The sequence below is a fragment of the Colletes gigas genome, unplaced genomic scaffold, assembly GCF_013123115.1.
Source record: "Colletes gigas isolate AHSC1104 unplaced genomic scaffold, ASM1312311v1 Colletes_gigas_Sc00052, whole genome shotgun sequence".
Classification (NCBI taxonomy): domain Eukaryota; kingdom Metazoa; phylum Arthropoda; class Insecta; order Hymenoptera; family Colletidae; genus Colletes; species Colletes gigas.
Window position 1 is genome coordinate 571,037 of NW_025106681.1, and position 253,533 is coordinate 824,569.

At 38.7% G+C, this 253,533-nt stretch overlaps 9 protein-coding genes and 1 non-coding gene across 18 annotated transcripts; 8 read left to right on the forward strand and 2 right to left on the reverse strand.

The window, feature by feature from the left end:
- Positions 1-2,684: 2,684 nt before the first annotated feature.
- Positions 2,685-34,878, forward strand: LOC122403428. Of its 4 annotated transcripts, XR_006259618.1 has the most exons (8): positions 2,836-3,060; positions 19,461-19,541; positions 30,365-30,434; positions 30,891-31,601; positions 32,548-32,782; positions 32,862-32,952; positions 33,139-33,246; positions 33,337-33,433. XR_006259618.1 is itself a non-coding variant. In XM_043406948.1 (7 exons), exons 1-7 carry the CDS (start codon positions 3,010-3,012, stop codon positions 33,445-33,447), a joined length of 1,350 nt encoding a protein of 449 aa, XP_043262883.1. In that variant the 5' UTR covers positions 2,836-3,009; the 3' UTR covers positions 33,448-34,878. The 4 variants fall into 4 exon arrangements, 3 of the variants coding, with proteins under 3 accessions (XP_043262885.1, XP_043262883.1, XP_043262884.1); XM_043406948.1 differs by lacking the exon at positions 33,139-33,246 and having other exon boundaries at positions 33,337-34,878; XM_043406950.1 differs by lacking the exons at positions 2,836-3,060; positions 19,461-19,541; positions 33,139-33,246 and adding an exon at positions 2,685-2,824 and having other exon boundaries at positions 33,337-34,878.
- On the forward strand, positions 4,494-4,566 carry Trnar-acg. The gene has a single exon. It is a non-coding gene; the product is annotated as a tRNA-Arg (tRNA).
- Positions 34,879-38,062: 3,184 nt separating the features above from the next.
- LOC122403422 (cleft lip and palate transmembrane protein 1-like protein) lies at positions 38,063-40,907 on the forward strand. The gene is made up of 8 exons (XM_043406940.1): positions 38,063-38,556; positions 38,646-38,763; positions 38,932-39,161; positions 39,413-39,698; positions 39,892-40,080; positions 40,144-40,319; positions 40,393-40,644; positions 40,710-40,907. Exons 1-8 carry the CDS (start codon positions 38,303-38,305, stop codon positions 40,795-40,797), a joined length of 1,593 nt encoding a protein of 530 aa, XP_043262875.1. The 5' UTR covers positions 38,063-38,302; the 3' UTR covers positions 40,798-40,907.
- Positions 40,908-41,485: 578 nt separating this feature from the next.
- On the forward strand, positions 41,486-49,459 carry LOC122403425 (putative phosphoenolpyruvate synthase). 2 transcript variants are annotated; one of them, XM_043406943.1, is made up of 20 exons: positions 41,486-42,075; positions 42,161-42,285; positions 42,443-42,581; positions 42,669-42,849; positions 42,950-43,060; positions 43,282-43,506; positions 43,589-43,716; positions 43,788-43,910; positions 44,024-44,232; positions 44,305-44,450; positions 44,535-44,801; positions 44,866-45,016; positions 45,093-45,632; positions 45,713-46,015; positions 46,075-46,464; positions 47,926-48,251; positions 48,335-48,419; positions 48,639-48,939; positions 49,010-49,140; positions 49,428-49,459. In XM_043406943.1, the coding sequence occupies exons 1-19, from the start codon at positions 41,955-41,957 to the stop codon at positions 49,093-49,095; spliced, it is 3,957 nt and encodes a 1,318-aa protein (XP_043262878.1). In that variant the 5' UTR covers positions 41,486-41,954; the 3' UTR covers positions 49,096-49,140; positions 49,428-49,459. The 2 variants fall into 2 exon arrangements, with proteins under 2 accessions (XP_043262878.1, XP_043262879.1); XM_043406944.1 differs by lacking the exons at positions 41,486-42,075; positions 42,161-42,285; positions 42,443-42,581; positions 49,428-49,459 and having other exon boundaries at positions 42,694-42,776; positions 49,010-49,146.
- Positions 49,202-54,348, reverse strand: LOC122403426 (exocyst complex component 2). 3 transcript variants are annotated; one of them, XM_043406946.1, is made up of 12 exons: positions 53,990-54,348; positions 53,615-53,915; positions 53,362-53,557; positions 52,789-53,290; positions 52,036-52,325; positions 51,702-51,886; positions 51,516-51,630; positions 51,159-51,437; positions 50,691-51,017; positions 49,909-50,093; positions 49,613-49,824; positions 49,202-49,332 (listed from the first exon to the last, which is right to left on the reverse strand). In XM_043406946.1, exons 1-11 carry the CDS (start codon positions 54,096-54,098, stop codon positions 49,638-49,640), a joined length of 2,676 nt encoding a protein of 891 aa, XP_043262881.1. In that variant the 5' UTR covers positions 54,099-54,348; the 3' UTR covers positions 49,202-49,332; positions 49,613-49,637. The 3 variants fall into 3 exon arrangements, with proteins under 3 accessions (XP_043262881.1, XP_043262882.1, XP_043262880.1); XM_043406947.1 differs by lacking the exon at positions 49,202-49,332 and adding an exon at positions 49,458-49,546; XM_043406945.1 differs by lacking the exon at positions 49,202-49,332 and having other exon boundaries at positions 49,463-49,824.
- A 1,071-nt stretch (positions 54,349-55,419) lies between these two features.
- LOC122403423 (RAC-gamma serine/threonine-protein kinase) lies at positions 55,420-60,189 on the forward strand. Its single transcript, XM_043406941.1, has 7 exons — positions 55,420-55,677; positions 57,324-57,591; positions 57,665-57,899; positions 58,283-58,480; positions 58,973-59,243; positions 59,394-59,630; positions 59,846-60,189. Exons 1-7 carry the CDS (start codon positions 55,605-55,607, stop codon positions 60,184-60,186), a joined length of 1,623 nt encoding a protein of 540 aa, XP_043262876.1. The 5' UTR covers positions 55,420-55,604; the 3' UTR covers positions 60,187-60,189.
- Positions 60,190-61,376: 1,187 nt separating this feature from the next.
- On the reverse strand, positions 61,377-64,893 carry LOC122403424 (acid phosphatase type 7). The gene is made up of 7 exons (XM_043406942.1): positions 64,309-64,893; positions 63,982-64,176; positions 63,586-63,913; positions 63,160-63,342; positions 62,466-62,685; positions 61,698-61,892; positions 61,377-61,625 (listed from the first exon to the last, which is right to left on the reverse strand). The coding sequence occupies exons 1-7, from the start codon at positions 64,409-64,411 to the stop codon at positions 61,527-61,529; spliced, it is 1,323 nt and encodes a 440-aa protein (XP_043262877.1). The 5' UTR covers positions 64,412-64,893; the 3' UTR covers positions 61,377-61,526.
- A 3,437-nt stretch (positions 64,894-68,330) lies between these two features.
- LOC122403433 (protein PALS1) lies at positions 68,331-179,914 on the forward strand. 2 transcript variants are annotated; one of them, XM_043406955.1, is made up of 18 exons: positions 68,331-70,022; positions 72,091-72,203; positions 72,451-72,508; positions 99,564-99,624; positions 100,661-100,742; positions 103,740-103,825; positions 105,914-106,055; positions 107,233-107,423; positions 160,137-162,753; positions 163,978-164,151; positions 174,764-174,983; positions 175,673-175,908; positions 176,041-176,371; positions 176,512-176,726; positions 176,844-177,046; positions 177,141-177,313; positions 177,378-177,542; positions 177,760-179,914. In XM_043406955.1, exons 1-18 carry the CDS (start codon positions 69,959-69,961, stop codon positions 178,251-178,253), a joined length of 5,625 nt encoding a protein of 1,874 aa, XP_043262890.1. In that variant the 5' UTR covers positions 68,331-69,958; the 3' UTR covers positions 178,254-179,914. The 2 variants fall into 2 exon arrangements, with proteins under 2 accessions (XP_043262890.1, XP_043262891.1); XM_043406956.1 differs by having other exon boundaries at positions 160,137-160,374.
- Positions 179,915-191,132: 11,218 nt separating this feature from the next.
- LOC122403432 (protein stoned-B-like) lies at positions 191,133-214,108 on the forward strand. Its single transcript, XM_043406954.1, has 14 exons — positions 191,133-191,523; positions 200,886-203,042; positions 203,586-204,299; positions 204,371-204,937; positions 205,265-206,192; positions 206,469-206,637; positions 206,710-206,911; positions 207,333-207,827; positions 207,973-208,207; positions 208,284-208,452; positions 208,563-208,677; positions 209,161-209,479; positions 209,560-209,770; positions 209,859-214,108. The coding sequence occupies exons 2-14, from the start codon at positions 200,919-200,921 to the stop codon at positions 210,001-210,003; spliced, it is 6,393 nt and encodes a 2,130-aa protein (XP_043262889.1). The 5' UTR covers positions 191,133-191,523; positions 200,886-200,918; the 3' UTR covers positions 210,004-214,108.
- Positions 214,109-215,223: 1,115 nt separating this feature from the next.
- LOC122403437 (tubulin-specific chaperone cofactor E-like protein) lies at positions 215,224-239,298 on the forward strand. 2 transcript variants are annotated; one of them, XM_043406963.1, is made up of 7 exons: positions 215,224-215,856; positions 227,537-227,772; positions 230,780-231,790; positions 233,891-234,060; positions 234,361-234,469; positions 234,841-234,945; positions 237,900-239,298. In XM_043406963.1, exons 3-7 carry the CDS (start codon positions 230,792-230,794, stop codon positions 238,050-238,052), a joined length of 1,536 nt encoding a protein of 511 aa, XP_043262898.1. In that variant the 5' UTR covers positions 215,224-215,856; positions 227,537-227,772; positions 230,780-230,791; the 3' UTR covers positions 238,053-239,298. The 2 variants fall into 2 exon arrangements, with proteins under 2 accessions (XP_043262898.1, XP_043262897.1); XM_043406962.1 differs by lacking the exon at positions 227,537-227,772 and having other exon boundaries at positions 215,226-215,856.
- The last annotated feature ends 14,235 nt before the right edge of the window (positions 239,299-253,533 follow it).

Consider the following 253,533-nt stretch of genomic DNA (forward strand, 5'->3'; position numbering starts at 1 on the left):
AAACGCAAAATTGTAGAAATATGGAATAGTATTCCGTGTTCGACTACAGAAAAATTAGTCGAGTCTATGCCAAAACGTTTGAGAGCAGTTATAGATGCAAAAGGATTTGCAACAAAATATTAAAATAAAATCTGTTAGTTATTTTTGTTTAATTTGATCTGCTGTATGCTCAATTTTGTGACACTAAAACAAGAACAGTTTTGTTGCTTTTGCTAAATAGAAATGAATAATTAATTTTATTTAAGACTTTTTCCACTAATTGTCCGTCAAAATATATGAACAAAATAAATATTATATTTTTACTTTTAAATATGTCCGTTTATGTTCATTTTCCCACCAGTTTTTATTAACTACATAGGTGTACGCTCAATTTTGTGGGTAACTGTACATGTTATACATGCTAGGAACTATAAGTTGTATAACTTTCGTCGTATATCTACTTTCTAATAACATGGGAAATTTTTAAAATATAAAAAAATGTAAGAATACTGTAGAATTTTTGCAATGGAGAATTATTGAAGAAAAATGAATTGATTATATACATATGTATCTATCGGACACATCCCTCGCAAACACGCTGCAAACATTAATGAGAACAAAACTGCTAAATCTGTCCTTTTTTAAAACCCCGCAACTGATCTTTGACTCGCAACTCGTCCTCTTCATTTAGCAATTATAATAAACGTAGACTCATTAAAATTCGTAAAAATAACAAAGTTATAGCCATTTAGAGGGAAGAGTACCCAACAGTTAATAATCATACCAGAAATTTTAAATGAGTTTTTCTCGAAACCATACTTTCGAAATTGGCTGACATGATATCACAAATTCATATTGATTGATGGATTTGAAATTTATAGAGACATGCCTGTATGTTAGAAATTTTGCCTTTGACGGTTCTGGGGTAAGTCCGTTCCTCACAGTGCTCTTACCGGAAAGTCCCACGCCTTCCCCACTCCGTGGCCAGATCCTTCAGGACAAAGTCTTTATTTTTTCCAGCAGTTCGACGTCAGGTCGTCTGCCTCTTTTAACTACTCTCTCTCTCCATTCATAAACAATCAATGCCTCGACACGCGCTACCTGGAGACCCAACGCGGTCGTCCGCTATCGCGTCACCCGTTTCCAGGCCCGTTTAGTCTCATTCGCTCTTTAGGCCACATGCACCCCAAAACTCTGTCATAAATGTATCGTAGACTGAGCGTCCTTCAGTGGTCCTTACATTCGACTCTCTTGGAAAATACATTGTCGCTAGCGTTTCTGGAAAATAAAAGCCGATCCCCTATTTCGGGGGAATGTCCACCATTGTTGCCGTGGCGAAATCGACTTTTTTGCCTTCGAAAAAGATTAAGCAAAAAAGTTTTCTTCATTGAAAGAACAAAAATTTTCCAGTCCTTTATTTTCAGTAGGGGCGGTCTCAACTTCCATTCATTTTCATATGATTGATTTTAATGAGTCAGCGTTTTTTTAAATTGCTAAACAAAGAGGACAAATAGGACTCTCAAATATTTTCAGATTTAAAAATTTTAAATTACAGTGAAATTTATTCAGTTGTTTAGACCCAATAGTATTAATAGTATAAATATATGAACGCACGTCCATAAGCATAGTAAAAAAATGTCTTTTTTTTAATAGTTAAAATATGATCAGGGGGTCCTAAAACGTGTATTTCCGTAAAAAAAATTTTTGAAATTTTTATTTCATTATGGTATTTTGCTTATATGTACATTGTATACGCCTACATAGGTCGGTAAGTCAAAAATGCCTGGGCAGTCGAGAATCTCGGCTTCAGATTATGCGAGATCGAATTTCGGCTGTGTTAAGAGCAAGAAGGATAGACTGACATTCGCCGCCTTTCTCGAATCCTCGAAGAGATACGAAACGCCAGAACTCATATACAAGGAGGTTGGCATTAGTGTGTGTAAGTGGCGGGGCAGCTCCCTTTGGGCACGGGTCTGCCATCTGATAATACTGCACTGCTTTTTCAATCCCCCCCATAGTCAACTCACATGTATTTACGCACACACTACAGCTGGCTGCCCATCAATACTAATTCAGTGCCTAGTTTCTCAACTAACCGCCATCCATGAGAAGAGGCCGCTAAAATCACCTCCGAATTTTCAGGTCGGTATGGCAGTCAGATTCGGCCGCGAAAGTCCATAAGGTGAAAGGTCTATTCATATATCTCGTCTGTGATAGTACGCATCTCCAAATACGTATAACTTTTGATACTGTTATTTCCGATACTCAGAATTGATATTTCTGGAAAAATATCATAACTTTTTATCCTTCATAAACGAAGTACAGCCAAATTGGAAACTATCGGTACTCATGCTAGAGATATTGTTGTTAAGTGACGTAAACGTGTCGAATCTCCATTTTAGACAATAGCCAACTGTTGAACGATACTTCGTTGGTAATGTAGTTCACGACAGAGTCGAGTCAAATTTTAAATTGAACAAAACGATACCATTTGAGACACTGATTATATTATATGTAGACGAGAAATAGATCGTAAAAAGATTTTTAATAACATTACTGTTGCATAGCATAGGATCTAGTTTCACAAACGATTTAAGCAATTGAAACCTTCGGATATTAACGCGATGCATTGCAAACGATGTTTAACTCCCGGGCAGCCACCTGTCGCGCGCATGCGCCGTCGCGGTAAAACACCTCGCTGCTCGTTCCGAGTGCCAGTGTAAACCAAAATGGCGAGTGCGATGAAGGGTCGTGACAGTTCTCGGCGCGTTTCGCTCGTGTTCACGGATTTCTGAACGGGACGCGCGCGGCTATGTGACTCACGTGACTGATCCAACTACGAACGGTGAGTGGAGAACGATGATTTATTCGTGGCGGACAGCGGACACGCGATTATTCGGAATATCTTCGAACGGATTGGCACCCTTCTGTTCTCGATGGACAGTAACAGTGTGACATTGACGTTACTCGTCGAATTAAGGTGTTCCAGCGATTGGTTGTACACCTGACTCATTTTCACTCTCACGTCGAATGTCCACCACTCGTCTTAACGCTGACAACGGGGGAATATCTCTTTCTTGGGTGTGTATCGCTTGTATGTTAGAAAGAGGGATCGTTCGATGAGTGTCGATTAACCCTAAGATGATTTCTGTCAAGTTTTACTTCTAGAGTCATGCAAAACTCCTGTCGAAATTTAATTTCACCTGGTTCGAATTAGACGAATTTATAGAATTAATAGTAAAATAATAATGTCTTACGAAAAAAAATATTGGTACACGTTCATTTCTTGATAAGCATAAGTATCGAAAGAATAGAAAACGTACGAATTAACTACTTAATGCAACAAATCGATTGTTCTTCGAAAGTTTCTCCGAAAGCCCAACTTGAAAGTAACGAAACTGAAAATTTGTTTTTATGTCGCGGCAGTTTAAAGTAGTATTTACTGCAATAGATTATTTTCCTCATAATACCAATTCACTAGAGAATGCATTGTAATAATTACGTGTCTCGTGAAATTTTTGAAGGTAATGCTAGTTAAATGCTGGTTAGATACTTGAAATTGAATGAAGCAAAACTTTAACGATTAACACTATTTCTACTAAAGATGCCCCAAGACACCTCTTGGTCGAAATAAGTATGCATAAAACCGCGGTAGAAATGGCATTAAAGAGAGTAAAATAAACTGTAAATAATTTGAAAATGTGTGAGATCGGTTGTCCTAAGGTTATTATAATTTATTTCGCGGAAGTGTCACGATGTGCGTATTATTCTGAAAGTATCGGTTCTGTGTCGCGTACGTTCGAACGTGAACTGATTACGCTCGCAACCTTTTATCGTAGAAACTGTCGCGTGCGTGCAATAGTTTTTAATCCTAATTTACGGTTTAGTACGTTGCAAAGACGGTTACTATAGTGAAAAATAACTGTTACAAACTGTTGATCAAAAAGTAAGGTTTCCTCTTGTGTCGAATTCTGTGATTCCAATTTATACAACCATTAAGTATTTATACTCATATACGAAAGTGTTCGAACGTTTACACTGATACATTGGTGTCAATTGTGATTTAGAAGTAAAAGAATCTCCCTTGATTTTTCTTATAATTACCCTTTCTTCTCTTCGATTAGCTTTTTTCAACCCCTGGTCACGATGGCATTAAATGTCGTGTAGTATTTTCATCGTACGATTATGGTCATGCGTCTTCACCGACACTGGCGGATATTCCTGTATTCACTGGATTAGGATTAGGGTCGTTGATGCGTTAACGGCTTTACATGCGTTTATGAAAGTACTTTGTACGGTAAACGCAAAATGTCAAGCTACAAGTGACATTCGTTTTATTTGTTAATTTAGATATTTTTTAAAACTTATTTTTAATAAAAGTCACAATTATATTTAATCTTGCATCGAATGTACAAATTGTAGATACAACCGATACAATTGAAATCTGAATATTTTTAATAGGAAAATTAGTGTAGCATAAATATTATACGGAATTAAAATTTTCGTCACAGTACGGTCCTGTGGCGCAACGGATAACGCGTCTGACTACGGATCAGAAGATTCCAGGTTCGAATCCTGGCAGGATCGGAATTTTTTTTTCGTTTTTATCGTCTATTTCACATTGTATTTTTATCGTTGTTGTTATAGACTGGGGTAACTTTGAATTTTAGTGCATAAAAGAGTTCATATCAACTTCCTCCTGACACTTTAGTCACACTGAATATAATTACAAGTGATGTATCAACGTTAATAAATAATTCGTGTAAGAAATAATAGTTGTCCGAAACTGCTGTGCGTCGAAAATAATGCAGTGAACACGAAGAGTTAATGTGCATATAGTATTGAACGATATTTAGTCGCGAACGTTCAATTGGGTACATTTCGTGACCTAATGTATTCAGATGCACGTGGAAACAGAACGCAACCAGGAACAAGAAATTTTTAGCCAACACGAGCATCGTGTCCCTCAAGAATCTCCAGGAATAGTACGCATTCCGGACAGGCCAAGACGATGACCCGTGCACTTTGTTTCTCCTTTTGCGTTCCCTCTCTCGAAAGTTCACCCGGAAGATAAACAGACTAACCGATCTTGATCGTCTTCGAAATTCACTGTGTAACCGACCGTTACCATTCTACAGGGTGAACCACGCTAATGGGTTCAACGAAGCATTTTGGTTATTTATGGTCGAGTGAAAAAAATCTCAGGGCAAAGATATACTGTCCAAGTCTGTTCAACTTTGTTTCATTATCTTCAGAGAATGTACAAACAAATACATAGGGTGTTCGGCCGTCCTTGGGAAAAATTTTAATGGGAGATTCTAGAGGCCAAAATAAGACGGAAATCAAGAATATCAATTTGTTGATAGAGGCTTCGTTAAAAAGTTATTAATATTTAAAGTTCCGCCCGTACTGAATTTTTTCCCCGAAAATGCGCAAGATTTCAAGGGTATATCTATTCACCAAAAATGATTGTAATTGACCCCCACAGCAGAAAATAATGTTTCCAAAACGATTTGAAATTTTTTTTTTGTCGAAAAATTTAGGCACCTAATTAGATTTTCGGTAATGAATTTTTTTCTCGAAAGTACGTAGAATTTCGGGGGTATGTGTAATGACCAAAAATGATTGTAATTGACCCCCGCAACCGAAAATAATTTTTCCAGAACGATTAGATATTTTTGAATTTAATTGTTAATAACTTTTTAACGAAGTCAAATCAACAAATTGGAATTCTTGATTTTCGTTTTATTTTGGCCTTTAGAATCCCCCATTAAAATTTTTCCCAAGGGTGGCCGAACACCCTGTATACAGTTTATTTGTTGCACAAACGACGACTCTAGTAATACAAAAGTGTAAGTAAACAAGCAATGAATAAACGCCTGTAAATATCCTTAAAAATGAAAAGTGATTCTTGTATTCGCGAATGCTTCGCTCGCGTAACGCGTCAATCGATAACTAGTGAAAGCATTAAATTTTGTTCCACGATGCGGTAAACTTTCTCTTTTTTTTGAATGCGCGTTAGAACACTGCGGCAAAATATTCGAGTTGGAAATTTTCAATGGTTACCCGAATCCATGCGCACTCGACGTTTTCAGAGAAATTGTTCATGCCAGGCTGCCGGTACACTGCGTTCCAGTGACGCACTTACAAATTTCGCAATGGGGGCGCAACTAAAAATTTACAGACAAATTTATCCTAATACATTCCAAACACTTGGTAAAATTATATTCAAGAAGATACAGATAACATTTATTTAATATTAAATGGAGGTATTCTAATATAAACCTTTAAAAAAATCGGTTTCTTTTTTTTTTCTCTCAGTTTTCTCGAAGTTACACGTGCAATATCCTGCGTTTCTTGTTCCTTTGTGTACAATAAAATTGTAATGGCGAAGAAATGGATAGCAGTGCAATTACTCGTTGCGCCCTCTTGGGTGCGCCACTACCGCGGCCTATTTTCTAATGCTCGTTTCCTTCGATCTAGGCAACACTAATCGATACGACGCGTTAAAAGCACGGACGGTCAAGATAAATTTTCTACTTATCTCTTCCGGACGCTAATGCATCCTTTCCCACGAAATTATGGCGGACTAACAACTAATTGACACGGTTAATTGCCGTTCGATTCGATTAGACGAAAATTGGAACGACCGCAGTGTCGCCTAGCGGTCTGGCAATAGATTATTCGCGCGAGTTATGGGTTCGTAGCTGCGTAGCGTACAAATTGCGTCGATTTAATTGCTCTCTTTTCTCTTGTCTGAACACGCGATTCGACTTATCGTACGTGCGACAAATAATCTGCACAGCTGTCGGGGAACTCGGTATCTCGTTTGCGGTCACCCTCGAACTTCCGTCTGGGGATGTAAATTTCCATGACAGGATGTTCCTATTTTGTCTGCGCTCGTAGTTGTGGTTCAAACAAGCGGAACGGATCGTGAATTTTTCATCCTCTATCTCCCGCCTCTCTTTGTCCGAACGCAAGGAATAACACCGTTTCCTCGTGGCGTTCACTTTTCTCTGTGCCCGCAGTAAATCGACACTCGTGTATACATTACGGCGCCATAATTATCTTCTTACGATTTCGTTTTCGTAATCCGTTAGATTCGACGAGGAAAGTGGATGTCGGTCAGAACGAACGTTCGCGCGTGCTGTTCTCAACGCGAGTAAGGAACATAACCTAACCAATGTTGGGAATTCTTTAGTACGTCGCATTAAGAAATGTGTGAAGTAAAAACCTGTTGAGACTGAAAATATCTCGAGATAATTATTTACGACGATATAGCCGAGCTATGTAGAGCGAATTGAATATTTATAAAATGTTGTATTTAAAAATATGGTGTAAAACAGGGGAGCTTCCGTCAAATTGAGACGGTAACTAGAGTCGCCGGCGACAGGTGACAGTCTCCGCGCGGTCAATAAAATGTTAATCGGCTATATCCACTCTGTCAGAGTGTGTCATTGTTCGAAGATGTTTGTAAACATAGAAGCAAAGCGCAGCATGCAACTTCTCTGTGACTCGAGGCCATTGTTTTCTATCCTCGGAATCGGAATCCTTACTCAGGACGGGAGTGTAAGTGAAAGGAAACTTCTTTCAGTTATCTCGCCGCGCGGACAATAGACAATGGCCCGTGGCAAAATTACATCGTGAAATGGCGCGTCCTTTTTCCCCCATTGCGTCCCATTTTTTCACCGTTTCGAACTATCCGCTGGCCAAGAGGCGGCAATTTTAACCAGTTAGCTGTGATTAACAAGTATACTCGTCATGGAAACGTGGCAGGATTTTGTATCATGACGAGTATACTCGTCATGCGTAAAAAATAGTGACCATTGGCTATTTAAATTGTAATTTTTGTGAAAAATAAAACTTATTTTTCAATTCAAGATGTTTAGAATATTTTGAGGCCGGAATAAAACAAACTAATAAAAAATATGAATAATTTTTGATGAACTCATGCGTCCCCGTATGCACCGGCTGAAGCAGCTTATCAGTTCGCATAACGAATTTATTTATGTGCGATGATAACGTTTTTTAAATGTTAGCGTAAAAGCGGCAAAAGCAAAAGTCGGAAAACTGATTTATGATAGACCTGACCAGGCGCTGAGCCCATTGGTGGCCGATTAATTTTTCTTGTGTTTTTCGTTTAATATGTATGTAATATATGTTTATGTCAACCAAATAAGTAAATATTAATAATATAATTGTCAATTTTATAAAATAAACTCATCTTTTTGATCCAATATTTTAACAACGACACTTACTCTGTGATTGACGAGTACACTCGTCATCGCTCGATTTTCGCGACACATATACAGGGTGTTCGGTCACACTTGGGAAAAATTTTAATGGGAGATTCTAGAGGCCAAAATAAGACGAAAATCAAGAATATCAATTTCTTGACTGAGGCTTCGTTGAAAAGTCATTAAAAATTAAATTCAAAAATTTCAAATCGTTCTGGAAAAATTATTTTCGGTTGCGGGGGTCAATTACAATCATTTTTGGTGAATAGACATACCCCCGAAATCCTGCGCATTTTCGAGAAAAAAATTCAGTACTGGTGGAACTTTACACGTTGATAACTTTTTAACGAAGCCTCCATCAACAAATTGGTATTCTTGATTGCCGTCATATTTTGGTCTCTAGAATACCTCATTAAAATTTTTCCCAGGGGTGGCCGAACACCCTGCATGTAGGTGTGCTCTCTCAAAAGGGGGCGCCATAACTAACTGTTTAACTGATCAGAGTGACCTATACCTTGTATCGTTCATACCCCGCCGTGCCAGACGACCATACTGTTTGTTTTCATTCTCGTTTTTTCCTGCCTGGCTCGTTTCTTCTCTTTTTCTGTCGCTCGTAACTCTTTCCCCGTAGCTCAACGGGATTATCTCCAATACGAGGCTTTTTTCTCTCGGAATCGAGTTATTCTTTTCAATTTCCATTTTCAATTTAATCTCTTTCACGAATCCCGTTCTTCAACCCTGGGAGCTTTAATGAACTGCCATTTTCCTTCTTCCCCGTTTGTCGCATGGAAAAAATACACGATACGGAGTACATTGTATTCGAGTATTTATATATTTTGTGCTCTGATCAAGTACATATCTGGATTTGTGTAGCGTATAAAGTTCTTCGCTGAATTCATGAACGAAATGGGATACGTGAAGTTTAATAAAACATTGTTTAAAATGGCCAGGGAATTTCTAATATTAAACTTTCGTTGCGAAGCGATTCGTTCTTCGAAGAATATTAATCTAGTTTTCACTTTATGTATTAAAGTAATTTACGAAGGCAATTATTATTCTATACAGGGTGTCCCATGTAACATTTTTCACGATTTTTCAAGTACTTGCAATAATCTGACAAATAATATTTTAGACAAAAGCTGATCAGTTTTCGATTGGCAATAATATACAGTATTGTCTCTCTATAGCCGCGCGTTTTCGGATTCTCTATAGACGCGAAGCTATCCCCACTACTTCGTTTGTAATCACCGCGACGCGACATCGGGTATCGGATATCAAAGAGAAAGCCGAAGAAAAGTCGACGAGCCCCATCCCCCTTGAACGCTCGAGCGTGAAATCAAAGAAAGCCGAATAGACTACTCGTCTCTCAAGTTGCGTGCACCCGGTCCCGACACGCGCGGCTATAGAGAGACAATACTGTACATTGCAATAAAAAAAAGTTCGAAATTTTTTTCTATTACTGTCGGGGCCACCTTCATTTTTTTAAATGGCACTTTGTATTTTTGACTTAACAGTATTGTAGCCCGTATCAAGACGAATTCAACGACCTAGTATATCATGACCTTCGGATGATCTTGAAGGCAAAGAAATGAATCTGCTTGAAGGAGTGATAATAACTTGTGCTTATTATTAAGATTCGAAATTATATTCAATTCAAGAACCTTGACTAAATTAACACAAACGATTTCTTAAAAGGGTCACATCAAATGTTCGAATTGAAGTCCATGTTCTCGTAAGTACAATTCCGCTAAAAGTGTTACGTGGGACACCCTGTACATGTATTAGTATATTCCTTCATCAAGCATGACAGGTGGCTATGTTTTTAAACAACATTTTTATACTTCCGTTTGTAAACCTATATTGTGACAATTTTTAAGTCCTAGACCTGCCATTAATTTCCACCTTTTTTTATCAGGAAATGAAAAGATCTCACAGGTGCAAGATCTCGGTATCACTGAAATCGTTGGCTGTTTGTTTGCCGGTAACTTTTATCGTGCGCTAAAAATACATACCTCGGATGAATCTGTTCTGTTTCAGACGGGCAACGTCGCGTACGCGCGGTTGGTCGAATCGCGCTAATTGCTTCGAGAGAACTTGCAGGTGGCCTATGCGTGCAGCATTTCCGAGCAGAAGTCATTTGACCATCCACCAACAGTTTTTTGGCACGTATTCGATCGGTTTATAGGCGGTAACATGCAATCGTCCTTGCAAAAATAGATCGAAAACAGCAGACCCATGTTAACGGTTCTTGCTAACGGGGATGGGCACATTCGAATGATTTTGTAATTGCAATCTATCCAATACAGTAGTAATAAGTAGGGATAAAGAAATAGGGAACAAAACATGGTGTTACTAAAAATAACTAATTTCTTTGTGTGTACATATTGCTTTTATTTACGCAATATGTATCATTCTTTCTCAATTTATTTATTATTTTTAGTGTATATTACACATATTCTGTTTCACTGACGAAACAATAGTAATTTATAGATTAAAATAGTATAATTATTATTGAAATAAGAAAGCATTTATTCACTATTTAAATAATGAGGATACTGTTGACATTATATGTATGTATATTACCGATAGATGATTCGGGTCACGCATTCGGATAAACCAATCGGTGAGTGAAATCTGTATAGTTCTTAGAAGGCGAAATTATGTATGTATACAGGGTGTTCGGCCACACTTGGGAAAAATTTTAATGGGAGATTTTAGAGGCCAAAATAAGACGAAAATCAAGAATATCAATTCCTTGACTGAGGCTTCATTAAAAAGTTATTAAAAAATTAAATTAAAAAATGTCAAATCGTTCTAAAAAAAATTATTTTCGGTTGCGGGAGTCAATTACAATCATTTTTTATGAATAGACCTACCCTCGAAATCCTACCCACTTCCGAGAAAAAAATTCAGTACGGGTGGAACTTTAAACGATAATAACTTTTTAACGAAGTCTCCGTTAACAAATTAGTATTCTTGATTTTCGTCTTATTTTGACTTCTAGAATCTCTCATTAAAATTTTTCTCAGGGGTGGCCGAACCCCCTGTATGCAGAGTGGCCCAACTTTCATTACTTTAAATATGTCACTTGCTTTTGATAATTCAAAATGATTATTAACAGCTTTAATAAATTTTTGATATACGATAATTGAACGATTGTTTTACATTTTCGATTTTAAGCGATGACGCGGTATGTGCACGCCATATCTTTTCTCGCATGTCTTCTAATGTTGTAGAGATATCATGATAAATTTGATTTCTTAAATATTTCCACAGGAGAAAGTCAATTGGAAATTTACGTTAATCATTTTGAGCGTCTGAAGTAAAATAAGTACATATATTTCCATCGAAACATGTTACTTTTATGCAGTTTCTTTTCTTTCGTATAAACGTGAAGGTTTTGAAGGTTAAAAATTTAAAGATTAACATATCATACGTGATTGAATTCATTTTTTTTTTTTATATACACTCCAACTCCGCGTTAATAAAAAATTACAAACTGCAATTAATTCAATCTCAAGCGGATATAGAATGTTCATTCGTTATTCGGAAATAAAAGTTGTCCAGTTCGATTCTAACCTCTCGGGTGCATACTACGCATACGCGGTTGTACAGTTAATCGCGCGACTAAGTTGTAAAAATATCAGGGTTTATCGAGCATGGTGAGGCTTTAATAAATGCCGAGGAAAGCGAGGGCCTGGCTTTCTCGTCGGTTTTGCATGATCGCGAGCGTGACTACCAGTTGCATTAGAAGCTTTCGCTTTCAGAAACATATACATTACAACTTATTAGCTGGTCACGAGTCACGACTGGAATCGCCGCGTGTGTCGCGACGCAACAACTCACGGATGCGCCTTTACGTTTTCTCTCGCGGTGCACGGACATGAAACATTCCGCCATCTTCCTCGATATACATACTATGTACTCTATTATAAACTGGCATAGATCAAATTATTCTTATCGTTATGTATATTATTATTATTTTTGTTTTTTTAGTGGAACTACCGACTTTCAGAAATGTTTTTACCGTTAAACACGAACAATTTCATAATGATTTGATCACGTTTGATACGTTGACCGTTAGATGGCTTTTATCAGTATTATAATACAATGTAATATACACGTATTTCTGTTATTATTTTAGTTCGTAAAAGGTGCTAAAAATATTCACTCGTTTTATAACATTTGTCGAAGCGAGAATTTGCTCCTGTAACGAAATACTTGAAGTATAACATCAGAAGTACGTAAAGGAGGGTAATTTGTTCCGGGATGTGTATCTTCTTGCGTAGAATGTACTTGCTGTTCTTCGCCGTAGCATAGAATCATATTCCGGCTTTCTTCTACGGTAAAACATGTTCGAACGTAAAACTTGCAGACCAGAAACTTTGAACTAAATTTATACCATTTTATCGTTAAATGTTAATGTTAGTATTTTTTCTGTGAATTTTGGTTATTAACAGAAGACAGTTCTTAAAAGTGATAACGGTAATTATTTACCAAATTTATTTGTATTAACGACCTCATCGGTTCCGATTACCTCGAATGCAAAATATAATTATCGCTCGCATATAACTTGAAACAGAACATGAGAGAGCATTAGAATATTTTTCTTCAAAATAGTTACGAACATTTGACATACATTAAAGCAATCGTAATCGTTAGTGTTTCGTTACAAATAATTGAATTTTTAACTAAAAAGCTTCAGTTCACCGCTATAAATTATGTTACTAAAAGGTAATATAGGTTTATATTCCATTTATTGAACTCTGAGAATTTTTAATCTATCCGCGAAGACCTAATGACCACACGCGTGCTATCTTTTTATCCAGGAGCGTATATGTACATTGTAAAACGAATAAATATTAAGGAGACGCGGTCGGGATAATCCCGAGCGCAATTAAAAACAAATTTCAAAGTTTGTTCGTTTCGACTGGACGCGACGCGACGTCGAGGACGCGCTGGTGGTAATTGGTTGCCGCAATAACGAATCGTTTGGCCGTTACTAACGAGACACACCGTTGGCGTTAATTGTTTCCTCCGCGTGTACTGTTGTCCGTGCTTTAGCACGTTTTGTTTTCCATCCTACCTACAGTGGACTCGCAGTGAAAATCGTCCACCATGTCTGCCTTTCTAACGTTGCTCGTACAATCAAATATAGACGGCGTGTTGCTTTCGCAACCATTGTAAAAATGTTTCGTTAATTTCACCATTATCGAGATTTAAATTTAAAGATTATTAAGTTCGATACACTCATTCATTCGTTCCCTGAATCCTCTATAGTAATCTAGTGTTACAAGAGTGTTTGTAAACATCGGTATCGGTCGTTTATCTCGTGTTTACGACTTGGATCGTCGAATCGTCTAAGCGACGCGACACCGACACGAGTGGACAAAATTATCAGTTGACAGTCGTCTGTTTGTAAGTACATGGAAATTTGATATTGAATTTATACATTGTCTAGCGACTTTAGACTTGTATACAGGACCGAAAGGAACCACTCAAATACCAAGTTCTAATGTAATATGTCGAAAAGAATTATACAACGCATAAAATTTCAGGGTAACATTTCTAGCCACACAGTATATTTTCGATAATGAATTTTTCCCTCGAAAGTACATAGTATTTTGAGGGTATGTGTATTCACCAAACATGATTGTAATTGACCCCCATTATCAAAAATAATTTTTCTAAAATGATTTGAAATTTTTTAATTTTGTCGAAAAATTTGTCCGCCTACTCGAATTTTTTTCTTGAAAGTGCGTAGAATTTCGGGGGTATGTCTATTCACTAAAAATGATTGTAATTGATCCCCGCAACCGAAGATAAATTTTTCAGAATGATTGGACATTTTGTAATTTAATTTTTTAATAACTTTTTAACGAAGCATCAATCAAGACATTGATATTCTTGATTTTCGTCTTATTTTGGCCTCTAGAATCTCTCATTAAAATTTTTTCCTAGGTGTGGCCGAACACAACTACTGTATCTAGCAAACGTCGAAACTTGGAAAACTTGAAAAACATGTATAGGCTTTTATCCGGCCTTCGATCTCGAGCCGACTTTTAATGAGTTGTTGAGAATCAACGCTCTTCTGACTCTTAAGTACACGAATTAACGTTGCCGCGATAAACGGAGAAATTAAGTCTGAAATTCTTCTCACAGAATAAAGGCTCGGCTCGATGAAGGTCCCCGAGCGGAACAGTGTTTACAAACATTCACTCGATGGACCCGTGCTTCAGTAAATGCTAACGGGCACTGCAATTATCAGCATGAACGTTGTAATATTACGACGTTGCATATGAAGTTTTTCTTTTTATGCAGAGTGTTGCAGTTATTAACATGAAAAATATTTATTATATAAAACTAACTTTAGGAAGTTTTATCGTCTTATACGAGGAATCTCTGGCACAAAATCAGATTACGACACGATTACATATATGGATTACGTTACTCGTATTGTTCATCGAAGAAGAAAAGTATAATAATATTGTCCCTATTGTACTGAAATCGATCTGATTAGATAGAAGTCGTAGCGATAAATTTCGTTGGACAGTTGTTTCAGCTGCGACTGAAGTTTCCTCGAAAGAGTGACTCGACGCCGCAGAGCAGTGGTTCTCAAAATTCGTCCTTCTGCGAATCTCCTCGACAAAGAAAACTTTTTAGCAAACTTCGCTAGAATAGAACTGACTTATTATTTCATTCGGTACATTTTAAAACTGTCTTTTAAAGGCATCTGTCAATGTCTCGAAAATTTTTATTCGATTTACATGATTTCATATTTTTTAATTTGAACCTTCCAGCAACACAGTGTACAAAAGTGAATATGAAAAAAATTAACAAAATCTGTTTCGTTGCAAACGAAAAATCTAATAAATCTTGCTTTCCTTGAAATTGCTGGCGGAAACCAAATGAAAAATTTTTAATCTTTTATGATTATTTGTACTATTAATGTCGATAAACGTTTTGACGAATTTAAGATTTTAACGAAACGAAATTCTATGGAAAGCATTCTTTTTAATTTGATAATTTGAGAAGCACTGCTGCAAAGAGCGAAAAAAGGAGCTCGGCCGTCAACCGATAGTAATTTCCGAGTGGCAGTTTCGCGTTTTCGGCATTCCGATGTGAAACGCAATTATTCTACGTCGTCGACCATCGTCACCGTGAAACTTTTCACGCGCAATACGAGTTACGGTAATGTCAATCAGGCTGTCGCAGACGTAGAACGGAATAATGGCATCAGAGGCTCGTGGGTGATAGAGTATAGACGAACGATTACACGAAAAATTCTCTTAAACTGATTTGGACTTGATAATTAAAAATTATTCGAATATAATTATCCTCTTCACGGACGGTTTTTTTTTTTATCTATTTATTGTTGACAGTAACTATAATTATAAAAAAAAAAACTAAACGTCCACATATGTGGCCAAAGGCGTAAAGATGATAAGTTTGGTCATTTTCGTTGCGAGGACCTTGTTTATCAGATTAAAACAATCTGTTTGATATTGATAAAGCAAAAGCATAAAAAGTTTATTCTTCTGGTTTTGTTCATTAGATAGCGGATAACGCCGAGGCTTGTTCCGCGCGAGCAGCTTCCGGAAGTGGTGGGGGATAACTTTATGACAACTTGGTAGACACAAATCACGACAACCTATTTATTGTTCGTTCAACTTGAGGATGCGTACGGGTGAACAAAACTACGTATCTGTCACAGAACCGTATTGACAGGTGGCTGGTTCCCGAATGGATATAGATACAATAGTGTCTCGCAGGTTGTCACCGATATTTTCCCAACACCATTAATTGTATTGCACTTGCTCTTGTAAGGAGAATGTCAGACCTGAACCTCGTCGAATATTTTAATAATATTCTGCAGGCTTGTAGATTCGTATGTACAAAAACAATAACACGAGTTGTAGCCGTAGATGGTCAGTTAGTTATGAAAAAAATAAGTATGAAACTTGACAAGATCGGCCACTTGTGGAAAAAATTTTAATGGGAGATTTTAGAGGCCAAAATAAGACGAAAATCAAGAATACCAATTTATTGATCGAGGCTTTGTTTAAAAGTTAATAACGTTTAAAGTTCCGCCTGTAGAACGGTTATCTGCGAACAGCTGCTAGTGGTTCTCATGCTGAGTGAGAACTACTATCGCATGAACGCAGCCGTTCTACAGACGGAACTTTAAACGTTAATAACATTTTAACGAAGCCTCGATCAAAAAATTGGTATTCTTGATTTTCGTCTTATTTTGGTCTTTAGAATCTCCCATTAAAATTTTTCCCAGGGGTGGCCAAACACCCTGTATATTTTTATAGTAACATTTCGTTGTGGGTTGAACTTTTTTCATTGTTTCGTTTATTCTGTGATCTATCTCAAGTAACACATTGAATACTAAACAAAGAGTAGAAGATTTCTCGAGAGGATCTTTCGAAACTCCTTCCGCGGTATGTGTAACAGCGCCGGATCTCGCAGCGGGCCGAGATACTCGAGGCAAATCTTAATCTCTTTCGGACGATCGGGCTCGTATCGTCGTATCTACCGTAGGACGCAGAAATCTCGTTATAGACACCGGAGGGTGTGTAATTGGATTAATTTGGGAACGTTGCTCCAATTCGGAATCACGATTTATCGAGTTACGCGCATGCAAGAAGACTTTCAAACTAGCACGATCGATGTTCCAGTCGTTGGATTCCGAGGACGTCGAAACTCATTCACGGCTGAACATCGGTTCCCGGGTCTCGTTGCAATTTCTATTTCGACGCGGAGATCCGCGACGGTTCTGTAAAGTTTTGGGATGATAGAATTCCCTCGACACGCGATCGAGGACTCGTCTACTGTGCTGTGTAGGAATTCACGTTGAAGGCAGAGACGAGCAAAAAATTCTTCTATCGAGAAAATTTTTTAATAACACGTAAAAGATAATTAACTTATTCGTGACACGTTGAAGAAAGATTAAAATTCAAAATCTGTGTGTTTGCGATTTCCCTATAATTCTCGCTACTTTTGTTCAATCCATAATTTAATTCAAAATAAAAGTACGAAGACATGGTGTAACGCGTGTTTCAGCACTGGTAGATTGCACCAACCGGAAGTAGAAAGGTAGAGTGGGAAAACGTTAAATTGCATTTGGTTAAGATCTCTAATTCTCATGTACTAGGTGGTCTGTAAAATGAAGTGTTTTACATTGAATAGATAAAAATTTTAAATACTGAAAAGATTTAATAACAAATGATTCTTTGTCCTTGTTTCGTTGCAGAACTCACGAATACGTATGGATCAACGTACTATTGGGCTTATTTGAATAACGAACAACCAAAGAAACCAACGTATAACACTATAAATATTTAATTTTATGATTGAAATTTTCATTTTTATTAAACGAGTTACGGTTAACGCTTTGATTGTCACGTCACCCATATATGGATGACAAGATTTACATTAAAACGTTGAGGGAAATTGGATAGAATTTGTGAATTATCACAAAGTTACAAAAATAAGTACTGAAAAAAATTTTAGGTTATCCAGCTTACAATGATCTAAAATCAAAAGTTTACTTTCGCACAAATATTGTACGGTTTTGATCTAGCAGTGAACGTGTTAAACAGTTCATTCTTTTCCCGTCATTCGAAATGGTTATCTGGATATGAATTTTGCTTATTTTCGTTTCAACGTTCGAATTCGAAGGAAAAAGGAAGAAGTAAAAACGCAATCGTTTCCCAAGTGAAAGTATGAAGCATGAGTGAACACCGGTCGAATCCAGGAAAGAAAACGGCTGGTTAGTGAACCAAAACAATTTTTGTTAGCGATGGTAACTATAGAGACGAAAGAATCGGCGCGAAAGTGAGGAGAATTTTATGGGGGCAGCACGCTCGATCAACGCCGCGGCGTCGTCATCTTGGAGTTTGAGTGACAAATCCATTCATACGAAAAAGTATTGCGGTCTTTTGGAAAAACATTCTGAAAAAGGCTTAAAAGTTTCCACCCATGATTCGAATGGTATATCCTGTAGGGAGATTGCGCCAACGAACTGTTTTAAACACGGCGTTACGTACAATTAGCAGATTAGATATCGCGGAACTCTGTGCCAGTTTTCTCCCCTAATCGCCGCGGGACGATAAACATCGTTGCCTCGAAATTTCGTCTCCCAGCGTGAACACACACAGTTCACCCAGTTTTCTCGCTTCCGTGACCGACATTCTCACGATTCTCCTCCGGTTAGAACGAGATGCTTATCGTTCGTCGGTTGCTCGTCACGGGAGGATGTTCGCACTCAGGTTCGTTCCTCTATTGTTGGCCGTCCAGGTGCAAAAATAATATGGTTGCCCTTATTAATATATTTATTTAATTAAGAATTTCATTCGACATTGAAAAATCGATATAACGGGAGATTTTGTTAATCTCAAAAACCAGTGGTCCGATTTAAATGATTTTCATTGCCGGATTCCTTAGAATCTCTAGACTGTTATTTCGTCACGCTATCTTATCGGTGGGAAGGGGAGCTGAACAGTCAGGAAAAATGTTGGACAAATTGGAAAATGAACACGCCCTTTATGTCTGAACATACGTTAGTTGTTTAATTCATTAGAAGATAAATGACGAAGTAATCAATTTTAAACAGTCGATATGCTTATACTTCCCCACTACTTAAATTATGTAAAAAACAAACACAAAATGTACAGTCATTCGTTTCGTTCGTGTTACTTAAGGTTCATGTTATTCAACAGCTTCTTGCTCGGTGACCTTAGCTATTTAATTTCACATTAACCGACAAATGAACGTTGAACGTCCGAAACCCGTTCAGCATGCTCGACGAGGTAGCAGAGCAGCTTGTATAGCGACATTATGTAATCCGGTAATTCAAACAATCCACAGTTGTCGCTTTTCTCTAACATTCAGTTGCGCGTGAATACAGATTGCGTTCTTTCTATCGGCGCGATGACAGGAAAACGCAGCGTTGCCGAGCCTAAATACTGTACAGAAATTAGAATGGATCGTTTCATAGGGAATCGGACAGTTTTCTAACCCTTTACGGCCCGACAAAATTTAATACGTTGACTTCCATGCCAAATTTTCTAGAACATAAATAATGCTTGTAAGTTCAATAATGCACTTGATATTTTATGGCATTCTTAATGTTATTCAAAATCTTGCAAATATTAAGGTTCGTTTGTTGTGAGTAGTTTAAAAAAACATAACCATGCCAGCCACCGTTCGAATCTAATGACGTAAAATGGTCAGTAGGTGTCGTATCGGTTCCGTCACCGTAGCAGAATCCACCGAAGCAGTCGTGGACGAAGTCAAAATTCTGACGACCTAGATCAGGTTCATGGACTTCTTAACAAGAGCTCATCTCGACCCAGATGGCCGCGAATGCGTTAACGATCACTTGTTGCGAGCGGAACTCGTCTTTCTCCGGAAGCAGAAACGCGGAAGAGGCGATAAAACATCCGTGTAGCGATGTCGACGGAGAAACAGACGCAGCACAACAATGCTCGGTGACGCGATCGTTGGAAGGAATCGTGCGAATCGATCTCTCGAGAGCGAGCGAAACGTTTCGCTCGGCCGCTTCTCTTTTCTACTCTGTTTACCGTGTTTCTGGTTTCGGAACGGAACGTTTGAAATTTGAGACGGAACGGGTCGTGTCTTGTGCTTGGAACGCGAAGGTGAGACCCTAAATACTTGGAATTTGGGTCGATCGGTTCCAAGAACTCTGCTTCGGTACGCAGATGTTCAATTCTTGTCACGTTTTGCCCGATTCAACCCCATTGTACTATTTCCTGACGCAAGCAGTGATTTATTGACAACTAGACGGCCAATTGAACCAGCCGCGCTTAGGCGTTTATTCACCGTAATCAAGGTTAGGTATCGGAGTCGGTCTGTTATTATTTAAGATTCTACTTAAATCTCTAAGGCCGTTAGCTTGTTTGGCCCATACGAAAAGTTCCTCCTCGTCTCTCAACTATGCCAATACATAAAGTTTATTAGTTTACAAGAAATGTACAGGAATCTCTTAACACGTTTTCATTGCGATGCAAAGTGATATGAATGCTATGACATTCAAATTTATAAGCCACGTTATCGTGCATTCAATTCTATGCAGTTTTCATTTGTTTAAATCATCTGTTCATTTTTGTAGCTCATTAAAATTTGTACTGTCCGCGAACGTGTTAAGAATTGTAATAAATATTCTATTTTCAATCTCTGTTACGAATTCCTGAACATTAAATGATTATAAATGTGATTACAATTATATTTTGTAAGCGTAATCGTGCTCGGTGGCGATCAAGGATCACAGAAAGTAATCTGTAATTATAATTGGTAATAACATTTTGTAATTGTAAGCGTTAATCGTTGGTTAAATCACATTGTGTTTGACTTTCCGCTGCGTCAACCTGCGCTCCACGTACGCCTAGCCTTACGGTAGTCGAAGCAGGGTCGAGCGGAGGGTAACCCGTCGATTGGGAAACGTGATTAACGAGCAATTAGAGCCCGTAGTGTCAATCGCTAAAATTAACCTTTGCTCGGAGCAGACCGGATTGCCTATTAACAAACGGCAGAAAGAGAGAGAGAGACCCACTAATCAGTTCATGGCCATTAGTCTCGGAAACTGAAGCAATGCAAGCTGCCTGATAGTCAGAAACGGGCGACATTTTATTCGAATTATAAATTTATTAACTTAAAACTTTAAAATTCGGAATATTTATGAAATACACAATATTGCGCTATTTCTGTAATGGGGCTACTTTCACAATAACACCTATGACTATATGCACCCTAGATAAAACAGGTTATGCGAGTGCATTTAATGAAATATTAAGGATAGCACTTTATATTTCAATCGATATTTGGCAGCATAGGATAATGCATATAAAAATAAATGAGAGTCTGTTGTAAAGAAATTTGGCACCTTATACGGAGTGTTTGGCTACTGTCGTAAGAAACTTTTAAGGATCGATTCAATGCGCCGCAATAAGACAGAGATCAAGAACGACGAAATTGTATTTGAGGTTAGGTGTGGGTTATTAATTGCTGAAAATACGTAAAAAATACATTAAGATTTCTTTTAATTTTTATTTTATTAGATAAGATAGAGAAAAATTTTATTTTATTTGACAGTGACAGAGGTTGTGCAACGTTGGGATAGACAAAGCCTTATCGACAAGTTTGACTGACAGTCTGGAACGAAACGTGAAAGAGATTGGGAACCTTGCATCTGACTTTGCTACGGAGTCGCGGATAATATTGTGTTTGACTAATTCTCGTCAGAAACTGAGCTGGCGCAGTTAATTCCACTTACTGTTTACAATCAACTCTTTATATCTCGTGTATGACCATGCTCACTGTTTAGTGGTAGCACTAATGACTTTTATCATATACATCGACATCGTTGATATTACATTAAAAAAAAAATCAAATCAAATATATTCTTCGTTGGAAATGTAACTTGTCGCGCTTTCACAAGCGCTCGATCGACCTCTCGGTTGCTATACATACATGTATACAGGATGTTCGGCCACTCCTGGGAAAAATTTTAATGGGAGATTCTAGAGGCCAAAATAAGACGAAAATCAAGAATACCAATTTGTTGATGCTTTGTTAAAAAGTTATTAACGTTTAAAGTTCCGCCCGTACTGTCCTTTTTTTCTCGAAAATGCGCAAAACTTCGGGGATATGTCTATTCACCAAAAATGATTGTAATTGACCCCCGCAACCGAAAATAATTTTTTCAGAACGATTTGAAATTTTTTTTTTCCGTCGAAAAAGTTAGGCACCTAATTAGATTTTCGGTAAGGAATTTTTTTTTCGAAAGTAGATAGGATTTCGGAGGTATGTATTTCTTAGGCAGTCCACTAGCAGGCCCGGACGAAACGTGCCCCCTCCTTTCCTTTTCTGACCTCCTACGATTCTCACGAGTTCCTGCCCGCGGCAAAGCAGCGCCACAAGCTGTTGAAAGTGAAAAAATTTAAGGCGTTCCGGAACCGATACCAGGAAAGTTATGCATCAACATTATTATTTGGTTGGTTGTAAAAGAATGGTAAAAAAAAGAGGTAAATGGAATATTAACTTCCACCAGAATTTCATCCAAATCCTATAAAACGATGTTTCTCTGAAAACCACCGTCCGTCTGTGTATTTTGTCCCTGTACCCTCTCTCTGTTGTCTGTGCCAGGACAATGGTCCATTAGTCACGTGAACACGCGGGAATTATCGGCCGTCGACGTGGACCGAGTGCCGCTCGAAACGCAATGCTCGACGAGAGTACGTTGAGAAGATTGATTTAGAGCTCGGACTAACGCGTGCCAAGTACCACCAGCGGCTTTTCAAACGACAATAGAAAAACTGGCTTAACTCGGACCCAACTTCGATCCGTTGTGAAAAATATTGGCTCTCGAAAAACGACTGACCACCATGCCCCCCCCCCCCCTTCCACCATCGATCGCCATATTGTTCGTGAATCACGATCGGGAATGTGACGTTGGACAATCAGAATCTACTGCCTTGTCAATAGTGATTCTATCGTGTCAATTCGTGATAACGTTGAAACTTGATAATACGCGTAGTAAATAGCCAAGAAACAAAGCAAAGTTACTTGATAATTATTAACAGTATTATTTATCGGTATCGATCCTATCTCTACCTGTGCCTCCTGCTTTGAAAGACGCTACTTTAAATAGCAAACGCTTGTCCGGTACCTCGCTACCCGTGTCGTCATCTGCTCTTGAATGTACGGGTCGAGGTTATCTGGTCAGCCAGAAAATGGGATATTTAAGTGAGTAATCGATGGCCGGTTGCTCAATTACAGTCTCGGAGTGACTCACCACGAGAAACGTGGAGAACAGAATTTTTAGAACAACACGGGGGCCATACTGTGGGCGTTTCACAATCCGAGTTTCACATAAATACTTCGGTATCGACTTTATTATACTATCTGCAACGATGAACAGGCTCGATTCGACATTAATCTCCATTACGCAACATAACCTCGCCGATAGAACGCTCGAGTCCAAAGCCGCCAATTTTTTGCCAATTTTTTCGTTTACCATTTGTTGTCACATGATTACTAAGTAACTTTTATTGAAAAATTTTTTTGTCAGTTTATCGAGAATCCTTGACAAAATCTAATTAATCACTGGAGTACATAGAATATAGGGTTAAAGAATAAGAAATTAACGTTTATTTGAATTTTTTAAATCAATTATATATTATATTATGCCTACATCTCAGTTAGAGACAGTAATCGTATCTGATTGAAGACGCGATTCATCTATTGTTATACAGGGTGAAGGATATGAACTAGCCTCAACGATTTTCCAGCCCCTTTTCATGATCTGACAAAAAAATGTTTCCTATTGAAATTAATCAGCATCTAACTGACAAGAAATTGCACTTGCTTAAATTTAAAAACAAATTAATTTCTGACCTGACTCGAATATGTGCTGAAATTTTTCGGTGAAAAAAAATTTTTCAAATCGTTCTACAAAAATTATTTTCCGTTGCAGGAGTTGATTATAATCATTTTTGGTCATTACACATACCCCCGAAATCCTACGCATTTTCAAAAAAAAATTCAGTACGGGCGGAACTATAAACGTTAATAACTTTTTAACAAAGCCTCCATCAACAAATTGGTATTCTTGATTTTCGTCTTATTTTGACCTCTAAAATCTCCCATTAAAATTTTCCCCAGGGGTGGTCGAACACCCTGTATATGGGAGTTCGGAACAAAACTAATAATTCCTAAACTATTCAATTTTCGACTTAAGGCCTCTAATACTTTTGTTAAGAGGATACAAAGATACATCGATTTATGAAAAAAAAAAAAAAAAATACACTTTTACTAACAAAATTAAGGTGATCTTAATTTTTTATTGCATAAAAAGATTTTTATTATGAGAAAAATCAGCACCGTTTACAAAAGAGATTTTGCGTTTCACTATTGATGGAGTGAGAAAGGAATGGCTTTGCCACGTAGCTGTGCTGACACAGCTCAAGACCGTTTTTGAGTCGTTGATCGCTGGAGGTGTAAAAAGATAATATCGCCATATTAATTTATTTTTATAGGCGTTACACAAGGGAATATCAACAAAAAAAAATGAAAAATCTTTACGGATATCATAGTAGTAATAATTGTGCGCATCGAGAATCATCAACGTCGAAATCTGAGCACGTCACTGGAGGAAGAAAAGATTCGCCTTGGTCCCCTAACGAAGCAAGAAGAGTAGGGACGCACAAAAAAATCTGGTACAGTTACTCGCAGACCGGTCATGCTCTCTTGACTGTAACCAGTTGCACCTGGATGCGCCGCAACGTCAGGGTGCGCGAACGATGTCGCAATTTTCCCGCTTCTAGAGTCCAGCCTCTCAAGGTGCGTTTTCACGTGACATCAAAAGTCATGACATTCGTTGCCACAATTCTGCCTTGGACGTTCTCGCGCAATTTAATGTTGCGACAGTGTCGATTTTTAGTTTTCGCGTCGATCACAGTCTGGACACCACGTGTCGTAATAGTGAACAGTCATGACTTAATGCCATGTGAAAATGCATCTTTAACAAAGATGCCGGAACAAATACCGCCGCGTAGCCGCTCCCTTTCCGCTCGGTGAATGCTTCGACTGATTTGCATCGTTTTACTCGCCGATACGTCATAATACAGTAGTTCCTCGTTCATAGATAGAATTTTAGTACCGAATCGAGGGTTACATAACATTAACGGTGCGGGAGAATGGAAAATATATTTACGAATTTTTTCTAACGATGCTATCTGTAATTAGAATTCCTTATAGGCAGCAATGTAATTGTCAAATGTAGTTGTTAGTTAATTATAATTATAATCGTTATTGCGACTAAGCAATTGCAATTGCTTGTGCATAGATTCTTACAACTTTCTCGTCCATTCATTATATACTTATAATCACGAGTCGCGAATAGGCTAATCTGATCCTATTCATGAGAACGTGACGTCAATGTCGCGCGTAGACTAGGATTGTCCACTCAACGTTGCGCAAACCTCGCGAGGGAATGCCCGTTGGGAGAAGTCGTTTCACAAAAATTTTTCCCTGCTTAATTCCATTCTGGACGCAGGCCAAAAGTAACAGTTATGCCAAAAATGCGATAGGAAAATAAGCAACAAATATAATAGTTGTACAGTGAAAACTCGATAAATGTCGCTTCTCCGGGTCCGGTCAGCAACACTTACGGAATAGGAGAATCGTCTTTCGAATTTGATTGTAGTTTGCCGACGCTTCGAACGTAGAAAGAGTCAGTAGCTAAAGAAGAAAGATTGACTGAAACTCGGATTTATCGCCCCAGTTTAAATATCCGCGTCAGTGTGACCACACTACTGCACAAAAGAAAGTTTTTTATTTTTTACTTTTTGTTAATAAAAATTTCACTATCATGTTGGGGAGATTTCTCTGATTAAAATGAGGCTAAACACGATATAAATCGGTCAATATTTGGTAGCATAATATTGAATTAAATATTGTACTTGCGAGTCTTTCTCTCTTTATTTATCCTTCTTGTGCTGTCCTTTTCTATGTTCGGAAATATCAAAGAACGACGCATCGAGGTGCTGGCTACATTTATCGAACGGGAGGTAGCTATTTTCAAACGGAACGGTTCCACCGTTTCGTAAGTGATCAAAAACTGCAACACTTATGAAATAGGGGGTTTCGTTAGCTACCACTGTTCGATAAATGTACCTATCCACTGACCTTGCGAAGATACGAGTACACAATATTTAATTCAATATTATGGTAACAAATATTGGCCGATTTATATCGTGTTTAGTCTCATTTTAATTAGAAAAATCTTCCCCACATGATAGTAAAATTTTTATTAAAAAAAAGTAAAAAATAAAAAACATTCTTCTTGTACAGTAGTGTGGTCGCACTGACAGGGACATTTAAACTAAGATGACGAAGGCAATAAAGATTTTTAAAGAAAGCCGCTACGTCTCCGGTTACACTTCGCCTCACTGGTTCAAGGGGGATCCCCCTAGTGGTGGGGATAAAAATGTATCATTTATGGAACAGCTCTTGAGGACATTTATCGAGTTTTCACTGTACTTCAATTTTGTTTTATTTTTTTATCGTAACAGTTACAGTCCCTGATTCCGGAATTCCTTGTTTTGTGCTTGTCGGCTCGAAAGAATTTCGCTTATCGATCTCGAACAGCCACGAGTTACATAAAAAGTACACGTTATCTCGATAAATCATGCAGATAATGGAGTAAACATCGAACACGCAATGAGAATTACATTAGCGACGCTGACGACGAGAATCGCGAAATAACGTAACTCGCGAGTGTAACATCCTTCTCCACGAAGTGTCCGTCGAACTTCCTACCTTGCACATCGTGCCCAGGGCCGACTTACGAATGTTTGACGTCCCGGGGCAGCAACGTCGAATACCGTTCTCCAGTTTCACTGGTCTTCAATTTGTTGGAAAAATAAATCGTTTCCTTGCCTATTAACCGAAGCCATTCCTGCCTTGAAAGAAAATCGAATGCTGCGAATTTGAAAATCACGTCGTCGGCCGCTAAAAGTACATCCTTTCGTCTCAGATTTAATGAACAAAATTAAGAGATGATACAAATCATTACATAGTGCACAGGCTAGCCTTCTTTCCATACGAATTTTATACAAATTATCATCTGTTCTCAAAATTTGTCTGATCTTACGTCCCTTGTTTTTTTACTGGTTTACAATAAAATACCTCTTTAAGTAAGAAATTTTCATAACGTGACGCCCAGGGACAAGCGCCCCTTCTGCTCCTGCCTTGTCACGGCCCTGATCGTTCCACTTCGTTTTCAGACCAAAAACGCTCTTCTGCCATTGATCGCGTTCCACGTGCTTTATCTTTCACGGTACAGACGCGAAACAAACGTTCGAACGCTGGCGCGAATCAGATTTTGAGCATCACTCGTGGGAATAAACGCTTTAATCCACGACGAATCGTTCCACTTCGTTTCTAGAGTAAAAGAAAAATCGACTCGCGAGGAGGAGCATTTGCAACTTCTGATATTTCGCTTAGCGGCAGAACAGAGCAGGACACAATTGTATTCGGACGATAAACAACGAAAAAAAGCCATAGGGACGTATCTAGAATAAACGACATACGGAGTGTTCGGCCACCCATGGGAAAAATTTTAATGGGACATTCTAGAAGTCAAAATAAGACGAAAATCAAGAATACTAATTTGTTGATGGAGATTTCGTTAAAAAGTTATTAACGTTTGAAGTTTCGCCCGTACTGAATTTTTTTCTCGAAAGTGCGTAGGATTTCGAGGGTATGTCTAATGACCAAAAATGATTGTAATTGACCCCCGCAATCGAAAGTAATTTTTTCAGAATGATTTGAAATTTTTTAATTTAATTTTTTAATAACTTTTTAATGAAGCTTCAGTCAAGAAATTAATATTCTTAATTTTCGTCCTATTTTGGCTCTAGAATCTCTCATTAAAATTTTTCCCAGCGGTGGCCGAACACCTGTGTATCTTTTACGTACCGCCCATAAATAAAAGTCTAAAATTTTAAGCAAAAAATCATTCTGGGAATGCAACGTGTTAAAGCGCGCGAAGTGGTTAACGGTTTTCTTAATAAACCCGAGAGGAAGATGCAACAATCTGGTCGCGTTCCTGTCGAGCCTGAGAACCGACCTCAACAACGTAAACGTGTTTCTTGAACAACACACATGGTCTCAAAGTGGCTCATGACAAAAGGCGTCATTGCGTAAGCGCATCTCGGAAACTCGTTTCTTCCGTTCGTGCTTCATTCGCTTTCCATATTTCTTCGCCGGGAAGATTGACCTTCGCGATCGTAACTCACTTTGCCGCGAATAGCTGAAATTCAATCTAGTCGATAGTGTCGAAGGTTGTCGCGGTCACCGATACATTGCTCGAAATATCAGATGAACGCACGCGTCGAGAAGAAAAGAGATACCGGATATTTAATACCCTATAATTTTTTACCGAATTTTAAGGTATCGGTTAACGCGTTTACTTCAATTTTTCGCGTCTGAGAATACTCTCGATATTCGAAGACCATCGATTTACACCATTATCTTTGTACAGTACGAACTTAGATAAAATACCCATTTTTGAAGCACCCCGATTTTAAATTACTTGTTAAAACATCTCAATACAGCGTCTTTCGTTTAATGACATGGAGATTAGATTAATATTATGAGGAATAATTTGTTGTTAAAAGTATGGAGAAACGAAGTTTCATGGCCCAGAAACCAAAATGAATCTAACCTAAATCCAATAAGTACGGTTCTGTTTGCCAAGAGGCTATGTTTCAAGAGAAAAACACATTTGGCGACTTGTGCTTTACAAGGGTATCGCTCACCAATCAATCCTGCCTCAAGTAGATCCCTATAACAGGGTGCTCGGCCACCCTTGGGAAAAATTTTAATGGGGGATTCCAGAGGCCAAAATAAGACGAAAATGAAGAATATCAATTTGTTGATGGAGGCTTCGTTAAAAAGTTATTAACAATTAAATTCAAAAATTTCAAATCGTTCTAAAAAATATTATTTTCGGTTGTGGGGGTCAATTACAATCATTTTTGGTCATTACACATACCCCCGAAATCCTACGCACTTTCGAGAAAAAAATTCCTTACCGAAAATCTAATTAGGTGATTAAATTTTTCGACGAAGTAAAAAAATTCAAATCGTTCTGAAAAAATTATTTTCGGTTGCGGGGGACAATTATAATCATTTTTGGTGAATAGACATACCCTCGAAAGCCTACCCACATTCTAGAAAAAAATTCGAGAAGGTGTGGAATTTTTCGGCTGAAAAAAAGAATTTTAAATCGTTTTGAAAAAATTATTTTCGATTGCGGGGTTCAATTACAATCATTTTTGGTGAATAGACATAACCTCGAAGTTTTGCGCATTTTCGAGAAAAAAATTCAGTACGGGCGGAACTTTAAACGTTAATAACTTTTTAACGAAGCCTCCATCAACAAATTAGTATTCTTGATTTTCGTCTTATTTTGGCCTCTAGAATCTCCCATTAAAATTTTTCCCAGGGGTAGCCGAACACTGTGTATTTCTTTCGCTATATCTAGTTTGTTGCATTTCATTACTTGTAACACGATATTTATTTCTTAAACAACCTGTTGGTAAAGAAACCGTGTATTTCGGGCACGGGTATGATGTCATCGTAACGACGTTATATCTATACTAGGTAAAACGAGAACTGGCAGGATATACACAGCTGGGCCAGACCAGGGCCGAAACGTAATGTCCAGATCCGTACATTCTCAGTATTAATATATTATTAAGAATTTAACCTTTTCACGCCCTTGGCCACATATGTGGATGTTTAGTTTTTTTTTTATAATTATAGTTACTGTCAATAATAAATAGACAAAAAAAAATTGTCCCTGAAAAGGTTAAATTAACTATTGCGTAAATGATTCAGTTAATGTATCAACATTATGGTCCGATTGCCAAAATTTATGTTCAGTAACTTGAACAACATGTTCTAATGAATCGTGGAATAAATTTTTTACATCCGCAAATCTGAACGTTGTATTATTTGCTGCAATATAATTTTTAACTTGCGATCAAATCATCTCGATTGGATTTAATGTATCATTGCGAGGGCCCTTCCGAGGGGCCGCTACAAAGCGTCCCTGAGCAGCGACGTTCAGCAGCCACTCATCTGCGGCTGCAGCGTCGATCAAATAACTTCTCTGTTTATATTTCCTGCCAGTTCTCATTGAACTGGGTATAGAAATGATATTATATTATTTATACATTATATTTACACATGTAGAAGTAATATTGTTAATTTCTGAACTCCAGAGCTAAACTGTCTCGGGTTTAATCTGTTCGAGATACGTGTTATGTATACTGTGTGTACTTGATTTCGTAAGGGTAGTTAAAATTGAAATTTCTTCGAAATTTTCACTTGGCCCGCTGTCGTAACCACGGACACGCGTGAAACTCTGTTCAGGGAGACAAAACGTTGCCGTTGGTTCAGAGGAAGTATCGAGACAATATCTGCCCGGTGAATCATTCGTCGTTGGTTCGCGATCGTTTGAATCACGGCTCGATTCCGCGATAGTTGTATTGCGCAACCAAACCGATCGACAATTTTCGACGTGTGTATACGTGTCTGTTCTGTTGCAGGTATACGCAGATGACGCGATGACGCTGCATTGGTGGATGCACTGGTTCTGGGTTACCGCTCAATTTCTCGGTGCGTTCTAAATAGTCGCTAGAATCAAGGACATCTCGTGCGCTTTTTCACGCCTTTCACGCGTTCGTTCGGTCGTTCACGGTCCAGATAAAATTCACGCGAAACGTGGACGCGTGAAATCGTAAACGGGACATCTTCCTAAGATGAAAGACTGCGCGAAATCCATGATTCGTTGTACGGTTTCTTTTTTTTTTCTCCCCTCGTTCTCGGTTCCTTTTATCTTGAATTCTTGTCGCGCGTTTGCGGCCATTCGTTGAGTCATAGCGAACTCGTAAAGCACTCAAACTATTGTAACTTTGTTAACGATCGTTCCGTGCGTTCTATTCGACTGTACGAATATGGAATTTGTGTGTATGCGTGTGCGTGTGACAAGAAAAAAGCATACGGCTGAGTAAACGTATGAACTGTAACATCGACTTTGCTGGCAATTTAGCAAAAAATTTGTTCGATTTTCAGTGATCTTAGGGAACCCAGTGCCATCGAGCATGGCGGAGCCCCGTGTCCAGGTGCAAGATCACCTGAGCTCAGAATCGACGCCCGAACTCTCCTCCGTGGACACGGAGACCCCGGAACCTCGACAGAGCTTCCGCGTCGCCAAGGCGATCGGTCTTCATCCACCCACAAACGCGGCTTTGACCTTCGATAGACAGTTGACGACCACAGTCTCATCAGCGATGGAGATCCAAGGCAACGTCGTCGAGACGAACACCAGCCCCACTTTGGAAGAGTTCCGCAGGAACATCAGCAACACGATAAGCAGCGATCAGATTTTAAGAGCCCTGACTCCTCAACGGACGACAGACACCCTGGACAGGGTTCGAAACCCGCCGACGAAGAAGGACACAAAAATCACGTGGATCCTAACGAATAAAACGGGCAGATCGAAGTACGAACAAGAAACGAAGGTGGACGAAAACAGTTACAGAAACGGAAGCGCGGACCAAGTCGAGGATCTGACGGTGCTGCCCCTTCAGGAAGAGGTATCTAGAATCAGGCTGGTACTGAACAAAACGAAATCCTCTACGTTCTTGTCCGCGTCCTCGTCACTGGCTTCGTCCGCTGGCGGATCCGGCGTCAGAACATTCAATCGTTCCGACGACGACGTCGAGATCGACGAGGAATTCGTCGAGCCGCAAATGTTCGCCACTGCTGCCTCGATCCTCGAAGGTAAACGACATACGCAATTAACACTAGATTTACGTACCTATTTTTATCGAAGTCTGTCGTATTGTCAGTTGAATTAAAATACATTTATTTTTAACTAAAATACATATTCGTATTTGTAACGACGCTTCCCGTACTCGCCACCAGAGGGGCCGCTTTCTCGCAAGCGCTCGATTGATCTTCCGTTCCTACATACAGGATGTTCGGCCACCACTGGGAAAAATTTTAATAGGAGATTCTTGAGGCCAAAATAAGACGAAAATCAAGAATACTAATTTGTTAATGGAGGCTTCGTTAAAAAGTTATTAACGTTTGAAGTTTCGCCCGTACTGAATTTTTTTCTAGAAAGTGAGTAGGATTTCAGGGGTATGTGTATTCACCAAAAATGATTGTAATTGAGCCCCGCAACCAAAAATAATTTTTCCAGAACGATTTGAAATTTTTTAATTTAATTTTTTAATAACTTTTTAATGAAGCCTCAATCAAGAAATTGATATTCTTGATTTTCGTCTTATTTTGGCCTCAAGGATCTCCCATTAAAATTTTTCCTAGAGGTGGCCAAACACCCTGTATACATTCCTCGACCGACCATCCAATATTTCGGCTACTAGGATTGCCTTATTGATAAGTCTACTAGCAGACCCAGACTAAAATGCTCCCTTCTCCTTTCCTTTTCCTAACTTCTGCTATCTCGCTTACCATTCCTCCGTACAGAAAACCACCATATATCGTTACGTTAATCAAATTTAACATAAATTGCTAATGTATATGTATATGTATAATAGAATTATCTATAGATATTATTACTTCGAATATGTCGATTTCGTTCGAATCAATAGACAACTCAAACAGAGTAATCGAGACGAATAACAGCGAATGCCCTCGAGTAAAAGAATTTTCTCGATCAGTTTTTTGTCCGATTCAGTAACGTCAGTGTCTCATTTCGTAGTCGGTGTGAGCGAGTCCACCCGGTTGAGCCGAGCGAGGAGCGCGTTTCCCAAAGATTTCCAAAGGGATCAGGTCCAAGAGGATCATCTCTCAGATTACAACGACAGCAACAGCGAAAACTCGAAGCAGGAAGGCTCGTCGAGGTCCACGGTGGACATAGCCGCCATTACCGGAAGCAGTCTGCTGGCCGTGGTTTTGCTCAGCACAATGGGCAGCCTTGGGTTCATTATGTACAGGTAATTAGCTCGTTGTAAAACTGGCTGGCCTGGCTGCTTGTCATCCCATAATAGATCTAACGAGGAATTTGCGTTGCAGACGCAGATACCTGAATCCACCGCAGACGCTAAACAGCGATAAATGCAGTAATCCCGATAGTTCCGGTTATATCGACGATTCCACTATTCGAGTAAGTATCAGAAACTTGTTAACACGTTCGCTGCTGTCGGCGTGTGAATTAATCTATCAAAATTATGCATTTCGTTCAAAATATCTTGAAGAATTTTTTAAGTAAGTCGTCGACAGTGGACGTATTAAAAGTCAGACTCAAACTAAATAGAAAATACTTAAGAGAAAACGTTCTTGCATGCAATAGTACTCGGAGTCAAGAATAAGCCGTTCAAGTATTCGTTCTCGTTGATACGGAGAACGTTGAGAGGGCCAGAAAGTAAATTAAATGCTTGTGATCCTCCGGATCATGATGGTACATACATATAAGCACACTTATGTGCTTCGGTACACCAAACGCGTCGACGCCCGAAACAATGCTCACCTGTCGCGCTTGTTGTTTCAGGATAATTCCGAAGAAATGTACAGCCTGGATAACGACTCGTTCCTAAATTCGTTAGAGGCGATGACAATACAGAACTACTGGACAGACAGCGTCAAGCACACGAAGCTATGACAAAAGCAGATAATCCAGTCCGGAAAGAGAATCGAAACGTTCAGTATTTCCGACGGTGAAGCGCACGAACAAATTTCATTGTTGGAGCAGTAGTACTTACTCGTCGCGTGCTAAGCGTTTTTTTTTTGTTTGTTTTTAATTGGACAGAAGACCGTGGACCGTGCCGGTTTCCTCCTAATTTTGAAAACGATCCGCACGCGAAACAAGCGAACAAAGCGTTTTTATCCGTTCTCAGGGGTTTCTGAGCAAACTCTGTCGGTCGTGCAGTTTCGCGTAGAAAGCTGACGGTACATCGAAATTACAAGACGCGCACGCATTCCTAAATACGTGTCGGATATCTTACATCGCGCACGATGTGCGACTCGCAATACGTATATGCCTGAATTTTCGTTTCGTCACTAGCGCCGTTCCCTATATTTTTCTACCGTGAATGCGATTGGACAGAAGTGAACGTTTTAGAAGTGAAAGCGACGACGACGCCGTCTTCATTCGGACTGCAGTAATCGGTTGGTGCAATAACAGACATGTACTTTATCGATACGATTATTAACGATAAACTTTTAGAACAGTAAGTACAAATAAAACCATTAATTTTTAGTTAGGGATCATTAGGGAAGAGACGAGCGTTATTTAATAAGAACGAATTCCTACGAATCACCAGAGAAATACTTCCGAATACTATACATATATACATACATATAGATATAGTATATATATATATACATACATACATAATAGTATACATGTATAATATATATGTATATACATGTAAATGTATGTGTATGTATATATGTACGTACGTATGTATGTTGTATAGTATATATACTTGTATTATGAACTTCAATTTGTAAATCTGTACTTACGTATCTGTTTCTAATTTGAGATCAAGCTTGAACATTTTTCACAGTGTTCAAAGTTTAAAGAGTACACACGGTTCTAATAGGGTAATAGAAACCAAAACTAATCGCTTGCACATATACACGATCAGCTTGAAATATTTTCGAAACAGGATCGGACTAACAAAAGGATCGGACCAAATACAATACGTAGTTTCTAGCTTTACGCCTTTATAACATATCCAGCAGAATGATAAAAAAAAATAAATGAATAAATAAAATGGAGATTCGATTCAAGTTTTGCACTACAGTTCTAGCTTGTATATATGTACATGTACGTGCAGCGTACGATAATTACAGATGTATCTTATAAATGTGCAAAAAAATTTTGCGTCGTTTCCCTGACCCGTCACACCCACGGAATACGATTTACGTTTTAGTAGAAGTTAGTGCGTGTTTGTTCAAATATACATACATATTTCTATACGAGCCTCGCGCGAACGAGGAAGAGAATTTATTGTGATAGATCGTAGCGTTTAATAAATGTAAAAATTATCACCGATTCGTCTTATGGTAATGGTTGTGAATAAACCCACTCATATATTATTAATTATTATTAATACAGCTGTGTTTCCCCTTTTATTTTTCCCCGTCACAAACCGAACTTATTGCTGCAATCGACGCGTATGAATTAGAATCACAGAAGGCAGACACGAATTAACCCATCTAGGAATCATTATTAGTATGTGATTAATTGTATCACTCATAACTGTACAATATAATTATTAATTATTAATTAATTATTAACTACATAATAAATAGTATGAGTATGGCTGCGATCTTTCTCATATAGTTTAATATAAATATAGCTTCCTCGTTAGACCCAAAGCGATCAATAATTCGATTGTTTATCGAATCGTACCTCTCGCCACTTTTAGTTTTAATTCTTATAATTAACAGTGTTACAGTTTAATTTCATTCTGTAAATAGTAACGAGGGTTTAAGTAAAGTACTGTTTCTCAAATTTTGTGTGGGTTTTGATTTTCCGCAATGTAGTATTATTACAAAAACGATAGTTGACAGAAACTTTAATGGGATCTAAAAGCCATATTAGAACATTCCTAGCAAACAAACCGTTTACCGATCGGGGCGAGTTATAGTATATCACTCGACTCGTCTAATTCAGTATATTATTAATATGCATTCATTATTTGCGGAAATTCATTATCTTTGTTTAAACTTGTCGTAAAGTTGCAGTAAAAACGTAAGGTTAAGTATATTTTGACAGGTTGACAGGTAGAAACAAATGACTGTCGTTACTGTGTTCATGGTGTAAATTATAGATGCCAGGTAGACAGATGCTAATTTGTTAAACATATATGCATAAAAGTCATTTTTTTATGCACATACTATACAGGAGTAGGTTAAATAGACAATATGTGCAGCAAGAGTCCTAAATATTGCTGGCTCCTTACCGTTTTTTTTTTACATGGGGAAATTATTAATTATATAATTATTAATTATTAATTATTATTATAATTATAGAGTGGCCTCAGGGTAGTGCTGGACTCTTACCGGCTACAACCTCACGGCGACTCCACGACCACTGATGTGGTGGCTGGAGAAGAGCGCTGACGGGCCTCCCCATATCTTGGAGGTCCACCAAGAATAGTGAAGGGGAGAGGGGAAGAAATAAGGAAGGCGGAAGGTGGGGGGACATGGACCTCAAGGCTACAGGAGGGGGCCAGGAGGCAAAGGTCGCCTCGCCCTCCCTCTTCGAGCGGGATGCGCGGCCCACTCGCACCCCCGCTCGGCGGCCACCTCCTGCGACATGACTATCTCGCAGAAGGAGGCCACAACTTGCCATGCACTCTCGCTAACCACCATTTTACCCACTATGGTGGCCAGCGAGAGGTTCCGACCAACATCCTGCTGCAGGACACGGCGCTCATCTGCCCATGCTGGGCAGGCTTCCAGCGTGTGCTGCGCCGTGTCCAGGGCATCACCACAATGGTGGTACACCGTCGTCACCTCCTTCCCGATTTAACACAGGTACTCACCAAAGCAACCATGCCTGGTGAGTACCTGTGTCATCTTGTAGGACAGCCTGGTTTATCCTGCCACTTCTGCCAATGCGGCAGGACTGCACCAACCGTTGGTGACCAACGGACCGTTGTGCGGCTCCGTCAACTGATTGAAGTTGGCGGAACCACACGAACAAAACGGCCCGCTGGGCATGGCTCCTCGTCGCTTCGACCGCTTACCTCCTCACTTCTGGCGGTCTCCCAGCCTCCTGGAGCGCCAGAAAACCAGCTGATTTCTCTAAACTAGGAGCTCCAAGGGCGGGAGATACGCCAGAGTAGTCGCCGCCTCGTGGGAGATGGTTCGATACCCTCTAGTAACCCGAATGGCCAGCTGACGGTTGACGCGGCGCATCTCCGTGCTGCGCCGGCTGGCCACCAGGTCCGGGGCCCAAACCGGGGCCCCGTAAAGGGCAATTGAACGCACCACCTCCACGTAGAGACGGCGGAATCCAACATCGGGGCCCCCGATATTTGGGAGAAGGTGGCCTAGAGCGGCAGCTACCTTCTCCATCCGGGAGGCCAAGCCCTTGGCTCTTAACCTAATCCAGACCTAACTCAGCTACAGTTGTCCTAAAATTAACAAAATTATTAAAATTAACTTATTTTAGTGGACAAATAATGGTAGATTGGTTGTATAATTTCTGCACAGCAATTGGAAGGGTAGAGAAGATTGTTGAGATTGATGAATTAACATTTTGTCGAAGAAAATATCACAAAAGCCATTTGAAAATTAATCACAGCATCAATTTTGAAAATCCCATTACTGATGCTAACACAAATTAAATTGAGACCACTTGGAAGCATGCCACACATTCTTTAATCTGTTTTATAACATATAATATTTGTAATATTGTATGTAAATATTATATTTAAGAGCCCACAGTACAACTACTGAGTTTTAAAGAGTCAAATAAATGTACAATGTACAAGAGAGCTTCTTACACTCAAATATGTTCAAACGAGGTAGTCTAGAATAAGGCGCACTATTATTGACTTTCGATCCCCCGTATCTCGGAAACTGTTCAATTTACGAGCTTGGGCCCATTGGAACTTTTCATCAAGACATCATAAACTATATCTTATCAAAAGTTCAGTTAATTTAACCGGGGGCCAGTTTCCATAAGATCTGTGCGGGGTCCTTTCATTCGATACATGTTTAACAAATTAGCATTTGACTTCCTGGCATTTATAATTTACAACATGAACACAGTAACGACTGTCGCTTGTTTCTACCTGTGAACCTGTCAAAATATACCTAACCTTACTTTTTTATTACACCTTTTCGACATGTTTAAATAAAAATAACGAATTTCCGCAAATAATGAAATGCATATTAATAATGTACTGAATTAGGCGATTCGAATGACGTATAATTCACCCCGATCGGTGAACGGTCCGTTTTCTAGGAATATACCGCCATATTTAATGATTTTATATTCCACGATTTTGGCCAGGTTTTCCTAGTTTCGTTCCAGCATGTGAACCTCAAGTTATCCTCCTTGGAAGATTGTCATATTAATCTCGAAATTATATGCCGGTTAACGCAAATCGGATATCAGCTGTTTCGAAAACGAGAAGGAAAGGCTTACATTCGCCTTCTTTCTCGAATCCACGAAGCTGTTTGAAACGCCGGAACTCACATATGTATGTACAGTTCCTTCTGGGCATCGGTTTGCCGTCTGGTATTAATGGCAATGTCAACGACTAATGCCGGACAACCATAAACTGAATAATTTGAAGCATTGCGGATCATCTGTGACTCAACAATACCAATCGAGAATTTAAAATACGTGCATCACGAACGAAATTTCATGTAGCCAGTAGCAACCGCAATTTTGCCGCGACGCATCGTGAAACGACGGCACACCAAACTATACTTCTGAATAGTAAACACAGACCGTAATGTTAACAAAATTTTAACGAAGAGAAGAAAAGATGCAGTGTCCGTCGTTGATCTCGATATTGACAAAAATATATATAGCTCATATTGCCTATTGTATTTACGATATAACATTGTTGTTCGTAACACCGTCTTGCAAAGCGCACGAATTATGCTTGACATCCTATTTGAACGAAAAGCCACGTCTGCAATTGCGGATTTACAGTTCTGTCAACGAGCATCTCATCGATAGACAGCTTGATTTTGTTTATAAAACCGATGATTTTAATTATACGCACGCGAACAGCATGTGAGTACATATTTTATGTTACCAAATCTATAACGATTCTCAGTACGATTCAATTTTCTTACATTTTCAAATAATTAATTGTCTTTCAGTCCTGTAACATTAAACATTCCACGCAAAACTCGAAACAATGGAACATTGTTCCTTCATGTCATTGTTGTTCCTAACACTAAAAGAGAAGACAATAAGAGCATCGTCGACATACAAAAGGTATATACAACAAGCATGTACAAATTATGTTTGAAGTATCCAAAAAGTTGTATTTTACGATCTATTATAATGATGTATTTTATACTAAAATAATTAATAATTTTATACTAACTTGTTCAAACAAATTACATTTGAATGTCATTGCCGTTTGACACAACTGTATTTCAGGATCCGTATGCTTCTTATACTGCCATTAAACTGACAAGACATGTAATTCCTGAAGCAGAGGCCTTTAATTTATTGAGCGATAAAGATGAGGATACAAAGAAGAAGAAGAAGAAAGAAAATTTTGTGCATCCAGTAACTCATATTAGGCCACGTGTTACATTCACAATAATGACAGATGACGTGAAGCTTCCTGTGCATAATGTACCGATGGAGCTTGTTAATCATCTCAAGTATGCAATTACAGTTGGATAAAATGTAATCTGATGTAATTTAATTATGCATACACAGTAGTTGCATGGTAATTATATGGCAATTACATGGTATAATATTACTTAATGATTTACAATTATGATTATATAGTAATTACATGGTTTAATCAGATCACATTTTGCTCAATTCTGTATGTTATTAATCCTTCTATTGCTTCTGCAAATGATTCTTTCAAAATAAGAATATAACACCATTTAATCTTTTATAATAGAATAATGCATGGCAGGACGTTTTTACCCATCGTTAACGACGATTTCCTGCAAATTCGACATCATGATTTAGTGAAAGTCATGCCTCAGAATAATACGATTAATATTACATTACAATATTCTCCGATTTCGTATGGAAGATTAAGACTGATGCTGCACGTGGAAGCAACTATGCAAAGTTTGAAAAATCTTGGATTTTCCGATAAAGATACGGATGAAGTGAAAGGAATTTTTGTGGATACAAATATTTATATCTTAGCAGGAACATTCCTTATCTCGACTCTCCATGTATGTAAATTGAATAATAGTATATGTACACTACAGTTTCGAAGCAGTCGATTATATTCGTTTTTAATTTAATAAACATTTTGATCCGTAATTCGAGCTTATTGAACTAGGCTGCTATAGTATTTGAATCGAATAATAGTTAGAACAAAATTTATAATGCACTTTAACGTTATGGTGTTCGGTATTATCGTAGGTACTATTTGATTTACTCGCCTTTGAAAACGATATCAGTTATTGGAGGAAAAAAGATAATCTTGTTGGCCTTAGTAAATGGACAGTGATATGGCGGGGATTTAGTCAAACTATCATTTTCCTTGATTTGTTAAACGAAGGTTCCTCCTTGCTTCTTCTTATTCCGACTGGAATTGGATCTCTTATAGAGGTAAAAATTGTACATTTGTAATTGCATAATAATCTGCACTTATGTTCCTATTTTTCCTAACAGATATGGAAACTGACGAAGGTGTTGAAACTTAGATTTAATAAAAATCATAATGAAATTGCAGCTGAAACTAAGACAAGAGAATTCGATGCAGAGAGCATGTATTATTTAAGTTATTTGTTATATCCTCTTGTTATCGGAGGTGCAATTTATTCTTTGTTTTATCAATCTCACAAAAGGTACATGATTGTTTTATATTAGTTTAATTGGAATATACACAGACACTTATTCATGCAATATTTAAAATTCCAGCTGGTACTCGTGGAGCATAAATTCGTTAGTGAAAGGTGTTTACGCGTTCGGATTTCTGTTTATGCTGCCTCAACTATTTGTGAATTATAAGTTGAAGTCCGTGGCGCATTTACCATGGAGAACATTTATGTACAAAGCATTCAATACTTTCATCGATGATATATTTGCATTCATAATCACAGTACCGACCGCACATAGAATAGCATGCTTCCGAGACGACGCAGTTTTTCTTGTTTATTTATATCAGAGATGGTGAGTCATATTTCCGCTTGTATATCGCGCATGTTTACATCTTTTACGTACATCGTTGTTTGCAGGCTGTATCCAGTAGATAAATCTCGTCAAGACGTTGACTCTATCGATAAATCTACCGAGTCTAAAGACTTGAATAAAAAAGCTGACTGAAATAAATTCCTACAACTTTTTTTTAATTATTTTTACTTCAGTGTAAGATAAATTGATATTGCTGAAATTCGCTTAATAACTATCCAAAATAATGTACGATATTGTTAAGAACGCCTAAATGTTACGGTTTTTACACAGTTTTTAAATTAATCTTTTACTATTTAGTTATATTTTCGAGAAAGACTTGAGATAAAATTGTTTTTTTTTTTTTATACTAATTTTAATATTAGATAGAAAAGTATCGACTTGTTGGTACGCGAAATCACTGAAATCAAGAATATTTATTAAAACAGAGTGACTTGTATAACGTTGATTAAACGAGTTCTGACTGTCTTACATCTGTTTCTTTTTACAAACATTGCATTTGTGAGTAGTATTAAAATGATTTTCCAGTACCTTGATAATAATAATGTTTGTAATTCGTTGGAAGCATCAAGATATTTACAATAAAAAAACAGACAATTAATATAAATAGATAATTAATTATTTGTCGAGTAAATAAAACAGTAGTGTTTGATGCGTTAATTATAGATAATAACGATTACAATCAGTATCGAATGGAATTAGTTACTGTACGTAGTCTAGATAAGATAAGAACATTTTATGTCAGATGTTCAATTTACTTGTAGCCTAGATGATATTTACTAATCCACGAGTTGTAATATTTCAAAAGTTCAGATTTTTAAACGTACATTTATGATGCTAGGATGCCTGAGCGGTACAGATGGGAATTACCAAGACGAAGTTGTATGATTATATTACGTAAGCTTCGTCGAGGTCGTTTCCAGTAACTGCCCGTGTCGCTCATGTAATCAGTGCATTTAATTACTAGTATCACGTGCGATTAAATACTAGCATAACTAAATTTTGGTCCAGTCGTCAAAAGATACCATCAAGCATGCATTGGCCAATTATATAAACCGACGAGAACCACTTAAAAAATTTAAAAGCGTATCATTGACGGAACAATCGAATCGTATTGCTTTAAAGTTATTTAAGTATATTTCTTTGGTTTTATCTGCGGTATTAACTGATAAATAAATTCTTGATAATAAATATAACAAGTAACATCGTCCATAAAAATATTAATCGAACATTATGTTTTTGCGGAACTAAAAGTATCTGCGCGAGTACAAGTTTGAAACAATTACTTCAGAATGGATAATATTCTGCTTATCGTTCAAGTGGTATTTTCCATTCTTCTTTTATTATTGTACATTTGGTTCGCTAACGCAATTAAAAATCAATCATGCTTGGGTTTGAAACGCGAAATTTCAAGTAAGTATTTTTTCTTTTTTTTTTCAGTTATGAAAATGAGGTAAGTCCAGTTGCTTCATATTATAACAATAAAAATTATTTGCAGGCATTCGTTTCTTACTAAAATTTTGGTGGTCGGAGTATTACATCAATATGAAAAAGAAGAAACAAAAGAATTTGCATAATTGTAGAAAGAATCCTTTAGAAAATTTGGAAATCAAAGATGAAGATGTAAGTATCATTTGTTCAGTTAAATCGATAACTGTCTTTAATAAGAAAATAAATTGAAAATTTTTGACCCTAAGATCAATGAATTTTAATAAAGTTTTTACGAGTAAACGTAGTATGTATTCTTTAATGCATCATCGTGATTTTGATTTATATTCAGAGTAGTAACAGCATGCTCTTCTATGGCACTGATCAGAAAGGAAATTCTGTATTTATTAAATTCTCTTATAGAGGATTTAAAACAGTAGAATTGTCATTACATCTGGCTACATCTGACGGTCGATTATATGTCTTACCTGGTATTAAAATTTTTATTTATCAATCATTTTTACTAGCCTATTGTTAATATGATGTAAACAATAATTTAAAAAACTTTGTTTCAACAGTATATCCTGATACCACATTAATAAGTAATCACAATCAAGAATGGACTGCAGGTGGTCTTAAAATTGAATTATTAAAATCTCAGGAACGTTGGAGAATAGTCTATAATGGTATGCTTAAAAATTTGAATCAAGTTGATGAATGTAGCAATGAGAATATAGACCATATTCGCTTTAACTTCATGTAAGAAACATACTATTCGTAGTAATGTTTAGTCAATTTTGTTAAAAACTAATCAATGTTTTCGTTAGATGTTATACGGAATAATTAATATTTTATCTAGATTCATTGCAAATTTCGAACCATTAAAATGGCCAGATGATTGGAGTTCGAAATTGCATGCAGAAGCATTAGCTCTTGAACCATGGAAGAGCCTCAAATGGATGAACAAGATGTACTGTAGAAATATAAAACTACTTTTATAAATTAGTTTGTTATTTATGTACATTGTCACTCATAAGTATTCCAACATTCAGTTTAACGTTATTGGAAACATTATTGGGCGTCTTCTTTTCTTGGAGTTGTAATAATTTAAAGATTAATCAACGTTTTAGTTAAATGTCCCAATATTTATGAGTGGCAATGTAAACTGAAGAATGTTTTCAATCTTCGCAGAAAATTACTAGAGTACTCAGGTTTTGATCAGTTTGGGTCTATGTTGGGTCAAGTGATATATAGTAATGGAATTGTTTCTACTTTATATTTGCGTGGACTTCATCAACATCGCTGGGGAAAGCACGAGTCTCAAGAGTTTCACGAATCTGTTACTCTGTTTGGTGTAATGCCGCATGGAGCAATATATTATCTCAGTGCGGGCAGCACAAAACATAGTTTTCCACAGTAAATCGAAAAGTTTATCGTAATCGTAAAGTCACGACAACAATTGACGTTCCCTTACTCTATTAAACAATGTTCATTGCAGAATACAGTATGGTCAGTTAAATGATAATAACGAAGAAATTCGTGAGATAGATAATATAGAACTCGCGTTATCTGATTTTACACAAGAGAAATTTATGGAGAATTTGGAATACAAAGTGTGGTTCACAGGTTACTTACAGTTTATATGAAACTCCTAATTTAATAAGATCTGTACTTAATAGTAACATATTTAATTTCAGCCGAAGGTAAAGAGTATAATATTCTTGTAAAACGCGATGACCCGGTAACTTTATATTATGGTCAACCATGTAATTGGGCAAATAAAATTGTGACCGTAAAATTGACGTTAAACGGGAGATCAGGTATTGTGTCTACTACTAAACACAAAACTTTTTCAATTTCACGGAAGAAATACAAATGTGTAAAAATGAATTATTTCGCCTGTAAAGGGTTAACATGCCAAATGTTTTAATAGGTGTTGGATTGATGCAATTATGTTATCCTTACGATGGGCCATGTCAAGCAAAAACGCATACAATATTCCCATCTCTGAAACAACTTCGTACGTGCGTACAAACCAACGATTACGTAGTACATTTCAACGACGAAAATTGTCGAAACGAAAATACTGTTGGTGGGAAAGGATTTTCGCTTGCAACTTTAACTTCAATTAATGATGCAGATGTAAGTAGTGTCACGAACGTCACCCACGATATTGGTTTCTACAAGTATGTAAACGTATGATAATTGTTGTAGGTTATTGTACCAAAGGGATTTTGCGTAACAGTATTTGCCCTTAAAATGCAACTACACGAGCACAATGAATTACAGAAAGTAATTGACGATATTCAGAATGTTTGTGTAGGTAAAAAGGAAGGCGATCTGGAAAAATGCTGCGACGTGTAAATTATATTGATTCTCAATATTATAACTTGTTTATTACTTTATTACCAGGTAAATAATATTTATCATCCGTTTTGTTTCAGAGCCGTTCGTGCTATTCGATTGACTCCTATGATAGCGGAAGTGAAGGAAGCAATTTTGAAAGCATTGAAAGAATTAGAATCTGAAGACAATAATGATAAACTGTACAGATATGCTGTAAGATCTAGTGCTGTTGGCGAAGATAGCGAAGAAACCTCAGCAGCTGGTCAGAATTCAACGTATTTGGGTGTACAAGGCGCAGATAATATTATCAAGAATGTAGCCATGTGTTGGGCAAGTTTATTTTCATACCAAAGTGTCAAATACAGGTAACTCGATGTTTTTAACTAGACCATTGCCTATAAAATGACCATAAATATCTGTCGATGTTAGGAAACAACATGGTGCGTTTGTAAAAGCATCTATGGGAGTTTGCGTACAAAAAATGGTGAATGCTGATGCTGCTGGTGTTATGTTTACCAGACATCCAACCACCGGAGATCCCTCAAACATGGTTATCACGGCTAATTATGGTTTGGGAGAGGTATGATTATACTAGCATTCAATCGTTTAGTCGTGAAAGACAAACTGACCACATGTATCTTCTTTGATTCGCCTAGACTGTCGTGTCGGCAACGGTTGAACCGGACACGATAATCGTTCATAAAAGTTGGGACAACAAGTTCACTGTAAAAAGTTTAACAGTAGGAAATAAACAGCAAAAAATGTTAGCAAGCAGCGATGGAGTGGTGACGATCAATTTAGACGACAAAGAGAATAAAGCTGTTTGTGTTTCGGAGGAGACTGTTCTTCGATTAGCCGCCATAGGAGCAAAGTTGGAAACTCTGTTCGGCAGTGCACGAGACATAGAATGGGCAGTGATCGATGAAAAGATTTATTTACTCCAAGCACGACCTATCACCACATTGTACGCGTGGACGGAGTTTGAGTTGAAACACGAATTGGATATGGGTGTGCCCAGCGACATAGACATGCTTATCTTTTCCAACGTAGGCGAAGTGCTTCCATACCCGATATCACCTTTAACGCTTTCAGTTATTATATACGGATTAAATAAATCAGCGAAGGAAGTAAAAGCAACGTCCAGTCGTCGATGTATGAACGTAATAGCAATGAAATGCCTCATAAATTATTACAATGTAAGTTACTTCGTGAATTTCATATACAGTAGGTCGGGGTTCCGCATTTAAAATTAACAATTTATTCGTATCGATCGTAGACATTTTTAGAATATCCGACCAAAGAAATTTCAATTACGCACAAAATGGCCGATATAGCTGTTAGCGGAACCGTTATAATAACACCAGAGATTCATAGAATTGCTTGCGAAAGAAACAGCTTGGCTACTCCACGTCAACAATTTACATCACTTTGTAGAATGATAAAAGAAGCGATGAAGAATAGTGCAGTGGAGAAAGCTGCCAAAGAAATTGATCAAAATTTTGTTCTGAACACTGAACATTTTCATACTGCACATAGTTTATACAATGAGATCAATGATAATTTTCCTGTATATTTGGAGGTAAATCATCGAATATTGTAGAATTTTGTAACTGTTGAAATATACATTGATATTTTCAGGTATCGAAATATCATATGCATACATCAAGAGTCAGTATTTCTTATCAAATTTTTACATTGTCGCTATTGACAAGTGGTTATGAAGATATCGTACCAGATCATTTGTTAGACATTTCAGTATTGTTAAGCTCTTGTAGCGATATCATTAGCGGCGAAGTGCTAACGATGCTTAAGAAAATAGTGAATTACATCAGGACAGATAAAAAAGATGAGGAATTTCGAGAATTGGATCCTAAGGAGGCTATTAATTGGCTGGAAGTCAATTGTTTGCCAGCAGCAAGAGAATTTGAAAACCTTCTTAAAAAACATGGACATAGGTGTATCCAAGAAATGGATTTTATCTCCGAGCCCTGGGCCTTTAAGCCCGAGAATCTTATCATCACGCTTCAGGTAAATCAAATTGTATTACCCAATTTTTAATTTCTCAGTAGTGCATATACTGTTTTATGTTTGTAAAAATTATTAAGTGTACAAATGAATAATCCAAATTATCTTAAGCAGTTATAAAATCAAGTTTAAAGTCAATAGATTTTCCTGCTCTTTTGCGGTCATATAGCGTTGACATATAGTTAGTTAAAACAAAAGATAGTTTAACGAAAGGCCCAACATAACCTTCAAAAGTATTCGATTCAGTAGAGTCGAAAATGGCAACAGATAAGGTGCATATCCGACACTGCATTCTTTACGAATTTCAACAAGGGAAATTGGAACAAGTGGATTTGTTCCTTTCTCGGTGAAGGTGTTGTATCGTATGATGTGTGCGCATTTTGGTTTAGGCGGTTTAAAAACGGTGATTTGAGTCTAATCGACAAACAACGCCCTGGAGGCCCTTGGAAGTGCGACAATGATGATTCGGAACAACTGTTCACTGAGAATACGGCACAAACGCAAAAAGAACTTGCAGAGCAGTTAGGAGTAACCCAGCAAATGATTTCCAAACGCCTACGTGAGATGGGAAAGATCCAGAAAGAAGGAAAATGGGTTACGCATAAACTCACTGCAACCAACAAAAATCAACGAGTGGCAGCATGTCTTTTTCATCTCAATAAGAAGCGTCGAAAGTCTTTCTTGTGGAAAATCGTTATGGGCGATGAGAAGTGGATACCCTATGTCAATCCAAAACGCAGAAAGTCATGGGTAAATCCCGGCGAAGCATTAACATTGGTTGCAATACCCAATTGCTTCGGAAAGAAGGTTCTTCTCTGCATTTGGTGGGATACCAAGGGCGTGGTTTATTACGAGTTGTTGAAACCCGGGTGAAACAGTTACTGCGGACTGCTACCAATGACTATTAATTTGCTTGAGTCAAGCATTGGAACGAAAACGTCCGTATACTGGCAAAGAAGAACGTCCAGTGAAATTGTTGCATGACAACGCCAAGCCCACATATTGCTTCCCATACAAAAGACACCATAATGAGTCTTGGCTGGGACGTCTTGCAGCACCCGGCGTATTCACCAGACATTGCTCCATTCGATTATCACCTGTTCCGGTCGATGCAACACGCCTTATCCGATATGTACTTCCAATCAGTGGATGAGATCCGAAAATGACTTGACGACTTTATCGGGTCCAAAAATGTAAAATTTTTCCGAGATGGCATTCATCAGCTGCCTAAAATATAGCTTAAAGTTATAGAAAATAACGGCAAATACTTTGATTGAACAATTCAATTTACTTTTTTTTAAAATAAACATTAAATGTGGCTGAAAAAATTGGATTATTCATTTGTACATCTAATAATATACATAAATTACAGTCTCAGAATGTGTGACTCAATGAGTAAAATGCGATAGAAAAAAAATTTGACCATAAATGTAAATTTAACATTAATGATAATATGTTTATTAGACGATGATGACGTCGTCAGAAACGAGCAATTCCAAGAAAACACTTAATGCGGAAGAAACGGTAGCGTCTTTAAAGACGCCGAAATCATGGATTGTTAAGTTGCTTTTAAAGAAACTCGTACCACTTTTTAGAGATGCTGTTGTACGTAGAGAAATGACGAAAGCCATATTCGTAAATGTCATACACAAATTTAGGTTGGCATACATAAGACTGGGAAAGCTGATGGTTCTAGAGGAATATTTACCCAGTGCGGATCTTATATTCTTTTTAACAAACGACGAAATAGGACAACTGTTGAATCATCGTAACACAACGTTTGTTCAAAAGTAATTGACTATATCGGTATTTGGAGCTCTATTATTTCTTGATACGATCATAATCGGCGATGCGTTTTCACAAATTTTTATAGAGCATTCCATAGAAGAAGGATCTTCCCACGATTGAGAGAACTTCAGTATTCGGAATTCAATATTGGAATACCAATTCCAATAAAGGTACTGTATAGAGTTATAAGGATAAATCTATTTTTTTATGCACAACATATGTTTTTATAATAGTAATGCTATTATTGAGCCCTATTCAATGAAAGCCTTTCAAGGTTTTCTTTTACTAGGTGCATACTGCAATGTTTGCTCAATGACAATTCAAAATCAATTTCCACATTCGTAGTCTACCCTTGTTAGATACTAAAAGCCAGCGTTTCCACATTCTAGGATGATTTAGATATGATAATGTCTGACGAATCTGTGAAAGTTCAAGGAACACCGGTGTGCGGTGGTTCTGTACGCAACAGAGCGTGCGTGATAACAGACTTATCGGATGCACAAAAGATACAAAACGGCGATATTTTAATTACTTACGCCACCGATATAGCTTGGAGCCCGTATTTCGCGTTACTGAGTGGTATAGTCACGGAATTGGGTGGACTTATAAGCCATGGAGCTGTGGTAGCTAGAGAATATGGACTGCCTTGTATAATTAACGCCAAGAGAGCTACGCATATGTTTCAAACAGGTGATGCGTCATTGTATCATTTAAAAAAACCAAATCAATAGACTGCACTGTAATTTAAATCCGTTTTTAGGTGACACCGTGTTACTAACCGCAGATACTGGAATTTTGCAACTAGTGAAAAGGCGCGACCAAAAAGATGCAGAGTCATGCAAATGATATTCCCCAATGCAAATATAATATTTTTGTACAAATATTGCATTACATTTCTGTTGAGATATTACAATGTCTATCCTCGACCGTTATAGTTTTCTTATGTATGTGTGTGCTGGAACGTTCTCGTCGATATATCGATCGGGGAACCATGCAGACGGAAAGTCCCCGTTAGGTTTTTGTTTTCCAAATATGGTTACCGGGCGGCTGCAGCGTGGCACGCGCCGGCAGTCCTTCCAGAGCCTCGAATGTGAAATGATCACGGTCTTTATTTTCTTTATATAATTAAATCAAACCTTTTACCTTTCGGTTCATTTATTTAATATCCTAACCGCAACAATTTCAATAACAAGCAACACTTCTATTTCGCGCATGTCACGTGTGCTTTTATTTAAATTTACATTTCAGGACGATATTTGTTAAGTTTACCCAAGACAATAGCAATTGAATTTGGAGACTGGAATACAGAGAATGCTATTGTAACGGTATAAAAATACAACGGTCAACGTAATAAATTACTTACTTAGTTCTTTAAGTTACTACTACAGTTATACAGTGGTAACGCGATTAGGATCAGCCACCATTGTTGGAGTATTACTTGTTGTATCACTGGCAAGACACGATAATTGCAACTGCATGGACGTTGCCACTTTCGATAGCAGCATATCGATACGCATTCGATCTTCTTTGCTGACGGGTTGGGGTATCGCGTCCAAAGCTTCCTCGAAGAAATTTCTATCGATCAAAAGTTACGTTGAATATCTATACTGTAATTATAAGATTTGAAGTTTCAGGAATGACTAGAACGAGGATAATTACTTGGCTCTAGTTGTACTATAAGATTGCAAGGCATTTCGTAGAAGTATGATGTCAGTTCGTGCTTGTACAATCCCCGCAGGTCGAAATTGCGTGACACAGGACATAAGTCTGGCAAGCTCCTCTGCTACTGTTTCTACAATATGGGACAGTACCCGTTGCAACAGAGCTGGTGCAACGCGACGCACCTATGAAGAAATAAATCATGATAATGATCGCTTCGTTACAATTCGATACTAGCAAGGAGACATACCAAAGCGTGATCTCGCTTTTCTAATGAACTCGTAGTGCAGTAATAATACTTAAAATACCGAAACTGATGATATACGACTTTAGGCATAAATGGTTAATAGTTAATGGATATTTTAAAATTTTGAAGGATTAGGTCTGGGTTAGGTTAGGTTTATATCGACTTCGGTATTTCAAGCTCCATCACTGCGAAAAAGTCCATTAACCCCTTGCACTATTTTCACGAGTCTGACTCGTGATGACAATTTTAAGCCAAACTTGAATATCACGAGTCAGGCTCGTTGTTCAATTTCACGTCAAACGTGAATAACACGAGTCTGACTTGTAATCGACATTTTCTCAAAACATGAATATCACGAGTCGAACTCGTAAATATCGATATTCCGTCGATCGACATATCGTGTTTCAAGTTCCGATCATTCGAGCGTATGGGTTAGGCACGGCTTCTTCCGAATTTCAGAGTAGTGCAAGGGGTTAAAAAGCATCACGTTTGGACATGATTGCTTATAAAGATAAAATGATAAATGGTTAAATACTTCTGCATGAACTGCAATTAAATTCGCCAGTATTTCCTGTGCGTACGGTCTCACGTGAGTCGGTTCAGTTTCAAAATCCCATTCCAAACCACCGAGGTACATGCTTGGTTCAATCGTACCGACCAATGGGTCGCAACGACGTTCCAAGTACGCGTCCAACACGGCAGTGTCTAATGTTTCCAGTTGCGTCCAATCGGAATTCCATCCGACCGCATTCGATAAACTCGGGTAATCCAGGTCCTTTGCCGAGGCTCCGATTTTTGGTAGGATGGTGTTCAGTGTATAACGAATATTACTTAATGAAATCAAGAGGCATTGTTCCCATGTCTGATAACAAATTCAGAAGTAACGCTAAAATACAGCATCAACTTCAAAAGATGTTACAAATTGAATTTGTTTACTGTTCGCTGAAAAAGTCCACTATTCGTACTACTAATTTTCGATCACCCTGTGTGATGAAAGACTTACCGGGCCTTGATGTTTATTGCCCTTGTTCGTATAGCCTGAAGGGGAACCGACTAGTTGAGATACCGACTGTTCGTCATCCTCTAGAGCTTCCTCGCAACCACTAAATGCCAGTTGTTGTAAACATCGCGCGAACGACGTAAACAACGTTTTAATAGAGTTATAGTATAGCTGTTGATGGACAGGGTTAGCGAATAATGCTCCTTCTCGAGGACCGCAGGCAACTACCGTGTCTCGTGCTCGCGTTGAAACTTCCGTGGTCATTTCCTCGAACAGATATGGCTGTTTACAATTAGAAATTATATATTCGATCAACAAATGGCTGTGCAAAAATTCTGACATACGAAATTAAATACGTACCACTCTTGTAACACCACCGTCTTCGTTCAAGTACTCAATCTGCCAAGTTTCTTTCTTGTACAAAGCTGCTATGTTCTCCGCCGTTTGTTTAAATAGAGCAGCGAAGCACTGCAATCTATATAACAATTCTTCGTTTATTGTAGAACAAAGATGTATGATATTTATCACAAAAAAATAAAATCGTACCTCAGATCCAGTATAAGTTTTCCGAAAATGTCTAGTGCGTCGCTTGGCAAATCCAAATGGATCAATGAAGCATACATCTGTCTGATTCTACGCAAGATATGCAAAAGCCATACTGCGTCTAAATCATTGCTACACGTGTTCCTCATGGCTTCCATGGCATACTGCATGCTCGACAGCACTAAATTCTGCATTAAAATTATTAATTACGTAAACAAACGTTCCGTCTTTAAAGAATTTTAATCTTACAGGGGAAGACTATGGATGTGGAAATTTTTAACGATCGACTTCCACATTCTCCCCTTATTAGATAAATTTTTGATAAACGTTAAATTACTTTGAAGGGCGTTTGTTTCTCTGCGTCCACGGCAACGTGCAACTGTCCTGTGAAATAACTTTGACCTAATCTCCACAAATCTGGCAGCTGTTCGACGACAACGTCGCAAATTGCTTCGATACACGATATTTGCGGCGGAACAGCAGATCCATCGTTTTTGTTCGATTTCAATTGCTTATTGATCTGCATTAATTTTGCTTTGTTCAAATCATCACCACTCGAATAATCTATTTCCAAATGTTCTTGCGCGCAACCGGTGATACTTTTCTTCAAATAATTCGCGTGTGATACTGGAAAATGTAATTATCAGCATTTTACTGCGTACAATAATACTATTATGTGTAGCAATGGGAATTTTTTTAAACAATAAACGCAAGACACCATTCTAGCATTGGAGATTCCAATGCTGACGGCACGCTCCTCGTTCATAGTGATGTAAAATGGCAAAAAAAAATCCTACGCGTATTGTTTATATATAGAGATACACGAGTATGAAATACGCGGATATCAGTGTTGGACAAAAATTTATTTCGAATAACGTATAAAATCAATTTATTCCTTATTCTGTATTAGTTTCAAATGCAGAGCAATGAAGCGAATGAATAAAATTTCATCTGTTATTCCCTATTTAAATAGATTTATTCGAACACCCAACACTAACGAGTACACGTGCGTGCATTTCAATACACTTGTCTATCTATGTCTGAAATAGACGTCGTAAACCAAACCAAACCCATAATCTCTAATTAATACCTATTGCATCCCAAGCTGGATCTCCTTCAGCTTCTAAATTAACAAGATTTCTAATAATCTTTTTATGTTCCTCCAAACTGAATGGCATTTCTTCTAGCTTCTTTCTCAAAAATACTTTAAGCATTTCAACTCTATCGTCGATTTCTTGTAACAATTGTTTAAATACTTCGATCTCTGTGTTTTTGAATAAATTCTTTACTCTGGCGTAATCATTGATTACGAGATCGTAATTGCCTCGTTTTATGTTCTTTTCTATATTAATTGGCATACAAAAGAGGAACTTGTATCGCTGTGTTACGGCTAGAGCGTTTCTTGTCGCATCGGCTCTGTCTCTTCTTGCTAATACATCGTCAAATAATTTATTAGCCTCTGACATGGACTGCTGAATAGCTTTTTCTAATTTCACAGTAGGGTCTGTACCATAATTTTTAATATCAGTTTCAAATTGTTCTTTTAATAACATTATTGTATCTAGTTGCTCCATTACCGACCCTACATTGGCCTTGAAAAGTTACAGAAAGGAGTGAGTAACAGTGTATAAATGTATGTTATTCCTGTTATTAATTTAATTACCTTCAAAAATGATAACTGACCCTCCTTCTGAGAATTCACTTTTCTTTTAAGATATGCCAATCCAGCTTTTAAGTCCTCAAATGTGGTGGCATGATGATGCTGTAATAAAAACCAACCAGGATGAAACTTTTCACTGGTAAGATCTCCACTACCTTCTCCAAATAGTTCTATTAGCTCATCTTCAGGAAATTTTTTGCTGCAAAGAAACAGATAAAGTTGCCTGTGTCAACAAAAAAGTATAAAATAAACTCACTCATTGCCTTCTACGCTCAGACCGAGAGGATCTTCCTGTTGATAATTTGTTGGTGATAATGTTCTTCTTCCCCATACAAAACTTTGCATTGGAGCTTCTTCCACCCATACTGCTGACTCTTTCATGGGACCTATAGTTTCATGATAACCACGGAATTGTACAGTAGAAGTTCCTTGTCCTCCACTACGTGTGGTTACTATGATGTCACCACGACCTTTACAAGGTCCTGATCTGGCAATAATTTTATTATTCGATTTCCATTCCGCGGACAGGAGACAATCGCACCCGCATATTGTTAGACCTACAAAAATTAAACGTTACATTCGTTTTAGTGAAAATTTGGTTTTTTAAGTACTTTTTCTAAGCGAAACTAACCTACGAGATCCTGGACTTTGTTTCCCAGGAATTCTCCGCGAACAATTACGCGGGTTCCTGGTGGTCCTTCCTTAGGTGATATTCCCGTTACCACCGGCGGAGGACCCATCTTCCCGATTATAGTTTAATACAAAATTCCTTCTATCTTCGTACAAGTAAATATCGATCACGCATAGTTCTAACCTCGATCATTGATCCGTGATTCAAAGTTCTACTTTTGAAACATTTTGCAAATAGATACACTACTTCATGTTTGACTTTTTCAAATCTTTCCTAGAACCGAATTTGTCTGATGTTTATTACTAGGACAAGACATGGGTGTATAGGTTAGAGAGAAAAAAAAAATTGACGCCTGTCAAAATAAATGACGACTGATATAGATATCAATGACAGAGGCGGCCATTGAGGCAGGGATACATGAGGGGTAAATTTAGAAAAACTAGAACTTCTGGTTTTTCCATAATTTTTTCTATGAAACATAAATACGTTATTTATGCACCTGATCCTCTTTTTACACATTGAAAGTGTACTGTACAATTCAAAATCGCATAAAAAGAATTGTGCAAATGTTGATTAATAGGAATACAACTAGAACTTAATATTAAGATGATTTTTTCTTATACAATCATTTACCTAGGTAAAATATTTTTTCTAATTACGAATGAATTTAAAAAAATTATCAATATATGTATATACATATTTATAATGTTACATTATGAATGATACTCTTATTTTTACTATACAAAATGGAGCGTACAAGTAAGAAATTATATTTAAAGTAATATTTTTTATAAGTATGTTTTCGTTGTTGAAATTGAAATATTTTTCCACGCCACAATCACTTTCTTCTTCGCGTCTTTATTTCTTTTCCTAAATATACTGTCAGATTGAGATTCGATAATTGTGGCGGTGGTTTTAATAATTTGGGAACATTATAGAGCAACCATTCCCTAACAACACACGAGGTGTGTTTAGGGTCATTATCTTGCTGGAAGTGATATGGTGGCATTTGCAATTTTTCAGTCGAAGATTTAAAATTTTCTTTTAATTAACTTAAGTGCATGCTCAATTTTGCGAGTAACTGCATATTCGCTAAATATTTGATACAACGAAAGTATGCGAATAGAATATAATTCAATAAAAAATCCCAGCTCCTGGTTTTCGTGTCGTGTGTATGCATTGATCAGGTTCATGCTTTTACTGCAACATATATGTATATATAATAACAAACCGTAATAAACAAAAGGTTTTGCGCATGCTTGTCTTAAAATATAGAATATATAGAATGGTCGTGTTGATGATAATGTCGGTGACGCTTATTCGTGTTGAACGAGAGTAGATCGGCATTGTTTAATAAGAATTCGTCTTTAACCGCGATTGATCGACGCGCCATCTTCGGAATACAAGCAGGCAATGTTAGTTAGTGCGCATTAGTGCGTCCGTCGATCAGAGTATAGTCGAGTTTACCTGACAAACGTGTATCTATGATTGCTCAAGTTTGTATACTCGTGCCATTCTCGCTGTTGTGTTTCATTAATTTTCGTGAAATATTGTGCCTGAACGGGAACACCAAGCGTCTGGAGCGTGTATACGAGTACTCATCGAAGAAGGAGTTATGGGGGACGCAGCGATGAACGTCGCAGCGTCCGGTCAGCGTATTGTAAAAGAAGGCTGGCTTCAAAAACGCGGTACACCTCAGACCAATTTCATAATATTTATGTTTACTCTTTCGCTTCGCTTCAAGTGGATTGGCAATGTACACTCACGATCGACTTTTCCTCGTTTTCTTGCATTACCCTTCGTACCTCCGCTGGTTCACCATTCGGCAAAATGTCACAAATACATTGTTCAAAATGTCTTTTGCAAAAATTTTAGAAAGTATCGTAGTCGTTCCGCGATTAATGTCGCTTTTCATGACCGACCGTAATGCGTTAGAAAATTTAAAACACCGTGTTTACTAATTAATAACGCATCGATCGCTGGTTTCCACGATTATATTTCGTGTTTTCGGATAGTTTTTCGATTTCTTGTTTAACCCTTTGCGGTCCGAGGCATTTTTAATATTTTGTTCCAACAGGTCTGTGCATATTTCAGCTATTTCCATTTGTATTCTACAACTTATAACTGTACCTGTAGTTTCTTATAAGACATTTTTTATTGCTATTAGCATTAAAGTTTACAAAAAATAAACATAATAGGAATATTTCACAGAAATAAAGGTATCATAAGAAATTTTTTAAAGTTGTCAAGATGTCCTTTGCCTGTAATAAGAAATATTTATCGATAAGATTTTGACCCTTGTTTTAGCTTTTACATCTGTTGCAGTAAATTTATTCCTACTATCTACAATATTTTGATAATAATCCATTGTTCTTTAATCCTGTTTTGCAATTTAGGAATCATTGACCGTGTTCATTCATAAGAAAATTGTACTTTATGTTTTAAGAATGCCTATAAACTCTCAATTGGATTGAAATCAGGATACAGGCTGTTTCAGAACAAAACATTTTTGTGTTTTTATCCAATTTTGTATACTTTATGCAATACGTTTAAAGTTTTCATCCCATTGGAATGTAATCATGTCTTCAGGAAACAGCATATTTTCCACTGTATCTAGTAAATTTTTGTCCAAAATATCTGTATATATGTATTGGGTTATTATTTTGCTCATTCAATGCACTGGTCAAATGCCAAACGCAAACATATATCTACTATATAAAAGATCTAGTACTGTACTTGACCGTTTGTTTAACATGCCATGGTTGAAGTGTTTCTCCTTGAATCCGGCACCAGAATTGTTCAACAGAATTAATTCTGTTTATTTTAGTTTTATTAGACCATATAGCATATATAGCACTACTGAACTTATTCATTTGAAAATCAATGACAAACTGCATATTAAGTTGTGCACTTGTTTTGTGTAAACATTACTACAGACACGAGCCATTATATAAGTAAATATTTACATTTGAAACACTGAGTTTAACTTTGCTGCTACATGGTGCAAAACTCTATCAGTGAACATTTTTTGTTACAGGCAAAGAAAAGAACCTTTGGAACTTTAAAAAATTTTTTATGTTATCTTTATTCTTGCAAAATACTCCTATTAAGTTTATTTTTTGTGACTCTAAGTGCTAATAGCAATGAAATATGATTTATAAGAAATTCTTGGTTATTGACACAGTTATGCTCTATGTTGTATGTATCTTTCCTTTTTATAGTAACGAAAAGCTAATTCACTGTAACATATTTAATATAATGAAGTAATTACTCTATATGGTTTACCATTATTTACAATTTAATTTTATTCTTTTTCCTTGGATTGTATCAACAGGGGAACACATAAAAAATTGGAGGCCAAGGTATTTCGTTTTGCGGGACGATGGTACACTGGTCGGTTTCAAAGTGAAACCTGATCAACAAATGGCAGCAACCGCACAGCCTTTAAATAATTTCACGGTTCGAGGATGTCAGATTATGTCTGTAGATAGACCTAAGCCTTATACCTTCGTAATTAGGGGTTTACAGTGGGCTGGTGTAATTGAAAGGACATTTCACGTAGAAACGGAGCAAGAAAGGGAAGATTGGGTAGCAGCTATCAGGTTCGATTGCTGTTTGATTCTGTGCAAACCATGTGACAATTAAAGGTATGTTAAATATCATTTTCATTAATAGGTATGTAGCTGCTAGATTAGCGAGCGAAAAGCAGCAGCAGCAACAAACGCAAATGCAACATTCGTCTTCGTCGGAAGATGTTGAAATGGAATCTTCAGGTGGTGGTAGGTCGGATTCAAGTGGGTCTGTCGGAATAGTGTCTTCGGATGCAGATGGCGGCAGTATAGACGAACTGTCCGCAAAGTTTAGTGTTCAAGGAACTTCGAGTAGTAAAAGTACAGGGAAGAAGAAAGTAGTGAGTATATAACTGGAAGCATTGAACGAAAAAAGAGCATATACGATTTCGAAAAAATCAATTCCAAAGTTTTCAATCGAAGGACCACCGTGTTTAAACGTTCGTTTTAAACTAATGTCCGTAACAAATTAAAAGTTTCATTGTCATAATCTCAAGTACTGTTTATGCTTTGAAAGTAGTTAGGTCGATTATAAATAAAGTATAAGTCTATGCGTGATTGCAAGACCAATTACGAATTATTGGCTATTTAGTATCTATAATAGAGTCTGATAATCTATCAAGAATGTAGTTGTCTTAAACTTTTGTTCGCTACTGTAAGCGTGGATCTGAAGTGAGCCGGCTTCGCCGTCGCGAATTACGAAGAAAGATCATTTCTGTTTCAGACCCTTGAAAATTTTGAATTTTTAAAAGTTTTGGGTAAGGGGACATTTGGAAAGGTAATCCTTTGCAGAGAAAAGGCAACAGGGCACTTGTACGCTATAAAAATTTTACGAAAAGAAGTAATTATTCGTAAAGACGAAGTGGCGCACACACTTACCGAAAGTAGAGTATTGCGTACTACAAATCATCCGTTCCTAACTGTACGTATCCTACCTTCTAGCCAAAAAGGTAGCATGGGTACGCTATCATTAATTTCTCAATAGTGCATGTACGGTTTTATATTCGTGACAAATAATATAATGAAATTACGGTCGCAAAATATGCGGATCGATGGAAAAGAATTACAATTATATCACTCATCACTATTTTAGTTTGAATATATGAACTTCCTGCTTTGTACAATTTTCTTTCAAATAAAAACTTATTCTTCTCACTTGCTCCAAAATTAAACTGAATTACTCGCCAGAGATTCTATTCGGTACTAGAGAATATGAATTGTATCAAGGATAGTAGGCATTGCTTTTACACAGCTAATGCTTTGAAGAACTAATAACAATTCTCAATCCTTGTTTATTGCAAACATGAAACTGTATGTGCAGTATTGAGAAATTAAATAAAGATAGCACGCTTGCTCCATTATTTTCTCAAATATTTGCAGGCTCAATTAACATTTAATGTTTATTGATTTACAGTCTTTAAAGTATAGTTTTCAAACAGCGGATAGGCTGTGTTTTGTAATGGAATATGTGAATGGCGGCGAGTTATTTTTCCATTTGCGACGTTCTCGTGCGTTTGGCGAGGATCGTACTCGATTCTACGGGGCTGAAATCATTTCAGCGTTAGGTTACCTTCATTCACAGGGTATCATTTATCGTGATCTCAAATTAGAAAATCTTCTTTTAGACAAAGATGGACACATTAAAATTACTGACTTTGGATTATGTAAAGAAGACATAACGTATGGTAAGCGTAGGAGTGAATTTTTAAAACATTTTTGAAAATTTGTTTGCAAAAAACTCTCAAACATGCAAAGTTAATTCTTTATCGAGTTAAAGGCGCACATTATTCAGTGTGAAAATAATGGAAAATATCGGTAACATTTCCATTATACAGGAAGAACGACGAAAACATTTTGTGGGACTCCCGAATACCTGGCACCAGAAGTGCTCGAAGATAATGACTATGGACGAGCAGTAGATTGGTGGGGTGTGGGTGTTGTAATGTATGAGATGATTTGTGGCCGATTACCTTTTTATAACAAGGACCACGAGAAACTTTTCACGCTTATTGTAATGGAAGAAGTAAAGTTTCCTAGAACTCTCAGTAACGAGGCGAAGGACATGCTTGGCGGTGAGTAAGCGCTATTAAATATTGGGTTGGTCTGCTTTGTTCGATTACATTTTGCCACCTTTCAGTCAACTTCATGATTCCACGTTCAAAAAAGTTACATTTTTTTTTATATACATATAAAAAACAGTTCCACGAACAATTGCGTATCCCCTTCAGCAGCGAAGGTTCTACTGTGAACAGTGCATTTTACATTTCACGTCATTTTCTTTTTCCAGGATTACTTATAAAAGATCCGAGCAAAAGATTAGGAGGCGGACCGAACGATGCAAAAGAGATTATAGATCACGCGTTCTTTTCGTCGATCGATTGGTCGGATCTTGTACAGAAAAAGATTCCACCTCCGTTTAAACCTCGAGTATCTTCAGATACGGACACCCGATATTTTGAAAGCGAATTTACAGGTGAAAGTGTTGAACTTACGCCGCCCGATCAAGGTTTCTTGGGCAGCGGAGCTAGTCTGAATTCGATAGCCGAAGAGCAAGAACATTTTACTCACTTTTCGTATCAGGAAAGTCACTCAGCAGCAACCTCTTCCATCGTTTCCATTAATCACTGACAGTATCAAGGGTTTTCTTTGTTTATATATTGAGATGAGTGGTTAAATGCATGGAAAGGTCAAACAAAGACGTTCAATTGCGACGAGTATTCGTGGATTGTCTGCCGATTTGGAAGATTTTTTGTTTTTTTTTGTTTTTTTTTGCAGATCAATCGGAATATCACATTTTTTGCTAATTTACGATGCTTTTTTGTGCATCTTCGGAAGGTTTTAACGCATATCTCCAATGGCAGATCAGATTTGTGTGTGTGTATGTGGGTGTGTATGTGTGTGTGTGTATGTGTTTATGCGTGCTCGTGCGCGCGCATTTACACATACTCATTAAAATTGTACATGGAAAATTTGTGTACTATACGATCCAATTGAGCTAATACTATTTATACCTGCTGAGTAGGTTCGCGACGATATAACGGGGATAAATTTGAAAAGAGAAAGAAAGTGAGAGGAAAAAAAAGAAAAGTGGAAGTTAACTTAAGTTCAATCCCCTGCCTTGTGTTACATTGTAAAGAGTGGCATGTTTCTTCTGCGTCGAAGAATGATATTTGATAATCGTAGCTACCAGTCCTTTGTTCGATGAAAGTGACGTTCGACACTTTAGCTTCATTGTAAACTCGATTGTAATAATTTATGAAAGGACAGTTCCTGGATTCTTTTTCTGTTCTTTTAAATTCGTTAGTTAACTATTAGAGCAGAAGCCAAAATAGCAAATTACACTTGGCATGGAGCCAGCTAACGAGTTAAGTGGATTATCCATTTTAAACGTAGAAGCATAGAAACATTAACAAGCTTTAATTGCACTAACGTGTAAATCTGAGATCGAGAATTTTAGAATCGAGAGAAAGCGGTTTTTTTTTTTACATTTAATACCATCAAATTAGGAAATTTTTGTTTTCCTTAATACGGTTCGCGCTATTCAACTATGTGTATCATTGACAAATAATGATTTACTGTGAGAATCAGATGGAAATAATGAAATGCTACCCTAATATTATATTATTAATATTATATGCTACAATGATTATATATACATATATTTATATTTTAACAATTAAAGGATTATATTGTACGTACGCATTATTAATTTCCATCTCATTTGTAATTAGCAAATTTTTGTAGTTTATTTGTTTCTATGTGAGAGAGAGCGAGAGAGAAGGGGAATAGGAAGAATTAAAAAAACAAACAAACAAACAAATAGAATTAAACTCGATTGTTCGAAGTTTACAGACAGACAATTTTGCTATTTACAATAAAAGAGCATGGTACATTGTCATATGAGACAAAATGGTAACTAAAGTGATATGTCTATATATCGTTTCAATCGCTTTATCCTATATTGTGCTTTATATTTCATTTATAAGGTCTATATTGTACGCCGGGAAAAAGTCGTCCTTTATAAGCCAAACTTGATCCAAAATAGCACCTTCCTTGTCATCGGATACCTATTGTTAGAATATTGTAAATTGAATAATAACAAACATTCCTTGTGCCTATTTTTCCAAACTAACCAATACCTGTTCAAGATAAAGATGAGTCCTATTATACGCCTTCATCCTTGTATAACCATAATCTGAACTATGATACGCAGACCATTCTGGTTTATGTGGGACGAACTTTTCTCTACCCTCTACACATCCGGCCGATCCAGTTACTATGTGCACAGGTGCCTTGTAATTTTTATACGGTTCTTCGTAACTCCCATTTTGTACCTATAATTATTTACCACCTTTTCTTATTTATTTTCTTCGTATTAGGTCGTTCGATACATTCATGCTATGTCTGAAGGGGGTGTTCTGGTATAGAAATTCAATTTTTGAGGTTCTTTTTGTTAAGAATTGCAACAATCATATAACAATATGTAATCATGGCAGCAAAGCAGCAGTAAGTACATATATAAAATGTTCCCGCGCAAGTAAAAAAAAAAACTGTATCTTTAAAATGATGAAAGATTGATAAAAATGTCATAAGGTAAAGTAAATGGTATCAAATTCTGCATAATCTCAATATGCATTTTTATGTATCAGTGCATCTAAAAATCAATGAAGACTCCCATTGCTTTTAACCTATAAGAAATAGTAACACGTAACGAAAATATAAAGTACAATTTTGATGCAGAAAAGCTATCAAGTCGTATATGAGGCAGTATCGATGCAATTATTACTGGAAGAAAATTTACTATGAAATAAATAAATACACAAACTTATCGGACGACCTAACATTATTGGCTAAATCCATCAAAAATAAATATTCAAAACCTTGGGTTTGCAGAACGATAGAATTACCTTCAAATTGTACATGGGCCACATACGCTCATAACTGTGCTCGTGCGCCCATAATAATAAATCTACTTTTTGTTTAAAGAAGAGATCTTCCAATCCGAACCAATTGATAAATGGCAATCCAACTCTAACAAGACTTTGGTAATTGGTACAGTCATCTGCATTTGCATTACTGCAGTACATTGGTCTGTGACCGAATACCACTATCCATGGCCGCTGTTCTCTATATATTTTATTAGTTTTTAATTCACGAATCACGGGACAAAATTATTCGACTATAAAACATTATTCACGCACGAATATAAAACTTTATTCGAGCAATCTTAACTTCCGAATAACAAAGATGGGCGAATAAATATTTATTTGTTATGTATATTTAAGTTGACGTTTATATTTTTAGTAAGTTAATGAAATAAATTCATATTCAAGACAATTGTCATTTTTTGTCGATTAAATATTTATTCTTCCTACTTTGTTGTTTCAACAAAAGGTTGTTCGAATAACGAATAATGTTTTTATTCGAGTATCTTTTATTTAAATAGATTTGTACAGTAAATACTTTTTTTGTCCCAGATGAACACTGCAAATAACTAATAACTATCTAAATAAATTATGCGAATAAAAATGTTTTGTCTAGATAATGATTTATTGAAATTATGCTAAACTTTGGTCTTGACAAAAAACAATAGAAGCTTACCTATTCTTAGGATTGTTTGCTTTTTCTAAATCCCTTTCTAGCCAATCATATTGCTTAACCAGTTGTTTAATACCATAATTCATAAAGTAATAAGCTTCTGTTTCTATACCTATGAAGTGGACAGGTCCTACATTAAAACTATACCATAAACCTTCACTGTCGCCAGGCATTGTAAAACGAGATCTAAGAAATTTATATAAAAAATGATGGATTTATCAATTAAGTAATTGGATTATTGAAAAATCATTAGGTCAATTAATAAATAATGTCGAACTTTTAAAGTAGGCAATATTTTTTGTTGAGCCCTTCAATTACAAAATATATAAAATGCTTCACATGAACACAAATCTGATTGAGCAAATGTTGCTAGTAGACTAAATATAAATCAAGTTGTTAGTCAGGGTATGAATGTACTTCTATACTTACCTATAGTTACTAAAATTATAATGTTCTTCGTGATTACCAGGTACTGTCATATAAGGTAAATAAGCAGCAACACCTTCTATTTGCTTCATGAATTCATCACCAACGCGTGCATTATCAGTACTCATATCATATGCAAAATCTCCCACATGAATGGCTGCATCATATAGTCCATGTTGAGCCTCTTCCTGTAGTCTTGGTAAACTTTGAGCATTTTCATTACCCATATCACCAAATATAACAATTTGTGGTGACCAATTGGCCGATTCTTCGGGAGCAGTTTTCATGTAAAAGACATTCGACCATCCATATTTGCTACCACAATGGTAAACTGTTGAAAAAATTTGCTTGTATATAACTTTTATAAATTATATGAATGCAGACAATTATTCAACCTACTATATTTGCTATTGGGTGTTAAATTCTTTAGCCATACTCTATGAATATATTGTTTTTGTTTTTCATTTCCACCATCAACAAATATCGTGGAATATCCTGTGGCACTAAGAACAAGTCCTCCTATACCATATTCAACGATAGATTCCTCCGTATCATTCCTAGTGCTCCATGTCACAACAATATCATGAATGTTATCTGAACATAATGTTATCAATGAAATCAATTTTGGACAACATACTTTCATGAATGGATAGACAAGTAATGACAGGTAATTACGGTTTTCATAATAAACAATTTGTAACGAACGTTTGTAAAAATTATTCTTACCTCCATAAGCAATGTGTACAGCCTCTGGTTGATAATATAAAATATTGCACAAAGTGCCTGATACCAGAGAAAAAATTATAACTTTAACAATAAATGAATCCATTTTTTTTCTTTTTAGATATTTGTTAACTTAACTATGAACAGCAGTATCAACAAATGCTAGTCACTAAGATATTCGATAAATCTAATTAGTGGCCTCTTCAGACAGAAGAACTTTGAAAACTGTTAGAGTGTTAAATCTTGATGATCTTGACGATTCACAACACCACGCTACAAAGGATTTCGATAGATCGCTGCGCATGGTCAAAGAAACAAAAGCACTTTAGTAGCATTTAAACGCAATAGATACACATTAGTATTAGTTTGCATGTTGAATAATGAGTCAATCATTATCAAGGAAACTCCTATTTATCATTTATCAGGCTATTTACACATCCAAACAAATGATATTATCGATTGCGGAAGATGTTTTCGCTCACGATATTTCCACAGAGTTTAATGATTAAACTTCAACAGCATTTAAAACGAGAACAAAGCTTAAAACCATGGCTGAACAAAGTCTCACGGAACTGTTTTGTACTTTGCAATTCGTTGCAATGGCGTGTCAGCGCCATCTCAGGTATAACTATAACGATCGTAGTGTCTTGGACTATATTAATTTTTTAATTTAAGAAATAATGAAAATGAAAATACTTCTCGAGTTTCGTTATATTTATTTATAAAACATTTTCTACAATAGTGTCTGGATCTTTTTTGGTATAATTAATGGAAAATATCTTCCAAATTAATGATTTTTCGAAGGAACGACGAGTTGTACCAATTGATGCATCAGAAAATGTATAATTCTATTTAAGGAAACAAAGTTGAGTTTCATATGCCCTATACACGTCCATTTAGGAAAAGCTTACACACATCAAATTATGTAGCCCCCGAAATTATTCAACTTTTACCTGAAACGGATCAGTTGAAATACACATTGGGTTACTTAAAGGAAACCAACATATATCACAAAATCATAATGCAGTATTGTCGGTAATGACCAAGCAGTTGATGTGACATAACAAAAATAAATAAGGAAGAAGAAGAAGAAGAAAAAGAAAATCTAGATAGGAATTTAGTGTGCGGTCGTTCAATGTCAAAGGATTCCTCGTCGCTGAAATAGAACGAGCCTGGTGCAAGTTTACGATGATCGAAGAATCGTAGGGGCGATCGATTTTCGCTGTACCTTCCGGTGTATTGATCAAAGGCATTTCTAAGTTAAGCCCGCTGATATTAGTCGCGTAAGATGGAAGTTGAAAGGGAATAGCACGAGGAGAACTGAACGGGCAATTGCAGAGCTAGCATCCCCCATGCCCTATATTGATCACGCGCTCTGACAGTTCTTTCTCCCTCTTTCTCGGGGCGATTGCTCGCTCTGCTTTTCTGGTGCACGTGCGCTGACACGTATTTACACACGGAGTGCACCCGTAACGTGACACACGCGTTCACAGGACACCACCCCAATGCACTTTCATTCTTGTTCCGTCTCCTCCCATTTTAAGGTCGCGATGCTCTTTCTTCGCGTACTATTCAGAGTCACTTATTCGAATCTTCTTTGGCGGTCATTGAAACCGAAATAAGGTTATATTTCTTTATTATCTTTTTTTCTACGAAGTTTTATTAACCCAATTATGTCTAATGATGTCTAATCCAGAAGAATTTAGTAAATATCAGAAAAATTTAGTAGTACAAAGTTTAGAATAAGTACTAGCACGATACGAGAATAGCTAGCGAAATTTCCATATATCTGTCAAATCTTTTCTAGTACGAATAGAGGAGAAACTTTAAATGTACTTTGCTTTCGTTTAACAATGAGTAGTTTTTTTTTTCTATGAAGTTTATTGTTATTACTATTCGTACTTTTTACGAACTTGATACGCTAATAAATATTTAATAGCAATTAGATATAAGCTGATTAGATACCCAGGACATTTATAATTATGGATAATAACTTTAAACGACAATCGGTGTAAATATAAATTTTCTAGAGAATAATAACGGTGAAAAGAAGGTTTATAATAAGCTTTCTTCTTTTATTTATAATACGTTATTGTAAAGTTAGATCGATAAAACCGACCACCAATAAACTACACATGATTAGGGTCGTAGCTAGAGTTATCAGCTCCCCGATGCAACGTTACGATTCGTGTTACAAATTACAAATTAATGAAACTTGATATTTTAAGGTTAGAGTAAGGTTTTCATCGTTAAAAATTGAGTAATTGGTCAGAAAGCTAAGGTATACTCTATCTTGTAATCTACCTAATGTTAGGCACTGAAGGGCTGCTTCCACTTAGTTTTGGGTTTACAATGCCGGTTGGATGAATGACCTTTATCAACCCTGCACAGACAGGGTCTTCCAAGGCAGTGATTCTCAACCTGTTTTGGCTCACGGCTGAATTCTAAGTACAGGATTTTCCAATAAGAGCTGTAGACTTTTATCACGTGATTCAAACAAGTTTATAACAAATATGGTGGCTATGGTTCTATTGTTTTTATTGAAAAACCATAATTTTTTACATAAATGTTACATATGTTGTTTTTTTTTAATTATGAATAGATGCCATTGGTTTCAAATATTAATTTTAATATTTTTGAATCTAATTTAAAAATAATCGATTTATATCAGGCAACAGAACATAATGTAATCCTCCCAGATGTAACCTTCTAGATCAGTGTTTATTAAACTGTATGTAACACTTAGTGAAATGTACATTTTATATTTTGACTGAATACACACGCAAATAAAGTAAAAACAACAAAATAAGTATCAAATACTATTATATTACATATGTAGTAATACAACATTGACAAAAAATTCAGAATAGACGACACAACAAATGAAAATGTGGATTTTATTTAATGTAATGGATATGCTTGCTTGTTCATAAGTTGATTATACTGTGGAACTAATGAAGACAATACGACGCTCACATCTGGCGCACAGCCGAGCCCGTTTCTTTCCTTTGTTTTTAATCGAGCCAAGGTCGAAAATTCTAGTTTTTCGCTGTCTTGTTTTTTCATTGTGATATAAAGGTCAACTTGAGTTTTTTATGGAAATGGCACAGCGAAAGTTCGAAGTTAAAAAATTTCGATATTAACGGAGAAAAATTGAAAGTTATTCTTTTTATTTAATTTCATAGTTGACAATAATTTTAGAATAAATTTTATTCAATTGGAACAAGATTAATAGAAATTTCAGTTTCTTTATTCTATGAATCGATTACGAGAATGTATTGTTACAACACGAAGTACTCTATCACTTTAGAAACACATAAACGTGTGACATTCTCGTGCAATACATAATCGGTTGTGCAACATGTATTAAACGTAAAGAAAGCAACGTCAAATTTAATCTTAAGAAGTATTCATAAATACCATACAGTGCTGGACAAAAGTATTGCCACAGAATATGCTTACAACTACTAAATAAATTGACTTAAATAAATAACTTTTTTGCTATATATTTATTGTCTACTCTGTTTTACTACATAACAAAAGCAACGATAAAAGTAAAGTGATCGGAAAATACATAATAACGAAAAATGTATATGTTCTTAAAATATAATTTAGTCTGAATTTGGTTGCCGACTGTCACGCGAACGCACAAAAATGATGGTTCTGGATTAGGGTGCGCCGCAGTCAAAGGGTTAAAGACGGTTCTTCGTTAGGCAGTGATCAACCTGCTCCGATGCTAGAAGACCCTATTCCTAGTCATGGACAGTGCTGTTTAGTTTCGTTCGCGCGAAAGAAACCATTTTCGTCGTTTTAAGTGTGACTGGAACAGTTCCCCATTTTCGAATCGTACGAAAGATTCGCGTGGCGAACGTGGTGAAAAGTCGACGGTGGATTGAAAACGTAAAGATGGAGGGGCTGGTCGGCGCGAGAACGACGCGAGCGCCGCGTGACGGTCGCCGCTGTCGCCGCTTGGCGGCGAGGGCTGAAGATCAGCGTACGACGAGCGATGTCAGGGCTGCTGCCGCCGTCGGTTAACACGCACAGGTTCACACCCATCCTCGCCGATAATTCTCGCAGCCCGTCGACGTCGCGGGAAACAGAAAGGACGATCGTCGGGCTACACGGCGTCCAAGTGTCGGTGAATCGACGGTGGTCGGGCACGTCTAACCTCGTTTCCCCAGTGCGAGACGGAACGTTTAGTGAATTTCGAATCGTCAAAGATAAAAAGTGGTGCGTACTGGGGTGCATAGGCAGGGTGGCAATAATTCGTTGGTTGCTCTTTGCCGAGATCCTGCGACGATAATCGAATTGGGGAGAAGAAAAGTAGAGGAGATGAGATCGAAGGATCGAGGAAAGACGTTCGCGAACGATCGTCGAGGTTACGTGTACGCGTGAAATCGTTGGTGCGAGATTTCGTTTCCGATTCTGCGTGCAATCGGGACGGTCGCAAGTGTCCTTCGAGGAGGGAGGGAAAGAAGATAATCCGGACAGGAGTACGAGGACGAGGGGTAGAAATTGCATAAGAATCCTTGGACGCGGCGACGGAGGGTTCCTCATCGGCGGTGAAACAAGATAACCTCCGGAGGATGTGGTACGTTTAATCGGGAGCACTGGTCGAAGGAAACGAAGGGACTGTCACGAGGATGGTCGGGGCGTCCTCGATTCAGAGCATCCTCGAGGTTTCCGAATACCGTCAGCGACGAGCCGCCCGCCCGAGGATGCAACGGACCAGGATGATCGAAAGCGTGGAGCGGTGTTCGGCGAAAGCTCTGATCAATAAGCCGGGAGGACATCGGGAGTTCTGAACTCGGTGAATCGTTCGCGGCTGAGGACATCGTCACGAGGATGTAGGGGGGCCCATGCACACGGGGCCCCGTCGAGGGTTTCCTCCTGGACTCGTCACGCCAGGAATGGCAATTCGAAGGTCGTTAGATAATACGCGTTTAAGAAACGCTTCCACCCTCGTCGACGCGTGTAAAGGAAGAAACGATTTGATCGGAGGAGCAACGTTACGTGTTTAATAGCTGATCGTTTCGCGCCAGGACAGGCGTTTGAACCTCTTCGTATTTTCGGGTTCTGGCTGAAAACACGGAAAACGCAACTTTTGTTTCCCTAACGCGTCGTATCGTTCCGACGAAAAGAATGATCGGAACGGAGAAGCATCGTGTTCTGTAGCAAAACTCTCGTTAAAGGTGCATTACTCGTAGTTAGTTTCCGTAATTTTCGGTCGGTCTGTGTACGCAAGTGGCAGGACTGTCTCAATAGTCCGTTAGTGAAATTTGAAATTCCCGGGGCTATCGGTCGACAGTTGTGCCCACCAATTGGGATAAACCGAGCGGAAACTGTGCGTGATTCGAAATATACGAGCCGACGGGAACGCGAGCCTGAGCACGGAAAACAGTACAGGATGAAAGATGCGCGTTTACGTTTATAGGGAACGTAGGTATTGTCGGTGAAAAGTAGGTCGCGCGAGGTCGATAGTACCATCGAACGGGAAGATGCGAGAGGAAACGGAAGGAATGGCACGCGGTAACGACGTTAATATCGGCGAATCGTTTTTTCGGGCGATGATGGGGCTGTGATCGCCCGAGGCAACGTCGCATCTCCACTTCAGATCGGGTAGACCACCGTCTACACGTCGAGACCAGCGAAAATGGTCGATCTAGGGGGATACATTATCATACTGATCAACCACAATGACAAGATCAAACTATATGGTGAGCATCGATAATTTCGTCCACCGTCTGTCACTAATTCTTAACGCTAGACCTACCGAACGCGTCAGAATAACTTGCTTTGTTATTTCTTGTAATCGTTACTCATTTTCAGTAAAACTTATTTTTTAACATTTTCTGTAGCTTTTATTGAGATATTCAAATTATTAATTCTGTGGGTTTTTTTTTTATGTAAAATTGATACGTGGTATACCTATACATACCGGGATGAATCATTTTGACCGCACATGAAATGAAGGCATATTTTGTTTTGGTACATTGTTGTAGATCACAGAATGTAAACAAACGTTGCACATCCTATCCTTCCTACTCAGATCGTTGATAGGGATTGTTTGATCGAAGCCCTTAACTGCATTATAAACTTTCGTTCTGTTATATTTAAATCGATGAACTAACAATTGGTTTTGAAAATAATTGAAACAGCTTTGGTTTATACTGATTAACGTGTATCAAAGTGCAAGGTGTGTTGACTCGAATTATTTGCCACGCTTTTTATAAACAAGTTATATTAACTTGAAGTCGAAATTTGCTTTATGACAAGTAGCTACTTCTCAGTTTTATAATTGATAAGTTGATCCAGACGTCAGATATTTATTACAAACTTCATGTAACAAATTAAAAAGGAAGTGTTTAATTTTAACATATACAATATTATATATTGTATAATTTAATCTACCGCATTTGAATTAATTGAATTACATAAATCATACCTTATATTGTTCAAACCAGAGCCAAATAATTTTTTTCCCTATTATTTTCTATTTTAATATACATAAATAAATAGAAAGATAGCTTAATCGTAAAGAACACAAACTATTATTTACAATTTAATGACGTGTATTATTATTTCTTTCCATTACAACTTTAATACCAGTTATTAAAGGAAATATTGGTTAAGAGGCAATTCTATGTAAGTAGTAATAACGCAGATATCGCTGGCAGAGAGAACAGTCCCGAGTTAAGGGGAATGTGGTACAACGAGTAAGTAGAATGTGGACAATCTCGAGTAAGCCTTACGAAGGTTGACTATAACGTCTGACCTAATACGACTCGCACAGAAGGCTTTTCTTTTTCTCAGAATAGGATACAGTTTAAGAAAAGCGTAGAGTCACAATAGATTTACTATAAAAATACAATACGTGTCAAATATAGAACATCGACACAGTTAAACATATTTTAAGTCGGTCTGGATCAACCTGTCACTAAATTCTTATACTTTATTTTATGCTAATTGTAAGCTTTTGACCTCTTTCATCAAAATTGTGACACAAAAATAAGAAAATTAACTGGTTCAAATCAACGGCATCGATGGCGTCGCTAAAGAGACAACACGTAATTTCGTTTGTCATCGCGAAGCAAGAAATTGTTTTCATTTTAATTAGCAGCCTTTTCTGCTGCTTAATGAGTGTCTGCAAAGTCGGTTGTCAAGCACGTAGACGTTCAGCCACGTCTTCGTTCTAAAATTTCTTTGCCGTGTTTCATTTTTTAAAGCCCGGCATCGCTTGAAATTAGTGCTGTGATCATTTGTCGAATTTTTCTATTTTTTCAATGTTCGAACACTTTGCTGATTCAAATATTTAGCAAATAGAATTCGAATAACATTTAATAAAATTAATGAAAGTTGCAATTTCTTTTATCTTGTTTAGTATCATGATACACAATACCGAAGCTATATCGCATTGTTATAAAATAATTAAAGTTTGTTTGTAGGATTCGAATATCCGTAAAATATTAAATTATTCGTACCGGTCCTGTTTGAAATACATAATTGAATCGTACGTTCTATCGCGTGTCACTCGTATCTACTGTTTGATCTGGCGCGCTCGTATTCTACTGATTCTGGAATTGACAAGCTTCGTTTCCATCGAACGTTTCGTCTGTTGGAACGCTCAAGTTTTTTTCTTTTTTTTTTGTGGTTTACGTATGCATTGCGTTCCATAAATAATAAACTCTGCACGTCAGAGAACTTTTTTTTCCTTCAAAATATTGTTTTCAAATCGTTTCCGAAGTTTCGTCTCGTTAACCTTTGAATCTTCTTCAAATGACGCAGGTTCGCCGGCCGACAATGCGGACGCGTTGGAGGTGGCGGATGAAATTTTACAAGTCAATGGCAGTACGTTGGAAAACGCCAGCCAGTCCGAAGTCATTCAATATATGTACCAGGTAACTACTGTTTCCTTCTTCTTTTTAAGTTTCCAATCGCGTTTTAAACGTATAAAAGTAAAAGAGAAACTAATATTAAATAGAAGATCCGTAATCGTCGCATTTACTCTTTCGAACGGTACATTTTTCCTCAGACATTTTCTCTTCGAACCTACCAAAGATATTTAAGTGTCCCCTTCATATGTTTTATATCGAGAAATTAAACCGTCTACCTACCCATCGATTAATCGAATCGTTCTTTTCACAGTGCATCGAGTCACGAACGATATGCCTGCGAGTACGGAGGAGAAGCCGGAACAAGAAAGGTGAGTGTTTCAATCAAACGTTTAATTCCGTGCAGGTTTAAGAGCGTGAGTTAACATTTTCATAAAAAAACACGGTAAAAACATTTAAAAGGCAATAACTAATTTAACAAAACAAAAGGTCGTCAGTGAAATTAGTCATGCCAGGAAAATAAATTGGCAACTAGACCCGCTTGCAATTGATATTGGTGGTGTCACCTCCCACATTCGCCACCAGAGGGACCGCGCTCTCGCAAGCGGTCGACCTACCCCTCAGTTTCTATACAGGGTGTTCGGCCACCTCTGGGTAAAATTTACATGAGCGATTCTAGAGGCCAAAATAAGACGAAAATCAAGAATACCAATTAATTGATGGAGGCTTCGTTACAAAGTTATTAACAATTAAATTCAAACATTTCAAATCGTTCTATAAAAATTATTTTCGGTTGCAGGGGTCAAATAAAATTATTTTTGGTCATTACATATACTCCCGAAATCCTACGCACTTTCGAGAAAAAAATTCCTTACCGAAAATCTAATTAGGTGCCTAAATTTTTTAACGAAAAAAAAATTTCAAATCGCTCTGGAAAAATTATTTTCGGTTGCGGAGGTCAATTACAATCATTTTTTGCGAGTAGACATACACCCGAAATCCTGTGCATTTTCGAAAAAAAAAATCAGTACGGCCGGAACTTTAAACGTTAATAACTTTTTAACAAAGCCTCTATTTTGGCCTCTAGAATCCCCCATTAAAATTTTTCCTAGGGTTGGCCGAACACTCTGTATACACTCTTCGACCGACTATGCAACATCCCGTTGTCTAAGGCAGGACCTGCTAGAAAGCCTTACTGACATGAGTCCACTAGCAGGCCCGGGACGAAAGCTTCTCTGCTTTTCTTTTCTACCTTCCTACGATCTTTCTCACTTCCCCCACCATTAAGAAGCAGCAATATTATAAAATTGTATTGGTAGTATCAGAAGCATTTAATCTACCCCCTGGTCGTTTCATGCCAATGGGTAAAGAGCCAGAATTACACTAACCCCTCTCAACATTCTCCGTGTCGTTGAGAAACGGTATTTGAACGACCCAATCTTCACTCCAAGCACTATTGTATCTAAGGACGGTTTTCTCTCGGGTCTTTTCTTTCTAAACCGAGTCTATAGTATTCCAGCAATATTCTGCAGATCGTCAATCGATAGTTCCTTTCGGACGATATCTCGCGGTGTTTCGAGCGAAATTTCTCGAATTGTTTCTCGCGAGTAGCACCGCACATGGAAAAATCGACGAGCGAAATGGGCCGTTAAAGAGGATAAACGTGTTACATCGAAAGATTAGAAACATCGAGTGGCATCGATTTCCGATAGAATAGTCGATCTTTAGCTTCCTCGATAGTTCCGTTAATCTCTTCGGGCGACTGACGAAGTGAATTTGATCTGTGTCACAGTTGCGGGGATTTCCCTCGAAGCAAACGCGTCTTTGGCATATAGAGGATGTTTATCTACAGATGGGCAATCTTCCAAGGGTTGATTCTGTTGTACAGGGTGTCGTAATATTATATGTTCCGATCATCATAGTGTGATTTTATATCTCTGGATCGGTGGAAGTCTATGAAACTAACATTTTCAAGGTCATGTTTTGTACGATTGCATCATCGTATTCTGGTAACTGTAAGGAACCAAAATCTGAAATCTTTGAACCATTGCGTCACGTACGCATTTTATTGTTCCTTTGCTCTTTCTTTGTACACAATATCTTTTTATGCTTCCCAGAGGAAAAACCGAGCAACGTTAAGTCCGAAGCTGGCCACGAAATTTGCCCCGCGCGTCTCATCCACCGATTCAGGAAAATGTCATTGAGGACAGTTGTTACTGTATCACATTCTCTGACTAATGTTCGGCTGTATGCTTTTTGATCAAATTTTAGTTGTATTCTTTGTAAAGTTTTCGTATTCAGTGTCAGTTAATGGTATTACTTTTCTACGACGTACACGTGACACGCGATAATTGTTATTAGAAAAACGATTCTGATACAATATCGATTTCGGGTACGATTCTAGTACCGGTTCTGTTTCCGAAATGGAACCGATGCTACAACCGTTATTCCAATAATAGTTGCAACATTATTTCGATATTAATATTATAACAGTTTTGAATCTCTGCTTCGAACGATTGGTCCCATAAAACCGCGGGCTACGCGGCATTCAAAGATGCGGGCAAGTAAAATCTTCGGCCGATTTCGTGTTTACTCGTACGATTCCGGCATTCGCCAGGTAAATGTTCAGGTCGCCGCTCGTCTGTAATCGTGACGACGAATAGAAGGGGGCCCCCAGTGGATGGGCTCGAAGAGTGGGGCAGCAGGAGAGAGCGGGGGAGGGGGAGGGTCAACGTAGAGAACTCTGTGAGAGGCCTACAAGCACACACAGGAATCGAGCGAATCTAACCTTCGAATGTATCCGCTGTCACGCTCGGTCCTCGCTAGTACGGAACCGTCCATACACGCTAGCGGTTCCGCGGCATTCCGCGCGCTCTCTTACCTTCCACCTAACCTCTCGTGTGTGTGCGTTTGTTCCGCGACGGATAATAGCCAGTGCAGGATTCGCCGTGGTGGCAGCTTGATGCGTCGTGGTTCTGTTCGCGCGATCAGGAAGCAACGAGCATCGAGTTGGCGCGAGTGAGCCCAGTGTTGTGCGTCCGTTTGCTGCGAGTACGTGATTTTTGTGCCCACCGTGCGTGTTGCGTGTCTGTGTCCTTCTCGTTGCTCGCGTTACCGGTCGCGGGAAACGGGACGACGAGCCAGATGGCAGCTGGGTGCGCGAACGAGGCTGCCAGGATCCCGAGGATGCACGTTCACCGAGGTCCGGAATCGTTTCACGATTTCTGACCGTGTGTTACCGTTAATCGTCGATACCGCCTACCGAATTCTCGTCGATAACGGAAGGTGACTGATCCTCATTTTACTTTGGTTTCTGCACGAGGGCTATGTAGCGTTTTTAACCTCTTCACGGTCGGTTTTATTTTGATCGAATCGAACTGTCATCGAACCGAGAAGTTTAATCGAGAACATTTATTTAAAATTGTAACTCTAGCTTTCACGACACAACGCGTTAACCCCGTCCTGACCGTTTTATTATTATCAGTACGCACTTTCAGATAAATTTTATCATCGTTATAGCATCGCCAGTGCCTGTTTTCCTTTTATGGATCGTATTTTAAGGTTGGGATACTACTTCGATCGTATTCGATCTTTTATTACAAAGACCGAATAACCGCGAAACCAATTTACATTATTCATACTTCTTTTTTGCAATCTCATTATATTCTCAACGAACCAACTGACGTACATCGAAAAAAAGAAATAATATTCGCTGTGCGCAGCCGCTGGCACGAAGGGGTTAACGTAAATTGTAAACTTAACACATAGTTGTGCGTTAGTATCCTTGAAAAGGTTAAGGCAGTATTTTCCGAACTGTATTTCGCGGGATGCGAGTAGGTGTTCCGCAACGTGTCGTTGAATTTCGATTCCATAAAACGGTCCGTGACTTCGCCTTGATATTTCCGTGTTTTCGCGGGACTGTGTTCCGCGAAACGTGATGCACGAAGTGCTGTTTTTAAGGCCCCGTTTCGTTGCTCGTGCGCAATCGCGGCGTATACGGGCCCTATCTGGATGATCCACGATCTGTCACATATATGGCAATTTGAAACAAAAATTATAACTTCTGAACGAATTGATTTCAAAACGTTAGGATATAGTTACACAAAAAATTGATCGCATAGTAAGTAGTTTATCGCTTATTGGCCAAACAATGATGTATACTCCCGTCCATAAGTCACCGGACACTTACTCGTTTTCAGCAAAATAATTATTAACCCATGGATATAATTCTCTGGCTTGATTTTATTGTTGATTTTGTAATGTTAAGCTATTTTATGATAAAGAAGTAGTGGAGAAATGTCAAAAATCTTACCGAAATATCTTATATTTTCTTTTCGTCAATGTATCCGCCGCGTGCGGCTATCACTGCTTGGACTAGTCGCGGCATCCTGTCGAGTAATTTTTTTAATTTTTCTGAATTTATTGTTGTTCAACTTTTTTGTAATAGTTCCCACAAATGCTTTTTTGATTTTGAACACACTTTTCGTATGTTTCTGTCTATTTCTTCCCATAATTTCTCTATTGGATTAAGATCAGGCGATTGCGGAGGCCATACCATAATTTTCAATTCATGATTATTTTCTAGGTCTTTTAAATAATTTGTACAAATTTTTGCGGTGTGTTTGGGATCATTGTCCTGCATAAATACAATAAAGTTTCGTCCTATTAGGCGTCTACCAGACGGCACTGCATGGTCATGTAAAATTTGCAAATACTGTTCTTTTTTTAAAATTTCCTCCATTTGCACTAAATCACCAGTTTGATTTGTCCCAAAACAACCCCATACCATCACAGACTGACCCCCATGCTTAACGGTTGGTACAATACAATCGGGAATTAATTTTTCAGTTTGTTTCCTACGCACATGGATTTGTCGTTTTGTACCAAACACCTCAAATTTCGACTCATTGGTCCACAACACCTTTTCCCAATCTTCAGCAGTGTAATCTTTATATAATTTTGCCCACTGCAGTCTTTTTTTTCTTATTTTGAGTCCTTAATAACGGTTTTTTAATTGCAACACACCCGCGAAGCCCTGCTTGCAAAAGACGTCGCTTAACTGTTGTCGTACCAATTGAATCCTCTCGATCTTTGTTAACTTCTGCCGCAATTTCTATTGATGTCATCCTCCTGTTCCGTTTACTTAACGTTTGTATATTGCGGTCTTCATTTTTTGTTGTTTTTTTGGGCCGTCCAGTTCGTTTTTTATATTCAAAAATATTAGTATCTGTTAACTTTTTCACTGTATCATGCACTGTTGATTTCGGAATTTTAGTTTTTATCGCAATTTCCCGCACAGAATAACCTTCTTTAACAAGAGTAATAATACTCGAACGCTTTTGAACAGATAATTCTTTTCTAGAACTGCTCATACTGATCACACGCACTGTCAAACTTGAAATGAAGAAGAAACAGCGACTTCACTTTCGTAGCTCCATGCTTATCTCTGTTTAGTCTAGAACTCCTCTTACGATGTTTATAAACTCTTTATAATATTCCAAATATAGTCCTCTGATGGTTTTGAACGTCCAAAGCGACCAATATATCCCAACATGTACCGAACGGAAACCTAACGAAATAAGTGTTTACGCATACAGTTCCTTTTTTCAACGTTTATTTAAATAACTAATATTTATTTCTATTTTTATATACCGAAATTATCGTAAAATACCTAAATATTACAAGATTAACAATAAAAACAAGCAAGAGAGTTCTATCTGTGTTTTAATCATTCTTTTACTGAAAACGAGTAAGTGTCCGGTGACTTATGGACGGGAGTATACATCGTCAGTTGTCGCACTAGCAGGGTTGGTAGTTTATTCTCCCGTGTGTTAGCTTCTTAATTTACAAAATTCTTTTTTACCTTGTATTTCATGGTTCAGTTACAATTGTTTATAATTATTTGAGATCAAGTTCGCGTAAATATTAGCATCGATAGATCATTTGAATATTAATTTGTACAGCTTTTTGTGCAAATGAAACCAATTTCAGCAAAAACTATATAAATATACAATATTTGTTGTTTTGTAACATATAGAATTTAGCTTTTTTGTTAATTTTTCCGTTGCTGGTCATACTGTGTTACCGGGAGAAACGAGTTTTTTGTAGCCGTTCATTTGAAGGCTCCAGGCTAACTTGCACGACCGAGCAATGTGTCATCGTTTTACGCGACACGTTAATAGCACGCGAAAACAGAGGCAAGAAGGAATCCATCACGGTTGCAGTTTCTAGGTTAGAGAGACGATCGGTGTCGGATGCGACTATCGGATCGTTTCGCTGTTCTTTTCGCGAGTAACATTAAACGCGTTAACACTTCGATGGTCGCACGTTTCGCGCGATGACTATAGCCTGCTGCCAGCGAGTTTCGTAAAAGTTTCAACCCGATAAAAGCTTCGTAACTATTTTGCAATTGAAAAGTTTTAAATTCAACATAATTTTACCACTAAGAAAACATGCAAATATGAATTTCATTATCATTATTTCGCGGACTGGTTGGCCCCAGTTTACGCACCACTCCTACAAAATCGAGATTGCAACAATTTTTTGCGATGAAATGATCAAGAAGCTTATAAGAAGCTTGTCGGTAGAATTTGTATCGAACATTCTTGGCATACGTCCGTTCGTGAATCTCCAGCATCCACAACTTTCTTTTTCTGTTTACTTCTTCTCGTTCTATGCCATTACAGGTTAGATTTAATAGCGGCGCTGCTGTGCTCGACTATTACACCACTCAGTGACGTAATTAAGGGTGTACAGCACGTGTCAAACACGCAGGGCCCTCCATTGCAGAGGCCCCGATTACGTAACAAACGAAAAACAAACGTAATATTAATAATTTTTTCATTTGTCAACTATTTATATATTTTTTTAAAATTGAAAATATTACTTGAAGTTTTTCTTATACAGGGTGTTCGGCCACCTCTGGGAAAAATTGTAATGAGAGATTCTAGAGGCCAAAATAGGGCGAAAATCAAGAATACCAATTTGTTGATGGAGGCTTCGTTAAAAAGTTATTAACGTTTAAATTTCCGCCCGTACTGAATTTTTTTCTCAAAAATGCGTAGGATTTCAAAGGTATGTCTATTCACCAAAAATGATTGTAATTGACCCCTGCAACCGAAATTAAGTTTTTCAGAACGATTTGAAATTTCTTTTTTTCACCGAAACATTGACACACCCTGACGATTTTTCTTAAAATTTCGTTTTTTATTTTTAATAAATTTGTTTGACGTGCTACGGAGAAGTTGTTTCGTACTTTTTTGTAGATACCCATAAGCTCTACTTCCCCTCAAAATTTCATTGAAATATATTCACTATTGTAGGAGTAATGGCGGTTTGAAAATTTGACCATTTTTATGGGGTTTTGCTCATTTTGCGAAGTCAAGAAATAACTTTTCGAATATTTTTCGGATTTCCACATATTCTTCATCAAAATACGCGTTGTTTGCATTTTGAAATATTAAAATCATGCAATCCGTTCACAAGTTATGATGTTTCAAAGATTCACATGAAATTTTGAGGAACCATTTCAGACCTCACATTAGATTTTTGGTAAAGAATTTTTTTCTCGAAAATGCGTAGGATTTCGAGAGTATGTATAATGAATAAAAATGATTGTAATTGACCCCTGCAACCAAAAATAATTTTTTCAGAATGATATGAAATTTTTTAATTTAATTTTGTTCATAACATTTTAACGAAGCCCAATTAAGAAATTGATATTCTTGATTTTCGTCTTAGTTCGGCTTCTAGAATCTCCCATTAAAATTTTTCCTAGGGGTGGCCGAACACCCTATATTATACGAGATGAGGGAAGCATTAACTTTATTACTTCAATTTATTTGGCCCAGTAACGAAAACGGTTGTGCACCACTGATCCAAAGTAACGGATTGCTTTCGAGTCGTGCGTCACAATAAATGTTTTACGCGTGAAATGATTTCGCCGCGACTGGAATAAATGCAAATTCTTAGATACCGAAAGTTCGAAATCGGTCGAACGTTGTACAGCGACGGTTTCATCTTGTTGAAAATCCATGAGTTTTCTAAGATTCTTAGTGACCATACGACACATTGAAATTTTCGTTTTACGAAAAACTTACTAAAGCCGTTTTACTTGTAATGAACAACGTATAAATAATAATATTATTAATTTATTTTGCGTTTTTGTATGTCGCTAAACTGTTTAATTGCATTCAGTTCGTGTCACTGTAATAGAGAAGGCAAGGCTCGTTCCTTTTTTTCCCCCGTTTTTTTTTTCGTTTTTATCGAGAATAAATTTGTTGGAGGTATTGAAGTTACACGGAATCGAAGCTCGAACCTTTTTTTTTTAACGTCGATTCTCAACTACTGATCCAGCAGATCGCGCATCAGTATTTTGACACGGACGCCATTAAATTGTTGTTTACGATTGTTCGTTTCGCATTATTTGTTTACGAGATATATCGCGTGCTATGGTTCGATGCAGCGCATTTTTGCAATTTTAAATTGCAGGTTAGTACTCTGTCGTTATAACGTTTACGTATTCCATAATAAAATATCTAGTCAAAACCATTAGCCCTATATAATGATGATTCTTAACCCTTTCGCTGCTTAATAAAATTATTACCCTTTATGCGAATAAAAATAAAATTTTTATCGACGATTTTGTCCTAAAGAATTTGTTACATAACTACTGTTTTCCCGTATCGTGTAACGTTTGATTCGTCCATTTCGTATTTTGAACGCGATATACATATAAACTCAACTAAATTTCACCGATTCTTTCCGGTATTTTCATTGGCGTACGCGTAATGCGTATATAATTACCACCGACGGTAGACATTATCGAGCAATTAGGTTTACGACAGACGACTGCGTTTTCGATGGACTCAATAATTAACCGACTCTTTCCGAAGCGAATAACCTTTAATGGTCGAGTGACTTTGCAAAGGACGAAAAAATGTATCCATTAGCTGCAGCGGGGAGAGGCGGGGTTCGTAAAAGCGTGTCGAATTAAGGTTTAATCGCGAGTGGGGAATTTGGTGCACGCTTGGAACCGATAACGAAATCGCTGCGTCGATATGCAGCCCGTGACAGGATTAACGAGTGCGTTTCACGCTTAAAATTGTCCTCGATCGCCATAGTCGACAAAAGGACAAGTGATTTTGGATTTTCTAGTTTTGAGAATCCTCAAATTTAGTAATAAATCTTCTTTTTTAATAAAATTAAGAATTATATGTATAATTTTATTCATTTGACTCTGAACATTATACAGGGTGTACGGCCACCCCTGGGAAAAATTTTAATGAGGGGTTCTAGAGGCCAAAATAAGATAAAAATCAAGAATACCAATTTGTTGCTGGAGGCTTCGTTAAAAAGTTATTAACAATTAAATTCAACAATTTCAAATCGTTCTGGAAAAATTTTTTTCGGTTGCGTTGGTCAATTACAATCATTTTTAGTGAAGACATATACCTCCCAATTCCTATCCACTTTCGAGAAAAAAATCGGATAGTTGCTGAAATTTGTCGGCGAAAAAAAAATTTTTTAAATCGTTCTAAAAAAATTATTTTCTGTTGCGGGGGTCAATTATAACCATTTTTGGTAATTACATATACCCCCGAAATTCTACGTACTTTCGAGAAAAACATTCTTTACCCAAAATTGAATTAGGTGCCCAAATTTTTAAACGAAAAAAAAATTTCAAATCGTTCTGGAAAAATTATTTTCGGTTGCTGTGGTCAATTACAATCATTTTTTGGGAATAGACATACCCCCGAAATCCTACCCACTTTCTAGAAAAAAATTCAGTACGGGCGGAACTTTGAACGTTAATAACTTTTTAACGAAGCCTCCATCGACTAATTGGTAGTTTTGATTTTCGTCTCATTTTGGACTCTAGAATCTCCCATTAAAATTTTTCCCATAGGTGGCCGAATACCCTGTATAAATTAACTCATTCGCTGCCAAGGACGAGTATACTCGTCCTACTTTCAATATGTTATAACATACAGGCTTTTGAATAAGCAAATTTTTTGTGCCCACAAGCATAAATATACAAATGTAAAAAACTTAAAAAAAAATAGTACAAATAAAATTAAATACAAAAATTATACATCAATTATTATTTAAAGAGAATAATCTTTTACAGATTTAAATTAAGCAAAAATCAACTTCATCGTGTATTTATAACAAAATTTTATAGCAACATAATCACATATTATTAATTATCTTTATGATAGGATTTGCAATAAAGCCCAATACATAATGGAGGTTTATCAGGTCAAATCGGACAGTAATATCGGTTTCCCCTTGCGAATGTTTTTTGTTGCACAAACTCTACATTTGCGAATTGGGTGTTTCTTTTTTAGTGTAGGAGGAATAGCATCAAGATAATGAAGGGAATTTTGTTCCTGGGGTATGATTGACGTAGATAGCTGCGATTGAATGATTGTATCTTGGCTTTCGTTTAGCAAATATTGTATAACATCTTCTGTAAATTGAAAAGATGTTTTATTTTCTGCGTTCGGTTGCTGACAATAAAATTTGTATGCATTATGCACAGCCATTTCCATTATGTGTACGGCTATTTTTTTAAGAGTTTTTCTCGTAGCACTATAGTAGGACAGCATTAATATGTGCTTTTACCAAGAAATAACAGAACTTTGGTAAAAAATACCACTCAAAATATAAATAGCAATGGGAATAGCTTCATGTAATATAGGCTTGGCAGCAAATGTGTTAACAAAGTATTTGTTATTTGAATCCTTTCTGAAATGCATTTTCCCCCTAGGGTTATTTTAATGCGCACGGTAAACCATCTTGAATTATTTTCTAATATTAATTGCCTCTGTTGAATATACAGTCAGTTACGATTGTCTTCGTATACCCCCTAAAATAGTAATTTTAAAGAAAATAAGCAATAATTTCGTATAATTTTATATTCATTTATTATTATGTATAATATTTAATTAAACTACATAAAAATTTATTGTTTTTTTTTTTAAGAATATTTTATACAATGAGGAAAAAACGAAATATGTATGTCACAAAATTGTTCGTACTCTAAAATACGAAGGTAGTAAATCTAATAAATCTAGTAAATTTTACCTGGGTTTCCCCGATAATGTTTTGTTTACGTTGTCATGACGTTGTGATTCAGTTGAATGATGTCTAACAATCATTTAGCGACAATTACTGCTTCTAGGAGAGAAACAAGCGTTGAAATGCGGGAATTAATTGTTAAATTGTATAAGGAGAAAAAATCTCTACGTGAAATTGTTAACATTGTGGGTAAAAAACATTCTACTATTCAGTACATAATAAAAAAATTCAAAATAACTGGTAAATATGAAAATAAAACACGTAGTGGTCGCCCTAAAATCCTAAATAATAGAGATGTTCGATCTGTACTGTAAATTATTTGCCAAGATCCAAAAGTAAGTGCTCCAAAAATAGCCGCAGAAGTAGAAAATGATTTTGGAAAAACAGTACATCCTGAAAATATTCGAAGAATTTTAAGAAAATCTAGATATAATTGTCATGTGCTGCGAAGGAAACTCTTAGACAGTGACATCAACCGTTCTAAGAAAATTGAATTCGCAAAATAATATGAAAACGAGAATATACAATTTTGGGAACCAGTATTCATTGGCGAAAGTAAGTATAATATTTTTGAAGCGGATGGAAGAGGCAAAATATGGAGAAAAATCGGCACAGCATTTGATTTGAAAAACCCGGTACCAACTGTAAAGCATGATGGCGGATTCGTTATGGTTTAGGGCTCAATGGTAGCCTCGGGAGTTGGGAGATTAGTATTTATAGATTCTGCTATGGATCAATGGGTATATTTATATATACTTAAAAGCCACTTAATAAATGATACGGCAAAATTGGGACTGCAAGACAACTGGATTTTCCAACAAGACCAAGATCCTAAGCATACAGCTCATGTTATTCAGGAATGGATACTGTAGAATGTCCCAAAACAACTTTTTTCACCACCGCAATCACCAGATTTGAATGCTATAGAGTACGTATGGGATTATTTGGAACGCAAAATTAGGAAGCATAAGATAACAAATAAAGCCTTAAAACTGCATTGGAAGAGGAATGGAAAAAAATTCTGTTTGACTTTACAACTAAGTTAGTCCGTTCTATGCCGAGAAGATTAAAAATAGTTTTAGCGGCAAAAGGAGGACCGACAAAATATTAATGTAACAAAAATTTACTAACTTCATAATTTAGTGTACCAACACTTTTGTGACATACATATTTCGCTTTTTTCTTATTGCATAAAATATTCTTAAAAAATAATACATTTTTATAGAGGTTCATTAATGGTATTGTACATATCAATAAATAAATATAATATTATATGAAATTGTTGCTTATTTTCTTTAAAACGACCGTTTTAGGGGGTGTACGAAGACTTTCGTGACTGACTCTATATATTTGATAGTATTAGTTGAATGTTATAAATGTAGGCGTTCAAAAGTTTCGTGTGTCTCTGGAAGTCCAATGAACGCGGACGTGCACAAATGAATTTGCGTGTCGAGAACAACGCGAATGTTTTGCTGTCGGGGAGCAACAGTCGGTCGGGGCACGATGCGTATCGACGTGCGTGTGCGATGCGACTTTGTTTTGTAATCGTTGGCTCTCTGTCGTTTCCAGGAATTGCCTCTGTCTCCCCGGAGACACTTTCGCCCTGCCGTGATCGCGTCGCAACGGTTGAACGAGTGATTCGTTATGAAAAACAGTTCGACCAGATATGCCCAGTGTCCTGTAGTCTGTTTGTCTACATCAGTGGTTCTTAACCCGTTCAATCTTGAAGCACAGTTTCGATGAAAATTCGACTTCTTTGCTAGGTTATGACATACAGTCACTCATAGTGAAAACCGTAGTGTATCGTGAATTAGAGATTTCTTATACACTTCATAAGCAAAAGTAAATGTATATTTAAAATTTAAAGTATTGTCATTTTTTAAAATATAAAAATTGTTTGGGTAACAATATTACAAGCTATAAAAGATGAAAATACAACAGTTCATTGACGATGATTCAGAACGATGAAGTGTAACTTTACGGCACGGTGGTTAAGAATCAACGATATACATATAGGCAGGTACAATTTGACCTGAGCTCTATTCAAAAAGCAACGGTCCGGATCACGACCTCCTTTTGCAAGACCAGAAATCGATGTCCGTTACGAAGCCTATTTTAATCCGAAAGAAATTGCAAAAGGTCCATCGCAGAGAGAGAGGGAAGGGGATACACACAAGTACATGAACATCTTTGAAACTATGTCACCGCGCAACATTAATTCCGTAGTTCGAAACCAATTAAGGTATAACTGCCTCTGTATTGCTCATCTATGAATGCACTATAACAGTGTTTCTCAAACGTCAGCTTTCCTTGAATTTGTTCGATAAAGCAAAGGAAGGAAATCGCTCGAGAACGGTTAATCGAGTCGCGATAGGGAATTCGAAGGTATCATTTTCCGTGGTTCAGGCTCGAGCGAGTGTTCCGTGTGGAAAATAGGGAAGAGAGTTGCACGCACCGCGAGCACATGACAATTACTGAATGCCGTTGCGAACGGTCTGAAGAGGAGGAAGTAGGAAAAAAGAGCAAAGCTAGCACGTTCACTGCGGTACGGGACATACAGGGTGGGGCAGAAACACTGCCTACCTGAAGTATTTCCGTTACTTTTAGTTATACAATAGAAACAAATTTGGTGTACAAAAGTTTTTTTAGCGTAAAAAAGATTTCGAGGTTAACTGTACTTTTTTAAATAAAGCGCCACCATTTTAAATACGAAGTCATTGTAAATCAATCCCAAGTATAATAGTAATTGTTAAATTTTTATTCCCAAATTAAGTGCAGATTTTATACTCGCATTTAATAGCAAAATTACGTCAAGATTCCCGTTTGAGAAACGGTCTCTACGAATTGACTTGTCCAGTTCCATCGACGGGAAAAAACCTTCGCAGATACACTCGAATTTTTCGAATGCGTAACGAGACATAAAAATTAAAAAAATTGCCGCGGGTTATGCATCGCTGCCTCGGGGGCATTCTTTTCAGCAGCTAATGATAGTGGTGGTGAAACGTGTCGTACAATGAAAGAGTCACGTGCATGTGTAGGTGTTTCATACGAGGCGTAAAAACGAAGGGTGAAAGGAAGAAAAAAATAGATCGTTGGAGAATATTTATACTCTGCGCGCATCGACCACCGTTTGATTGTCGGATCACCCCGTAAGTGGATACGAATTTTTCTCTCCTATGTTTAGAGGTACAGACAATTTCTTCGAATTACGTCGAGCTTAACTAGTACAAATTACTACAAAGCGGGTACTAAATATTCCAATAATTCCGATTTGGTCTGACTAACTCAACAGAGGTCTTTCGGTCCCTAGTGTGTCTCGAAGATAATTCGATTAATCCAGTACGGTGATCCGTCGAGTGGCCTGTGAAGTTGAAATTTAGACGTACAAGCGTGTTCGACCTCGCTCGGCGTTGCTTACCAGGTCCTTTTTTTCGTGGAACGATCGAGAGGTCGCGGGTAGTTCGTAGATGGTTTCGACGTAGATTGGCTGTCGACGCTGGAATGGATGGGTGTCGAGTTTCGTCGAGCAGCAAACGTCCGCGATCCACTTTCGTCGCGAACGTCCATCCGAGTGCTTCGATTCACGCGCGCCAAGCAATTTAGACAACGCGTTTTTCGTTGCTAATTGCCGTTCGATCTTATCGCGGCGTCGATCGAATTTACCCCGTAGCGAGTGGAAAGTGGCCGACGCTAATCGAATTTACTTTCACGCCGCGCGTGAGGAAGAGCCAGTCGCGTTCCACTCTGTTGCAGGGGAAACGGAACGATTTCAGGAATTTCACCGGAATCGCTCGGGGGAAGCCTGACCCGGACGTTTGATCTAGAATGGTGTCTGGCCAATCTCGCGTTAAGTGCCAGACGTTTTCGACCACGATGTCTTTGATCGACCTGGTCCTAGAGTCTTCTGCCGTTCTGGTACTTGGGGACGGGACTGTTCGAGTAATTTATTAGATCGAGTAATGAGTTCGTTAACGTTTCTTCACAGGAGCGCGCGGCTGTTATTACTTTTATACGAAACGTATCGAATCAACGATGGCGTACAATGGTCTGAAAAAATTTTATGGAACACGTTACAATAAATAAATAATATTATAGTAAGGTGTCGGGAATGGATAATTAACGTGTAGTAGGATTGAAACTTTCAGACACTTTTACTTTACTATATTAACTGTGTTATTTAATATTACGGTAACTATTCGACAAAAAGTACATAAAGGAACATAAAGGTAAAATCATGAGACGACTCACTCTCGATTCACGTTCGACCTAATTCAGACTTTACATCCAATGTATTTTTTCGGCCCATTTTTCTGAGGCTCTAAAGCTCTATTAATACGCATTGTGTGAATATTGAATCTTAAAAATCCTTCAATCTGTCCAGAAGTTATGATTTTTTAAACATATGCATGAAGCATTTCTGACTACACAGTATATTTTCAATAAAGAATTTTTGTCTTGAAAATACGTAGGAATTCGAGGATATGTCTATTCACCAAAAATGATTATAATTGACATCCGCAACTGAAAATAATTTTTCCAGAATGATTTGAAATTTTTTAATTCTTTTCACCCATTCTCGAATTTTTTTCTAGAAAATGAGTAGGATTTCGGGGGTGTGTCTATTCACCAAAAATGATTGTAATTAACCACCGCTACCAAAAATAATTTTTTCAGAATGATTTGAAACTTTTTAATTTCGCCGAAAATTTTTGCACCTACTCAAATTTTTGTCTAAAAAATGCGTAGGATTTCGGGGGTATGTCTATACACCAAAAATGATTGCAATTGACTCACGCAACTGCGAATAATATTTTTTAAACTATTTGAAATTTTTTAATTTCGCTGAAAATTTTCGGCACCTACTCGATTATTTATTATTTATTTTTAGAATATGCAGATTATTTAATTGACAATGAAAATTAATATTTGCACTTCAGACTTACAAGGAACCATCGCGAACGGTCCGGCTTCGATTTTGATGAAACTTTGTACACTTATAAAGCAGCCAAAAATAATCGACACGTATTTTTTTTTAGCTGCGGTAACTCGAGTTTAAGGGGTGAAACCACCCCTTGAAGTTTTGGCTCGAAACGGCTATCTCGAAAACGAAAAGACATACAAAAAAATTGTTAATGGGCGAGGTTGATGGTTTCTTATGTACAATAACATGGTGTTAAAAAATTTAAAAAAATACAATTTGTTTATAACAAAAAAAATTGATTAACTTAATTTTTCATTTTATTGAAATTTTCATAATGACAAAAAATGACGAGCATTTTATTCCAAATCCATTGGTATGCGATTTTTTAAAATTGCCTCCTACAGTTTTGTAGATTTTGATGATTTACATCTTGCGCGCACATCCATTATGGTAGTAGCCGTTCTAACTTTGATTTTAATGAAGCATTGTAGGCTTGCACTAAATTATACAGTAACAAGTAACAAGTAACAATAACAGTAACAAGTTTCTTAACAGCAATGAAAAGATTTTTTTTTATTAGAGTTATAAATTATAAATACATACAGTGTGTATACCAGGAGATAAAGATACACTTATTATTCTCATGATGTACTTGCTTTAAAATACAAATTGAATAAATAAATATTGTCATTTCTGCGGCTCGCCTATCATGCAGTTTACGCACGTTATCTAAATCTTCACTGTTGTGAAAGCATTCTGTGTAATTTATATAATAAAAATACGTGTCAAATGAGATTAGTATGTGCATCTGTATCTCTGTTGTTATTAACATTCTTTAAAATCGAGACGGTTTTTGTAATAAACATGATAAAATGGGTATATTGAAATGGAGTTTGTATTATACCTTTTGATAACGTGACATATCGTAAAGTTAATTAAATTGATTGCCCTTGTCATGTGAAAATAATATTTGTTGGTAGATAAGTGGGAGAACTTGGATATATGTATATATATTGCAATTAGCTCTTTATAAGCGTGTAGAACATTGTTGGTTATCCATACAGCCGAGGTGCCGATTCTGGGCATTTAAACGTTGCACTTATCCAGCCAATCTTTTGTTGCATATATCCAACTTTTACTGTATTCGGAAAGATGGTAAATATTAATCCTATTAATGTCTGTAAATAAGTAAACTTTACTGTCTGCTGCGTTTGTTGAGTGGAACCAGGGACCCACGCCAATTAATAGCGCAGAAGAAAATTTAAGGGATGTATTATTCGATTTAATTGTAAGAAGTGTCGAAGAGACGGCATTCCTGGTTGAACATGAAACGTGTGTTGAAATGGACAGGACGCTTATCGACCAAGAAAATCAGGATGCTGATTTGAACTGGTTGTGGGTAGATGAAGAGGAGGAAAATAGGACACCGAATATTCCAAACATATACGAACAAGACGTTGTATGTCATTCGAATAAGGAATACATCCCATTCGAATATAAAAGGAAAGCTGTGGCGTACTGGAACAGCGGGAAGTCGAAGCGATTAAAATTAGACACCGTACGTTCCAAATTCCGTCACGTGAAATCCGAAAGAATGCTTCGTAAATGGGCTTTACAAGTTGAACAGGGTGGCACAAAAAAGGAAAAGATAAAACGTATTGCATTTAATAAATTTATGGAAGCTCGGCAGTTAAGAGTAATTGTGCATGAAGTAGATCTACGGCGATGGGCTTTACAAGCGAGGGACATAGAAAATTTACAAACATTTAAAGCCGGATATACTTGGATATATACTTTTAAAAAGATGTTTAGATTAGTGTCCAGAAAAATTACCAGATTTGTAACCACAAATATGGTAAATCGAGAAGACGATATTCATTTGCAATGCAGCGCATTCGTGAATGAAGTAAAATCATATATAGCCCGAAATGAACCACACAATGTTTACAATTCCGATCAAAGTGGTTTTAATTTGGAATTACATTCAGGGCGCACTTTGGCTGAAGAAGGTATAAAAATCGTAGAAGGAGGTGTTCAATCAGTGTCATCCACCACTCATAGTTACACCATCCAGCCAACCATTTCAGCTGATGGACAATTACTGTCACCATTATTTATTGTACTGAAAGAGAGTACAGGACATTTCGGGCCGATTGTGGAACAACATTTATTTCGCCCTGACAATGTATATCTTGTAGCTTCAAAGTCAGGCAAATTAACTACGGACCATTTCAAGACCTGGTTAAGAGAGATTTACTTCGCAAATACTGGGGCCGCAACAGTTCTAATTCTTGATTCCTGGAGTGGTCACTGTAAGAAGACGGTGAACGAAGTTACTCCCGAGGGTAAAAATGTAAAACTTTTTATAATACCAAAAGGTGGAACAAAGTATGTTCAACCACTGGATGTTTACGGTTTCCGCACTTGGAAAAATTTCGTTCGCCGATTTTCCGATATAGTTCTCGTTTTAAATCACGACATTAATCTCCACGCTAGGAATAATATAATTAAACTTCAATCTCTGGTCCACAATCAATTTTCATCGCCAAGGTTCCAAAATTGTATTAAATACTCCTGGTATAAATCCGGATATATAGATGAAAAGCCAAATGCATTCCTGAATCCTGTTGAGTATTGCTATTCTGTTGAAAATGAGCCAACATGTCATATTTGCGGTGACGTGGCAATAATTAAATGCGCATGGTATAAGAAATCTTTATGTTTCAAACATTTTTTCGACGAGTACCACTATTGTCGGAACTATATAGAATAATTGTTATACACGCTGCATATATTTATAATTTATAAATCGCTCCACCTTTGCCACGATGTCATAGGTGGGCAATAAAAATAATTAATCCTTTCGTTGCTGTTAAGAAACTTGTTACTGTTATTATTACTCGCTACTTATTACTGTATAATTTAGTGCAAGCCTACAGTGCTTCATTAAAATCAAAGTTAGAACGCCTACTACCATAATGAATGTGCGCGCAAGATGTAAATCATCAAAATCTGCAAAACTGTAAGAGGCAATTTTAAAAAATCGCATACCAATGGATTTGGAATAAAATGCTCGTCATTTTTTGTCATTATGAAAATTTCAATAAAATGAAAAATTAAGTTATTAAATTTTTTTTGTTATAAACAAATTGTATTTATTAAAATTTTTTAACACCACGTTATTGTACATAAGAAACCATTAACCTCGCCCATTAACAATTTTTTTGTATCTCTTTCCGTTTTCGAGATAGCCGTTTCGAGCCAAAACTTCAAGGGGTGGTTTCACCCCTTAAACTCGAGTTACCGCAGCTAAAAAAAAATACGTGTCGATTATTTTTGGCTGCTTTATAAGTGTACAAAGTTTCATCAAAATCGAAGCCGGACCGTTCGCGATGGTTCCTTGTTAGTCCCATATGGAAGAGTAAGGTTTTCACGTAAACCGTTTGTGTATGTACGGTAAAAGGTTCATTTATCGATGGTGCACCAAACTTTTGAACGACGGTATATGTTAATCGATGTTACACTTTGCTCCGTCAAGATACTGGATAACTCGTATACGCTTCTAAACTCCTCCGATCTCCTCCGCAGAACCACCCACAAATTTGCATATAACGAATCGGTGTTCCGAACGCCGAAGGGTTGTTTAAACGTCGAAGTTTAAGACGATGGATTCGAAATCCATCAGCGTCGCGAAGTGTTTTACCGAAGCGAACGATGTTAATTGAGAAATTCTCTTTCGGGACGCCATTTTTCGAACGGTTTGTAGCATAATCTTTGTTTCTCTCGTGAATATGGAATAATTGAATCTTTGTTGAAATAATCTTGCCTTAACTATATTATATTACAAAATACTGATGAAATGATTATGAGATCTTTGCATCATAATGTTACAAGAAAATAGATATAAGAGTCAGTAAATTTTATGTCGAGCTGGACTCGACGTAAGACTGGCTGGAACGAAATACGACGTCGAGTCCGGATCGACGTAGGGTCGCGAACGCTTAAGAGTCTGGTAAACAATGACTAACTTCTACGATCCGGTTGTAGAATGTGCATGTGCACGTGGCATCACTGGACGCATATACAGTTAGAAAACTGGTTGTCGTGGCGCATGAAGGTGTACAATATCCACTATGATCGAAACCTTCGGTTGTGTACTGTTGCCCGAGTACCAGCTCTCTGTAAAAACAAGCAAAATTTTATCCCAATTATAGAAAATTCTATTGAAACGTTTAACACTGTTTTCCAAGAAAACCATTGAGTCTAATCTTTTTTTTTCTCTCTAGACAGTACATTGTATTTATAAAATTCAATTTGTGGCGTCGCTTCCCGTGCTCGCCACCAGCTAGAAAGTCTTATTGATGAGTCCACTAGCAGGCTCGGACGAAACGCGCCCCCTCCTTTCCTTTTCTGTCCTCCTACGATTCTTACGAGTCCTACCCGCAGCAAAACAGCGCTACAAATTTATGCAGAAATCTCTGGAACGTCTTAACCGAGTAAATCGAAAACTTCCAATTTTCAAAGTTTATTCGCAGCATTAAAATACTTAAAAACCGTTCGAATACATATTCAATTATTCAAATAGTTCCATCCCTCGTTTAAAGTTCGCGTCTCACGGTGGCGTAATAGTGTCTCTGCGAGAAAAGAAGATTCCCTGAAACGCCGACCGTCACGGCACCGTTTCGCTCGACCCGAATTCGACGAATCACGAGTTCGACCGTGACTGGTTGCAATTTTACGCGAGATTTACTTTAGAGAGTCGATGGCGTGGGAAAGAATTGTTAATCGTTTCGTTCGTTAGATGGACATTTCCGTCGTATGCAGAGTTATCAACCGTACGCTTTCAAGAATATACACAGGGTGTTCCAATAATCATAATATGACCGAAATTCAAACGGTATTACATACTTTCATTTTTCCTGTTCCATATTTGTATAATGTAGATCGGTGTAACATTAAATTTTTCCAGATATTTTGCATTTATTTACTTTATTAATTAATAATTAATCATTACGTCATTAGACAATTGATGTACAACGTCAAAGGTCCACAAGCTGTTTATAACCTACAAATAAATATGTTACCTGGAGAGTAATTTGTACAACGGCCAAGTACAAGATAAAGGCTGCCTTTCAATCTAACCTGAAAATTATTCTGTGAACACTAATAGTTCAGATCAGGCAAGCAAAAGAACTTGAGGAAATGAATGAAATAAAATAGAAATCAAATATTCGTCGTTGTTAATAATTCATGCGATTTATATACGGTATTGGAAAAAATTTTATTTTAAATAAAAAAGAAAATTGTGTTTTAAATAAAAAAAAAAGAAAACTAAACAACATTAGTGTAAAATTTCCGTCATTAGTTTCGTCGCTTAATGACTGCTGGTTGCTAGATCGCTTAAATCTTAATTGTCAATCGTTACTTTGATTAAAATTTGTTCGTTTCGGCGGTCCCACTCGCCTCATGGAGCCACAGCTGCAGCTTTTCTCGCGCAATTTCATGCTCGTTTCATTTCCGCGGATGCATTTGCCACACCAAAACCCTTTGTCAAGCTGAAAAGCATGACACCGAAGGTTACGAGTTATTTGACCCAGATTTACGAAAATTTTGATCGCGCCACGCTTCTTTCGCTCATTCAGCCTCTAGATAGCGTATCAGAAACGCAGACTATCTATCAAATTGTACGTTCAGAAGTCGGTGTTTCCCAACAATTTTTTGGCTTTTGGGCCCATTGTAAATTTTATTTATCAATATAACTCCCGCGACTGATAATCACCGTCGATAAAAATAATAGGAAAAAGTTACTAGGTTTTCTAGGGAAAAGGTTTTCTAGAAAATCGTTTAGTACTATAGAGTAGATCTTGGCCAGTGCGTCTGACTATATTACTCACTAGTTCTACTTGTGTCGGTGCTAGTATAACATCAACGATGGTTTGGTATTATGGTCTTAACTAGTTGTAACTAGTTATAAAACAATGCGGTCAATGGAAAACAAGTAATACGATACCACTGTTAGTATTTATAAATATCAGCACAAATAGAAAGAATAAATAATGGAATGACTCGTCAGTCAAATTATGTATATTACAGTTTACACGATTAATCCAATAAACATTTCTTTGTGCATCATTAGACCGTGGAATCTAAGGGATTAATCTTCGTTTCGTGTACAAGAGTTTAGGGTTATCGGGTGAAACGACGTGGAGATGGAAACGGGAAAGAAAGAAAAAGCAAACGGTGGGGCTTTTGTTCGAAGCTGACATTAGCAGATCGCTGACAGCGTAAATGACGAGGATGGACTTGCCCTTGAGAAACTGTCTCTGCAAGTCTAGAGGGCAGATGCACTTTCTCCGAATCACCGAGCGATATTCGAACGCGTTCTGGCGCCGTGCCAAGTTCGTTTCAACGCAGAGAGCGGAGCAGCGTTGCATTGTTGCGAATTTTCTTCGCGAATGCATCGGCCTCGAGACGAGAGCTCGAGTGCAACGAGTAGGTAAATTTGCGCGTTAACAGGAATAGGAGAGGGGGTTGATCCAACCCCCATTTGCACGATGTTTGCGCGAATCGTGTTACGTGCTCGACTCGATTGCCCTACCCGCTGGAAATAATAGGTCGAGGAACCACGAGCATTTTGGTCGAAACTCTGTTGCAGACGATACCACTTCGTGCATTGAATTAGAATCGTGCTCTATTCGTCGAACTTTTCTCTAACCGAATAACCGAAAACATCACCGATGCAAATATTCACCGAATGTTATTCGAACGTGGAGCTCTGTCGTTTGTGGACATTCAAGTACATACTCAGACACCTTTTTTAATACTGTATTTCGTAGAACGGACGCGAAATTTGACACCAGCGACTATTTATACACAGCTGTATCGTTGAGCCTCCGAGTCGCCTTTATCTTTCGTAGCGGACCTTAGTCGACAATCGAAGAAAAGAACGGTGAGTGAGAGCGAAGAGAGTAAGCATCGTCGCTGACACCCCAGCTTGTATCATCTTTCGTGATTCAGTGGCTCCCAGTTGGGAGAAATAGAAACGTTCAACTTACCGACGTCTGAGGTTCATATTAAGAATCATTATTGTATACAGGGTATTCGACCACCCCTGGGAAAAATTTCAATGAGGGATTCTAGAGGCCAAAATAAGACGGAAATCAAGAATACCAATTTGTTGATGGAGGCTTTGTTAAAAAGTTATTAACAATTAAATTAAAAAATTTCAAATCACAGGAAAAATTATTTTCGGTTGCGGAGGTCAATTACAATCATTTTTGGTGAATAGACATACCCCCGAAATTCTGCGCATTTTCGAGAAAATATTCAGTACAGGCGGAACTTTAAACGTTAATAACTTTTTAACAAAGCCTCCATAAACAAATTGGTATTCTTGATTTTCGTCTCATTTTGGCCTCTAGAATCTCCCATTAAAATTTTTCCCAGGGATGGCCGAACACCCTGTATATACTTGACTGTTCGGATACTATTTAAAAATTTAAGTACTCAAATATGAATATTTGCAGTTACTTTTAATTAATGCTTAAGCCGTGTTTGATACTCGATGAAGTAACGAACTGCGGCTGGGAACGAATAGGATGCGAACGGAATTAAAAATCATGCAGAATGTCTCCACGAATCAGGACTAATTGGCAAGCGTAATTTCACCGAGTCTGGAAGCAGTTAACTTTCCAGTTGGTCGTGGCATCAATAAGCGTTTGGTAGTTGGTATCACGGTTGTTACGGTGATAAAATCGCGTGCAATTTACGGTCTATGCCGTGGAGCGCCGAATTTAATGCCTGGCCCCCATTATTCGACGATCGGTTCGTTGGCTCACGGAACCCTGCCGGCAGAAAAATAAATGAATAATTCTGCTGACTCCTTGTCGCTTCCGGGTCAGTGGCTGGTTTCCAGAAACTCGAAGTGTCTCCCACGCGATAAGATGATTGCCAGCGTGAAACTGTGACGCTCGAGCTCGACCAGAAGCCCTGGCTTTCGTCTCTGAACGGCCTTTCACATATTTTTAAAATTATGGTATACCACTATCGCATTTACGGTATTCACCCCCTGATAAACGTGAAACTGACATCCACGATAAATGTGAACATTTTATCGTCACTGCTAAAGGTATCTCTCTTGGAACTTACAAATTAGTTAAGCGACTAATGTGATCGATTAATTGGATTTTTATAAAGTTATTTAAAAAATACATTCTTTAATAATTCTTAATAATTTTCGTATAAACATCTTTTTTATAAATTCAATCCCGTACAACGTGTTATGCTGTTTCCAATTCAGAAAAAAACCCTGAACATTGCCACGACGACTCAGTGAAGTGGAGATTTTATTACTAAGCTTATCCACTCACTTCGAAGCAAGAAATCTTGCACAATATTTAAATAACTAGATGGCTATTGATTGCTATTATCAAAGTAAACATAGTACATGACAAAATGAAAAGTTTAAATATGCATACGTAACGACATTTAAAACTTTATCCTTTTCTTGAGCGGACCCATTAGCTAATTGGTTTTACTAATATAGCGTAAAACTGTAGCACGATTTCAATTCTTTTCCGAGAAGGTAAATGTGAGAATTTATTTGACCCCCTCGGTCTCGAATTTTTTTCTTCAGGTAGAACAAATATTCCTCCCACGTCCCAAATTATTCGATGCTCGATAAATGTAATTGGATTAAAAAATTATGATATGTACATGCATAAATTTCATTATAATATTATGTTATTATATTATTATTATTATTATAAAAAGACAAAACGGGAGTATACATGCATATATCATGTACATATACACATTATTTGTTCTATTCAAATACAGGGTGTTCGGCCACCCCTGGGAAAAATTTTAATGGGAGATTCTAGAGGCCAAAATAAGACGAAAATCAAGAATATTAATTTGTCGATTGAGGCTCCGTTAAAAAGTTATTAAAAAATTAAATTAAAAAATTTCAAATTATTCTGAAAAAATTATTTTCGGTTGCGGGGGTTAATTACAATCATTTTTGGTGAATAGACACAACCCCGAAATCCTACCCATTTTCTAGAAAAAAAGTTCGAGAATGGGTAAAATTTTATGACAGAATTAAAAAATTTCAAATCGTTCTGGAAAAATTATTTTTGGTTGCGAAGGTCAATTACAATCATTTTTTGCGAATAGACATACCCCCGAAATCCTACCCACTTTCAAGAAAAAAATTCGGTACGGGCGAAACTTTAAACGTTAATAATTTTTTAACGAAGCCTCCATCAACAAATTGGTATTCTTGATTTTCGTCTTATTTTGGCCTCTAGAATCTCCCATTAAAATTTTTCCCAGGGGCGACCGAACACCCTGTACATCAACAAACGCAAATAAATCAAAATTTTCTCTTCGAATTGGACGTTGAATGAATATTTTTTGCACCCATGTGAAAATAAAAATTTTTAATACTTTCTGTCGAAAATTTAATGATAGTTGATTTTTGCCTAATTGTCCTGGTATAACGTAGTCCACACGTACGAAACGTAGAAAGACGCAAAATAACGGAGAACATTGGTTTCCACTCTATTTCGGCACATATGAGATTCAGTGTGTTAAATTTAACGCGGCATGAGCGAAAGGGTTAAACCCATTACTGTATACGACGACCTGATAATGGAACACTGCGATAAAGTTTGCTCGATCTCTTCGCGAACACTTTACCCGACCGAACAAGCAAACGCAATCCGAGGACGATTGTTCTGCAATTACGCGAGTCTTCGAAATATTAGTTCATGTTAAACTCGTACGCGTTACTAACAACGTGGAAATGCTGAGTTTTAATAACCGATTTTGATAAAACTTTTGTAAACTGTTATGAGAATTGAATTGAAAATAGAAATTAAATAATTTCATTATCATCAAAAATTATTTATAGGTAAACTTACCATGTAAATGAATTTATTTCATTCTTTTTTAATCCGTTCGAAAGGTATATTTCTCGAATAAATAAATAAATTTAAAAAGTCCCAATTGCATCTTGACGTTAAGAAAGGAAACAAATAGAAATTCGCATAAATATTTTCGTGTTATTATCGAGTTACGTAAATAATTTTGTTCCGTGTTCGTGTACTATCGAAGTAAATAACCGAAAGAGAGAGAAAAAGGTTGTCTGTAAGAAGTCGAAAGAAGTCGTGGGTAACGGCAACGAAACAATACTCGATGCACAGTGGCGTAAAGCGCATCGAACCGTCTTCTCCGTCTTTAATTTTTCTCGTCGGTTGCCAGTGAGCAGTTCCAAATATAAATCCCTCGTTCGTTCGTACGTGCCATCCATTCTCGGCCCCGGTGGAGAGTTTATTTTCTATGGTCCCGGCGACACGTGCGCGCGAACGTCGTCGCGTCTCGTCTCGTCTCTCGAGAACTTCTCGTCAAAGATTTCGCGAGTTTCCCAGCCTTTTTTCCACACACGTACACACGCACACCTAACCTCACCCGCGTGGCAAGTGATTTCCTCGATCGTTCCGTCCGTTTCGTCGAAATCGTAGAACTCGTCGACTTTCAAAAATGTTTCGACGAAACACGGCGCTCGTCGATTGGACGTCACGAAAAAATAAATAAAGGATAATACTTTAATAAGCGAAGTTGTCCGCGTCGTTCTGGACATGAGAACAGGCCGTGGAAACAATCGTCACGGAACACGTTCCTGCAGTTGGTGCACTTGGGTGTAGCGTCTAGAGAAGCTATACGAGGATGTCGAGATTCTTTCGCAAGATCCTCTGCGGATGCTCGAGTTTGGGCCTCGACGGACAGACGTTCGTCGTCGATGAATCCGTGGTCGACGACGGGACGAAGTCGATCGAATTTCCGGCGAGAGATCAGGAGCCCGAGGACGTCGCGAACTATTTCGATTTGTCCGCCATTAAGTTTATAGACGACGAGGACGATGATGCCGATTGCGTCGAAAATGGTACGCGCTGTGAATGGAACGGAAACAAAGGTTGATCGTGTTTTATTCTCGTCGAAATGTGTCATAATATTATCGTATTATGCATATTACTTTTGCTAGGTTTGATTTTTGGTTCGGTGTGTTTCTATCGAGTTGTGTAGAAAAAATGAATTTTTAGTTGTTGATTATCGAAATAAATTAATAGTAAATACATCTGGGTCTATTTTTATACGATAGATGTGGTGATAAATGAAACAAATTTTTTAAAATCCAGATGTATTTCGACGACGCTGGAAAAAGTGAATAGGAATTCATATAAATTGCTTTCCATTTTGGATCTCGTCCTACTAGCTATCGAAATAAAAAAATAAGAACAATATTGTGATTTTTACTGAAATTTATAGAAAGTCACATAAGTTTTTATTTTATAATAACTACAATGAAAAAGGAATAAAATGACGAGGAATACGACTAATGTCTTGGAAATTGTTTGCAGCAGAGTTGGACGGGTTTAAGGCTGGTCGGGTGCGAGAAGCTTGGGTCATCGCTGTCGAAAGGTAATTGCTTCTATTTCTTTATTTAATCATCCTTCACTGATAAGAATTCTACGTTATTCAATAATTATCGAAATCCGAGCAGGAAAATGTAGCACCACGAAAATTTAAAAATTATATCTCGGTTCTGAACGAGTGATTCTTTTAGAACATTTTTTTTCTGTAGTATAAAATAATTTTTTATAAAACGTATAATGTCAAATTTTGGTTTTGCCTATGAACATGTTTTTGGTTCAGCTTCTTGAAACAGAATAAAAATTTTATAAATTATGTTTTCATGCATCGCTTATAATTATTTTACCTGCGTTTTTATTATTTTCTCAGTGTCTCGTTTATTATTGCTGGGGAAACTAAAGATTTTCAAACACAAGTTATTTTTCAGTTAATTAACCTTACTTAGCACAACTAAATCCTCCTGCTTAGTATGCGATAAAATGAGTTTGTTATTAACTATCCATTGTACGAAGTTTATTTTATCTCTCAAATATCGCGGGAAGAAATTATTTCATGGTACATTCAGGAATTAATTACTACTCAAATTAAAGAGTAAGTAGCCGAACCTACATTTTCTCGGCGAACTTTCTTAGTACCTTTTTTTTCCATTGGATTCCGGATCGATCGTGTTATGCAATAGAAGGTTAATTGTGGACATTTTGGCACGTTACACTTGCAGAAACTACTTATCGTCGTAATTCTTCAACATGACAAAATAGAAAAAAATATTTCGACCAATTTTTTTCTCGGTATTCCTTGAAACTATAAATAATTTAAGCAAATATTAGTTAAATTTAAGCATATTCGTAAACTTAGAAATGTTTAAAATCGTAGAATATAATTAGCTAATGCAAAGAATACAAAATTCAAAGTTTTCAATTTTTGTAACTTTGGGTGCATTTTACTAAAAAAGAAGAAAAAAATATATAAATTCAAGGACAGAGCCTACGATAATATGTAGTTGTAGTAATTTTTTTAAATCTTCGATAGTTTCGTCAATCTTTGGAAGTTTTAACTAACGATATGAATTATTTGTCGATTGCAGACAGGCAAAAGAAAGATTGCAGAGGCTGGCATTGCACTGGAGGATTCAGCCTCGCGATATCGAAGCGATTCTACACCAAGAGGTAAATGCCTTTAACGAGCAATATCACGGAAAGGTAGCCTTTCCAGTCCGATAGTCACTTGGATAGATTCGTGGAAAGAAGGTCCTTCTGGACTTTCGCCGCGTCGGATGAGAACGGGGATCCCTTGCGTAATACCACAGGAATACGAATGCTCTTCTCATTTTAATACAGGGTGATTCGTAAATAGTGTGATGTTCGACACCAGATCCTATTACACTACTCTGCGTCCGACATAATACCGCTTCATTAATTGCTTCGCTGATTCCAAGTTTGTTTTCATATTTAACACGATCCGCATATTTATAATGAGAATACTGTACAAATACGTATTTTATATTCTCTAGTTTTCGAATTAAACGTATACAATTTTCTAACCAATTCAATTTTGCATCACAATTACAATATTACAAGAAGATAAATTACTCTGGGAAAAATTTTAACGGGGGATTTTAGGGGCCAAAATAAAACGAAAATCAAGAATACCAATTTGTTGATCGAGGCTTCGTTAAAAAGTTATTAACGTTTAAAGTTCCGCCTGTAGAACGGCTGCGTGCATGCAATAGTGGTTCTCACTCAGCATGAGAAACTCTACTTACTGACGTATCGACAGCCTTACAGCTTTTTGAGTGAGAACCACTAGCAGCTGTTCGCAGATAGCCGTTCTACAGGTGGAATTTAAAACGTTAATAACTTTTTAACGAAGCCTCGATCAACAAATTGCTATTTTTGATTTTCGTCTTATTTTGGCCTCTAGAATCTCCCATTACAAGTTTTGTCCCAGAGATAGTCGAGCACTCTGTATAATTTAAGTCAAAGACAGGTTAAGTTATATTTATTCACTAAATAATAATCAACGGTTGATCAACATTCGTATTTCATTTTTAATAAATAGTAACTTTTTAAACGATAATGGACGACGGGGCTATAGCCTGTAAAAGGTTTCTCGGCAGAGTGTCCTTGGCAACGTTTGTTAAGGCCAAGGTCAAGGTCACCGAAGTTGCCACCCGGTAAAGCCATTATTTAATAAATTATTTTTTAACGCGGTCGAATGGTTCACTCTAGTCGTCAACGAGAGAACTACCCTTTCCAGTTTGGTAATTGAACTATAGGGAACACGACCGACTGGCAATGGGAATGAAATCAATGCAACCCTGAAGGTAAATCGAGCGTATCGTAGAACAACCGACCACGCTGTTAATTTCTGTTCCTTCGAGCGGCCCGTCAATTACGAATCGATCAACGCGAGCAATCGGAGCCGACTCGTCGTTCTCGGTAAACGACAACGACGACAAAGAGAGGGAGACAGATAACCAACGATCGAGCGTCTCCATTGTATTCGATGCAATTAGTTTCTATTCCATCGGCGTTCAGTCTGGGGGGGTCTATCGAACATTCTAATCGGTAAGCGTAACCACGAAATTCACGGCATTCCGGTACGGATTATAGGCCTGGGACTTTCTTTTACTTATTTATAAATTACGAGCAGGAGGTACGTACCGTCCATTGGTTTACAGTTTTTGCGTTTGCACATGTATAGCCAGACTGCGTTAATAATTATTAATGAAATACAGAAATATAGGTTAAAAAAATTGCGTGTTGAATAATAGATACTGTTTTTACGAACCTGTTTTGTAATATAGTCGTTTGGGATCGAAGCTTTGCAAAATATTATCTTAAATAGTAAATAGTTTTTTTTTTATTTTAGATCATACGATTTTTGAGTAATAACAATAAATTATTCGAACAGTCCCAGTCCTAGCGCAGAACCCCAACCGCGATCGTCCAGCGCAGTTGGTAGAGACAATCTTTCAGAGGCTGTTTATGGTTATTGGTGGACTCAAGACCGAATCGAATTGCTTCGAACATCATTCGAATCCAGATGGTCTTGAAAGTCTTGTCTGTTCTTACAAATTTTTTCCGGTCTTGAATTCTTCATGGATTTTAAACCTTTCAATGACGTTCGAACATTTTGTATGAATAGATAAATACATTTATTTATGCGAAATGTTCATGATTCACTGAAAGTTTAACCTAACCTAACTAAAGTTCCGGGCTAACCAAGCTTTCGAGACCGATAAAAATTTCGAGATCCACCGAGACTTTCGAGACCGTCTGTGTTCGAATAACGATTGAAATCTAAACAGTGTTGAAAGTTTCATATTTCTCGCAGGATCCCAGATTCGAACGCCCCATGGCTATTTATGATACGTGGAATGCAAAGTAAACTAGCGTCGAGTGAACGGCGATCGCACGTGGCCTTGAATAGAGTGCAGTTCCCTGTCGCGCAACACATACTGGTCGGAAATCCGATAAAAAAACAGATAAACATGTTGTTTTCTTGAACTTCGCGTTACGATGATGGAAACAGCTGTAAAGTGATCAGGCTCGTGATTATCCTGCAATCCCCGATTAACCCCAATTCATAGATATACGACTACTTATGTCTTTACCCACACTCAGTCATGCACGTATTGTATTTACATATTAAATAAAATTCTCTTCTCCGGTCCCATTCATGAACGAGTCGCGATATACAGGCTGTTCCGTGCAAGTGGGACCTAACCTAAACCTAACCTACGATTCTTTAAAATACTTGAACCGTACGAACCTCTATATTTTAAAATAATAGTGGCGTCGTTAAGAATGCTGTAAAATATGTAGCATATACATATACCGATTGTGTTGCTAAAAATAAAGTTCTTGGGGGAAAGGGTCTATCGTTATATGGTGTTCGACAGCTGTGCACGGTGTCCTATTCCACAGGTTGTGCCCCTCGAAACGTTTGCCCCACGGAACTCTCTCCATCTTTCTCTCCGTTATTTTTTCTCCGCTTCTTTCTCCATCTATTCCGTCGGTGTCGCGTGCCAAGGCAAAACAGACGAAAAAGAGCATCGATCGAGCTGCTTTCCCGTCGCGGAACCCTTTGTTCCCAGCTGCAAAGCGCGACCGTTTGCCAGGTAAACCCAACTGATCGTTTTGCTTCCTCGTTCTGTGCAGATCAACGAGTCAGTGGCATCCACCAGCGGGTACAGCGCGAACAAAAATGTGACTGGCAATCAAATTACCGTGACGCTTGCGGACAAGTAAGTAGACATATTATTTTTGACCGTTTCTTGATTTTACGTAGATATTAACATAGAGTAGAAAACAACTACCTCAAATAATTTTATATAACGTTTACGGTTCAAGTTTCAGTTGAAATTTATCGAATGTGATTAAAAAGTCTGCGGGCCTATTTGGCCTCCTACGCTAAGTATTATAATCTACGAGAAAAGCTACTGTAGCGAACGCGTTAACCCATTACGTACACAGTGTCCCATTTACTGGACGTTCAGAAAAAAATTATTTACTGATATTTAAATTTGTTTCGAATAGTACGCGGTTTCGATAAATATTAAACATCGGTATAAAAAGAAAGAATAATTTTGAATTATACATAATGAATTAATTGAATCTTAACTCAGCGAGATGATGCTTCAGTGTTCGGATAACGTTACTTATCAATAAGTTTCGTCGTGTATTGCAAAATATATATCATGAAGTACGGTGGCAGGTCGATTATTGGAAATAATAGGGGAACAAAACGTTTCCGATATATGAATTTTCGAGTAATTGATCGGTAGAGACAAAAATAAACGGATCGGACGTTTGAAGGTCAGATATAATTTGTGTTACCAAATGCAGTTACAATTTTTATAATAGTTTACTTATCTGTTTTTACTTGTTCGAATAACGTCCAAATAATTTAATAATAATCTAACATGTACTTTATGGACCTTGTTCTGTGTGTCATATTAAATATATTGAATGCCTCAATTTAACATTTTATTTCATTGATTAAATGTTATAAATGTTAAGCATTCGAATACTTTCGTCTGCGAGTGTAGCTTTGCAAACGCTTTGTTTCCGAGTTACAGGCTTTCACAATTTCGTAACAAGAGGTCATGTTTCGAACGGAATGTCGAGTATGTAAACATGACTCTATTCCGCAGGGACGCGACAGCTAATACGACCATATTTCTCCAGGATAAAAGCGAAACAATCTCGCGGAAATGTGCAATCGTTTTGCGTTTAATTAAACAGTACTGAATAATTAATTAATAAACATTCTTAGCTCGATGTAAATAGTTTTTATTCGATATAAGTGATTTACACGTTTGCAATGAAATTAAACAACGAAACTTATTTCTTATCACTATTCGCTCTAATAAACATCGTAAGTAAAATACTATATTTTTATCCCTTATTTATTATTTGAATAAAATTTCACCCATCTTCGATCACTAGCTGATACTGTAATTTCTATTGTCCTATCTAACAATAAGTATGATTGTTTACGTTATGCTGTCGTGCTTGCACGCAATTAGAGTCATGTTTACATACTTGACATTCCGTTCGAAACATAACCTCCGTTACGAAACTTTGAATGCCTGTAACTCGGAAACAAAGCATTCCCTGACCTACAGTGGCTCCCAATCAAACTCGTTCATCATAGTTGCTTTTCTATTGTTGTTCGTAAACTGTAATATATAAACAGTTAGTACAAATTACATAAAAGTGGAAACAAAAACTCAAGATACATTGTACGTTAATGTTATTTATTGAAAACAGTTATAATATTGGTTCTGATTATAAAAAGGTTATAAAAATCGTCATCCACTGGCTCATTTTAATTTATAATTACTAAATGTACAGAAGCTTATACAATATTGTTATCCTATCCTATTATAATATCTTAATACTAATTACTGGGTTTCTACGTTAGTTTTATTACAATTTAATTTCAGGGCTGAAAATTGGCGGTTAAAATATTGTTGAGCGTTGTAAAATATTTCTACATTTGCATAACACAAGCTAAAGAATGCAAATTTGATCGAAAGTTGAAATAAGTTTTGCACGGAGATGCATGCGTCGACGGTTTCTCGTTACCAGTGGAATCGACGACGATCACGCGCTCTGACGAGTAGCGAGCCAAGCACGAAACGTGAAAACTCGCGGCACACCGAATGGGAAGTACAATTACAGGCCGGATACGAGAAATTGCGATTGGCATGATTGATATCCCATTCCGATGCAACCGCGCATGGCGTCGTTTTTGTTTCCGGAGGCATCGCCGTGTCGGAAAACCGATTCTCGCGATACGTCTAAGATGTTCATTGATTCTGTCACAGGGAACCGAACTCGAATGCCTTTACCGCGAAACTCAGTAACGGTACGATACCGAAGGGCATAGGAAAGGACACCAAGGACACACGAGAAGGAAAGGACGCGTTGGACAAGCCCCAAACCTGTCCCGAGGAAACCAATCTTTTGGTTAGTCGATGAAATCTTTTATTCATTTATTTATCATAAATTGAAGTAATGCAATGCAATGGCTTTAGTTTAGCTTTTCTCAACGAGAAGGGGCTCTCGAAGATGGAAATTTATGTTTCTATCTAGAACCAGTAATAGTATTTTTCGTTACGTATAAAGTAATCGTTAATTTAGTTACGACAAAAAATGTATGACGTTCGTCCTAGATTGTTATAAGTAGACTCATCGATAAAAGTCGGCAACTGCAAAAATCAGCTTGAACGAGTCTCCATCTGGTGATTTTGATTATCACAGAATTGTTTTTCTGCGCTTTTGCGCCAAACGGAATTCATTTTTTGTAACTAAACGCGAAAGATAACGAGCAACGCCGAGCAAGTAGCTAACGCTAGTGTATCGGTGTTTTTAATATCCTTGAAAACGACTCGCGGTTCACTTCTATCTTTACACCAGACTGGGTAAAAAATGATTTCTCCTTCGCGTTGCTTATGTAAACGCGTTCGCGCGAGTCGGTTAGGTGTGAAGTAACCATTTCCCGGAATTGCAATTCGTTGTCTGTGCTTCATTCCTACATAATTAATCGCCGTGAACATTGCAAGGAATTCGAGAAAAAAATGCCTGGGGGAACAGGTCGTTACATACAAATAACTCTTTGGGCGCTGCAATCGTTTGTAAGCGATCGGTACACCGCTCAGCGGGCCACAATTGAATTTTAGCAGTTCGGGGTTTCATCTCAGCGGATTATTTAATCATTCTTTAACTAATCGATTCCATTATTTTGCGACTTTATTAAGAACGAAGATGTATAATTAGGATCATAAAAAATGGTAATAAAATAGAGTCAAAATTGATGGTCCCCAAAAACGAAGTTTAATCTAACTTCGTACTGGGTATCATTCGGAACACGCCACGTTCCGCTCGCACATTTCCGTCGCTTTGAATTGTAAGAGCTAATCGGTTTCGTGTCCTGGATGAGAATTTTTATCAATTTTAGATCGTTAATGATGCATGCGAGCGTTTCACGTTCGGTAACGCGCTCTTCAATCTCGCCGCCACTGTTGACAAAGTCTGTTCCACGACGCGCGAAAAAGTAGCCGCGACAGCTTGATTTCCCTGCGGGTGAGACATTTGTACGAACGGAGTTCGTTTCGTAATCGCGAAACCGTGATTCATCTTCCAGACGCCGGCGCAAGGCGGAAGAGTCGGGGAACGACGTGCCAGCAGTCCCTTCCAAAATGGTCAAACAGAAGTTCTGATCGGGGAGCCAGAGGGCGGGCCAAGGTCGCCGCGGAGCTCGACTTCTTCGGCGGTAAACGACGGCAATTTCGCGAACCAACCGGACGAACGCGACGATCAGCAGCCGATTTGCAGGCGAGTACCAAAATTAATCTTTTCCGGGCAAATAGGAAGGGTTGATCATAACCACTTTATTGAACGTTCGTCAACTAGCGTTACGTTTTCCATTTTACTCTGCTGTTTGCACAATGGGCCAAACCGTGAATTTTGTTGGAAAAACATCTCACTGGGCTGCATCTTTTTCTACTGCGTGTGTCTTGCTTTCTTTCGTTTTTTGCTGGGTCAGATTTCGTTGAGTTCGAGACGCTGAGTGGAAGTCTTGGGAAGGGGGAGGGGGAGAGGGGGGGGGGATGAATCGTAGAAAGCTAACCTGCATCGATAAATATGTCTGAAAAATTCCGGCTTAAAAAAGTTGTACAGTTCGTTGCCAAGAAAATTATGATTGGTTGAAATAAGGTTACTTTTTTAAAAGATCTGTAATAATAATTCATATGGTAACAAAGTATGTATCTCGACCAAAGACGAAACAAGCAAGAACTGTTTCGTCGTTCCATCGACCCGCGCGAGATATTCACCTCTTAATTGTGATTCGATCTATTCGTGTTCGACTGCTAAGATATTAAGGTTGTGTACTATCGTCCGTTCCGTGAGACGAAGCTGGACGTAAACAATGCCGTAACGTGATCCAAATATCATCGTGCACTGTGTCGACACAAGAGGACAGGCTCTGTGTCGTGGGTTCGACGCATAGTGGACGCTCGAAAAGAGACAACGAATTAAAACATTGAGTATGACTGGTCTAGACTAATAAGTTATACAAATCCAACGATAGCAATAATGTCGTTTTGTATGTAAAGATAGTATAAATATTCGTTGAAAAAAAATTGTTTAGAAGTTTTTAATATCCAATCGTTCTATAGTTAACTATGTTTTATTCAAATAATTTTTTTGTTAGATTAGCGAAAACGTCTGAAAAATGATGGTCAAACTTAAAGGATACATTCTGTATATTCGGTGAATTGGCTTCTGTTAATACGGTCTTGCCACGGTCATGTGGTTTTATTGAGATCCACTTATCGCCTCGTAAAACTGACTATACGTTCAACTCGCAGGCTTCGTGTAAACGAAACCACGTGACCGCAACGAGAATCGTCTTGGTAAATAAATCCGCGTTCAGAGTTTTGCCCTCACGTCATTAAAGAAATTTTATTATTCCTGAAGCCCACTTTTGTATTTTTATTTACAGGTTGATTTATTTGATATTACATATTCAACACAAAATAGTGTTCATGCAATCGTCTTAAACGTACATAAATGTCGTACGTTAAATTGCGTTTCCGTATTTTCGACTTCTGTGGCAGGGGCCTTTATATTCCTTGAATATGTACGTTTGCATAACTTCTGCAAATCGTTCCGTTAAAACGGTTTAAGATCGCAACGAACTTTAAGACAATCAAAATACTCGAGGCATTCAAGATATGCAAAACTTTCGAGGTTTCAATCTCAGAAGTCTTGCAAAACCTTTCTAGGTGCCTTGAGTTTCGCCGACTTGTTTCAAGAGTCTTGAAACGGCTTGAATCGCCCCGTTGTTGCGTGCAAGAATCGTGGGCGTTGGTCTCGTAGGTCCCTGCAACTCGCAAATGCAACCGCACCCACGCGGTTTCTTTGGATGGCTGCATACAGAACTCTGCAGGCGGCTGTCAGATGTCGCGGTTGTCGCGGTGCCAGAGACTCGAGCGCCAGAAATCTCCGTTATCGGGGGAAACCAGTCGGGAGTGTTTCGGAACGGATAAATCCATGAGTTTGTTCGTTCGTTCCGCCGACTCGACAGTTTTAAATGAAAACTTAAATGGAATCTCGGAGCCCCGTCGCGGCTAGGCGACGAATTGTTCTAGTCGTGGCACGGGAATTAATCTCCATGTCAGAGTCTGATGTCGTCGACTGGGAGCTCTGCAATTATAACGCAATAAGGATAATAACGCTAATGGAATACCGTAATGCAATATCGCCCTCCATTTCACCTGTCCGCAAAGTGCGCATTTACGAAGCTGCGAAAGATCCAAAGAGAAGTTCCGTACTCTGTCTAATGATAGACGCTTTCATCTGTGAATTTCATCGTGAACATTCAACGAAGTGCTTCTTACGACTTATTAGCTATAATTGCAGTTGTGCTCTTTGCGCTAGGAAATATTATTCCAATGGAAAAATTATACCAGCGATTCTCCAATTTTCTGAAACGCGAGCAAAGAGGGCTCTGGATGCTACGCAACGTCGCAGGGCAGTGTTTCTCAAATCGTATCACCCATTAGATTAGGAATAGCAATAAGTTAGGAACAGTAATACAGTTATCCTTACACGGCAGTACGTTTAGTTTAAATAATAGAAGACAGGTTGGCTATAAAAGAAACAGTTACGCGGGGTATCCTGTATTTAGAATATTATATTTTTTATATTTATAATTTAATATAGGAATCAGTTGTAGCAAATACAGTTTGTGTCTATATTATTTCCAATTTAATAGCCGATATTATTACTTTTCAATTACCAAGAGCTTATTATTTATCTAAATAAGATCGAATTTCCTCGGCGAGGTTATCGCTTAAGATCAAACGATTCTTCGAGATTGTTTCAGCGAAGTTTCCTACGGGCGTCTACGAGGCTACTCCGTCGTGGTTGTTTTATTTTGGAAAACGAGCTTCATGCTTTTAATTAAACGTGTATCGCTGGGAACCTGAACGGTTCCGAGGTTTGGTGATTAATTTTCCGAAAGAGTAGTCGATGGAACCGAACGGATCGTTCGGAGGATAAAATAAAGTCGTAATTCTAAACAGGGGCGGCTTAACTATGAAACTATCGATGCTTTAGTTTCGATCCCCGTATAGAAGGGGTGCCCAATTACTTTATATTTGTTCATTCTTCAATCTAACTATTCAAAAGCATAGAAAAAATTTTATTTCTTCAATCAGCCAAAAATGTTCTCTCCTTTCGTTCCTTGAAGACTGTATCTATGAATATCATATTTTTGAATACAAGCTAATATTATAAATTATTTAAATCTTCCATGCTCTCAATTTTTTCTAATTTCAATTAAAATTTAATATCTGCAAACTTATTGTTATAGGCGTTTTGGAAGATTGAATGAAAAAAAAAACAGAATTTTTGATAATTAACTTTCTTTTCTCTATAGACTTTTCTGTTGGAAATCTTTCATAAAGAAATCTTTATGAAAGTTAACCGTGCATTGTTGTAATTAACTTTTGGCCCTGATAAGTCTAGATCCAGCACTGGAACTTGGGTCCACTAGAATCTTTTACGTGGCTCGCGTATCGGTCATCGAGCTCACTCCTTCTCTCCAGTAGTCGCTTCGTCGGTATTTCACGCTCGCGACACACCCACCGTAGGTCGATGTAAGTGCAGCCTAAACAATACATTTTCCAGTCCTCGCGATGCTCCGCCTCGCTCTATCCCAGCGTTTCCCAACTTCAGAACACTTCAATGAATCAGTTTCTTTATGTTGTTATACGAGTCTTAATTTTATCGAAACGTTTTTAATTATGTGACGTCTATAATATCGATTGTTACCTTAGTTATTAAAGTTCCTTTTCAAAGTACTCGATAATGCACGCTAGTACGCTCAGTGGTACAAATAATGCAATAAAAATCGATAAAATAAAAATATTATACGGCGGGGATATTAGCCTTAATCATAAAAATATTCGCTTCTTTCAGATCGCGTACGACATTTAATATTTGTAAATTGTTGATGTATACGAAGATTGGGAAACGCTGTTGCGTTGGCTTCGAATTCCGTCTCCCTCTTCTTTTCCCTTCGGTTGTCTTCGCTCGAACGTACGACAGAGACGAATGATTCGTCTGTGACCATACGAAGGCGGTCGATGCCTCTTCGCGAGAAGTTAGGTCGTTTTCTCGCTCGAAGACTGTAGTAGCGACAATCTGAAAGACATAGGTAACGATAAAGTGTGACAAACTAAATCTACTTCTATTCTCCTTTTCTTCTGTCGCCCTTTGTGGTATCGTGATGAAACAACAATCTGGTCGGTAAAACAGATCCTGTAGCGTGACATTTTCAAAGGCAATCGTGGGCCTTTCAGTTTCGTTTTTTCGTTCGGTCCAGTTCAGGCGTGTTCGAACGTAGACACCAACAGCATCCTCGAACGGGAAGGAAATTACCTTCAAGTTATTCATAGACCGCGCAGGGGAAGCGTTCAGGTGCGAATGAATGCGCCCATTGACATCGGACCACTTTTGCACGGGGAGCACGCCGTGAATGGATTCGAAACGAGCGCTACTGGCTTTCCGTGCCAAAGCGTGCCGACGCGAGGCGTCGTCCTCTCGCGCTACTCGAAACTAGGCTGCCCTGGGTCGTCCGTTTCTTTTCTCTTACCAGTCAGTGTATGCTCGATTTTCGCTATGTATCGCGATCTCTGTCCCAATTCTCTTTCGCTTTCTCGGGTTGAAACCCTAAGAAATAATAATAATACATCTTTATTATGTAAAAAGATAAAATGAAAACGAATCTGATAAAAAAAAAAAGAATTATATTATATCTCTCTGTGATTGCTTGTAATGCACTATTAAATACAAATGTCACGTGACTCGAACAAGCAAATAACAAGTATGACGGCTATGACGATTGAAAGTTCTATCGCTTTTATCGGAAAACCCTACATTTAGTAACGTTCCGTTCCCAAACTGTTCACTGGTGTAGGCGTAAGGTCCACTACGGTCCGAAAGCTCTCCAGAATTGCGATCGTAACGTTTCCACGTAACGAATTTCCTGTGTCGACAGCTCTCGTTTATCCGCCGGACGGATGTTGACGCCTCGCCTGGCCCAATACCACCGCTCGCGCGGCTTTCCTTTTCCGCAGTCGTTGACAATAACGAGCACCGCGATTGCTCGATCGTTCCGAGATTCGATTTTGCACAGACAGGATTGTATTTGTTATAGGAAATTAAATGTAGCCGACCTAGGTAACCGATCTGAATTAATATTCGGAATAAAGTTGGCCTGTTTTCTAATAATATTAATAATAGTAATAATGAGAAAAATAAATACAGCCACACTTTCGAAATTGGTTGGTTGCTGTTCCCATCAATTCTTGGAATACGGTTCTCGCTTGTCTGGGCGCTGTGCGGCGGCGTGAAGGTCAAGTTTATTTACGTTTTCAAATCTACTGTGAGATATCGATGTGCCGAGCGACGCATTTCTGTCTTACTCGCACTCACTGGAAAAAAAGCGAGACGAGATTTCCTGGAAGATAAACCTCCCTTCAGCTTTGCCCAGTTTCGGTCTCGAACGTCGGCCAACACTTAAGGTGCTACTGCAAATGTGCTACTAGTCGGCCATTTAAGCCATAATGAAAATTCAACTTATGCGTGATAATTGTTAATAGATTATTTTCTAAACATTTTATACAGGCTGTTCGGCCACTTTTGGGAAAAATTTTAATGGGGAATTTTAGAGGTCAAAATAAGACGAAAATCAAGAATACCAATTTGTTGATGGAGACTTCGTTAAAAAGTTCCACCCGTACTGAATTTTTTTCTCGAAAATGCGCAGGATTGCGGGAATATACCTATTCACCAAAAATGATTGTAATTGAGCCCCGGAACCGAAAATAATTTTTTTAGAACGATTTGAAAAATTTTTTTACTGCCGAAAACTTTCAGCACTTACCCGATTTTTTTTCTCGAATGTGGATAGGATTTCCGAGATATGTGTATTTACCAAAAATGATTATAACTGACCCCCGTAACCGAAAATAATTTTTTCAGAACGATTTGAAATTTTTGAATTTAATGGTTAATAACTTTTTAACGAAGCCTCCATCAACAAATTGATATTCTTGATTTTCGTCTTATTTTGACCTCTAGAATCCCTGGTTAAAATTTTTCCCAGTGGTGGCCGAACACCCTGTATATCGCTGTACTCGTTGAAGTACGCACTTTAAAAATATCTGATAGTTCGTTTAATAATATAATTTTTAGTCGCAATGTACAAGAATATTTTCTATTGCTTCTTAATTATTAGACATTTATTTTAGAAGAGGCTGACTACTGGCCCATTTATCCCAAACGGTACCACAAACTTCGGGATTACTCGAGAAAGGTTACGACAACGTTGCTCCCCGTCGATTCTCTCGGCGAAAGAGAAAGACTTTCGCGATGATGATCGTTAACCGTGTCCGAGCCCGATGATTCGCGGTCTGGTGTCCGTTATCCGAGCCACGGATATCGATTTGCACTCGCGAAATCGATATCGAGCCGACGACGTTCACGCTGCTGCTAGCATACAGGCGTCCCGGACTCGTATAACATTTTTTCACGTCGCGCTGCTGACTGGATTTGCATTTGACGGCGCGGCCCGAGGACTTGACCGTGTCTCCTTTAAAAGAACTGCTGTTCTCCGTCGTCGTATTATCGGTATTTTTGTCATCGAGCATCTCTTCGAATAAATCGGTCATCTTCGTTGTTCGTTGCGTGTTTCACACCTTCGTTCGAAGCCCGACGATTAAAATATTTCGAACAATGGCAGTGAAGTGTTTTGTAAAATACATTAAACCTGTTGAAACATTTTTGGCCTACTGCATCACTTGCTAAATTTTTAATTAGGTCTGACGGAAAATTTCTAAAAAATTTCTGAAAAATCGGCGCGTATTGTGTAAATAACAAAAGGTTAATAGAACACACGATAGAACCTGGACAATCTAAACTTGCATCCAACTATCCGAGAGACTTCCAACAAACGTCAAGTGTCAATAGAGCTTGAAGGATATAGTGCAAAGCCATTATACATACCAACCGTATCATAGTATTTGTATACGAACGATTCGAAATCAGATTATAGTTCATTTATAGACGCCTCCCGCGTCTCCCGGCAGTTTAATTATTTGATGTCAGTCTCTATAACAAAGCTTGCTTCAATTTTCGCGGCAGAATCTAAAACAATGGAATTGACGGTGGTATTTGCTAATAGAGATCATACAAAGTCGCGTCTAATTTGCATGGACTCCCGTCTAATTCAGAGCATCGAAAACAATTTATTCGGTGGCTTTGACAATATTCGTGAAAGCTGGACTTCAAAAATTTAGTGAGGAAGTAATTATTGCTAATGATATTTGCATTCCTGACATAGGAGAATTAAGGGAAATGATCGATGATACAAATAGATCTCATTTAACCAACCGATGGATCTAAGAGAGCTTCAAATTAAAAACTGTTTATAAAAGTCAGCTTCCTGTTTCGTTGTTTGTCCTTTTCCAAAAAGTTCGATCGACGATGTGTATCGTTAGAACAGCCGATACAGAGCCTGAGTCTGGTTCTCGAGGCTGTATAACATTTCATGGTGGTTCTCCGTGACACGTCCATGGAATACCGATTGCTCGCTCTCCCATGGCGTTTCCTGTTCCGACCACGTATCCCGCTTTCGAAATAAATAAAGAAAAAAAGCTCGCTGAAGGAAATGGGAATGAAAGAGGAAAGTATAAATTTCATCAATAATAGATAACCGATAAAACCAATAATAGTTTATTTTTCGCGTTTAATCCCATACATTTGCATTTGTTATAATTTTTTAAAGAAATGTGTAAAATTTTGTAGTACACTAACAGTTACAGTGTTATTTTATAGACAAACTACCCAGTTAGAAATGTCCTTGTATAAGAAAAACCTTGCAGTCAAACTCTGCAGTGAGAAACATGTGCCATCTAGTGGCTGTATTTCAACTAGCCACTAGCGAATTGAAATCGAACAGCAGTAACCGCAATATAAGGGGAATTTTAGAGTAGATAATCCACGGAATAGGCAATAATTTGGGCCGAATAATGTAGTACTACAACTGCATCTGCATATGTTTATACGCGTGCAGATTACTGATCATGTTCTATGAATCATCGACTTCGCTCGCTCACCGCGTATTCGTGACTCGGTAATCGGCTGTCGACAAGATGTGATATTTACAGTTATATTCTTTTGATCTTTTAAACGATGTTTAATAAACAAGTCGTGGACATGGTTTAATTTATGCTTTAAAAATACAAGAAAACCAGAAATTAATTTGTGCGCTTTTTAAATTTTTTACGAGTAAATTCGAACTTGCTCGTAAGATGTTCGATCCCATTGCTAGTAACGAGGATGACGGCATTGCCATCGTCGAATCGACTTTGCACGGCCGTCTCTCCTATTGTTCCACGGGTCCTATTATGTGCATCATTCGACGCCTTTTATTCGCCAGCGTTCGTCGTCAAGCGAACATTCACGTTTAGTTGCAAAACCCACGATCGAAGATATTCGTTCCGCGATCGCTGTCGCCGTTCGTTGTGGGATTGTTCTCTTCGCGCTAGCCTCTGCAGTTCGAAGTTCGATTAATAACTCAATACGGTGACGCTGGAAGCTCTTAGAATGTTCGTCGATGCTATCTCCTTATTTAAAACTATCACATTCCCACGTCAAACTCAACGTACAGATAAGGTTTGTACTAAAGAAATTTTCTTTAGACAAATTAAGACTTCTTTACATGTTTACGTAGGCATTAGAAATTTAAATACCTTGTAGTTAATATTTCTGTGAATTAAGCAGCTTATAGGAAATAATAATAATAATAGTAACGATTGTTAGTTGCTTCCTTACGGTCGAAAATCTCGGTGACCTTGTTCGACATCAGGTTTGCTTTGCGACTGCTAAGTGCAATTGTAGTTCAGCGACCAGGGAAATCCCCTTAAAAGGGCGGAACGGCTTTCTTGTTCTCAAAGTAATCTTTTGTTTTTTCCTCGACGCAGAGCGTTCGCACCTTTGGTTCGGTCGAGACACGGTCTTGATATTGTGATTTAATTAACAACTAACGAGGCGAATAATATGTTTATATTACATTGAAATTGCATAGAATGTGAAGTAAAGGATTATTGACTCTTCGGTGGGGAATGGTCCTTATCTCACTTTTTCACGAACACCAAAACGGAACGGAACATTGTTACGTAGATGTCGCTTTTTTACTGGAAAATGTCAATGATGTCTGATATCGAATTTTCAACGTTATCAAATTGTCAGATTTATGCGCAAACAATGCTATTTTCAGCCCGGTAAATACGAGTATATAAATATTACTTACGCAATTTGAAGATAAGGTCTCTTATCTTTTTCGTTATAAAATTCCGATCGACTCTGGATCGTACATGCCCGTCGGCATTTAAAAGCGTCTTTGGCGGACCGATTTATTCTTCGCCATTGACACCATTATGGAGACACGCGACGAGAATATCATTAAAAAAAGATTAAGCTTATATTAAACGAGCTCGATATTTATTTCACTGGTCACGCACGTGTGATCTATCGATCCTAATTAGGGGTTTCTTCGTGCCTTGGATCTAAAGAATAAGCTATATCTAGGAATTTTGTTTGTATTTATATATTTATATTTTTTATTGCGTATTAATGGCAATATTGTCAATGAATTGGTGGTTTTCCCTTTGAAAATCACAGTTCAAACACAACCTCGTTCGAACTATTTTTAGTTGCACGTTGTTGAATATTTTTCATAAATTATTCGATCAACGTATAATTAAAAATAGTTCAAATATAGGCGTGTTTGGATTAATTTTCACTGGAAAAACCTCACCAATGCACTGATAATACTTTCATTTTGATATTTTCAGAATTGACCCTATCGCGTGAATGATTGTCACTTAAAAGCAAGAATTATCGTAACGCACGATATGCTCTCTAGCTTGCTTCATAAGTAGTGGTTCATAGGTTCAGAGTATTCGGAGCAAAACGATCGAGTTATTACTCTGTATATTTCGAGGCGCGCGCGAAGCTGTCTGCTTCGATACGCGCGCGAATACTCATGCTCGTCGAGAGTGCACGTCGAGTGCTCGTTCACCGAGCTCTCGCGGCATCTGTGAAAGTGGTTCGAACCGTTTAAGCGGCGCTTTCGTTTCACGCTCTCCAGTTGGCAATTTCCAAAGCTCGGAAATCGAGTGATTTTTTGCACTCGCGTGTTTCTTTCCTGAAAGTTAACACTAGAACAACCGATCCAGCCGGGCAGATTTCAGATTTTATGTTTAAGGTTAGAAAAATTATCAAGGGGCTTTAACCCATTTAGTGGCGAGCGAAAGACGGGTGGCTATGCGAAGGATACCGAGCCAATTTGACGAATTTGCTATAGTTAGAGAAGAAACTCATAAAAACCAAACTAAAAATGATATTTACAAAATTCAAAAAGCAGCATAAGGAGAGAATAAAGTAATGGCAATTGTATTTCAATATTTATTGCAAATCATATAAATAACATAATTATAAAATATGATAAAAAACATAGAAACAAGTTTCCCTTCTACAAACAACATTTACACATAAGAATAATCATTGTTTGATCACAGTTTTATGTAGGTCACGTAGTATAAAGTATAAGTATTTGATTTTCAATGATTTTTTAATAAATAATCAATTCAAAATATGATATAATTACAAAGATATATGAAAAAATAACAAGCAATGCATATTAGGGACTGTTTCAGAGTTTATTACTCTGTAAACAATTTTAAGATATAAATTTAGATTTTGTTTGCAAATATATGTTCCTCGATGACCACAAATTCAGATAAACTAAAAATCATTACAATACATTACTTAGTTCCAAAGTTATAGTATACAGCGTGTTAGGCCATCCCTGGGAAAAAATTTCAATGGACGATTCTAGAGGCCAAAATAAGACGAAAATCAAGAATACCAATTTGTTAATGGAGACTTCGTTAAAAAGTTATTAACGTTTAAAGTTCCGCCCGTACTGAAATTTCGGGGGTATGTCTATTCACCAAAAATGATTGTGATTGACCCCCGCAACCGAAAATAATTTTTCCAGAACGTTTTGAAATTTTTTAATTTAATTGTTAATAACTTTTTAACGAGGCCTCAGTCAAGAAACTGATATTCTTTATTTGCGTCTTATTTTGGTCTCTAGGAGTTTCTATTAAAATTTTTCCCAGGGTTGGCTGAACGCCCTGTATAATATGACGGCTCCAGAATATACGTTTTCGCGACAAAGTAGCGTTGAATTGCTGGTTCGCCCGAGCGAAAAAGGCCTCTGGTGCAAAGGGTTAAACCTAAAAATAATTTTTTAAACGCTTGTGCTATGAAATTAAATCCTTTATAATGTTTTATAAATTTTTTTTGAAACAGCTTTCTCCCAATGCGAAAAATAATGGACCATCGCATACGCAACTATACATCGCCTTTGGCCCTTTTCGCAAGTGTAGCGAACGACGGCATATCGTTGTTCGGCACTAAAAGTGTTAAATATTAAAAATCTTGAAAATTTCTAAAATTATTAAAAATTCGTAAATATTACGGATGATTAAGGTTTCAGAAGACATTTTTGTACTGTTGTTTATTTTTTTATTAGAGCCATATTAAGAACCCTTTTCTCGTATGAAGCCTTGTAGTCTGTTTTATAGTTGATGTTTCCGTAAAAAAAAATTCTGTAGCCTATACTTTTTATCGAAACATAAAGAGTAACTAAGCAAAATGTCATCTTGATCGAACAAAAGTGTTAGGAGATGTAAAGAGATCACAAACACAGATTTTTTCATTTAATATTCATAAAAAATGTGAAATCTTAAAAATCTCTAAAAATATGTCTGAAATGCGTTCGACCAAGGAGAAACTTGACAAATACATACATATGATTCGTATGGAACCAGAGTCAGGGTGATACGCGTCATCGTGTCCTCGATGCCATCAAACTCGATTGACAATTCCGTAAATAGATACACAATGATACTCGTGCTAATTGCGATTCTGTTTCGGTCTCTTAATGCGTATCGATCGATAAATGTAGCAACGTAAACGATCCAATGTCATATTCGTTAAAATGTAATGCTGATGAAACTTTAGAATTAATTTAAGGGCGTTGTCGCTTTTTCGGATTTTATGATTCAAAATATATATTTTTTATGTTGTCAAAATAAATAATTTACCATTTAATTTGTACTGATTTATCGATGAAAATGAGTCCAAACACGACTACATTCGGATTATTTCCAATTATACAATGATGAGTCATTAAATTAAAAATAATTAAAAATTGTCTGAATGGATTCGTGTTTGGATTCATTTTAATCGTGAAAACGTCACCGTTTCATTAATAACGTTTATGCAACGATACAATAAACAACATAAAAAATATAATTTCAATTAGACTGATCAATATTTCTCTACGTGAAATCCATCTGATTTAATTGTGAGAATAGAGGCAGTACTGTATAACAGTGTCAGTTTCAAAAGTAACTGTATCAAGAGTATTAGAATTTGTCTCAGAACCAACGTTAACTTATTGTTAGAAGGACCGAGGAACACTGCTGCCAGCAGCATTCGACCTACACGACCGAGACCATAATTTCCCAAGAACGCCCGAAACTTCGCGGTCTGCGTATCCCGTCGAACGTAGCTAGTTTCGATAATCGTATTGCAGCTAGTTCCCTGAAAGTTCACCGACTCCGACGCCTATGGCTATCCGTGTTTGTGTAGCTACGCTACTCGAGGGGGGAAATAAGTAATTGTTTCAAAATCGACAAATAATTCAATAATTAGAAAAATGGTAACGTATTCTTCGAGAAAATATAAGAAAATTTGTTTAATTCTTAAAATCAATTTTTTCCAAGGTTCACAGTAGAATAAATAATACGGTAGAATGCCCCCTTAAGTGGATCAACGGAAGAGTCGAAGGATCGTGAGACGGGATCGAATAATGGGGCGTGGGCATTGACAGAGCAATCGTTAATCAAACCGATTAATCGAATGTCGCGGAACGTCCTGGGTGGATTCCTTGGCGTGGAAAACTGTACTTAAACACTTTCCAATCTTCAGCCATAATGAGCCGTAACGACGCAGCCAGCTGGGAAGTGGGGCGTTTTTATCGGTATCTCCTCTTCTTTTCCCCGCACAGTTGCATCCCTAACCTCTCCGTTTCTCTCCTTGGTTCTCCGTTGTCGATCGTGATGCTCAAGGTTGTAGTTAGTATCGATTGAAACAAAACAAAATTTTAACAAAAAAATTTAAAAAAAATGAAAATAGAGTAATTAGATTTCCGTGAAAAGTCGATCGACGTTCTATTATCGACAGGCATCGGCGAATCGCGTCGCGTGTCGTTGATAATATAATACGAATAGAATATTTAACGAAGGCCATGATTAAGGAAGTTTCCCAATCTCTAAAGCTTTAAAAAACGTCGATACTTTTTGTTAACTTTTACGTATAGAGAAAATCCAAATTAATATAATTTTATTTGAAAAAATTGAAGCAAATTTAACGACAACAATATATTCTTGCTTCGTTGAAATATGATATAACAAAAGCTTGTGGTGTCCGTCATTTTGTGATGTTTGGATTCTGTTCGCACACTAAACTACTAACCCAGATCGAACCTAGACACAGTCCAGACGTAACAATTACTTTTCACTTTGAAACACTCGTGGACATTGTTTAACGTTAATATCGATCTCGCGCTTTCAACGGCTTTAAAGTATGCCAAAGGGGAGAGGTGAGCGTTCCCGAAAGAAAGTAATATTCCGAGTTCGATCTGGGCGTGGGATCAAGTTCAGTAACGGCGACTAAACAATTTTGTGACTTTAAAATAAATTGCAATTATATTCCAAGTATTTACCTTTTATCTTTGATTAGATTAGATTAGGCCATGAGTCTTGGATAAAAAGAGCAATGATAAATAAATAATTTTCTAACTTCTTTATTAATTGTACTTATCTATACAGGGTGTTCAGCCACTCTTGGGAAAAATTTTAATGGGAGATTCTAGGGGCCAAAATAAGACGAAAATCAAGAACACCAATTTGTTGATGGAGACTTCGTTAAAAAGTTATTAACAATTAAATTCAAAAATTTCAAATCGTTCTGGAAAAATTATTTTCGGTTGCGGGGTTAATTATAATCATTTTTTGTGAATAAGCATACCTCCGAATTCCTACGCACTTTCGAGAAAAAAATTTGAATACGTAAACAAATTTTTCGGCGAAAGAAAAAAATTTCAAATCGTTCTGGAAAAATAATTTGCGGTTGTAGGGTCCAATTATAATCATTTTTGGTCAATAGACATACCCCCGAATTTCTGCGCATTTTCGAGAAAAAAATTCAGTACGGGCGGAACTTTAAACGTTAATAACTTTTTAACGAAACTTCCATCAACAAATTGGTATTCTTGATTTTCGTCTTATTTTGGCCTCTAGAATCGCCCATTAAAATTTTTCCCAGAGGTGGCCGAACACCCTGTATAGTATGCTTTTAACAAATTGTTCCGAGGTTGGCCAGTGACGTTTATGTTTTAATGAGAGCCACTGTCTTATTGTCAAGGTTGAAACAACCATACTAATCGTAACTTCATTACGGCCAGTCTCGTGACCGTCGTCGTAAACTCGACAGGCCCATGAGCAATAAAAATCGGTAATATTGGACGATCGCCTTTCACTCAAGTAAAACAGAATCTATTGCGTGACCAAACGGATTTCTAACGATCTCGACTGTATCGAGAAAATGCATTAAATTATTATCGTTGGCGGTGAACGTTTGCTCGCACTACCTACAAAATTTTGATTTTCCGAAAAGAAAAGAAAGTTTTGTAGGTATTCGATGACTGAAAACCTCGATTCGTAGACTACGTCGCCGTAACCTAACCTAAACCGGACGACGAGAAATCACGAATTAGGATTTCCGTTGTTCCGAGATTTTTAAAGCACGTCGACTGTTGGAGAGGCGGAGCAGGCATGTGCACGGACGTGCAGGGACTGCATTCGTCGCGGCAGAAGATCGTAAAAGAATTCGGTAAATCCTGCGACGGACAGTTGGTTCTTTATAAGTTTCTAAGCATTTCGGTCACGCGACGGTTCGAATCGCTCGAAAACTTTTGAAAGATGGTCTAAAGAATCGTCGCGAACTTCGAGTATCTCTTGGAATATCTTGCGCCTCGAAAGCGATAGCAACGCCATCGTATACCACGGTGGAACGTCGACAATTCGAACTAATCGGAGAGTCATTCGTTCCGATAAACGGGTGTCCAAAAAATTGATTAAAGAGAACCAAAGTTGCAAACCCATATGAACAAAATCCTTATCTGGATATAAATTTTCAATAACGAATGAAAGACAAATAATTTTTTTATTCGTTACTTGCAAAATAAACATCAAAGTTTCATATAAATAATTTCAAATTGCAACTTCTCCACGACAAGTTTTGAGTGTTCTACGGCAAACTTTGAGCGATGATGAAACTAGTTTCGAGGGGATTCAAAACGTCCTGCGAGACCCTATTTGTATTTAGCGTGGCGTTTATGGTATACGCGGTCTTTTCAATGGAAATTTTACAGGAAAAGCCGACGGGCACCTTGCCTGCGTCTGTTTACTCGTACCTGCCGCCATTGTTGATGCGCTCCCCTGCGTCCGTGGCCCCCTCCTCCAAATTTCAGGCTGTCGTTCAACGACTCGGGGGCTGCGCTTAAGTCCTCTTCACACGTTCCAGTCGCGCGTTTTTGCTCGTTATCGTTATTTAACGTGAACTGCTTATATTTGTCTCGAGTATACACGCGCTGTTATCATTGGGCAATTAATCCCTCCGACCGAGAGTCGGTCGAGTTAATTTTAAAGGGGTCTTCTGATTTGATGCGCCGAAAAGAGCCGTTCTTTGATAAATTTTTTCCCTCAAACATTGCGTAGATAACGATACTGGAAAATTCATTGACATGGGCTTTGGGGAAAGACAAAAAACTATCTACTGAGAAAATTAGTTACTTAACATTTTTAGGTAGTATGCATTTTAATATTATGTATAGCTGAAGATAAGAAAAAAAAATTTGAGTGCATTGGATTAATAATATCTGGTAATAATATTATCATAATGTGTTAAAGTAGAAAAATTACTTATTTTTATACTAAATTGCTTATAACTAGACTGCGGATTTTTATGCAAATTCACATTTTTATTAATAGAATTAATGAAACGGAAGCTTCGCAGAGGGCTGTCTCAACCCCTAAATATAATAATTCGAATCTTACTTTAAGTATTTCTTATATTTTTGCATATTAAATGCATTCTGTAGTTTTTTGGGAATTAAAATTTCCCATAAATGCATAAATATCCGCAGTCTACTTATAACATATTCAAATGTAAATGAACGAATATTTTGAATGAGGTTGTGCGGGCATTGAAATCCACCAGGAACCAAGTGTGAAACATGCTTTACGAGTTGGTAGTCGATTAGGTTAGGTCGACCTTTACGTAGGGTGGATCCACCGACTGTGTACACCTGCGTTTCCTGTCGCTTGAATCGCAGGGGCGCGCACCTGACGACCGGAAGCCACTCGTTCCTAAACCACACCAGGAATTTACTCTCGTTTCCTCGACGAAAGTGAAATGGGACTTTAATCGAACCTGTCGAAATTATGACTTTTCCGTCATCGTTCTTCGAAATAGTTTATTAAACGTCTTAAGATCAAATTATTTCGTTAAAAATAAACAACCCGTTAAACTGATATTTTATATACAGGGTGTTCGACCACTACTGCGAAAAATTTTAATGGGAGATTCTAGAAGTCAAAATAAGACGAAAATCAACAATATCAATTTCTTGATTAAGGCTTCGTTAAAAAATTATTAAAAAATTAAATTACAAAATTTCAAATCGTTTTGGAAAAAATATTTTCAGTTGCAGGGGTCAATTACAAGCATATTTGGTCAAAAGACATCCCCGAAATCCTACGCAGTTTCGAGAAAAAAAATTCTTTTTTCCGAAAATATAATTTCTGGCCAGAAATGTCTGCCCGCATTTTCATGCGAATCTTTAAAATATCATAACTTCCGAACGGATTGGAGGATTTTAATGTTTTAACCGGCAAACGACGCGTATTTTGGTGAAGAATATGTAGAAATTCTAACAATATTGAAAAAGTTGCTCCTTGACCCCGTAAAATGAGAAAAACCCCATAAAAATCTTCCAATTTTCAAAAAGCCATAACTCTTACGATAGTAAATATATTTCAATGACATTTTTTTCTGAAGTAGACCTCATGGATACTTACAAATAAGTATTAGACAACTTTTCTATAGGGCGTCAAATGAAATTACTAAAACTGAAAAACGTATTTAAGAAAAATCGACAGGGTTATAGGTGCTTAAATTTTTCGGCGAAATTGCAAAGTTTCAAATCATTCGGGAAAATTTATTTTTGGTTGCGTGGGTCAATTGCAATTATTTTTGGTTAATAGACATATCCCCGAAATCCTACGCACTTTCGAGAAAAAAATTCGAAGAGGTAAACAAAGTTTTCGGCGAAATTAAAAAATTTCAAATCGTTCTAAAAAAATTATTTTCGATTGCGGGGGTCAGTTACAATCATTTTTGGTGAATAGACATACCCCTGAAATCCTGCGCATTTTCGAGAAAAAAATTCAGTACTGGTGGAACTTTAAACGTTAATAACTTTTTAACGAAGCCTCTATCAACAAATTGGTATTCTTGATTTTCGTCGTATTTTGGTCTCTAGAATACCCCATTAAAATTTTTCCCAGGGATGGCCGAACACCCTGTATACGAGAACATCTTCGAAAGTTCCACCCGAAGAACAAAATTGTCGCCATTTTTTGCGTTCGATGCTGTTTAATTTCGTCAGATGAGTACATACGATCAATGTACATACGTACGATACGTGTCCTGTTAGTCACGAAAGGGTTAAAGGAGTTGCACGGCGAAACGATTAACGCGCATGCGCGTGGGAAGATGACGTTACCGTAGAAGTCACGAACATCGAAAGAGTCGATGGGATTTCCGGAAACAAGGTGTAAGCAATCGTTGGGGCGACCGTTGCAGTTGGGCGATGCGACGGATGTTTAGGCGAGTTGGAACTATTACGCAGAGAGAGAGAGCTGTTACAACGGGAAATCCAGATTTTACAACGGGAGAGGGAGTTATCTGCTACGCCCCGATCTGACGTTAGTTCTAGCTCAACGATCAACGTTCGAACGATCGCAGATTTGCTTAATGAATTCTCGGGGGAAAATGATAATTTTCCAAATTGGAAGAGACAAGCTGAATTGCTGCAAAACACCTACCATCTGGACGAAAATTTAATGAGGATTTTGATTAGCCTCAGGTTGCGAGGCAAGGCTTTAAAGTGGTTTCATTCAACATCGGATCACTTAGAAATCCCAATAGCTACACTGTTTGAAAACATGCAGCGACTTTTTGGTTATAAATCTAATCGATTAGCGCTCAGAAGAGAATTTGAGAAACGTGTGTGGCAACGGTCCGAAAATTTTGCGGACTATTATCACGATAAAATTTCGTTATCTAACAGACTCACGTTAGACTCGAGAGAATTGGCGGATTTGATTATTGAGGGCATCCCCGATTACCGATTGCGAGACCAAGCTAAGATGAATCGGTTTCAAACGACAGACGACATTTTGGAGGCTTTCCAAAATATATCGCTGACAGTCGATGTGAGAGGTGATCGTCGTGATACAAACAAGGGACGAAGTTCAATTGCAAAAGAGGGCCCACCCATGGTGCGGAAGGACCTTCGTTGCTACAATTGTGGCGAGACAGGACACTTGAAGATGGATTGCAAGAAACCAATTCGTCAATGGGGTTCATGCTACACGTGTGGTGATACTACGCATCGAGCACGGAACTGTCCACAGAACGTTTTGATAAGGAAGCCTACACAGTCGTCTACTCATCTGCTGCAGCCCAGTTCTCCAGATAATCCATTCATGGTACCCATCGAATTTAGTACGACGGACATACACGGTAAACCTTTTTATTACTCACATGAGGCCATTCTTGATTCGGGATCACCTATAAGCCTAATTAAAACGAAGGCATTACCATTGCATACATACTTACCAATGATCGATAGCAACCGTAGTTATTATGGTGTAAACGAATCCCCATTAATTATTGACGGTATTTTTAGTAGCGAAGTTAAGATCAATGGTGTTGCTATATTTATGAAATTTTTCGTTGTTCCGGATCAGACCATGTCCTATAATGTTTTGTTAGGCAGAGATTATATAATGTCCCCTACCATAAAAATTTCACTAGGCAGCAAATTTGATATTGAAAATGTCGCTTCGAGCAATAAAATTGAGGATATTGATTGTTTCGAGTACCAAATTATGCAAATAGATTGTGTCGATGAAAACCAGAGTTTACGATTAAATATCGACCCCACCATTGATTTTAATATATCCGCCAGAGTACAACAACTCTATTATGAGGAATTAATTTCCTCTAGGAGTGAGGAAACAGCTTCAAACTGTATGGAAATGTTCATTTCTGTGAAAACGGAACAACCGATTAGTTTTCGACCTCGGCGATTATCTTATGCGGACAAAGAAAAGTTGCAAACTATTTTAGATGATTTGCTGGACCGAAAGATTATTAGACCTAGTAATTCACCTTATGCAAGTCCCATTGTTTTAGTTCGGAAAAAGACGGGGGACATACGGTTATGCATAGATTATAGAGAATTGAACAAGATAACTATTAAGGACAATTTTCCGACCCCATTGATTGATGATTGTTTGGATCGTTTACGTGATAAAAAATTTTTTACGAAACTAGATTTAAGAAATGGATTTCACCACGTAAGAGTAGCCGAATCGTCAATTAAATATACTTCGTTTGTTACACCCTTAGGTCAATTTGAATATTTAAGAATGCCTTTTGGTCTAACCAATGCACCACGAGTTTTTCAACGATACATTAATACCATCTTTTCTGACTTAATCCGGAAGGATCAAGTTTTAGTATATTTAGACGACATTTTAATTGCCACTGATACAGTAGAAGAACACCTCAATATTTAAAAAAATGTTTTTAGATTGGCCTGTCGTTATAATTTAGAGTTTCGGTTGGATAAATGTTCGTTTCTCTACCGACAAATAACATACTTAGGGTATTTGGTTGACGAATCGGGAGTCCGGCCAAGTATAGAAAACGTTGAATCCGTTTTAAATTATCCAATTCCACGAAATATTAAGGAGATACAACGATTTGTATTTTTAGCTAGTTACTTTCGGCGCTTTATTCCACAATTTTCTATAGCAGCAAAACCTTTATACGACATGTTAAAGAAGAATGTTAAATTCCGTTTTGGTCCTCAAGAAAACAATGCTTTTGAAACTTTGAAGAAATTACTGGCTAGTCAACCAGTACTTACCATATATTCACCACACTTACCGACAGAATTACATTGTGATGCCAGTACTACGGGTTTTGGTGCAGTTTTGATGCAGAAACAATCGGACGGAAAACTTAAACCGGTATTTTACTTTAGTAAGCGAACAACGTTAACAGAATCGAAATATCACAGTTTTGAGTTGGAGTGTTTAGCAGTGATTTATGCCATCAAGCGGTTTCATGTTTATTTATCGGGCATCCCTTTTAAGATTATCACCGACTGCGATAGCTTTAGATTAACGTTAGCCAAACAAAGCATCAATCCACGCATTTCTCGTTGGGCAATGTTTTTACAAGAATATGATTTCGAAATTGAACATCGATCCGGATCTAAGATGTCCCACGTAGATGCATTGAGTCGTTGCCACGCAATTTTAATATTAGAAACAAACACTTTCGAGCAAGTTCTTTCCTTCAAGCAGTCACAAGACCTGAAAATTCGAGAATTAAGACAAAAACTAGAATGTGTGGAGGACAAATATTATGAATTACGTGACGGTTTAGTGTATAAAAAACTAGGTAATAACAAATTGTTATTCTTGGTACCGGAAAGTATGGAAACTAACGTTATTCGAGCTTCCCATGACGATTTAGGTCATTTTGGTGTTGATAAGGTGGTAGAAAATATTTCTAGAATATATTGGTTCCCAGATATGAGAAAAAAGGTCAAAGATCATATAGGAAATTGTTTAAAATGCATTGAGTTTTCAAATCCTAGTGGAAAGTCTGAAGGATATTTACATAGTCTCGATAAAGATAATCTACCGTTCCAGACTATACATATCGATCATTATGGCCCTTTAGAACGTTGCGGTCGAGGATATAAACATATTTTATCTATAGTTGACGGTTTCACTAAATATATCAGGTTATATCCGTGTAAATCCACCAAATCGGAAGAGACCATTCGTCATTTAAGGGAATACTTCCGGTATTATAGTAAACCGAAACGTTTGGTAAGCGATCGAGGAACATGTTTCACTTCAGGATTATTCAGGGATTTTATGCAGGATGAAAGTATATGTAGAACATGTTCGGGTTGCTATTGGAACACCTCGGGCTAATGGTCAAGTGGAACAATATAATCGTATTATTAATCCTATGTTAGCAAAATTAAGTATAAGTCCGGGAAAATGGGATCGAGTACTAGAGCTCGTAGAATTTTCAATAAATAACACTGTTTGTCGTTCAACAAATGAAACTCCATGTAAACTGCTTTTTGGAAGGAACCAGTTCGGAATAATAAACGATAAGTTACGAGTAATTCTTGAAGCACAGAGTGAGGAGGAAAGAGACCTGGTGGCGATACGTAATGCAGCTACACAAGCTATTCAAAAAAATAAACGAATGAATGAGCAAAGGGTATAGCCGAATAAGGGGGTCAAATGTGCCCCCAAACCGAATGGAACGAGCCCGGGGTCATTCGATAGCAAAAAAAAAATAACCCATGTGTGCATATTTTTAACTTGAAATCTCGACCGTGGGGGTAGTAATGGGGTGAAAACGAAAATCATGTTTTTGAATTATTTCTCTTGACCTATTGAGTAAAAAAATGTAAAAAAATTCAGAGACATTTCGGGTACCGGGGCACATACTTTGGGAGATTTTCAGATTTTTTGATTGAAGAACCAGGTAGTGAAAAATAAAAAACAGCAAAAAATGCCGAAAAATGCCGATTACGTATTGAAGGAGGCCCGGAACTACTTTTATACTTTTACAGTAAACAGGTATTACTATTACTATTACTCTCAATTTTTTTCAGATTTTTCATTTTGGTGCGCCGCAGTGAAAAAAAATAAAAACCGAGTTTTTCCTCGTTTTCTGCGTATTAGAGTAACTTACACGTTGAATTTTTATGCATCCTTCAATATATAAGTGTTTTGTAGACTGTTTAATGTTTCTACACTAAGCAGAATTACATAACAATTGAAACAAATAAAATAAAGCCAACCGTTAAGCGCAATATATCCTAGAAAATCAACGATATTTTCAACGGCGTCGATGGGGCAGTTGGTAGAGTGTCCGACTGCTGAACCGCTGCAAGTTTTTTTACCATAGGTTCGAGTCTCTCTTCTGGACTTAGGATTTTTTTTCCTTCATTATTTTTTTTTTCAAATTCTAACTATATAACAATGCTTTATATTTATTTATAAATGTTCTGAAAGCATTTTACAAATATTTTAACCTGAAATATGTATAAATATAGTTTTGGAGTGTTTTTTTTCGTTTTTATTTTTTTTGTCAACCACGATTATTGTTTAACATCTCTTACACTGAAATTAATGTGAAATGTTAGTTTTCAAATCTCTTACCTTTGACTACTGTGAATGGATCGGTGCAGAAGATTGTATATTGGCTTACTATTACTTCTTCTCGCCCTTCGATCAAGCAGATCTTTCCTTCTTTTTCTCTTTCTTTGATAAATATGAATGTTTGCTACGGCTTCAGTATCTAACGTAGACATGTAAGGGCCATTCCACGCCAAATCTATTAACCCACTCTCTGCCAATGATACTTTTTTCTAATAAACCCATTTTTAAGTACCAGTTTGATCGTTTCATGCTTATTTTTGAATGAAGTATCATTGCTCGATGGAAACCACGGGAAGGTGGTGGGCTTCTTCCATCAGGAAAGGCGAAGGATGGGTTAGAAGTGATTACATGGATCGGATGAGAGTAAATGGCGGACATAAGTGTTGGAAATAAAAAAAAGCATGGCTCAATCTTGGTCGCTGTCGACGTTAATTACGGGATTTACTTGTTCGATATTAAATAATTTACTCAGAATTTCTGCAGGACGTACAATTCGTGAAAGGTACCGAGCATGCGATAAATAATAAATTATTGCTGCGACATGTGAACAGCAACCGACAGTACGGTTACCATTCGCACATTCGCAACAATAGCGTTTAATCCCGGAGTAACCAATTGAATTTGGTACGTAGTTAATGTAACATCTATATGTTTTACTATTGATGTGACGCGATCTCACTTCACATTTAATAATATTTTTTGTCTGCTTAAGGCAACGAACAATTATATTATTATCTTCATCCATAAATTCTGCTAAGTAAGATATGGCTTGTGATAATTGGTATGTTCCCGTAAATAGAATTTTTGCCCCGTGGTTTCCATCGAGCAATGATACTTCATTCAAAAATCAGCATGAAACGATCAAACTGGTACTTAAAAATGGGTTTATTAGAAAAAAGTATCATTGGCAGAGAGTGGGTTAATAGATTTGGCGTGGAATGGCCCTTACATGTCTACGTTAGATACTGAAGCCGTAGCAAACATTCATATTTATCAAAGAAAGAGAAAAAGAAGGAAAGATCTGCTTGATCGAAGGGCGAGAAGAAGTAATAGTAAGCCAATATACAATCTTCTGCACCGATCCATTCACAGTAGTCAAAGGTAAGAGATTTGAAAACTAACATTTCACATTAATTTCAGTGTAAGAGATGTTAAACAATAATCGTGGTTGACAAAAAAAATAAAAACGAAAAAAACACTCCAAAACTATATTTATACATATTTCAGGTTAAAATATTTGTAAAATGCTTTCAGAACATTTATAAATAAATATAAAGCATTGTTATATAGTTAGAATTTGAAAAAAAAAATAATGAAGGAAAAAAAATCCTAAGTCCAGAAGAGAGACTCGAACCTATGGTAAAAAAACTTGCAGCGGTTCAGCAGTCGGACACTCTACCAACTGCCCCATCGACGCCGTTGAAAATATCGTTGATTTTCTAGGATATATTGCGCTTAACGGTTGGCTTTATTTTATTTGTTTCAATTGTTATGTAATTCTGCTTAGTGTAGAAACATTAAACAGTCTACAAAACACTTATATATTGAAGGATGCATAAAAATTCAACGTGTAAGTTACTCTAATACGCAGAAAACGAGGAAAAACTCGGTTTTTATTTTTTTTCACTGCGGCGCACCAAAATGAAAAATCTGAAAAAAATTGAGAGTAATAGTAATAGTAATACCTGTTTACTGTAAAAGTATAAAAGTAGTTCCGGGCCTCCTTCAATACGTAATCGGCATTTTTCGGCATTTTTTGCTGTTTTTTATTTTTCACTACCTGGTTCTTCAATCAAAAAATCTGAAAATCTCCCAAAGTATGTGCCCCGGTACCCGAAATGTCTCTGAATTTTTTTACATTTTTTTACTCAATAGGTCAAGAGAAATAATTCAAAAACATGATTTTCGTTTTCACCCCATTACTACCCCCACGGTCGAGATTTCAAGTTAAAAATTTGCACACATGGGTTATTTTTTTTTTGCTATCGAATGACCCCGGGCTCGTTCCATTCGGTTTGGGGGCACATTTGACCCCCTTATTCGGCTATACCCTTTATAATCGTACACACAAAAAAGCAACTATATACAAAACTGGTGATTATGTTATGATAAGAAATCGTGATGTTACACCCGGTATCAATAAAAAGCTGATCCCGAAATTCCGAGGCCCATATGAAGTAAAAAAGGTTTTAGATAAAGATAGGTACGTTGTGGAAGACATTGATGGATTTCAACTGACAAGGGTTCCATTTTCAGGAATCGTTGGACCAGACCAGATGAAATCATGGATTCGTCTTTAGACTAAATAGTTAGAATCAGTTAGCTAGTTATATAAGTTTACATGTCATTAACTATATCTTATTAATTGTATAAGTTTATATTTTTATGTCAGCTTAAGCATTTTATGTTAATATTATAGATAGCACGATATAATTAATTCTAAGATAAAGGTAAAACTGTACGTATGCATACATGATTGAGGACAATCACAATTGTCAGGATTGGCCGAGTTGTAAGCAATCGTTGGGGCGACCGTCGCAGTTGGGCGACGCGACGGATGTTTAGGTTATAAGATAAGAGGTGTCGATTCCGAAAAGGGAGGAGAGCGGAACGATCCCGAGGAGAAACGAGCGTTCTGCAGGCAGTCAAATAAAACCTCTTACGAAAGAAGCATCTCACCGCCCTTTAGTTTTCTTCACCCTTTTGTCCGCTATAAAGGAAACTTCATTAGATTCTCGTGTCGAGAAATGAATTTCGCTTGCTCGGGTACGTGACGTCATCTTTGTTCGATATCAACGAGAATTGCGCGTCATCGCATGGTATCATTCCCGTTTTCAGATTTACCATTTCCAGTTAGAAACCTGCACATAGATAGTACCGAGTGTTACTATAATTGTGTTACAATTGAAAATGAGACGACCTTTATCAAGAAACTAAATAAAAAATGTTGAACGAAATTTTGTTCTTTTACCTTCTAAAATGGTGCCAAAGCGTGATCAAAATTGGTGCGCCGTTGCACTTATGGAAAAAGATCAAAATCATAGAAAAAAACATGACTATATCATTCAACTTTTTCCTTTACAGTTTATTTTTATCTGTTACTAAATTCGAGATATAACAGATTACGTGACGAACACTGTATATCTATGTATGTAGATCGAATCTAAGGAGGTCGATCGGTCTCCATGACTTTTTTGTGTTCGTCAGAATGATTCATCGAAGGGGTTGTGTCTATCACGCGTGGCTGTTTGTCCTGTCAGGTGTTCCCAGCAAACAGAATAACTCGATCGGCCACGTGCGTGCACAGAAGCTCACGCCAATCGACAAGACCAAAACGTCTCGTTCAAATGCATCGTTTCGATTTCCGTTCAAAATATTCGACGATTCCAAACAGAATTTTTCTACGTCTTGTGAACATTTCCAATGAGCAAATACCTTTTTCAATACATATTAAATAATAAATTATCCAGCTTTGCTCCAGTCTCGAGTGTGCTGGATACGTAATTGAAAACAGTTAGAAGTTGGATATATTCCCAAACTGACCTATAGCATAAATGTGTCTGGTATACGTTCTCAGCACCGAGGGGAGATTCCCCTCGACACACCGCAGAGCTCGCCAGCCGAGCAGTTGTCCTGTTGCCCTTTTTTATGTTGTTGTGACGGTTGACTCGGACTGTTTCTATAATTAGAATCCGTCCATCTATACTCGGGCCAGCGAGACCAGTCAGCAGATGTAAACAAATCGTCCCTGACTGTGGCTCGTAAGTGTCGTTAATATCGATCGAATTTTGCATTGATGCAGACAACGTCAGAAACAATGGACGTATAGAACAAGAAACGAATTTCTCTCGGTTCGTAAAAGTTCGTTTTACGAACGGTGTAAGCGTCCTGTTGCGCAATTACCAGAAGAAAATGAATTCCATTGGTTGAACGTAGACGACTCGGATAGTCTGTAACCGACATACGGTGATCGGGCGCGCAAACACGTACACACGTACACGCGACAGAAAGATAGGAAAGGTGGCCATATGCACACAGAAGAAGCGAGAGGAGAGAGATAAGCTTTCGATATCAGTTGGCGAGAACGATAAACGACATTCCAGGCCCCAGTTCTCATGGTGCACGGCCAACCTGTGCGTCGTGTCAACAATTTTCCGTCCCCCCGGTCTGTTCTGCGTTCGTGTTTTCCACTTGGTTCGTTCACCCGCGTTTGTCTCCCTTTTCTTATCACTTTTGTCGGTTATTCCCCACTTGGTTTCGTTCCACAAGCAATGGTGACACGCTGAGAATGATCGACCTGAATTGGCCACCTTGCAGCTCGTGCAGAGCTTGCTGGATACACGTACTGCACAGACTGGGAATTACGACTCTTTGTTGCAGGTAATAAAAGACGTTCTCGTTGTTGTAGCTTGTGCTAGGACTATTTGTCGATGCTTTTGCATTCGTTGTTGTTATTTCGACGCAGGAATATAAGAGGCATTAGGTAACAGTTGTTCTTTACGTTCCAGCGAAATTATAGGTTATTTATTTTGTAGAAATATTAACTATAATTAATAACATACTAATATTGTAACTAATGATTTTAATCCTATGATCAACACATTCAACGTCAAAATGCCCATGTTTGTAGCGAAGTAGTTTTCATTATTGACACTAGATAACGCCTTCAAATTCTGTGTACCGAGATTGCACATATCTGTACGCATTAAAAATCTGTGCGTTTGTGATTCCCCTTTATCCCTTACCATGTTTGTACAATTAAAGTGAAATTTTGTTTAGCTGCTGCTCCTATTCCGATGGGAAATATAACCTCTTTATTTTGTGACTTATATCGCTGTAACAAATATCGTCACATCATGAACGTTTAAACATTTCCCTACATTTTTCATTAGATTCTTAAAATGTCGTTGAAGCATCCTCGACCTAATTTCTGGTAAAACTGTCTCCGCAATGGGAGAGACAAAAACTGTCCCCTTTTGAAGACAATGGTCTTCTGTTCGAGGAAAAAGTCGACCAAAACACGTTGCACGTCAAAGAGAAACGATTTAATAATTCGGGACAAAGTCAGTTTATATTGTTTCCTTTCGGCGCGGGATTCGCTCAGAGGGCACCTTTTATTCCGGCCGAACTTGAGGCGGGCGAACGCCGGTAAACAGAAAGGCTGGCCGATCGAATTTCCGCGGTGGGAACATCCTGTTCCCTTACTGGAAATTTCGCTTCTTCGAGAAGAGCACAACGCAGAGAAGGAGGAAACCTTTGGGAGCAACAATTTCCTCGTCTTTTCCTCGTCGCGACCGACTTTTGCCCCAACGCAACGGTCAGACGTGAGATTCAGGACCGTGAGAAGGCGGGGGCAAAGGAGACACGTGCCCCTGGGCACCTTGTTACGAAGACGTCGAGAGGAACTCTTGGGAGGAAGGGGGGACGATACATACAAGTAAAATGACGTAATCTAGATGCAACTTTAAAGGTGAAAGGCTATCTATGAAACATCGCCGTTAACGCGTCTATCGTCACCGTTATTCATATTTTATATAAACATTCGAAATTGGAATTAAATTGATAGACGTTGCAGCATCTTTCTTTTCGTGTACGTAACATTAGGATGAATCTAATTGTATTAATTAGAATTCTTTTAGATTCGTAACTGAATAAAATTTCGGTCGTCTCTGCCTTAGTCTCTCGAACAATCAGAGCTGCTAAAAACGATTCCACGTTTTCCATTCGGTCGAGAGGTCATCGAATGGCGACAGACTGTCGCGCTGGGGTCTGGTCCGCAGCGCGGGGGGGTTCCCGGTACTCGAGGGCGAGAATAATGGAGGATTTCGTGGCCCACGGAGACGTTCGGTCGAGGGCAGCTTCCGCGACGTGAATCTGGTTTCTCTCAAAACTTACCCGCGGGACGAGGGAACGAGGGGGGAGGGACAGAGGCATTGTTCTGGCCGTTGCTTCTCCGTAAAATGGACGAATAGGTTGTAGCCAGGGTTGCCACCTTATCATAATATAGAGTCTTCCGATATCAGAGTCACGTGACATTTGTATTCAGTGATGCTTCACCAATCAACGCGTTGAAATTATTATAAATTATTATAAAAATTCATGATCGATTTGAATAATATGATCGACGGAAGTTTAGTGGAAAAATTTGAAGCGATTGGTTCGATCGCATTTGATTTGTCCGAAACACGGTTTCAACGAGATGGCGCCACGTGTCATATCTCTGCCGAAACTATCGCTTTATCGAGATCGTTTCAAGTTCAACGATAGATTTTTAATTATTTTTACCATCTTCGCTGTAAACTTAGCCTTTGAATAAAGTATATTGTTAAATGAAATCGTAAAAATAGTTTACTATGATAGATTTTCTATAAGTCCGAAAATATTTTTAGCAAGTGCCCGGAAATTCGTACTAAAACCAGGAGTACGCGGATTAAAATCGAAGAGGGGGCAACTCTGGTCGTTGCTCGGAGACACATGGCGATGCTTGCGCACACGTGCTGCTCGAAACTCGGGGCCAGTCTTTCTGTTGTGTACCTTGCTCCGTTGGAGGCCAGCAAACCTTGTATGCCGTTTCTATTAGCTCGATACGAGTGTAAAACGTCGCTTTTCACGGCGGAACTTCGAACACGCGCAATCGGTCTTCAAACTTCCTGCGTTTCCTCGGTACTTCCGTTCGCGTATACATAGATCGAACGAGAATTTAACCTCAAAAGAGTTCCAAACCGTATTTTCGTAAACTCTGCAGCTTCGTGATTTTTCTCTCAGAATAGTTGCGTCCAAGTCCAGAAAAATTAATAAATTAAAATACTTTTTGTCATTTTGTTAACGCTATTTTTTAATTTTTAATATATTTTATATGAATAATCCATTCTAATAAGTTTTCAATCTTTTTTAAACGTACGGTAATTAGTACAAGATCCTGTTTTCGTCACTTTCGATATGTAAATTACTTTCTGATTCTGAATCACTATTACTTTTATTTACAAATTGGCAAACTATTTTCCTTCGTAGGAGCTCTGTCACTGTTTGAATTTTCACTTAGAAAACTCCTAACGTGACCACATCTACGATCACGTAATGCTTAATTAATGATAACAATGTGTTTCCAAATGTTTTAAGGCAATTACAAAACTCGTGATCTGACTTTTATAAACAATGTCGTAAGAAGAACGATCGCACAACACGACGATACATCCTCGACGTTCGATCACGGATCCTCGAAACGAATCTTCTTGATGACTCCTTGAAACCGACCGTGGTTTCCTCGACTTGGTGATTTCACGCCCATCACGCTTTCAGACCGCGTCGGATGTGGCGAGCGCGCAGGAATTTCGCATTGATTCCGCGAAATAATTACGCCGGGGATGCACATTTCGTTCGTCCCAATTGTACCATGGAACTGCAATTTTATTTTTTTCTCTATCTCTTGCTTTCCAATTGTTGTTACGCAACAGATTTACGATAACGCGGAGAAATCGTTCGATCATGCTCGAAAGAAGGAAATTTATCGATCGGGGAAAATAGATAATCGATCCTTAAAACAATAATTTTTATTCATAAAAAACATACTTTGTCTGCATAATTACATACGTGGTTCCTTTCAAGGTCAGTCGATACTTACTCGTACCGTCGATAAAGTATACTGTTCGCAAAAATTAATTACGCGTTTCAAATTTAAGTAGAGATACCCATAAAATTCCCGTTTGTAGAGAGATCGTTTGAACGACACACGTCTTCGAGAGCTCTAATATTACGACCTACTGTCCTACTGGCGGATGAAAAAGAATCAGGTGCACCGGATCGACGTTTCTCTTCAGTCGGCGGCCGACGGTATATACGAACAGACCGCTCAGAACGGACCGTTTCTTTCTAATTTCGGTCCAATTATCCTGAAACCGAAGTCTCTGCGCTGGAAAATTAGAATTGATTTGGACATACGGGACAGTCCCAATCGCCTGATCACGCTAAATATACCTATACCCCTCACATTGTCCTCAGACCACCGGATTTAAATACGTATTATAATAATATTATACACAGTATGTCGGAAAAATAACGGAACTTTTTAAATTAAAAGAAGAAAATTAGTTATTTTGCCATAATTATTTTTTTTTATTCAAAATACATCTCTTCTGCATCAATACACCGCTGGGCACGTTCGACTAGTGCCAGCATAGATTTTTTTATATCATTTTGCGGAATCGCCTCAATGACTCTTGTCCCGCGCCTTGGACTTGTGTAACACTGTCATAAAACGTTCCTTTCATGGTCAGTTTGAGTTTTGGAAATAGGAAATAATCACATGGAGATAAGTCCAGCGAATACGGAGGATGTTGGAGCACACAGACCTGTTTTTTCACCAAAAATTCACGAACAGCGACAGTCCTGTGCGATGGTGCATTATCGTGCAACAAAAACCAACTTCCTGGCGCTCGATATTCGAGCCTCACTCGAACGATTTTTTTCCACAAACGCTCTATAACACCCAGATAATATTCACCATTGACATTTTCACCCTGTGGAACGAATTCCCCGACTATAATACCTTTAGAATCATAAAAACATTGTCTTCTCTCGTGACTTCTGGAATCGCAATTTTTTCGATTTCGGAGAGTCTGAGGACTTCCACGTTGCACATTGGCGCTATGTTTGTGGATCGTACTTGAAGCACCAAGTCTCGTCTCCAGTCACAATCAATTCCAGGAATGTGCAGCTCCGTCTGGCTGCTTTAATAAGATCCTTGCAATGTTCAACGCGAGCAATCTGTTGATCCTCATTTAATGCGTGAGGAACAAATCGAGCACAGACTTTCCGTTTGTTTTGAGGGGGAGTCTCATGTGAATGATAGAAAATTGAACCATTTTTCTTAATTTTTTTTTAAGGAAATGTTACATCTGACGTTATGAATCATTTTTGTAGTTTATTTAGCTACCCTTTGGGAATACAAGATAATTTTTTTTATTAATTTCTATTAACTTTTAATGTTGTTATCACGTCCGCAGTAAACATGTGTTTAAACACTGGCGTAGATGATTGCAGTTCTCAAGGTTGAGTAAATCAAAAAAATCAAAAAGATTTTTATTCGGTAGATTTACAGTTATCGCCCGTACCAAAATAATTAATTTATGTTGCAGATTGACAAAATCGTGAAAGCTTAAAGTAAAAATTGCAAAATTTCGTCGTTTCTTTTGCAACTTTTGAATAAAAAAGACATGATAAACTCATTATAACAATTTGATTTTGATACGGGCGAGAACTGTTAGTATGTGGAACAACGTGTAAAAATTTCGTAGCAATCGAACGTATAGTTTTTGAGATTTTATCTACGCCAGTTAAGAAAGTAATGTTTCGAGAGAAACGCATTTAAAGTCTGCAAGATCATACTCATAAATCCCAGGTCCATATAGAATTCCTTCCAGAATGTTGGCACCCAGACGACAAAAACGCTCAAATTTCGACTTTTAGTAACAGCAGATGTCTCTTGACCCTGTCGCAAATCTTTTGAAACAGTTATGTCGGAGCTGTACAAGGTTATCACCCGAAATAATGACTCCGGTAATTATTGCGAGGGCTATACAAAATATGTTCTACAATCCACAATACTTGACATTTATCTTTCAAAATTTCACAGTACATTCTTAAATATATATACTTTCAAAAAATGAAATAAAAAAAATTTGATTTTTTTGAGGTCTCACATGAGACTCCCCTCTTAAGTCCTTTGTCAAAATTTCGTGAATCATGTCTTTAGTCACATTTAATACCTCTACCATCCATCTCACACTTGAAGTCGCATCGTAGGTAATCATTTTACGCACTTTTTCCACCAACTCACCGAGATTTTTCTTTTTTGGCCGGCCTGGCTTTGGGTCATCTTCCAAAGCATCACGACCGTCCTGGAATCGTTTATACCATTCCAGCACACGCGTACGGGATAAACAATCATCACCATAAACATTTTTCATCAATTTAAATGTTTCATGAAAAGTTTTCCCGAGCTTGAAACAAAATTTAATATTTGCTCTTTGTAATGGCATTAGCAGTTTTCATTAAATGTAAAAAGTTCCGTTATTTTTCTGACATACTGTGTATTATAGGAAGCAAAATTTTGTTAGATTATAAAAAATTTGTTAAATTGTGAATATTTAAAAAATGTCTACAGTCGTAAGCTCTTAAATAGCATTGTAATGTTTAAAAAACAAATTAACGTACCCTCTGTACCTATTATATTTATATACAGGCTCGATTTCGTAGTATTGTTGGTATTTTGTAGCGCCATTGTCGCTTGGAACATTGACCAGTGAATGGTGGAACTGTTACCCGAGGCTGTTTAACCCTCAGGATGTTGTACTTTGGACAACAGAGTTCGTGCACGGTCCAGTTAAGCGGTTACTTTGACATTAGGCTCTTCCGGTTCGATCTACGCGCCTTTTTCATTATTTAGTTCGTTATCGCGAATCGATTAAGAAAAAAAACTATAGAGAGTGTTGGGTCCTAAGGCGAATCCAAAAGACTTATTTAGGACGAGGGTGGCGAAATAGAGTAGTACACACTTAAGTGTCCACGCTCGGAACTGGCCGCGGACGCTTAAGTGGGCATAGTTACTCATCATAATTTAACTGGGATAAGGAAAGAGGATAAGCGTGAGTGAGATACAATAGCTGGTACTTGAAACCATATACCTACACATACATATACAATATATCGATAACGACCGGCGTCAAGTTACGCTCGACACGCTTGATGTCGAAGCCGCTTGGTTTGGTATGTAGAAGTATTTTTAAATCTTCAGTATGCATACTCAAATAAGTTTAAAATCAAGGATTGCAACATATAATAACAAATAACGAAAAGAAAAAATGATTTGCAACAACAACTTCCTAGACTTTTTTTAAATATCGTGCATCAATGCGAACTGTTCGAAGAAAGCTCGTAACGATCCACGTAAGATATCGAGCGGTTAATAATTGTTTAAAACCTAACGATGCTTTCGAGGCTCGAAAACTTGGAAACCATCCATCGTTGCTAGTATAGTTGTCATGATGGGCGAGACGCGATTGCGCGGAGAGTATCAGTTCGCTGAGCGGGTTCCTGCGTGGCCGTAGAGACTTCGATGCTCAGGCAGCGCGATCTCCAGGAACGCAGGAGCGACGACACCGTGAGAAAGAGAGGGAGGGATGACGTGGAGCGCGCGAAACGAGAGAGAGCCTCGTTCGCTTCGCCGACCCGTGGAGAGAGACAGACGATCAGTGCCGCGTTTAGCACGAACGGAACAAGCAAGGGGGAGGGAGAAGTCACGGAGAACAGTGATAACGTGGAAAATGGAGAACGACAAGCGGGACGGGATAAAAGGAATCGAGGAAAGAAGCCTCGCCCAGTCGGAGATTGCGAAAAGTCGGTGAAAAGCAGACATTTACGAGGGGGAAAAATTTCCACGAAAGAAAAAGATTTTCCGACGCAGAGATGGCACGACATCTCCGAGAAGGCAGTGTGGGTGATAGTCAATTATCATCTAGCCAGCGTGGGCGTGCGTTCCTTATTTTTTCTCATCCAATGGAGCGAGAGTGGAGAACCTGGGAAACAAAAGCTTCGCGAACTTGCACCCTGGAATCTCGTCCGGCGAGCAAACGCCCTGAAAGTTCTGGAGTTACGAAATGAAAACCAGAACCGCCGGAGAAAATGGTGAAAAGGGACGTTGAAGAAAATAAAAGTTTGGAAGCAGGAAGTGTTGATAATACGAGGGTTGATTGAGAACCGACAACGCTAATTATGCGCGTAATGGGAATATAAACAAATCCTAAACCTGCATTTGATAACCTCGACTGTTTAGCCTGGCCGTGCAAATTGTTTCTTTTACGGCCTTGTTGCATAAAGCTGCGTCCCCACTGGGTTGGCACGGCTCGGCATTTGCCGATCGGCACAGCGTTCGGCAAAAGGCGGCAAAGGCGGCACAAGGCGGCACGGCCGTGCCACTGCTATGCACCGCGGCAAAGCCATTTCTTTGCCGACCCAGTGGGGACACGGCTTTGCAGTGCCTATCGAGCAACGTTTAGCGATAGTGACAAAAAAGTATTATATCATATCACCTAACAGTAAAATGTATCTATATGTACATCCATATAAAGAATATACCAAACGCTTAAGGTTAAGAGTCGCAAAATTTAAACACGAAATCGTCTATATATCACATTATTTGAGATTTGAAGTCGCGCTAGTCAGGGTGAGGGTTAAGACCGGTTGTGCTCGACCTAACCTAAACGTCGTGTCAGAAAAAGTCCGAGCAAATGGCAGCATCTACTCCAAGTTTCATCGACGATCCATCGATTCCGCCGTCGAAGTCTCCCCAACCGCGGGGTCCTTCTCCCGTCTTTTCTCTCCGCGAAAAGAAAGTCGTTGAAAAACAAAAGCACAGTCGGAATAATCTCGCGCGACGAACAAAGAGGCGAAGCATCTGGCGGAAAGGGACGGGAGAAGACGGAGCAGCGAAAGAAGCGGATGGAAAGAGGTGTAACGCCGCGAGGACCGACGAAAGAGGAAGCGAGCAGTACGTCGGGGCATCGTGCGTTAGAAAGTGACGGCGAAGCAGAGCCAGGACCGTTGGTGGGGCACGTAACCCGCGGAGTGGGGGGAGGTTAGGAACGCGCAGCTGATAGGTGGGGGGCCGCTTCACTGACACGATGAGGGAAGGGGTAGGTATGTCGAGGGAAAGGAAGAGAAGGGGACACCGGCTCGCCTCGGTCGGCGTAAAGCGAAGCCAACAAACTCACGTCAGTTCGAAGCTGGAGGGATGCCAGCGTTCCTCGTGGGTTTATTCGATCGTGTCGGGTCTGTGTCTCGTGCTTCGTCACCGAGTAATAAGAGAACCGAATACCCGTGGATAACCTTGAAAGTGAAACTGGACCCGATTCGGTGAACCGCGGAGGGATTACGAAATCGTCGAAAGAATCCGAATTATTCGTTAACGGAGAAAATTTATCGTACGGTTTCGAGGTCGCCGTGACCGTTGGACGCACGCTGGCTTTCGAGAGCTCTTCGGAAGCCCGAGTTAACGTGTCGCGTTCGAGGTTTCTTCGCGAAGAAAACGTACCGGAGGGAATTCGAAGCATTCTTGTCGGCGCATCGCGTAAACTCGCGGAAGGAGAAAGTCGCGCGCGACGATCGGTGAATTTCCCGTGAGCGTAGCCGCGAGAGTCGACTCGTTCCTTTGGTCGAGAAGGGTAGAGGATAGGAGAATCATAGAGGGGTGGCGAAAAGCATCGTTTTCCCGTCGGGTGCTATGAGCCGGGCGCAATTAAGGCGGTTAACGGAGTCGGGAATACCTGTCCGGCGGCGGGCCAAAACCGGTACGAACGTTCTCCACGCGATATAGCGCTCTCTGCCCGCCTCTTCCTCGCGGTCCTCCGTCGTTCCTCGTGGCGCATGCAGCCTTCAGAAGGTGCATACACCTTCGCCTGCGCTTCTTCGTGTCGCGCGCACGCGCGCGCTCTGCGTCTCTCTTTCTCGATCGTTTCGCCACCGACTCGTTGGACTCGCGCGTCCAACGGATACTCTTCTGCCTTGAAATCGTCGAGTACGCTGTCGGGGGTGCACGACGAGAGAGAAAGTTTATCACGATGCTCTGAGACGGAGTTCCCTGACAACGTATACGGCCAATATCAGTCAAGTCTACGAAGAAATTAACAAAAATACACGATTCAACTTCTAAATAATATAGAATACATGTATGAAGTATAAAAGTAAAAGTAAAATTGAAAGGGGTGTGCTACGAATTATATACGACATATTGTATAAAAATATAATCGAGAAAAGAGTGCTGCGTGGAAGTGATCCACGAATAATAATACATAATATATGTATAAAATATAAAATTGAGAGGTTATTGAGAAGGTGCAGAATCTGTGCGCGGTTGTGTTGTGGTGAATGGGTGGGCGAAATCGGCAAGGGGCAAAAGGACGCCGTGGAATCTGCGTGGAACGTCAACGAACAGGAGAGGGACCCGCGGGAAGCTACCTTTTTCAGAAGCGAGAAGAGGAACCGCGAACGTTTTCCAGGAGAGGACAAGAGTCAACGGTTGGAAAGGATAGTGGATGAGGAATCGAAGGGAAATAATGGAAGGTGTTCTCGAGACAGCGAGCCATTGATATTCTTTGGTCGTTCGTTACTCGGCCACGCTTCAAGCTGCGCGAGCGAGAGAGAGTCCGTCCATGAGGTTTGAACGTAGGACGAATTGTTGAGAAGCCACGCCATGAGAATCCTCAAAACGCTACACTGGTAGGTCCCAAACAACGTTGAAGTCTCCTTCGCGTGTCCTTCCTTCTCTATGGTTCACGAAAAAAGTATCCATATACCGCAATACGTTCAATTTAATCAATTTTAATATAAAGCTTAAGAAAGAATAATCGTTCAGGAAAACTTTATATGCAAAACGGCGAATAGTAACTTTTATCGAACAAACAACAGATCAGGTGTCGTTTAGTTTTTATTCGTTATTCGAATGTTTTTATTTAGATGAGAGTTTTGCCTGTTTCTGGTTCAGGGAATGTTATTGTTGACGAGTAAGCGAAAGAGCATTTTTTGAGGGTGAAGTGACCTTTTGCCTAAATAATATAAACAGGTTTAAGATGTTAATACGAGGTTACATACTACTGTATTTATTGGTGTGAACATTTTTGGCTCGTTTATGAAAACTATTGCGTGTTCCAAAATAATTTCAAAATAAAGTGATGCAACTCAAAAAATTGAAATTTTTAAATTAACACTATTAAAGTACATTTTTAAATTTAAACGATCGCTCGAACTGATCGTAGCATTCTGTGGAATAATTTTTTAAAAATATTTCTTAATTTAATTTAATTCCATGTTTCCTGTAATATTCTCCGGAAATTTTTCTTTGATTTTAGATACGGTTATCTTGCAAACGTACCTACGTGTATAATCTTACTCATTGTATATTTATTTACGTTATATTTACTGGATGAATCACTTAACATTAAAAGGAAAAATGCATCCGTGGTTTTTAATGATACAAAAACATACCTAAGGATAATGATATTGTAAGTTTTTTCTTCCGAATGACTACCTTCGTATGTTGAATGAATTATCATATCTAGTGCATTCGTCATACTAATCTCTTTCTTTCTATCATTATCATTATTTAAATAACGCAAAAGGATCAGCAATTTCATCTATTGTGAGATTTAGGAGCACGTCGGTTATTTCCAAGATTATGTCATTACTTCATTATTTCAAATGCAGAATCATTTTCGAAGTTATTTCGTGTAGTAAGATAGCGCAATTGCATTTTAAAAATGAAATAACCGTGAAATTAGATAACATGCTATAATAATTTATAATAACCGTACATTATAATTTAAAAGAAACGTTAAGGCTGACCCTGGAACGCGTCCGTAACGTACAGTGTAAACAGAAAGGCACGAAAAACTTGGCTGGGCACCGAGCGACGTTGTCGTTCGTCCTCTAATCCGCAGTCAGGGTTGTTCAGGTTGCTCTTTGTATGGAAATCGGTTCGCAGAAGCGTTTGTCTGGGAATCCGTGCCCCCTCTCTTTCGACCGTCGTTGAAAAGGTGTCAACGAGGCATCCTGTAATACAGAGCCGCGGTAGAAAGTCGAATTGCAGGAAATAAACGTAAGATCGCGAGAACGTGTAAACGGACGCGTTCCATCGGCGAGCGAGAAATTGTCGCGCCTGGTACTTACGTGTCCCGATCCACCCGCCGGAAGTGTCGTCGCGCAAAATACACATATTCGAACCTTGACGATTGCATAGGCAAAAAAGATGGCGCGACTGCAGCGGTCACGATCTCGGAAAAACATGTCTCCCCAGATGGAGCTGGAACTTGCATATTTCTCTATTCAATTTTTCGAACATTTTGACGATTCAAATATTACCATCGTTCACATATCGTTTATTTATTTATTTATTTATTTCATGAGATCATGGCCTGTTATTCTGGTCGAAACTGTTACAAAGAACAGGTTTCGGTTAAAATTCGTGCATCAGTTCTTTTGTAGGTTATCTTCATTATCATTTAAATAATTGTGCGCACCTTGTGGTATGTTTGACACGGTTGTCACTAATTGTGTTTAAAAATTTCAAAACTATTGTAATTTATAAATTATCGAATAATGGTAGTCGATTAGAAATTTTAGAATAATGATATTCGAATAGTACTTATTTGAATCCTCAAATATTTCAATAATGGTATTCGAATTTTGAAGCATTCGATGTCCAACAGAGTATTTGTATATTAAATTACTATAATAAGCAGACCTAACCCTACTCGTAGGTAAAACGTTCGCCGACTCGTTAACCGATCAAAGGCGCATTGTTTTGTACACGGGGCCCCGACGCTGTTAAAGCCATAGGTATTTAATGCTATGAGCGCTAAGTATCCTCTGAGCCCCCACGTTAACGAGCATGAATAGGCAGACGCAACGGTACTCGCTGGAGCCATCGTTAGACGTTTCAGGCGTTCGAAAGTGTTTCGAGTACTCCGTAGCTGTGGAATTGGAAAAATTTTCCAAGAACGTCCTCTTGAATTCCAAGAGAACCGTCGTAATTTCTGTTTTGCAACGTTCGTGCCTTTCATCGTGGGGAATTTGTTCGATTCGTCGGGAATCTGAATTTTTTTATTTTATTTTTTCCAAGACACACGAACTTACGTAATCGTAGTCGGCAAGGAAAGCCATTAGACACTTGTTCATTGTTTTCTCGGGACTTAAGGTGCATGACGTGTTTCCGTTTCTACAGCCCTGCTTACCTGGCTTCCTTCGCAGGTATAGTCAACCCAGGGCCACCGTTCAACATAAGTAAAAGATAACGTGAAAAACTAGGGAAAGTAAAATTTCGTGTAACGTATAATTATTTTCTTTTTTACCATGACGGCATCCTTTTGAATATTGATATTTCTTTTCTTAAATTACAAAATATCGAATAGCGAGAAACAAGAAGAGAAACCTATATTTTAGATAAACAAATGAAACAAATAACGAACTGTTTGCCAGAGTCGAGCGTTTACGTGACGGTAACTGGATTTTTTATCCTAGCCTGAGCTCTCACGCACGAAAAATAACGTTTCCAAGATCGATCGCACGACGTAGCGTTCATTCACTTTTTTGCGAGAGCGGATCTCAAGGTGCACGGTCACAGAGAAGACGGCATCGCGAAAATGATAGTGTATCGTGTTACGTAAACGACGGGAGATTTCACAGAAGATTGTCGTAGGAATTGTTCGAGCCTCAAATTCTCTTCGATCTACCATCGAGTATCGTTGCTGCGTTGATTTTCTTAAAAAGGTTAGGGAAGAATTAGCTTATTGAACAGGAAGAAAAATAGTTATTATTAACGATTAGCACGTTACATTTATAAGAACGAATAATTTATATATCTACAGCAGTATAACGAAAAATAAAACATTTCTTAATAATATGCGAGTGGGAACTGTACGATTTGTCGTAACAGCCTGTACAAGACAGTATTGGGGAATTTAATCTTTCTTAGATTGCATTACTTACCAGATTTAGCGCTACCAAAATCCGGGGATTGATATATTTGAACGATTGTGTAACCGAAATAGTGAATACATGTGTCGAATATTTAGAACAGTGTTTCTCAAACTGCACCTTCCTAATAGAAAGTCACTCCACGACAATGGAAAAGTTTTTCATACGTCAAGCATCTTATTTACTGCACCATCGCAGCTCTTGAAAATACCGTTGATACTTATCAATATATCGCGCATAGCAATTTCTATTTCGTGACTTATTTTTGCTTTTTTTCTTGTCTACACTGTTCTGCTCAACATAGAAATGTTTAAAACCATACGATATAGTTATCTATTAAAGAGAATACAAAAATTCAAAGTATAAGATGCTTTTTCACGCGAAAAACGTCGAAAAAATCGGTTTTTGATTTTTCCTACTACGGCGCACCCTACCAAAAAATCTGAAAAAATTCAGGGAGATAACCAATGACAATACGCATTCACAGTAATTATAGAAATCTAGTGTCTCGAAAGCTTCAATACGAAATCCGTATTTTTCTGTGTTTTTTTGCGTTTTCAATTTTTCACACCTAGGATTTGGAATCGAAAAATTGAAAAAAATTCTCAAACACGTATCTCAATAACCACAATGCACCAGATTTTTTTCATAATTTTTGTACTCGATAAAATATGGGAAATAGGCAGAAATTCGTTAATCCGAATTTTCTCAATAACTACCCTTCCAAACAAGATAGAGGGTTAAAATTTGGCACAGAACGTTTTTCTTGATGCTCTATCGATGGATCCATCGTATGTCACATTTCGTTCAAGGGCACATTTGATGACCCCCTTATTCGGCTATACCCTTTGTTGATTGAGGCTTCGTTAAAAAGTTATTAATGTTTAAAATTCCGCCTGTAGAACGGCAATCTGCGTGCAGCTGCATACGCGTGATAGTGGTTCTCACTCAGAAAACTGTAAAGCTGTCGATACATCAGTAAGTAGAATTTCTCATACTGAGTGAGAACCACTATCGTATGTACGCAGCTGTTTGCAGGTTGCCGTTCTACAGGCGGAACTTTAAACGTTAATAACTTTTTAACGAAGCCTCAATCAAGTAATTGATATTCTTGATTTTCGTCTTATTTTGGTCTCTAGAATCTCCTATTAAAATTTTTCCCAGGGGTGGCCGAACACCCTGTACTATAATATCTACAAAATCGATTCATCAGTTATATAACATGTAATTGATTGGTAATTTATATTTAACATTTAATTTTGCATTAGTAATTTATATTTAACAAACAATTTCAAGTACATTTCAACGCCCATTCCTGAACGAAACAACACCATAGATTAGTCTATGATAACATTCGCCAAAGACACTATCGAGCCCAAAATTTGTTCGAACTCTGATCGTTTATCAACGAAACTTTTCAAGCACTGTAAAGTCTTCTTTCGAGACTTCGAAACGTCCGTCGTTTTCTGCTCTTCGCGAATCGTTAGGCTTGTATAGAAATCCCCGAGCAAGTTTGTAAAGGAACATGGGATGGTTCTAGCGAATTCCTTGCAAGAAGAGGACCGCCGAAGAGAGTTCGGGTGCTGAAGAGGCGCAATGCTATTAGGTCTGTTCAGCTTTGAACCACTGACGACGACGACGGGGTACTTCCTGGAACGGTTCTAGACAAAAAACGGGGGAAAAACAGGTCCCTGTACCATAAAAGGACTCTGGCAGTTCTCGTGAAACATAAATAGCGCATTTGAGAATCGTCGGATAGAACGGCGCGAGAGACAATCGGACTTTCGGGCACAATACGAGGTGATTCTTTGTGCCGATGCTCTAAATTAAGGGTTCTCAACCTTTTTAACACGTTTCTTGTTCAGTTGGAATTTCTTTCTCTGGTTTTTAGAAATTTTATTTAACATGGCGTATGCTTTTAATGCTTTGCCATACAATACAATTACAAATAACTTCTCAAATCTATGCTTTTTAAATTTGTTTATTGATATAGATTTGTTTTAATTTGCGCTATTTGGCATTTCCTGCACGAAAGTGTTAAACCATTTGCGACGAAAGATACGTCCTAAATTAATGATTTTTTGTCATAACTAGCTTTGTACTTTCCCGTGGAGAACGACAGGTTCCGTCAATTAATATATTTGAAAGTATACGGTTCCATTTGAAAGAATGAGTTGACCTTTATATTTGCATCGAATTATATGTTCCTCGAAAGTATTCAACTTTTGTCTGAAAACAGTTTTGAAGATATTTCATCGGGTGAATTTGAATGGTCATCCTGTACAGGGTGTTCAGCCACCCCTGGGAAAAATTTTAATAGGTGATTCTAGAGGCTAAAATAAAACGAAAATCAAGAATACTAATTTGTTGATGGAGGCTTCGATAAAAAGTTATTATCGTTTAAAGTTCCGCCCGTACTGAATTTTTTTTCGAAAATGTGCATGATTTCGAGGGTATGTCTATTCACCAAAAATGATTGTAATTGACCCTCGCAATCGAAAATAATTTTTGCAGAACGATTTGAAATTTTTGAATTTGATTGTTAATAACTTTTTAACGAAGCCTCCATCAACAAATTGGTATTCTTGATTTTTGTCTTATTTTTGCCCCTAGAATTTCCCATTATAATTTTTCCCAGGGGTGGCTGAACACCCTGTATATATTAAAAACATGCGAATCACTTCGGTGTTCGAATATTGTAAAATTCAACAAGGAAATCTCAGCCTTAGTCACTAACAGGAAGTGATTCAAACGTTTAAAGTCGAAGAATGGAATCCAAGGTGTCCCAATACGTTTTGTAAAATTGATACGATGTAACTAGTGTAGTACGAACGTTGAAAACTTGATGCACACAAAAGATTTATAATTGTCAACTACTGTAATGTCGTTTGAAGCGTCAAGTACTGAAATAGTATTTTAATCGTCGCGTACACGAACAGCATTCGAAACGTTAAATACCGAAATAGTGTCGAAACAGTCAATTAATCGAATAATTGTCGAATTATCAAGTAATTCAATTCCAATGATACTGGAATTATCGAGTGTGTGTGTCACCCTGGATTACAGACGGTTAACCAAAAGTAACAATTGTCTCTCGTTGGATTATCCGTGTCGAATCTGTTGAATCGTGTAGAAGATAAATGAAAGACGGTTGGACGCAAGAAACGCCCATGACGGGACGAAGAAATCGTAGGAGAAGGAAAGAAACAAAAACAGAGAGCGCGTTGGAGGTCACTTTGCCATCTCGAGCGGTTTTCCTGGAAGTACCCCATCGGATCGACACGTGTGGCCGTTCCCTTTAAGAGTAATCCCTGTTAAAAGCCACCGACTAGCCTAGATATCGTTTTCCCGCTTTGGACAAACTTAGAGAGAGCAGGTCGAGTTTCCCTGTATCGCAGTAGCCACGTAGCTAGATATGCACTCGATGTGTCACCCCGACCATTTATCTGTTCGTCGTTCTGCACGCCAGAACACGTACCAACGCGTATAGCCTTCTGTCGACTATGGTTCGTTCGCTGTCTTCGATGTCCTTGATCGACCGTCCACAGTCAGCGCGATTAATCGTAATCTCGATGTAAAAATTATCGCTATTAACTAACTAATATCCAACTGTTATACAAATCTCCGTTAAAATTATTTTATTATTCGAACAGAATATGCGCTTGTAAAAATATTTGTGTTCTTATCGGAACGTTCTTCCATAATACTGAAAATTAATTATTTCACGAATAGGTTATTCTTCTTAGTCCCAATTGTATTAAGATTCTTTAAAGATCTGCAGTCGCATTCTTTTCGTTGATCTTAGGCATCGCGCGTATTGCACCTAACGGACACCATGAATGCGACCCAAGTTCGTCGATTCTCCAGCGATCTAATTATAATTCTCGCCGGCAATCGTTGTTCGGTTCGATTAGCTGCACGCACAAGGAAACGTTTTGAAAAACGAAGAAAACGAGAAGAGAGAAGGATCGTGCGGGCGTGTTCCATGGAACGACCCTCTGAAAAGACCACGTGAACCCATTTACGTTCAACCGCGAGCATGTGGTGAACGCGCTATTGCGTTCCGAGTTTTCTGTCGCTTTTGTCCGGCCAGCCAGTATTGTCTCTTTTTTTTTTTCCTCGACGAAGTCTCCGTGAATTCACGTGGGCCACTTATGTGCAACCGTAATGCCGTCGCGTCTCTTGTTCTCCGCCCCATTTCCGTTGCCCTTGTAACTGGATCCAAGGGAAAAATCGTGTTCAACCCCTTTTTACTCGCGATCTGGCGGGTTCCTCGAAATCGTCCCGATGCTTCTGAGATTGAACTACGATCCGTGGTTTTTCTCGAGCGCTAAAAATAGGACTGGCACTATACTAGAACTAATTTCGTATTTGAAAGCTATGAATATACACAGGGTGTTAGGCCACCTCTGGGAAAAATTTTAATGGGAAATTCTAGAGGTCAAAATAAGACGAAAATCAAGAAAATCAAGAAAATCAATTTGTTGATGGAGGTTTCGTTAAAAAGTTATTAACAATCAAATTCAAAAATTCAAAAAAAAGTTCCGCCCGTAGTGAATTTCTTCCTAGAAAGTGGGTAAGATTTCGGGGGTAGATCTATTCACCAAAAATGATTATAATTGACTCCTGCAACCAAAAATAATTTTTTCAGAATGATTTGAAATTTTTTAATTTAATTTTGTCAATAACTTTTTAACGAAGCCTCAGTCAAGAAATTGATGTTCTTGATTTTCATCTTATTTTGGCCTCTAGAATGTCCCATTAAAATTTTTCCCAGGGGTGGTCGAACACCCTGGATACAATGTTTTTTTTTTTTTTGAGAATAATCATTTAACTGAATGTATGCAATATAATGCTTTAAATAATTTGTTGAGAAGGCCGTGTGAATAAAAAGATATACATAATGAGGATGTATGAATAATATGTTGATTTAATAAGGAAAAGTAATTCGAATAGAGAACATGTGTGTGTTTTACAATATGTCGTAACAGAGTAAGTTCTTGAAAAGTTGAGACAGATCTGCAACCTATAAAGATAAATATCAAAACTGGAGTTGGTACCCCTTATGACCTAACTTCATATGTTAAGAAACCTATGAATACAACACTCCCACTGTTTATTAACATACGAAAAGTCATTCAAAAAACTAATTGTTTTTTAATTTGTCTTGATATCACATATGTTGCCACGATGTTGGTAAAATGCCGGACGTGCCAATGGTTTGGTCAGAATATCCGCAAGCTGCTCCTTAGTGTTTATGTATTCCAGTTTAAATATCCCTTCTTCATATTTCTCGTTCACATATTTATAGCTTGTGTCTATGTGTTCGTCTTCTTGTGAAAGACAGGATTTTTGATGAGCTGTATGGCACTTTGATTGTCAACATACATCCTTATTTCAATTTTATCCAAGTCGTACAATTCTGTTATGATTTTGCGTAACCACATTATTTCCTTAGATGTTAGACATGCTGCCATGTACTCGGCTTCGGTTGTTGACAGTGCTACAGAGTCTTGACGTTGAGAATTCCAGGATATCACGCTTGAACCCCATTTGACTAAATAGCCTGTTGTTGATCTTCTTGTTTCTATTTCTCCAGCAAAATCAGCATCGCTATATGCTGTTAAGCGATTGAGTTCGCTCCTTTTAAAAATTAATCCATGTTTTTGTGTGCCATTTAGATATTTTAAAATTCTTTTTACAGCATTCCATTGTATTTTCGTGGGTTCCTTTAAATATCTACTGGCTTTATTCACAGCATAACAGATATCTGGTCTTGTGCATGTAGACAAGTACATTAAGCTGCCTATCGCTTCTCTGTACGGTGCTTTGGTGATTTCTCTTTGGTCAACTGAATGCATTTCTGTGCACATTTCATGGTTTGGATCTGCTGGTATACATACTGCATTTGCATTTTCAATTCTAAATCTTTCAATAATCTTCCGAGTATAGGTTGCCTGACGAATGAAAATTGATCTATTCTGTTTCTGTTCGATTTGAATTCCCAAGAAGGTTCCAACCAGTGAATGTGTGACTTCAATTTCTTGTTGTAAATCCTTTAATAAATTTGTAATATCTTGTAAGTTCTTTGCTGCAATTAAACCATCATCAATGTGAATAGCTATGATTAGTCTTTTATCTTTATCTGTACTGTAAAATATGCAAGGATCTGCATTAGTAGCTTTTAATTTGTGTTTCTTTAGAAATTTTGTGAACTTTTTGTTCCAACATCTTGAGGCTTGTTTTAAACCATATAAACTTTTTGTTAGTTTACAGACTTTACCATTGTCATTTGAAAAACCTTCTGGCTGCTTCATATATATATCTTCTTCTAAATCACCATTTAGAAAAGCTGTCTTAACATCAAACTGTCTTAACAAAAGGTCTTCACTAGCTGCTATGGCTAGTACCAATCTAATGGAACTCATTCTCACCACTGGACTAAATGTTTCTTGATAATCAATTCCTTGTCTTTGCTTGAATCCTTTCGCAACTAATCTTGCTTTATATCTCAGTGTTTTTCCATTTGCATCTCTTTTTATTTTATAAACCCAACGGTTTTCAATCACGTTCTGTTTTTCTGGCTTATCTACTAATTTCCATACTTCATTTCTGTTTAAAGCTTCCATTTCTTCTTCCATGGCCTCCTTCCATTTGCTTGCATCATCACCTTGTACGGCTTCTGTGTAGTCTAGCGGTTCCCCGCTTTCAGCAATAAATACATTTTCTATATCTACATAGTCGTCGTACCTATTCGGCTTTCTCAAGGAACTTCTATCTCTTAGATTTCTTCTAGGTTGGTTATCATCTTCTTCTTGTACATTTCTTCCAGCTCCTCGTTGTCGCGGCGGCTTTTCAAGTATGTCTTCATCCATCATATCTGGAGGTGTGTCTGGCTCTTCTTCTTCAATTAAGTTTTCTTCAACTTCACTTGCATTATTTTCATCTGCTTCTTGTTCATGACCTTGAGACAGCTCCAGTAGAATAGAATCTCTAGGTTTCAATGTGTTTAAAGGTTCAATTTCTCCACTAAAAACTACATTTCGTACTATTTTGACAGTGTTTTCAGTTGGGAACCAAGCTCTGTAACCTTTGGCATTTTCATCATATCCTAGGAAAAATGCTTTATTAGATGTGTTGTCTAGTTTTTGCCTCATTGGTTTCTGAAGAAAATAAATTGTATTTGAGCTTAGGTACATACAAAACATTTGACAAATAGTTTTTCTTCCATTCTTTTCCATTATATGCGAGTACGTTGATGTCACCTCGACCATATGCTTTTAAGTACGTACCGTCTCCGATACGAACCCATACTACTTCTTTTAATGGTTGATAGGATACATACCAACACCTGTTATGCGTCATATGTTCTGTTGCACCCGAATCAAGGTACCATGCCTCTACAACGTTACCATTTTGTTGCATCGAAACTAAGGCTTCGCATATTAAACCACCACTTCGAGTATTTCCAGTTGCTTGGTTATTATTGTCATCTGTACTTCTACATTCTCTTGCCCAATGCCCAAGTTTGTTGCATTTATTACATCTACCAGGTTTCCACGAGTTTTGGTCACTGTCTTGATTCCTACCTCTGTAAGATCCTTTTCCTCTATAAGATCCTTTGCCTCGATGAAATCCTCTTGTGTTATTATTGCTGTTATAACTATTATTTTTGCTGTGTTGCGTTCTTGAGGTGAGAGCATTGCCATTTCCTCCTTCCGTCTGATTTATTCGAAATTCTTCTATGTTCAGCCTAGCAATGAGATTTATTTTTGAACGCTCTGTCTCGGGCGTCGATTCCCAAGCCGTTGCAAAATGTTTGAAGTTAGACGGAAGTGTTAAAATGATTTTGGTCATTATCATCTTGTCTGATATTGCCTCACCGGCAGTTTGTAATCTGTATGCTAAGTTTTCTACCTTAGCTATGTGGGTGGCCATATCGTCAGATGTGTCCTTGGTCATCGTGAACCATTTTTGTTGAAGGGCGTGAATTGAAACTTCTGATTTTTGCTCATAAATTCCTTGTAGTTTCGTCCACATTTCCATTGCACTATTGCAGGTTAATTATGTGCAACATGCACTGTTCTGATACGGTTGTAACCATTATCTTTTGGGCTACGGCATCCAACTTTTGCCACTCTGTCACTTCCTTTATATATTCTTTTCTAAGTGCATCTGATGCGTCTGCAACTAATGCTGCTGGTAGGGGTTTTTCTCCCGTCACAATTTCCCATGCTCTTTGAGCTTTTATCAAAACAGTTACCTGGAACTTCCATATATTCCAATTCTCCGCACTTTGGAGTTTCTTAACGGATAATAGTTCTCTATCTCCTGTTTCCATCGTAATAACGAGTGTGTTTCTGGCGGCGAAAATTTCCTTTTTTCATTTACTTTTGCACATAGGCGGAAGAAGAAATCTCTTTGCACTGTACATGCACGTGTTACTTTTAACCTTTTTTAAAGTGAAACAACTTTCACTCCTTAATACTTTCTTCAAAATATAATTCACACTACGCTCCTGGGCCCATAACCTGTTGAGAAGGCCGTGTGAATAAAAAGATATAATGAGGATGTATGAATAATATGTTGATTTAATAAGGAAAAGTAATTCGAATAGAGAACATGTGTGTGTTTTACAATATGTCGTAACAGAGTAAGTTCTTGAAAAGTTGAGACAGATCTGCAACCTATAAAGATAAATATCAAAACTGAAGTTGGTACCCCTTATGACCTAACTTCATATATTAAGAAACCTATGAATACAACATAATTTAAATGGAACTTTTTAGAAACAAACTTCTGTAAAAAGATATAAATAAATTTAGTAAGGATGTTGATAATGTTGATAATGGAATAAAAAATGGAATTGTGATACGATAGATTTAAAGAATTACGGAATTTACTTTCACCGGTTGCGAGATATTAATGTTGACAAATGTGATTTAATGGACGCACGTTGTCTGTAGAGAAATGTAAGCGATTGCAGTATTTTGGTTTGCAACGTTACATAACCTAGTGAGGGGATCAATACCTCCATATCACGAGATATGCACAGTTTCGGTTTGAAACGAAAGAATTTTCGTAACGTTCTCGAAGGTGCATTTCGCTATACTTAGCTCAGGGCAGGAGGACAAACAATCTGACAGTTGTAAATGTCGTATAAATATATAACGTTGGGAATAGTGCTTTCGATCGTTAAGACGTAGCCATCTTTAGAAACTTTAAGGTCGAATGCTAATTCCGGTGTTTGTCGTAGGACGCGTGGTATCTTTATTTGAATACGAGTATACGACGGTATATTTGTGGTTCGACAAATTTTTTTACATTATTAAATATGTTTATGACAGTATATTTGTATCGTTGACCGACATATTTTACAAATATTACAATATATGAGAAGTGCCTATACAGAGTGTTCGGCCACCACTGGGAAAAATTTTAATGGGAGATTCTAGAGGCCAAAATGAGACGAAAATCAAGAATATCAATCTCTTGATTGAGGCTTCGTTAAAAAGTTAATACAAAATTAAATTAAAAAATTTAAAATCATTCTAAAAAATTATTTTTGGTTGCGGGAATCAATTATAAGCATTTTTGGTGAATAGGCATACCCCCGAAATCCTGCGCATTTTCGAGAAAAAAATTCCTTACCGAAAATCTAATGCGAGTCCAGAAATGCTTCCCTGAGAATGTAAATCTTTAAAATGTCATAACTCCTGAACAGATTAGAGGATTTTAATATTTCAAATAGCAAACAACGCGTATTTTACTGTAAAATGTGTGGAAATTCTGAACAATTCGAAAAATTGTTCCTAAACCTTGTAAAGTGATAAAAACCTCATAAAAATGGTTCAATATTCAAACAGCCGTAACTCCCACATTAGTGAATATACTTCAATGAAATTTTTTTCTGAAGTAGTGCCCAAGATACCTACAAACAAGTATTAGACAACATTTCCGTAGAGCGTCAAACAAATTTATTAAAAATGAAAAACGAATTTTTAAGAAAAATCGGCACGGGGTAGATGCCTAAATTTTTCAGCGAAAAAAAATTTCAAATCATTCTAAAAAAATTATTTTCGGTTGCGGGGGTCAATCACAATCATTTTTGGTGAATAGACATACCCCCGAAATCCTACATACTTTCGAGAAAAAAATTCGTGTAGATGGACAAAATTTATTAATAATTTTTGATAGTAATTTTGTTAATAACTTTTTAACGAAGTCTCAATCAACAAATTCTTGATTGTCGTTTTATTTTGGCCTTCGGAGTCTCCCATTAAAATTTTTCCCAAGATTAGTCGAACACTGTATATCTCATATGTTCAGTTTTAAAAAGTTTTTTTATTGTAAATGACAAAACAAGTGATTTCGATTTCTTCGGTAGATTTAGTGTTAAAATCGTAAAGACCAGGAGCCGGAACAGTCGTTCAGTAGCCTTTGCAAATGCTCGGCAAGCTGGCTAATTGTCGATTCGATAAAATTCCTCGGGCACAATCGCAGTCGGACAATCGAGGCCCACGATCGAGAAGGGACCGGCGTGCCTGCGCGACTTTCGACTTGAAATTTCTAACGCGTTATTCACGCCGACTCTTTCGCGATGTTCGTTGAACTGGTAAGTTCCGCGAGCGAATTCCTTGGGGGTTAGAGCATTGGGAGGGGGGGCTGACCATTTTCATTAATTCTTTAACCCAGGTGTTCTCAGGCTAAACTTCGTTCCAACGACTGCCATTTTGTCGAATTTCTTTGTTTGCTTTTTTTTTGTTCGCGTCGTTTAACACTAAAACTACCGTCAATTATGGCGTATTTATTTATACCAAAGAAATTAAAATGATAAATACGTGAAGAAATGTGCAAATTAACTATTAAATAACAGTAAATTTTCAAAAATTCAGTCGAGTAAATTTTTTACAAGTTTCATTAGAAATCTTGGATGGGTCATTTTGACTGCTTTGGTAGTGACCGAGAAAAAGATCAATATTTATTAACAATTATTAATCGTTCGTTGCTAACAAACGTTTCTTCGAGCACGAGTTTAATCAGTGTGTTACGAGCAAAAATTAATCGCAAATATTATTTGCACTCGACAGCCCTGTACGTTAGGAAAACTTTTATTGTTTTCGGTAGATCGAACAAGGTGTAGAAATCTGATTTGGCGTCGGCTATTTCGCGTCGTTTCAGGAATTATATCTCGTTCGTTTCGCGCGTCTGAAGTTTCGTGCAAGTTTCTAGATCACGATAAGAGCCTCCAGCGAAGCCCGAGGAAACCTGGCAACCGAGAAACTCGGTCAGATTCGGAAAAACTATGACGGAACGCTGACGCACCTTCCATCTTGTTTCTCTCGTAGCGAGAAAGAAAGATAAGTCGTGGGTCAAGGGGAATGTCGTACCATGGTTATTCTATTTATATTCTCTTTGGAATCCAGCCAATGTCCAGTATTGTTTATCTCAGTCGGAGGAGTTACGAACGTTTAACTTCGTCCGATTCAAAATTCCTGTCGGGTCCAATTTTTCGTTATTCCGCCTATACCAACGGAAACGTAGACCTCAACTAGCAGATTCTTCCAATTCTCTTCCAGTTATCGCATCGTTTGGTCAGAATAACAAACGAAGCAAAAACAATTTCTAAAACCAATTATACGCACAAGTTTTTCCGCGTGAATTTTCAAACTTGTTTCGAAGTTCGGATTGGCCCAATGCACTTTGCGCGTCTTTGCTTTGAACTATAATTTCACGCCCGGTAAGTGGCTGTAACTTTAACCGAAGAAACGAGTTTAGAAAACTCGTTAACGTCCACACAGTAAATTCCGTTTTTCCGTAGTTAGCATATTCCCCCGAGCGCAGAACTTGGCGAAATTCTTACCTAGATACGAATTTTCGTAACGTCGACAAACAAATACTAGAATAATTGTAGAAAGTAGCTATGTGCCACGGATAAAATAATGAACATTTCGTAGAGTACTGTTGGATAGTCGTAATACAAATTATTCGTAGAAACGTTTGCCCATCTTTGTTCCCTTGTACACTATTACCTCGCTTCTTGCAATTGAATCGAGTCCGTCGAGACGCAAATCGATGCAAAAAACGAGGCAGTACTGCGTAATGTATAGCTAGTGTAATGTATTTAAATAATTCCTAAGTAAAACGTACGTTTTCTAGTGTATTTGTATTTACTTTGTCATTTTAGAAAACGTTTGAAATTCTGCCTCGAGTTCGCGTTATTATTATTGTATATTAAATTCAAACAATCGCCATAATTAAAGACGACAAATTAAAAAGTTGTCGAAGACATGTTCCAGTTTCGAGAAAAATAGAAAAGATACTTTTTGATAGTAACATGATCAGATTATGCAAAGAAGATCAATCTTTTGTTAGAAAAAAAAAATAAATACGTTTCGAATTATTTTATAATGTATCGTGATGTATCGAGTGAAAATTGTCTATTCTGGCATAAAATCTGAAAAAGATCCGTGTCATCGGCGTTCGAGGCGAATTTCCAAGTAGCAACCGGCACGCGCCGTGGCACTTTGTTCTCTAAATAGCGCGAGTGGAACGCTGATGAATAGGGAAACAACACAGCGTTTCCCGAACTCGGTTATACCGGGGATCCTCGAGAAAGAGACGTAGGGAGGGGGGCCACTCGTTGCATCGAAAATCGTTAAAAAAAGGTCACCGTCTGGTGTTTGTCCCGCAGGTCCCGAATTCGTAGCGCCAGTGGCGTGCCGGACATACACTCGCAACAGCAGCAGCACCAGCACCAGCAGCATCATCATCACCAGCAGCATCACCAGCTGCAGGAGAACAACAACGCTAAGAAGCCGCAGGAGGGACTGGGTCCCGATGAGATGTGGGCCCCTGGCGGCCTGGGGCCTCACCGGGAGCTACCAGTCGACGTGCCCGACACCCTCCTGCAGAAGGCCTATCCCAACAAGGTAAAGAACTGCTCTTCCGACTATAGGAACGAGCTTCGTGGCCCCTGTAGCGACCTAGCTAGCGACCTCGACCTCTCCCTAAACCTTAAAAACGAGACCCTTAAGTCACCGCAATCACCGCCACCGCCACCGCCACCGCCACGCATCACCAACGCCGACGATCGCGCTAGAACCGTCGAGAACACGGACGCGACCGACTCGACCGCTAGGCCACCTTGCGCCAGGAATGGGCACCATCGTCAGCCGCCCATGGTGAAGATCGAACTGAAGATCGAGCCGTCGGCGAATCTCGAGGACGAGGAGGAGCCGAACAAGTCGAAAAAGGACCCAGGCACAGACAACCACCGACGTAGCCCGTCCGTCTTGGGCTCCCCGGATCTAAAGAATCCTTTCAAGGGTTTCGAGGAGGAGGAGGACGAGGGAGTGAACGAGGACACGTCGGGTCAGAAGGAGTCCAGCGTGGACGTGGACGTCGAGGAGGATTATCCATTCGCAAAGGAGGACTATCCGACCATGCTTAAGACATGCAGCGACGATTCGGCCAGTCCCAGAAGCTCATCCGGTAGGTCGGACAGCACCGCGCCGCTGGACAGTAGTCTGGTGCTAAGGCACGCGAAGAACCGAGGCAAAGACTCGCCTACCTACGACGCTAGACGAATAGACTTGGGCTCACCGTGTCGACCGGTGATCCCCGAGATCAAGGTGGCCCCTCTGTTCGCCAGAACCAGGGACACCACGTCTTTTGACAATCCAGCGTACGGGCTGGCCGACCTGCAGGATCTACAGGGCCTGCTGATGCGATCGGACGAAGTTTCCGACCTGACCAGGTTGATCGACGAGCAATGCGCAATCCCTAGGCTACCGCGGGACCAAGTCTCCCCTGTTCGTGCCAAGGAGTCGCATCAGCGGGTCGAACTGCTGCCGTCCGAGTCGTTCACGCCGGTCGGTAAGTCGACCAAGAGCTCGAAGCCACGCCGCCCGACCGACGAACGTGCCAAACTGAAGGCTAAAACTAGAAGCTTGGACGTGGAGGAGCTGATACGAGCAGGCTCCAACGAAGATCTCGTGGGCATCGAGTCGGGGAGCAGTCTCTCCTCGTCCTCGAGACAGCGACCGAAGAAGAAACGACACCAGCAGATCTCCAGTGGCTACTCGACGCTGAGGAGCGACGCGTCCACCGAACACGAGCACGCGGAGTGTAGTTTTTTGGTGGTCGGCGGCAAAACCTATCGCGAGGTGGCCGTCGACTGCCCGCCCGATTTCGTCCCCGTGACCAAGTGCCATCCCGTCTATCCTCCGCCGAACAAGACCCCCGGCAACAGCAAGCACAACACCCTCGAACCGAAACGGGAACGTAACGGGACGGTAAACAGAGACTGGGGTCTGACGGCGGGGGGGCGCGGGGACGACGGGACGATCGCGATCGCGGCATCGTCGCCCTGTCTTCCCTCGAACGACCTTAGCCTCGCCATGCTGGCTAGCGGTAACGAACGCGCTACGGAGACCGTAGCCGCGCGCACGCTAGACAGAAAACACGACTCCTCGAAGAAGGTAAGGTCCAAAGTCAAGAGTTTGTTTCTCGACAGCTTCCTCTCTTTCGTGCATCACGAGCCAACGCCGCCACGCCATCGCAAATTGCTTCACGCTTACAGCACGCAGCATCTCACGCCTGCTAATCGCTCGTTGTTCTTGCTAAGCTCCAACTCCGCTCCAGTCCCAGCTCCACGCTCGTTAGTTCGCGAAATACACACTCGCGGCGCCTCGAACAACGATCTTGGCTCGACCCGCGCCTCCACCGGCGATCTTTGTCGCCCCGCGCACGCGCAAGTGCGTTTCTCGTGCCACGTGACCACAGATTTTGCTGCGACCGATACCAGCAGCCCCGTTCTCAAAGATCGTTCGCTCGACGAAAAGCCCCTCGCGTCGAGTAATTTATCGCAACGATTATCGTTCGTTCAGGAGACCAATCAGAACTCTCGCAATTCTCTACGCGAGACAAGCGCGAAAACACGGGGAAATCAGAGCGACGAAGGGTGGTCCGTTCTCTTGGACGAGTCCCCAAGCGCGCAAAATCAAAAAAATACACGACTCTCTCTCGAATACAAACGTTCCAAAGTTTTGGACGTTGCTAACGATCTGTCCAAGTGTCGCGACGTGTCGAAGAGCGACTCCGAGCTGTCCTCGTCTCGTTCAGGATTTCAGTCCTGGGTGTCGGCCTCGAATTTGACCACCTCTTCCCTGAATCCGTCGGGAACCCCCGATTTTTCTTTACACGACTTGAGCCGGGAAACACCAAGATCAACGAACCCGAGATCGGACGCTTTGAAGATAGGTGCGCCCTCTTTGTACCAGGGCCTCGACGAGCTTGTACAGCACCAGGTAAACTTTCCTTTGACCTTCCAGGATTATACAGTAATGCATGGTTAACTTTCCTGTGATTTAGAATCCAATGTGCAGAATTTAGTGAAAGTTCACGGTGCATTACTGTATTTTTCTGATCAGAGCTGCCAGCTATCCGGACAAAATAGCTGACAATAACAAAAGAGTAGGACCACGCGTAATTTTGTGACGCAAGTAACCACGTCAGACGATTTGACAAAAATATTTGAATGTCACTCTTTTTCAATGAAATTTATTCAAATATTTGTATTAAATCGAGTGACTCTACGTTACAGCCGGCTATTTTGTCACGGTTGCTGACACCTCAGCTTGTTTCGTTAAAACGGTTCGGTAAATGTTCTTTGGGTTTGTCGGCGACCGTGTGCAGAACCGTGAAAACGGCGGACGTTTTCTAACCCTTTGCGGTCCGAGACATTTTTAATATTTTGTTCCAGCAAGTTCATTTGCAATTCAGCCATTGTTACTTATATCCTACGGCTTACGTACTTGTACGAGCCGAATCTTTTAACGTCGTAACTTAAAATATTGTACAATCGATAGGAGGAATCGACTTTCCAATCAGTTTTCTTAAACGAATCCGTCGCGATCGAGAACAACGTTTCCAGGAACATATCGAGATCACGGTTTTCCGACTTTTCTCAATCGAACGATCGATAGGCGACTAAATAGACTCGTCGCGAATGTTTTGGAATTCTTCTGCGATCGTCGGTCGATAAAGCCGCAAGAACACGGACCGTTTTCGTTGGACACGAATCGATTGAGAACGCATGCGGAACGGACACACACATTTGGCCTTGACAAGCATGGTAAAGTAGACAAGAAACCCATTGTAAGCACCTTCCGTGATCGTAGGAACTGTATCTCTCGTAGTGCACGTGTCCCCGCATCTTTGGCTGCACGCTTTTTCTTCTCTTTTCTTGCATCTCCTGTTTTTTTTCTCTCTCTCTCCGATTCTCCAACCGTTCTTCGCTTTCGTGTAGTCGAGAACCGAAGACGCGCGCATGCGCGTTGGCGCGTCAGGAATTTCCTCGAATCGTCGTTACATCGTTGAAACGGTAGAGACGCGTCGAAGTAAAATATAGAAAGGACGATGGAGAAAAGCACGAGGAACAAAGGAAGGCGTCTTCCGGTAGTCGCGATCGCGACGATCAATGGCGAGGGAACGATTAATACGAAGTGTTTCTTTTCGGAACGGATTTTTAGGCCGGTCTGAACGGGGTGAAACCTGCCATCCCCCCCAGAGATCAAAAGAGGGCACCTGCCAGACCGCCGAAAGATAATCTACGTCTGTCCACGCAGAACAATAATGTGGAGACCACCGATAACGCCAACGCCGAGCCTACGCAGCAGCAACTGCATTCCATCAGGAAATACCAGGTACGCTTTTCTTTCGGGAACAAAGATCTCGCGATCGATTCCATCGACGACAAATGTCCAGATTTTCAGCATGGTACGTTGATGAAATATTACAGGATATTTTCGTTTGCGATTCGCAATTTTTATATGGTTTATTTGTTCATCTTTAACGTTAGACCAGTGTTTCTTAATCTTTTTCGGATCATGCCCCCCCTCTTCGACTCTTCAAAGATTTGGATGTCCCCTTGTATGTAAGTATGATAGGCAACCATATTCTAAAGAAGTACAGGTAACCCTTCTATGACACGGTAAATAGGTTCCTAGGAAATGCCGTGTTGTATGAAACCGTGTTATATGAGACCTAGAACCAGTATAAAAAGGGGAGTTACGTTCCGAAAACTTATTAAAAACAAATATGTTTTTTTAATTCTACATAAGTATATTATTTTAATTTCACGCAACCTTAATTTAATAAATTATAATTTGTTTATACAGGGTGTTCGACCACTCTTGGGAAAAATTTTAATGGGAGATTCTAGAGGCCAAAATAAAACGAAAATCAAGAATATCAATTTCTTGACTGAGGCTTCGTTAAAAAATTATTAAAAAATTTCAAATCATTATGAAACATTATTTTTGATTGCCGAGGTCAATTACAATCATTTTTGGTGAATACACATACCCCCGAAATGCTACCCACTTTCGAGAAAAAAATTGGGGTATGTGTTGAAATTTTTCGGTGAAAAAAAATTTTTCAAGTCGTTCTAAAAAAATTATTTTTGGTTGCAGAAGTCGATTACAATCATTTTTTGTTATTACACATACCCCCGAAATCCTTCGCACTCTCGAGAAAAAAATTCTTGACTGAAAATCTAATGGGAGGCCAGAAATTCACTCCCGAAATTTCATGCGAATATTTAAAATGTCATAACTTCTGAACGGATTGGGGGATTTTAATGTTTCAAAGGGCAAACAACGTGTATTTTGGTGAAGATTATGTAGAAATTCTAAAAATATCCGAAAAGTTGTTCCTTGACCTCACAAAATGAGAAAAACACCATAAAAATGATCCAATTTTCAAACGGCCATAACACCTACAATAGTAAACGTATATCACTGAAACTTTTTTCTAATGTAGAGCTCATGGGTATCTACAAAAAAGTATTAGACAACTTTTCTGTAGGGCATCAAATAAAATTACTAAAAATGAAAGACGAATTTTTAAGAAAAATCGACAGGAGGTAGATGCCTAAATTTTTCGGCGAAGTTGAAAAGATTGAAATCGTTCTGAAAAAATTATTGTTGGTTTTAGTGAATAGACATACCCCCGAAATCCTGCGCATTTTCGAGAAAAAAATTCAGTACAGGCGGAACTTTAAACGTTAATAACTATTTAACGAAGCCTCCATCAATAAATTGATATTCTAGACTTTCGTCCTATTTTAGCCTTTAGAATCGACCAATGCTGTAGAAGTATAGTGTTGTACAAAGGTTTTCGTAATTTTCTTATCGCGTTAAAGCGAAACCGTTAAAGATGCCGTGTTGTATGAGGGTTTTCGCAATTTATGAATCGTGTTATAGGATGCCGTGTTGTAGGAGGGCTACCTGTATAATATAAATGGAATGTTCTATTTACCTCCAAATAATACAAATTGCCCATGTTGAGAAACACTGCTTTAAACAATATTTTAAACATTTTTATCAGATTTCTATATTTTATAATGGTACTTGATAAGTTTGAAAGTTCCTGTTTTAAGGTTAAGAAACTACCGGTTGGGGAAATTATGTTCAGACGAAGAACGATACCCTAAATTCCCTGGAAAATTTTAGTGTTATGCACGTTTTCTTTCTAATAAGCGTACGACGATTTAATAAAAGAGTTTTGAAGCTTTGGAGGCTGAGCTTTTAAATGCTACGAAGTGATTTCTCCGGCGATGTTTTTCCAAGCAGTAGCACCATTTTCAAGCCAAGGCGCGTCAAATCGTTTCAAAGTCCTTAATTTTTAGGTCATACACGCGGTTGAACAAATTTTTTTCGTAACCTTTACCAACGTGACATTAAACTGTAGAGTCTCCATTGTAATAATGCCTTTTTTTTAATAGTACTGCGTTTTTCCTCGCAGAATTGCGACTGTTTAAAACGAACTCTGCATTTCTGCTGTTTGTTACGAAGTCGTGTCGCTGGTATTAGCGTTTCCCAAAATATACTACACGGTGTTTTACTCTCTAATTTAATAACCGTGGCAAGTCTGGTATAAGTGTATAGTGCATGGAGAAAGTATAGAATAAGTATAGAGTGTACGTGAAAAATTGTAGAATGCGTGTGAGGTATGTATTGTATGCGTGAAAAGATGTATAATATGTATAGGATGTGTGAGAAAAGTATGCAATTTGTGTAGAATATGTGAAAAATGTATGTAAGATATGTGAATCGCATGGAAAAAGTGTAGAATATATGTAGATTGTATGAAAAAAGTATAGAATATAATTGTAGAATTTGTGAAAAATGTATGGAATAAATGTGGTACGCGTGCAGAGAAGAGACAACGATTCATATTGAACTGTCGCCAAAAATGCACTGTACAGTTTTTAAAGTTCTACAATGAGATAGTCGAAGGTCATATTGTCACACATCATTGTATTTGTCTTGTCATCAATTACTACGCCACTGTGACAAAAGTATGTCATCTCATTATAACTAAAAAAATGACCATGGAATCTCGCAAAATGTAATTTAGAAAAAATATTTTACCAATCATCACATTTTCTCCCTCGAATCAAATATTTTTCTCCATTCTCATTTCTTCGTATTATGGAAAACAACGATCCGTTATCTTTATTATTATGTTAATCCAAGAATGAATGAAACGCGAACGAAAGTCAGTTTACGAATAATTCTAAAACTTTTATTCGTTGTTGGTTATGCGCCGCACTGTGGGTGGAAATTATAGAATTGAGATTGATATGAATATATTAATTTGAGTCGAACAACGTTGACCGGGAGTTCTGTATTATCGGGTGGAAGAGCGCGAAAAGTATTCGACGCGGAAAACGCGCGTGGAATTCCGCGCGAATGATTTAACGTTGCGTAACGACATAGTAAAGGCAGGCAAACGACGGATCTTTGTTCAAAAGGACGGGAAGGGGCCGCGGGGGGTTCTGTTCGCGTTCCAACAGGAAATTACGGATCCCAGGGCGTGCAATGATTACCATGGTACCGATTCGATGGCCTGGCCTCTCGGCTGTTTCTATAGTTTTCGAATTTCCTATTTCAACTGACGAACGACAATTGGGATGTTCTCTAGTCGCCTGGCGTCGGATGGAAATTAATTGTCGACGCCTGCAACAATTGCAGCAGCTGGGCTCGTTGTTGCATAAACTCGCTGAAAGTTTATGCAAATTGTCCGTATCGTTGAACAACCGTGGGACGAGGCTCGATAAGTATGCAAGCATTGAGAAATTTTCTTCCCTCGTGTCCCTGTGTTCTTAAACGCCCGACTCTTATACAAGACGTCTTGGTAGAAACAAATTATCTAATTGAATGGGACAATTATGTTGTTCGGGAACGTAACGTGACGGAAAAATCAATATTGTTAAAATGAAGCTTACGCGATTTCACTACGCGGTACGTTTGTTATTTTTTTGAGGTTATGTTTGAATAGTCGTACAAATATATTTGGAAATTTAAGAAAATATCTTTGAAAAAATTATTGTCTGCCTTATAGATGACCGCTAAAAACCTCGAAACCATGTGTGAATCCAAAAGTCAGGTCGGAAGATCTTAAAGTGAAATGCCAGTCAGCCTGATAAATACCAGAAACTCTTGGCGTCGCGTCTCAACGCCAGTGTGCGCACGTTCGCCTTATAAAACTCCTCGCGCCGGGGTCCGGGCACCTTAAGTCAAGTGTGGTCTGGAATGTAAAGAACCCCGGGCACAATAGTCTAAGATTACAAGCCTCGAGTGTAACGTTACGAAGTGTTTCGATAGGTGCAGACGTAGGCTGACTCAGGCCTGCTGCATTCGTATTTCTCTCTCTCTCTCTCTCCCCGCCTCTCTTTTTCTCTACCCCGACCTCGCTCTTTGTTTTTCTCTGCCCCATTACGGGGAGGCCGCATTTTTTTCTCGTATTCGTTCTAACCGTTAAAAACCAGACTCGATATGTCCCAACGCCAGGTTCTACGGAGAATCTACTCCTATGAACGATAACGAGCCATCATCCCGTCGTTTCGACGCTTTTCGAACGAACAACTTTAGATCTCGTTCGAACAGAACACTCCGATGTCTTGTGACTCTTCCTGTCGTTGCCAGCAGGCCATTATAAGGGTCATAGAACGAAGGATACATCATAAGATTAGTCGACGCGTTATGGGGTATAACTGATACTATCGATGTTTTTTATGGCTCAACAGGTTAAAGAGTGGTACAATTTTTTGAGATGAAAATATCAAGTTCTTTTTTCTTTTTTTACGTATTCTGAAAGTTTAAGAATTTAATATCTTAGTAATATATTGGGACAAAAGTCTCAAAATTGATTCAGTTGTACAGTGAAAACTCGATAAATGTCCTCAAGAGCTGTTCCCTAAATGATACATTTTTATCCCCACCACTAGGGGGATCCCCCTTGAGCCAGTGAGGCGAAGTGTAACCGGAGACGTAGCGGCTTTCTTTAAAAATCTTTATTGCCTTCGTCATCTTAGTTTAAATGTCCCTGTCAGTGTGACCACACTACTGTACAAGAAGAAAGTTTTTTATTTTTTACTTTTTTTTAATAAAAATTTTACTATCATGTGGGGAAGATTTTTCTAATTAAAATGAGACTAAACACGATATAAATCGGCCAATATTTGTTACCATAATATTGAATTAAATATTGTGTACTCGTATCTTCGCAAGGTCAGTGGATTGGTACATTTATCGAACAGTGGTAGCTAACGAAACCCCCTATTTCATAAGTGTTGCAGTTTTTGATCACTTACGAAACGGTGGAACTGTTCCGTTTGAAAATAGCTACCTCCCGTTCGATAAATGTAACCAGCACCTCGATGCGTCGTTCTTTGATATTTCCGAACATAGAAAAGGACAGCACAAGAAGGATAAATAAAGAGAGAAAGACTCGCAAGTACAATATTTAATTCAATATTATGCTACCAAATATTGACCGATTTATATCGTGTTTAGCCTCATTTTAATCACAGAAATCTCCCCAACATGATAGTGAAATTTTTATTAACAAAAAGTAAAAAATAAAAAACTTTCTTCTGTGCAGTAGTGTGGTCACACTGACGCGGATATTTAAACTGGGGCGATAAATCCGAGTTTCAGTCCCTCTTTCTTCTTTAGCTACTCACTCTTTCTACGTTCGAAGCGTCGGCAAACTACAATCAAATTCGAAAGACGATTCTCCTATTCCGTAAGTGTTGCTGACCGGACTCGGAGTAGCGACATTTATCGAGTTTTCACTGTACTTACAGGTTTCAAATAAATATTTGAACAACGATATTCCAATACAATGTAATATTCCAATTCGATGTAACGTTTATTGCGTTAATTAATATATTTGATATCCTGGTCAGCGGTTAAAAAGAATGTAAATGTTGAGAAAGACGCGATACTAAGTTACATGTATTTGGTACATGTCCTCGTCGATTCTTCAAATTTTTAATTATTTTTGTTTCTGAAACCTTGGGTCTAAGAATACACCATAAAAGGAACGATTTCGCTCGTGCCAGACATGGGGGTGACCCCCTTTAGGCGTGTTTACATATAACGCACGATCCAACGGATGGCTTTGTTCGAATCGTGTCGACGTTCGGTGAACAGTCAGTCTGTGTTTATCTAGACCAGTGGTCACCAACCTGTCGCGAGCGCTAATGAGTTTGGTCATTCGTTTCAATTTATATACCCAGTGTGCCTTGCACACTGTCAAATATAACCAAAAGCGTAGGATAATTCCTTCTCAAAAAATAGATCGAAACCTTAGACGACATTTTTTTGGTCGAATCTTGTACCTTTTTTTGACAAGTTTGACGCATGACATTCACTGTTCTGGGTTTCGGATGTTTGCTCGATTCTCTGAGACGTTTCTCCCAGATCAGAATCGCTGGAAATTCATCGAATCGGCAAGACCTGACGTTCGAGAAGCCTTACGCGTGTACCGCGAGAGTTAAACGGGGCTTCGTCCGAGTATTTCTGCTGTAGCAATAATACGCAAGACCCTGTGTCGTTTACATAAATCGGCTAATGCATTAACTTGGCCTGAGGCTGAAACTATTCGAATACTTCATAAATATTCGCATAACTATGAATTAACTTCGGATGTTTTAGTATTCGAGTACTACGAATAAATTTCGAATAATATTCCTATACAGGGTGTTTGGCCACCCCTAGAAAAAATTTTGATGGAACATTCTAGGGGCCAATATAAGACGAAAATCAAGAATACTAATTTGTTGATGGAGACGTCGTTAAAAAATTATTAACGTTTAAAGCTCCGCCCCTACTGAATTTTTTTTCTAGTAAGTGGGCAGGATTTCGGGGGCAGGTTTATTCACCAAAAATTATTGTAATTGAACCCTGCAACCGAAAATAATTTTTCCAGAACGATTTGAAATTTTTTTTCGCACTCTACAAAAAAGTTGTCTAGTACTGTTTTGTAGGTACTCATGGGCTATGCTTCAATAAAAAATTTCAATGAGATACCTTTACTATTGTGAGAGTAATGGCCGTTAGAAAATTGGACCAGTTTTAGGGGGGTTTTCTCACTTTACAGTGTCAAGGAACAACTTTTTCAATATTGTTAGAATTTCTACATATTCTCCAGTAAAATACGCGTTGTTTGCATTTTGAAAAATTAAAATCCTCCAATCCATTCAGGAGTTATGACATTTTAAAGATTTGCATGATATTTCAGGGGAGCATTTCTGGCCTCACATTAGACTCTCAGTAAAGAATTTTTTTCTCGAAAATGCACAGGTTTTCGGGAGTATGTCTATTCACCACAAATAATTGTAATTGACCTCTGTAACTGAATATAATTTTTTTAGAACGACTTGAAATTTTTTAATTTCGTCTAAACATTTCAGTACCTACTCGAATTTTTTTCTCGAAAATGCGTAGGATTTCAGGGGTATGTGTATTCATCAAAATTGATTGTAATTGAGCTCCGCAACCAAAGATAATTTTTTCAGAATGATTTGAAATTTTTTAATTTAATTTTTTAATAACTTTGTAATGACGCCTCAATCAACAAATTGGTATTCTTGATTTTTGTCTTATTTTTGCCTCTAGAATCTCCCATTAAAATTTTTCCCAGGGGTGGCCGAACATTCTGTATAGTCAAATATTCGTGTAGTATTCTACTAGTCACATGTTCGAATTCTGTTCTCTGAATATTACGAGGCATTGAAATATTCGAATATTCAAACGCAGAGAAATTGGATAAATAATCCCATCCCTAAATTCGGCGGTATTTTTTTCGTTGCCTGCAAGCCATATCAGTCGGTGGGCGTCCATTGCAACTCTACACTTTGGTCGCTGCTGCTTTCTGTCGCTGATAGCTGCGATTTAATTATCGTAAATTGTAACCTAATCGGATCGACCCACAACAGACGAGAATTCATTTTTATCGCTACAAAAATAATTGGCTAATCTCAGTGAGAACTACTCGCGGAAAAATACTGAATAGTCAAATTTCGTTAATATTTTCGTATCTCTACTAATTTTATTAATGTTCCTTTTGTTTAAATTATTACAACGTAAATTAACGAAAACTATTTCAGTTATGGCTATCGTATTATTTTTCACATATAGACATCGTTGCATCTATAAAGAAAAAAAATGGGGGTTGTCGTTCCTTTTTTATAATACATTTATTTTGTAATACAATCATAACCTTTACGTAAAAAAAATAGTACAAATGTTACAAAACAGGAAACAGTTTTCGAAGCTTCATTTGAAAAGTATTAGTATCGTAAATGTTTTGCAACGAGCTGCATTTCGCTGTGACTGATTCGTCGCATTCGACTCTGAAGACTAACGATTCACGTTGGTTCTCGATCGAATTCCTTGCAAATGCCTGCTTGATGTTAGATAGAACTTTTTTCACGTTTCATAATTCGATGTTCTATTTTCTGTTCGTTCCTTGAGATGTACGTTGTTGGTGTGCTACACATTTTGTTTGTTTGTTGTTGACCGTTTACTCGACGAGACGCGTGGGAAAACGTACTTGAGGTAGGTAACAGAAGGCCCAAGGTCGTATCGGTGTATCGTTTCTCATGGATCATGGCTTCTGAACGCTAAAAACGAACTCGTGGATGAGTATATACAAACAGGCCATGGAATAATTGATAAAGTTCCGTAAAGAAATCACGGAGCCACGATTCCAATAATGTCTCGAAAACCTGTCCAGAAATAGAATATGCTTTACACGAGTTTTCACGCGAATGTCTTCACTTTCATCGACGTACGCGACACCATCCATATTGAACTGGAATTCGTTCCTAGTACGACAAAAATAATCGACTAATTTCAGTGACAACTGGGCCTGAGAAAAGTTCTATTCCTTGTTCAAACTATCACGGTGATAAATTAATGAATTTAAATATTTTAATTATGTAGTGCGGTACAACTATGTGCTGATATTAACCTAACCTCGAAAATAATTGTAAAAAATGTAATAAAAGATATGTAATAGAAAATACTAAATAGTGAAATAAAATAAACTACATATCGATACTATTGGTTATATTCGAATAATATTTTGCCCAGTTCTGTCACCGAATTGAATATTTCTGTCGTGCTATGAGCGAACTGTATCCAACTATGGCAACGAGACTTCGAACGACGCGCACGTTCATTACTGTGTTTATCCGCCATGATTATCCCGTGAAATTACGTAAATCTGCACGATATAGCGAACAAGGTAAGACAATTAAATGTACCCTGGCTCGATTATAATCGAGCTAAACGCCGCGTCGCTACGAAGATGGCGTTAGGAACTGTTATATCACAGCAAGAGGGAGTCTGAATGACCAGACAATACCATTTGTAAAAATGCATACACTGTTCATCAAAACTTTGAGGCACCCTTCGGTTATCGATATTTAACCCTTTTGGTGTCGAGCGAAAAACGGGTGCCTATGCAAAGAATACCGAGCCAATTTGACGAGTTTGCTATGGTTAGAGAAAAAGCTCATAAAAACCAAACTAAAAATGATATTTACAAAATTCAAAAAGCAGCATAAGGAGAGAATAAAGTAATGGCAATTGCATTTCAATATTTATGGCAAATCGTATAAATAACATAATTATGAAATATGATAAAAAACATAGAAACAAGTTTCCCTTCTACAAACAACATTTACACATAACAATAATCATTGATTGATCACAGTTTTATGTAGGTCACGTAGTATAAAGTATAAGTATTTGATTTTCAATGATTTTTTAATAAATAATCAATTCAAAATATGATATAATTACAAAGATATATGAAAAAATAACAAGCAATGCATATTAGGGACTGTTTCAGAGTTTATTACTCTGTAAACAATTTTAAGATATAAATTTAGATTTTGTTTGCAAATATATGTTCCTCGATGTCCACAAATTCAGGTAAACCAAAAATCATTACAATACCTTACTTAGTTCCAAAGTTATACTATACAGGGTGTTCGGCTACCCCTGGGAAAAATTTTAATGGGGGATTCTAGAGGCCAAAATAAGACGAAAATCAAGAATACCAATTTGTTGATGGAGGCTTCGTTAAGAAGTTATTAACGTTTAAAGTTCCGCCCGTACTGAATTTTTTTCTCGAAACTGAACGGGATTTCGGGGGTATGTGTAATGACCAAAAATGATTGTAACTGACCCCTGTAACTAAATATAATGTTTTTAGTATGATTTTAAATATTTTAATTTCGTCTAAAAATTTCAGTACCTACTCGAATTTTTTGCTCGAAAGTGGGTAGGATTTCAGAGGTATGTGTATTCACTGAAAATGATTGTAATTGACCCCCGCAATCGAAAATAATTTTTCCAGAACGATTTGAAATTTTTTAATTTAATTGTTAATAACTTTTTAACGAGGCCTCAGTCAAAAAACTGATATTCTTTGTTTTCGTCTTATTTTGGCCTCTAGAAGTTCCTATTAAAATTTTTCCCAAAGTTGGCCGAACACCCTGTATAATATGAGAACTTCAGAATATACATTTTTGCGGCAAAATAGCGTTGAGTTGCTGGTTCGCCCGAGCGAAAAAGGCACTGGTGCAAAAGGTTAAACCTAAAAATAATTTTTTAAATGCTTTTGCTATGAAATTAAACCCTTTGTAATGTTTTATAAATTTTTTTTAAGACAGAGCTTTCTCCCAATGCGAAGAATAAGACACCATCGCATATGCAACGATATATCGTCGTTGACACTTTTCGCAAGTGTAGTGAACGACGATATATCGTACGGGAAAGGGTTAAAGATCGAAGGGTAAACGAATTTTTTGTACGGCAATGTTATAACGTAGTAATTTGTCCTTTCAGTGCAAGATCGGTAATCGAATTTCAAGAAGTTAGTCCGTTTCAGGAAATTGTTGGATCTAGGTCTAGGTCTCGACGGAAGAGTAAATCGATAATTTGATCGTAGGAGCAACTGCGGAAGCGGAAGGATGAAGAGGAGAGGCAAGAGATACTTAATCGATCGCTCCGCGGCTCCACGAAGCTCCAGGCGCTGGAAAGTCACGCGACGAGTCTCGCGGGCCAAGAAAATCCAGCTTACTCCCAAGACGAGGTGACCACCGTCGGTCGGTCGACTCATGTCGCCGTGAACGCGACGCAGGAAGTAGAGGAGCCTCCCAGGCCACTCAGTAAGTTCTCCTTGTCCTCCGCGATACGCTTATTAGAACCCCACTCGACTCCATGGCGCGACGACCGCACTCGAGACTCTGTTTATGTTTCGATAATTCGTTTGTCTGCCCCCTTTTTCGTCTCATATTCTCTCCTCAGCTGCATTTATACCGCTCAATCGCTATCACCGATCGAATCTCGGGATCCTCAAACTTTATTCCACCTAATTCCAACGCAAGAAGTTAATATGATCAAAGAAATGAAATCATGCATTGTTAAAAAATAACGACTATAGTAGAAACGAAAATCTTGGTGTTCAGTCACCTATTAATTTATTACACACTTATTAACGAACTCGTCTGCATCGTACAACAATCGTCGCCGAATAGTGTTCTGCGCATCTACTCTGCGCACCACGCGACACTTTGTTGGAGTGGGGAGAGGTCGCTGCTTCGTGCATTTACGATAATATGGATCATTTTATTGGCGTTTAGAATAAATAAGTAAAACCAGAGATGGAGGAAATTTTATTCGAATAATAAATAACAAATAAGACCAACGTACGACAATTTATTCGCGTTACATTTTTTTTTATTTCATTTATTATAGTTACGAGTTAAACTACCCCTCCTCCCACGAAAGGTCTATGTTGGCTTGTGGGTGAAATGTTTCAAGAATCTGCCTGATCTAGCCGTGTTGCATGTTTCAGCATACGGAGAGGTCGTTGCAACGTTGGAAAGGCTACAGCTTCAGCTACGCAATATTTCCGGTGCCCTGGGGATCTCTGGTCCTGGCGTGGAAGCGGAACTCGAGGCAGTGCGGACACTTTTGGTGCAAAGTAGATTTGCGTCAGCCCTGGCCACCCACCATGCATTAAAGAACAGGTTGAGATCCAGCAAGGTGCTAAAACACCACGCTGAAGATGCCTCTACTTTGGCCCGAGATGTACGTAACGAACGAAAGAGTATGTCTCTCAGGTTGTCACAGACACGGGCGTAAGATGCGAGAACTTGAGAAAGAATGCGGTGCGTCGAACAGAAGAACGTCTAAGTAAAGATTCAACGATCGATGTTTCAGTGCGTGGACATCTTGGAAAAATGGCAATCCTCGTCGACGGCAACAGGTGTCGGCGGAGCGGAAACTATGGCCGCTGTGGAGGAACTGACAAGGATTCTGACTGGCTACGACATGGAGGCTCTTCTTCTCTCTCACGACTCGATCGTTTCGTACGTCGAGGGACTCCAGAGGAAACAGAGCCCCTCGTCCTCGTCGCCGAGCGGACCTCCCAGCCCGACAGCCAGCTGGAGAGGCACTCGAGCCGTTGACAACATCAAAATCATCAGAATCGAGAAGACAAACGAACCTCTAGGTGCTACTGTTAGAAACGAGGGCGACGCCGTCATTATAGGTACACCTTCGACGAATAGAACGAACCCACTAAATCGTAATAATTATAAAGACCAGTTTTCTTTTGTCATTCCGCAACAAATACTTTACAACTTTATAAAGAAACAAGTCTGTTATATGTAAGTTCGGTTATTATCTCAGGTCGAGTCGTGCGCGGCGGCGCAGCGGATAAGTCTGGGCTTCTCCACGAAGGTGACGAAGTCCTCGAAGTGAACGGTGTGGAAATGCGCGGGAAAAGCGTAAACGAGGTCTGCGATATTCTGGCTGGCATGCAGGGTAGTCTAACCTTCCTCGTGCTTCCAGCTCCCACGAGTCACAGGAACAACTTGTCGAATAGAAGAGAAGATACTAATCAGGTACAGAAGTTAGATACAGAAGTGTTTTTGAAGAAGAATCATATTCACACGGTGTTGCTTTCGACATTTTTGTATTGCAAATAGAAAAATGGTTTTCAACAAAGTTATTTTCGGCAGATACAACACATACGAGCGCACTTCGACTATGATCCCGAGGAAGATCCATATATTCCTTGTCGGGAACTGGGAGTCGGGTTCCAGAAGGGCGACCTGTTGCATGTTATCTCTCAGGAGGACCCGAATTGGTGGCAGGCGTATCGGGAGGGCGAAGAGGATCAAACTCTGGCTGGCCTGATACCTAGCAAAGCCTTTCAGCATCAGTAAGTGTATAAATCATTGAACTGCACTTGAGCAGCTGTGATCTCTAATCGGCATTGGTCTCCGACATTGACCTTTCTACGACGCTTTGCTTAGACGGGAGTCGATGAAACAGACCATCGCCGGCGACAAGTCGACTGTACGCGGTTCAAAGAAGTCCAGCACGCTGTTGTGCGCTAGAAAGAATCCGAAAAAGAAGAAACGGAACAAGTTCGGGGCGAATTACAACGACGACGGCTATCCTCACTACGCGACAACTGCCATCGATGGTAGATATCATTCGGCTGAACGCAATAAACTGTCGTTTGCCAATCTAATATTTCTCTGTTATAGATTACGACAGTGAGGAGGTGCTGACGTACGAGGAAGTCGCTTTGTACTACCCGAGGGCGGATCACAAGAGACCGATCGTTCTGATCGGACCGCCAAATATTGGACGACACGAGCTGAGACAGAGACTAATGCAAGATAGCGAGCGTTTTGCGGCGGCCATTCCTCGTAAGCTGTGTTACTCTTTTGATCTTTAACACTAGATTTATGGAACATTGATTGCACATATTTTAAAATCCTAACGATCTTATTGGAAAATCCTCTATAGTATTGTTGGATTATCTATGAAAAAGGTAGTTAACCGTTTTAAACTTTTGTTCGCTGCTGTATGTAAACGAATTTGTGAGTCCGCGAGAAAGAAACTATAGAACGTGTTTGTTCGCAGACACGAGTCGTACCAGAAAAGACTCCGAAGTCGACGGGCAGGACTACCACTTCATCTCCCGTTCTCAGTTCGAGTCGGATATTCTCTGTAGAAAGTTCGTCGAGCACGGCGAGTACGAGAAGGCTTACTACGGAACGTCTGTAGAAGCCATACGGACCGTCGTGAACTCGGGGAAGATTTGTGTTCTGAACCTGCACCCGCAAAGCTTGAAGATCCTCCGAAACTCGGACTTGAAACCGTACGTGGTATTCGTCGCGCCGCCGAGCTTAGAGAAGTTGCGGCAAAAGAGGATCAAAAACAACGAGAGCTTCAAGGAGGAGGAGTTAAAGGACATAATAGAGAAGGCGAGAGAGATGGAGGACAAGTACGGGCACCTGTTCGACATGATTATCATAAACACCGATACGGATCGCGCGTATAATCAGCTGCTGACAGAAATCAACTCGCTCGAAAGGGAACCGCAATGGGTGCCAGCGTCCTGGCTAATACAGTAAATCGTAACGAGAAGCAGCCATAATAAGTCTGACCCGACGACTACAAGGATTGGTTCTATCTGTGGTGCCTGTTATTACGTTTCGTACACGCGCGCATCGAAACTCCTTGCCAGGCTGTCGTATTCCATGTGCCAGACTGGCTTGGTGTGCAGTCTTCCGTGTTGCAATCGTCGGTGCCATCGGAGGTCCTACGAGGATCGTCGGGACACGGCAACCGTTGAAGCGTTCGCGAAACTCACCCCGTACTCCTGTGTTCCTCGGGAAACCGACCAGGATCGTCGTCGACCAGCAAAAGGTCGAATCCTGAGTTCCTCGCGTCCTTTCCTGCTCAGGACTTAATATCCGCGTTCATTTGTACAACGAGCAAGCCGCGAGGAAAGGTCGGTACCATTTTCCGTCTAAGACGCTAAAGTTTACCCAAAGATGCGTGAACCTCGAAAAGGATTCTCGTCCGCCTTCTTTCAGAACTCACCAGGCCTTTCTCCAAGATCAAAGCGCGTGTTCGTGTGACGTTTTAGAGTCACGAATGTGGGACATTTTTTTTTTGTTTTTGCTGCTGTCTCTTACGCAGTTCTTTACACGAATTCGGGAATGCAAATGGCCGAACAAGATTCCTTAATCAATTTGAATTTTTTGCTCCAAGTCGCGACACTGATCGAAAAAATTCGGTCTAAAAATTTGATTTGTAATTCTCGTGTATTTGAGATACGAATCGGGGACCTCTATTTACTATCACGTGAACACGCAACTTTAAGCCGAGCCGCGAAAGATACTGCACCGCGGTAATCTCAGTCAGCAGGAGCATTTTCACACACACCCGCGCGCGTATACACTCACCGAACTTGCTGCTCTTGTATTTTAACCCTAGAAAGACCAACAGCGTGGAGGGGAGAGGGATTCGTTGATCCCACCAATCAGAATATCTTCAAACTATGCTATTCTCTCGTATAAATTTCACAATATTATTGTTGACACAAGTATTTAGTGATCGCTCGATAAGCAATGTTATTTAACGTTTCTAGCCAGCAATCTGGTCGATTTCAGAATAAAAAATACAATGTCTTTTTACAAAATATGTACATACATAACCTTTAAATATCTGAAACGCCTTCACAAAAACACATGCCACCTAATTACCACTTTAAAACCATACAACTTTTATACGTCACAACTTTTCATGCAACGCATAATTTACAAGCTCTTCAAGGGGGGCATGTCGAATGCCTCGCAAATTATTAACGAAACAAAATCTACACAAAAAAAATTAATATGTTCTTTTTTCTTCATATTAATTATATTATTTTTGGTCGGATTATCAGTAAAGAATAAAATTCCCCGTGCCGTTGGTGTTAACCCGTTGGTAATAAACCCACTATTGCTCGTAAAATATTTGTTGTCAATAAATAACGATGGATAATTCAGGTGGAATTGAGAAGTCCATCCCCTCTCCCCTCGCGACCTTGATCTTCTACGATCCAGTCTTTCTAGGGTTGATTCAGAACATTTCACCCGGACTTGGCTAAATTGTTAACGAGATTTTAACGTGATCGCGTTTCCCTCGTATTTACGTGATTCGTGCGAAAACGGAACACCATTAACCTTTCATCGTTCGCCGTAGGGACTCGTATTTGTTTAGTGAAGAGAATCCGTACCTTCAACTTCCCCGTAGACGTCCGTTAACGCGATAGACTTAGGCTCACGCGCGAATCAGCGCAAACGAACTTCTCGAAGAACTTAAACCTCCGCATTCTCAATCTCTTTCTGCCAACAAGACGATTTCCTTCTTGTCGTTGGGTTTCCGATTCTTTACTAGCAATAATCCCACAAGGGTGTTTCTCAAGGCAGACGGAAAACCAGTGTCGTATGGCCCTGTTTCCGTTTGTTTTACACTTATATTATTTTACAGCGTTCTCAATGACAGTATCGTTATCGGCAGTTTTACGAATATTAAGTGTCTTCCGTTAGTTTAAAGTTTAAAATATGAATCATTAGTGACCACCGTAGCAGCCAACAACGTGTTAGTTTCAATGTCTTTACTAGAATTTGTACGACGCTTGATTTTATTCGTCGTCAGTTATTCGAATAAACTTTTGCTCGGGACCCGCTAGATTTTTATACGCTAAATACGCACGAGCGACACGCCGCCATTGCGATCCTATGTTTTTCCTTGTTTTGCAACTAAAAACAACGAAGACGGACGAAACCGACGTTCTCGTGTCTTTTCTTCGTTGTTCTCGATTGCGAGACAAGGAAAAACAGAGTCGCAATGGCGACGCGCATTCGCGAAAGAAGCCGGTACGTCCGGCAGCACAGGTTAGGTTAGGTTCTTGGAGCAAGTAGTTTCCTGATCGCAGAAAATTGTAGAAACACGCGAAAATCGAGCGAGTGGAGAAGGTGGATCGAGTCGATACGGTTCGATGACGAAGCTCGCGTCGAGAAGTAGCTTAATTTCGGTGTCGTGAATTCAGCTAGAAGAACGAAACGCGAGAAAAAGATATTTTAGCCGAGCGTTTGAACGAGGTTTACTTACGCGTGACTGTTGTGCCAAGTATTGAGAAAGTGACACGGTGAAACTGAGATGTGCCAAATTAGCGTCTGGAAATTGTCTGTCCAGAGCGGAGTCGAATTCCTTTTCTTCATCGTGAGGGAAAGGCTCGCGAAACTATAGAGAACAATGTACGAGAAACACGCTCAACGGCACCTTCGCATCCGTCGTTATATTGATTCTGTAAATATTTGTGCACTTGTATAGAAAAAGAAAAAGAGAAAACGAATAAGATGTTTTATCGTTATTATTATTATTATTATTATTATTATTAATTATTAATTATTATTATTATCAGTAGTATTATTATTATAATTATTATTATTCTGATAATTCTCTTTGCTATTGTCATCGTATCACCAGTACTCTATTTCTCGAACGATTTGATGCGAAAGAAGGTCAGTATGATTGTATTTTTAAGCGGTCAATCAAAATGTTTCTCGACGACGGCGTTTAATCGTTTTTACGGGTGGATCCGCGTGTGAAGTGCTTGGTTGTGTATCGCATCGTTAAATGCGTTACGTACAGATCACGAATTTCTGTGTCTTTCGGATGTTGTTTATCGTGCTAACTTCTTTTTATCCCCGGACTGTGTATGTTGTATATTTTCGAGCTCGTGTTGTCGGCCACGCAACTCCCTTACATTTTGCCGTGAAGCGACAAGCGGTTTTACCTTTCGCGAAGTTTTCTCGACGATGAAAGTGCGTGGTGGTTGCTGTTTCTCTGGATGCCTGAGAGAGATATTTATACTTGCTGTTACTCCGCGACGACGAGAACCAATAAACTATTCCGTAGGTAAACTACCCTGGCGCAAATACTGTGCGTAGCGTGCGATCACGACCGATGCCTGTTCAAGCTGTGTGTACATTAACTACCGCTGTTAACGAATACGATTTCTTTTATTCGACGATCAAATCGATTTTATGTGTAAAATAAACGTACAACTTGAAAGAGGAAATATAATATGTATAGGGGTACGCATACGTTTTGTATATACGTACGGTATATACGCGAGCGCGTGTATTATTCGCGAGAGTCGAAAGAGACAAGCCCGGAATATCAAGATTCGATATGTATTTTGTTAAATTCTCTTGTTGTTGACGCCCTCGGGAAAATTGTACGATAATTTTTTGCGTCGTTCGTTTTTTCTTCCAGCTCTTCTTTTTCTCGCGTTCTTCCAACATTCCGCAATTCCTCTCTCGCGGAAAATAGAGATGGGACCCGACAGGGACGGATCCAAGGTAGGTTTTAAAATATACTTTTACATGTTTCGCCATCCTCCATTCCAACCAAGGTTTCTGGATCCGCCCCTGGGGACTGAGACGCACTTCAATATTATCGATAATCTTTCGTCTTTCGTTGTACCATTCAAAACAATGTCTTCGATTGATTTATCACGTATCGAGGCACGCGACTATCGTATCGATACTTATTCGTTGAATCAGGTATCATACGCTGCAATTAATCTGAACGTTAAACATGCGTAGTGAATTTTTTAGGTTAGTCCAGTCATCAAATCCAATCTGTTGACAAAAGACTCCGCACAGATATTATGGAAAATGACACCCGGTTAAATCAGCTGAACTTTTGATATAATGTAGTTCATGATGTCTTGATGAAAAGTTCCAATGGGCCCAAGATTGTAAATTGAACAGTTTCCGAGATACGGGGGATCAACAGTCAATAATAGTGCGCTTTATTCTAGACTACCACGTTTCAGCTTATTTGAGTGCAAGAAGCACTGTTGTGACCCTGTGAGCCCTTAAATATTACCTCTTGACTCCCTGACCCTCTGACTCCCTTTCAGGAGTCCAAATAAAAAAACGCCAAAAGGGTGAAAAATGATTCTTCTTTTCATTGTACAAACATGAAGCACCGTCGACATTAGCATTACCCAGTGTGCACCACGAAGAGGTTGCTTGATCGGATTTTCCACACCATGTGGCCCTGAAAAAGCCCGTTTTTATAGTTCTCTCTATTTGTCCAAAACAATCTCAACATTCATATTGTCTTGATTACCTCTATTAGCGCAGATTAATACTTCCTTGGTAGATAACAGCCTTAGAAGACTAAAAGTTTATTCACGATTTCGGAATCGTACCAAACATCAAGTTCTTATTTCTCACATTCCCGAAAATGAACTGGAACTAGACGAGGAAGTAATAAATGGTTACTATTGCATTTGTCAATCCGGTGCCAAAACATTGGGTACATGCGCACATATTGCAAGTGTTTTAAGGTTTTTAGGATTTGCTCGTCATCGAAGGCATGTCAAATATTCGGATGACAATCTTCTAAATGCGACCAGAGATGCCGCTAATAAAGACCATCAAGACAATATGAATGTTGAGATTCTTATGGTCGAATAGAGAGAACTATAAGAACGGCCCTTTTCAGGCTCACATAGGGTGCAAAATCCGATCGAGCATCCTCCTCGTGGTGCACACTGGGCAATGCTAATGTCGACGGTGCTTCATGTTTGTACAATGAAAAAGAGAACCAGTTTTACCGTTTTGGCGTTTTTTTATTTTGACTCCTGAATGAGAATCAAAGGGGCAGGGGGTTAAGGGGTAATATTTAAGGGCCAACAGTACAACTACTGAGTTTTAAGGGGTCAAATGAATGGACAGTGTACAACAGCGCTTGTTAGACTCGAATATGCTCAAACGTGGTAGTCTAGAATAAGGCGCACTATTATTGACTATTATTGACAAGCTTGGGCCCATTGGAACTTTGCATCAAGACATCATGAACTATATCATACAGGGTGTTTGGCAACCCCTGGGAAAAATTTTAATGGGGGATTCTAGAAACCAAAGTAAGATGAAAATCAAGAATACCAATTTGTTGATGGAGGTTTCGTTAAAAAGTTATTAACAATTAAATTAAAAAATTTCAAATCGTTCTGGAAAAATTATTTTCTGTTGCGGGGGTCAATTACAATCATTTTTGGTCATTACACATATCCCCGAAATCCTACGCACTTTCGAGAAAGAAATTCCTTACCGAAAATCTAATTAGGTGCCTTTTCGACGGAAAAAAAAAATTTTAAATTGTTCTGGAAAAATTATTTTCGGTTGCGGGGGTCAATTACAATCATTTTTGGTGAATAGACATACCATCGAAAACCTGCGCATTTTCGAGAAAAAAATTCAGTAGCGGCGGAAATTTAAACGTTAATAACTTTTTAACAAAGCCTCCGTCAACAAATTGGTATCCTTGATTTTCGTCCTATTTTGGCCTCTAGAATCTCCCATTAAAATTTTTCCCAAGGGTCGCCGAACACCCTGAATAAAACGTTCAGCTAATTTAACCGGGGGCCATTTTCGATAAGATCTGTGCTGGGTCCTTTGTCATTATCAATGGTTCTGAATCTTTCAAGGTAACAAACATACGGCATTAATAATTTGATATAGTGCAAAATGATTGAAAATATTAAAAAATTATTCGATTAATCTAGAAAAGAGTGGACTATCCATTTTATCATCCGGTTTAGGATTCAGTAATGTTATTGTAATAGTATCGATACGAAATATCACCATATAACTAATACCAATAACGACTTGTTTCGATACATGTTTGATATTTCAAAGCAATGCTCGGGGTTTTGATACGTATCGGTACTAACGAGTGTATTGTTGGTTTGGTCCCATCGCTATCGGAAAGCACAGATTTCCTCGTTCGACTGTTCGATTCTTACAAGCGTTCAATCGACCACTATACGGCGTACGGTGAACGCCCATATGCGTTCAGCGACTGATTTAACAAATACGACTACGGGATTTCCGCACACGGCGTACGCCGATCCTTCGAATCTCGAAACTACTACGGAAAAGGTTATTAAGAGCGATACCGTAGAGTCGTAAGGTCGTTTAAAAGTTGGTGGCGTGTTAGGTTAATTGAAACTCGCGTAAATCGTTTTCCTCGAAGCGTCGGGACCGTCAGCGACAGAACGCCCGGAAACTGTCGACGACGACCATTTTTTTCCACTTCCATTCGAGAATGAGACGACATTTTTTTATCGGTTTATTTTGTACAAGGTGGATCGCGTGAAGTGTTCGAAGCTGTTTTCTCGGGAACTATTAAAGAGACAACGATAAAATTGTTTGTCGATATACAGTGCTTTTTCCGGAGATGTCATAATTTCTGTCTCTTAGATTGTCGCAGAGTTACTCCTACGACAGTTAACTGTACCTAACTCTCATCCCCGACGTATACGTCGTAGTCGGGCGAGTCGGAAATAACGTCGAACACATTTCACTTAACTGCTCCTTAGGTTGTCGCAGCTTAGCCCTTAGCATGTGGCAATCCGAGAGGTATTACCATACATGAAGACGAGCGAACCAAAGATATAATAGCGATCAAATTTCATCAGCTGTTCAGGTTATCGCAAACCGACCTCGATATTGTGATAACCTGACAGGCATTAGTGTACAAAGAATTGGACGATCTGGAGGGATAACACCGATCGAACTTTACCTATTCGATTCTCAAGTTGTCGCAACTTTGTTCTAAAAGTGTTTGTTGTTACTGTATACAAAATTGAACCTAAATTTCACCTACTTGTCTCTTAGGTTATCGAAAGCCTAGAATCGAGCGGTGACAATCTGAGAGGCAACGTAGGGTACATTTTATGTGGTGTATGGGGTGCCAACCCACGAATCACGTGACATCCCATTTTTTAAATAGAGAAATTTGTCAAATTGTTTAATCGAGCGATACAATTTCATAATTGATTCAGTTAAATCAATCGATACGACACAATGAAAGATAATTAATTATATTTTATTGGTCGACTAAATGGGGACAGTTATACCATCAAGGAGTTTTCGTGCTCGATTAAATAGTTTGAAGCAATTACTATGCTACTCGGTTTACGATCAATTATTGATTAGCAATTTTTAACCTTAAAATGGATACAAATTTTTTTGCAGGTTTAGACGGTACTTCGCGAAAACAGATAATATTCATTCATAACGATCCTCCGTATTGTAAATACAGAATGAATTTTACGCTGTTTCTGATAGTTCCCGAGAAGATAACCCGTAACTATTTTCACTCGAATTACTCTGTACGAGAGTACGAAAATATGTGTTCGCGAACGAGAACAAAACGACGCGCGTTATAATTAGCAATAACGTAAAGGCAATGTATTGTACAGAGAAAGGAAGATCAGTCCTGGAAGGAGACGCGAGACGTTTTATTGTTAATCAACCTTCGAAAATTATTGAATAATATCCGCGTTAACCTTCCACGCGGTACCCACACTCGTCGTTGCCCACGACTGATCTTTCTTTCTAACCACAATACAGTGTACGACGACGCGAAGAAGCATTCTAAAAATAAAAAAAAAATCAAGTATTCTTCCGAGACACGTTAACTACTCATACAACGCATACATACGATTTACGCATTGTACCATTAAAATAGGTCGCAAGCGGAAGAAGTAGAACGGATGCTCGAAGAAAAAGATAGCTAACAACCTCGCGATAAAGATGTCACCTTGATCGCGCGAGGAAAACAACACGCGTCCTATGCGTAAAGGCGGGCGCGTGTTTCGCGAAGCAGCTATTCCGCGCGATACAAAGAAGGAAGATCCGGAAGATGCATTTCGTTTGGAGTGGAGGTCTTGGGATTGAATTCGATCGTTATTAGGTTGTTGTTTATCAAGCGGTGTTGTGTAAATAGAAGAAAAAAAAAACGAAGTTTAGGCGTCGTATAGATGAATATATATACAGGATCATGTATACATATGTATATGAACACGAAAATTCAATCCCATGACCGAGATATATCCCTAGCTCGCACGAGTGTCGCCGTTTCACTCCCTCCAGTTTCCTCCATATTCTGTTATATATATATATATACATATATATATATTACGTTAAATAAAAGTTACTGTAATATTTTTAAGGTCGCTTGTCAACTTCACACAGCCCGATCGATATTCGTCGACGATCCCGTCGATGTAGTCGGTCGCCTCTCCATGTTGCCTCTTGTCGACAATATACGAGAAGAATGATCGATGGTTTGAACTTGTTACGTGTTTTCTTTGATCAACCGCGAACTGTTCTTTTCATTTGATTATTTTTCAGGCGATTGAGGGACGTTCGAAACTCGATAGAAGTTCAACAGAACGAGGTAAGCGAGAAGAGGTTATGTCATTTCAGTTATCGATCTTTGATTCTGATTTAACGATTCGGAACAGACGCGAAGGGAATAAAGGTTAGGAAACCGAGTTGGGCATTGTTACAATAAACATTTGAGCAAAGACTTTTGCAAAGAAAGTGAACGGTAGTCGTCGATAGTGAATATTGTATTCAAGTGAAAACTTAATCCAGTGAATTTGATTTAAGATCGTGAATAAAGTGACGCAGAGCCGGGCGTTATTTGAATACATTTTTCTGACGTTTTCCAATAAACTAGATATTCATGAATAATGCATAATGTTTTATTTAAGTAAAACCTATGCGAATAAATTTCCTTTGAGGTTATGAAGAAAGTCAAACTTATTCATGGAGAAGAAGCAAGTTTTTGTTTGGTTAGAACAAGAAATATCGGTTCTTTGTTTCACAATTTTGTACAAATTCATTATTGTAGAAGGTGTTTTTGTAACCTTCGATTAAAATAAAAAAGGTTTAACATAAATATGACACATAAAGTTTGTGAAAAACATTAGATAAATTAATATTACATAGAACAGACTGCTCAAGTATCACATAACGGACATTACATAAATATACGTGACACAGTTACCATATACAAACACACAAGTCTAAAGCCGGATTAAGATTTTTAAACAAATTAATTCGCGGTAATTTATTACGAAAAACACTACTTTATTCGCAACATTGATGATATTTCTAGCTGTTCTTAGGAAATGATTCGTACGAGTATCATATTACCGAATTAACGTATTATTATCTTATGGAATAAGAGTCCATTGAGGTCACCTGTTGAGGATTAGCGTTCAGCAGAATTATGTTTAATTAAATTCACAGTGTTACAGTTTAACGTTCAAAGTCATCTTTCTCGGAAACTACGCCATCGGTTGTACAAATTCTACATTTTTCACAGTTTACAACATTAACAATCACTGCCTTGACTGCTGTATCATAACTTATTCGACACCATATATTGACAATGAACGTTGTAGTCCTATTTAAAAAAATCGTAGCTCTCTCTCTCTCTCTCCCTCTCTCTCTCTATTGCGATACAACATTTCTAAATTAAATTTCCTTGGAAGAGTCACGCTTCGCTGAAATTCCTAATTATGTATCCAATTTTGACACGCAGTTACGTCACTCTTTCTCTTGAACGCGAGAATCTAGAAACCAATTTGTTCAGGTCATCGTAGGTCGATCAAAAAATGCCGATATTTTCCTCCGTTTATTAGACAAAGGTATTCTTTTCTACCCGAAAAGATGGCCGCAGAAGAATCGCGTCGACATAGTCGTAGTGTCATCTGCGAAAGGGCAACGCGACGACGCGAAGAAGAAAAGGGTAGCTAGCGATGGGTTTGAAACGCTCCAAATCAGTTCAACCGTAATTCACAAAATATGTTATGATCTTTTCTTTTTATATTATTCACACTTTAGAACAATCTAAATATTGTTTCTAACTGTTTCAAAGTATCACTAGTGTTTACGGCTTTCTTGATACACTTTGAGAATTTTGAGAACTACAAAACCATCTCTGGGTTTACCAGTTAAACTTCCTTTTTTCTTTTTAAGAGAGGCATCTTTTAAAAAACTTAAAAACCGCCGATTTTATTAATTTCTTTTCGCAACGAATAAAATCTCAAGAGCTATACTTAAAACAAGCACGTTGCAACTGCAGTTATTATGTTGACGATATCCGCCTAAGGAATACGTACTTGAGAAGATACTTAAATATTCATGCACCGGATGAATAGCTTCTGGGATGCGAAGATCTAAAGCAGTGTTCCTCAACCAATGGATTATAAACTAAAAGTGGGTTGCATATTGAATTCGAGTTAAACTTTTTTAAAACAACTGTCATGAAAATTTTTTTAATTTTAAATTTTATATTAGATATTTTATATTAGAGGCTTCATTTAAAGCCTCGTGGCGTGCTTTATAATTAATATTCCTGCATAATTAAGTAGTTTATATTTTCAGTTGGAACATAGATATGCAAATAAAATTTTATCCGAATTGATTGGAACGAATATGTTCTGTGTCGATCGTTGAAAAGGTTGAGAAGCACTGATTTAAAGCTGGTTCATGCCAATACTTTGTTACTGTGCCATTTGCTTCAGCCTTTCTGGGCTACACATCAGCTAGATGCTGCTCCTGGAGGACAATTCTCATGTCGTGGCTGTTTATTGGACAACTATTTATGTAAATACATTGCCCATGTTGCTTCCTCCGTACCAGTCATGTATATACAATTATTCCTAAATGCTACTACATAGAAAGCACTAAACTCGATCAATTTGCATTTGTGCTTTCCTTTAGCACCCCTATTACCTTAATATTTATGCTATTTGCAATAAGACAATTTCACTTTCAGACTTATTATAATCTTCGTGTATCATATTAATTTAGAGAAACTAAATGATAAAAATCATTTTTCTGCCCAATAGTGTATACTTCAAAATTTAAAGTCCGTATGTTTGTGATTTCGCTATAAGACCTGCTACGATTATTCGATCGAGATGAAATTTTGTTTAATTGCTCTTTATGTTCGTACGGAAAGTATTGGCAACTTAATTTGCGTGTAAATATTAATTATAAAGCACGCCACTGGTTTTGTCCTCCGCACAAACAATACTTACTTGCTAGCGTCAATTCCTTTTTCAAGGGGTGATGCGTGTCAGGGTAAATAATGCATTTGGGGCTTTGACCTGATTCTCAAGAGTATCGTAGGTGTCGATATCGGAACCATAAGTCTGTCATCAGACTTGGGCTCGACGTAGGTGATACTCGAGGTGCGACGAATTCTAGAGTCGCGGATGTTTTGTTTATGGGTCGGCGATAGAGAGCCCGATCGCCGATCATCAAAGGTATAGTCCGGGTCACAATATAGCGAGGTCATAAACTAAACTCTTGAGGGTTGGTACATGACACCTTGCTTGAGGGTGTCTTTCTGAATGTCTTTCTGCGTCCGTAACTGCACTACCTTTTTTAATTTTCTACATGCATATATTATAAGCAGGTAAATTAAGATATCAAAGACTTGAGTAAGACCTTTACCTGTTACGATACCTCTAAAAATGGCGACACTAGATAGAACATTTCTTCGTACTACCCTGACTATGGTCGAAGGTCCTTAGCTGCTCGTATTTCTGTCAATTTACTTGTTTCGGGAGCTGAAACGTGTAAACTTTGACACCTACTCGAGTCTACGACCTCGCTATATTGTGGCCCGAACTATACCGTGTGCGTGGCCGATGGCCCAAAGTCATGGTGCTGCACGACACGTGGAAAACGATAAGGGTTTCTTAAAAGGATCTGGTCACGTAGTGGGGAAGGCTTTGCCTTTTGGTAAGAGAACTGTGATGAACCCCACTGCACTTACCCCAGAACTTTTGTGAAACGCGAATCGCTTAGAGATTTCTCTAACATACTATTTTGTGATGTACATACTCCTTTATGAAAAGAAAAATTTCAAAATTGTTTTCACGTCATATTTCTAGAAACGGTATCAACGCATTCTTCAGATTCTTCCGATGAAAGTGAGTCCAAACACGACATAAATCAGACTATTTTTAAGTAATCCACTCCTAAAAGGTACAATTTTAAAAAAGAACGCATTTAAAGTTTTCTAAAATACTCGTGATAAATAGAAAAACCAGAAAGAATGTTATTCGGAACTAGAATAATTGAAAAATATTTTAGAAAACATTAAAGCGTTCTTTTTGTAAATTACACCTTTTAGGGGTGAGTTACATAAAAATAGTCCGATTTATGTCGTGTATGGACTCGTTTTAACCGGAAGAATCTGAGGAATGCGTTGGTACCGTTTCTCCAATATTTGAAATAATGAACAAAAGTTCCAAAGAACCGTCAATATATGTATTGTGTTCTGGAGTAGAATGGTTCGTTTAGGGGAAGTTGGAAGAGTATCGAAATTGGAGAATCGACGAATTTCGGAGATCGATCGGTCGGTCCGTTCCATCTTTCGCGTTTTCAGGCCATCGCTAGCCAAAGGGTGACTCGGTTAGGCGAGGAGAGAGGGGTGGAGGGTGGGGATCGCGAGAACGCAGGGGCGTCGGGGACGTCGGTGGGCGTCCGCCCGTTGTATGCGCATGTTTCTTCTCCGGCGGAACCGACGGATCGATGCTGGAAATAGCTCGAGCCGCAGGAGAGAGTACGAGGTGAGTCGGCTTCGCTTTCGGCAGGGCCTTCGCGGCTCTCCACGCCCCGGTTTCTATCCGATTTTCCTTGAAACGAGAACACGAAAATACCTCTTACAACATTTCGGCCTCGATCCGTCCCGTTCCCGCGAGCTTTTCGACCCTCTGTTCGCCGTGTCCACCGTCCAACCATCGCTTCCTCTTCCACGGTACGATCGCCTCCCTCTCTCCCAGAAAGCCTCCCCCGTCTGCCCATTCTTCCGCTTGTTCTTCTCGGTTAGTGTGCTGGTTCGTTCGGGACGAAGTGCGCGAAACGTCCGCGGATGAAGAACGTGGGTCTCGAGCCACGGGGATGACTCGAAAAAAATGTGCGTCGAACCAATGTGGCTGACGAGGCTGGAATCGTAAGTACAGTAGGTCGCTGGAACGAGCGAACGAGGTTTCGTGGCACCGCTAGGAGAGATAGAGATCCGCTTTAAAGCGACACCCGACGCCCACGCTTACCGTCGTCGATTGATCCGCGGTACGCGGACGTCGCGACGATCGCCGTGCTACCCTGCTTTTCCATTACAAATGCCTGGTGATCAAAGTGTTTTTATCTCCTAAACAGTAGCTAAGAATTTGCACTGCTTGGTGCTCGAACGACAGTCACAGTCTTGGCAATCGGTACAGGGTGAAAGAGATCTTTAACATGGAGGTTGTCACTCGTAATGTCGGCCGCCTGGTCGCGCGAATCATCCCTTAATCTTGATTCTATGCCCGTTAGAAAGGTTTATGTTTAGCGTTCGCTTTAGATTTTTAGCTTTAAGAGATCCTTAACATGGAGCTTGCGGATGAATCTCCATGCTGTAAGTTGCTCCGTCACCCGTGACGTTGGTAGCTTAATCGTATAAGGGAATCTTTACCATAGTTGCTCTGTCGGAAACTCTTCTGTCCAACGTTCGCTTTAGAGTTTTACTGTTTAAAGTTACTAACTAAAATAGGAGACTTTGACACGTTTGAAAAATCACCGTGCTGGGTGTCGCTCGCAATGTCGGTTCAATGCCCCTGAGAAGGAACCTTAGTTCCAATACTGTGTCTACCAGAGCCTTATGCCCGATGTCCACTTGAGAATTTTTCGTTTGGAATGTGACGTCGAGAATAAAATTTCTTTCGCACCAGATTCGATATTGGAAGTTGCTTTGCCTCTCAACAGAACCTTAGTCTTAATTCGAGAATTTTCAACGTTAAATTTAAACGAAAGTGTGCCTTTATTTAAATCTGCTTAAAGATTTCGAACAATGAGTAAAAACAAACTGGCCGTACCAATTCTAGAGAGTGAAATTTTTAAGTGGACCTCGGGCATAAGATTGTATTTCGGAACCAAAACGATCTCGCTTAACCTTCTTTTTAGGGTTTCCCCGATCTGTGCTACGACGTTTCTAGAGTTTCCTCGTTGGAGGATAGTGGGCGGACCGTACACGCGGACACTGCTTTTCGCCTGTTTTCGAATCGATCGGATGAACGACGCGGTTAGACGAGTGTCGATATTTCTGGTAGAAAGCTACTCACGAAATTCGCGAACGAATTTTCGTACAGAGAGTAGTCTGACCCCTTCCCCGAACGATCGATTTTTCTTCATTCAGTTTCCTGTGGATTGTGACCCCAGGATTGCTTCTACAGTGTAGGGCAAAACGTACTTGCAATTGACGATTATCAATTTATAATTGATCATCAATTGATACTTTTTCTGTAATAGAAAACAATTGAAATATTTAAGATTAATTTATCTATGGAAACAACAATTGCTTAGCCTACTTCACGATTTCAGATTTCCGGTCCTATTGATCGTACAGACCTGCCCGTGGTCTCATTTTTCTTGTTATATAGTATAGTTTAAGGCATGTCGTATGCATGTTCCCGATCCGAGGCACGGGAAAAATTAAGTATTTTCATGTATTATAATTTTTCCAACGAAATATTATTTTGTTAATCAGTTATATTGCAGACTGAAAAAATTTTTTCAGGTTAGGTTTTGGAAACAATGCCGGTACTTATCAAATTACTGTCGATTCGAAAAAAAATCAAAAACTGTCATTTTGCAATCTGAGATGTTGCTTTCGAGACATAATTAAAAATTTTTATAAAAAAAGTAGGACGTATGACAGACACGTGTGATTTTAGGACTGTCCTAACGAAAATAGGGCACGTAGCAGCCCTGAGTTTGGGATAAATATAATTCTGTAGATAAGACGCGTGGAGGCTGTTCCGTAAGGCCGTTCCACGACCTAAACGACACGATCGAAAAAGCTATTATAAACGTTGTCGCAGAACTTTATCGGTGTTATTTTCGTACCACTCGAATCTCCCCACTGTTGATAAAAAAAAAAGGAAAAATTTAGACGAAAGTGTAAAGGTCGTACGAAAGTAAAGTTTGGTTTTTAAAATGGAAACATGCATTTTTTAATGCGCCGGTCGATGCAGCTCGTTATTTCCTACAAAAAAGTACTAAGCCACTTGTGTCGAAAAGTCACTAGTTTAGGAGATATTTTAATCTTATAGCGTGGCACACAATCCTAATATCGACCAAGCGAGTTTTCAACGAACAGCTTCATTATCGTCTTAGCAACGATCACTGCTACGTCAGCTACGTTCGCGAAGCCACGATCGGACTGGTTCGAATATCTATGCGTAACTTCAGACCGTGTCCCATCGATTCCGACCTCGGGAAACGAACTTTACGCAGAAAGAAACCGATTACTTCGAACGAAAAGTGTCTCAGCACGAGTTCGATCGTAAAAATGTCCGAATTCTAAAACAATTCAGGGTCTGTGTCAGTCGAATCAATAAACCCGAGGTTAGTCGAGTTCGTTTCGATGGCCGTGTTTTGTCTGATTCAATTGAAAATTACGCCATACTTGTCTTAATCATTTAAATATTTATTATAACATTTTTTACGATGATTCTTAAAATTCTTTGAGATTCTTAGAACGAATTCTAATATTTGTCGTTAATAACCAGTTTATTAACAAATAATATTATATTATGCACCCTGTTTCTTTATTATTATTACGAAAATTAATATTTTGTTAAAAAAAAAAGAAAGAATTTTACCTTCAGATGTCCTTTACACGTTCATTTAAACAGAAACTATTTATATTTAGTTACTTATCCCTTTGAAATATTGCACATTCCACTTTTTTCCGTATAACGGTTCGTGAAATAATTGCATTTATAAAATAAAATGGGTCACGGTGTATAGAAGTACTATTGCAGAGTTAAGGAAAACTATTGCCAAGTGTCTGATTACTGGGGCACATCCAATCACTCGAGCAGTTACCCTATATAGTCACAAAGAACTTGTAATATAATTGGTAACTCTGCAGTTTAGTGACTTTTCCCAATTTTAACTATTCAACACTAGTTTCTTTATAATACTTTTCAATATTTTCACTAAAACAAGAAATAAATCTGAAGAGCTTGAGAAATTAATTACTTTCTTTATGAAACAACAAGACTGGAGTCGAATAATCAACACTGAAAAAAATCACTAAACTACAGAACAACCTTATAATTAATTAAATTAAAAAATCTGTTCTCTAAAGCATAATATAGAATAGTTAACGGTTATTATTGATCCAACCCTTGTTCTATTGTTGGCGTCTGATCCTTTTTCTCGTTTGGTTAGTTGACAAAATACGGTAAAAAAATATAAACTAAGTGAAACGTTTGCTCGTTAAAAAATTCCTAAAGAGATATTAATTAATACGTAACAAAATATCTTATTATAATGATAACAAATATACATTTCTATAAGAAAATGCTAGAATCCCTTAAAGTAAGATATATTCTTATAAATAAATATTATATTAACGATAGGTTAGTGCATAATAAAATTTATTAGAGAATTAAATTTTGATATAAATCAGCAAGTGATTCTCAAGTTCTGATCGTTATTATGTCTAAAGAAAGTTAGGTTATGATAAAGGGAATAATTCAGAATGGAGGTTTAGCAGTAGTTCTTGACATCCGGTTGATTTTCAACAGAAGACGACCTGGGAATTCTTGTCGTAACGCAACTAGAACGGATTCCACTGAACGGTTTTCAATTGTGTTTGCTGTAAGATGTCCGGTGACAAGCTTTTCAAACCTCTTTACATGAAACCTGGCGGTCCTGATTAGATTGTAAAAAGAATTGAAAAAGTTTTGTATTTAATATTATTCTCAAAAAAATATTGTTTTCAAGGTACTTAACACGCTGTATAAGCATTTGTTTGACAGTGTAAATGTTAAACAAGCAACAAACAAATTGTTAGGCAATGCATTTACATATACATACAGATGGTTTCTTTGGCAATGACAAATTGGCTACACTTCGACACTTGTTACGAGTTAATTACCAGATCCTGACGGTCTCTATTTTACTTTCCGTGGGGGCACCAACCGAAGTGATCGATAATTTCTATTGAATCCAGTGACGCGACATGGGCCTTTAATTATCTGGATGCCAGATATAAGAATACGTTATCGTGCCTCGACGTCGATATCCCGACGAGTTATTCCGTCACCGATCGTTTCTACCGAACATAACCTCAAATATGTCTATTTGTATTTAATCAAACATGTTTCTTCCGTTAATAATAACTGATATATATTGTAACTAGTTTTTTACTGATGGAAGTCCAATAACGAATCTTTATTTCGCACCTAATCAGTTGATTTATACAGAACGATTAAAATCACTTCCAACATTATTATTTACCGTAATAAATCTTTGATTATGAGGTTTTCAATCGCCCGAAAATAAAATACTGGCCTCGCAAGAAGCTTCGTGTTGGTTGGTCTAACACTTCACGTATGAAAGCCTCATTTCAGTTCAAGGATAAAAGACTCAGGTCGTGTTTACAAGTATTTGCTTCGACCTGTAATCGTGACGTCTATACACTACATCCATCTATAACCTATTCTTTCATATACTTTATACCAGGGTTGTGCATTCAATCAATTACACTCAATTAATTACAAAAGCTATTATTTATAATTACAATTATAGATTACATTTTTTAAACGTTTATCCTACAACTACAACTGCTATTACAAAATTTGTGTGAAAAATGTATGAACAAATGATAAACTATCGGCGTACAATTACATTTTGTACTCGTAATTTGTTAATCGTTAATTGGATTACATTTCATTCGATTGAATAGATAAGCTAGCAATTTGCAATAAAATCTGTTGTGCATAGACTTAAAAAGAAATTGTCCGAGTCATTGCCAATTGGAAGTTCATTGATATCATAATAACACTGTATCTTTAACCCTCGGTTGTAGCTGTGAAGTCAATTTACCCCTACTCTGACTTTGAACCAATATTATTTGCTAAGTATTACGTGTAACGAGGCTCTAACCGCCCTCTGGTGAAAGTTGAAACTTCCATTTAGGTTCAGTTGGTCAGCGTACTCGAAAAAGCCGTATAGCAATAGTGTAGCAATAATAGCTGTTATATCCACGTCAGAGATAGGTTTCACGTTTCTATGTACATCATCTTGAAAATTAACACTTTTCAGATAACAGAAAAAAAGAATAAGATGATACAATAATAAAGGACAATGTTAAGTCATAGAGGGGTTTACTGACCCAAGAGCGTAGAGCCTATGCTATACACCGTTGGAAAGGTCTCGCCAAGGCGAATCGACTGATACCGTTTTTAACTTCGATATCAGATGGGATCATGTCGAAAAATGGCCTCAAAATTCGAGATTTTGCGGTTTTGAACAAAAGAATCCGGTCGTAAAAGCCCATCCGGCCCGAGGGACCTCGAGTAGGCACCTGAGGGAAAACCGAGCGGTGTAAGCGATACTCTAGCAGATTGGGACGGCAAATGTGCCCCACCACCTTCATTTCAGTGCCGTGTTAGTCCTGCGTTTGCCGCATGGGCCCCGTTCGAAATGCCCAGGGCGAAATCGCCAATGGATCAGTTGTTTTTCATGAACATAATATATTCATGATAGACGATTCGCAGGTATGAGTTGGGAATGTGCAGGTTAGTATTCAGTATTCACATCATTATGTTTCGTTTAATCAATAAAATGTCACTCCATTCACTATTGTAAGTGACGCATTAGTCTGAATACTAACCTGCACATTCCCAACTCATACCTGCGAATCGTCTATCATGAATATATTATGTTCATGAAAAACAACTGATCCATTGGCGATTTCGCCCTGGGCATTTCGAACGGGGCCCATGCGGCAAACGCAGGCCCAACACGGCACTGAAATGAAGGTGGTGGGGCACATTTGCCGTCCCAATCTGCTAGAGTATCGCTTACACCGCTCGGTTTTCCCTCAGGTGCCTATCCGAGGTCCCTCGGGCCGGATGGGCTTTTACGACCGGATTCTTTTGTTCAAAACCGCAAAATCTCGAACTTTGAGGCCATTTTTCGACATGATCCCATCTGATATCGAAGTTAAAAACGGTATCAGTCGATTCGCCTTGGCGAGACCTTTCCAACGGTGTATAGCATAGGCTGTACGCTCTTGGGTCAGTAAACCCCTCTATGACTTAACATTGTCCTTTTAACCTCAAAACTTGAAAATGTGAAGACTTATAATTTTGTATAGTTATCTTACAAACTATTTTATATGGAAAATCTTAGTGTTGGGCACTATTAACATAGTAATAAAAAAGTATACAAAGAAAAGAAAAAAGAAACAATAATTCCAGTAACAAGAAAGAAAAGAAATATATGCATAAGTTTCTTCAAAGCTAGTATTCTCGACTTTCGTTCCTATTTCGTAAGTTCGGGTTAGAGAATCGGTTGTCGATCGTGTTTCGAGCAAGTCGGAAACGAGAACATTTTGCTCTAGGTGAGATTGTCGAGAACTCGGTCGATTCATCTCCTGTTATCGATTCTAACTTCCTGGCATGCATGCAGGTGCGCTGCTATCGCTTGATGGCGGAGTGGAGGTGGGAGTTTGTTAGCACGCCAGCTACCCCCGACACGACCGCCGTGCAATAATCTGGAGCACGTGCTCCCTCCCCCAATTATCGACAAAATTTTGTTTCGTTGCTGGTCGACCACCCTTGTATTGGTCGTTTTTCAGAATCTTTCACTGGTCGATTTGTAGAGTGTTTTCGTGCGAGAAACAGTAGTTCCTAAGTTTCTGACGTAGTTTAAAACTCTTTTTCAAAGCAGGTGGCGCCACCCACGGGGGTGATGCATTACAATCCGAATCTACCTTTATGTTATTTGAAAGTTACACGGTTTCCATTAGTACGATTTAATCAGAGTTGCACGATTTCTTCACAATTACACAATAGAATTACAATCACTGAGATTGATGCAAATGTCATCACTAATTAAGAAATCATTTAGACAACAAGCGAATCTACTTCCGTCGTTTGCGATTAAATGTCAGAGAAAATAATTTCTACACAGGCTAACTTGGTATTCCTATAATTTTCAAGGAATTTCATTTGAATTGAATTGGAGTCTTAGCCGGTGAGAAGTCTCGCAAACTAAAACAGAGGGTATCGACTGTCGCTGCGTTGTTGGGATATAGCTTTCGATCCAAGTGTTAATTAAATTTCCCCATCTGAAACGGATTAATTCGTGTAATATGCTAAGTACGTGTATCGCGTAAGATTTTAAGCTTCTTATCGTCTGTAGGAAACACCACGTCTTGCAAATGCATAGAGTTCGACGAAAGGGGATACTAGGTTGAATAATTTCATCGTATTCCTTTCCATGGTGTCACGCAAAATATTATACAGGATGTTCGGCCACTCCTGGGAAAAATTTTAATGAGGGATTTTAAAGGCCAAAATAAGACGAAAATCAAGAATACCAATTTGTTGATGGAGGCTTCGTTAAAAAGTTATTAGCAATTAAATTCAAAAATTTCAAATCGTTCTGGAAAAATTATTTTCTGTTGCGGGGGTCAATTACAATCATTTTTGGTCATTACACATATCCCCGAAATCCTACGCACTTTCGAGAAAAAAATTCCTTATGGAAAATCTACTTAGGTGCCTTTTTTCAACGAAAAAAAAATTTCAAATCGTTCTGGAAAAATTATTTTCGGTTGCGGGGGACAATTACAATTATTTTTGGTGAATAGATATACCCCCGAAATCCTGTGCATTTTCGAGAGAAAAAATTCAGTACGTGCGGAATTTTAAACGTTAATAACTTTTTGACAAAGCCTCCATCAACAAATTGGTATTCTTGATTTTCGTCTTATTTTGGCCTCTAGAATCCCCCATTAAAATTTTCCGCAAGGGTGGCCGAACACCCTGTATAGTTCGTAGAAATTAAAGTTGTCGATTGTAAAATGCAAGGCGCCACTGGGCGAATGGAAGCTATACCTCTAAAACGGTTGGAGATGTAGAAAAATGTCATAAGGCAAAATTAAACGGTATCGAACGATGCACACACCGAATGTAATTTGATTTATTTGTATGCGTTCGATGCAGTCTACTAGTAATAATTATGACGCTTTGAGGTTAGAGGGAGGGCAAAAGAAATGGGCGAAATGGGCAGGGGTTACGGCACTGCAATCGATCGGACTGTTCTGGCAACGATCCTGTGACGCGTACAGAGAAACATTCACGGAAAAGATTTGTATCAGCTTGATACAGAAATCCCAGATAACGACTCCTTTGTTCGGCCAAAAACGATATTTCTCCAGCGCCTTTTGTCGCAAGTTCGATCGTTCCCGGCAGTGACGTAAACAGTGATTCCGGGGACAACGGCATCAAATTTTTAGTCGTGCTCTTTTAATTCTAATTCTATCAGAATTTGATTTTGAGTTTCAGTAACTGTGGGAATTGTAAGTAAATTTATGTACCGATGACACTTAAGGGGGTATTCTTCTCTGGAGACATCGTTGTTAGGTGGTTTTAAAAAAATTATCAGTTTCTAACAGGTTAAGGAATTTAACGTTTATGTATTTATATTTACTATTACATGTTTCCTGGAACGTATCATTTTAAATGGTTTCTCATTGTAAAATTCAACTCCCAAAATAAAAAATCGAAATTGAAGTTGAAATATAAATTAAAATTAGGTATCATCGCCATGCATCGATATGTTCGTTCTTGGTCGTTTGAATAAAATTGTGCTAAAGAGAATATGCGTTCAGAGCTGTATCGCGTAGTGTGCACGCGTTAAAAAAGAAACGGACGAATTTAGCATCGGGCAGTTATAAGGAGTAACCGGCTAAATAAAGATCGGTAGTGTGCAACAAGTATTCAAGGATTCGACAAAGTAACGGCGTGGGTGCTGAGCATTCGCGCGTATAAACCGTGATTCGAGCGTGACACAACGATTTTAACGAAATTTAAAAATTAAAATTACTACTTTAAACGTAAATAGTGGCGATGATGATTCTGTGACTTGTATCCGGGGTAAAAACTATCGCTCGAAGGCGAGGATAACTGTATGTGCTACGAGCGTCCCGTAGTCAAAAGCGTAAACCAATCCTGTAGAGCTACCTATTTGGATTTTTTTGTCTTGCCTTCCATGCTTGTATTTGGAGATCGCTTATTGGATGCTGAGCAATACACGTGCACAGAAAGTTTCGACAGGTTGTGCAAGTCCACGCACCGGAATTGATTCGTCCAGTACCAGTAGGTGATTCTTTGCGTTTAATTTAGAAATTCGTAGTACTCGAACAGAAAGATTCCTGCAACGCCACAGTGTCATCGACGGTTGTAGAAGTGTTAAACTTGAAATATTAAGCTGTCAAATAATTTATTGATAATAATCGTTTACTTGCAGAGGCCTCGCGCGATCCACGGTAGCTGTTAAAGGATGCACAAGCTAGCCAAAGGCCTGAAGAAGAAGAAAAAGCAGAAGAAGGGCAAGAAGGGGGCAGAGGAAGAAGAGTTCGATCCAGAGGAGCTCGAGAGTTATAGGCGATCGCGGGCATTGGCCCAGACGAACGTCGAGTCATCCGGCGAGCAGGCCAGCAACGCCGGTTCCGACGAGTGGAAGAAGTTCGAGGCATTGACCGCCGGCGTAGACTCGATCCTCAAGAAGACCCAGGGTGACCTCGACCGCATCAAGTCGACCTCGTTCTTCCAACGAAAACCGCCGTTGAACGAGAAGAAGGAGCACGAAGAGGAGACCCAGGAGGAGCCCGACAAGAAAACATCCTCCAAGAAGTGGGTGGGTTTCGACGAGGAGGGGAATCCGATCGAGGGGGAGCCACCAGACTTCGAGGGGAAATCAGCCAAGGAGAAACCGTTGGTCAGCGAGGACGGTTTCGTCGAGGTTCCGGACGACGACGATGAACCGGAGGTTTCCGGGGACGAGGACATCTTCGACACCACCTACGTTGACGTTCTTCAGAATATCGACGTTCAACTAGCCTACATTCCGGATAGCCCAACCGAGGAGGAGGCTGGGGACGATCCGTTCGACACTACCAGCGCGGACAAGGTTCTCAAGACAGTCGACAGCAAGGGGAAGAAGCTGGTTAGTTTAGCAAACGCGGTAGAGGTACTGTCCGGACGAATCGACTACGTAAGTACGTGCAAGATCTCGAAAAGCAGAAAACCGAGGCTCCAGCAGGACTTGTTGTTGGACGATTTCGAGGAGAGTGCTACCTTAGAGGAGAACGTAACCGCCGAGCCCGTTCAAGCGGAGAAGACCTTGTTGGACGATGACAGCGACCTCCCGGACATTCCTGTAGATTTAACAAAGCTTCCCACTGTATTGCCCAAACCGGTCACTCAGGAGACTGTCGCCGAGAGCAAACCACCGAACGAGCCGCTCGATATCTCAGAGTTCGAGGTTCTGAAGGAGAAGACCATCTTGGAAGAGATCCCCGACTTGTACGACGCAGAGTTCGACCTAACAGACGCGCCTGACGAGCTGCCGCGTCTCGAAGAGGCCGAGGATCCGTTCGGTAGCAAAGAACCGGAGACCGTAGACTTCCAGTCGGAGATAGCAGAGGCTAGCTTCGTCGCAGCCACATTCGCCAACGAGGAGGACCCTTTCGACACCACCTTCGCCGATAACATCCTTCCCGGCAAGACAGAGTTGAAGTTCATCGAGGAGGAGCTCGATAATCTCCCGCCTCATCCTGTCTCGGACGTGACGATCTCGTTGACCGACCCAGCTGGACTCAACAGGGACTACGAGACAGGTTTACTGACCGTAGAGAATGAGAACGGTACCGTCGTGGGTCTGCAGGCGAAGAGAGACCTTCTAGGAGGATCGACCACCGACTTGAGCCAATTAGCCGACCAGCCCATCGCGCCCGTAGAGGACATCACCTACGTGGATCCGTTCGACACATCGACCGTTCAGGAGATTCCACTCGGGAGAACAGAGTTGAAATTCCTCGAGAAGGAACTGCTAGGTGATCAGAACCAACCATCGAGCGTTCTAGAGGACGACGACGACGACTTCGATCCGAGAAAAGACGAGCAACCGGAAGTAATAGGACCAACATCATCGAGTCACCCGTGTAGACCGCCGCCACCGACATTCACCGTTGACTTTAACGATCAACAACAAACGAAGGAAGGGTCTGAGCCAACGGACGAGCAACCGGAAGCAACAGAGGCTAAGGCGACACCATCGAATCACCCGTCTAGACCCCCACCGCCGACCGTAGCGCCTCAGCCAACGTTCACCGTCGACTTTAACGACAAACAAACGAAAGAAGAGACTGCCGTTAACGTCGATTTCGCACGGAGGTCCTCCAGGCCTGAAGTTCTCAAATTGGCACCCGCCAAGGCGGTCGTCTTCGAATTACCAACACCGTCCAAAAGACCAGATCTCCTAGCCACCACCGAAGAGGAGAAAGCGTTACACTCGAAGCCGCTCACGCCGTATTACACCCAAAAGTCCATCGAGGAGGTTTTGCCCAACGAGGAAGAGGAAGCAGAAGACGTCGATCCGTTCGACACGAGCTTCGTAGCCAAGGTAGGTGAAATCAGAGTCGTGGAAAATAAGGAATCTGCTAGTGGACTCGTTGTTGTTAAAGCATCCTAGCAGACTTTGCCTTAGACGCCAGGATATTGAGTGTCAGTCGAGCGCTTGGACCTCACACTATAATTAGAAATTAATTTAATCATGGTAAAGAATGAGTACCTACTCTTTGTTAAACAGATTAGCTTCTTTCCTACTATTTACAGATCTGGTCCTTTACGATTCTCGTTGAACAAGATATATACTCGGGTCAACGAGACAAGTTAGTGAAAAACAACAAAGTGTTCGTGTGATATCCACATGCTCGATGCAGCGGCTTCATTCGTTGGCTGAGTCGTCGCGTTGGCCCTAGTATAGATCGAGTCTGGATTCGCGTCTCTTGTCTCGTATCCTTTTACATAAAACACCGACAGCTTCTCGAAGGTTCGAGACCATTCGAGAACGCGGCCTAATTACAAAGGTGTCGGTCGCCTTTGTTGAAGTTAGCGCACCGACATAATCCTCCAATCACATCGTGTCGTCTGTTTGGTCACGTAGGTAGCGCCGGGTAAGACAGAGCTGAAGTTGATCGAGTCGGAGCTTCTGAAGCAGCAGCAATTCGAGTTGCCGCATAGTTACAGCGACCACGATTTCGATCCCAGAGGCGAGAGCGAGGCAATCCGAAGGCAAAGCGATTTCACGGCCGCCTCTGTCAGGCCGAGCGACCTGAAGATCGGCGAATTACAGAGCACCGTATTGCAGAAGTTCGAGGAACAGCAACGATCCAAGGAGCCGCTACAACGACAGGAGAGCCTGTTGGACGCGAAGATCGAGGTAGACGCGAAGCCGCTGACGCCGAAGATCGAGGCGAAACCACCCATCGAGGATTGTGAGATCTCGTACAACGACCCCTTCGATACGTCCATCGCTAGCAACATCCTTCCGGGCAAGGCGGAGCTGAAAGTGCTGGAAAGCGAGCTGGAACAGATCTCCGGCGAGATAGCCGTTCGTCCTGCGCCGATCAACTTGACGGCGATCATAGCAACCGCGGTACCGGATATCGACGACTTCAATCCGAGGGCGGGAGAGCAGACGGAATCGCAGGACTTCCTGTCCATCGACGACCAGAACCACGCGGCGAAGGTCCTCACGCCTCAGCAGAACGAGAGCTTCGCTTTAGAGGGGGAGCTGGATCCTTTCGACACCAGTTTCGCTACGCTAGGGCCGGGGAAGACCGAATTGAAGCTACTCGAGTCCGAATTGATGGACAAATAAAGAAGGAGAGTACCGCTAAAAACGAACCGAGCCGCAAATACACGAAAATATTAGCTCGAGTCGATTAAATCGCTTTAGCCACCATGGATTCGAAAGGGGGAAATCCGTTCCTGATGGACGACTACGAGGCCGAGCCGGACGACAGGCTCGCGGGCCAAGGCACCTCGAACCCGTTTCTGCAGGACTTCGGGGACGTGGAGACCATGGCCCCTGGGGAGAATCCGTTTCTAAATTACACCGCGGATCAATCGTACCAGTCGCAGATCCCCGTCGACTCGACGAATCCCTTCGCCTCGTTCGGCGAGGACGCGCCCGCCACCGATACACCAGCGACCAACATATTCACTAGCCAAGGCACAGACATGTTTGCGACCACCGAAACCGCCGAACCGAACGCGAACTTGTTCGACGCGGACGTCCTGTCGCAGGCCTCCCAAGAGATCTTCGGTCAGCCTGCGGATCTTGCGACCCCGGTCACGTCACCCCCGCAACCGAAAAACGGGAAGCCCGTGCCGTCCAGGCCGCCCCCGCCTAGGCCCCAACCGCCAGCACCTCCCAAACACACCAAGGATCTGATTTTATCCGTCACCGGCGCCATGGACGCCACCTCGAATCATTTGTTGGATCGGTTACAGGTTGGTAGACTTATTTATTTATTTCCGGGTATCTGGAGGAAACGGAGAAAGATCGTAGAAAGACAGAAAAGAAATTTTGGCATCTAGAATCTCTCATTAAAATTTTGTCTATAATATTATCCACTAAATTCTTAACAATATGATTTAACCGAGTATGGATGAATATTATCATCACCAGGAGAAGAATTAGGGTTTAGACTTAATATGCTGTCATAAATTTCATCTAAATTAACTTTAAGATTTGAAATATTCAGATTTGTATCAAAATTTAAAGTGTGACCACACTGACTGTCTAAGGAAACAAATAAATCTGTCCGTCTATCGTAGGCAACCAGAACGCCCAGCCCCACTCTGATGCACTCTCCATCCCCTACGCCGGAGCACAGTTTCGCGGACCTCTTGGACGTCGACTCAAACGTGCCAGACTTGATGTCGGACGATGCCAAAATGGTGGACACGCCCCAGAACCAAGATATTCTCGATCTGTTCGACGCGCCCAACACGGACACCACCACCGTCACGATCTTCAGCACCTCGATGGCCACAGGCGACACCACAAGTTTGGTCACCGACTCCACGGCTCAGGATAATCCGTTCGCGTGCATCGCCGAGCAAGAAACGTCCGCCGCTCAGCCAGAGGACGGGTTCCAATCGGACTATCCGGAAACCGCGTCCATCACCAGCGAGAAGAGGCCTTCCGTCGCCTCGACGACCGGATGTCTGGGATCCGAGGCCTTGGACAACGTCGGATTGGACTTCGCCACGGAGGCTCCGAGCGTCCGGGAAAGTCGGCCTTCGATCACCGCCGCCGATCTTTTCTCCGCGAGCACCGCCGATCAGCAATTCTCCACCGCCACCTCCTCTGAGTCCGCGTTCTTTTCCGTCGCGGAGACGACCATCACGACCACCACGACCACCGCGGAGCCTCTGTTCGCCGCCTCAGACGTCCCCTCTCAGCCCAGCGGACCGTTCGCCTCGGATTTGCTGGGCGATTTTGGCGAACCCAGCGCAGACATGCCCGTCCCAATAGCTTCCAGCCCGATACCCGGCGCCGAGTTTCCCCTCACCGAGGCGTACAGGCCCGAGGAGCACCTGGACAACTTCGCAGTCACCGCAAAAACCATCGAGAACACCAGCGACGTCTTCGACATCTTCGCTTCCAAGTTCGATAAGGCTGCTGAACCGGACGGCAACGCGGATCCATTCATGGACGCTTTCGGGGGCGGGCCGACCGCCATGGACACGTCCAGCGACGGTAAGCGAAATTATAGAACTCGATTAATTCGAGAAACGTTGTACATAAATGGTGCACTTGTTCTTCCTCTGTAAGGAACTATTCACCCCTTCCCGTGCCATTTAGCTTGACGAAATCCGAGCCCAAGCAGTAGTCGTGATGTTTACGTTTGGCCTGATTTTCAGTCCACGAGTCAGACTCGTGATGTTTACGTTTGGGCCAAAATCTTCATCACGAGTCAGACTCGTTAAAGAACGGGAAGGGGTTAACAAAACTATGCCTGTAACGTTCGTCTAGTTTGGGGTGATTCGAGCGCGACCGTGTCGGAGAGAACGGTGACCGGTTTCGGGGAAGCCGATGGGTTCGACTCGTTCTTGAGCATGACCGCTCCACCGCAGGAAGCCAAGGTTAAAAGAGCCGAATCCGCGGACTCTGACGACGGTCCTGACTTCAGTGTATTCATCAAGTAAGTATCGACGAGTTTCACTTTGTCCAAAATAGCTTCGTTTAATGATCGTTTGCTATTGTCTCTTGTAAGGCCGAAAGAGGGCGATCAAAGTGGGGTGATCGAAGGAGGGCCTGTGCCTGTATTGGCTCCACCGCCCAAAAGCCCGCAGAATACTGCGTACGCCGACACTTCGCCGCGATTCAATCCTTTCGATAAGTCGGGATTCGTACAAGATGCCGTAGCCCCTGAAGACACCGCTCAGCCGGCGGAGCTCACGAGGACGGATTCTCAAGTAGCTACTTTTACTCGAATTATATCAATACCCTTCGGTTTAACATACATATTTCATTAATTATTATATTCAGAAAAATTAAACCTAAATTAAAAAATTTCAAATCCTCTTAAAAAAAATTATTTTCGGTTGCGGGGGTCAATTACAATCATTTTTAGTCAATACACATACTCCCAAAATTCTACGCACTTTCGAGAAAAAAATTGATTACCAAAAATATAATGTATGGCCAGAAATGTTTCTGTAATTTCATTTTTTGCCTCACTTTCTCTTGTGTTAATTTCTGTAACCTGTTGGTAATGTTACGAGTAACACGAGAATGGTAATGGGGCCTTAGAGCCCCAGAAAAATGGACCGAAAAATACATTGGATGTAAAGTTTACTCGTGTATCTCGTCTGTGATAAAACGATCCAATTTCAGGAAACTCCACCCACTCCCCTATTCGACGAGGACGTTAGTCAACCGTTGGAAGACTTCCCGAGAGTAACTTACACGGGCGATGGCTGGGAGATGCATCTGCGTCAGCCGATCAAGAAAAAGATCACGGGCCAACGATTCTGGAAGAAGGTCTTCGTGAAGCTCGTCTATCAAGGCGACAACCCGGCCCTAGTAATGTATATCAACAGGGATGACAAGGATCCGTTGCAGGAGCTGCCTCTCCTGCCCTGTTATTCGGTATCTGACATCGGAGCTCAACAATTCGACCAGTACGGCAAGATATTTACGGTGAAGCTGCAGTACATCTTCTACAAGGGACGACCTGGTATTCGACCGGGTCAAGTGACTAAAGCGGAGAGGTTGACGAACAAGCTCAGCCAGTTCGCCGCGTATGCCATCCAGGGTGACTACCAAGGCGTCAAGGAGTTCGGCAGTGATCTGAAGAAACTGGGTCTGCCGGTCGAACACGCCCCACAGGTACAAAACCTAACCCAGACACACTGTTATAGGCAAAATACTATACAAGTACTGGTAAAATAAAGGGCAGTTGAAGTACAGTGTAATCGAATCAGCACAACTTTTCGATGGGCATGTTTGTCACCTGAGAACGAACGAATTCCAGATCTCTCAGCTGTTCAAACTCGGCTCCCAGAACTTCGAAGACATGAAGCTGTTCTCCTGTGCCATCGAGGAGGCTCTGTTCAGGCTGCACGCTCAACGAGATCGAGCGCTCACTTACAAGATGGAGGAGGTGCAAATCACGGTGGTGGACGAGCTTTACGTCGAACAAAATGCCGAGGGTCATGTGGAAAAACAGATCGCCCGCGTTCGTCTATTCTTCTTGGGTTTCCTTTCGGGTACGAATCAACCTGAGAATCGTAAAAGTGGCATCGATAGGTCACTGAAACGCTTCGATTCGCGAAATCGTTTCAGGTATGCCCGACGTTGAGCTGGGGATAAACGACATGTGGCGCCAAGGGAAGGAAGTGGTGGGCAGACACGACATAATTCCGGTCGTAACGGAGGAATGGATTCGGTTGGAGAACATCGAGTTCCACTCGTGCGTCCAGCAGGACGAGTATGAGAAGTCCAGGATCATAAAGTATGTCCTCGTTGACACGTTCGTTAAGAAGAACTTTAACCATCTAACAACTATATTCTTACTGAAAATACTAACTGACTTTGGTTAATACCTGACTAACCCGTTTGAAGGTTCAAGCCACCCGATGCATGCTATATCGAACTTATGAGATTCCGAGTAAGGCCGCCTAAAAATAGGGAGCTTCCCCTTCAGCTTAAAGCCGTAATGTGCATTACCGGTAACAAGGTAATGTCGTTTCACCATCGAGGAATAAAATACGTAAACGTTGTCTAAACCTCTGCGGAAACCTCGTTACAAAATTGCATGAATCGTGTCCCGTTGTCCAAATTCAATACTCGTTTCCATAGTAATACAGTTCTCGTACTTGTTTGGTAGCTACTGCACGGAGCTATAAAGATTGCCCCTGAGTAACGTTCACCGCGGAATGTTACAGAGTATATTATTGAAACAAACTTATTGTTAGGTTAGAACAAACGAGTTAACACAACTCTTTGGCTTAGTAAAATATGTCGACACAAACCTAACCCGAAACTCTGTCTCTTTGTTGTAACCATATTCTTAGCACGTGTTCTATTCTTTATTACTACTGCTAAAACCTTTTCAATAACTTTGTTCACTGAATCTGAATTCTACCCAGAGGCAATCTCCCCGACTCATCAGTCTACCGCTCGAACCCGTGCGAATTGACTCTGTTTTTTGCACCATTAGGTAGAGCTGAGAGCAGACATTCTCGTGCCGGGATTCGCGTCTAGAAAGCTGGGCCAGGTGCCCTGCGAGGACGTGATGGTCCGCTTTCCGATTCCGGAGTGCTGGATCTATCTGTTTCGTGTGGAGAAGCACTTCAGGTACGGGTCCGTGAAGTCTGCTCACAGAAGAACCGGCAAAATCAAAGGTATCGAGAGATTTCTGGGCGCAGTCGACACGTTGGAGCCACAGCTGATGGAAGTTACTTCGGGCCAAGCTAAATATGAACACCAGCATCGTGCGATCGTCTGGAGGATGCCCAGGTTACCGAAGGAAGGCCAAGGTACACCCTCGTTGTTCGCCTGTTTTGCCCATCGTAATAATGTTTCGTTCGCTTTACGATTCGTCGTTTTACGATCTTAGGAGCATATACGACCCACCAACTGGTCTGCCGCATGGCTCTGACTTCGTACGATCAGATCCCCGAAAATCTCTCCGAGTACTGTTACGTGGAGTTCACGATGCCGGTGACCCAAGTGTCTCACACGACCGCGAGGAGCGTCAGTCTTCAAAACAGCGACAGCGACGCACCGCCGGAAAAATACGTCAGGAATCTGTCGCGACACGAGTACAGGTAGGCGGAAATAAGCTCAATTTATAAAAATGATTGTTATAGAATTACTGTCAACCTCGTGTCAAAATCATTTTTACTTGTTGCACAGAGTTGGAATCGAACACACGCAGGGCGAAGGGCCAGGAGCGTACGTGGCGGCGACGATCGCGAAAAAGATCCCCGAATCGACGCCAGAGGTCGCGGCAGAAGCCTCGGACGCGCCAGCGGAATCCGACTCGGATTCATCCGAATAATCGGTGATCGAAACTGCGTAAGGTAACATGAATGTTTGACGCGTACGAAACCGACGATACGCACTCGCGCGAGCGGTAAACAGTTACTTGCTAATATTAGTCGTTAAAAGGACAAACACATAGAAGCTGCTGTACTATCGAAGGTCTATACAAAGAGAGAGAGAGAGAACGATGCCTGTGAGTCGACACGGGTTGAGGCGTTTCGCGGATCGTCGTTGGCGGCAGACGAATTATCTCCACGCGAATAAAACGCAACATACCTTGATATAAAATAATCGTATAATCCGCCAGAAAGCAAAGGTGATTTCCCCATAGCTTCGAACGCACATCAATATTAACGGTTACGATATCGTTCGCGTTGCTTCGCTCATTTTGCGTCGACGGGATCCGTGAAATGCCCCATAGCCTCGCGTTCGCGTCGAGTCCGTCGTCTTCACTTGTGAGACATGATACACGCGTGCGTGGAACGTGTTCGATACTGCGCAGAACGGTCTCGTTTCGGGCGTTTCTACGCAGTGTGTGCCACGAGCGGGGCCTTGGCTCGACGCATAGCAATTAACGAGATGTACGTAGATACGTATGAAACAAGTAATTTGTAAGGGTGGACAATACTGATTTTACGTTCAGATTAGCTTACTAAGTAGTAGTACGCGCACGCCGGCGAAAGGCTTTACGAGGCTATACGTATGTCGAAGACGAAACGACGTACCCAAGTAAGTCGTCAACGAATCTGGCAAAAAGAACTTTTCTATAACCTTTACGATTCCTTCGTTCAGCTGTAATTCGATCAGACTTTATCGCACCGTTCAGTATTTTCGAAAATATTTCTGTCGTTCGATTTCTTTCTAAATGGACGTGATCGTATCGCAACAACACGACGATCAGAGGACAATAGTTGTTAATTAAGAGACCCGTTAAATATAGGTCGAAATATTGTGCGCGCATATCTTATCGTTTGAGCTTGCAGATGATCTATATCAAATGTTAACCTAGTCGTTCTTAGAGGGTAGTTTATCAAAATTATTCATCGGTTATTAGACACATAAGAAAATAATAATAGTAATAATAATGATAATGATAATAATTATAATGATAATGCTAATAATATCAATAATGAAGGTAATGAGAATTTCGCGTGATGAAGAGAGAGTATGCGTGGTGTTAGAATGAACGTGAAAGATTGCGGTCTATCTAGTCTTTAACGATATTTCATACTTCTACGCGTGTCATATGATGCAAAAACAGAATCCGACGCTTTGCAAATCGATGTATTCAAGTCGTAGGCGTAAGTTTACTTTACGAGGATTATTTTCTGTCGGTTATAATTTAAGCAAAGTCTAAACGCTCGATTTTATCAGCGGTGATCGAACTACGCCGCGGGAAACAGTGACACAAAGGCTTTAGATCTAATAGGTAAGAGGGAACGACAGTGATGTCGTTTCAATAATTCCATAAGGAGAACGAAGACCTAGACACGTAAGTTTCCGTTTAAATTTATCAATTTTTCGTTGAACGTTTGTCATCCTGCAAAGGAGATGAGAAGAGTCTATTCTAGTCCTTAACATGTAAGATGATCGTACGACCGTTCGTGTGCCAGTTCACCGGGTCGTACGTATCGGTACGTTTAAGTTAGGTTAACGACTAACGGATAGTTATGATCAATTCAACGACGTTTAAAAATGTCGGCGGATATGCCAAGTAACTAGTAGATACTTAGCGTTGGTTCACCCCGTTACCCGTGAATTATGGATTGTCGCTCTGATCCGTGTCAGTGCGAATCGCGTGTTTCGTCGAACGATGCATCGAATCGTGGACAGACAATACCGTTCCATTTTGTGTGACAAGGCATAGAATTCTATTTGTTTTTTGTTTTTGTTTTTTTTGTTATTGTTGTTGAAAGAATGTAAAATTTGACGTAACATATCGGAATGTAGCAGTAAGAAAAAATAAAACAGCGCAAAGCTTTTCGTTCAGCGGCGCGACGGTCTGTTTACGTTTGATACATTAAACGGATCTCGAGGGAACTTTTCTCGCGAAAAGTTCGTCTCTGGATAAGACGTTACCAGCTCGTGATCTCAACTACGCGTAATATCGCATCGTCGTGCGATATCCGGGACGACGTTTGTGTATCTAAAGGGAGAAAAATCCGATTTAAACACATACGATGCATATTATAAATATATCTTAGGGATGGTAATTGAATTATAGGTTATGTGTGATACCAGCATGCTTGTCGACACGGTATTTTTCCAACACCGGACGAGTGTATACTGTGAACGAACTAATGCATCCGATAATGCATTTCGAAAAATCCTTCGTCCGTGCGAGGAGGTCGTAGTTTGTTTTTGATCTTTTTTTATCGAAACAAGCCCAATACTTTGGAGAACATTACCTTGAAATAGAGGAAGGTAGGTTAAAACCGGATATGTAATACATTTTTTCTTCCAACATAAATCGAAAAGATTTCATGCTGAACATTTTAGGCCTATTTAAATGTAACTTTTTCATCCGCTATGAGGTACAATAAAAAAAAAACATACACGCTTCCTTGGTTAAAAAGAGCCGATTACCTTGAAAAAATTAAAAAAAATGACCGTACGCAAAATACTGTTCTTGCACGATGTTTCTTCTTCGAAACTATTTGAATTAAGCTTGTACTGTCGCGTGATCTTGTAAATTGCTAATCGCAGTTTTCATCTTAGGGAAACAATTGTATCCAGTTTTAACCTGCTATTCGATTTTACTCTACTTTTTACTATATTACGTTTTGACAACTGCCGAGGCACGTACCGTTAGTGTTGTATTATTATTTCGCATTATTCTTTAATATATTATCTCCTTTTCTATTATTCTGTTCTTTTAATGCAATCGTTATCGCAACTAAATCTTCACACGAAAGTAAGAACTATGTCGACATGTTGGACGATTAATTTTTTTCGCAATAGTGAGCAATATTACACATACATATAGCGAGCAATGGAAATTAATGATAAAACACTATCGGTACATGCTTCGGTGGTAAAGTAGTTCGGCTCGTTGCGTGGATATACATACAATGAAATTATACTATGCACAATTGCACGGTCTCTTACGATCGGGAGCGTAATCCTAACCCCTCGAAGGACGATCGAGGCCGAGACTATAACTATGGAAGATACAGATCAGAGGCATTGCTTCAGTTCGTTTCGAAACAATAATTGTCCGTTGCATAAATGTGAACAAAGCGAATCTTGTTAATGCCGAGCCAACGAAACCGACCTTTCACGTTTCGAAGTGTTTTAGTGTTTAAACCAATCACGGAAATTCATGTCTGGAAACAATGTTGCTGTTGTTAAGCTGCGTCGATAAGGTAGACTTTACTTTAATCATTACGACCTCCGTTGTTACTACTCCTAAGAAATGTCGCCCCGTTCCGCCGAGTTTATTCGTTTACCTGCATATAAATATTAAACTGCGTAGAAATATAGATATAACCCTGTTGTCTGGAGTCCCTGTAACGATTTATTGTAAAGGAAAAATTAGTAGTGTCGTTGTTGCTCTTCAATTAATGTTTAGTGTTTATGCAGACGAATCTTAATCTGATACAGCATGTGAGTCGCGTATAATAGAAATGAATTTTTTCAGTTCGATCGTTACGAATTATTTAACCATTTCTCACAGCATCGAGCCACGAAGTATGGCGAGATGAGGATGACCGTGAACAACGAGACTCGAACGTCGAGATAGAGTACCTCTAATCTTCGATCTGTAACTTATAAATATATAAATATATACATATATAAATATATAAATATATATATATACATAAACAGATGTATGTAACGTCGTAATGTGTAATTATATGTGTATGTATGATCCGTGATTGTAAGTTGATAGTAATCAGTGAGGTGTATACAAAGTGACAAACGAGAGAGGGAAGACGTAATTAAGGGCGGAGGCGTTTACTGCACTCCGATATATGTATATTATAATTTCGCAAACGAGAGAACGAGAAAATGATAACACTCGAAAATATAGACAGGAACAAGTGTAACACTGTTAGCTAATGGTATTATTGATAAATTCTATGTATCAATAAATAATATAAAATTGTTTAAGGGTCGAAGTTGGGTTAACGAACAGATCTTATTGTCGAGTTTCGATTCTCGATTTACGCTTTTTGGTTCGAGAATTTCATTTTAGAGGTTAATATTTTTTTTTAATTATTGGGTTTTATAAATAGGAACATTTGTTTTTTACATCATATTACATGATATTTTACATATATAGATTCAACTAATATGTATTAGTCAATTTACAGTATTGAACATGTGAAATATTTAGCTTTTTGTCATGCAAAAATGGAGACAGCCAGGGATCATCGCGATGTTTCGGTAAGTCGTAACGGTAAAACAGGTTGCAGTAGCGGACAGTGTCATCCATCGGCATCGTGATTTAACGCCTAACACTGTCTCTAACTGCATTCCTTGATCATGTTTACATAATTTCTGTTACGTGCGTTGACTATGAATTACAGATAAAGATTCCGCAACCCATACATTTACGAAATATTCTTTCATCGCGTTTATCGATTCCTGTCCCTGTGACACTGAAATTCCAGCAGGGTTCTTTGTTTGAAACATTTTTTCATGTAACAAACGGTTTTCAAGTAATTTAGACGAAAGGTTTGGGTGGGTCCTGTGTATTATTTCCGGTTTCCTCGGTAAATAAAGATGTACAATAATAATACAATTATACAAATTAATTAGAGAATTAAAGATTTACAAAATTTTTGTAGAATAGGTAAAAAAAATAGATATGAAAAAGAAATTCACATGTTTGGACTCCTGTGTGATATGTACGTATTAGTATAATAGAAGATGAAAACTTTTCTCTTTGGTCATCAATAATGAAACTTTCACATATTCGAAATAAAGAAAACTATTTAGAATAAATTTGTATTTATGAAACATGCGAAAGAAAAATTACATCTATATACAAGTATCACTATCATTCTTAAAGTTCATTAAAAAGGAAAACGTATGTCTAATGCACTTATTGATCACACAACACTTGCTCAACATAGTTTCGATTAGAAAATCTATATTTTTTCACGCAAAAGTAGGATAAATTTGTACTTATTTTAATGGAAGTTGGATAGTTTGGATACAATTTCGGAACTCGTCTAAATGGGTAGGATTCCTATAATACTTAGAGATAGTATATTGATATGCATGCAATTGAAAGTGAATTTCGTTGCTCAAAAATTAACATACACCATTACATTGATTATAAAAAACGGCAGAACTTGAACGATGAAACTAAAATTTGATATTTGACATTAATTTTTCCTCCTCTTTAACCTCTCTAATAGCCTTAATGGGGGAGGATTGCTCCTCTCTTGTTTCGTCACTGTGTCTTGTTCCAGTTGTTCAGTGCCGAGACATCGTGAGCCGTCCCTGGCGGACGCGACGCGCCAATTGGTCAAACGGGTGTGGCCACGTGATCGTCTTGTCAACGAACGTGCTTGCGCCGTGCGCTGGTGTTGTGCGGGAAGAGAGGACCACAAGCTCCCGCCACCACCGCCGCTGTAACCAGTAGCGCGGCTCAGCTGTTTCTGTTTACTAAACAAAGGAGCCAGAAATCAGTTCAACGGTGGACGGCGAGCGGCACGTTCGTGTGTCCGTACGCGACACCACTCCTTCCCTAACCCCCCTTCGACCGCCAACAAACCGATCTCGGTTTCATGATCGCGGCAATAAATCGCGAGTGCATCTGACCAGGAATAATCTTCGTAGCCTCCACGATCGCTGATCACGGGATACACGGGAGAGATATCGGGAGGACAGAGCCGCGAATTAAGACGGGAAAACAGTGAGTACCCCTCCAGAAACATATCTTCTCCCGTAGAACCGTGGCTCGTATTTCCGTCGTCCAGGCCTCGTACGCATTTGTGATCCTTGACCCGATTCCCTCGCGATATTCTCGTTCTCGCGTCTTAATTCTGTTCCCGTTCGGTCTTTTCGAACGTGTGCTCGATCGATCCGCCTGGCCCGAGACGCAGAACATTCGTTCTTATCTTTCTCTGACGAAACCCAGTATCGTACGTTACCATCGTACCGAATTCGCTAGTCGGGAAGCGTCGGAAACTGCGTGCGCGTAGAGAGACGCAATTCTCGTGACCTGTCAGAGCTGCGATTCACATGACGGACGTTAATGCGTCACGGCGGCTCGTGTCGCGGCTTTTTCCCCGTAAAAATGCTCCTAGTTCCTCGATGGTACGACGGATTAAATTGACAGCAGTTTACTGTGCGTTGTGCGTTCGAGCATTACGTAACAGATATCAGCTGTGCGCGCACGAGAATCTACGCTTCTAACGATAAGTAGGAAGGCGCGCTTTGACAGCTGCTAGCGTCGTATTCCTATTGCGACGCCGTTTCTTCGGTCCAGTGCTATCTATCGCAATCGCTCTTATCTTGTGCCTTGTATCCTGGTACTCGATTAGAAATCCCCTTCCGGATTGCGTTAAGCTGTCGACTCCGATTTATCGACGGTTGGAACAATAATTTATTAGTCGCGAATTAATAGGTGACGTTCACTCGTGGTTCGAATGGTCAAATAAAAATTGTGAAATGGGGATAAGAATTCTAAAATGCGATAACAGCAGATAAGTAAATAAGATTGCGAAACGTTGAATTTTCTAAACCGTCTTTAATACTGTTTCTACTGTTATTCGTATCCAAATGCAAAGGTGTGAAAAGACCTACTACAAAAAGAATAGGTATGCATAAAACCGCGGTAGAAATAGTGTTAATAGATTTTGAAATATATTTCGCAAGGCATCGAAGTTGGACGATAATGGACCGTGAACGAAAGCTCGAGCAAAGAGCCTCGAGATCGTGAGATTGCGTCGCTCCTTGTCTGCGAACCCCAAGGCCAACGCTATTGCAAAGAATTGTGTACTTCGTACGTTCTTTCAGATACAAGGAAGCGATAAATTTATATGAAAATCGAAATTTCATGGTTTTTGAAAACGTTCAATTTTCTAAATTAATGCAGGTTATTACTAGAGATGTACACTACCGGCCATAAGTATTAGGACACTTGTGCAACAACCTTCGCAGGGTTATTTTAACGGTTGAATCCTCTACTTTTACACAATAATTTGAAAAAATATCAAGGATATGTCTAGACAGGGGAAACTGGTATAGCAGTGAACATTTTAATGTTTGAAACTAATCGACTCTGGCAGTTGTGGCTAGAATCACGATACGAACTATGACAAGCTAAGACTCGGAAGTCCATTTCAACACTAGATTGTAGCGATTGAAATTTCTGATTGTAGACTATGTCAGTAATAAGAACATCTTAAATTGTCTTTCTCAATGATTTTGCATCATCGAACAGACCGAATTGCGTTTGCATTGCATTATCTTCGACTAGAATTTATCAATCACGTGCCATCGAGATGTGAAAAATGATTCAATTTATTGTTTGAAAAATTGAGTCCCGGGGCTATGCTTCTTCCTTAATCCGAGCCTGGGCGAACGTTTACGGAAGACGGTGGATTATGTAAACGAAAAGCGATTTGACGCCGAGAATAACGTTTTTGTAACGTCCATGGTGTAACGAGGGCGCTTCGATTCGCCAAAAATATACGTGTAAATAAATGATTAGAAAGCAAGCGACGCTTTCAACGTCCATTGTCCCGCAACTGTTTAGAAAGGCCGAGTGCCAACTGTTCGGTTTATTTTTAAATATTACGAACCGATAATCGCCCTAACAAATGTTAACGAAATATCTAATACACCGACGAAGAATTGTACTTTATGCCCTTCGATTATTTATACACTACTATTGTTCATATACTGTATTCGATGTACGTTAATAAATCTGCACGTGTGTAGTTTGTTGCTGTTCGGAGGAATTACGAACCAAGTCGAAAGGAAAAATTTAACAATATTATTTGACGAGAAGACCTACTTTAGAAAAATATAAATATTATTCTGCGAATAACAGACGAGACGTAAGGAAAGTATACAGGGTGTTCGGCCACTCTTGAAAAAAATTTTAACGGGAGATTCTACAGGCCAAAATAAGACGAAAATCAAGAATATCACTTTGTTAATTGAGGCTTCTATAAAAAGTTATTAAATAATTAATTAAAAAATTTCAAATCATTATGACAAAATTATTTTTAGTTGCAGGGGTCAATTACAAGTATTTTTGGTGAATACACAAGCCCTTGAAATCCTATTCACTTTCGAAAAAAAAATTCGAGTAGGTACTGAAATTTTTAGACGAAATTAAAAAATTTCAAATCATATTGAAAAAATTATATTTAGTTGCAGGGGTCAATTACAAGCATTTTTGGTGAATAGACGTACCCCGAAATCCTACGCACTTTCGAGAAAAAAAAATTCTTTATCGAAAATCTAATGTGTGACATGCTTCCCTGAAAGGACAATGTTAAGTCATAGAGGGGTTTACTGACCCAAGAGCGTACAGCATATGCTATACACCGTTGGAAAGGTCTTGCCAAGGCGAATCGACTGATACCATTTTTAACTTCGATATCAGATGGGATAATGTCGAAAAATGGCCTCAAAGTTCGAGATTTTGCGGTTTTGAACAAAAGAAACCGGTAGTAAAAGCCCATCCGGCCCGAGGGACCTCGGGTAGGCACCTGAGGAAAAACCGAGGGGTGTAAGCGATACTCTAGCAGATTGGGACGGCAACTGTGCCCCACCACCTTCATTTCAGTGCCGTGTTGGGCCTGCGTTTGTCGCATGGGCCCCGTTCCAAATGCCCAAGGCGAAATCGCCAATGGATCAGTTGTTTTTCATGAACATAATATATTCATGATAGACGATTCGCAGGTATGAGTTGGGAATGTACAGGTTAGTATTCAGTATTCACATCATTATGTTTCGTTCAATCAATAAAATGTCACTCCATTCACTATTGTAAGTGACGCATTAGTCTGAATACTAACCTGCACATTCCCAACTTATACCTGCGAATTGTCTACCATGAATATATTATGTTCATGAAAAACAACTGATCCATTAGCGATTTCGCCCTGGGCATTTGGAACGGGGCCCATGCGGCAAACGCAGGCCCAACACGGCACTGAAATGAAGGTGGTGGGGCACATTTGCCGTCCCAATCTGCTAGAGTATCGCTTACACCCCTCGGTTTTTCCTCAGGTGCCTACCCGAGGTCCCTCGGGCCGGATGGGCTTTTACTACCGGTTTCTTTTGTTCAAAACCGCAAAATCTCGAACTTTGAGGCCATTTTTCGACATTATCCCATCTGATATCGAAGTTAAAAATGGTATCAGTCGATTCGCCTTGGCAAGACCTTTCCAACGGTGTATAGCATATGCTGTACGCTCTTGGGTCAGTAAACCCCTCTATGACTTAACATTGTCCTTTCATGCGCATCTTTAAAATGTCATAACTCCTGAACGGATTGGGGGATTGTAATTTTTCAAAATACAAACATCGCGTATTTTAGTTGAGAATATGTAGAAATTCTAACAATATTGAAAAAGTTGTTCCTTGACACCGTAAAGTGAGAAAAACCTCCTAATACTGGTCCAATTTTCAAACGGCCATAACTCCTACAATAGTAAAGGTATCTCATTGAAATTTTTTTCAGAAGCAGAGCCCATGGGTATCTACAAAAAAGCATTAGACAACTTTTCTATAGAGCGTCAAATAAATTTATTGAAAATGAAAAACAAATTTTTAAGAAAAATGCCTAAACAGATGTTTAAATTTTTCGGCGAGAAAAAAAAATTTCAAATCGTTCTGGAAAAATTATTTTCGGTTGCGGGGTTCAATTACAATAATTTTTGGTGAATACACCTGCCCCGAAATCCTGCCCACTCACTAGAAAAAAAATTCAGTAGGGGCGGAACTTTAAACGTTAATAACTTTTTAACGAAGCCTCCATCAACAAATTGGTATTCTTGATTTTCGTCTTATATTGGCCTCTAGAATCTCCCGTTAAAATTTTTCCCAGGGGTGGCTGAACACCCTGTATATCGTAAAGGTGAAGAAAGTGAACTAACAGATAGAGAAGGATGTACTTACACTAAATAGCGGTTTTAGAAAGTTAGGTTAATGACAATAGGAAGAGAGAAAGAATAGAATAGAAGAGATGGGGGACTATCGAAAGGAACAAAAGTGCTTACGTTGCGTACGTTGTGTAAGCGTTACATTGTTCAACATTTTACATAAAATATATTAAATATTACAACAGTGACGATTGCGTTTGGATAGAGGAAGTATAATGAGAGGAAATAGTGTAATGATAATTCGTCGTCGTTTATTTGTTATCGTATCGACAAGCACGCTCTTCAGTGTCGAATTGTTCAATTTCGTGCAATGTGTATCTTTAGTTCAGGGCTAATAGAGCTCGGACGGGACACAATGCATCGTGGCCGTTGAATGGTTTCGAGCAATCCAAGGTTGTTTCAAAGCCGTTAAGGGGTCATTCTGGTTTATCGGGCCGAAAAGTGAGGTAAATTCTATGAATTTTTTCTGATTTAAATACTTTATATATTGAAATAAATACATGTAGTATTTATTGTACTATCTTTTGGCTTTATGAAAAATATTTTGTTATACATAAACAATTATTATTGTTAGTGTTCTATTAGCGTAAATATAACACTGAAAAAAAAACCTAAGTTGCTGGCGTAGGTGATTACAGTCTTCAGGGTTATCTGAAAGAAGAAAATGAACAAGATTTTTAATCGGCATGAATGTCGCTATCGCCCGTACCTCGTCGAACAATTTCTGTTAAAAAATAACAAAATGGCAGCGGTTAAAAGAAACGTAAAAGAAAAACAGCGTTTTTAACCGCTGCCATTTTGTTATTTTTTAACAGAAATTGTTCGACGAGGTACGGGCGATAGCGACATTCATGCCGATTAAAAATCTTGTTCATTTTCTTCTTTCAGATAACCCTGAAGACTGTAATCACCTACGCCAGCAACTTAGGTTTTTTTTTCAGTGTTATATTTACGCTAATAGAACACTAACAATAATAATTGTTTATGTATAACAAAATATTTTTCATAAAGCCAAAAGATAGTACAATAAATACTACATGTATTTATTTCAATATATAATGTATTTAAATCAGAAAAAATTCATAGAATTTACCTCACTTTTCGGCCCGATAAACCAGAATGACCCCTTAAACCGATTGGGGAAACGGGAATATATCAATTCGAGAGTCACTTTTACTTTTTAAAGATTTGAGAAGTTGTGAAGAGTCCTTATCTCGACTATTAGTTAGGACTCGGAATTTTGGATACTCTATGCCAATAATACACGGTTAACTTTTCACGAATCACGTAACCTAACCTAACCCAACCCCTCCACTTAGCGTCCCGAGCTCAATGAAATCTAACCCTAGCAAAAAATGAAAGAAAATCGGTTAAGAAGATTAACAAATGTAGATGAGAAAAACTTTTATTCTTCATCTTATCTTTTTAAAAATTGACACATCAATTCATTTCTAGGATTCTTTCGATTAAAATAAGTCTAAACACCTAAAAACCAATCAGTTTACTTTTAATTAATTTAATATATCTAATACAGGTAACCCCCCTATAACACGGTAGATAGGTTCCTAGAAAATGCCGTGTTGTGTGAAACTGTGTTATATGAGACCCAGAGCTAGTACAAAAAGGGGAGTTACATTTCGAAAGTTTATTAAAAATAAATACATTTTTAACTCTACATAAACAACTTACTTTGTATGAAAAATATAAATGTATGTATAACACAAAAAAAAAAATATTTAATTTAACGCAACCTTAATTTAATAAATTATAATTTGTTTATATTTTTTCATTTAAAACTACTATAGTTCATTATTCCTTCGCGTCATTATTTTAAGGTAATTTAGTTTTTAAATATGTTAAGCAAAAATTATGTTATACAGTGCTGTAGAAGTACAATGTTATACAAAGGTTTTCGCAATTTTCTTATCGTGTTAAAGCGAAACCGTGTTATAAGATGCCGTGTTGTAGGAGGGTTCTCGCAATTTATGAATCGTGTTATAGGATGCCGTGTTGTAGGAGGGCTACCTGTATTAATATACATAACTAGTTTGTACTTTTTCGTGACACTGTTAACTGTTTAATGAGATTAGGAAACGCTACGCGCGCAATACACATATTCTTTGTCCGTTCTCGGCTTTTAAGAGCGTGTCTCGCATCGGTGAACGGCAATTATATCGACGTGTGTGTGAAAGCCGACAAGAGATGCCCGTCGAACACCGTTCTTTGTACAACACGGAGCCATGTTTCATCGGTGACGAATCAGGGACGGACTCAAAAAAGGTTCAGTTATTATAAGCGGTCGCCAGTGACCACCGTGACAATCGTGTTAATAAATAAATTATAAACAAATTTCAATTCGTACCCCTGAACTGAGTCTTCACAGATCGACGATTTAAGGTTAGGACAGGATAGAGTTAGCGTCAAATTTTATTCTCAATAAAGTGTAACGAACAAATAAATAAATTATGAACAGATTTCAAATCGTGCCCCTGAACTGATTCTCTCCCTTCGAAACAAACTTACGCTTCGCTAGCGTGTCCACAGATCGACGATTTTAAGATTAGAACAGGATAGAGTTAGTGTCAAATTTTATTCTCAATAAAGTGTAACGAACAAATAAATAAATTATGAACAGATTTCAAATCGTGCCCCTGAACTGATTCTCTCCCTTCGAAACAAACTTACGCTTCGCTAGCGTGTCCACAGATCGACGATTTTAAGATTAGAACAGGATAGAGTTAGTGTCAAATTTTATTCTCAATAAAGTGTAACGAACAAATAAATAAATTATGAACAGATTTCAAATCGTGCCCCTGAACTGATTCTCTCCCTTCGAAACAAACTTATGCTTCGCTAGGGTGTCCACAGGTCGACGATTTTAAGGTTAGAACAGGGTAGAGTTAGAATCAAATTTTATTCTTTATAAAGTATAACGAACGGATAAAATTATTCTTGATTCTCTAATAACATTTATTTCGATTTAAACTGGCATTACTGTGTATTATAAATAATGTTTTTTGTATAGCTGAATCGTTTGAGTAGCAATTTAAATATCTGACGATGCACGTTCACTTTGTCAATCTGTTAATAAATAATTGTTGAATCTGAATATTTTAACGTTAAGGAAACAAGTATGACTGTCATGACTGTATTAATAATGTAATACATTCTTGTTGTTTACTCGATACAACAAAATAATTCACGTATTTTGTTTAGCGTAACAGAGAAAAGTTTTATGCAGGAATCGACGAACTGTTTCTCTCGATGCAGATTTTACCCAAGCTTTCAAGAAACATCTGCTAATTTTGGTACACTAGTACGGGATTTAATTTTAATTTATCGGCGAGAATGCTTTTTTCTAAATAATATAAAAATAAAACTTTTTGAGAAAAATTATATTTGGCTCGTAAATAAAATTGTTCGATACGACCATTGAATTTAGCGACTGCTGTGTGTCCAGCACTGTATCTGCGCACGTGCATAATGCTCGGGTCGTGAGCAGAGCGAACGGCAACCTTGGGCAACCGAGTAATATTCTGAGACGGGAGAGCATTTGCGCAGCATACGCAAGGCACCGGACTTTTGTCGATATTTCCTTCTACCGGCTCGGCTGTTTCTGGCCACCAGGAAAAGAATAGATCTCCATCGATTTTCACCGTGGCCTCCGAAGTGAAACAAAGATCTTTCGCCGTTCCTTCGTAACAAGGAAACCGCGCGTTAAAGGCTCCGCGGCTCCTTTTTTTCTTTATTTCGCCTCTGGTTAGAAAGTATCGTTTATCAGTTTTTGTTATCCCTCGGTCTGCAGACGAACGAAAATCATTACAGGGAAAATTACGGTAGAAAATGTTTCGCCGGTTACTGGAGAGTGGCCCAATCTTTTCTGCTTCGTATCTGCCGGTAACTTTCTAAGTCCTTGAGCTAACGAGAGATCGAAGCGAACGTTATTCTATTCGAGAAATGAAAAATCTTACGGATCGCCGTTCCACAATTTTCTGCTATCGTTCGCATCCCACGGAATTGGACAATGTCCGATTATACGATAATTAAATATTTTTTAATTTAAAAACACTGTCCGTTGAATTTGACAATTTCATCTATTTTACGTTTTTCTTTCGGGTGGTTTATAAGAAACATCTGTGAGTTGAAAATTTAAGAAATTTAGTATTCGACCGAAAGAATCGATTTTTTTCACAAATTGAATCGGAATCGAACGTCTCTAATAGAAAACTAGAGTCGAAACGTTGTTCTCAGGACCAACCGTTCGAATCTCTGGCTCCCTGACTGACCCAGTACGCGGCAGTGTCTGTCTGACATTTCGTAACCGTCAACACCAACGTATATTTAGATTCGCGTCGCTACGAGTGGGAAGAACGCGTCCTTACGGTGCTTTTACACTGCTGTTGCAGTATGCATTTCAAATTCCTGGAAAACAAATAGACTCGAACGGGAGTCCATTTTAATGGGTTTTGTTTTCGACGCGTCGGAAGAGAGACGCTCGTTCTCGCGCGGTAAAAAGCGTCAAGCTCTTTGAGTATCTTTCGCGTGGTTTGTCGCTGTAGTGCAAACGCACCCTTAACGTCGCTGAACCACCGGAACTCGGCGTATTGTCAGCTGTTCAAGCTGTTTGCACACTTGCTCGAATTCAACCTGTTAACTGCTCGTTTCGCGTAAAGTGTACCAAAATTAGGCATAGTTTATTTGTAAATATCGTTAATAGGATTAAATGAAAAACAAATTTGGCACGTTCACGCATTTACCTGCAGAATTTCGCAGGGACATGCCTCTCGCGTCCAGGAATAATTATGTGTTATAAAGTAGTACACGAAGGTATGAAACATGTGCCAGCATAAATATTCAGAAGATGTCATTAGTCGTATACAATACAGGGTGTCCTATGAAACTGGGCCAAGCTAGTGCATTAAAACAGTAGAAGATAGACAAGCATTTTCATTAGGAAAAATTAAATGGTAAATCGTGTGATTTATCTTGTTAGGTTAGGTCTCTTTTCAGTTATTTCAAGGTCACGTTTAATTTTCTTTTATATTCACCAAAAAATGCGCTCTTTCATTCTGTACAAGAAATATTAAAAGATATTAACTTCAGTATTTCAACATTTTATTCGGACTTAAGCTTGAACGTTCCTTCTATTATCACGTCACCGTTCGTCTTTATTATCAACTCTGTCGGTCTTCTGTGCATAAAATGTTTGTATGTTTATGAATGATTCGAAGGCAGACAGCCCGACACAATTTCGCTGTCAATTTATGCCTGCGTCTAGCAATGAATAATGAACAAGTGATGTAAAAAGTTGAGGAAAGAAACTGCACATTATTGTAGTTCTTGCGACGTGCAAAATGCGTAGAACCTTGCTTCGAGACACATATACAAATAAATGTATGTTAGAGGATTAGTATTACGTAAACATATCATGGACCAGCTCGCATTCCAATCAATTAAAAGACACCTAACAGTACCGAACAATAAAACGTTCAACATGTGGAACGCGTGCACGTAAGAACAAAAGAATTTAAAAAGGGGTTCACGCGTTATATAACACGGAGAGCGCGAAACTTAAACCAGTCTAAACTGTTACGTTGTATAAATACATTCTATTTACATATTTAAAATGATAGATAAAATGATGATAGTATACACGAACATAGTTTATTCCCCAATGAACATTTCGACATTTCTCTGTCTAAATTCAAAGTAGAGAATATAATATAATTATACAGGGTGTTCGACCACTCCTGGGAAAAATTTTAATGGGAAATTCTAGAGGCCAAAATAGGACGAAAATCAAGAACATCAATTTGTTGATTGAGGCTTCGTTAAAAAGTTATTAAAAAATTAAATTAAAAAATTTCAAATAGTTTAAAAAAAATTATTTTCTGTTGCAGAGGTCACTTATAATCATTTTTGGCCATTAGACATAGCCCCGAAATCCTACCCACTTTCGAGAAAAAAATTCTTTACCGAAAATCTAATTGGGTACCTAAATTTTTCGACGAAAAAAAAGTATTCAAATCGTTTTGGAAAAATTATTTTCGGTTGCAGGGGTCAATTATAATCATTATTGGTAAATAGACATACTTCCGAAATCCTACCCACTTTCTAGACAAAAATTCGAGGTGTGAAATTTTTCGTCGGAAAAAAAAATTTCAAATCGTTTTGGAAAAATTATTTTCGGTTGTGGGGTTCAATTACAATCATTTTTGGTGAATAGACATACCCCCGAAATCTTGCGCATTTTCGAGAAAAAAAATTCAGTGCGGGCGGAACTTTAAACGTTAATAAGTTTTTAACGAAGCCTCCATCAACAAATTGGTATTCTTGATTTTCGTCTTATTTTGATCTCTAGAATCCCCCATTAAAATATTTCCCAGGGCTGGCCGAACACCCCTGTATATTGTTCTTTTATCTATATAATATTGTAACATTATTATTAGAAACAAATAAAAGTAGAAAAATGGTTTCTCGAATCATAGTCGTACCTCGTGCTCAGCGAGAGAATACACTAAAGTAAACGTCTCGAACGAGATTCAAACAGAAAGTATCGGTGTTCCTTTAATTGTTTCCTCGATGAACGGTTTCCGGCTCGTATCTCCGTTTCAATTTGCACGGTTAGATTTACACTGGCTAATATTTTCCACCTAAAATCACCGCCTCAGGAGAAAGTAGCATGCTCGCGTTTAGCATTGTTACTTCGTTCGACGGTAGAGCAGTTAACAAACATTGCGAGGGCACGTGATGCAACGAAACACGTTGTGTAATTTTATTAGGATAATTTTGAATAGGTTAGGTGCCTCGATGACAGTCATTTTGCTTTATAGAAAAGTAAGATCTAAAGAACCGTGTACAAAAAATACATAATATTGAATCGAGCATTTGATTTATATAACAACGAAGAAATTCAATTTATATTATCTACAATCAGTTGGGTAACGATAAAAGTAACCGACACTAATTGAGTTCCATTGTCGATAATAGAGTCCGTTGGTCGTCGCAGGCAATAGGACAGGCAGTTACAGAGTAACAAATATACATGGTGTTCGGTCACCCCTGGAAAATATTTTAATGGGGGATTCTAGAGGCCAAAATAAGACGAAAATCAAGAATACTAATTTGTTGATGGAGGCTTCGTTTAAAAGTTATTAACAGTTGCGCCTGTACGCAGGTTACCTATTTACAGGCGCAATTGTTAATAACTTTTAAACGAAGCCTCCATCAACAAATTAGTATTCTTGATTTTCGTCTTATTTTGGCCTCTAGAATCCCCCATTAAAATATTTCCCAAGGGTGGCTGAACACCCTGTATAAGCAGAACGATTTTTTGGACGAGTTCTTTTACGCGACAAACTTATAAGGTAGAAATTATTGGGACATCATTTTGTTGCCTCTTTATTCGAAATAATTGCAACTAACCTTCCATACGTAAACAATTCCGTTTCCTAAAAGTTCAATTTCTAGTTTTCAGCCTCTGAGTCGACCTGTTCCTTGTTCCTGATCCACTACCTTCTTCCCCTACTCAACCAAAAAGGAATCATCGCGAAGGATCTTCCGTATTTCAACACCACCCGTTATTCAGTGACTAATCCCATCAACCTGTCGTCGTGATTTCAACGAGTAGATAACGATGGCCATTGCGAAGTCTCCATTTTGAGTTAGCGAATAACACGATTCATTTTTAGAACGCTTTCAATAAGGTAAATGTTTTGAAAATTAACCTATATTATTCGTCGTAACATAAAAAGTACCTACGCAAAATTTCATATGTATTCGATAACAATGGTAGAAGATATAGAGAAATTACAAACATACAGATTTTGAATTTTATATTAATAAATAGCTGTTACTCGTAGTATTCAAGATGGCGGGTGCTCACTAGTGGGCTATTTCTCTTTAGTGGAAACACGAGAACGTCTAATGATTAATGGTTAAATTGCATTGCCAACATCGTTGGTTAAACTTTTCTAAAAAAGATTTCAGTAATTGCGTTAATAATCGTCTTGGGAATCCCCTCCTCCATCAAAGACAGACGCCACAATTCTAAGTTAAAACGTAGAGGAAACTCGTAAAACATGTTTTAATTTGGTCCTTAATAGGTTAAGATAACAAATATATATCAAGGAGGCCTGTTTTTAGTAAAACAGCCTGTACATATACCGCCACAGAGAGCGCGTGGCTTGAAGTTTCGTGTAAACGGAAACGACTCGGGGTTGGCCCATCTCCAGCAGTTTTTGACGCGTTCTTCGCCTGCTGCATTTTCTCGAATCTCCGCCAAACTGACGTAACGATGCCCCGTTGCTCCTGCGATATGCTGTAATCGTCCGTCCCGTCGTAGCACGTTGCGCTTTTCTTTTCGTTTCTCTTTCTCTTTCTCTTTCTCGAATTTTTCACTTAGAAACTACCGCATTCCATTCGCGTGATTCCTCGTCTGTTCAGTGTTTTCTATTGCAACGAACAGCTAGAACGCTTAGTAACACGGAACGCAGATGGCGTTGTGATCGTCGATACAAACAGGCTGGCAAACCAAACACATTATTTGCCCGATAAATGTGAAAAACTTTCAGGATTCAGGGATTCTGATCCGAATACTTAAATAAAAATACGTGAAATACTCGCGCAGAAAACATTTAAATTTGCAAAATGTCTGATCGTTAAGGGGCCAATGCGTCGCGTTTCTCTCAGAACACCCTGCACACGCAGTGTCTCGCGCTTTTTAACTCGTGGGTTAGATTAGGTCTGAGTTAAGTTAGACAATTTTTTATCTTTTTGCATTGCGAGTAGAATCGCGTACAGAACACATGGTGTAGTTCGGAGAAAAAAATAACAGATCGATTTACAGTGGGGGGACGAGCAACAGAGTTTCATCCCCTTGAAAAATCGCACGGAAGAGATGATAGGAGAGTTAGGGTAACTGCGGCCCGCTCGAGACGCCGTTAGGAGAGGACGAGCAAGGCATAATAGCCGTTGCATTACTCCCGGGCTTCCCCTACGTAATCGCGATATCGGTTCAACGGCCATGCGAAATTAACTTTCTCCGGTGCGCCAACTCTGCCAACGAGAAGCGTTGCGCCGTATTAACGCGTACCGACGTCCTCGAGGCTGTTCGAATAGCTTACTATTCAGAATAAATCGAGTGCTCTAGCCGCGTGAACCTTGCGAAAGCAAACTAAAACTCATAACGCGATACGACTCGATTCCTTTCGAGTCTAATCTCTCGTTCTCCCATCTATAGCAACCGTTTCGAATAATCACAGGTTGTCGAGTTGAACCTTCGTTCTTCGTAATCCTAACAAAATCACGCGGGCGCCGATCAAAAGCAACAGGACGAGAAACGCGTCGGGAGGATCTTTGTCCGCGGACAAAAGAAACGAAACGAGTCTCGTGATGTTCGCGCATCGGAGAATCGCATCGCGTGGGCGAGGCTCGTTCGGTCGCGGAATAATTTTCCAACGACGACGAGGGAACCGAATACCGGTTTTCCGTCGCGCAAAAAGGACCATGCTGCGACCTTAGCGGATATGGTCAGGCCAGGTATTCCTCGAGGATGCCCGGTTCGACAGTTTTTTTCTCGCGAATGTGCCCCTATCTTTATTTCTGTGGCGTCGATAGCCACCTTGCGACCGCGTTGCTACGCGACCCTTTCTCTTCTGCCGTCAGAGACTCGCTGGCCCATCATTCTTTGTTGAATTTTTTACAATGCTAAGAAATAAGAAATTATCAATTGGTCTCTGGGTGATTCAGAGATCATGCAGGGTATTCGGCCACTCTTGGAAAAATTTTAATGAAAGATTCTAGAGGCCAAAATAAGACGAAAATCAAGAACACAAATTTTTTGACTGAGGTTTTGTTAAAAAGTTATTAACAAAATTAAATTAAAAAAATTTCAAATCATTCTGAAAAAAATTATTTTTGGTTGCAGAGGTCAATTACAATCATTTTTTATGAATTACACATACCATCGAAATCCTACGCACTTTTGAGAACAAAATTCGAGTAGCTGCTCAAATTTGGTGGCGAAAAAAAAATTTCAAATCTATCTGGAAAAATTATTTTCGGTTGCGAGGGTCAATTACAATCATTTTTTATGAACACACATACCCTCGAAATCCTACGTACTTTCGAGAAAAAAATTCTTTAACGTAAATATACTGTGTGGCCAGAAATGTTTCTCCGAAATTTCATGCGTATGTTGAAAAAATCATAACTTTTGGACGGAATGAAGGATTTTAATAATCCAAAATTCAAACAATGCGTATTAATGGAGCTCTAGAGCTCCTGTAAAATGGGCCGAAAAAATACATTGAATGTAAGGTCTATTCGTACTCCTCGTCTGTGGTGAGAACTACTATCGCGCGCGGAGCTGTTCTCAGATTGCCGTTCTAGAGGCGGATCTTTAAACGTTAATAACTTTTAAACGAAGCCTCAATTAAAAAATTAGTATTCTTGATTTTCGTCTTATTTTGGTCTCTAGAATCTCGCATTAAAATTTTTCCCAGAGGTGGCCGAACACCCTGTATAGTTATTTATAAACAGTACTAAGTAGTTTGTAATTGGCAGTTTACAAGTAATTATTATTAAAAAGACGCTAAGTAAATATTAGCAGATTCTATCACGAACGTGGAAGTATTAACGCCTTGTTATACAATTTCAAGTATATTTAACTAGACGTACAATCGTTAACCCCTCCGGGTTGTTTCGTTCCAGAATGCAGTAAACATGCCGTCGTTGCTGGAAGCGCTGGAGCTGAAGTACGGCAGTTCAACGACCGAGTGCTCCCTCACCGACGAGGAGACGGAGTCCAGCTCGCCGAAGGCCGCCCTCTCTGTTAGCATTTTCATCCCAAAGAAATCGCCGCGTCACACGGTGCCCGCTCTGCTGGTGCTCCAGGACTGCGACATCGAGTCGGCTGGAAACGACGCTGAAAAGTTACGCAACAAATGCAAGAACGTCGAGGAGCTGGACCTGGCGCAGAACAAGCTCTCCCAATGGACGGAGGTGTTCGGGATCCTGCAGCACATGCCGAAGATCAAGTTCCTCAACTTGAGCTTTAACTGTCTGGCGGAGGTGCTGGAAGTCAAGCACGGCAGCTACGATCATCTGAAGAACCTGGTGCTGAACGGCACCAGGGTCTCCTGGTCGACGGTTCAGGGTCTAGTACGTCTGCTTCGTAACCTGGAGGAGCTACATTTGTCCCTGAACGAGTACAGAACGGTCGACCTTGAGCATCAGAAGTCAGAGAATGGGAATGACTCGGTGAGGAAGCTCCACTTCACGGGGAATCCCGTCGAGGTGTGGAACGAGATCTCGAAATTGGGCTACGTGTTCCCAAATCTGGAGAGCCTAGTGTTGGCCGAGTGCCCCCTCAGGTCGCTCGCCCTGGTCGACGATAGGAATTCAAACGACGAGGAGACCACCACGAACAAGGACCAGGAGAACCTCAACCAAGACAACGAGAATATGAACAACTTTGAGGCCGACGAGAACGTCGACGAGAAAGGGAACAGGATATACACCGAGGGCAAGGTCAGCTACGACAGGTCCGAGTCGGAATCCGAGTCCAGCGGATCGAACGTCAGGTCCTCCCATGATCCTTTCAGGAAGCTCAGGTTCCTCAACGTGAACGGCACTCTTCTGTCGACATGGGACGACGTGGAGAGGCTGGCCAGGTTCCCGGTGCTCAAGTCGTTGAGGATTCAGGGCTGCCCTCTTTTCGAGGTGAACAATCGTTTCATCAAATATTCCCCTTATCCTAGGTTATTGGAAGACTACAACAGTATAGCTAAAATCATTTTTCCAAACTCGTGTCTTCAAACGATAAATAACAGTATAAATTCGAGACGTAGTATGTAATGTAGAAAATGTGGAAAACCTGAAAGAACGAGTGAAATTATTTTTCAGTTTATGCTAAAATGCATGAAATTCAATGTGCTAAATGTAACAAGCCATTAGCAAAAGGGTTACACGTTGACCTCCACGTGACCACAGGTAGTTATTTATGTTCGTGCCATCAGTCCCGCGTGGCTCTCTGCGAACGCAATTTATCTGTTTTGCTTATACCTAGAATTTAGTGTGGTCCTCGGAGACAGCATTGTGTAATTGAACCATGCAGTTAAGACAATTTTAATCATCATTTTTCCTTAATCATTTTTACTTAAGAAATGATGCAATACTTTTTATTGATTATTTGGGATAATAAATTCCAATAATAGTTTACTACAAACTACAAAGACTTATATTAAATTCAGTCTTAGAAACTAAATTATATACAGTTGTTCATTTGTTACTCGTTATTCAACGTTTTCATCTATACCAGATTTTCGTATAATCGACTTTTTACTATAATTTTAAATATTTTCATGTTGTCCCAGTTGCTTTATCGGTATTAGTTGGGTTATTCTTATTATTAACGAATAAATTATCCGGTTCCATCATAAACAGGTAATATAGTATCATATGAATAAATTCATGAGTCACTGTCGTAAATATACATACAAGAAATAAAACAAGAAGAGTATGCAACTGCGCAAGAAGCAAGGTGCAGCTGAAATGCTGTTATTGAAACCTAACCTCGTTTTCCTGAGATACTCCATATGACTCGTTGAGATAAAAATTGACAGGGCGGAAATAGTTTATTGCGAGCTATTTATAGTTACTCACGGTCAAAGACGAGCAAACTTTTATTCCAATAATGTGTTAACAACTCAAAGAACATTCTAAGATGGAACAAATTCATTCTTTATAAGCGTTTTAAAGACACGTAGATTTGAAGCGTCGATTACTTGTAACTTACTATGGCAGTAAACATGTTAACGACTAACCGATTAACGATTGTTCTATTAATTTATTATCAAAATGATATTTCGTTAAATCTTGGAATTCTAACAATTATTTTCTATTCGTTATTCGATATTTCGTGGAACAACCTCGGATCGGTGAGCTTTGTCCTTTTACCCCTGATCGATATACTTTGTCTAAGTATATTTTGCTTCATTTAATTTTATTCGCTCAACAGAATCATTAAATAAAAAATACTATCCAAAAGTCGTTTTCGTTCGAACGCACTTGCGAGTGCCCCGTGATGATTTAGCACTCCGTGCGCCACCTGGTCCAAACAGATGTAGTATTTTTAGAATTACGATTGTGTGGTCAGGCAATGAGCCCCGCGAGCGAAATTTCACGTTCGTAAGAACGTTCGACGGGACCAATAAAAGGAATGCTTCTGAGATGCGAAACCGTTACGACAAGTTGATCTAGTATTCGCCACCGGATTTGTTCGTTTTAGCCACGCCGAAGGAAAATCTTGGCACGAAATCAACTAGTCTGAACGTATTTGTAACTTTCGTAAACGTATTCTTCTTTCGAGCTAACGTTACGTATTGCGTTCAAATTAGTCTTCGATTATGTCGCGAATTAAGCTGAAACTTCGATTTCTAATTCCGAGTATTCGTCCGTTCGAGTTCATCCAAAACATACGAGCCGAACGAAAGAAACAAAAAAGGTCGTACGAAGCGACGAAAGATAAAAGGTGTGGTGACGCGTCTGAATGTAGAGTAGGTCGAAAGAGCACATATTTTTGGATGAGGGAATTGCAATAGCAAGAGGATACATGTCTATGTGCCAATGATTATGAAAATGGCCTAAATCGATATGTTCTAAATAACATGACACGAAATGATAAATTTAATTTATTTAGACATGTATCGTTAGTAGTTGGAAGGAGGGGAGGGGAGGTAGTGGAAAGGGGGCACAAACCGATGCAAAGAACATTTTGCGTCAAGGTTGCCAATTTAAAAGAATTGTTTTCGGTTTCTTCAGAGTCCTCGGGAGTACACCGAGCACGAAAGGCGACAACTGTTGATCGCCAGGCTTCCAAACGTTGAGACATTAAATGGCGGCGGCGTGATATCGTCGCAGGAGCGCGAGGACGCCGAGAGGGCCTTCATCCGGTACTACATGGACAAACCGGAAGCAGACAGACCCGAAAGGTGTCGTAACCCCGAGATTTTTGACTCGTACCTCGATTCAGACTCTCATTGTAGTTCTTTCTGTTTTACCATTTTTCTTTTTTTTTTTTTCTTTCTTTGTCTCGTTCACGGATGGTAATCGTTCGTATTTTAATCGAATTCGTGTCATCGTGGTTTCGTTCCCGTTTCCTTCTCGGTCTCTACGTTTGTCGCCATCTATTCTAGTCAGGACTAGAGCCCATAAAACTATTCTAGTTTCACGGTCATCATTGTCGCCGTGGCGAGACGAACCCCAACTTGACCCTGTTCCTCCATTTTCAGGTACTCCGAGCTCGTGGCTATTCACGGAAAGCTGGATCCGCTGGTACACGTCGACCTGACACCCGAGAAGAGGGTCAAGGTTACGTTCACTTACGGAGATCTTGTCGAGGTAAATTGTCTCCAAAAACAGTTAATATTCATCGAGTTCGATTCAAACAAGTTAACCGGAAATTTCAATGCCTGTAAATTTGTCATACAGAAATAGTTTGTAATGAAAGCTCGTAATCCATGGAAAAAAAGAACATGGATTTTTGCAAACACTTTGTAACATAAAGTATTTATTTAATCTCTATATAACAGGCTTTGATTTCTAAGACTTCTTTAGAATGTTCCAACAGATCTATGGCTAAAACTCTCGTAACATCCCATAACTCCCTTCTTATCCCGCCAGGCGTCACTGTGGCGCCCGTAAAGTCACTAGGGACGCAGTGTCGCTAGAAAAACGTGCCTGAATATTGTAAAGATTGATGGCGTTTGTAGGTACGGTCCGTGGACGTGTACAGAACGGTTTTTGAGCTGAAAACCAAGCTGGAAACGATGGTGAAAATTCCAGCCAACAGGATGAGACTCTTCTACGTCGATCAGGTGAGCCAACTCGTTTCGCGTCGCTTTATCGGGTGTTCTTGTTTGTGTTTTCAGAACTTCTGGTTGCTCGGGAGATCCCTTGGAAAACACGAAATCTCGATATAGCACCGCCTACCTCAATTCCCATCCACTTTTCCAGATCCTTTACGTCCTGCTAAATTTCTGAAACCTTAAATAAAGTAACTATCAGAGGTAAATCATTTTTTAAAACCATCATTCGATCCAACAAAGTGTCTCTTATTTCTCGAGCTCGTGTCCAAGTCGCTTTTATAGGTTGTAATTTTAACGTACATTGTGTAAAATAAGTTCCCGGAATTTCTCACTTTCAAATACCACAGTGCATGTATTGAAACAAATTTTTATGTGTATGTAGGCAACATTGTATTCAGTTGTTACGCTAAAGGGTCTAGCCGAATAAGCATGGCAAAAGTGCCCCCAAACCAAATTGAACGGGGTTAATACCACTCGCTAGGTGGTTCGAAGAAACCCCTTTTCACAGAGTTTCAACCCGGTGTCTCTACTACAGGGGTAATTACGGGGTGAAAATCATTTTTTGTTTCATCCTTAATATTTCCCGTTCTGCTCAATTAAAAATTATGAAAAAAATCATGGTTATTCTATCGATTGATGTACATATTTGAGAATTTTTTCAGAAGTTTTGGATGCAAATTCGATTTTTTGTCGAAGTTATCAAGTGTCCACGTTTATTTTTATACAGTATAAAGCTCTCAAAATAATTAGTAATCTCTAATTTTTTCAGATTTTTCGAAGGGTTGGAACGTAGTCCAAAAAATAAAAAATGATTAAAATATGGTGAAAAAGTTTTATATTGCATTAATTACTTACGTGACCATGTTCATATTTTTACAGTTATAGCGTAACATTATGATTATTGATGCGTAATTTTTTCAGATTTTTTGGAAAAGTGTTTTTGAAATAATTATTAAAGAATTATTAATTCATATTTCCTAATTTTTCATATAGAAAAAGGCCACACATGCTTTTAAAATAAATATAATTAAAATATATTTGTTTACATACTTTATTAACTGGTCGCTATGTGTAGTTTCAAATACGTGTGGTACCGGACTTCTGTTGATTAAAACGGCCACGGCGCGGCGCGGCGCAATACGCTGATCATTTTGGTAAAGCATCCGCGACATTGCCAACATTTTGTCATACCGGGTGAAAATTCTGTGAAAAGGGGTTTCTTCGAACCATCTATCGAGTGGTATTAACTCCGTTTAATTTGGTTTGGGGGCACTTTTACCATACTTATTTGGCTAGCCCCTTTGATCGCAATATGACAACCAGTGTGTTCACGGCAGTTATTTACACCAGTCGATCTCGAGTGTGCTCTGCGATTTTTGCGATGGAAAGAACTGTCGAGCAAAGAATTCGTCTTAAATTTTGCGTTTCTAACGAAATTTCTTGTGTCGAAGCGTTAAAAATGTTACAGAAAGCCTATGGTAAGTGGTGCCTATAAAAAACGCAAACATACGAATGGTACAAGGCATTTAAAGAGGGCCGAGAAGAAGTGCAAGATTTGCCGCGTGTCGGTCGATCGTCAATGCTTCCGACTCACGAAAACATCGAAAAGATAAAAAAAAATGGTCATCGATAATCGTCGCCTGAGTGTTAGAGAGGTAGCTCATGAAGTGGAAATGTCTCACATATCTGTACATAACATTTTAACTGAAGTTTTGGGCATGAGACGCGTCGCTGGGAGCTGAATTGTCTGCAAAAAGAACATCGAAAAGCAGTTGTTGAAGACATGATTTTACGAGCTTCTAGTGACTTTACCTTCATGAAACGCATCATAACCGGTGACAAAACATGGGTGTTGAATTATTAATAAATAATTCTTTACAAAACTGAATCTAACAGTGAGAAACACTGTCCATTGTCTGCATACGATGACCGTATTGGTACCATCGGGCCTAGGGACCTGGGTCTGTCTTTGTAGTCGAAGGCCAGGGAAATAAACATGATGCAGGCAATGGTTTCTTTCCGTTTTAAGTGGACGTCAGATTTTCCTTTAGAGGATCTAAACGTCGTTTCACTTCTTGTTCAGTTTTAACAGAGTAAAGACGTCCTTCCGAACCATCTAATAAAGTTTCACTTTTACTTATAAAGAGTACTGCTATTTCATCCAATTCCAATAATGGGTTTTTGAATACGATATACAAACAAGTCAACAATCTTCGGAATATTGCTTAGAAAATGAACCAAACCCTAAAAAAGCACGTCAAAGTCGCTCGAAAATTAAGGTCATGCTCACTGTTTTCTTTGATTATCGTGGTGTTGTTCATTCGGAATTCTTTCCAGATGAACAAACAGTAAATAAAGAATATTATTTGAGCGCCATGAGACGCTTGCGTGAAAATATTCGTCCGAAAACGGTCAGATGTGTGAAAAAACAATTCTTGGATCCTGCACCACAATAATGCTCCGTCGCACACATCGATCTTGGTACGCGAATTTTTGGCCAAGAACTCAACAAATGTGATCGAACAAGCACCGTATTCACCAGATATGGCCCCCCGTGACTTTTTCTACTTTCCGAAACTCAAATTACCCCTTCGGGGAAGGCGTTTTTAGTCGATAGAGGCCATAAAAGAAAATTCGCAGAAGGAGATGAAGGCGCTACATTCTTCAACGTTTAGAAAGTGTTTTGAAGACGGAGAAGCATTGTTTCTGATGATGCCTACTTTGAAGGTGACAAAATAAATTTGGATGATGAGTAAGCAGTTTGAGTTTTATTTACAAATTCCGGATACTTATTTTACATAATGTATACTCTTTTGTAAACACAAGTGACTTTAGAGACGAATATCACTATCCATTATACGAAGCAAAAATGTCAGCGACCGATAGTTGGTGTATTTCTAGGCATCCCGTTCATTTTTCACGATCGTCCTCCATGCACTTGATCTTGTGATAAACGATTTCAGGAAATGAAGGCGCAGTACGGTCCGGAAGAAATGTTGTACCCGAACAAACAGCTCTACCGGTACAACATTCGAAACGGCGACGAAATCATCATCGACAGCAAGCTGAATCGCTGCGTGTCGACGTCCTCGACCACGTCTTCCATCCGTTCCTGAAGAAGGTTCGCCAGCGAATCGTCGGACGACGCGAAACATACCTGACAATTGTCGGGACCTGATCTCCATTAACGGATCTACGACTCCGATAGTCGAGAGCCGCGTCGATGCATCGTTGATCGACGACGGGGAGACTCGGGATTTTTCTATATACACGTGCCGAGTGAAAATTGTTTTAGCGATTATATTTATCATCGATTCTTCAGAGTTGAGAGGTGGCGCTAGAAACCGAACAAAAGGGACACGAGTCGCGTGACGGAGGTAGCCGAGTATGGATTTTCGTTAGGATTCGAACGGTGTGTTACATATCGTGAACGTAGCATTCTTCCATGTATTCTGTACCATAACGTTTCCACGGTAGATACTTGAAACGGTACGTTAGAGAACTCGCGACCCTTCGATGTTCTCCGATGCCTCGTTTGGCGATCGTTAGCTGTAGATTAGAGACAAGTGTCGCGAGGTAAATAGGGATGTACGGGTACCCGACATAACACGAGACAGCCCGCACACTCCTAGCCAGAACCCGTTAAGTACTTAGTCGACGTAGCGCTCCATTTGCGAATTGTTATTGTTTTTTTTTTTTTTTTTTGTTTTTGTTCTCAAGTAGTGAAAATGGCCTGTTGCTTACGGGACACGGTCGTTGACGCGTTAACCGCTGTACAGAAAGAACGCCCGTAGCGCGTGTGTTGATCATCATTAACGTTTCGAAGACATAGCCAGGACTTTCGGGTCACGGACGGACCCTGTTACGAGGATGTTAAATAGTGAGATATTAACTCCAGTTTGTTAATCGATGTTCGGTAATAAGTAATGTGGACTCGGCGATGAGTAACGGCAAGTGTCCAGTTCGAATCGTTCACGAATTTTTAAGCGCGACCGCGTCGCGCACCTTAGAACAATGCGACCGTCTCGACAAGACGAAAAAGAGAAGAAAAACGTCGAGGCTGCCGAAGAGAATGAACTATTTTTGTAGAACGCAGCCAATTGTATTTAAGAAAACGCGGAAAAAGAGGGACGCATGGCTGGGAAATGATAAAAGTGTACACTGTATACGGCTTTCTTTTTTCTCGCACGACGAAACAAGCACGTAGGAGTATCGGAAAGTTTCCTGAAAATGACTAAATCTAAAAGTCCCCTGAGGAGTTAATGAAATAGTCCCAACGGTTCTATCGTTGTTGGGCCACTTTTTAAAAGTCCTTCATTCTTGTGTCTAGGTTAGGTCATAGATGAGTAAATCTAAGCTCCAGAAGAACAATGACTGAGATCATTGCCTCGGCCCCTAAATGGGATTACTTTCAGAGGAGTGGTTGCTAATTAAATCTTAGATCGATCCGTTATTTTTCTGCAGTGCCATTTCGGAAACTTTTTGATATCCTCGTGTATACATCAATATTTTCCATTGCTTTTGGCGAACGTGGTGGTTCTACTAACCCTCGTCTTGGAGTAGCTGAACCAATTTGTGGATGATTAACGCGTGTTTTTACGTAAGGCGTGAAGTAAACGAAAAGAAAGTAACATGGAAATCGAAGGTGCAATTTTTTTCATGTTTTATACATTTGTTATTCAGCATAAGGGGATGATGAACTTCGATGCTTTCAAGGACCTGAACGATAAAATCGCGAATTGTGCATTCTCAGTGTGTACTTACAGCTCTGAAATTATCGACACGCGACAGCAGCGAATCAAGTACCAGCAACACGATATATTGCCAAGTTTTTGTATTCTTAGAGGATAATTTTACAACCGTCTTTCACCGTGGTATACACACACACACACACACACATATATATATATATATATAAATATTGTTTTCTCTTCCTTTGTCCCCTGAGGTTTATAAAATGTGCAGATACTCTAGCGTTCAAACAATAGCCATAATACCATGATACAGTAGAGTATTCATCTAATCTATATTAATTCTCTAATCACCAGTCAGAAGTGATTTATTAAAATTTCTTGCAAGATCTAATATACCTTTATATTTTGTAACTTTTAATGAGAATGAGTTTTTGCAAGCTGGCTGAAGATTGTCCATTGTAATTCATGCTTCCTTTTAATATTTTTTTTTTATCTGTACTAGTAAAGCTACAGTGAATCATATCTTTCGGAGCCAAATGACATTCATAACAGAACCGTTTGTTATATTTCTATTTCCCTTTATTATTTGTTAATCTGCTGCAAAAAAGTCATACTTTTTGGAGCCAAGTTTTTTTTATATCAAGTAAAAGACCACATTTTTGTTAATAAAATAGGATACATAACAAAAAAGTATAAAAAATGGAGTTAACCTCCTTATTGTAGCAAACCAAAAATTTGAGCAAATATCAAGGACATTCCTAAACATGGAAAACAAACGTGACAGTCAACGCGTTAATTATAATTTACGAACGATTAATTTAATAGTCAATTGTGAGTAATTAACAATGGTATGTTATTTATTGTTACTTTGACTAAACTTGCCCAACGTTGGTATCATCTGCGACAATGTATGCTGGTGTGTCGCTTATTGTTAACGCGCGCGAAAATACCGAGAAGAACGACATAAATGTGTCGTAATTTTCGGTCTGCATTCTGCTTGCGAGGGAATAAAAACCTTGAAGAGTCACTTAGTGCCTGCCTTTTACTAGCGTTAACTCGGATATTTCTAACACTGCCCTGTAAATACCATGATTGCGCGTACTTCCGACAGATTTAGGTTTTTGCGAGCGCAAGAGCAACTTCGTCGACTCTTCACGGCGGAGTTGGGCAAATTTTATTCACGAATAATGAATAAAAATTTTAGGATTTCTTTGTAACCCAATTTTTCCCTGCAGCTTCGTTTGTCTGGATGTCTAACGACACATGAACGGAAATTGATGCAAGAATGAATCAAAAATTTTTATTCATTATTCGTAAATAAAATTTGCCCAACTCTCACGGGTAACGCGTCGACCGTATCCGGACTCCGAGCATTGGAGTATTCGTCTGATGATATTATTGAAATATGTGAAATTTCATGACAAGTCAGACTCGTTGTACAGCAAATTGTTGAAATCGAATCGGTTACTCGGTACCATTCGCGTTCAGTTCTACTTACCAGAATATTAGAGCTTATGAGCTCTGTTCGACCAAAATGTTAAAGAAATTGTTGAAAACTATGAACACTGTCAATATTCCAGTGTGAGGGTCGTCAATGTTCGCGAAAGCTTTCAAAGATGTCGGACTATCGAATATTAGATTATGCTTCGCGAACATTGTTCATGTTAGATTTCAGGGTTACCGATCGTGTAAGAGTTGTTTGATCCACCCACGAAAAAATCTACCGTGTTAAGTTAACGGTGCAAGCGTATCCGCGCGAACACGAGTGGAACTTCCAGCAAATTATGAGCAATTTCGTGTTCGATCATGACACGTTTCATTCTTTCGACAAGAATATTTGAAATCGTTCCAGACAATATGTTAAAAATCATTCGGTTTATCTGAATCGATCGATGAAAACAACCAAATATAATTAGAATTTTGAAACGACTTTAAATCAGTTTAAAAGTCGTTTTGGAATTATTATGATTATATTTAGAGAAAGAAAATATTGAGTCAGTGATCTATTCCATGGAGCACTAGAAACTGTCTTACAAGTTTACCCAGGATTACCTACCTGAGGATCTACTGTCGGGAATACACACATGGGGATCTAATAGAGAACATATTATATATTTTTCATCACTAACTACTATATTTACTTGTATTATTAAACTTATACTATGTTGTACTATATTTATTTGTATTGGGTACTGTCAACACTAGGCCCCCATGAATGTAATCCCAGATTAAACTAAAAATCATGAGAATTACTTGAATATTGTCATACATTCTTAGACAACTAATTATTAGACTGCGGATTTTTATACAGTTAAAATGTATCCTCATATGGAAGTAATATGCAAGAAATATGCAAAAAGTATGCAGGAAATATGCAGGGAATACACAAACAACGTTCGAACACTTTTGACTCCACCGTCGTTTTATTTGTCATAATTTACACAGCAATATATAATAATTGTTTTTCAAGGTTTTCTACAGTAAAATGGTACCGCTTGTCGGAAAAAATTAATTTATACGCAGAAAATTATCTTTCTACGTCACAAGATGTAATCGGTGCATATTTAACCGTTCCAGGGGACATTGAAAAAACACTGTCGAAAAATCCCGAACAGCGCAATCGCGCTTTCTCTAAATGAGTACGAGAAGACCCAAGCAGCGCGATAGCGCTTCTTTTATTTTACGTCGACAAATCCCAAGCGGCGCGATAGCGCTTCGTTTATTTCATGTTTTGCACATCTGTATTGTTACATATGCGTACTGTAAGTTTATAAATATTTCAAGTTTTGTTCGATAAAAATTATTGAGAAGATAGCAATGAAATACAAAATATTTTATTTTGTAATATATTATTGCACTATTATTACAGTATTGTACCTATTGTGAAATGTATTATTTACTTTAAAAGAAGGAGCTGTGTGATGTACTTGCGTGAGTAAATCTGAGCACCCGACTTCGACAGTCAGTAACGCACTGTCAGTTGTCCACAACTATCGAAATGTGCTGGGTTTTCTCGACATAAAATCTGAACAGCGCAATCGCGCTACTTGAGACTCAAACGGTTAAATTTGCTCCAGTACCGTGCTGGAACATCTTCTGCTCCTTCTGTCAATGCATCGTTTAAAACTTTGACAATTTCTGATAATGAAACATAGCCAGGATTTTTGTTTAAAATGCACTTAAACTTCTCCTTGATTTTCTCTCCAAAAGTACCACGTATGCTTTTCATATTTTTTACAATCTCTTCGACTAGTTCCATTGATGCTGATAAAGGCATCTTCCACTTTTCCAATTTTTGTATGCTGACAAGGAGAGTGCTATAGTGGGTGTTAATATATATCAGATCTTGATGTACATTTTCCTTCTCGAGGATTTTCTTTACAGTTCTAATTGATGCTGCGTCTTTTTCATTCAACCATTTCATAAAATTTGTATCAGCTACTTCATTTATCCATTTGGTTAACATAACTTGCTTAGCTGTTTATGTTTTCGGCATTGTACGGCAATGAACGCACACTTCGAACGATCAGCAATCTAATGATGGAATCGAACTAATCATCCCAATAGACCTCAATACATTTGTGCTGGTCTATAACTGACGCTACTGTGTACTTTCCTTTGGATACCACTAATCATGAATACAAACTGTATGAGCAGGCCTATTATGAACTGATTATGTGACAGCTACACCGAAGTATCATGAGTCATTTATGATTCATGAACCACAATTCGCAAATTGTTGCAAGGAGTACTGATAATAAAATAGAGGTATGTAAAATATGCAGGAAATATGCAGCATATTCAGTCATCTGCCCCTTAGGTAAAATATGCAGAACATATACAACACGAAAAATATGTATCTGCATAAAAATCCGCAATCTACTAATTAAATTCAGTGTTCCTAATTAAGCATCTTAGCTTTAGAATACATTTTACTCATTGTAAGATTAAAACATGTCATATAATTATATGATGAGAGATCTTTTTCTTCTGAAGTTATAGTTTTTAATGTGTTTCTTACAGAATTAATTGATTCTTAGTTATATGTATATTTATAAAACTCAAACATAACAATAAGTGTAAATATTCAAATCCTGTAAACTTTTCTCAGAAAACTACATAGGGATTATTTTTGTAAGTTCCAGATCAAATGCATTATGCATTAGAGAGTTAAACTTAACTAACACTATTGTTCTTAACATTATTCACTATCTAATTAGTACTGTTTACATTCCACTATCCTGTCTGAATAATAGCAAACAATACTTTCATAATCAACAGGTTAGTCTGATGCTGGTATCTTTCCATTAATGTGCAACTTTCAAATTCCATAATTTACAAAGCAAGCATTTAGAAGCCAGTGTTCATACATTTCTTTTTTAGTAATGCGTTCTTAAAGTTCAGTTGCTTATTTTAGGAATATCCTGTATAATAAGTGCAATAGGGATTGAAACAACAAAGCAGTGTAATTTCTGGAAATGTATGGAACTTCTAAATTTATTTCTTTGAAAACTGTTGATGACACAGATCCGAAAGTTGAGCAACATTTCAAGTAAAATATTCATCCATTTGTTCAAAATTAAAAACGATAGAATAAAGACAATACTTCGGCTGAAAAGTTAACCTAACTTTGCGCGACCACGTTTGCACTGTGATTGCAAAAGAAATGAGCAAACACACGTAGACCCTGAGATCCTCCTAAGCCCTGTACGTGTCTAGTCTCGGAAAATGAACTGTACATTATTCTGATTTTCTATAATAACGATCCTTTTTTGTGCTGGCACAAACCTGTACGTACTAACGAAATAAAATCTTTGTACGAGACGAGGAAAATGTTTACGCAAAACTGTACTGTATCTTGTATCTACACATTAGAGCTTCGTTATCCTCGATTACATGCATGTTGTTTTTGTTGTCCGATTTCTTATTCGTAACACAGGATACGCTGGTTTCTCGGTTCGTCAATCACACAACGTACGAACACCGCGAGCCAAAGATGGGCAAAATTTTATTCGAACGAAAACAAACGTCGATCGGTTGAACGATTATTTACAAGGACAGGTCGCACGTGTGGCGTCGCTCAATTTAATCAAACTTTTTTTGACGATTCTGGAGCAAAAATAAGCAAACACCATTATTTACAAAATTATCTAATTTCGAATAATATAGATCAGCTAAAAAATTTTAGCATATTTGACTGGCAATAATAGTTTTGAATCCTTGATATCGATTCCATCACTACCTACAGATGCGATTACTTCTTGTCGGATAAGTTTTCTTGTTTAGTACGACACATAATATTTATTCGTAATAAGAATTTTATTCCAGAGTTTTATCCAGATAAGAATTTTTTCCATCTCTGCAGCGAGAGCATCGATCGCGTAGAAGTCGCCTGGCACCGCGACGGCCCTGAGGGCAACATCGTGCTGATTGGACAGCTTTTGGATAACGTCGTCGATGAATTTGCAGAATAAGAATGGGAACGATATCGTCGGAAGGATGCTGGATGGTCGTGTGCGGCAACGAAACGACAATAAAACTCAAGTGAAAGAAACAATTTTAAAGCAACTTTCGATACTGATAGTTTTTAATGCTGGCACAACTGGACAACTTGCGCAGCCCTATTTTATCGGGCATCCATTCATTCAGAGCTGAAAACGTGAACTCGAGCACCCTGTATAACTTGTTATTATACCCTGTATAACATAATTATATAACGACATGAAATTTTTCATGGCACAATATGCTTTTTTTCCTTTTCTTATGCAGTTAAGAAGTCCCGACAATAAAACGAACGATTATCGTTCACTTAACCTCAATGATCGTTCTCAAAAGCAAATAATTGTAGATCATTCATGTTTATTTCGATCGATTTATCGATAAAGTCTTTATTATGCAAACAAATAAAATTGTATATGTCGTGTATCGAATAGGATGATATTTGCATAAAGGCTACATACTTTAAAACTAACCTTAAAGAAATCGGACGAATAATTGAATGTAAAATAAAAGAAATGGATGATTTAGTACAGGAAGTACGAAAAAGAACAATTAAGTTTTAAGCAGGTATAATTTAGGAAATTAAAGAATATCGACTTCTTTGTTGTTTCTTGTCTAAAACGTGTCCTACGGGTTCGTTAGTATTTGTTACAACTGGAACAAGTCGCTAACGATGGGATTTAATCCCTCTCAAGCATCTTGATCCAAAGAAACGAAAGGAATCTCAAATGTTTGGCATGACCTTCGCGATTGAGATTCTTGGAAATTTTGTAAAGTTTCGAATGTCTTTAAGGTTAAATACTTTCAATGTGCCCCGCACATTCGAAATCAGTACGTAAAATGCGGACGTAGAAAGCAGTAAAACATGCAAATTCTTCCATATTGCGACGAGAACGAAGTCGATTTAATGTTTTTCAAAGTTTTTAGTTTTACACGGTTTCCGAGATAGTCAATTTCAAGTCTCTATCTACGTAGTTTGAATAAAATTCAAATATATTTTATATTTTAGAAATATAATAAAATGAAACAAAAGCAAGTTGCAAAGTAGAACAAAAAAATATCGATTGGACATACCGAGGTACAAAATTGTTACTTGCGTTACTTAATATCGTTTTTTACTGATCATTCGCATTACATTTCTCTACAACGTCTTTTTTTCTCGCTACCACCTACACATCCATTTTCATTGTTTCGTATAAAAGCACGGTTCTTCCGTTGAGATCGATTGAAGCGCCGCGAGACGATTGTCTGACAAGGTAAACAATTAACGTCGTCGCGAAATTCTGTTCAATTACATCATCCGATTTAAAATAATAGAACGACACAAGGTGACAGCTCGTTACGGAGAACCACCTATTTTCCTTTTACCTTTAAAACTTTACGACCGAGTAGGATCGTGACTAATCCCACCCTCGGGGGCAGTGTGGCCAGATCGGGCATAATTGAGTGCATCGAAATCGACAACAGTGACGACGAACTTCCTTAGCGTCTAACGGAATGGTGGGGATAGCAGGCATACACTACCGCACGAGCCACGTGTACGTGAGCTCGGCGCTTGCGCACAACTTCGGGAAATCGATAAAGAACGTTAGTGTGAGCCTTTCCTTCTTGCTCTTGTAAAAGTCAAAACAACTGAAATACGACCTCGCGATAAGTGGCATACGATTCCAAGTCTCGACTGCCCCAGCATTTTTACTTTCCGACCTATATGTAAGGTATAAGGAAATTTATAAAGTATCATAATGAAAAAAAATTTTGAGGGTTTTTTTAAGCGGAAATACACGTTTTAGGACCCCCTGATCATATTGTGACTATTGAAAAAAAAGACATTTTTTTTGTTCCTCAACGACTAACAATAAGTGAATTGCAATAACGAAAAAAAAATTTCGAAATTTTTTTTTAGCGGAAATACACATTTTGGGACCCCCTGATCATATTGTGACTACTACAAAAAAACATATTTTTTTTTTGTTCCTATGCTATTGACATGATTGCGTCTAAACGGCTGAATGAATTTCAATGAAACTTAACATTTAAGTTTTATGTTCTCGTTTTAAGGTCTCATTATATTTTAAGCGTGATCAGCTCCCATATAATGATGATTATACGTCTGTAGTTTTATAATTATTTCGATACATATACATCATTTGTAACAAATTTTTAAAGCGATTTATATAAATCTTAAGAAGGATTAAGATCAAATATACTTTTCTCCTATCTTTTCTAGAAAGGAAAAATTAAACGAAATCTTATGCATTGCATACCTACCTAAACCACATAAAAAACGTATTCCACAAATATTTTAGAATAATGTTGTTCAAAGCAGTCTTACTCGTAAAGGGTTAATTAAGGGTTAATTAAAATGAAAAACCACTTTTAGCCAGTACCGTGCACGCTACAGAAATAGATTACTACTGACTTTTCCCACTATGTTTTTTAATAACCGTATCAAATTGTTACACACAATCAAATGTTATATATTTGACTTAACTTTACATAACAAAATAATTGTAACGATAGGTAAAAGAATAACGTGCACGCTACCGTTCAATGGAAACCACGGGAAGGTGGTGGTCACTTCCATCAGGAGGGAAATGTAAAAAATTGTTATTTCTTTGTAACATTATCACATGGCATATATTAGAACGTCTATATTCTTCTTTCCTTTTTTTTTGATTCCCCTCTAAATTCATTTCTGCAAAATGAAATATATTAAATTGACGTCTATATACTGCTATTCATTCAATAGAACTTTATTTCTAATTATTGCCTTTTAAAAACCTATGGGAACTGTGCTATATATATCTACGTCCTTTCTTCGTCCGGGCATTTCAACGGCCCATCGATGCGCGAGCAGTATAAACAAAACACTATCGCCACGTGCTCGAGCCACTTCTGTTTCTCTTGAGTCAGTTGAATTCGGTCGACGAGGACGAACATCAGGACAAATTTAAAGGTACGTGCCGTAGGTCATTCTGAGATATTTAAATTGAAAAAAAGCTTTCGCGTAAATTCTGTAATTTTCTGTTCTTTCGCTTTTCTGCTTTTATATCATGGTGTTGTATGCCAGTATGCATCAGCATGTTTACGCCGCTATGCATCATCCTATTTACTACTGCATGCTTTATCATATTTTCACTCCAAACAGCTTAGACTTCTTTCCTTACCTATCCTGACTCATACCCGAACCTTGACCACTGACTCATTTCGAAGCCCTCTCTGTCTCGCCCTTTTCTCTCCCTACCTTTCCCTCTTTTCCAGTCCTGGATATATATCCTGCGCTTTTCCCAAAACTTCTCTTCAGTTTCCATTACTAGACAGATCACAAGTACGCGCTAACCTTTAACCTAAGACGACGACGAATTGTCTAAATTGTACCGGTACCGCCGTTAACCTCAGTGTTCCGACGACGAATAAACCCTTATTAAGAGGAATACAACACAAAACTGGCGACGAGGACGGGATCTCCAATACTCTAAATACAGCGAATACAAGTAGAACCAGCAATTCTACCCTGTGAACTGAGTAATAACTTTCAAGTTACACGGAGATCGAAGAAGACGATACCCGAGGACGCGGCACACTGAAGGAAGTCCTGTTACCTGGTTGAAAATACTGGTCCTAGCAACGCCAGCACCAATTACAGAGAATAACTTCTAAAGTGAGTACTACTCAATAGATATTCGTCAGTCTAGACAGTTCTATTTCCTTTCTTCTTCTAAATCTTAAAACGCAATTATGGCTAATAATAATACGCCTCAAAGCTCGAGAATTACATACGATATTTCGTTCTTAATTAAACTAATTCCGGAAACATTCGATGGTGATCGTTTTAAGGTTCGAAGCTTCATAAAACAAGTCGATGGAGTGTTTGAATTAGCCGTACAATCTCAAAAATCTGCCTTATTATTGTACGTAAAAAGTCGTATTACCGGTAAAGCACGGGAACAGATAGACATTCATTGTAATCTAACGACTTGGGAGGATGTTTCGGAACTTCTCTTAAATCTTTATCAAGATAAAAAATCTCTCGATCAGCTGTTTGAAGAATTAAACTCGATAACTCAAAAGAAAAATGAAAACGTGTCACAATTCTATCAAAGAATCGAAGATCTCTCGTCTCGAATCCTAGCAGCTATTCATACATCAGAACAAGATGAAAGTATTTTGCCTGGTAGTATCGCAATGGTAACTAAAATGACTCTTAACCGATTTATCTATCACACTCATCCACAAATCTCGCAAATGCTTCGATACAGGGAATTTCAAACGATTAATCAAGCCTTCACCGCAGCCTCAGCTGAGGAAAAGGCTCTCCGAATCCGTTATGATAACTTTTTGAAATGTACTTATTGTAATAGAACAAATCATGCAAGCGAGGATTGTTATAAAAAAGGTAGTTTTCAACGGAATCCCTCGACATTTGAAAATTCTAGATCAATTCATTTTACACAACAAAATCGACCCTTTAGTCAAAGTAATAAAAGTAGTTTCCACAAAAATCAAATTCAATTTCCTAACTCAAAAGGATTCAATGCTTTAATGCCAAATCAAAATTCGCATCGTTCGACCGATCAAAATCAATTTCCTAATTCAAAAGGATTCAATGCTCTAATGCCAAACCAAAATTCGCACCGCTCGATTGATGAAATTCAATGCCGATATTGCAAGAACATAGGCCATTCTATTGAAGAATGTATAAAAAGATTCGCTGCAAATGTTCGACGTAACAAAAATAATGGAATTAGGTCAGATCAAAACATTCGACACGCAAATGTTCACCTGAGTAATCGTAATTCGCAAATTTCTGAATCAAATCCTTATTCTCCTAAACAAGATTCCACGAACAACGACGAATCCAATATTACGACGAGCCTCAGTTCCTTCACATTTCATAATATCCATCTAAATAATAATGAATTGACATTCGTCCTATTCGAATCTTTATCATCAAATTCCCCTGATGGAACTTTAAAATTTTTAATTGATACAGGAGCATCGATTTCATTAGTCAAAAAGTCGAGCCTAAGTAACTTTAAAATAACTAACTCTAAACCAATTATGCTTAATGGTATCAATGTCAATGCGCCAATCGCAACTCGCGGAGAAACAGAACTCAAATTGTCGGTTCGTAAATACTCCTTTAATTGCAAATTCCAAATCCTCGATTCAAATACGGGTATTCCTTTCGATGGTCTCTTAGGACAAGACTTTTTCGATAAACAAAATTGTAAAATCGATTTTCGAAATCTATCAATCTCAATCGAAACGATTCCATTTTCAATTCCCCTACAACGAAATGTAAATCAATGCTCAAACGAGTCTTTATTAACTTTAAACCCGCGATCAGAAATGATAGCTAAAATATCGGTCACAAACCCTCTTAATTTGAAAGAAGGTATAATTCTAAACCAATTCTTGGATCAAGAAAAATCATTAATAACTCCTTGCGCGTTAGTAAAAGTGACAAACAAGAATGAAGCTTTGACTACAATTATTAATCGATCTCTAGAAAAAAAGATATTCGCCAAAATCGAATTGCCTCTTTTACGTCCCCCTCAGCAAGGTCATATTTTTCACTCAACTAATATCAATTCAAAAAATAAGGAAAATAGATTTAAATCACTAGATGAAAACCTACGTATCGAACACTTAAATCTCGAAGAAAAAGACTCAATCATTAAATTATGTTATGAATTCGAAGATATTTTCCATCTCCCTGACGACATATTAACTACGACTACCGCAGCCGAAACTAAGATTCCGACGTCCGACAATACTCCAGTTCAAGTAAAATCCTATAGATATCCCGAGGTACATAAAAATGAAGTATCTAAGCAAATCGAAAAAATGTTAAAACAAGGCATTATTAAACCTTCTACGAGCCCATGGTCAAGCCCCTTGTGGGTTGTGCCAAAAAAACCGGATGCTTCCGGTCAACTAAAATGGCGAATTGTCATCGACTATAGAAAACTCAATGAAAGAACAATCGGTGATGCCTATCCCTTACCGCATATTGAGGATATATTAGATCAATTAGGGCATTCACACTATTTTACCACGTTAGATTTAGCGAGTGGTTTTCACCAGATTCCCATGCATCCAGACGACGCCGAAAAAACCGGCTTCTCTACTCCGGAAGGTCACTTTGAATTTACACGTATGCCTTTTGGTCTCAAAAATGCACCCGCAGTATTTCAAAGAATGATGCACAATGTTCTAATCGGACTCAATAATAAGCAATGCTTTGTTTATCTTGACGATGTCGTTATTCACGGATCTAGCCTCTCTGATCATAATACTAAATTACGCAATGTTTTTAATAGATTTCGCGAATACAATCTTAAGCTACAACCAGATAAATGTGAATTTCTACGTGAATCATGTCAATATCTAGGGCATATCATTTCTAAAGATGGTGTCAAACCAAATCCAAGGAAAATCGAATGTATTCAAAAAATAGATCGCCCGAAAAATTTGAAACAAATCAAAATATTTCTCGGAATGATAGGTTACTATCGAAAATTTATCCCTAACTTTTCCACGATCGCGAAACCAATAACTTTACTGCTAAAAAACGATACGGAATTCATTTGGTCTGAACAACAACAGCGAGCGTTCGAAAAATTAAAATCAATTTTGATCAGCAAGCCTTTATTACAATATCCTGATTTTTCTCAACCGTTTGTCGTCACTTGTGACGCATCTAATGTAGGCATTGGCGGAGTTCTTTCGCAGATGAAAGATTCTAAGGACTTGCCTGTAGCTTATTATTCGAGAACTTTAAATAACTCTGAACAAAATTACTCTACTACCGAAAAGGAACTTCTAGCCATTATTAACACTATTGAGCATTTTCGACCTTATCTCTATGGTAGAGAATTTACAATATACACTGACCATAGACCTCTTCAATGGCTTTTTAATTGTAAAAAACCCCTCTTCGAAACTCGTTCGATGGCGTTTACGTCTTAACGAATACAAATACGTAATAAAATATAAACCGGGAAGAGTAAACTCAAATGCAGACGGTTTATCGCGACTACATCCTGACCAGGAAGAAAACTTAAAATCTGTACTTTGTACAAATAAATCTAATAGAACATATCAAGATTTTACTAAATTTCACTATACAAATATGGACGTAATCGACTTCCCAAAGGAAGAAACACCCCTTGAAAAATTAAAAAGTCCAATAGTACTTTTGTGGTCCGAAGATTTGGACAAGGATAACCAATACTCAAATTATGTAGTTGAAAACTTTGACATAACAGCATTAAAATCAACCCCTAATGGGTTACTTAAATTACAAAACGATAAACAAACTCTATTAATTCTATTTCCTAAAAATCTAAATCATGACAAACTCGATTATCGGAATTTATTTGAAAGTTTTAAGGTTCTTCATGACACAATAAAATCAGAGGATTTTACTCTAGTACCACCCAAAAGAAAAGATGGACTTAAACTTGAAATTTTTAACGAAATGATTAAATTCTTCTTTCCTTCTAATACTATTAAATTTTTAAATACAGCAAAAATTGTCCCCAAAAATCGCGAACTCACAAGTTCAAGTAATTAGCAACACTATCAAAAATTTCAATAGTTCGTTACATTCCCTCCAGAGTCAGGAGAGAATAATGAATGATAATATAGAAAAAATTAACTCATTTACTATACAAACTAATTCTTATATCTCGCGACTTGAAATGGAGTCCATAGTTAACCAACAAATTATTACCTTAAACGTGTTAACGAACCAGATGAGCCGCGAATTCTCAAAATATATAGAGACTGTCACTTTAGCAGAACACAACATTGTCTCACCGTTTCTTATTACTCCTAAAGCATTATATGAAGAACTAAAGAATTATAAAAATGAACACAAATTAGTTATGGAACCAAATCTAGAAAATTTGCATTATTTTTACAAATTTATTCATCTTCATGTGGTAGCCACGGCAGACAATATAATATTCGCACTGCAAATTCCATTAGTTTTAAGAACGAAATTCGATCTCTTCGAAATCATCCCTCTTCCAATTCAACACAATGATTTGAAACTCTTCTCCTATATTATTCCTCAAAGTCGTTTTCTTCTCCTATCCAAAAGCAAATCTCAATTCACTTTCCTTAATGAACTGTCTAACTACAACGAGTATCGAGAAGAGGAGTACATCTGTTACCATCTACACGCCACAGCCTCGACTAATCAACCGATTTGTGAGATCGATCTACTATCTCCACATATCAATAAAATTCCATCCTCGTGTACAACAAAAACCATTAAAGCATCGATAGAAACTTGGAACTATATAGCAAAAAATCAATGGATCTATATTCTTAATGAACCAACTACGCTCACTGTCATGTGCGAAGAAAGTCAGAACCTTATGGAGGATGT

What these genes read in the sequence shown, in the direction of transcription:
- LOC122403428 (XM_043406948.1), top strand. Translation starts at nt 3,010, where the DNA reads ATGTCCACCACTCGTCTTAACGCTGACAACGGGGGAATATCTCTTTCT. An exon ending in ATTCTGACGACCTAGATCAG is followed by an intron (nt 19,542 to 30,364) that starts GTTCATGGACTT and finishes GTTCTGTTGCAG; the next exon opens with GTATACGCAGATGACGCGAT. An exon ending in GGTTACCGCTCAATTTCTCG is followed by an intron (nt 30,435 to 30,890) that starts GTGCGTTCTAAA and finishes TTCGATTTTCAG; the next exon opens with TGATCTTAGGGAACCCAGTG.
- LOC122403422 (XM_043406940.1), top strand. Translation starts at nt 38,303, where the DNA reads ATGCAGTGTCCGTCGTTGATCTCGATATTGACAAAAATATATATAGCT. An exon ending in TATACGCACGCGAACAGCAT is followed by an intron (nt 38,557 to 38,645) that starts GTGAGTACATAT and finishes ATTGTCTTTCAG; the next exon opens with TCCTGTAACATTAAACATTC. An exon ending in GAATTGGATCTCTTATAGAG is followed by an intron (nt 40,081 to 40,143) that starts GTAAAAATTGTA and finishes TTTTCCTAACAG; the next exon opens with ATATGGAAACTGACGAAGGT.
- LOC122403425 (XM_043406943.1), top strand. Translation starts at nt 41,955, where the DNA reads ATGGATAATATTCTGCTTATCGTTCAAGTGGTATTTTCCATTCTTCTT. An exon ending in CATATTCGCTTTAACTTCAT is followed by an intron (nt 42,850 to 42,949) that starts GTAAGAAACATA and finishes TATTTTATCTAG; the next exon opens with ATTCATTGCAAATTTCGAAC. An exon ending in GACGTTAAACGGGAGATCAG is followed by an intron (nt 43,911 to 44,023) that starts GTATTGTGTCTA and finishes ATGTTTTAATAG; the next exon opens with GTGTTGGATTGATGCAATTA.
- LOC122403426 (XM_043406946.1), bottom strand. Translation starts at nt 54,098, where the DNA reads ATGGGTCCTCCGCCGGTGGTAACGGGAATATCACCTAAGGAAGGACCA. An exon ending in CTGAGCGTAGAAGGCAATGA is followed by an intron (nt 53,558 to 53,614) that starts GTGAGTTTATTT and finishes GTTTCTTTGCAG; the next exon opens with CAAAAAATTTCCTGAAGATG. An exon ending in TAATTGCAGTTCATGCAGAA is followed by an intron (nt 50,094 to 50,690) that starts GTATTTAACCAT and finishes ATTTCTTCATAG; the next exon opens with GTGCGTCGCGTTGCACCAGC.
- LOC122403423 (XM_043406941.1), top strand. Translation starts at nt 55,605, where the DNA reads ATGGGGGACGCAGCGATGAACGTCGCAGCGTCCGGTCAGCGTATTGTA. An exon ending in GATTGGGTAGCAGCTATCAG is followed by an intron (nt 57,592 to 57,664) that starts GTTCGATTGCTG and finishes TTTCATTAATAG; the next exon opens with GTATGTAGCTGCTAGATTAG. An exon ending in CAAATCATCCGTTCCTAACT is followed by an intron (nt 58,481 to 58,972) that starts GTACGTATCCTA and finishes ATTGATTTACAG; the next exon opens with TCTTTAAAGTATAGTTTTCA.
- LOC122403424 (XM_043406942.1), bottom strand. Translation starts at nt 64,411, where the DNA reads ATGGATTCATTTATTGTTAAAGTTATAATTTTTTCTCTGGTATCAGGC. An exon ending in AACACCCAATAGCAAATATA is followed by an intron (nt 63,914 to 63,981) that starts GTAGGTTGAATA and finishes TTTTTTCAACAG; the next exon opens with TTTACCATTGTGGTAGCAAA. An exon ending in GCAAACAATCCTAAGAATAG is followed by an intron (nt 62,686 to 63,159) that starts GTAAGCTTCTAT and finishes TAAAATATATAG; the next exon opens with AGAACAGCGGCCATGGATAG.
- LOC122403433 (XM_043406955.1), top strand. Translation starts at nt 69,959, where the DNA reads ATGGTCGATCTAGGGGGATACATTATCATACTGATCAACCACAATGAC. An exon ending in ACCGTGACGCTTGCGGACAA is followed by an intron (nt 103,826 to 105,913) that starts GTAAGTAGACAT and finishes ATTCTGTCACAG; the next exon opens with GGAACCGAACTCGAATGCCT. An exon ending in GGAGCCTCCCAGGCCACTCA is followed by an intron (nt 174,984 to 175,672) that starts GTAAGTTCTCCT and finishes TGCATGTTTCAG; the next exon opens with CATACGGAGAGGTCGTTGCA.
- LOC122403432 (XM_043406954.1), top strand. Translation starts at nt 200,919, where the DNA reads ATGCACAAGCTAGCCAAAGGCCTGAAGAAGAAGAAAAAGCAGAAGAAG. An exon ending in TGTGCATTACCGGTAACAAG is followed by an intron (nt 208,678 to 209,160) that starts GTAATGTCGTTT and finishes TTGCACCATTAG; the next exon opens with GTAGAGCTGAGAGCAGACAT. An exon ending in CTGTCGCGACACGAGTACAG is followed by an intron (nt 209,771 to 209,858) that starts GTAGGCGGAAAT and finishes CTTGTTGCACAG; the next exon opens with AGTTGGAATCGAACACACGC.
- LOC122403437 (XM_043406963.1), top strand. Translation starts at nt 230,792, where the DNA reads ATGCCGTCGTTGCTGGAAGCGCTGGAGCTGAAGTACGGCAGTTCAACG. An exon ending in AGGGCTGCCCTCTTTTCGAG is followed by an intron (nt 231,791 to 233,890) that starts GTGAACAATCGT and finishes CGGTTTCTTCAG; the next exon opens with AGTCCTCGGGAGTACACCGA. An exon ending in CTTACGGAGATCTTGTCGAG is followed by an intron (nt 234,470 to 234,840) that starts GTAAATTGTCTC and finishes TGGCGTTTGTAG; the next exon opens with GTACGGTCCGTGGACGTGTA.